We start from the raw sequence: 284,242 nt of genomic DNA on the forward strand, positions 1-284,242 counted from the left end.
AATTAGTTTCTTGGTTCCTCCTTGGTAGCAACAACCCATAGAGAAACATACAAAATAGGATCTTAGGCTCTACTCCTAAATCCATTATTCCAAACCCCAAAGGTTATTCAGAACTATATTTTTCAAGAATGTAAGACAAGAATTAGCCAAGAGTAGGTGTGATTGAGAGTAACAAAAAGAAAAGTATTTCACAGAAACAGACAAAGAAAGAGGAAAATAATTTTGAAAAATTTTTAAAAAGCAAAATGTCCTCATAGATTTATAAGAAGAGAAACTAATGCATAAATATTGAGATCACATGCTTATGCAAATTATTCCTTAGTGGAAAAGGTCCCTAGCAATCTTTGAAGATAATTTTCAACAGAAAATATCAAAGCACTTGGAGGATGATGTTCCAAATATTCCATAGATAATCTCATTGTTAATTTCTCTCAAAACACTCACTACGTAGAATAATTCATTTGTCTGTTTTTTTTTTTTAACACAGTTGTTTTTTATGTTTCCTCCTCTAGAATGTAAGAACATGGACCTTGCCCATTTTGTTCACACTGTATCCCCATTGTTTAGCAAAGTACCTGGCAAATGGTAAGCACTCAGTAAGTATATGTTGAATAAATGACAATACAATTACCTTGCATTCATCAGCTGAGAGATTATGATAGAGAGGGCATCCTGATATAGAGAAATGTCTCTCGTGTTTTCCTGTAAGGTGTCCTGTTAAAGGAGGAAAAAACTTAATCTCAAGATGAAAGATTTAAGCTTGTAAAGTCATATTTTTCTCTACCTTTTTTTACGGTATCATTTTATCACATACATGTCTGATTACAGATTAAATCCATCAAAGGTAAGTGCTGTTAGGGTCATAACTTGCACCCACAATAATTTTTTTTCTTCCACAGGTTGGATCTAGCAATCTTTGAACACACTTGCATATATTCAGTATAAATTATAGTTCCTTCTTTTCTGATAATTCTTTCTCAAATTCCAAAATGTCATTAAGCCCATAAACTTATTTAAAAGGCACAAAGTTGGGCTTCCCTGGTGGCGCAGTGGTTAAGAATCCGCCTGCCAATGCAGAGGACGCGGGTTCGAGCCCTGGTCCGGGAAGATCCCACATGCCGCAGAGCAACTGAGCCCGTGTGCCACAACTACTGAGTGTGTGCTCTACAACTCACGAGCCACAACTACTGAAGCCCGTGCGCCTAGAGCCTGTGCTCCGCAACAAGAGAAGCCACTGCAATGAGAAGCTCGCATACCACAAGGAAGAGTAGCCCCTGCTCACTGCAACTAGAGAAAGCCTGCGCACAGCAACGAAGACCCAATGCAGCCAAAAATAAATAAAATAAACAAATTTAAATAAGTAAATAAGAATAAAAAGCACAAAGTTACAAGCAAGAATATTTTCTTTTGGTGGAATTTAACTTTCCTATGCTAAACTGATCAAGTCATACGTATAGTAAGTACTTTCCTTTCTGTTATGCAATGTTATCCAATCTGAATTGAACTTTTTTTTTTTTGGCTGTGTTGGGTCTCCATTGCTGCGCGTGGGCTTTCTCTACTTGCGGTGAGCAGGAGCTACTCTTCATTGCGGTGCACGGGCTTCTCACTGCGGTGGCTTCTCTTGCTGTGGAAAATGGCCTCTAGGCACGTGGGCTTCAGTAGTTGTGGCATGTGGGCTCAGTAGCTGTGGCTCTCAGGCTCTAGAGCGCAGGCTCAGTAGTTGTGGCACACAGGCTTAGATGCTCTGCAGCATGTGGGATACTCCTGGACCAGGGCTCGAACCTGTGTCCCCTGCATTGGCAGGTGGATTCTTAACCACTGTGCCATCAGGGAAGTCCTTTTTTTAAAACAAATTTATTTATTTATTTTTGGCTGCGTTGGGTCTTCATTGCTGCGCACAGGCTTTCTATAGTTGTGGCAAGTGAGGGCTACTCTTTGTTGCGGTGCACAGGCTTCTCATTGCGGGTGGCTTCTCTTGTTGTGGAGCACAGGCTCTAGGTGCGCGGGCTTCAACAGTTGCAGCACACAGGCTCAGGTGTTGTGACTCGCGGGCTCTAGAGCGCAGGCTCAGTAGATGTGGCACATGGGCTTAGCTGCTCCGCAGCATGTGGGATCTTCCTGGACCAGGGCTTGAACCTGTGTCCCCTGCATTGGCAGGCGGATTCTTAAGCTCTTCGCCACCAGGGAAGCCCCTGAACTTCTTTCAAAAATCAAAAGAAACTTATGAAAAATGGAGAAGGAAGTGGCCTTTTCTATCATATAAGGAAACATACCTTGATAACTTTGGACCAGATTAAATATATTCATTCTTTTGGAGGGGTGGCTGGTTTTGTTTAAAGATTTAGCCTTCTTCTATAATCAAACTTTTATATTATTCATTCATTCATTTATAAAATACATAATCAAACTTTTAATCAGGAAGTTTGCACAAGGCCCTCTTAAGAAGGGAAGATGAAGATATTAGGAAAAACAATACAGAAAGCTCATTTTATCTAAAGGGGTATCTCTTCATTTTTCTATTTCTCCTGTGGTTTGTGAAAATACACAGAGAATTGATTATTTCATTTTTATATGTCCCTTCAATCAAAAGGTTTATCAAACACCTAAGATTGAGAGGGATGATGAGCCAAGGCTAATGAGATGAAAAGATAAGTTAGCTAAGCTAAATTGCAAATCTACAAAAACCTTTATCTTTCTTGGGGTAAAGGAGACATTTAAAAGGGATTTAAAAATTATACAAGATTTACAGAGTAAGCTTTAAAGGGTAAAAACAGGGAATTCCCTGGTTGCCCAGTGGTCGGGGCTCTGTGCTCTCACTGCCAAGGGCCTGGGTTTGATCCCTGGTCGGGGAACTAAGATCCCACAAGCCTTGCAGCGCAGCCAAAAAATAAATAAATAAAGGGTAAAAACAGTCCAAGTACTGGGGGAGAGGGGAATTAATATATGATATGCAGGCTGCCATTTCTCCAGGACTATATTATTTAAAATGTAATCTTAGAGATCCACACATTTATCTTAGACACACTGATCAAACACTATGTACAAAATGTAAAGTATCACTGCTATGGCAAGCTTTTTAGATACTATGCATCTGTAACTTCTGAATAAATTATTCAAGTTTGCTTTATTTTATAATATGTAAACTACAACCAATATGTCTATATTAAAAGTTTAAAAATGATAGCTGTTCTATTGACCTAGCAATTCCACTGCTATGAATTTATCCAACAGATTTTCTAGAGACACCAAAATACATACATACAAGGCTATCAATTACAGTACTGTTCAAAATAGCTTTAAGAAAAAAAAAGTTAAAAAATGAGAAACAATATAAATGTCAATCAATACAGAGCAATTTAAATAATTTCTGAAATTTCAATATAATGGAATTCTCTATATCCTTTAAACAGATGGACCTCTGAGTGCCAATAAATATCTAAGATGTCAAACCACTGTATACTTTCCTTTTTCTAAATAACAAAAAAAGAAATACATGTACATATACACGTGTGCTATGTATGTGTAGAAACTCAGCAGCATTCATAAAAAACTACCAATAGTAGTTTTATATCTAGGGCATGGTTCTGGGGATATGAGTGAAGGAGAACTTTTACTTAGCACTCAAGACCTCCTGTAGGGTTTTAATTTTTCAAAAGCACACCCTACTTTCATACCAAAATTACCAAAAAAAAAAAAAAATTAACGACACTGTTTTGCCTAAGATGAAGAGTGGAACAGGATCCAGAATAATATTGGAAGCTCCGGTTCATACTTTTCAATCTTCGCCAGTACATTAAAACCAAAAGTCAAGTAAACTTTCCTGTGATGCAACAGATTTATATTTACCCTCTGGTCTACCACATTAAGGGTGCTGAGTCCAGGACATAAATAACACAGAATTAGTCCCCCACTCTAACCTCATTCTGGTCTGTCTCCTCCTCCCCATTCTGGTCTATCTGCTCCAGGCATATTGGCCCCTAAAGTATTCCTCAAAGGGACTTCCCTGGATGTCCCAGTGCAGAGGGCACGGGTTGATCCCTAGGTCAGGGAACTAAGACCCTGCATGCTGCACGGCGCAGCACCCCCAACCCTCCCAAAAAAAGACTCCTCAAAGTGGTTAAGCATTCTCCTGACCCAGACCCTGTGCACTTGCTGTTCCCTCTACCATAATGCTTATCCCCCAGATACTCAAATGGTTCACTCTCTCACTTATCTCAGGTTTCTGCTCAAATACCAGCATATCAGAGTGGCTTTCCCAACTCACACACGCTTGTGTGTACGTGCGGTATCCTACTCTTCACAGCATACGTCTCCAGCTGATGTATTACACATCTGTTTTGCCTTCCCCGGTTAGACTACAAGCTACATGAGGGTAGGGAATTTGACATGTTCACAACTCCACCCCCAGAATTTAAAACAGTCAATAAGTATTGAACGACTGCTTACACACAGTACCTAAAATAAAAGTAACAATCTAAGGATGCGTGGAGAGCAACAAGCAGAGCTGAGGAAAACTCCTTCTCCTGCTGTGTGGCAACGAGATCCTCTTACCGTCTGAAAGCATATTAGCTATCTCTTGTACTAGTGTTTATGTACTGTCTATTCTTAGTTTTTCATTATTTATCTCAAGGAAATTAATTTAGGCCTGAAACAACTACCTTGAGTAACAACTGGTATAGTGTTCAGGGGAACTTTTGCTTTACTTATGCATTTTAATGGCTTGAAATTACCTAAGAAACTGCTGGTAAGATCAGGAAAAGATCCAAATAAATAAAATACTAGGGAAAATGTACTGGTGGTCTGCAAAGCAGCAACTTACTCTGTTCTACTTTTCTTCTGAACCTGGTGGCCACATTCAATGGCTAAATTTTTAAATTTTATTTATTTATTTTTGGCTGTGTTGGGTCTTTGCTGTGGTGTGCGGGCTTCTCACTGCGATGGCTTCTCTTGTTGCGGAGCATGGGCTCTATGCATGCAGGCTTTGGCAGTTGCGGCTTGCGGGCTCTAGAGCGCAGGCTCAGTAGTTGTGGCGCACGGGCTTAGGTGCTCCACGGCACGTGGGATCTTACCGGACCAGGGCTGCAACCCATGTCCCCTGCAATGGCGGGAGGATTCTTAACCACTGCGCCACCAGGGAAGTCCCAGAGATGCTTTTATTCAAGCAGGCAATTCAGAGTTATTCTGAGGAGTGATCACTGAAGACCCTAAGAAGCTAAGTCGCAATGGAACACTAAACATTTCTGGGTGATCCTAATTCCAGAGGGAGAGAGAACCACGTATCACAGGGTGTCATGAGGCTTGGGCACACTTACCTAGGGAGTTACAGCCTGGTGTAGGACACTTCATATTGAAATTGTAGCTTTCATGGAAGCGGCGGCGCTTGGGGCGATGAGAGAGATCACTGCCTGAGTCCTTCAAGGACATGTCCTTGGCAATGCTCTCATCGTGAGAAACGTTGGGGCTGGAGATGTCTATATCAGACTCAGAAGAAGGGGCATTTCCAGTTGGCGTTCGAGGTGGAGACTCATCGTGATCAGCTGTATTTTTAGTTTCTAAAGTAAAAGCAATTGGTAGAACTCATGAATGGGGTTTATTTTATTTAGAGGGTTATTATATTCAGAAGAGCTTATGGGCTTTCCAAGACCCTCTTTCTACGATTTAACCAGTAACTTTTAGCCACTTATCTGCCATAAAACTAAATAGAAAATGAAGTGAAACTAATAACATCATTCCTCTTTTGCAACTTTAAATCCTGACTAAAATTCCATTTGGAGTTTACCTAATGCATTTTACTTATCTGTGTTTCTCCCAAGCCCCAAATCATGGGTAATCAAAACTGGATGGGAATAAATCTTTAAAAAACATTACCACCCCACTCTTCTTCCAGGAGATACACAGGATGGAAGATAAATGAAAATGGTTCTTTCTGGATGACACTGAACAGACTTGGTGTGAGACTGTGAATGGACCCAACTCTAAATTAGGGGTTGCAAACCAAATGCCTACCGGGGCTGAGCAAGGCCAAATCGAGAGCTGACTGTCCCTCTCAAGGGGACAACTACTACTCAGTTCCAGCCAATTATTACTGTGGTGAATGGCCACCTAATGTTCCTAGAGCTTTCCATTTTTTAAAAGAAACTAGTAACTCAGGTTTTTACATGAAATCTTTGTTTTTACAAATACTGGCAACAAAACTTTTTTTAAAAAGTAAATACGGTTCCATCAAACCAGCTGACCAGACTTCCCTGGTGGTCTAGTGGTTAAGACTCTGCGCTTCCACTGCAGGGGCCGCCGGTTCCATCCCTGGTTGGGGAAGTTACACATGCCGTGGGGTGTTGGCAGGCTAAAAGCCTAAAGCCTTTCATCTAAGGCCTCTGATTTGGGCTGCTGAATCACAACCTCAATACCTTACCATTCCCCATTACTGATGGGTCACTCCTCTTCAGAAATTCAGAGATAAATGGACTGACAAGCATGGCTGTAAGAAAATGTGCTTTAAGCCTTCTTCATCTGTGGGTAAGAGGTACCCAGTCCCCTTTGCCTACTGCAGGTCCAATCAAATATATTCCAGCTACTCTGGACCTCAAGAGTACTAGAGTACCAAACTTGACCTCAGCAAGACACAAAAAAGGAATCAGACACACCAGCATTCACCTAGCTGAATTTTGTATTGGGCATCTATCTATCTGCAGTGGCTCCAAGCCTCCCTTAAGAGGAAACTGACTAGACCCTCTCTGTAATGGGTCCAAATCATACCATACCCACTCACCTCTATCTGAAAAGTCAACCACTTGCTCAGTTTCTGAGCCAGATGAACGAGTCTGCCGAAGAGGGTATTTTTTCGGAGTCACTGGGGTAGGCTGCTGCTGACTACGGGTCACTCTCCTGGTAGAATAAGCAGGCTCCTCGGTGCCAAAAGACTGCAAATTTCGAACAGGACTGGAATCTGATCCCGATTTTTAAAAACAATAAAACAATTAAAGAAAAAAGAAGGAAATCTGTTTTATTTCCCAGTGGTATGACTTATTAGCACGTAGGCCCTCCTCTTCATATTTCACAAAATCCAACAAATCCTCAAAATATCCATTTTATTGAACTAAATATAAGCAAAATAGATCAGGTATAGAGATGCAATACAGCAAGGAATTAATAGTTTAGGCTCTGGAATCAAGACTGAACGTGATTCAGTTCCACTTCATCATACTAACTGGCTGTGGCATCTTGGGCAAGTTAATCTCGCCAAGCCTGTTTCCTGATCTATAAAAAATGGGGCAAAACTAGTAGCATATTCCTCATACATTTTGTGTGAGAATAAGTGGAATAATTCATGTAAGGCACCTAACATGATCCCTAGGTAGCTAAATCTAGTGCTTTATAAATATTAGCTACGTCCTCTCTTTCTTCCTTTACTCTAACCCACCAGAAAACAGATGCTCTACTACTAAAGGTATATCAATATACGAATATTTCCTTTCCTTAAGGATCTCTTTTTTTTCTTCCTGATTACCCTATCTGATACCCTAAAGCAAAATAATATTAGATTCGTAAAGGGCAAGGCAAGACTACAACTTTTAAAATTCTTTTGGATAGAGAAGTCTATTCTGAAGCACCCAGTAGCCTTTTCTCATCTCTACTCTGATGACACTCAAAGAAGGAATAAAAGAAATTCAGAGCTAAAGTTAAAGCATATTTTAATCAACAAAAAATCCTAACATGTATATCTTACAGATTCTTCAAAGAAGAAAACTGAAATTCTTCAACTCTTGTGTAAAAGTTAGCACACAGCTAGGTCTTCAGTTTGCATACGTCCAGGGGGCTCCATTCACAATGTACTGATAGTCTACATTTTGCTTTAGAGAGGGTCATCTTACATGGACCACACTGTGAACGGTGCCCCGTGGAGTTGTGCGACTCAGTGGTCATAAAGTAGAACGAGAAAGAGACCCAGAGCTCATGTAATTCCTAGCTATTTTGAATATTTACAACTTTCAGGTGTCCAGGGCATGACCAATTATACTTTCTAAGAACACTTATGCCCATTCCTTTGCATATACTGTACTCTCTACCTATAATAACACTTTCCCATCTTTCAACTTGTAAATTCCTACTAGATCCCGTAAGATTTCCATATCTGGGATTCCACGGTACTCTATGCAAACCTCTCTCAGAGCCCGTTCCACAATGCATTACCATACCAGTTTACATCCCGAACTAAACTGTGAGCTCCTTGAGGGCAGGAAGTATGATTTTTCTATCATGGTATTCCAGTACATAGCATAGTACCTGAATTATAGTAGCCATTTATCAATATTCCCATTATGCCAAAAGATAAAACTTAAAAGTTGAGAAATCAAGAGACAACATCTATACTTCAGCTCAAGTATTAGATTCAAAAATAAAGTAAGGAACAGTTGCTGAGAATGTTCCCACTTTCTTGCTTGAAAGAAGAGATGTTTTTCTCTCATTTTGCAACATGCTTATACAAAGCACTAACCAAATCAACACTGTTTAAGCGCTCTAAGTACATTATATTTTCCCTCTTAACTTATGACCGCCTGTTGATCATCAGCTTTCTGTATTCATTACAACTTTCTTTCTTCCCCAGGGAATCCCAGAGCAGAGCCAAGAGGGTTTAGGGGTACCCTCCAAATCTAAGCCCAGATAGCTAATTGCACTAGAGAACCTTCCGACACCAAGATTCTCTGTTCTTTACTACCAAAGCAAAATTCTGGGTATTTACAGTTGATAGTTAGGTCAATTATTTATATTTATTACCTGTACCTGACCATATTACAGAATTAAACGTGGCTTTAAAAGTATTGGGCCTCCTATAATAACAAGTTCAAGAGACTATTTTAAGTCCCTAGGCCTAAACCATTCTAACGAAAGTGAAAAGATAGCATTCTCATTTTACTGACAGGGAAACTGTAATCTATAAAAAATTAAATGACTCAGGACATACATGTGTCACACACCTATTAAACCAGACATAGTTCCTTTGGGTCTACAAATTGGACAGTACCCCCAACAGAACCATTTTTAAAAACCTGACACTTCGCAGTCATTTACTCTGCACTTTACCAGATTCTGTCATCAACATCAAGACATGGGACCAGTTTCCACAGTAACTAGCACCATAATGTGATGTCCAGTCAGCTGTGAGGTGTGGCCAGGAAGAAGGAAGCCGCCTTTTACCTTGGGAACTCTGGCTTAGTCGGGCTGAGGAGCGGGTGACTCGGGCAGATCGCCGGGATGTGCCATCACTCTCTGAACTGTCTGTGTGCTCGAGATCTGTAGAAAAATCGGAATCTTCGGTTCCATCTGAACTACTGCCTGCATTCCTCTGTAACACCATAGATCCAAACATTAGCACAGAAACATTTACTCTGTGGGTTTGAATTAACACTGGGAAAAAAACGAACTGTGATACTGAAAACACCAAGTTCAAACCTAAGAAAGGATTCCACAGACAACTTTCCTTTATTTAGAGCATTTAAATGAAACAACCTACAAATAATGCACCCTTATTAAATAAACACAGAAAGAGAATTCTTACTGTATTATCGTTAATTCTGAAACAAGTCCATCTGGAGGTCAGTACCACAAACTGGAAAGTATTCTACTCAAAACAGATTGGTTGACATAACCATGTACTTACAGAAAGTCCAGGGTAATGAGAAAAATGTTAGTACTAGACCCCACTGAAATTCAGAGTAGCTTTTGTACAAAGTCTCCATGAACAGCTATTACATTTTTAAAAACTACACACTAATTCAAAATGTCATGGTCCACAACTCTGATCCCAAAAGAACTTAAGGAGAAAAAGAGTAACATTCTTCTTTCTTATCTACTTTTGAAGTTTCTCCACATGAATGGCAAAAGTGCTTTAAGAAAGGGGGGAAGGGAGCAGCTTGCACATGAAGACTCATAGGTATGCAAAAACAAAAGGTTTTTAAAAATCATCTTTTAGGGCTTCCCTGGTGGCGCAGTGGTTGAGAGTCTGCCTGCCGATGCAGGGGACACGGGTTCGTGCCCCGGTTCGGGAAGATCCCACATGCCGCGAAGCGGCTGGGCCCGTGAGCCATGGCCGCTGAGGCTGCGCGTCTGGAGCCTGTGCTCCGCAACGGGAGAGGCCACAACAGTGAGAGGCCCGCGTACCGGAAAAAAAAAAAAAAAATCTTTTAAATTAATAATTATTTGTCAATTGTTAGCCTCCTGAGGCATGATTAACCATAAAGATAACTTTTATCAACTGAGCATTAACACCATACCTTTTACTAAACCAGAAAGAGAAATGTATTTGCTAAAAAACAAAAGAACACCAAAGTTTCAAATTACAAGTCCCCAATTCTTTATTCAAAACCCTCAGGACCAGCTGTATTTAGAATTCATAACTTTTTAGAATTTTGGAAAGGGAATAATTTGCATATATGCTGCAAATAACACCCTTTCTGTAGCAAAATATGTAAACAATCACACTAAATGAGACACACGAAAACTCAGGACAGTTTAGGACAGGTTTTGTCACCGAATAAGTTACTAGAAAATTTACATTTTCAAGAGCTCTTTGTATTTGGGAATTGAAGAAAGGGGACTGTGGGCCTATTCCAAGGCACCAGTACTATTCCTGCATTTGGTAAGCCTTAACATAAATACCACCTGTCAATGTATGTCATTTTAGGAGACATTAAAAAGTGTAAATATTTGAAAGCCTCTGTGAAGAGAAACATTTCTTCAGAAGTGAACAATACCACCCAATTTTCCAAATATTTCAAGTCTAATCTGCCCAGATAATGAGTGGAGGCCCCAGAGAGGGTCACAGAAAATTGATAGGATAAAAGGGGGAATCTTAAAGGTCATCTAGTCCAATTACCCAGATATTTGAATCCCTGATCATCTCTGACCATCCCTTCCTGGCTTGACTGTAGAACTCTGTTCTTCTCTCTGGCTTTCACCAATCTACTTCTCATCTTATTCCAGAACAGACTTAATTGCTCTCCCACTTCCCTGACATTAAGCTTTGTACATTACTGCCAAGTAGAGAATTTACTAGATCCTTCTACAGTTATTTATATGTCTGTATTCCCCATCAGACTCTGATTTCCTTAAGCCAGGGTTCACGTCTAATTAATTTCTGAATCCCCAGCAACCAGCACGTAGCAAGTAGTCAATAAGCATTTGTTGAACTTAATTAGATTTGTTCTGTAGTCCTGGCTCTGCCATTGCCTAATTGAGTAGCTTGGGGCACTCCAATAAGCCTCTGTTTAGCTGAGAAAAGAAGGGATGGGAGTGTCCTTAGGTGATCTCATAAGTCCCATCTAATTCTACAAAGTTTCTGATTTTACGAACTGCATTTTCTAGGCGCTGTCCAACTAAGGAAACAATAATAATTACAGCTTAGGAGCAACAGGCCAGAGTGGGCGCTGGTTCTCCACCACCCAGTCCTCTGCTTTGTTGTGTCCCCCGCGGGGTAAGGAAGGATGCTCCAAAACCCCGCCTCTCCTCCTATGAGCATCTCCAGACGGAAGAGAGGGGGATTCGTGCCACCCAATCGCGGCCCCGCTAAACCGCGCCCCCACAGGACAGACTGCCAAGCCCAGCCAATCAAGAGAAAAGGGATCGTTCTCTACCGCCAGTAGGAGAGCGGTGGGGCCGGGCCCAGACACCGCCCCCACATGCGGGGAGGTGACCGTTGAGCCCAAATGGGCGGTGTCACCAGCCAATCAATATGCTACTAGACGTTTCAGCGACCAATTAACGAGAAGAACGCCTCCGAGCCAGGCAAGCAGAGGGCGGGAATAGTTGCAAGCATAGGCCGAGGCCAGGGTCGGGCCCACATTTTTCTGTTGGGTATGGGCAGAAGAGAGGATTGCTGAGCTAGATTCGGGGGAGCGGGAAGTTGGAATCCAACCACTGTGAGGCGTGGCCAACTGCGTCACGTTGCTCAAAAGACTGTCCTTAGAAACCCGCCATCCCTCCTGTCCCGTTCCTCTCACCTTCCTTCGCGGCATTGCCGGCGGCTGCGGCCCGACGGTTCCGATTCGGGCAGCGGCGGCAGCAGCAGTAGGAACGGTGGCTCCGGCGGGCTCCGTGGCGGCCTCTGTAGCAGTCCCAATCCTGCGTACGATCCCAAGTGCCTCCTGCTTCACAGCGTCTACAGCCTTCTGCGCAGGCGCCGCGGGCTGAGGCGCTTTTTCCTCTATTTCCGGCTGGGGTTCGCGTCACCTGACGTTACGGGTCAGAGAGGATGCTGGGAGGTTCGTTCCTCCGGTGAGGCTACTGAGCGCCATTTTGGACTTGGTCAGGAAGTGACACCGATGGTGGAAACCGGGGTGAGCCGTGCTTAGTTAGGGGAATGGCACCCTTTGTAGGCGTGGGTAGCCATTCCTGTTTGGGGCAGAAGCCCGACAGTTGAAGTTAACGGTTCTCATCTTTACCTTGGGCAACATTTCCCTTCCCGGTCGTTTTAATTTCCGAAGTCGGAGAAGGAAAGCCCCAGAATCCATCAGGTTGCTGAGGTTTAACCCCTTCGTCGCCGAATTGGCTAAAGGACGTTTCCGTTTATGACATAAACTCAAAGTTGGGAAGGGATATTTTGCAGAAGAAACTATATTTTAACAACCATCCTGTGTCTCAAAGTGGTGAGAATGGGGGCTTGTGAAAGGAACGAAAGGGTAGTGTCTATCATCGGGAAGTTTCTTGTCTGGTAGAGGAGACATTGTCCTTGCCCTTAGCGAACAGCAAGTAAGGTAATCCCGTTCACTCGCGAAAGGAGACAGAACCATTCTCCAGAAGCTGTAGCTCTAAAGAATTACCAATTTAGTTCTGTGGTGAGCACATTCTGTATGGATTTGAGAGCCTTGGGTGGCCCGCAGGGTGAGAGTGTGTGTGTTTTGTGTGCGCCATGTCAGAGCCGGAGAAGCATCGAACCCGTTAGCCCAAGTGACCTCTCGAAATGCGGATGCTTGAGCCAGGAGTTGGGGGAAGGGGGAGGAGGAAGGAATATTTTTAGTAAAGCTGGAGCTCAGAAAGGCGTTGATTTTTAAATAATAGTGAGAGCGCCTTGAAAGGAGAAGTTTTGGAAGATGTAAGGCTAGAAGAGTCATAAGAAAAGGCTGGGAAGTGGACAGCAGGCATTGAGGAATTAGGCTCGCTGGAAGAAAAGCCTTGAGAAGACCAAGCCTTGGCCCAGAGCTCATGGGTGGAATCCAGCCCCGCTCAGTCATTAAGTTAGCATCCTGGACCCCCGTTTCACCTGAGGCTAGCTAAGATGGAGATTTCCCCCTGGAGCTGAGCGAAGGAACAAAGACGCAGAAGGTAAACAACTGATTAATGCGCTGAACAGAGGACTCTGAAGAATTGAAGGCCCAGACCCTTGGTTAGTACTCTCCTTGGAGATATCCTGGGCTGGTGTTAACACAGGAAGCTTTTAGTATTTAGTGTTTAGCTTTTAGTGTTTACTATAAATACCTTTGAATAATTTACTTAGGTTGAATTGTACATAAGAGCTTGTTTGGAAAAGGCTCATGTTTCTTCTTCTTTTGTATCCCCTCAGGACTTAAGCATTTAATTTCACACTATTACTGTTATTTTGCACTTACTGGAGTGTTCCTGAGGCTACTCTTGGATGTTGTGGCTCCCCGACTATTGGTAAGGAGCGCTAATGTTAAGAGCATATCTCATTTCTTTTATACCATCCTTAATATTACCCAGAGCTGGGCTTCCCTGGTGGCACAGTGGTTAAGAACCCACCTGCCAATTCAGGGGACACAGGTTCGGGCCCTGTTCCGGGAAGATCCCACATGCCGCGGAGCAGCTAAGCCCGTGCGCCACAACTACTGAGCCTGTGCTCTAGAGCCCGCAAGCCACAAGTACTGAGCCCACACGCCATAACTACTGAAACCCATGCGCCTAGAGCCTGTGCTCCACAGCAAGGGAAGACACCGCAATGAGAAGCCTGCACACCGCAGTGAAGAGTAGCCACGGCTTCCTGCAACTAGAGGAAAGCCTGCGCGCAGCAACGAAGACCCAACGCATCCAAAAATAATAAATAAATAAATAGTACCCAGACCATGCTCTATGTACAGTAAATTCTTGCTAGTCAATCAGAATATGTTTACTGTTTCACAGTCTCTGAATGTATAGCACTCGAAGATGGTGAAGTATCCCTCCCTAGAAATTAGTGTTTTAGAATAAAATCCTGACTTAGCCATTCAAAATACAAACACCAGCATTACAGATGTTCAACATTAGTTAATCCCTTACACCGAATTTTCAAACACTGCAGGTAGCATTAAAAGAGTTTACAGTTTCCTTTAGACATGGTTCTTGTCCTGGGAAGGTGTACCCTCTGGCAGAAAGATGAAAAAACTAACACCAAGAAGGTAGAAATGTGATTGTAAGAAAGGTGTGTACTAAAGATGAAAGTCAAACAGCTAGGTGTGTGTGTGTGTATATATATATATATATATATTTTTTTTTTTTTTTTTGGCTGCATTGGGTCTTCGTTGCAGTGCGTGGGCTTCTCATTGCGGTGGCTTCTCGTTGCAGAGCACAGCCTCTAGGTGCATGGGCTTCAGTAGTTGCAGCACGTGGGCTCAGTAGTTCAGTAGTTGTGGCGCACGGGCTCAGCTGCTCCCTGGCATGTGGGATCTTCCTGGACCAGGGATCAAACCTGTGTCCCCTGCATTGGCAGGCGGATTCTTAACCACTGCGCCACCAGGGAAGTCCCTTTTTTTTTTTAGCTAGGTATATTTAGAATGGGGAAGGGGAAATCCTAAAAGCTTTTTGCTCTCTTCCTTTCTTTTTTTGAACCAAACATAATCTTTACTTTGAGTTTTATTTTCATCATGATACAGTTATTGCACAAAGCAGGAACTGATGTTCATTTCAAAGCCTTTTACCAGTTGCCCCCTGCCCATACTCGTACGCCAGACTTCACATGGGTAGCTCCACTGCTCTTCCTGCTTTTATGCTTTCACACAGGCTTTTCTTCCTGCCTTGATGCATCTCGCAACCTTCTTTACTATTTCTTCAGAAGGTCTTTCCTGATTTATTCTTCCTAAGGTATTAGGGCATAGTGATTTATGTTATTTTGCACTTACTGCTTTATGTGTACTTTTCCTTATACAGTTTGGTAGATGTTCTGTTTCCCTCTCTCCTTCCCTAAAAAGTAAGAGGAACACAACTCCTCTTTGTTTTACTCATCAGGTCTTCTAGCGTCCAGTACAGGGTTTGATGTCAGATCTGGATTTGAATTTTAGCTCTGTCGCTTTCTGTCTGCATTGCTCTTGGACAAGTTATAAAATTTACCTGTGCTTGAGTTTTCTCATCTGTGAAGTGGAGATGCGAATAGCCACTTCACAGGGTTGTTATAAGGATTAAAGGAAATGATTGTTATAGAGAGCTTAGCACAGTTCCTGACAGAGTAAGTGCTCTTACTCTGGCAGTAAATGGCTGTTGTTACTGCTATTTATTATTCCAGTTACCCTAGTTATGGCAGTAACATCTTAATGTTTGTGAATATAGCTTTATATGGTCTCGATGATTACCCAGGCATTATATGTCAGGCACTGAGTCAAAGCAAGATGGATAAAACATCGTGTTTCCACAGGCCGGTAAGCTTGTTGTTCCAAAACACTATAAGAGTATTAATGGAAAAATAGAAAGATGAGCAAGGTTCAGAAGTACTACAGAGGAGGAAGTGGACGGTTTTATCAGGAGAGTTTAGGAAAGGATGCATAGAGGAGGTGAAACGAGTAGAACTTCATAGGACGAATAAGTTTGCCAGCGGACAAGGAGAGTAAGGGCTTTCTATGCAGAGGGAACAGCATGTGCAAAAAGCACAGAGGTGTGGAGCAGTACGGAGTGTGGGTGACTAAGGGCATGACTGGATTTGGAGTGGTTGACATAAGAAGAGGCATGAATGGTTTTGGGAACCAGTTCATGCAGAGCCTTGAATGCCCTGCTGAGGAGCCTGGGCTGGAGGTGAGGGGGAATCTCTGAAGGACTTTAATCAGAGGAGTCCCACGATTAGACTTGAACTTTAGAGATCTCTTTCTGAAAGCTGTGAGGGGGACTGATCAGAGTGGCAGGGAGACCAGTCAGAATGCTTCCATAATAATACCCTTACCCAGAGCTGAGGAGGAACCAAACAGGGCAGGAGTAGCGAGGGTAATATTTTGTGTATGTTCTTATGAAGTTTCTTTCTCATACCTGTATCTTGTCTCCTCAGTTACATTTGAAGCTCCCTAAAAGATCCTTCAATTTCCTTTCAAATGCTCCCCTTGCCAGTAAAATGGTGGGTACCGTATTTCAAACACAAAGTGTAGTTGTCCATTGTTTGCTTCAAAGGCCTGGGAGTTCCTGGAGGTTGGGAGCCTTGCCTGGCTGGCCACATCGTCTCCAACTTCTCCCTTGCTGGCATCTAAAAGGGCTCAGTAAATGGTGTGGCCACTGCCAGGTGTTGGCTCAGTTAGGAAAGACTTGCACAGAACCAGCCACCCTCTCACCTCTAAGCCTCTTTTTGACCAGGAGGGGTTAGGGATAGCAGTTTCCTCTGTGTGCAGATAACTGTCCTGTAAGGTGGGAGAGCATGCCTTGACCTTTTAAAGACAATGCTAGTGTAGCCAGGCCAATCTCGCAACTTCTGAGTAAAAGTATTGGCCTAGTCTCTGTCCCTCTGCAAGAATCTCAGAATTTGCTGATGTGACCATAATTCATATTAAAATCTTTTCACTCACAGCTGCCTTAAAAATAGAGTCAGCAGAAATAAATAAATAAACAAGTAAGTAAATACTTCTTTTTAATTGAAAAAAATAGAGTCAGTGAGGTCATTAGTGGTCCCTCCTTTCTTACTCTTGCTGGAGATGGCCTGAAACTTCTCTTACCTTCTTGGTCACTTGTTAATTTGGTTCTTGGATCACCTTATCCACCACCCACCCCAGCCCCGCCCTGGGGGAAGGTATTGGACAGATCCCAGCAGGCTCAGTCACTGTTGCCCACCTCTGTAGCTGGGGTTATAAATAACGGCCAAAACTAAATAGTCAAATAACTGCATTTTGAAAATTGCTAAAAGTAAAAAAAAAAATCACTCTGATCCTGATTCAGTAGCAGTTCTTCTCCCACTCCTGCCCTTCATCTCCCCCTTTCTTCCACTTATCTACCTCCCTTTCCCCATCCAAGCTCCCTGGGGAAGCCAATCTGAGCACAAAGCCCTCATACAATGAAGACATCCTTTTCCTTATTTGACAGGGCCAGAGCCTCCAGGGCTGTAGTTATAGTTACGCAATGTTGTTATGGCAGCAGAGGCCTCAGGGCAACATATGTTCCTGGGTGGTAATTGGGTTTGCTTTAACAGACTGTCTCTCCCTGGGTTCTCCATGCCCAAATTCACTTATCAAGAAAACCAGGGAATTGCTGTTATGGATGGGCCTTCTTTTTTTATTTTTAATTCTAGCAAAACCAAATTCTTTATTCCCCAGGATAGAATGTACCCAGTGATCATGGGTTGGGACTTTTTAGACTGCAGACATTTTCATTTATTCATCCAACTTATTGAACATCTGATAAGTGCTAGGCATTGGGTAGGAGCTGAGTGCACACTGTGAATAAACACACATGGTCTTTTCCTCCTCCAGCTGACGATTTAGGACAAGTGTGTATAGGAAGGGGCTGGGGGAGTATGATGTTCACAGGCACCAACCCCCTCCACCTTTTCAAAAGTTACTAACACAGTATAATAACACTAAATGAATGTCTGAAAAAATAAAAGACATCCTTAATCTCACTGGTGCCATAGAGCTATTTTTATTTTTTGCATATTGCCTTCCAATTTTTCTCCACATGTGTACATTTTATTACATGTACACGTTTTGTATAAATGCACTCATTGTTTACATGAAATTTCATATTTTTTACACATTCTCAATATTTCCCATGTTTCTCTGTAGTCCTCATAATTGTAATTGTAATTGCCGTGTGCCATTGCAATGTGGCTTTGTGACATAATGTGCCCTCACTCCCCTATTTGGGATTATTGAGCGTCTTTTAAGTCAAATAATGCTGCAGTGAGAGTCTGCATGCATCTGTAGCTCTCCTGTTTTTATTTCTGCCTCTTATACGTTGCTTTATTTCTTTCCCCAAAGACTTGCCCAAATTTAAAGTGTCACCATCATTGTGGGAGGATACCAATTTTAAGATGTTCCCAGAACTGAGTGTTACCACTTAATAAAATCTTGCAAGTTTAGTAAAAAAATGAAAACTGCACCTCAAATGTGCTTTTCATTTTGTTTCTAGTTAGGATAGACTTCAGTCTTCCATGTGTTTCTTTACTAGTCCTGTTTCCTCTTCCATGAAATCCTATGTATTACTCATTTCTCTACTGAGGTCTTGATGATTTTCTTTTAAGTTTGTGTGAAGGATGCTTTGTCTGAGCCATATTCAGCTATGGAATCAGTGTTACTAAGAAAGCAGAAGATTTGCTTCATAATGATTTCTCTAGTTGTTTCTCCTCACTCTTTCTCTCTGGCTTCCCTATTACCTCTAGTGGTAAACTCTTTGTCAAGTATGCATGCTATTAAGAAGGAGAATGATATTATGAACAGAATGTGTAGATGACGTGGATGAAAGCAGTGGGGAGGCAGGTTATGTCTTACCTCAGCAAGAACTGAGGGGCCACTTTAAAAGCTGTAGTCACTCTTGCCCACTATAGAAACTTTGAAGATGGTCGTGTTGACACTATTTTCCTGATGACCTAGGAGAAACTGAGTACTAGGAAAAATATTCGCAAACCAGTCAACTTCAGGAGGATGAAAAATGACCCTGCCTTCTGCCGTTTGTAAACTGAGGGTCATTTCATTTGTTGGAAGATGCTTTCCCAGGAACTGGGGCCAGGAATGGTTCTCTCTGAGTCACTTACACATGCTCAGTCAATCTCCCTTGTGACTAATTGTACCCAAATGTGAATCAACTGCCAGGGTGAGGGATGCGAGCTACAACTAGGAAAATAATTTCTCTATTTAAGGTAAATCAGCACATAACATGGTCCAAACTCACAACCCTGCTCTTCTTAGTCTTGCTGTAACCAACTGCGATTACTGACCCAACCCAATCTCAGGAGTTAAGGATGATTTTCTTACTAGTCTGGAAATTACTTGAGGATGAGTGGGCATCTGGTCATTTTTTTTACCTGTCTAGCCTTGCCAGTAGATGTCACTACACCAGACCACATTCTCCAAAGATAGGCCTGGAAGGAAAGAGAGGGCTTCAGAACGGCCAAGTCCAACCATCATGACCCTATTCTCCCATGGCTTCCATTAATAACTCCAAACTATCAGGGATATGTATATACATGGTTCCAGACAGTACTAAGGCCTGAACTCAGAAGGCCAAGACCTCAGGTTCTGGGCAGAGTCAGAGTTCTTATCCAGAGGCCTTCCCCAGATTGGGTGGGGCACACAGCTGCTGTAGGAAGGGTGGCAGGGTGAGAAGACCATTTAAATGGGGGGGGGTACACATGATAGACTTATCAAGGAACAAGAGCCATAGGCTTGGGGCTGTTCCAAATGTCACTGTGGGGCTGATACCTCAGGCAAAGCACTCCACCCACCCTCCACCCCTGCCCCTCTGTCCATACTGACAGTGTCCATCCCTTGCCTGAGGGCTGCCAGGCTGGGGCCGGTTCATCAGCTTTGGGCCTCCCCAGGGCCAGCCAGACATAGCCACACCATGCCAGGAAACTGGGAAAGTTCCTAACAGTTCAGACTATCATTACTGTTCCCCTTCAAGACAAGTATAAGCAGCATTAATAATCTGGGAAAAAAAGCTCTTCTGTAAAGACTTTGGTTCCATGATCTTCTGTAGGATAAAGACTGAAATTTTACCTGGCTGCAATGACCGCATGATCTGCCCTTTGGTTAATTCTCCAGCCCGTCCCACACAACCTCATTCTCTGGGCTTTAACCTCATTGGCCTTCCTGCAGTTCTCAGGAGTCCCCTGGTTCCTTCCACCTCAGGATCTTTGCACATACTCTTTACTCTGTCTGGAAAGTTCTTTCCTCATTCTCTTCTTCACCTCTTTCCACTAATCCTTCAGCTCTAAGGTCAAATGTCATTTCCTCAGGAAACTATTTCCCGAAGCTTCCAGACTAGACCAAAGCCCTTATTTCTATACGGTTACAGCACCCAGCGTTTTTCTTCATAACGTTTGTCTCAGTTTATAATTATATATCTATTTATGTGACTGTTTGGATTCTTTGCTTCTGTCCTCCCAACACATACCCAGACTAGGTTTCATGAGAGCAGTGTCCATTTTACTTACCATTGCATTCTCAGCACCCAGCAGAGTACATAGTGCTTAAGAGGTACTCAGTAACTATTGGATGTATGAAAGAATGGCAATAATAATGATAAATGAAGGAAGTTAGACAACATAGCATTACTCTCATACACACATTCATATAGCATTTGTATATGAAATATCCTGTCTAATTCTGGTCACTCAACTCCTAAGAAGACATATCAGAGTCCAAAGAAAGTTATCTAAATTGGTCAAGGGGAAAATGGAGGTTACCATATGAGGCAAAATTTTAAAGATTGTGGAAAGATGGAAGCTGAGACTATGATCCATGCATATGAAAATATAAAGGGGATAGATGCAGATTTATTTACCAAATCCGAAAAGTCAGTGCGAAGGAAAATCTTTCAAAAACTAGACTGTGGACTCCCCAGAGAAGAGACTGTGTGTTATTTATCTCTATATTCCCAGCACCTAGCACGATGCCTGGCACATAGTAGGAGCTCAAGAAATGTATGTTGAACCATTTTGTTGTTGAAGCTTAAAAGAGGTAGACTTGGGTCTGGGGATAAAGTAGAATACAATTTTCACTTGGGAAATCCCAGAGGCAGAAAAGTATGAATAGGGTCAAGAAGGGTTCCTTTACATGTATGGACAATAGCTACACAATAGACTATTTCAGGGACATTAGGGCTATTCAAGGCCCATCCCTTGACCTTTTGAGATCATCCTTATGAAGGGCAATTACCATACACTCTCACAAAATGCATCTTCTCTCCACCAACAGGGACAAAACTCTAAACTATAAAAAGCATTGATCTCACCCTGCCTCTCACATTGTTATCTCCAGTGCCCTCCAGACTCTTGGGCACATGCCCTATTGGTTCCCTGGGCATATTCTACTCAGGTTTTCACCAAAGAAGGGAAAATCCCAGAAGGTGGTGCCCTTCAATCAGAAGTAAAAATGGCTGCATCTCTCAGGGCAACCAGAGCCTGGGGCTGGTATTCCTGAGCCCACAGCAGGGAGGCCAATAGCCCTGGTTCCAAGAATCCCTGCAACCAGCCTCCCTGGCATTTAGCCTTCAATCCCTGGCATTTACCCCACCCCCCACCCCGGCCCCTTAAGCAGGGACATTTCAAATAATTTTTCTTAGAGCCATGGAGGGTTCAAAAGAATTCTCGTACATTAAAAAAATAAATCCTCCAAAAACAACTATTGAGCTGCTCATCCTCACTTATTTCTTCCCTCTCCCGGCAGTGTGTGGCTTAAAGTAAAGGTTGAGGATTTGGTTGTATGTTCATTTCCCAGCCAGCTCTGCTGGTCTCATCCTACCTGGTACCAGAGCGGTAAGGGCTGTATCATCTCTCAAAGATGGGCCTGAAGGCACAGGCATCAGGAAAATACTTAGACTCTTGTCAATGGTGTGCTGATGCACCATGGAAACTAGTCCCAGGGGCTTCCCCTGTCTGACATTCCCCCCCACCCCCTTCCAGCAGCCTATAAATCACTAAGGATTAAATACTGTCTGGAGGACCCTTCTCTCCCACCCTTATTTCTGGGGCTCCCTGCCAGGCAGAAGGCTGCAAACTAAGCAGGGAGAAAGAAAGAGAATGGGCAGCAGGCAGGGGTGCCCATCATTTATCAACCAAATGCAGCGGTCAGTGGCTCTTTCCAGCAGCTCTCTGGCAGGCTGGGCAGGCAGTACAGCCAGTGTTTTGTGTCAAAATGGAGAGCACAGTCCGGCAAGAGTTCCCCTTATTTGGCTGTCCCACCCCGGACGTAGGGAGTCAAGGGGTGAGCCCCTTTCTTTTTTTTGGTTTTGGTGGGTTCAGAATTAAACCACACTTTTGGTCCTGGATAGAGTCTGACTTCCTTCCCACCCTTTTCTGCCAAGTCTTCCCTAGGGCCTCCTCTTGTAGCTCCTCTTTTGACCCCAAGAAGAGCTTTCTCACTTTACTTGGCACCTTACAGAAGTTTCTTAAGAGTCCAAGTTCCAGAGCTCTGGCAGTCTTTCTTAAAGGGCAGCACCACTGTTCTACCTCCTTTGATCGTCTCTGGTTTCTCCTAAATGGAAATCCCCCAGCTTCCCCATCTCTCTCCTTCCCCAAGGTAGGAAGCTTGGAGAAAGGAAGTGCATTTAGTCCATGCTTTTTTCAAGGAGGAGTTCCAAAAAATGTTCAACTCCCTCACCAAGAACATTTGGAACCTGCCAGACTCACCTCCATAATTTCTGAGCACTGCTTCTCTGCACTATAAACAAAGTCAGAGTCCTAGAGAGTTTAGGGCTAGGGGAGGGGACAGGGAGGCAGGGAACTGGGTTATAGGATCTGGTCTGTATTCCTAACTCTGACCTTCAACTTCTGGATAAGGGTGGACCTCTAGGTCTGCATCCCTCTGACCTAGTCCACTGAACCCCCCAGTAGTGGTTATACACAGTCTTTGAAAGCAGATGAACCTGTCTTCTCTAGCTAGATAACCTCCAATACATTTCCTAACCTTTCTGAGCCTCAGTTTTCTCACCTGTGAATTGGGGATAGTTACACCAACTGGATAGGATATAATAACTAAGACTGAGGGTTAAATGATATTATGTGTGCAAATTACTTAGCCTATAGGAAGCTCCCAGAAAGCAGAAGTATTCTTTTTTTTTTTTTTTTCAGAAGTATTCTTTTATGCTGTGTAGTTGGGGCATATGGTCTATAGTATCCTAATTATATGACCTTCTTTCCGGGGCCCTGATGTTAGTGTCTCCACAGGTGGCACAAGCTTCTTGGGCATTCTGAGGAATGCAGACCCACCACAGATTCAGAGATCCCAGGAAGAATTTTTGGGGGAGAATTCAAAATTGGGTGTATATGGCCAAAAAATTAACAGGGTTGAGATCTAGACCCTGACTTGACATTCTGGGCAAACACCCAGTAGGTCAGAGAATTGGATGGAGCTTCTGGGTGGGACTTCCAAGGAAGGTGCCAACTTGTATGATACTATCAGAGTGGCATGGAAGAAGTAAGACCAAGCTGCTTCCTACCCCAGCAGAATACACGCTACTTTGTAGATTACCAGGCTTTGCCCAAGTTGAATAGAAGCAGGGGGTCACAGAGGCCACTGGTGGAATGTACTGGAACATTCCAGGCCCTTCTGCTGCATAACAACGCAACTCCTCGAGGCTTTGAGCCATCAGGGTCTTCCAGGAAGAATTGGATACAAGGTCCTCACCCTCCACCATGCATAGCAAGAAATCACCTGCTCTGAAAGGAGCATTATTCTAAGTGCCTCCAACTTACTAAGTGGGAGGAGTGTTAATCCAGCCCTTTGGGACTTTTTCACTAGAGAGACTTGGCTGCCAAGGCCATTTTGTTGAGCCAGCACCTTCCTGTGGAATAGATGTGCTGGGTACAGGATATCCACAGGAAAAGCCAGGAATAGGCGCCTGATCGATCAGGGCCGAAGAGTTGGATGGGATGTAACCAGGCTTCATTTTTTTCAGTCAGAAACAGATTTACAATCAAGCTAATGAAACTTAAGAGTCAGATCCCCTCACTTACACAGAACCCTTCCAAGTCCTTCTCCCTAATTCTATAATTATTTTACTATTTAACTTAAAGAGGAACCCCCAAATTATATAAGTATTAGACCTCACAGAACCTGGAGCCTTCCCTACTTTTAGTCTGCAGGGCTTTTATTTATTTTTTTTATAGTGTTGCTTTATTTATTATTTATATATTTGGCTGCTCTGGGTCTTAGTTGTGGCACGTGGGATCTTTTAGTTGTGGCATGTGGGATCTAGTTCCCTGACCAGGGATCAAACCTGGGCCCCGAGCATTGGGCGCGTGGAGTCTTAACCACTGGACCACCAGGGAAGTTCCTGCAGGGCTTTTAGCCTCAGCCTTCAGGAGTGATCAGAAACATTAGTTGGAAAAACAACCAACATTGCCTCAACATCGCCGGACGCAGTGGCTTGCACTAGTAGCTGACAAGAAATAACAGAGCAAATGGGTCCCTTTGCTCAGAACTGGGGAGAAAGGACAAACATATATAAAATGACTGAAGAGGAATTATGAAGCTACCCATAAGGTAGCACAAAATAATGGGCTAAAAACCGAATACTTAAGTCCTGGGGGCATCACTAGTGCCTCACAGGGTCAGCTGAGTAATGCTAGAAGGCCCTGAGGTCTGATTGGAAGTTGAAGCTGGTGATGAAGATGGTGGAATTGCAGGGAGGGAGGGGGAATATCATATCCAAGGTTCAGAAGATAAAACTGAGGATGCATCTGTGGTGATATTTTACAGTTGTCTATTACAAAAGCCCTTTAGATAATATTCTTGGCTCTGAAAACAAATTCTGAGCCTATGCCCTAGGACTGAAGGAAATTAAACTAGAGACCAACTTTCACATCACTTGTCCCTTCTGTTATATTTATAATATATTTGAACTGGATTTCATGGTACTTGATTCCTGATTTGGCGCATGGTGTGAGGGGAAGGGAAAAGGATTAGGTGTGGAATTAGATGAAGAATGTTTAGGGTATTGTAGCTTATTTGCTCCAGGGGGTCATTGTATTTTTTTTTTTTTTCCAGTACATGGGCCTCTCACTGTTGTGGCCTCTCCCGTTGAGGAACACAGGCTCCGGATGCACAGGCTCAGCCGCCATGGCTCACGGGCCCAGCCGCTCCGCGGCATGTGGAATCTTCCCGGACCGGGGCACGAACCCGTGTCCCCTGCATCGGCAGGCGGACTCTCAACCACTGCACCACCAGGGAAGCCCGGGTCATTGTATTTTTGAGGCTGACCTGGAGAAGGTAAATGGGGACAATAGCAGAGGAGAGAGGTCTAAAGGGGGTGAAACGAATAGGCCTTTTGGTTTATATACAGTCTCCTGGGAATGTATGCAACCAGCATCTCCTCTCCAGAGACTTTACTCTCTGAGGGGCCTGGGGGTGTGTAGGGGATGCAAACTCTTCCCACCGAGGTACTGCTCTAGAAACCAGATGGTCCCTCAAGGTACCCATAATCACATGACACAGCAGAACTAGTTTATTTTAATTCATTTTTTGTGACGAACCATCTGCATGCTGGTCACAGTGCTAGGTGTAGTAATTAGCCTGAGGACAAAGACACGCCTGTTCTCCTCAGGAAACTTACATATTTTAGTGAGGAGGACACTTTTTAAAAATGAAGAATGCTAACCTGTGTATTTCATAGGTCAAAGAACCAAATCTTATGTCTTTCACAGTGAACTTTTATGGATATCATGGGGGTAGGTATATCTTTTTCATTAGATGTTCCCTTAAAAGATTAGCAGGGTCTGACATACATCATAAATCTCTCAACCATAAACATATCTAAATCCTTTTTTTTTAAACAGCTTGATTGAGGCATAAATTATATACCATAAAATTCACTTGTTATACATGTATAATTCTATGATTTTATTAAATTTATAGAGTTGTGCAACCATCACCACATTCCAGTTTTAGATCATTTCCATCACCCCAAAAAGTTCCATTGTGCCTGTTTGCAGGTCATCCCTGCTTCTGCTCCTAGCCCTAGGCAGCCACTGATCCTGCTTTCTGTCTATAAATCTGCCTTTTCCGGATAGTTCATATAAATGGGATCGTACGATATGTAGCCTTTTGCATCTGGCTTCTTTTACTTAGCATAATGTTTTTTAAGGTCCGTCCACATTGTAGCATGTATCAGTAGTTTATTCCTTTTTATTGCTGAATAGTATGTCATATAAATTCTTTTGGAAGTTATTTATTTATGTTTTGAGGCAACACTGACCAGGATGCAGGAGCCCTGGTCTCCTGTCCTGCCTCTGATTTGCCAAGTGGCCTCTGGCAATTCATTCCCTTGTCTCGGCACCCACTTCTCCATTTGTAAGATGAAGGGACTGGATCATATACAGTCTCTAATGTCTCTTCCAGTTCTTCCAAAAAGATCTACTTTGTATTTTTCACGGAGCGCCACTAGGTCCTGTATTCCAAAATTTTGATGTCTCTGATCCCACATTTACCCTTTACCTATTTTAAAACATCCAACAAATCCTTTATTGTTAAAGATGAGGAAGTTTCAGTTTTAAAAGGCTGCAGCTTAACAGGAAAATTTGATTCCCACCGAGAGGAAAAGAAGAGTTAAGGAGTGAACATCACCCAGTCTGAAAGAAGGAGAATGAACAAGTGAGATAACTAAGCAGAGGATAGAAAGTAGGGGGCTGCAACAAGGGACAAAGTGTGTCAGAGTACCGAAGGTCAAAATCCAGGCCACGGTTACCTCGGAAGTAATGGGGCAGGGATGCAGGGAGAGGGAGGCCACCAGAGTGGGAGAGAGGTTGAGGGCTAGGCCCCCCTCCCTACTCTGTTCCCATAACCTCATTCGTTCCCTCAATACTCCTTCCCATTCCCTCTCAGGCTGCTCTGCTCCTTTAGCTCTGACCCCATTTCCTCAGGATCTCATTCCCTGAGGAACTGGGCCTGACATTTCAGACAGAGGCTGAGGGAAGGAGGTAGGTCAGAAAGAGACACTGTGTGTCTGTGTCATTTTATTTTTCATTTTTATCATTTTGGAACCCAGGGGCCAAAGACGTAAGTACTCAGACATTTACCAGGAAGTTCAGAGATAGTCCCCCAGGTACCAAGGAATGTCAAGACTTCTCTAGTCCCTGCTGAACAAGTGCTACTGAGTATCAGATTCTGAAGGGTAAAAATGGTGATTTAGAATTTCCATTCTTGTTGGTTATTATGGCATAAATGCACAGGGTGAGGGTCAAGGTGCCCTGGAAGTAGGGCCGGACAGCGCCTTCGGAACTGCAAAGCTTCTCTTGGCTATGACAACCCCAGCCTTCTCTTAATTCAGTAGCCAGCAGGATAAGGCCTCCCTGTGGATCCTCTGATCTTCCAGAATTCTCCACAGCCTTTCATCCTTGGTAGTCCCTCAGACTTCTGCAGCTTTGAAGACCCCAGGCCTTATAGGGACTGTTTGGGGAGGGACTGTATCTCTGACTCACACTTGTAGGAAAAATAACTCCAATTCCTTGAGTCTTCATTTATTTGTGACACCTATGGACATCCCAAGATCAGGCTGGAATCAAGGGACTAAGCATTTGCTGTTGGAACCCTCTAAGGCAAGTAATTCTCCCATAGATGAAAAACAATTTATTGATATACTTGGTGTAGGTAATCCTCCACTTTTGATGTTTTTGAGTGCCTGCCTCTGACCTCCCTGAAAGCAGGACCCAGCTCATGTCTCAATCAGAACAGCATCTAGACCACTTCTGCTTACAGGCTTCAAGGCCTGCTGGGCTGTGAACTCCAGAATAGGAAGTATGTCTCCGAACATTATTGTCATTCCTTAGTGCCTAGCTCTATGTCTGGCACGTTGTGGTCATTGCAATAAATTTGCGACAAGTGAATTAATTAGTGACAATTATGTTGATAAAGATGATAGGGGGACAGTGACAAAGGTTTTCTTGCAAGCTAGAAGATGCTTTGTAAGGCAAGACATCTCCCCTTTGCAGCATGCAGCCTTCTCAAAGCCATGGCCTTTTTAATTGGAGGAAACAGACAGGGGTTAATCTTCAGATGAGGACTTTATCCTCCCATCATGCCCATGCCAGGAGAAGCTATCAGTGATAGAGAAGGGAATAAGAGACAGCTGGTTGGGCATGATACCTGGGTAAGGAGAGGACAGGGATCTCCTCTACATGCCTGCCTTTGCATTCCTCCAGCTAGGTCAACTTAGTGTCTTTTGCCAGCTTATCAAGAAGGACCACGACTCTCTGGATTCAGAAGATCCAATTCTTCAGCTGTGCCACCTCCACCAACTCTTCTTCCACTGTCCAGGCTCTCTACTCCTGGTACTTCGGCTTTAGAATAAAATTTAAACTCCATATCCTTGAGACTACCCACATTACCCTTCTCTCCAAGGAAAGAATGCCTCTATCCAATAATATGCCATTTTATCTTTTTTAAAAAATTAATTAATTAATTTATATTTGGCTGCATTGGGTCTTCATTGCTGTGCGTGGGCTTTTTCTATTTGCGGAGAGCAGGGGCTACTCTTTATTGCAGTGTGCGGGCTTTTCATTGCGGTGGCTTCTCTTGTGGAGCACAGGTTCTAGGCGCGTTGGCTTCAATAGTTGCGGCACACAGGCTCAGTAGTCGTGGCTCGTGGGCGCTAGAGCACAGGCTCAGTAGTTGTGGTGCACGGGCTTAGTTGCTCCGTGGCATGTGCGATCTTCCCGGACCGGGGCTTGAACCCATGTCCCCTGAGTTGGCAGGCGGACTCTGTTTTTTTTTTACTTACTTACTTACTTACTTACTTACTTACTTACTTACTTATTTATTTATTTTTGGCTGAGTTGGGTCTTTGTTGCTGCGTGCGGGCTTTCTCTAGTTGTGGCGAGTGGGGGCTACTCTTTGTTGCAGTGTGTGGGCTTCTCATTGTAGTGGCTTCTCTTGTTGCGGAGCACGGGCTCTAGGCGTGCGGGCTTCAGTAGTTGTGGCTCAGGGGCTCAGTAGTTGTGGCACACAGGCTTAGTTGCTCCGCGGCATGTGGGATCTTCCTGGACCAGGGCTCGAACCCATGTCCCCTGCATTGGCAGGCGGATTCTTAACCACTGCACCACCAGGGAAGCCCTGCAGGCGGATTCTTAATCACTGTGCCACCAGGGAAGTTCCACCATTTTATCTTTAGAACAGCTCTGTGAGGTTGATGAAGCACAGTTGATTCTGGCATAGAGAAAGGAAGCCATTTGTCCAAAGTATTTCAAGATTCCTCACTCCAGGGCTTTTACCTCTAACACACACTGTATGGCCCAACCAATAAAAATCACACATCATCTTCTAAGACTGCCTGAGAATTTACATGTTGGGTCCTAAAATGCAGAAAGTTGTCAGGTAAGAACAGATTTCAAGAGACTAGCTGGCTCACACTTTGGCTCTCAGGCAGGTTGGTGGTCTAGAAGTTGAGTGTTTGTTGGGAAAACACTTGAATCTGAAGTCAAAAGACCTAGGATGTTAGTCCTGGGTCTGCCTTTTACTAAGTGGAAAATCTTGGGTAAGTCATCTAGCCTCTGTGACTTAGCCTTCTGTAAAATAAGGACAATAATATCTGCATTTTCTACCTATTGTACATGTAATATTCTACCTATTTTTTTGAATTTTATTTAATTTATTTTTTTATACAGCAGGTTCTTATTAGTCATCAATTTTATACACATCAGTGTATACATGTCAATCCCAATTGCCCAATTCATCACAGCACCACCCCCACACCCCCGCGGCTTTCCCCCCTTGGTGTCCATACGTTTGTTCTCTACATCTGTGTCTCAATTTCTGCCCTGCAAACCAGTTCATCTGTACCATTTTTCTAGGTTCCACATATATGCGTCAATATATGATATTTGTTTTTCTCTTTCTGACTTACTTCACTTTGTATGACAGTCTCTAGATCCATCCATGTCTCAACAAATGACCCAGTTTCATTCCTTTTTATGGCTGAGTAATATTCCACTGTATATATGTACCACATCTTCTTTATCCATTCGTCTGTCGATGGGCATTTAGGTTGCTTCCATGACCTGGCTATTGTAAATAGTGCTGCAATGAACATTGGGGTGCATGTGTCTTTTTGAATTGTGGTTTTCTTTGGGTATATGCCCAGTAGTGGGATTGGTGGATCATATGGTAATTCTATTTTTAGTTTTTTAAGGAACCTCCATACTGTTCTCCATAGTGGCTGTATCAGTTTACATTCCCACCAACAGCGCAAGAGGGTTCCCTTTCTCCACACGCTCTCCAGCATTTGTTGTTTGTAGATTTTCTGATGAAGCCCATTCTAACTGGTGTGAGGTGATACCTCATTGTAGTTTTGATTTGCATTTCTCTAATAATTAGTGATGTTGAGCAGCTTTTCATGTGCTTCTTGGCCATCTGTATTCTTCTTTGGAGAAATGTCTATTTAGGTCTGCTGCCCATTTTTGGATTGGATTGTTTATTTTTTTAATATTGAGCTGCATGAGCTGTTTATATATTTTGGTGATTAATCCTGTGTCCGTTGATTCGTTTGCAAATATTTTCTCCCATTCTGAGGGTTGTCTTTTCGTCTTGTTTATGGTTTCCTTTGCTGTGCAAAAGCTTTGAAGTTTCATTAGGTCCCATTTGTTTATTTTTGTTTTTATATCCATTACTCTAGGAGGTGGATCAAAAAAGATCTTGCTGTGACTTATGTCATAGAGTGTTCTTCCTATGTTTTCCTCTAAGAGTTTTATAGTGTCTGGTCTTACATTTAGGTCTCTAATCCATTTTGAGTTTATTTTTGTGTATGGTGTTAGGGAGTGTTCTAATTTCATTCTTTAACATGTAGCTGTCCAGTTTTCCCAGCACCACTTATTGAAGAGACTGTCTTTTCTCCATTGTATATCCTTGCCTCCTTTGTCATAGATTAGTTGACCATGGGTGCGTGGGTTTACCTCTGGTCTTTCTATCCTGTTCCATTGATCTATGTTTCTGTTTTTGTGCCAGTACCATATTGTCTTGATTACTGTAGCTTTGTAGTATAGTCTGAAGTCAGGGAGTCTGATTCCTCCAGCTCCGTTTTTATCCCTCAAGACTGCTTTGGCTATTCAGGGTCTTTTGTGTCTCCATACAAATTTTAAGATTTTTTGTTCTAGTTCCGTAAAAAATGCCATTGTTAATTTGATAGGGATTGCATTGAATATGTAGATTGCTTTGGGTAGTATAGTCATTTTCACAATATTGATTCTTCCACTCCAAGAACATGGTATATCTCTCCATCTGTTGGTATCATCTTTAATTTCTTTCATCAGTGTCTTATAGTTTTCTGCATACAGGTCTTTTGTCTCCCTAGGTAGGTTTATTCCTAGGTATTTTATTCTTTTTGTTGCAGTGGTAAATGGGAGTGTTTCCTTAATTTCTCTTTCAGATTTTTCATCATTAGTGTATAGGAATGCAAGAGATTTCTCTGCATTAATTTTGTATCCTGCAACTTTACCAAATTCATTGATTAGCTCTAGTAGTTTTCTAGTGGCATCTTTAGGATTCTCTATGTATAGTATCATGTCATCTGCCAACAGTGACAGTTTTACTTCTTCTTTTCCAATTTGTATTCCTTTTATTTCTTTTTCTTCTCTGACTGCCGTGGCTAGGACTTCCAAAAGTATGTTGAATAATAGCGGTGAGAGTGGACATCCTTGTCTTGTTCCTGATCTTAGAGGAAATGCTTTCAGTTTTTCACCATTGAGAATGATGTTTGCTGTGGGTTTGTCTTATATGGCCTTTATGATATTGAGGTAGTTTCCCTCTATGCCCACTTTCTGGAGAGTTTTTATCATAAATGGGTGTTGAATTTTGTCAAAAGCTTTTTCTGCATCTGTTGAGATGATCATATGGTTTTTCTTCTTCAATTTGTTAATATGGGTTATCACATTGATTGATTTGCGTATATTGAAGAATCCTTGAATCCCTGGGATAAATCCCACTTGATCAAGGTGTATGATCCTTTTAATGTGTTGTTGGATTCTGTTTGCTAGTATTTTGTTGAGGATTTTTGCATTTATATTCATCAGTGATATTGGTCTGTAATTTTCTTTTTTTGTAGTATCTTTGTCTGGTAATATTCTACCTATTACATGCCTATTGTGAAAATTAAATGAGATGATGTACGTGAAAGCTGTGAAGTACTAGACAAGAGTTAATTTTAACATCTCAGCCAAATTGCATCTTTGGAGACTCTTTATGTAAAATATACATAGTAATCCTTCTATGTTCATAAGAAAGTTTTAAAAGAATAGAGATTAGTATTTCATCTCTGGAGTCAGGCTGCCTGAGTAACCTTGGGCAGTAAGTAATCTTGCTTCAGTCTGAAGACTCAGTGAAGAGGAGATAATACCCATCTCATAGGTGTCATGATGAGAATCAAATAAGATAATGTATGCAGGATGCTTAATATATACCTGGCATGGAGAAAGGAACTCACTGAATGTTATCAGCTACTATTACTGATTTTATTAATGAAGATGTGAGGCAGGGTGGTGCAATAAGATCTGATAGAGATCTGAGCTAGGAATCAAAAAGATTTACCTTTTGGGGCCTCAGTTTCTCTACTTGCACCATAATAAGAATCCATGGTTTTCTTTTTCCAGATTGTCATGGGGATTTAAAAAAAAAAAAAGTATATGAAGACTTTGAACTAATTGGAATTGAGGAATGTTATAAATTGCAAGATATTTTTTTAAAAACTGAGTTAAGTTTATACAGACTGAATTTTCATCAGTTCATCAACTTTTGTTCATTCCTACCTGCCTTTGGTAAAGTTGTCCTCTTCATGGAAAAGGAGTACAGCATCTCCCTGTCAGTAAAAAAGATTTCAAATGTCAGACCTCGAAGTAAATTTTTCAAATCTGCAAGGATATACTCTTTGCAAAGAAAACCTTTCTTTAGGACGTTCCATTGCCTCAATTTGTTCTCTGTACATAGGCTGATTTTAATATTCATCCAGTTCATGAATTTCCACTTTGGGTATTTTCTGCTTTCAATATTTAATCCCAAGAATGACCTCTCCTTGCCTTGCAGCACGCTCCCAGATTACCTCCCTTTCTCTGATTAGTTAGTATGGCTTCAGGGAATACCTTCATTTTAACGTTAAGCCGGGCAAAAACAGAAATAGAAAGATAAATCTGTAGCAAGATCAAAAATAGATATCATGGCTAAATATAAACCTGGAGGGAATTATCTAATTATTTGGATGGTCCCTTATCACAGACAATCCAGGGTTGATTGCCTTTCACTTTTTCCATATAAGAGAACAAAATGGTTAATGAATACCACGAGTAACAATTTTTTCTTTTGAAGAGTAATAATTTTAAATAGTAACTTAAACCCTCTTTTCTTCCCCAAATCTCGTCATGTATATTATAGTATATGATTTTCACAACTGCGTGCATTCTTTTTGGGGACCGTCCAGTCTCATTTTGACTTGTAGGTCAGAGAGCATTGAACTGGGAAGACCAGGACTTGCTTATGGAGTCACTGTGCAAATTTGGTCAACTTTCTCAGTCACTTTGTTCCTTCCACTCTGCTGAGCTGGAGTTGGAATGGACGACTCTGCTCCTTTTCACTCTCAATTTAATTTACAGGCTAGCAGCTGCTTTTTTTTAGGTTGGACCAACACCAAGTAAGTAAGGACTTGGAAATGTGAAGAAGTAAGGACTTGGAAATGTGAAGAAAGACAAATGTGGTGTCACTTGAGGCACAGTAGCCATTAAGTTCACGGATATAATGCAAATCGCATGCAAATGTTATGAAAACTTGGCATTAATTTGTAGAAACTTACTTTGGAGCTTGCCAGCAGCGTTGAGATCCTATGAGGATTCAAAACTAATGTTTTTAGGTTAAACCAAAAGTAAGGCTTTTTGAAGTTATTGGTTTCTCCATACTTGCCCGGACTCTACTGCTGAAAGTTTGACACTCCTCCCTGCCCCCCATAATGATTTCACTACGGCTTGATTCCATTTTACACCCGGTCCCGCCCCCGCTTAGCCTGACGTCACGTGATATCGTATTTGCATACTACCTGGGACTGGGTGTAACGCTCCCCTTTTCTGCGTCTTCTCATTGGCGGCGCCGGAAAACCAGCCCTCTTCCGGACGGACCAATCAGCGGACCCTCGGACGTGGGACAGCAGGCAGGGGTGGGGTGGAGGTGGGGTCTTAGGTTGGATCGCTAGGCATATCGACCAATCGTCCTCTGGTGTGGGAAGATCAAGCCGAGGATTGGTTGGGAGGAGGGGTCTGGGGATCCGTAGGCCAATGAGGGCTCTGGGCTGAGGGGGGCCGGTCTCCACCTCCTAGGGCAGATAAGCAGCAGCAGCGGGGGTTGGGGGGCTGTGTGGGGCTCGCTGTGGGGCCGAGGCAGGCCGGCAGTCAGGCGGGCGGGCGATGGCGGGGGCCGCAGTGGGCGGCAGAGGCGGAGGTGCCTGGGGGCCGGGGCGCGGAGGGGCAGGGGGGCTCCGGCTGGGCTGCTCTCCCCCAGCCCCCGCCGGCTCCCCCCGGGCTGGGCTGCAGCCGCTCAGGGCCACCGTCCCCTTCCAGCTGCAGCAGCCGCACCAGCGCCGGGACGGGGGTGGCCGCGCAGGTGAGTCGGGCCTGGAGTGGGTGCGGGGGGGTGAGGGGAGCCGTTGGGGGAGGGGGGGCGCGTGACTGGGGGGAGGGGTATGGGGAGAAGTGTGAGGGGGAAGTGGATGGGGCGAAGGAAGAGCAAGGGGGTCGCGCAAAGTCTGTGAGGACGGAAGGAGCAAAAGCAAGGAGTCGTGAACGCGGAGTGCACCGCCGGGACAGAGTGTGCAAGGAGTCGGGGCCGAGAGGTGAGGGAAGGAACCTGGCAGATGGAGGCTGGCTTTGGGGGCGTAACCGAAAAGTGGGCAGAGGTGTCGTGTGGGGGTGAGTGGAAGGTGCAGGGGTGGCAGCGAGGTGTGAGGAAGGAATGAGTTGCGCGTGATGGGGGCGCCCTGTTCAGGGTTTGAGCTGGAGCGAGGAGCCGGTGGGCGCTGGATGTCTGCACGGGAAGGGGGAGGGGCATGGAGGAGAGCCCCGTGGAGCTATGTGTTAGTTCTCCAACTTGAGTTTGGCACCAGCATCCCGTTCTGCAGCTCTAGAGTTCCTTTTCCCACCACTTCACGTGGGCTTCCCTTTCTGCCACCTCCTGGAGCTGATTTCTCCTGAGCCGTTGGAATAACTTAGTTTAACGGCTTTTACTACCGTACAAACGCTCCGCTCCTATTCCCTACATTCCTCTTGGTTGGCCCAGAAGTTGTATGTTCCCAGATCACTGACCTGCTTAATATGGCTTCCAACCATTGCGTGTGTGTGTGTGTGTGTCTGTGTGTGTGTGTGTGTGTGTGTGTGTGTAGAACCTGAGTAGTTTGCCCCCTGCCTTTCCCTCCTCCCCCCATCAAGGCTGTTTTGTCCTGGGCATGTCAGTCAACGTGGCAGTGGGGTGAGGGCTACATTCAAGTACATTGTGGCAAATACCCACACTTTCTGAACAGCACCAAAAAGATGTCTTAATAGCAGCTTAATAATGTGGTCGATATGGGGAAACTAGGGGAGAGCAAGCTTAATCTTGCTTTCACACTCAAAGTTGTAATGGATCCCCTGCAAATGCAGGCAGTTAGGAATGGGAAAAGGAACCTACTTGCATGAGGAGGTTGGCAAGAAGTTGAAAGTGAGACTTGCATTTGATTCACACCAAATGTGAAAAGATCACTGCACACTTCCAAAACCTCAGGGTCTACCAAACGTACAAAAGTCGTGGTCCCTGCCATCTGATGGTTAATGACATTCTCTAAAGCAGAGTTTCTTGAGCTTTTTGTGATTACTAAACTTAGTTTCAGCACACCCCCTCCTGAAAGTATAGCTGCTACGGTGCCTTCCTAGGTAGGAATGGGATTAAGAGGGTCTCTGAAGTAGAAAATCCAAGTCTGTCTGGACTTCATTGTAAATGTTAGCATTGCATCTTGGAACGCAGAAACTTGGTCAAATCTGGTAGCAAGATGGTAACCAACTAGTAAAAGTATACCTAGAATCTGTAGAGCAGGGTAATGCCCAGATAAACTCATGCTTTTCATGAACTGCTGTAAAGCAAACCAGAAGACTACAAACCTGTTGGTTTTGTTTGTGCTTCCTTGGAGTCCAGGGAAGTTAGTAGAACAGCAAGCACCTGAACCTTAGTTGCTTTTAGTAGAAATCAACAGAAAGCCTGCCTGTGTATTAGTTGGAAATCTATTAGCAGTCATATTTTAACAGCAGTTATTTTGTGTCTACTATAGAACTAATATTTAAAGGACAAACACTGGTGGACGCTGTGGAAAGAAGAGCGTAGCTTTGGTTGACTGGGTTCTTCACATGGCCTGTTCCTTTTTTAGGGCCAGGGAACCCAAGATACTGGTAAAAACATAGGAAGCTAGAGCTCTGCACAATTTGTTGGGTGATTTAAGGCAGATTGGGTGATCTCTTGCTTATGGATTGGGCTGATGGATTGTTTCTCCACTTATTAGTATCCCAGAGGCCCTAATAAGGCACTTACCTGGTCTGTAGTGGGATTATCTATAGTTCTCAGTGAGGCAGGAGAGAGGAAAGACAGGAGGAGGAAAGAGTGGCCTGAGCCTGTGGAGTTCTTTGTGGCCAGACATTAAGGAAATGTTCCTGGCCTTTGGTTTGGGAGCACATCAGGTCTTCTGAATGTTAACTTCTACCTTTATGTGTACTCAGATTGTTTCCATTCCTCGGCCTTGAGAAGTAGCAGAAGTGGTTTCCTTTGGGCCCGTAGGATATATGTGATAGAAGTAAAAGCCTTGCAGTCATAAACCCTTAAGGGAATGGCTTTGCGTGCCAGAGTTACCTGGGTGTCGAATCCAGGTTCTACCTTTTACTAGCTGGGTGGCTTGGAGGAAGTTAAGTAACTTCTGTGCCTCAATATCCTCATCTGTAAAGTGTGAATAATAATATCTACATCATAAGAATCAAATGAGTCAGTAACTATAAAGTGCTTAGAACAGTGCCTGGCAAGTAGAAGGTACTCTGAAGTGTTTGCTGCTGCTTATATTGTTGTTATTCTCTCCACCCAGCCAAGGTGAGAGCACTGTTGGCCAGAGCCCATTGCCTTTTCAGGCTTCAAAGAGCAAACCCATATTGGTCTGAAACCAGTACTGCAGGTTTCAGAATTTCAGAGCCTCCCCTTGCACTTTTATTCGCTCATCTTTTAAAATGAGCTTTCTAAACAGGGCTCTGAAACCCAGCTGTTTAAAAAAGCATGTGAGCTGAGAGGGAGTTTTAGGAACAATTAAGTGTCGTCACTTTCTGTTTCCCATCTCAGAGTGACGTAGTGCTCAGGGCTGTGCAGTTATCTCTCCACCACACACCCTGTTGTGTTCTTGACTAGGTATATTAGATGTTGTTTTAAAAAAAAAAAGAGTTATGGTGTAAAGAGCAGGATTTACCTTCTGTGGCCATTTATCTGTAAGGGATGTCTTCATAAAGTGAGGAATGGCTTCATTTTAACAAGCCTGGGCGAGGCGTGTGGAAGGTAGAAGAGAGTGGAGAGAAAAATGAAGGTCAACTCTAAGATGCTAAGAGCTACTAGTGGGTAACAGAAACCCAGGATAAATTTCTTACTGCAGTTTCCCCTTTAATTAAATTCTCGTTTATGTCTTTAGTCACTTGGAGGCTGCTGACTTTTATATTCTTCCAGGACCACTGATCATGGACAAAACGGGGCTAGGAGGTGAATTGTTCTGGGTTCCAGTCTTACCTATTCTGTTTAGTGTCTCCATATCCATGTCCAGAAGCTAATGTTCAATACAGCTTTGCAAATTCTTCTCTAGTGGACCAGCCCCACTGGCCAGCTGGGTGCTGGGGGAGTCCAGTGCCTCCTCTGCCCACCAGACTCTTCTTAAACCGAGGTTTGGCATTATGGCCTGCAGACCAAATCCAAGCCTCTGCCTGTTTTCGTAAATAAAGGTTTATTGGAACACATGGAGCCCTGCTCCTTCATTTAGGTATTGACTGTGGCTGCTTTTGCACACTGACAGAATTTGAGTAGTTGTGCACAATGACAGAGTTGAGTAGTTGTGATACAGACGGAATAGCCCACAAAACCTAAAATATTTACTACATGACACTTTTCAGAAAAAAATTGGCCTACTCGTTGTCTTCAACGATGTTCCTGACCAATATTCCTATTAAAAAGATGAGTTTCAAATGTGTGTTGTATACACCTCTGCAGAAAATCCTAAGGGGGTAAAGAAAACTAAGAAGCCTGTGTCCCCACTCATATTTTAGGGAAAAAGAAAGGGGGATCATCAGCTTCCAGTCAGTTCTCAATCTTTATAGAAGATCAGCACATGTGAATCCATGCTGCCCACCCCCACCCTTGTCAGGTGACATGTGTTCGGTAGATATAAACTAGTTTGGATTTCCATAAAAGCTTAACTGTTAGGCAAATTTGCATCTCCTCCCCTCTTACCCTCCTTCCAAATCTAACAACCCACAACTGCAGTGAACATATTTCAAAATCAGTTGGAAATTACTTTAGGCTTATCTCCTGTTTTGGATTTTTCTCCTTGCCTTTTATTTTTCTGAACAGATCATTGAGAGCTGGTGGTAGTCATGGCTGCCTTCAGATACTGACTTCCTCACAGGGACATAGGAAGGGTTTATTTCAAATGTCCATTAGGTTCTCCAGGATGGTTGTCTCAATGAATGTAAGGCAGCATTGTTATTAAATGCTATTGGTAATTATTAAACTCCTTTCCTTGCAGTGCTCTTGTAAACTTAGTCCTTAGGGCATGGGTGTTTAGAGAGGTATGGCACCACATAAAGGAGGTTGCTTATTAGAAGTTCTGAGACGAAGCCCTCATCAAACCATGGTCCTTGGTTTGAAACAGCCTGGAGATTGAATAGAGTGTAACTTTTCTATGCCACGGAGCCATCTTGCTATATTGAAGCTTGGGCTGCAGTTAAAATCCTTTAAGAGCTACAATTGTGCTTTGAAAACCTGTGATTGAGGCAGCTTCTGTTTGGGAGGCATCAAACATCAGGCACTTCCCAGCCTGACACTGCTAGCTTGCTTTTGACAGCTTTGCTAGCACTAGGCACATGGTCAGCAAAATGCACTGCTGAAATATCTGACTCTTAAATGTTATCACCAATGATGGCATCTTGAAACTGGGGGCTAAGGTGCCTAACTACTTTATCTTTTTGGTACCCAAAGGAGAGTGCGTCCATGTGTTCTTCAGTATTTTGGACGGTAAGGGATTATACATACGGAAGCTCTCCACTTAGGTCACATAGAGCGAGGATTTTTTAAACCATTTGAGGTCAAATGGAGAAGGGCTGAGAACAGCAGTGGGGTGTGGCGGTAAGAGGGCATTGTTCTCTCTGGTTCCAGATATAGATTGTCCTCTAGAAAATTTGAGGCAGGATTGATTGCAAAATTTTCATAGTTGTGGTGGCAATATGAGCGTTGCCAAAGTGGTTGGTGGGCTTTAATAGCCAGAGAACACTTTACCTTCATTTTCTGCTAGTTTATAATGAATGGTGTGATGGGCACCAAGGCCACACTATTCCTTGGCTCTTTTTTTTTTTTTAATCTATTTATTTTATTTGTTTTAGTTTTGGCTGTGTTGGGTCTTCGTTGCTGCGCGCAGGCTTTTCTCTAGTTGTGGCGAGCTACTCTTTGTTGCAGTGTGTGGGCTTTTCATTGCGGTGGCTTCTCGTTGTGGAGCATGGGCTCAGTAGTTGTGGCACATGGGCTCAGTAGTTGTGGCTCACAAGGTCTAGAGCACAGGCTCAGTTGTTGTGGCACACGGGCTTAGTTGCTCCATGGCATGTGGATCTTCCCGGGCCAGGGCTCGAACCCATGTCCCCTGCATTGGCAGGTGGATTCTTAACCACTGCGCCACCAGGGAATCTTAATGGAGCATCATCCTCTGGATTCTTACAGCTCTCACATAGAGCCTTGGTGCCAAAGGATTCAGACTTTAGGGTGTGACATATTCTGGGGGCAGGTCTGGTTTTTGAGTTCTTATTGACACTATCATATATATCAAATGCTATATGACAGTAGCTCAAATGCTCTACTAGACTTACCTGGGCTTACTCTTATACCACAGGCAGCTTGGAGCCCTTTGAAAGGGCTGGAAGGGAAAACCTTGTGTTTCCTTCCCGTTTCAGAGTGAAGGTGGGTGACCACCAGCAAGTTAGTTTAGTGAGACTGGACTGTCTCTTCGTGAGTTAGTAAGTTTTATCCCCCTCTGAGATGGATAGAAGAGGGAGCAGGGAAGAGTGGAAGCAAAGCAAAGTTGAGTGGGGAATCTGGTCAACTTTCCACCTCTGCCTGAGTTGAGTCTTCACAGAGGGCTCCATTATTTGTTTTGCTGGTTTATGAATTAACCAAACATTAGCCAAATCTAGTCACATTGTTGGGTCCAAAACAAATCCTGATCTCAGAGAGAAAAGTGTTTTTGGATTATATTTGAAGCTGTAAATTATCTGTTTCCAGTTGTGTGGAGCTTGTGAAGGGGCTCTTGTTCTTGGGAACAGCTGTCTGGTGGGAAGCTCTGCACAGCTGGCTGCTCTCACCCAGGATTCAAGCTCATGGTCCTCAGTGAACCTCCTGGTTTTGAAAACTCTTCCTGGCACTTTGTTCTCTCCTCCACGCTTTTCCTCAGGGCCGCTACAAAGCTGAATGCCCAGCTTGGAGTCATTTAAATGTTTATTCTTAGGCCCTGAGTACGCCTCAATCGAATTTTACTGTGTGGGAGCACCACAGCCAATCAAGGGTGGCTTCAACGAACTTAAAAGAATGCTATCAAAGTATTTCATAATAGAAAAACTTACAACTCCAGCCCCTGGGGAACCTGGAACTGAAGTCTGGACTGTGTGCAGACACTTAACCTGCCCTGCTCTTGAGCCCCAGACAGCTGACACCAGGGGTGGCGAATGCCTTGGGCTCAGCTCTGCCTGCACATTCTAAAAGGGGGGAGGTTGGGGGAGGCCTGGGAAGACTCCTCCGGGGGCTTTGGTCGACCTGAAGCGGCAGGCTTCAGGGGTGGGGGAGTTTTCTCTCAGAGCCTGCCTGGATGTGGCTTCTTAGAGTTGGGCAGTATTTGGCAGGCAGAGTGATAAGTTTGGGGTGCCTCTTCTCTGACCCTGTACTCCCTATCTTGCAGATGGTGGGTGGCTTTTCCGGGGGGAGCTTTGTTAATGAGTGTAGGTCTAGATTACCACCTGCTCTGCCGCTTGCATCCCTCATCATCCGATCCTAAATGAAAGCATGCAGGAGAGCATGGAGGTCTAACCTCCTCAAGAGGCAAGGGTAGGGTTAAACATACAACTCCAAAAGCAAATTACTAACATGTGCACCAATGAATGAAAGGTAAATTCAAGCTGGAGGAGGCATAGAGTGAAGGAATATTCAGTGTTAGTTAGGGTTAATTAGAGAATTACTGAGATGTCTCTAGTAGGCTTTTTTTTTTTAATTGGCCAGTATATTATTCTCCCTACCATTAAATTAAATTTTTACTCTCTCCCTTCCCTTTTGAAAGTGGCACTGGTGTGTCCTTGTTTGGTCAGCTGTGTACTTTAACTTTCTCAGATCTCTTTAGTCCCTTCTGCCCCATGCTGGAAATTGTGTGCCTGCCTTTTTAAAAGGTAGGCACCTCATGTTTCAAGTTCAAGTGCAATGGAACTCACCCTGCAGCTTGAACAGATTTGAGTGTTTTTGCAGAGGGAGGGCCAGGGCAGATGGGGATTGTTGTGCTCAATAAATGCTTGTTGGATGGAGTTGCTGGAAAGGCAGCAGGGGTGGGGAGAGTGAACCACACTTCCCCAGGCTCATTTGAAATGGTTTTTTCCACTACTGGCCCCCACACTCTGTGCCCCCTTTATAATACCCCTCTTTAGCTACTTACAAGGCCCCCCCACCCTGCCCGAAGTGTTAGTGTTCTCTCTTCAAATCACTGGTCTCCCATTCATCCTGGTCATTGGGCTCGAAGCCCAGCTGGTGGCGAAGACGTGGCATTTCCATGGATGTCTTCGCTAGGCCTGTAGGTTCTGTTTGCCGCACACTTAAAGCCAGAGGGTGAGCTTGGGCCGTTAGTTACCAGGTTGATCCATGGAAACAGCCAATGTTTAGGATTTTGTTGTGATTTTGTAAAAGAGCCAGAAGACCTGGCTTTAGGCTTATATGTGGATATGGGTGAGAGGCCAAGGAGACAGATGAATGTGGGATGTTCTTTCACTCCAGGTAGATTTGCACCAAATTCCTAGTAGTGCTATAATGTATAGCAAAGGAAAGCAGGAAAACAAAATCTGAATTAGCAGCTTTTCTAGGCCAGGGTGCAGAATTGCCTATTGGCTTTAGGGTGGTTTTAGAAGTATGATCAGGCAGGAAGCCCCCCTTCCCAAGCCAGACACCATCCTTTATATGAAGCACTGCTGATTCCTCTTCTCTTTTCCCCACCAAATGGGGGAAATGCTGGAAAGAGATGCTCACTGTCATTCCCCAAGCACTGATACCTACACTGTCATCCATGGAGCCTGTGTTCCCCTGCCAACCACGGGCCTGGTGGCTTAGTCAAAATGGTTTTATAAACCTGCTCAGCTGTGGGTAACTTTGAACAGAGTGAAAATGTGATTGCAAGGAAAGAAAGGCAGCTTCTCTTCCCTCCTCCCCCCTTCTCTTCCCAACCTGCCGCACTGCCTTCCCTTTAAGAGTTTTCTGTGCTCTATGTGTGTTTGATCGCCCACACGGCTTTGAGAGGACTGCGGCTGATAGCACATGCGCTCCCTGCCCTACACCTGCAAGCTGGCTGAGAGCCTGACGCCCAGCCCCCATTTGGGACTGTCTTTGTAACTCATGCCCATCAGATATGACACACAAATTGGAGTTGAGGGTGGAGTGCATAGCATTTGGCATGACAGAGGGGATGCAACCAGAGAGCTTTCACAATATCATGTCGTCTGGATTTCGAAGTTGGGGAGAGGAGGCCCACGGGAGGCCATCCATGTGGTATGTGCACATCTTAATGCTGAAGGCAGCCCCTGGGCTCTTTCTCATTAGAACCGTAATCCTGGGGAGTTTTGTGTTCACAGGAGAAGTCTAAAGCAGCTGCTTCTGTGGAAAGGAAGAGTCTGTGGATCCCAACCCTGGAAGGCCCCAAAATTCACCTGCATTTTTCAGGGAAGCTGAGAGTATGGATAGTGTTAGTTTTGACAACGCGCTCCGCATGTTTAGCTCTTTGTTGCTCGCAGTCGGTACCCTGGAACGTTTCTCATTCAGCCTTGCCACAGTCCTGCCGGTGCAGGTGGCATTTCCTTGTTTTTGCAGATAAGGAAACTGAGGCCCCGAGAGGAAGTGACTTGCCCAAGACCGTGTGACTAATAACGCCCTTTTGCTCCTGATCCAGGGCTCTTCCCACATACGTGTGCAGAGTCTGTGGGGAATTTCCCCTCAGGCTGGCATCCTCTGCGGCCTGCCCAGCACACACCGGCCTGTTTCCCTTCTGCTTTTGCACCTGTATCCCAGGAGCAAAGCTTCATTTGTTCAACTGACCAGAAGAGAATTGGAGAGGAAAATGGGCTGCAGAGAAGTCTGTTTGTTCCTTCAGCACCCCATAAGTAACTATCCACCTGGTTCAGCTGATTGGAGGGTGATGGTTATTACATTATATGTGTGATGTGGTGACAGCTTTTGAGTGTTTCCAACTGGTTGTAGATATGCAATTTCCACGTGGAATGAGAAGCTAACCAAGGACAGCTAGGGCCCAGGAGGCAGGGTTTTCCTGCCTCGGTGGGGTCATGGTCATGGTTACTGAGCTTGGGGCTATGTCAGGGAGATACTCTTAAGATGGAGCTTACAGGAAAGGGTGTTTTTCTTCTGTGTGGAACTATGTGGAATCCCCCAAAAGCACTCAGGAGTAAATGTGGGTGGTGCATTTCTGTGGTGGGGGGGGCTAGGTGCAGGTGGCATTGTGTCATAGGTGACACTTTAGTCCTCCATGTAGGGGACGGCTGGTCCAGACCTCCCCCACCCCTGCCATACTCTGCCTGGGCGTGTCTCCCTCTCCTAGCTTTAGGTTAACTGGGAGTGGAGTCGTTGTGATACGTGATAGTGCCTTTATGAGACAAGTGTGTGCCCACTAAGGGGACCAGAAGGGACTTGAACTCAGGAGAAAGTTCCAACTAGGGACGTGGTGTCATGGAGAAGTGCCTGACCTGCTTCATAGAGAGGGTTATGGGCAGCTTTTACCTCCTTGTTTCTCTTACAAAACCAGATTTCGTGTAGAATTCTTGAATATTCTAATAACCATATACTTATGTGGAACCTTCCTTTCCCAGTTATTTCCCAACTGCATAAGGTAAAGCCCCATTATAACAAATATTATAAAAATGATTCTACATAATAAAGCTATTTCCATGCTTCATCTAAATGCTTTTATTGTTGTTTTTTGTGGTTTTTCTCGTTCAGAGGAAAAGAGTGACCAACTACCTTATGTAACAAGTACTTTTCCTGGTCCCTGTCCGTGTACTCGTTCATCTCTAAATCAGAACACTCGAGGGCTTGCTGTTTGCGTTGGAGGCAGGGAGCGGGGAGCAGGGCTGTGGACCCATCACCAAGTAGCACGGCCCCCTTACTTTCTTTTCGCCTCGAACCTCCCACCCTCCTGTCCCTCCTGATTGTTTACAGACAGACCACCACACAAACCCCAACAAAGGACAGTATGTGTATGTATCTGGATGTGAGCGTCTGTGTGTGTGTCTTGAGTGTGAATGTGTGGGTGCTGGGTGTGAATGTAGGGGAGAGCATGTGTATGAGTGTGTATGTGAGGAAAAGTGCATGTGAAAGAAAGCAAATGATAAAGCAAACGGGTCAAATGTTTAAGAATAGGCAAATCTGGGTAGAGGGCATGTGGGTGTTCTGGGTACTGGTCTTATTCTTACATCTATATGTTTGAACTTATTTCCAAATAAAAAGTTTTAAAAAATGAATATATGCTAGACTAATTTGACTGTACCAGGAGTTCTTTAAAGTTTCTTCTATCATCCTTATAACATATCTTATTCTCCCCATTTAACAGAAAGAACAACCGAAGCCCAGAGAAGTTAAGTGACTCGTCTTGAGTTCATGTAGCACACTGAGGCGGAGGCAGGATTTGGGCCCAGGTATTGACTGTTATAGTAGGAGACTGCAGCTTGTCCCTGCTGCTCGAGCTGGACAAGGTTGGCATCAGATTCTGAGAACCGTTGGGCACCTGCGGCCGTGTGTCTGAGCCCAGTCCGTGCCCCACATTGACCCGGCAGCGGGGTTAGCAGGGTTGCAGCAGGCTGCTGATCCACACTGAGCATGTTCAGGATGTCCAGGTACCTTCTAGGGAAACCTGCTTCCTCATTCTGAGAAAAACTCTCACTCTGCTCTTCACTCAACTCTCTTCATTTTCTTAAAATACATGAAATTGGAAGGCTCTCATGTGCCAGAGCCATAGAGTAATACTACTTCGCATTTTTATGGTAGAGATCCAAGGGGAAAAGGAGTTGAGTTTTGTCTAGAAAGCAATGTCAGATTATGGGCCAGGCCAGACAGCTTTTTTGCCTGTGTACCAGTCGGTCTGTTGTGCCCACCGCCTTGTGAATGTACAGGAGCCTGCGGAGTTACAACTTCATACACAAAGGGAGGGCTTCACTCTTTGTCAATGAAAACTTTCCACTAACCGCAGGGCCCCAGAAGGGGTGGATCTGGTAATCACCGCTAAGCAGAGTTAGAGGTTCAGACACTACTGTTTATTCCCAGCCCCTATTCTCTCCCTCCAAACTGCATGCACTGCATCCATCTGTGCTCCTTGAAGGCACTAGAATTATTCCTGACATTTTTGCTTACTGACATTTCCCACCAGCTTCCAGAATTGGGGTAAGTGAATGAGTCTGACTCTACTTCTTAACATAGAAAAAACAGTTTTTGGAGAATCTTTACTATGTGTCCTTTATCTAAAATGCCTCCCTGCAGCCGCCCTAGAATGTGAGACTGTGGTTAAGTTAGCATCAAAGGATTTTTTCATGGATTCCAGCCAGTTCTGTGAAATAGACCCATGAGCGTTTACTATATTATTACACCAGTTTATACAGTTAGATTGTTTGTCCTTAGGCAGTTATCAAGCTATATAGGCTGTCTCCAGTATTCTCTTGGCTCTGTCCCACTCCAAAATCAGCGCCCGGTGGATGGCATCCGGAATCCGGACAGGTTGCAGGAGGATGAGAACTTACTGGGTTGTCTGCAGTGTAGAGGTCTGTGTTAGAGCTGCCATGCAAGTGGCCAGAGCTGTCTGTTTGGAGGGGACTGGGACCACTGCGCTTTCCCTTCCAGTTCTTAGAGGCATGGATGGGGTGTCTTGGTAATTAACACCCCAGACTGTTTCCCTGGATCATATTCTCCTCTTGCTTCAGGAGGATAAGCCTTTTCTTTACCTGACTTATGAAAGAAGGTGTCATTACTATTAAGCAGCTTTTGATTTAGGAGCAGATACAAAGCCCATTGTAAGAGGGGAAGATGGTGTAACTCACCATCCAGTGGTATGTGTTGCCATGTCCTCCTTTGTGCCTGGAAGCACATGGGGAGAGGTGACCTGACGAGCGTCCTTCTGTTATGAAGTTATCATTGGTCTCAGGCAGACATTGAGGGTAGGAAAAATCTTCCCAAGGTCATACCTTTCAAGGCTCTTTCTAGAGGGACCATCTAATTTGTGTTTCAGACAAGGTTTACCCTGGAGGCACTATATAACCTTTGAGCCTCCCTTAGGAGATCTGAGCAACCAGCAAGACCAGGGCTTTAGAGCAGGGGCTGCCCTGGAATGTTGCCCAGCACACACTGGGGTTTTTCCACCAGGCCCAGCCTGGGAATTTGCCTGGGATTTGGGGTCAGGGTGGATCAGTTCCAGAATGCCAGGGGCCAGGTAGGGAATCACTAGGTGGGATGTAGTGGTCTCTCAGGTATTTCCTTTCTGAAACTGGGGATGCAGTAGAACTTAAGAGATGGACCTAACCAGAGAAGATTTTGCAAGTGGGACAAAATGATCCACGCAGGTTTTCAAAGCTTTGAGGGTTGTGCAGAGTTAACCCTAATAAGATTTTCGACCCTGAAGGCAAGGCAAGTTCTGTGACTGTACCTTCATGGCCCTGAGGGACATAACTGTGTAACTGCTCCTTTAAGCCCCCCTCCCCACCCCCCAGCCCAGAGCAAAATGAACCAGAGCAGAGGTCCTGACAGACCTACTGAGGTGTAGCAAGTGAGCAAACCTGCCCTCTGAGCTCTGATGTCTACTCGGCAGTTACCACGTGACCAGCCCTTCTGCCTGTGGCTAGCCACAGGTAAATTGAGCACTATTTATACTCTCTTGCTTGGGTGAGGAAGTTTGAGAGATGGTCTGGGAGCGCACAACACAGCTGTCTGATCAGCCTAGGTAAGGCATATCTCCTTTTGACTTGGTGCCTTTTTTTCCCCCTTAACTAATTTTGCCCCGGATAACAGCATGGGCTCTGGGGCTTTCAATTTAGCTGAATCGGTCAGTAGCCATCTCTTATTTACCCTTTAATAGCTGGAGAATTCTAGAACTGGAGGAGGCTCAAACTCTCTAGGTACGACCTTCTGCCTTCTGGTGGGTGAATATTGAGACCTCTGGGGGCATGTAATGATGTCTCCCTGGAGCTGTTCAGGGGCAGACTCTACAATCTCCCTCATTCATTCTGATGAGCAGGAAGTTCTTCCTTTATCTAGCTGGAATCTCTCCTACTCTAATTAAGTCTCTTCTGCCCTTCCTTTTTACACTCATGCAGAAGAAGACATAAATTCTAATTCACTTCATCTTCCTCTTGGGATCTAGCTACCTTCGCTTTAGCTATTTTTACCCATCTTCCCTGGGATCTCACTGGTTTCTACGTTCCTGTAATGAATGAGCAAATGGACGCCCAGGGTAACTTGGTGGGGCATATCTGAGGTTATATCCAACTCCAACTGTGTTTCTGGATCATAGGAACTCTTTAATTCTGTGCCCAATCTGGGTCTTTCTCCTGGGAGGACATACCACTTTTTTTTTTTTCTTTTAATATTTTTGGCTGCATTGGGCCTTAGTTGCCGCGTGCAGCCTTTCTCTAGTTGTGCCGAGTGGGGGCTACTCTTCATTGCAGTGCGCGGGCATCTCATTGCAATGACTTATGTTGCTGCAGAGCCTGGGCTCTAGGCACGCAGGCTTCAGTAGTTGTGGCACATGGGCTCAGTAGTTGTGGCTCACGGGCTCTAGAGCACAGGCTCAGTAGTTGTGGCGCACGGGCTTAGTTGCTCCGCGGTTTGTGGGATCTTCCTGGATCAGGGCTCGAACCCGTGACCCCTGCATTGGCAGGCAGATTCTTAACCACTGTGCCACCATGGAAGCCCGACATGCCACTTCTTTTTTTCTTTTTTTTTTGCCACTCATTAATTTAAAGTCTCCTTCCCTTAGTATCTTTATTCTACCTTGTACTGATTTACATCCTTCAATTCCTTGCCTCCTAGTAAGCCTCATTGACTGTTTCATTTCTTCTTGCCCACCTTCTCTTTCCCCAAATTAGAAGACCAGAACAGTGAACCAATTGAATTTGACTAAAACCTGCCAAGATTGAACTGCTAAACAGTTTAGATCCTTGCTAAGGAGTGAAGTTAATTCTGTCTTCCCAAATTCCAAATTAAGCCGGTTCTTTTTTTTTTTCCCTCACAGCTTTATCTTGGAAAGTTTTAAACCTGCAGAAAAGTTGTAAGCCCAGTACACATCCATTTATCTTTCACCTTAGACTCATTGATAACTTTTGGCCACAATTGTCTAATCTCTCTTCCCTCCTTGTGTGTATTATGTATATGTGTGTCTAGACACACACATATGTGCATCCATAGGCACTTTTTCTGGTGAACTGTTTGAAAACAAGTTGTGAATATCTTGACACTTCGCCCGTTACTTCAAGGGCATCTTCTGAGAATAAGACCATTCTTCTACATAATGATAATATCATTATTACACATAAGGAAACTATAATTCCATATTATCTAATATCCAGTTCATTTTCAGATTTCCTCTTTGTGGCTTTTTTGTTTTTATTTTTGATCCAGGGTCCAGTCAAGGTTCTCGTTTGGTTATGTCTTTAAAAAAATCTGTTTAAAGTTCCCCTCCCATCCCTGTCTTTTTGTTTTCAGGTTTTTTGATTACTGACTTATTGAAAGTGTGGACAGCCTCCTAGCTGTCCCACATTCTGGAGTTTTGTGACTGTTCCCTTTCAATGGCACTTGACTTGTTCCTCCATCTCCTGTATTTCCTGCAAGTGGGAAGTTAAGTCTGGGGCCCAATTCGATTCAGGTAAAACATCTTGGGCATGAACATTTCGTGGGTGAAGCTGTGTACTTCATAATACATCGCTTCAGGAGGTACACAGTGTCAGAATGTCCATCACTAGTAATGCTAAGTTTGATCATTTGAGGTGGTGACAACCAGATTTCCCTTTGTAAAAGTACATTATTCTCTTATATGTGGTACATTATGTAAGTGTTCTGCTCCCCACAGTGTTTCTCCCAGTTGTTTTGGCATCCATTGCTGACTCCTCCTGACTGAGCTGTTACTTTGGGAGCTGCATAAAGCCAGTTCTAAACTAACACTGAAGGACATGAGTATTGATGTGAGTTCTAAAGAGGAGTAAAAAAATTTTCTTTGGGCTTTTAGAATCATTGGCGGGAAGGCAACAAAATGAGGCCATCAAATTCTGTCAAACTCTAGGTATTCACACATATGTTGCTGTCTGGCAGTTTGCGTGAGGTCAGGGAGAAGGCAGGCTGGATGAAGCTAAAAATAAGTCATGGTTTGTTCACAAAGCAGAAATTATTTTGACTATTTGAACATGATCTATAATTCTATTCTTATTTCCTTTTTTTCTTTCACTCGATTTCCACTGTCCTCACTAGAAAAGGGATCCCTCCTTTTTAATTGTCTTCCTCCACTTGCCCTACATGCCCAGTGGGTAAAACAGTGTCCCTGAGACCCAGGTCTGATTGTGCTGATTCCCAGTAGGGAAAATAATAGAACTCTTCCAGTCCGTGGGGAAGTTCCTGAACCAAGGCAGCCAGACAGTCATGACAGTTGAGTCTGACAATGAAACACAAGGGGGGAAATGCTCTTTGAAAGTCTTCTGTGGGGGAAGAAAGGCCTGTGTCTCAAGTTGCTCTGTGGCGTTGGAGAAATCAGTTCACCTGTCTACACGAGGGTGTTCCTGGGCTCCCACCCAGAGAGTCCCTGAGAGTGTGTGGGGCGCACACATTCAGAACAAAAATCAGAGTAGGGTTTCAATCACAGTTGTCCTGTCACAGGATTTACTGTAGATGAACCTCCCCAATCTCTGGTTCTTCCTTCACCTCTTTTATCTTTAAAGAACTAAGTGGACATCATGATTTCTCCTCTACTTGATAAGAATCAGATTGTCGTCTGAAGTGAAGATACTGAAGGGTTTATGCCTGTCCTCTGAGTTTATAGCCACCCAGAAATTCATCCCTCCCAAATAGCCAGGCGGTGAGGATTGCTGTTAGATGGAGAAGGCTAGGCCATGGCTATTTATGCTATTCTTAACAAAGGCCGAATAGATCCCAAAGGAAAGCATGCTCCAATCAGTAACTGCTAGTATTTTGTCCTGTTTTAAGAATGTTGAAATCCTTCAGAACTCCTCTTCATAGAATTCAGATAAAAAGTGAAAAGTTCACACCACTTCCTTTCTTTCTAACTGCAGCTTCTTGAGAATTGAACAAATGTCTAAGTAACTGCTGTCTACTCTTCATACGCGAGCACGCACACACACACACGTACGCTTTGGGATCAACCTTTCCCTCCTTGCTGATAAGAAGAGTTAGGGTATTCCTCATTTTTTCCCCATAGTGACACCTCCAAATGGGTTTCTCCTGACCCTTCTCTCCAGCTGCCCGTGGATGTGGTCTGCATCCTGGGGAGTCAGACACACAGCAAGAAAAGGTTTCACCTGAGCTACACACTTAAATATGGAGACAGTATTAAATACAGAGTTAATATTAAATATGGAGTTAGTATTAAATATGGAGTTAGTATTAAGGTCCTGGCTGAGAAGTTTTTCATGTGTATACAAATATCACTCTTTTTTTTTTCTCTTTAGGTAAGCCTTCTTGGTAAGGGAAATGTGCTGTTATTCCTTTTTTCTTCCTTCTTTTTAATCTCACTTCTTTAGTTTCTTCTCCCTGTTATGATTGAAATGAGCTATTGCTTGGGTTTGAAAGAAGTGTTTAAAGCCCCAGGTTTAATTTTCCCAGCTGGGATGGATGGGGTCTCCTTGGGCTTTCCAAGGAGGGCTTCTAACTCTTGTACAGTCATATTGAGGATTTCGGTTTGACCACAGCTTCCCTCCAAAACCCACATGTCCCTGAGTTAAGCAGTTAACCGGCGCAGGACCGCAAGCAGCTCAGAAGACTGCCTGCACTGTTTAATCCCAGCACACATACTGAAATGGAAAAGTAATCCCTGTGAAGCTGTGAGGAGGAACTTCCCCTACTTACTGCAAATCTGGTATTGGGGAATATTTAGAAATTCTGCATCCCCGTTTTACTTTGCTCCCCTCTAGGTTATCATTCCCGCCGCCTCCCCCACCCCCAACAAAAGTGCTGCATCACAGCTAGGAGACGGGAAAGGACAGGGCCTGCTCCCTCAGTGTCTAACCGTCTGCCCTGCCTCAGCCTCCTGGGTGGCCCTTTCCCTGCCTGCTTCTCCTGAAGTGAAGATCAGTGGCTGAAAAAAGCGTATTGTTAGAAAAACGTGTAATAAGATCTCATTTTATTAAAAATACATATGCACACATAGGTGCACAGGGAGAGATCAGGAAGGATGTGCAGAATGGTGATTTCTGAGTGGCGGCATGCATCGTTTTTATTTTTCAGTTTTTGCTAATCTGCATTTTTAAAATTTCCTTTAATTTCCTCCTGTCTATGTACAGCTTCTGTTATAATGAGAGTTATTTTAAAGAGGGAAGGCAAGAAGACTAGTGCTAATAATGCCTCAAAGCCCAGTGACATGAGAAAGTGACTGACAACTTGTTTGCTGAGCCCGCCAGTTGCTGAGTTTTTGCCACCTGTGAAATCTCATTGGCTGTCTCTCTTCTTCCTTCTGTAGTCCTTCTTGGGTATTTTGGGGTCACTCAGCCTCAAGCTAATGGAGGATGGGTGGAGAGTAGCCTTGTCTGGTTTCCCAGGTTTCTCTCTCCTGCATTGCCCCAAAGATAGTAAAGTAAGTGAAGTAGCCCCCCTAGATTCCCAGCCAGGACCCTCTGGTCAGCGGCTGGTCTCTCCTTGTAAGCCGCTAAGCCTCCACCCCACAGTCTATCTCTGGCCAAGTTGAGAAGGGCAGCCACAGATGCCTCACTTCCTGTGTCGTCTGCTGCCTTCCTCCTTTCCCTGACCCCTCCTAAGAGCTGTCGCCCTCCTCCTTCGGGTTCCCGCAGTGGGGGTTTGCTGGTGTGGTCAGGCCTGAGCTGATTTCCAGCCAGGAATATGAGGGAACAGCAGAGACCAAATGGTGGTCCTTCGGAAGAGTCAGTGGCTGGAGGAACCCCCAGAGGTTGAGCTGGCAGCCTGGCCCTTGGGGCTCGTATCGGCCTGCCCCACTTCAGCTTGGTCAGCAGCTTCTTGTCCTGCTCCTCCCGTGTCTGCAGTGCCTATCACAGGGCTGGTTTGTGGTGGGCACCCAGAACCTGCTACTGAAGGAATCAGTCAGTCTGCTGTGGTGTGCCAGGCCCCTCGTCAGCTGTTTGTGTGTTTCTGCCCTATTCACTGTCCCCCAAGGTGCAGCAGACACTTGACCACTGGTCCACTCCACTCAGAGCCCGCTCTCCCCAAAGCCATACAAATGTAGCAGTTGGGAGACAGGGCCAAGTGGCTCCGGAAGATAGCACCTAAGGCTTCTTATCTCTGGTGTGTGCTGTTTTGTTTTGTGTTTTCCATTTGCCGTTGCCCAAGAACCAAAGCATCCTCCACTGCTCAGCTGTATGGTGAAATGGCCTGGCCCTGTGCCAGGGAGCTTCGCCAGGTGGTTGGGCTGTGGAGGCTGCTGCATGCGATGGGCCGATAATACCCCACAGCGCTGTAAACAGGACACCCCACCCTCCCGCAGCCACCCAGCCAGGGCCCCGCAACTTGCTGCTTTGTCTTGGCCTGTCATGATAGGAGCGTCTCTTCTCAGACAGGGCAGCCAATTGTCCTGTTTCCCAAATCTGAGAGGGGTACTTTCCAGAAATGAAACCAGTTCATCTTCCGACCACAAGCAACCGTTGTGACTTCTCAACACTTCTCCTTTAACCATAATCACACAATTGCAGGGCAGAACCCCATCCCCAGATCTTTCCGGTGGGTGCACCCATAAGGGAGGGATAAGCCCAGGAGCCCCTATTTCAACTGCACTCACTTGTGAGATTTCTTAGAGGATGTTCCCGACTGAGGGAGGTCTCGGTGCTGACAGCGCTGCTGATGCCCACGCCTCCCAGCGGCTCTCTTTCGCCTGCATCATTCACTCTGGGTGCTGTCCTGGCTGGGTTAGACCAACACTAGGAAAGGAAAGGGCTCTGACACTGAAGCTGTGGGCCTTCCCAGGGGACAGTGGTGGCTGGAACTCACCCTGCATGTCTCCTCTTCCTTCCCCACCCACACCTTCAGTCCTAAAAGATTGTGGTGTGGGGAGGGGCTGACTGACAGTAATTGGTTTGACATGATCTATCTAATGAAGACTTTAAAGCCTTTTTGCATCTCATCTTTCGTTGTTTACAGCGTCCCTGAGAGGTAACTGAGGCTGGGACTGTGCTCCTGCCTGCCCGATGGGAGAGCAGGCCTGGTGAGGGGGGAGGGCATGAGGTGTGGGCTGCAGTCACGCCACAGTGAGGGCAGAGCTGCAGTCAGAACCAGATCCCTCACACCTGAGCCCTTCCCAGATATTCGGGGGCCACACTGCTCCAGCCTGTGGCCCCTTCGAGGATGGCACAGAACATGTCAATGTCTGGCTTTGGCTTCAGTTTGTGTTGCGTTTGGAGGGAACCTGACACCTTGGTTTCGCCCTTAATCAGTTCTGGTGCCCAAATTAGCAGGTCATCACCAAACCATTTGGGGTGGGGTTTTTAAAATAAGTGGTAGATTAGTTTTCCTGTCAAAATCTCATCTTTTTAAAGTGCCCCCCTCCCTTAGTTTCTGGGCGTGAAGGAAACATGGCACTTTCATCACCTCAAAGGGTCTAAGAACGTGGGGGTTTTGGAGGGGAGCTGGGGCTTTGCTGAGTGCTTTGAGACAGAAGGGAATTCTGTCACCTTGCGGCTGGTCAGGAGCTGGGCCAGCATCCTGTGCTAGGATGTAGTCACTGTAGAAATAAGTCTGAGGCCCAGCGGTCTCATTTAAGGAAAAGAAACTGAGGCGAGTCCTCCAGTTTGTCTTAGATGCAGCGACATCCTTGCAGGCCTAGCAGAGAGGAGGGGGCTGGGTCAGAGGCAGCTGGTTCTGGATTGGGGTACTTGATTTCTCCCCATTCGCCCTTCCTTCCCCTTTTTCTTTTTTTTGTATTCGTGTTTTTGTTTTGTTTTGTTTTTGTATACGGAGGAGCAAGTCAGAACCGACAAAGCGCTCAGAGTCTTTTTGAATAACTTAGGTCAGATTTGGATGTAGAGTTGATCAAAATGGGTGGTTGGATTCTTATACCAAATTCCAGGATCCTGGGTCCTCCCCAACCCCGGGGGTGCTGGGGAGTAAAATGTCATCTCTGATTACTGCCCTTGAAATTGGACTCCTCCTGTAACTCGCCAATGAGGTGGGCTGTGAAGGGTATCAAGGGGAAGATGTAAAATGGGCATATGGTTTACTAGAATCCTTCCCACTAGGCTTCAAAGGCTTCTCCAAAACACCAACCAACCAACACCCCAAACAAAAAATTGCTATGTGGTCTCCTTCCTTACTCCCTTCCCTGAAGGAGCTGCCAGGCATTTCTTCCTTCAGGTATGTAGGCAGGTGTCCTGCACCCTTGGAGGTGCTCCTGATGCAAAAGGGCCAAGAGCCCTGTGGACTGATGTAGGAAGAAGGAGGCTTGGATTTGGATGTAGGACTGCCTCCTGACTTTCTGGGTGACCAAGTCCAATCTGAGACTGGACTTCTCTGTGCCTTGGTCTCCTTATGAGTCTTTCTGGAGCCCCTTTAGGAGAACAAAAGACTGTACACACACAAGTACTTTGTGAGGAGGGGGCAAAACTTGAAAGTATTATACAAACTTAGGGTGCAAGGCACACAAACTCAGAAGAGCATACTTAGGGCCTCAGGATGGAAAAATTTCTAAAGGAGGTTTTTGCAGCAATTTCTGCTGAGGGGCTGAGAGAGGTGGCCCCAAGAAATCTTTCTCCCCAGTGCTTTTTTCTCAGCCCTGGAGTCCCAGCCCTCTTTCTTCCGACAGCAGTGAAGGAGCTGTTAGAATCATGGTGTTCTGGCCTCTCTGCCAGTCTCTGGCTCATCTGCTTCCCACCTGCCTCATTGCTCCTCTGTCATGTAATCTTGTAAACTTGCCTCCAAGGGCCCCCGCCTCAACAGTGGGCTCTTAGAGACAGTTTGGGAGAACCACAGGACAGCATTTTGGTGTCTGGCCAGGCTGCCAGCATGGGTCAGGATCTCCCAGAAGTATCCAGATTGCCACCTTTTGATCTTAAGCCCAGGATAGAAAAACAAGTGGCTGAAATGCCGGTGTAGGGGATGCAGTTGGGGCTTGAACCCAGCGTGCCTGTCACTAACTTTCTGGGTGACAGGTGCAGGGAGGGGAAGAAAGAGGTTGGGCCTCCCTGAGCCTCAGAGAGAGGAAAGGGGGCAAGCAGCTCAGGGGGATTTACTCACAGGGAGCAGGGTGAGCATGGATGTGCAAGGCACACAAACTTAGAATCCAGGTGTAATTAGAGCAGTCTCTCCCTGATAGTAACAGGTTTTTGATTTTATGAGAATACTTAGGCATCTGCCAATCTCCAACCCTATGCTGTAGATGCTGTGTGGGGTTCAAAGATAAATTAGACAGCCCTTGGCCACAGGTTGTTTATTAGCTGGGATTTACAAATACTTGTAATCCAATAGAGGCTGGGAAGTACTAGAAGAGTACAAAGTACTGGGGAAAATCAGAAAAATCCTGAGACATTCCTTCCAGGGGACTCAGGAAGCTCCGTGGAGGTGGAGATGTTTAGGCTGGCCCTGATGGACGGATCACATTTCAGCCCTGAGCACATGTGCAAAACCTCAGAGGAGGGCAGGCCCAAGACATGGGTGGGAAATGGTGCATAGTGTAGTTTGTCCAGGACATAGAGATCTTGAAGAGGAGTGACGTGTAAAGGAAAGGTAAGTGGGACCAGAACACGAGGCCTATGAGTACTGTCTTTGAAAGAAAGCCTTTGAAGAGTTTAAAGAGTGTTAAGGTCATTTAAAAGGGTGTGTTGTAGGTCAGTATATATTGATTTGGAAAGGTGTTTATGATATAAGGTAAAAACTCATTGCAAAATACAGTACAGTATATAAAAGTACAGTATAATCCCATTTTTCATTTTAAAGCATACACACGCACACACACACATACATGCACGTACATAGAAGGCAAGGCCCCCAAGGATATATATCTCATAGTATTATCCGTGATTATCTCTGGGTGTTGAGATTTGCAGTTTTTTCTGTTTGTTTGCATATTTCTTGAATTTTCCACAATTCACAGTACTTTTTTTTTGGCCGCAACACATGGCTTGCAGGATCTTAGTTCCCTGACCAGGGATCAAAACTGGGCCCACGATAGTGAAAGTGAGGAGTCCTAACCACTGGACTGCCAGGGAATTCCCCACACTACTTTTTTTTTTTTTTTTTTGCGGTACACGGGCATCTCACTGTTGTGTCCTCTCCCGTTGCGGAGCACAGCCTCCGGACGCGCAGGCTCAGCGGCCATGGCTCACGGACCCAGCCGCTCCGTGGCATGTGGGATCCTCCTGGACCGGGGCACGAACCTGCATACCCTGCATCGGCAGGCGGACTCTCAACCACTGCGCCACCAGGGAAACCCCCCCCCCACTACTTTTATAAGTCATTTTTAATTTGTTTTTTTTAATTTATTTATTTTTTAAAATTTATTTTTTTTTTAAATAAATTTATTTTTATTTATTTATTGGCTGTGTTGGGTCTTCATTGTGCGTGGGCTTTGTTGTGGCGAGCAGGGGCCACTCTTCGTTGCAGTGCACAGGCTTCTCATTGCCGTGGCTTCTCGTTGCAGAGCACAGGCTCTAGGCGCGTGGGCTTCAGAAGTTGTGGTGCACGGGCTTAGTTGCTCTGCGGCATGTGGGATCTTCCCGGACCAGGGATCGAACCCGTGTCCCCTGCGTTGGCAGGAGGATTCTTAACCACTGCACCACCAGGGAAGTCCCTTTAGTTTGTTTTAAATGAGCACATTACTATAGGATGGCTGAGGAAAATGACCTAGAAATATGTAAGGAATTAGATAAAACCTGAGACTAAAAGTTATCTATGCAATAACATTTATGATATTCAAATTGGGGTGGGGGAAACCTCTCAAACGTCCAATAATATGGGAGGGGCTAAGCAAACTACTGTATATCAACTTGGTGGAATATTATGTAGTCTTTAAAAATGACAGATATGTAGATTGTTGATACTTGGAAATGGGTAGAACAAAGCAGAATATCATGTAATACATTTCGTATTGATTATACTATGTCAAAATGTGTGTAAATATTTAAATGGATTTGGAGAAGGTAGATAGTATTATTAGTGTTTCTCTCCTTTTTTTTATTGTGGTAAAACACACATAACATAAAATTTACCATTTAACCATTATAAGTTTATGATTCTGTGACATTAAGTACACTTACAGTGTTGTATAACCATCACCACTGTCCATTTCCAGAATATTTTCATCACCCCAAGCAGAAACTCTGTGCCCATTAAATAATAATGCCCCATTCCCTTCTCCCCCTAAGCCCCTGGTAACCTCTGTTCTACTTTCTGTCCCTATGAATTTGCCTATTCTAGGTACCTCATATAAGTGGAATCATACAATATTTGTCCTTTTGTGTCAGTTTTATTTCATGTAGCATAATGTTTTGAAGTTTCTTCCATGGTATAACATGTTTCAGAACTTCATCCCTTTTTGAGACTCCATTGTATGTATAGAACACATTTTGTTGATCCATTCATCTGTCAGTGAACACTTGGGTTGTTTCTACCTCTTGGCTATTGTGAATAGTGCTGCTATGAACATGGGTATACAGATATCTCTTTGAGACCCTCTTTTCAATTCTTTTGTATATATACCTAGAAGCGGAATTGCTGGATGGTATGGTAATTCTATATTTGACTTTTTGAGGAACCTGCCAACCTGTTAGTGTCTTTTTAATGTAAAGCTCTTCAAGTTTATTTATATCTACAGTCCCCAGTTCTTTTGCTGTGCTTAATGCACACATGAATTATCAAGAGATTAGTACAGATGTGAAAGCATTTTGCTCTGCTTAAAGGAAAGAGCCTTACAGACCTTAAGATAGTAGTGTGTTTTGAATGTGGCTGCGGAAAACACGGTCAACCCAGATGACTGAAACTTACAGATGATTCCAGAATGCTTAGATTTTAGCAACAGTTTCAACTTTTACCTTCCCCCAGAAAGCTTTAATCAAGGTAAAAAGAAAAATAAGTGGATTTGTAACTGGTTTATTTTTGTTCTATTTAGCCAGAAGTCAGAGACAGAGGAGAGAACCAAAAGACTTGGATATTCTCCTGGATCCTGGATAGTTGAAAGTAGTTATGTCGTTCTCTTTGTCTCAGTCACCTAGGTTCCCTGGAGCTAATGGTCTTGAAGGAAATAGGAAGAGTCCTTCAGTTAACTGGGTTGAATTTGTACATAGGAGCCTTGCAATCAGTGCTGGAAGAAGGCAGGAGATAAAAGGAAATAAAAGGCAGGATAAAAGATGGAGGAAAACTTGGTTTTTGTCCACTTCCAGTTACTTCTTTAATGATGGGAAACAGTCCTCTCAGGAAACTCAGTGCGGAGACCTGGGAGTTCACAGTCTGTAGTCCATTAGGAACAGGAGAAAGAAGGCATGTGTAAAGTAACCCCTCGTCCAGCGTGAAATGGTGTAAATTGTTTCCAGTGACAAAGACCAGCTGGATAAGTCAGGAGAGCTTTCATCACGCTGTATGTGCTTTTATGGGCTGCTTCAAATTCTGTAGGAGGGAGGTAAATATAAGTGAAGATGCAGCAGTCCGGTGAGGCTTCCTAAAAGAGGGAAGGTTGGTTACTGTGTCTGCTGCCTCCATGCTGACGTCCAGGTGTGCGGGCTGTGCTCTCTTCCAGCCAGTGTCCCGTGTTCCGTGGCCCCAGAAAAGCCAGTGTGTAGGCCTCAGCCACCCCAGGTCCGGCGTACGTTCTCCCTGGACACCATCCTCAGCTCCTACCTTCTGGGCCAGTGGCCACGAGATGCTGATGGGGCCTTCACCTGCTGTACCAATGACAAGGCCACCCAGGTAATGAAGCTCTCTGCTAATGGGATAAGGGATAAAGGTGGGGTGGTGGGCTGGCCGAGGAGGCCTTGGGTCGACTTACCAATACTCAGTCATTGATGTGACTTGTCCTGGGTTTTGGCTGTACATACGCACCATGTAGCTTTTCATCATCTCATGTTAACCAACTTGGTTCTCTTCGTAAATTTACCTGAAAATGAGTTTGCATTCCACCTGACTGGTGGGAGAGAGAAGGCAATCTGGGTTTATCAGTTTGGCTTTGAGTATTCATGTGTGGGTATACAAGAGTTGATTTTGGAATTTATCCTAGGTTTTAATAAATGAGATTTACGTTGCTAAAACAGACCAACATTCAACTGAGTAGGCATTCCCCAGACAACTGGAAGAGGTGGCCCGAAAGTGTGTTGAGCCAGGATAGATCCCACTAGAGCAAGAGGAGTGGAAAGTTCTCAGATGATGGAGAGTTGATCCCTAATCAACAGCCCTGCCTGGGACTTCGGTGGACCCATTTGAGTCTGATGGAGCCCAGGTCCCCTCTTCAGGGTTTTTCTCTTCATTAAGAATCCTAAACTTAGAAGGGATCTCTGTAATCATCCAGTCCATTGGTCAGCTTTTGAGTAAGGTAGTGTTAGCCTGAGCAAGAAGTCATCTCATACGTGAAATTTTACAAAGATATCTCTTCATCTGACTTAGGACTTCAACATTTTCAGCAGTTAAGTTTTTAAGAGTCAGATCTTCTCCCTTTTGATGCAGTTTAAGCCCATTCCTGTTCAACTTCAGAACAAATGAGTTGTTCTCAGGGAAGAGGAAACAGGGTGGGGAGAACACAGGCTCAGAGGAGAGGCAGCCCATGTCCTGGGGGATGCTGGGCCAGTCACTCTTCCTTTGCATGTCGCTGGAGTGTGCCTGCCCCGCCTGATTGGAGGTGGGGTGCCGGCCAAATGGGAAAGGGTTTTGTGCGCTCGCTTCCCTTGTCCTCCTCTGCGGAGCACATCTCCCAGTCCCTTTTATTTATTTTTTAAATGAGATCCATTTTCAAATGTTATTAGTGAATGTTTGAATGCCCAGTACTGTTCTTGGCATGTCAGAGTGGAGAACAAGGAAATGAGAACAAGATTTGACCTTGGTGCGTCTGGATGCCAGTTCCATGAAGGCCAGTGAACAGGGAGCCAAAGGATGAGATGGGGCCAAATGTCTGGCACAGTTTACAGGAGGGGAATTCTCATAGGAATATGCCACCTTGGACCAACAAGAGTTGCTGCAGTTAAAATTAATGGCACTCTTTTTTTTTTAATTAATTAATTTACTTATTTATTTATTTATTTTTGGCTGCATTGGGTCTTCTTTGCTCCGTGTGTGCTTTCTCTAGTTGCGGCGAGCGGGGGCTACTCTTCATTGCAGTGCATGGGCTTCTCATTGCGGTGGCTTCTCTTGTTGTGGAGCACAGGCTGTAGGTGTGCGGGTTTCAGTAGTTGTGGCACGTGGGCTCAGTAGTTGTGGCTCACAGGCTCTAGAGCACAGGCTCAGTAGTTGTGGCACACAGGTTTAGCTGCTCCGCGGCATGTGGGATCTTCCCTGACCAGGGCTCGAATCCGTGTCCCCTGCATTGGCAGGTGGATTCTTAACCACTGCGCCACCAGGGAAGTCCAATGGCATTCTTTAGATCTAGGAACAGACTGTGAAGGGAGAGTACGCTCCAGGTAGCACACCGACTTCCCGGAAGCCCCAGACACTGTTGTTCCCTGTGTCCCCTGAAAAGGGCAAGTAGGATAGGTTATACTTCCCCTTCACGTGCCTGGAGCACACACCCCTTTCTCTTTTGAGAGGGTGTTTAGTCCAAATAATGCGTCTAGTCATGGAGGGCTTCCTGGAGGAGCAGGACTTGAGGTTGCTTTGGTTGTGTAAGTTCATGATTACATCCCCCTTCGTCAGATGGCAGGCTTCCATGCAGCCCACCTACCTATCCCCGTATCCCCGTCACTGTCATTTCCTGCTACCAGCCTTCTAGGAAGCCTCCATCCCACTCCTCAGATGGCGTTCTCTTTGTCAACTCAAGGCAGGGTTGGCCTCAGATGTTCCCTGGCCGGATTTAGAGGCATGGGCTCTAGGCTGTGTGTTTTGCTCAGGCTCCAGCTGCAGGCCAGATCTTTTATATAACAAGTCCGGGCTTCTTGCCACAGCAAGACAGAGGCCAGCGATGCGCCTCCGCGGGTCTGGCAAGGCCGAGCTGTGCAGCTTTCCTCTTTCCCTGGGCTGGGCTCCAGCCCTCGAGGAACCCTTAGCAACCTGTCAATATTGTGGCTGCAGTCAGGAGGTGGGAGAATTCTGATCAACGTGGGCATCCAAACCCCAGTATGTGCTCTGCCCATCTTTCATTCCTGGCCTTCTGGGAATTTTCTGCTTCTAGGTTTTGGGCTCCATTCAAATTCTTGCTTGAGCACCCTGGTCTGGCACAAGCTGCCTTCTTCAACATCTCCCAAAGAAATTGGTGCTCCTTCCCTACTGAGCACGGCTACATCACCCAGAAGGGACTGGAGATGAGGGAGAGGTTTTATGGGGGAGACACAAGGGGGTGCAGAGAAGAGTGCAGGGAAGGTAGGAGGCAGGATCTACCAAAGTCCTTGAAAGCTGTTAAGTCACTAAAAATAGATGATGCCAGCACATTTCCTTAATTCCTTTGAGCTCGAGGGGGGCTGTTCCCACCCCTACCCCCACCTTCTGCGCTTTCTCTTCTAGCCACACCAGTGAAGTACCTCCACTGCACCTGGCAGGCCCTGACTTCTGCTGTCTTATCTGTGCCCCCGACCCAGCCCCACACACACCCCAGCCGGCCGCCAGAGTGTGTTTGGAGACCTCATCAGCCTGGCACTCCCAGGGGCAGGACTTGCAGTAAGGACAGTAGCCATAGTCATGGTGTAGGCCGAGCAGCTCGGCTCCCCTCTCTGAACCCCCTAGAGCAGGCAAGAGCCCTGCACGTTTCATATCAGAACACCTGCCATTTAGATAGCCCAGCACACTGCGTCCTCAAGGCTTCTCCCAAGGCAGAAGATGGGTTAAAAGCTCTCGGTTCTCGAGTTGCAGCAGGCTGCCAACAGTCCCAGTATTCCCTCCCTGGGCTTAGCTGTGTTTTAAGCCCTTAGGCAGGCGCAAAGGATAGCATGGGTGGTTCCCAAGCAACTTGCAGTCTGACATGGAGAGCGGGCTTACCCAAATATTTGGGGCAAGTGAGGAAGAGAGGTGGATGGATCTTATTTGGGAAATTGGTTCTCCTAAGGAGGTGTGAATGTGGTCATCGGGGAAGGAGGGCTTTGGAGCTGCTACATGTTCTGAGCCAGGGTGGGTGATGGGAGCGGGATGACCAGGTCTCCCAGAGGTCAGCTTGGTGGGTGTAAGGAACAGCTTGGGTGCAGTGGGTGCTGGGTGCAGAGGGGCCAGTCAGCGAGGACTAGGAAGGCTCTTGTGTGGTGTCACCATCATCTGGAGGTTTCTTTGTGTCTCGGAGGACTTTGTCAGGATCGTCCAGGTAAATCTGAATCTGTTTTCCCCTCTCCTGACTGCCCTCCCCCAGGTCAGCTGGTCACTCAGAGCTGTGGGCCGGCCACTCCTGGCCCTGGGCCCGGGGCCGGGATGGGGGATGGCAGCCCATGCTGGTGGCTGCAGTTACCCCTCCCTTCTTGCGGGGGGTCTTCTCGCACTCTTCTGGAGGGAGGAAGTGGTCTCACCACAGCTGGAATGACTGTTGGAGCCAAGTTCCCCCGCTGGTGCTCTCATCCTGGAGAGCCTGGCCCCCGTTCTGCTCATCCCCAGCCCCACTTCCTCTGCAGGCTCTAGGTGAGGTAGGGATGCCCTTATGAGAGACCTTTTTTCTTTAGGCCTGAGTTACCCTTTGGGAAAAAAAATTAGCTTAAGTCCTTGACAAACTTCATGGAGTGTCCTGAAGGGCAGAGGCAGAGGTGGCATGCTTTGTTTGGGAAGACTTCCCTTTCTGTGACTTTCCATACCTGTGTGCTGTCCTCCTCTTTTTCCCAATCCAGTGCCTCAGCATTTGGTGGTGACACACGATTCAGTCTGCTTACGATGGGCCTTTCTTTGCGGGTGTGAGGGCCTGGGCACAGTGCCTATTTCCCAAACCGGTGAGCAGGACCAGTTGTTCAGTATATGGTTTGACATCAGCATAGAGTATTTGAAAATGGGTCCATGATGGAAAATCTGAGGGTTGCACAGTCACCGTAGGGCCACAGATGGTGGCCTTGGCCACCTGCTGCTAGAGTTCTCGGCGCTGGCCAGCAGACCACCCTCAGAGCCTTTCCTGCCTCTTTTTCTGGCCAGAGTCCCAAGAGGCTGATTCCCTGCTGAATTTCAGTTCAGCAAGTAGTTACTGAGCATATATGTTAGGCCAGGCACCACGCTGCTCTACACATCCACATAGGTACACCGGGTTATGTTCCCAGGGCCCAGCCAAGGTCACTGGAAACAGCAAGGACCAGGACTCTTCCTGTGTCAGAATCTGGGTAGAGGCTTAGTTGAGTGGGGGGCAGAGAAAGGGGTTCCACTTTGGAGGGTTTGGGCTCCATCTCACCCCTGCCTTCTTGTTATAAAGCTGTCCTCGCCCTCACCCAGTTACCGCATATGTTGCCCTGGGACTTCAGAATCCCAGGCAAGGCCTCCATGGCCTAAGCCACACCCAGTTTTGCATAATCCGAGCATCATCTGCATAGTCGGCTGACGTCAGTCTGGCCAGTAAGCAGCCCTGCTCCTCCCTTAGCTGCTCCCCCGGGCCAGGGTGTTCAAAGAAACCTGTTCCAGGGCGCGAGTCCCTTTGACAAACATGACTGGCCCGCCGAGCTCAAGCTTTATCCTGCTTCCAGAGGACTGTCTGGAACAACTACTTACGGTGCTGTCACACAGCCTGGATTGACCCCCATTGTGCCATGAAGGGTCACTCTTTGAAGGGTAACCTTCCTTAGCTGTGACTCTTCTGTGCTCCAAGGAGACCTTGGCCCAGATGTCTGTGGTGAGACCCAGGAGGGAAGGGCCTGTCCACCCAGGGGCACTGGAAATAAGGGGTGGGCATGGTCCCTTTCTTGACGCTCCTAGATCACCTTGGAGGGGCCAAAGCCCATACCTGTGCATGTGCCTGCCTGAAGAATACTCAAGGCCAGCATGTAAACAGCTTCAAACACAGGATAACCTACTGTATTAGGTTCCTGAGGCTGATGTAACAAATTACCTCAAACTTAGTGGCTTAAAACAATGGAAAGTTATTCTCTCATAATTCTGGAGGCCAGAAGTCTGAATTCATTCCGCTAGGCCAAGATCAAGGTGTTGGCAGGGCTATACTCTCTCTGGAGGCTCTCTGAGAGACCCATTCCTTGCATCTTCCAGCTTCTGGTGGTTGCCAGCATTCCTTGGCTTGTGGCCACGTCACTCCAGTCTCTGCCTCCATGGTCACATTGCCTTACCTTCTTCTGTGAGTGTCTAATCTCCCTCTGTCTCTCTCTCATAAGGACACTTTTAACGGCATTAGGGCCCACCAGGATAATCTTTGCATCTCAAGATCCTTCACTTAATCACATCTGCAAAAACTTTACCATGTAAGGTAACATTTACAGGTTCCAGAGACTAGGACCTGATTTCTTTGGGGGGCCATTTTCAACCTGTCACACCTACAGACCTCGTCTCCTACTACTCTGCCCCTCACCCACTCTGCCCCAGCCACACTGGCCTCCTTATCATTCCCAAACCCACCAGACTGGCTCCTGCTTGGGGGCCTTGGCACTTGCTATTTCCTGCATCTGGGTCACTCTCACCTCTGGTATCTGCATGTCTCACTCCTCATCTCCTTTATGTTTTCAGCAGATGTTCCCTTTTCACTGAGGACTTCCCTGACATTTAAAATCATGTTCCCCAGCCCAGCATTCCTATTCCCTTTCTTTGCTGTATTTCTCTCTTAGTACTTATCACTGTTTAAACTGTGCCTCCAGCTAGAATGTAAACTCAAAGGGGATGAGGATTTTTGTCATTTTGTGCCTTGTTATGTCCCCGGCAGCTGAAACAGCGCCTGACACACAGTTTGCATTCAGTAACTCTTTGTTGAGTACATGAGTGATGTGTACCCTGAACCCATCTGATCAGAGAAGATGCAGAGTGAGGCAGCAGGCCTCATGAGGTGGACAGCTAGGAAGGGCTCCCTGATGGGAACGCTGGGAAGAGCTGGTACGGCGGGCCGTCTTAGGTGGTTAGACCAGGCTTAGAGGTCAAGGGATAAGGAAAGAAAAAGGAGATGGAGCTACATTTGCCTGTGGGACAGAGAGCCCACGGATGGAGGGTAAGATGGTGATGTCTATGGCCAGGGGTGGGTGTTGAGGCAAAGCGATGGCCTTAGCAGCCCAGTTTACAGAGTAGGCAATAGGTGCTGGGAGATGCTGCCGAGCAGATTGAGGTGAGATGGACTGAGAGAGGAGATGATCCCAGCTGCCATGAGTTTTCACATGCATTCCAGCCTCCAGCGATAGCCTACACTTCTCCTTCCACCCCCTCACGTATCTCAGAAGAAAGAGGCAGTTGAAGAGTTTGCAAGAGATATTAGTAGAACCAGTGGCAACCTGAATGTGGCTGCTTTTACCTCCTTCTCACCACCCACCTGTGAGTTCAGTATCTTCCCGGAGGAAGAGAAACAGGCATCAACACCTTAGCCTTTGTCACCCTTCCTCTGTAGTCTCTGCCACCTTTCCAGGGACAACAAGCTTGTGTGGAACTCAGCTTTGATGAGCAGACCTAGTTATCTATAGGTTTGGCTTGGAGCCCTGGGAGGGGAGGAGTGTTCGTGCATCTGCTCCGTTCAGGGGGCTGTGGGCTTCTCCTCTCTTTTCAGTATCTGCAGCAGCCTTTTCTGAGGCTCTGTCTGCCAACACCCTGATAGGCATTTGGAAGTAGACCAGCTGCTTGGTTTCTACTGTCAGAGCCAGCTCCACCTTGAGGCTTTGGGGTATAGGCCTGAGGATATGCTCTCTGCCCTTTTTCTAAAGAAGGAATAGTGGGGCCGCATCTCTGGAGGGTCTCCCTTGCGGTGCTGGCCTCAGGGAAGGGAGTCCAGCAGATGTCTCACCCTGACTGTGTCGCACGGCCGGGTAAAGGCCCTGATTGGTGGGCAGCTGGGAGAAGGAAGAGGCAGGAAGGCTCGGCACCCCCGTGGACCCTCTCCTCTGCAGCTGTTGTGCAGGGCAGCCTACTCCCACAGCCCCGCTCAGACTGCCATCACCGAGCTCTTCTTAACAGCTGTTGGGTGGTGAGTTGTTGGGCTTTTTCCCTCTTATCCTCCCCCTTTTCTGTTTGTAACAACCTCTCGGGGGAGGTCAGCGGATCTGTTGGAGGAGACAGTTCCCAGGCCCTCATGGTTTTGGCAGCTTGTGCAAAGAAGTTAGAGAGGAACTGGTTCCACCAGAGCCTTCCCCCTTGGGCCCCTCCCTTGGAATGGAAGTAGGGATGCTGGTGGGGGGGGGAAGGACTGTGTCCTCCTCTGCCTCGTGCTTAGAGCCAACCACTTCCTCCCTCTGTTAGGGGCTCAGGAAGTGGGTCTACAACTCCCCCTGCCTCCATCATGGGTCCTCTGTCTTCTGTGCAGTGGGGGAGGGAGGATGGCGGACTGAGAGTCAAGTTCTCACAGGGGCAGAGCAGGGCCCAGGAGAAGGAGCTGTGATAAAGCCAAGAGGAGTCAGGAGTCAGGGCTGAGTTCAGAATTCTGGCTCCCTCCTTTGCGAAAATCTCCCCTCCCTATGTATTCAGGAGGACTTTGGGGACCCTAACCCTCTGTGGACTGGGAAAAATCACAGAACAAGCTTGAGGTACTGCACTGCACAGAAGTCTTCTGCTTCGGTTCAGGATAGGGCATGGGGCATCTCTGTTGAGCTTTTTCCTGTCTTACCAATTAATGATTCCTTAATGGAGTCCCATCTGGTAACTTGTCTTCATTAGACTCCCAGGAATCTGGGCCCGTGCTGGGCACATAGATGGGGAGGGAATCGAGGATGCCAGTGTTGCCCTGAGCCTCCAAAATGTGCTCTTTTGGAACTGGTTGGGAGAGGGAGGGACAATTCTGGTCCTCACTGCTGGGGAGAAGCACTTGGAGTAGTTGGGGCTATAATCCAAGTGTAAAAGTCGTAAGAGAGTAAAGAGCAGGTTGGCCTTATTGGCTCATCAGGGAAGGTTTCCTGGAGGATGTGGACTGGGAAAGAGGCAGTGCAGGTGGAGAAGCCTGAAAGAATAAAAGGGGCTGGCAGGGTCCAGGAGGTTGATGCGCAGATGAGAGAAGACTTCAAAGAGCCAGCACCTCTGTCTGGGAAATGGTGTGTCTGTCTCCCCAGAGCCAGCCTGAGAAGCTGCTCTGTCTCGCTGGGTTTCTCCCCCTGCAGACCCCCCTGTCCTGGCAAGAGCTTGAAGGTGAGCGGGCCAGCTCGTGTGCACACAAGCGCTCAGCGTCCTGGGGCCGCGCAGATCACCGAAAAGAGGTAACTGCCCGCTCTGACTCCCTGGCCCGGGAAGCTGCTGCCTCTCGCCTACCCCCGGCACCGTGGACACATCCGCTCCAAAGTGGACCCAATTTCCAGTCTCACCTGCCTCCACGTAGCCTTTTCCTAATGAGATGGCGCCTTCATAGCTGCCTCCCAGCCTCCTGGTGGCCTGGCTTCATGAGCCCAGACCCTCCTGCAGGCAGGGGCTTGGCCCTCCAGCAGCCTAGCTCAGGGTGGGGGTGGCCATTGTTCTCACTTCGCTTTGAGGTTGGATCCAGATAAGCGTTTCAGAGACTGGAGAAAGAGAGTGAGTTTCTGGGAGTTGGAAGCCCCCAACCTCATTTACTACTTAACTACTCATCCAGCCTTATTTTTAAAAGAAGAGATAAATAATGATGTGTCCTCAAACACTTCTTCCTGGCCCTCCCTCCCTCTCATGAGGGCCACAGGGGTTGAGGGTGAGAAGAGAAAGCCATAGACTGGATTCCAGGGCTCCCAACCCAGCTCCGCCTGGCATGCTGTGGGGAGCCCCCAGGAGGGCCAACTCACCAGGGGTCACCCTTTACGGGGCAGTAGCTTCTGCCCTCTTGTTTGTAAGAACAGAGAGAGGATATGAAGTATTTAAGGCTAGTGGGAAATACAAAGTATTTACAGTTTGTAATTATCAGAGTATTTACACTAAGGACCAGTAGGTCCAGAATTACAAATGTGACAGGGACAATATTTAAAATTGTTGATGATACTCCATAATTGTTACAGGATGTGAAGTTGGGACAGAAGCTGATATTCCTTCTGGAGAGGCTGCTCCTTGCTCAGTGCAGTCTACTTTAAAGTGGGGGGAAATCCTTCCATCCTTCTTGGTCCCAGGGCCTTTGAGATAGCTGTGAATGTATTTTGAGGAGTGAATTCAAAAACATCATTTTCCATTTCTATTAATAGAGTAGTATTCCATGCCTTTGGAATCTGCGAAAGACAAAAATGGTTTCAGTGTTGTATATTTTTAATTTTTCGGAACGTGAGCCATCTGTGGAATACATGGTAATTCAAAAAATCCAATAATCTGGTTACTATGGTGTCCAGCTTGCCTGATGAGCCTATCATCACAGTTTTGAACACCACTGAGGTATTTTGAGATGGAAGATTAACTTCCATCTTCCTTTTACGTATTTTCATGGGCTTCCGGCAAGAGCCACGCCTGGGAGGGAGGACCCAGTGCACTTTTACTTTGCTTCACCTGCCTGTCCTCTCCCCCTCTCCCTGCCGCCAGATTACCAAGTTGAAGCAACAGCTGCAGAGGACAAAGCTTAGCCGCAGTGGGAAAGAGAAGGAGCGGGGCTCCCCCCTCCAAGGGGACCATGCTGTGCGGGGAGCACTGAGGGTATGTCTCTTCCCCAGCCTTCACCCCTCTGTCATCCTCTGTGGTGGGCCCCGTGGGGTGGGCGGGCCCTGTGAGCCCTCCTGCACTGCAGGGCCTGTGGCCACGTGGGTGCCGGGTGAAGTTTTGGTGCAACTTTGGAAAGGGTTTCTTGCTGTGCTGCATGTCTCTGTCCTCCATCCCCACCCCCCGCACAATTGAGGCCATGATGCAGACTCTAAAAGCACACTCTGGACCCCTCAAAGCTCTGCCTTCTGGAGAAAACCCCACTGAATGGACCTATTGCAATTGGTAACTGTCCCTGAATTCTCCTCTACTCACTTGGTTCTGCTGTGTAGGCATGACTGTTACCCCCTGGTCAGAACTGATAACTGCACGGGGCTTGGTGGGGTTCAGTGATGGCTTCATTTACCTCCTCCTCAGGCGTCCCCTCCCAGCTTCCCCTCAGGGTCCGCTGTCCTGCGACTGAGCCCCTGCCTGCACCGGAGCCTGGAAGGGCTCAACCAAGAGCTGGAGGAGGTGTTTGTGAAAGAGCAGGGTGAGGAGGAGCTGCTGCGGGTGAGTGGGGGCCGCACCCGGATGCACAGATAGGCAGCGTCTTGCTGAGTCTGGACACAGGGAGTTGGGACTTGTGCTGTCTGGGGGCTCACAGGCTGTGCACATGTCAACAGAGAAACATGCCCAAACCACCCCATGGGAGGAACACAAATTGAGTTTATTAGACTCAGGTGGACTTGACCACAAGAACAGCAGAGCCGGGTGGGTGAAGTTGGGGAAGACGTTGGGGCATTGAATGGAAAGAGAAGGAGCCAGGGGTCAGCAGGGAGGAAGGCACCTGGCTGGGAGGAAGGGACTAGGCATCACTCTTCAGCCAAAGCACCAGCTCAGTGTTCCTGGCATACTCACCACTGTCACTGTCAGCGTCACCCAGCTGTGCCTCAGTTCAAGTGGCCCCAGTACTAGAGTTATGCTTCCCTTCCCTCCATCTCTACCTGGTGACATGCGTTCATCCTTCATGCCCAGTTGCCTTTGTGCAGCCTTCTCCCCCGCTCCACTCCCAGGCAGAATTATTTGCTCCCTTTTCTGCAGTCTCAGGCACATTTTTATACTGACACAGGACAATTGCTGAATGCCAGTTGGGCAATATTAATATAATTCTAATGGACACACTCCTCAGTTTATGATTTACTTGCTGGTTGATTTTTAATGTGCGTATATGTAGGATTTTACACGTGCACACAGACTGGTGATCTGTGGACACAAGTACCATTGAATGTTAAAAAAAATGAGGGGGGTGTATTTAATACATGGAAGTAATCTGCACATTTGTCCTGCAACGGCCTATAGCTGTTACAGTGTCCTGGTGGTTTGCCCCCTTTTGTGCCCCCATGTGTTATTCACCTTTGTGTTCCCAGAGCCTGACACACAGGAGGCCCCTGCCCTCGTGAGGCTTACAGCCTTATGGGGGCAACACCTTGATGAAACCATAAAATAAATATGTAGTCATAAAGTTCTATCTATGAGGGGAAAGAATGAAGCACTCTGGGAGAAGCAGGAGGAGGTGTCTCTTAGATTGGGGGCTGTTGGGAAAGTCAGTGACATGAGGAAATGGTGTCCTGCTGTCACTGTGTGTTGTGAGTCGAGGACAAGGACAATGGCAAGGGGATGACCCTAAGGGTTACCGCAGCCCTGCCAGCCTGCAGAGACAGGCCTGATCCCCACTCTTCCTCGGCAGATCCTTGAAATCCCTGACGGGCACCGTGCCCCAGCTCCCCCCCAGAGCGGCAGCTGTGATCATCCCCTCCTCCTCCTGGAGCCTGGAAACCTTGCCAGCTCTCCCTCCATGCCCCTGGCATCCCCCCAGCCTTCTGGCCAGACTAGCCGTGAGGAACACCAGGGTGCAGCCGAGGAGCTGACGTCCATCCCCAGTGACAAAGGTGAGCTGGGGAGGCCCAGGCTGCGGGGCCCACATGGGGTATGGGGTCATCTCCATGCCCTTTTCCAACTCTCATCAATTTCTGGCCACGCAGTTTTTACTTACTAACCAACTAGAATATCTTTGGGAGTCATCTATATTCCATACGTTATAGTGGTCCCTGATATAGATTCTAATTTATAATTTATATGAAGTTTCTGCACTTACAGTTTTATTTAATCCTCACTGTAATCCAAAGAAGCAATCCCTCCTACCCCCGTCTTTTGGCTGAGGTTCAGATGCCGTTGTGGAGAGCCCATGAGCCCGTTCAGGTGTCCACTGGACCCGTTACCAGCAATACATCTCAAGGCGGGTGTGAACGCTGTAAATAAAAGAATGTGGTCTTTTGCCCAGGGTCACACAGTTTGACCCAAATCGAAACCCAAGCTTTCTGACTCCAAATCTCCACTTTCTATTCTGCCGTGGCTGCGTCACTGAGAGGACAAGATAAGAGTCCCTCCTCCCCGTCATAATGATCCTGACATTCTAAAGCACTGTTGCCTGCATCACCTAACTTGATCCTCACAGCAACCCCATGAGGTAGGCTGGTCAAAGGCACGATCTAACAGTACCGAGGTAAACAGAGCATAGAAACTAAAGAATAAATGTGAGATACATACAGATAAAGTCAATATTTGTAACCTCGGCAAAGTACATTTGCTGTGTGGAAAGTGAGAGGAATCTTATCCCACAAGTTGGGTTGAGTAAAGATTGCTTGTCTGAGTCAGTACAAGAGCTCTTCCTGGAAGAAGGGATAGATATTCAAGACCATGGAAGGGAAGAAGCTGTGGTATGTTGGCAGGCAGGGCGGTGCAGTCTTGGAAGAAGGCAGAGATAGAGATGTTAGGATTCTTTCAAGTCTGAGACTTGGAGTTCCAGTCGCAGTCTACCTCTGGGGAATATGGAATTGGTATTAGACCCAACTTTTCCCTCAGTTCAACTGTGATTTTTTATCCTGTATAACAAGGTCTGTATTTTTTTTTCCCCCTTACAATTCTGGTTTTCTTTTCTTTTTTTTTTTTATTTTATTTTATTTATCATCATTATTTTATTGGGCCTCTTTTTATGATATTTAATTTTTTAAATTGGAGTATAATTGCTTTACAATGTTGTGTTAGTTTCTGCTGTACAGCAAAGTGAATCAGCCACACATATACAAGGTTTGTATTCTTGTAAGGCTGCCTCAAAGATGTTTTAAGGTAGAGTGTAGACAAACAACCTGGATTAACATAACCACTGCCACCCACCGTACCATATCTCCCAGTCCCACCCCTTTACACCAAGGTCTGAGCCTGGGAAAGCGGAGACCTTCCTTTAGCACCATGGGACTCAGCCTTACTGTGTTTGCAGCTTCCCCTCCAGGCCACCCAGCCTTCCTTGAAGAGGGCAGCCCATCTCCAGTCCTTGCCTTTGCCTCCTCCCCTCGGCCCAATCACAGCTACGTCTTCAAACGGGAACCCCCGGAAGGCTGTGAGAGAGTGCGGGTGTTTGAAGAGGCCACGTGAGTACCTCAGCCGGTCGTGAGTTCCTCAGCCAGTCGGTGGGGGTCAGGATGTGCGAGGGAGGGACAGGGATGCAGGCTGAGCCCTGTGGCATCCCACCTGATAGGCCTCTCTTTAGTCTGACTCCCTATTGTCCTGGAGACATTGTCAGCTGTAGATGATCAGTATTGCAGTCTTTCCATGACCAAACTTGTTGACATTACCTCCTCTGAGCACCTAAGTCTTTGCTTATCATGATCTCCATAGAAACCTGCTCTCTGCCCACATGCCAGCCACAAGCGCAGCAGGAGCTGGAAAGGAAAGAGATCTGAAACCTAAATCCTTTGCTGCTTCTATTTTTTTCCATCCCCGGGGAAGGTGTGAGAATTTGCTAGACCATAATCAGAGAGAGAACATACTAGTAATTCTCTTCAGGCAGAGCTTAGAAGCGCCTCATGCCCACCGGTGTGGCAGGGGGAGCCTAAAAAGCTTTCTGATTGCTTCTGAGTCAAATCTTCACCCTGCAGCTGCAGTGGTTCAAGTGTCATGAACTCCCAGACAGAAATTTCCAGTCCTTGCAAGTAAGGACTATGGAATATTCCCAAACCAGACTGGACAATTCAGAAGTCATTCTTAAGTTGATTTCTTTAGTACAGTTCCCTCCCGTTAGCAGAGAGAATCAAGAGCCAGAACTTTCCAAATGTCCCACGGTCCCCCTTAGCAGGAGCTAAGAAGAGAGTTCACCATATTCCCACTGCCACTGTAATATTCATCGGGGCCGATTCACATTGGAAGCTGTGGATTCGATGGCAGTGAGGAAGTTTAGTTATGGTGTGTGAGTGGAGATTTAGCTAGGACAGGGTGTGGGGCCTTGATGGCTCCATCTGTATCTCAGATAAGGGAGAGGACAACCCATGGTAGTAGCAGGAGGTACTTATATAACCCAGAGTGGGAATTATGGAGAAAACCAGGGGCACTGAGGGTTTGCTCCCATCATCACTGTTGCCTGGCATCTCCCCAAGAACCCTCGATCCTCTGGGGTCGTGTGTGGGGAAGAGGCCAGATCTCGTAGCTTAAGCAGACTCTGGGCTCTTGTACCCTTCCCCAGTCCACAGTATAGTTGAGTAATTACAACCTGGAATTGCTTGTGGCAATTAGGCTGTTGCTCGTCTTTATTCTTTTGTAGGCTCATAAGGACAGAAGAGGTTTAAAGTCATCTCATCCAGCTTCCTGCCCCTATGTTAACCCTTTGAGAGAGGTGGTGATCCATCAGTTACTTTCTTAGATATCCGGGGATAGAAATTCTCAGCTCATTGATGTCTCTTTGTTGTATGAACTTTCCTACTGGGAAGTTCTTATGTTTAGTGGTTCCTCTGCCACATTTTCCTCTTCCTGGCTGCCCATTGTGTAAGATTCCCAGGGAGGGAATCAAGCCATTCAGGGTCACGCTGGTTGCCCTCACGTCCTTCGAGTGTTACTTGGTCTCCCCTGGGTCACCCTCCTCGTGCATGCATGCACACGCTGAGAGCATTCCCTCTCCTGCCCATCCCCCACCTCTTCCTAAAGTGGGATTCTTTTAAGCCCTTCTCAGTCAGGGGGCACCTCGCTGCTGCGGAGTCCTCTGGGACCCCAGGCTTCCAAACACACCCTGCACACAGGCCTTCGCTTCCCTCTACCTCTCCTCCCATCGCTCACGCTGGGCCAACATCCGTCCTCCTCTGCGTGCCTCGCTCTTCTTCCTGGGTTTGGAATGATTAGAATTCTACAATTAAAATAGTAGTCAATTTGTCAAGCTGTACACTAAGTGCATTCTTCTGTATGTATACATTACACTTCAAGGAAAAGTTAGGCGATGGGAAGCATTGGTGCAGAGCTTGACTGTCTTCCCACACTTTTGTCTCCTTGCCCGGAATCCTCATAACCAGCAGCTTCTCAGGGCTCTTCACCCTTGAAGCGTGGCCGGACATTCTTCTTCCTTTTTTATCATAAGGATTCCTTACTCTAGAACTGTCTGACCTGACCTCTTTTAATCCTTTCATTTCCCCTACATGATCAGAAGGGTAGGGATTACTTTCCATGTTAGAGGTGAGGCAGGTTAGGCCAGGAGCACATGGTGAATTAGAACCTAGATCTCCTGAGAAGGTCTAGCTGCTGTCCTTTCCTCCCAGCAAGGGTTTTGAAAATCACACCTTTCAAATCTGCTCAAGAATTAGATTCTTGAGGTCAGTAGATTTCAATGGGGGATACTTTTCCCCCCAGGGGACATCTGGCAATGGTTGTCACAATTTGGAGTGGGGTGCTGCTGGCGTATGGTGGGTAGGGGCCAGGGATGCTGTTAAACATCCTGTGATGCACACGATAGCCCCACAGCCAAGCATCACCCAGGCCCAAATGCCAGTAGTGCTGAGGACGAGAAACCCTGCTCTAGGCTATAAAAAGTCCAAGTCACTCTGCTTGGATCTCTGCTTTCAGGCAAGTGGTCTGCCCCTAAAACACTGTTCAGTGAGGAAATCTCTCAACTTAAAAGATCTCTCGGTCTCCTCTTCTAGAATCACACTGTCAGGAAGTTCTCCTTTCCGTCTAGCTTTAATCCCTCCTGTTTTTAGCTAAAGTAGATTTCCTGTTGTTTAGCCATATTTCTAAAACATGGAGAGCTGAGGGGCCTACTGAGCGCTGGTTGTTGCTCAGCAGCCTGTCGTGTTTTTGGTCAAGTCACCAACATGTTTGAACAGAGCCCTAGCTCCCTCGCTCCCCTGACGCTGGGACACCTCTCGCCCCTTCTCACCGGCTGTTCGTGTGCATGCACACATGTATGTCTGTGTTTCTCTCTCCATCCTCCAGGTCCCCAGGTCCTGACCTGGCCTTCCTGACTTCCTGTCCTGACAAGAACAAAGTCCATTTCAACCCAACCGGCTCGGCTTTCTGCCCCGTCAGCTTGATGAAGCCCCTCTTCCCCAGCATGGGCTTCATCTTCCGTAACTGCCCCTCAAGCCCGGGGTCCCCTCTTCCCCCGGCCAGCCCCAGGCCACCGCCTCGGAAGGATCCAGAGGCCCCCAAGGCCTCCTCGCTGCCATTCGAGCCTTGGCAGCGCCCCCCACCGTCAGAAGAGCCTGTGCTTTTCCAGAGCTCCCTGGTGGTCTGAGGGCCCCACCCCCACTTCACCATGGAGACCAGTGCCTTGGTGGCAGGCCCCTCCCGAGCTCCCCTGAGACGGGGGATGAAGGAGCCCTTCCCTCCTGGCCTTTGAGCACTTTCATTCATTGTGTCAAAGCCCTGGGTCCTCTTCCCGATGGACCCCTGCCCCTTCGAATGTGAGGGGACCTGCCTCCTCCACTAGCAGCTGGGCAGCTCACGAGTCACACCCGTGTTCTTGTCACCTCTCTCACTTGGTGGAAAACTCACCCAGAAGGTCTTGGGTCCCCCACCCCTGGGTGTGAGTCCGAAGGACTGTGTATGGGGCCCTTGTCTTTATCATGGAGCAAGCTGGCCATGATCAAAGGAGAGCGGACACCACAGATTTCCTTACCTCTCCTCCCCAGACACAGACGAGGAGACCCGAATTGATTCCCGATCCTCTCAGTCCCATCCCCCTACCTCCCTCTCATTGGAGGAGCTGACCAAAGCAGCCCGAAAGGGCCGTAACACTTGACCAATCCAGCTGCTGGCAGAGGGGGAAGCAAGCGTTTTCCTAAGTGGCATTTTCATCTCGCTTTCACCCTAAGATTGTCTTAAGCAGCAGCCCAGCCTGCCCAGCCCCAGGTGGGTAGTAGGGGAGAGGGAGAGCTGGCATTCCTCCGGGTGGCAAGTGGTGACTCTCCACCCTCCACCTGCCCCAGGACTGGGTTGGATTAGAAAAATGCCTATTTTTCTTGTATCGATGTAGAAACTCTATTTTCTCCCAAAGACACTATTTTTGCAGCTGTTTGAAGTTTGTATATTTTCCATACTGCAGAGCTTACACAAAATCGAAGAAGAATGTTAATGTTCAAGTTTTATTATCCTGTGTTTAGAAGTTGTGTTTTTTTGTTTGTTTTTTGCAGATCTTGGTGTTAATAGACCAAATAAATAAGTATTCCCAGCAGCTTGAGGTTCTGTTAAATATTTTTTGGGGGAGGGAGCGGGATGGAGATTGAGGGTATCATATTAATCACTTCATCCTTGTCTTTAAGAGGAGCCTTTACTTAATACATAATGTTGGGGGGATGGATCCAGAGTCTGTGTCCTCAGGACAGCAGGCTTGCATTCTCTACTTGGACATAGAAACAGTAGGGCCAGGGAGAGTCTGTCCAGAATGAAGAGTGTGGTGGAGGTGGGGTGAAGGAGTCAGTGGGGAAGTCATCCTTTCTTGGGTGAGTCTGGAAAAACACCCTAAGGGAGAGTGGATTTTAGCAGGGACATAAGGGTGACCAAGGGGAGACAGTTTGACATTGTGGGTGCTCCTTGCATCAGCAAGGAAAACAAGATGAGGGAATGGCATTCAGATCGAATCTCTGGGCACAGTTTTAGGGAACCTTTAGCTCCTTGTGAGTATTCTTTGCACATCAGTGAGTACCCACAACACAGAGGGCGGAAGAAACTGTTCCTCAGCTTTATAGTTGCCCCCCCGTAAGCGCTCTTAGGCTTTCGGGGAAAATGAGAATAACCATCCGAACATTTGGATAGTGCTTTGCAATTTACAAAGCATTTTCACAAAAGACACATTATCCCCACTGTGTGGGTTAAAAGTCGACTACCCCAAGGGCAGTCATGATAACTACAATTATATCTATCTATCTCATAAAACCTCAAAACAAACTCTTAAGCCAGGCTATCCCAACTACCATGTATTGGCTAGGTAAGCATCGGATACACTGTAAAACGCTTTACATAAAATGTCATTGAAATATCACAAACCATCTGATGTGATAAATCCCACTGTACTAATGAGGGAAAGACAAAAAAAAAATTGATAAACCTTGCCCCCAAAACACAGGTACAAAGCGGGGAAGCTAGGACTGGGAACCAGATCTTTTGAATCCAATGCCTGTGCTTCTAACCACAGTACTCTCCCGCTTGTTACATTTCCATTAATTTCTGATGAGGAAACTCGACTCAGAGGTCAAGTGAATTGTTTGAAGTCCCAGCTGGTAAAGAGGCAGAGCTGGGACTGGAACCCCAGCTCCGTGCCCTGGAATCGTCGGCTAATAGTAAAGTAAACCACTGGGCAAGAGAACAAATGTTTGGGGGTCCCCCTCCCCAACTTATATAAAGGACACAGGGGGTTGCAGACAGACCCTATTTTCTACTTCTTACCCCTCCCCTGAAAGATGTTTGGCCTACCCCCAAAGTCTTAGTGAGTCAGGCCCGGAGGGATGGGTGTGGTGCTGCCCCGAGTTTCCTTCCTTTGCGTGAGGCTGTGCCAAAGGAGCAGGCTGCTAGAAGGGGAGAAGAAGTCTCTGCCCAAAGAGCAACCCAGAGTCCAGTGATTACGGTGGGGCTTGAGGCCGGTAGTGGCAAGCCTTGGGGTCAGTCCGGCCCTAGTTCTTGGTGTCAGCACGTGGAGGTCCAACACTGGGATGAGGGAGGGGCTCCAACAAGGAGCTCATCAATGCAGGAGGGTTTGCTCCCTTGTTGGTGAGTTGTAAGACCCTGAAGAAAATCCACTTCGGCAAGCTTCCATTTCCACCTTGAGGATGTGAGGAAATAAGATTAGAGTTGAGAAAGAGTAATGACTAATAAATACCTTAAACTTGCACAGCACACTTTACAGTTTATAAAACCGTTTCACAGCCTCAGCTCATTTGATCCTCAGAACAGTCAAGAGGCGACAAGGTGGCTATTATTAGTAATAATATAGACTAGGAAAACTGTAGCTCGGAATTTAGGTGACATGCGTAGGTTACCCTGCCTTTAAGTGACAGAGCTGAAACAAAAGCTCTGCCGCCCTTGGGAGCCTAGTGATGTGCCCTAGGAGGAGGACGGCTCCCCAAAAGCCAGACCCTGAGCAACGCTCTTCTTGTAGAGGGGTTAGAGTCAGGGACACTGGGCAGCAGCTAGGGGGCGCTAAGGCTGCATTGCGATTTCCGGGCGTTAGGACCCAGCAGAAGCCTGACAGCCGACCGGGAAAATGACTCTCGGATTTGCCGGGCCGGCGCACTCCTCCTTCCCGCCCACCTGTCTGCCTTTGCACAGCGCAGCCAATTGGTCACCTCCACATCCTTATGCGTCATCATTCCACGTCTCCCTATCTCCTAGGCCATCCCGTCGAGCTCCAGGTCTCAGTTGTCCTCGGAGTTGCCTGGTCGGAAAGTCTCGAGGGTAAGGCGTCACCCTCGGGACAGCGGGCTCCCCTGGCCACCAGGGACGAGATCAAGGCCCCAGGGTGGGTGCCCTTTCCTTGGAAGCGGGTTCAGGGTTCTGAAGAGTTTCCCCTCGGCGGTCCTGAGCTGGCAGTTCTGGCGGTGGCTGCTGAGGCCCTGCTCAACGGCGGTCACATGCAGCTCCTATGAGGCCCCTGTCGCCGGTCGGCGATGTCCGGCTGGACTTGTCGCCGCCGCCGCTGCCGGCTGTGAGCGGGTCTCCGGTCGGGTCGTCCGGGCGTCTCATGGCCGCTAGCAGCTCCCTGGTGCCCGACCGGCTGCGCCTGCCGCTCTGCTTCCTCGGCGTCTTTGTCTGCTATTTCTACTATGGGATCCTGCAGGAAAAGATGTGAGCGGATCCCCCGGGTCGGAACGCAGACCTCCGCCCCCCTAACCAGTCCGCCTTGTCTCCCCAGCCTGTGGTCAGGTTCGCGGTCCTCCCGCCCCTGGCCCCACTGTTCCCTTTTGCACCCCCACGCCGCCCCGCCCTCCCGGCATGCTGACCGCCTTTGCCGCTGAAACCTCCCTAGGTTTCCAAAACGCGAAAGTTGGTCTCTGGATTCTCGGGAGATGGTTATTTTTCTTCCCTTGGTTGCTCTTTTTTCCTGTTGGTTCTAAGGAGCTAGGTTTCACAGGCTTAGGTTTCCATGACCTGTGCCGGCCCCTTTTGGGAACTCCCAGATGCTTGCAGGTAGCGGATTCCTTTGCCCTCGGCCCTGCTGCTATAGCCCAAATCCCTTCTTCTGCCCGGGATACCTCATTTCACCAACTAATTTTTCACGTTTCCTCTTGCTCCATCCTGTACGGATATTTTTTTCCTTCGGCTACAGGATCAGCAGCCTGGAATGTCTAGTTTTTAGATCCCATAAGATCAGCTTCTGATGTCAATGAGCCCGGTGATCCTTACCAAACTCTCCCTACATCTAGAGAGGCTAGAAAATGTCGAAGTGTTCAGTGGCTCTGGATTAGTAGATGGCACTGAGGGAAGTATACTAATTCCTCCCCTCTTTCTCATGCATTTCATTCTTAGAACAAGAGGAAAGTATGGGGAGGGAGCCAAGCAGGAGACGTTCACTTTTGCCTTAACTTTGGTCTTCATCCAATGCGTGATCAATGCCGTGTTTGCCAAGATCTGTGAGTACTTAGATAGTAATCTGTTGTGTGTCCCCTCCCCTTTGTATCCTAGGCATTAGGTCTAAGTCTCAGCACCCTCAGCCCCTTTAGTGCTTGCAACAGCCTCTCTGTTCGATTGAGAAAACTAGTGGCTTTGGAAAAGGGTGAAACCCCATTTCCTTAGATTAAATCAACTTGTCAGTCAGAAATGTGCAGGGAATGGGTCTTCTGTGTTCCAGATCCCCATGAGAATACTTAAAGCTTTTTCCTTTGTCCTTTTGATTTTCCTTTATGTGTCAGCTTCAGGCATGTTTTGAGCATTCTCTCTTTGTTCCCTGGGGGCTAGCAGCAGGGATAACTAGTCCCTTGAACTGAATGGACACCCTACCCCCACCCCTGCCCTCCATGAGGTCTTGTGTCAGGGTTAGGTGGGATTGGAGAGTTGGAGAATCTTCAGAGATTTCCCAGTCTAAGAGGACAGAAATAGTTTATGCTTCTCATCTTATTTGACAGGCAAATTCCTTTCATGTGGCTTCGACTTTTGCTCAGTGGTCCATCCTAGGCCCACCAGCTTTCTCTTGTATGTTGCTTTTGTCTTCTCCCAGTGATCCAGTTTTTTGACACTGCCAGGGTGGATCGTACTCGGAGCTGGCTCTATGCTGCCTGTTCTGTCTCCTATCTGGGTGCCATGGTCTCCAGCAACTCGGCACTACAGTTTGTCAACTACCCAACTCAGGTGAAACCTTAGGGTGGAATGAGGGTTGGCTCAGAAGTTGCTTGAAAAGGATGAAAGATGCTTCCCTCTGGCCTGTGACTTAAATAAAAAGAGAGTGTGTTTGGGAAGTTAAGAGTGTGAAGAACCATAGATCTGAGGTTTAGTGGTGGTGGGCTGGCCGTGGTAGGGCTGCTTTCCGAGGCTGCAGTCTCTGGTGCAGGCCCCACACTTAACTCATCTTATCGTAGCACCTAGTACAGTACCTGGCACATCAAAGACGCTCAGAAATTATTTTTGCTGAATTTAATTTCAGGTCCTTGGTAAATCGTGCAAGCCCATCCCAGGTAAGCAGAAGAAGATGGTCGCCATCTTCCTTCCTCACTCTTCCTGCAGTGAGCTTGATCCTCCTCTGCTAGAGCTCTATGCCTCTGGGCTTTGTCATCTCACCATAGCTATCTCTCGGGTTCCCTCCATCCCTTCCCCCTGCCCATCCTTTATCACTTCCTGTGGTGTTGGGTGTTCATTAGCTGGTAATCCTCACTGAGAGCCAGAGGCTGACCTAACCTGCTTCACATAGTCAATCATTTTGGTGTCCCATGTGTTTACGTTGTCATTAGACACCCTAAATCCCATTTGGTCATCAGTTTCCTTTTCCTCAACCTGTCACTCTTCCCTACTGACCCTCCCCTGCCCTGTTCCTTCCTGGAACTTTCACCTTTGCTCTCTACCTCTTCCCTTCCTTATACTCTTTGCTCAACCTTGTTGCTCAGTCTTCTCTGTCTAGGTGCCAGCGTTGCACCCTCCTTTTGTCCTCTGTCGGCTTTCCTTCTCAGACATTCTTTTTTTCCCATGAGTCTTTGGCTCCTAGAAGGAGAGTGTTGGGCTCATCAATGCCTATGGGTGCCTGAATTTTCCATTCTGTTTCTTCCCTGTAGTCATGCTCCTTGGAGTGACCCTTTTGAAGAAGAAGTATCCAATGGCCAAGTACCTGTGTGTGTTGCTAATTGTGGCTGGAGTGGCCCTTTTCATGTACAAACCCAAGAAAGTAGTCGGGATAGAAGAACACACAGTTGGCTATGGAGAGCTGCTCCTGGTATGCAATCCTGTTGGGAAAGGAAGCCTTTTCCAGTAATCTTAACAAAGGAGTATCCCCACCTGTGCAGGCAGAAGGCCACTTATATGTTTTGAGGGAGGTTGTGACGTTTCTTGCCCCACATTTCTGGTCTTTGTCTCTGGCTGCAAAGCCCTTGGCTCTGCTAAGGCCATAGTGGGGAGCCTAAAATATTTCACTATGGGTCAGCTCTCCTTCTGGGGAAGGGATGACTCTGAGGCCTGTGTCTAAATGCTGGTGTGAGGTTCCAGAGACCAGAGAACAAAGAGGAAAGGAGTAGTGTGTCTCTCACTGTGGCTTTCCAAGGAACGTGGAAGCCAGGGTTAAAAATAATACCATAGGGCTTCCCTGGTGGCGCAGTGGTTGAGAATCCGCCTGCCAATGCAGGAGACACGGGTTCGAGCCCTGGTCTGGGAAGATCCCACATTACTGCGGAGCAACTAAGCCCGTGCTCCACAACTACTGAGCCTGCGCTCTAGAGTCCGTGAGCCACAACTACCGAAGCCCGTACGCCTAGAGCCCGTGCTCCACAACAAGAGAAGCCACCGCAATGAGAAGCCCGCACACCGCAACAAAGAGCAGTCCCTGCTCACCGCAACTAGAGAAAGCCCGTGTGCAGCAACAAAGACCCAATGCAGCCATAAATAAATAAATAAATAAATTAATTAATTAAAAAAATACTATAGTAGCTATTACTTTACTAGGTGTTAGGCACTGTTCCACGTGTTCTACATGTAAACTAGTTAATTTTTACAACAATAACCTCATAACTTAGATAGCATTATCTCCATTTTACAGGTGAAGAAACTGAGGCAAAGAAAAGTTAAATCACTTGCCCGTGGTCACATGGCTGTTAATTGGCAGAGTTAGTGACTTACATTGCCCCGGATTCTAATCCAGGCAGTGTGACCACAGAATCCAGTCTCTGGAGCCCTATACTCCAAGTCAGGAGGCTAACATGCTGGGACTAGATTTCCTCTCTCCAGCTTTAGTGGAAGAATGAGTGTGGCTCACCATGAGCCGTTCTAGGCCCCTGCACGCCAGACTTCACGGCATTGTATTGGGAAGCGGTAGGCTTCCTGCCGTGCTCCGATCACATTACATCCATGTGGCTCAGATCGCCTGTCGTTCTGAGTGCCTGAGGGGAGGAGGGAGCTCACGTGGTCTCTCCCATCCTCCACCTGTGGACAAATGGCAGCATTTTGGTCTGAGGACTCTGTCTTAAGGCAGCGGCTTTTCTGAGGGGTCTCAGAAAGGTGAGAGTTCTGTGTCCTGCGTCAGGGAGGGTCCCGGTGGCCTTCTCACTGCAGGCTGTACTCTTTCTTTCCCAGCTCTTGTCTCTCACCCTGGATGGACTGACCGGTGTTTCCCAGGACCACATGCGGGCTCACTACCAAACAGGCTCCAACCACATGATGCTGAACATCAACCTTTGGTCGACATTGCTGCTGGGAGCTGGTAAGGAGCAGTTCTGCTATTCTTTCTACGTATCAGCAGAGGGCAGACTGCCCTCATCCACATAATCTCTAGCTCTGGTGCCAGTTGCTAACTTTGCCCATCAGTTCTCAGATGCCTTTATGTGCAAGCCCCTGAGACGCCTTGGAGAAACCTTCCCCAGTTGGCTCTGCTTGCTACTTGTTACTGGCACAATCAGGGGTAGACCTGTGCCAGGTATCATGGGAGGACACACAGTAGTAAAATGCTGGGGTGCCCTGGGAACTCGCCCTCTTCTGAGGGAGATGAGACATTGGTATGTGGTGAATACTGAATATTGTTCAAACATGGATGTATTTGCTTTGAAATCAGTGCTTCCTAACTTGTTTCAAATCTGGGCGCACACAGGGAGTATTTTTCATACGACACACTAGGGTTAACGGGAGGCTACTGATGGCTGGGATCGACCAGCGCTTGGGGCTGCCTTGAGCTAGGGGTGTGTGGATCGGTATCTTCACAGCATCTGAGGTTTGCTGCTTTCAGTCACTTTGGCAGAAGTAACTCATTAACTTCCAAGTATTTCCCAGAAGAGTCTTTAGTTAGTTTCTCTTATCAGAAAAATAAGAGATGCCTGATGGGACAATACAAACTCACTCCATATGTTTTTCCATGCCCTCCTTCAGAGTGCTTTAGCAGGCCTCTGCAGGGGTGTGAATATGGGCACACAAGATGCACCGTTCATCTTTTGACGTTTCTTCCTAGGAATCCTGTTCACTGGGGAGCTCTGGGAGTTCTTGAGCTTTGCCGAAAGATACCCTACCATCATCTATAACATCCTGCTCTTTGGCCTGACTAGTGCCCTGGGCCAGGTGAGTGCCTTGATGGAGGATGGCTTGGCTTCCCCAAAAGAGACTGGCCTGGCTGTGAGAAGAGGGGTGGCAAGATTAGCCGTGATGTCCTGTTACAGACTTTAGACCTCTTGGCAGATAGATAGCCAAGAGCCAGCCTGACCTAGTCTTTCCCTGTCTTCCTCTAGAGCTTCATCTTCATGACAGTGGTGTATTTTGGTCCCCTGACCTGCTCCATCATCACCACAACTCGAAAGTTCTTCACCATTTTGGCCTCTGTGATCCTCTTCGCCAACCCCATCAGCCCCATGCAGTGGGTGGGCACTGTGCTTGTGTTCTTGGGTAAGTTCCGTCCAGAGCGGGCAGCTCTGGACCACACAAAGGGACAGTGACAGAGCGTTATTCTTTTTCCTTAATATTTACTTGTATATTTGTGAAATTTATTAGGTTAGAGAAAATTTTTTAAAAGAGAAAAGGAAGCCTTACCTCTACTCTAGCTTTCCTAAGGAACATTTCATTTGAGTGATTTCTTTCCAGTGATTCTGCTTTCCCCAGATACTGAGCAGGGTAAAATTATTATACTTATTCCCTACTCATTTATGCTGCTGTGGGTAAGCTGAGAGACCTAGCTTAGAAGTTTGATGCTTAAATTTCTTTCAGTCTTGCTGTATTATTATTATTTTTTGGCCGCACCACACGCAGCGTGGGGGATCTTAGTTCCCCAAGCCGGGATCGAACCCGTGCCCCCTGCGGTGGAAGCGTGGAGTCTTAACCTCTGGACCGCCAGGGAAGTCCCTGCTGTATTTCAAATATCCATGTAATTACCAGTATCTTGGTGATTTTTTTTCATTTGATACCAATCTCTTTTCTCTGAGGAGCTTTTATAAAACCAATGTTTGAAAACTAGTTTTATTTAAAGCTCCAATTTTGGAGAACCAAGGCTCACCCCCACCCCCCCACCCCCAAATCATTTGTAGGCTTCATTTCTCCCCATAACCTCCCCCTCCGTGTTCTCTCTATATATAGGTCTTGGTCTCGATGCCAAGTTTGGGAAAGGAGCCAAGAAGACATCCCACTAAGAAGAGAGAGACTACCTCCACTCCAAGAATATTTTAAGTTATTTTCTCGAACAGTGACATCTTTTGGGAAAATGGACACAATAGAGATAAAGGACTAGGTCTCAGTCTGGCTATTTTGTTATCTTTTTTTTAAGGAAGCAAAATCACATACTCTAAAAACAGCGTTTGGATTTTAACAAGACAGAGTGGCTGTTTCTGTTTTTGATGGCCAGGAGCACAGCCTCGCACAAGTAAAGAAAGAAAGAGAGAGGGAAGAGGCAGAGCTTGGTGCTCGTGGCCCAGGCTGCTCCCTCGTGGGTGTGGTTAACCTGGCTGGGTGGCCAGTTCCCCCAAGAGCTGCTGTGCTTGTGGCTTCTGTTCCCACAGGCCAAGGTCTAAATATCAGGACAGGTAACTGTCAGAGCCAGAGGATGTAAAAATCACTTTCTCTCTTAAAGCTCTGGTGGGCAGATATTTCTTAAAAAACTACAGATATATTCTCCCCTTGAGAAACTTCTCTCAAGGTTGAGATAAAATGAGCCCAGAGCCTCAGAGTCTGCTGTGCGTTCACATTTCCCCAGTGCCTCCCCTTCAGCCAAAGCTCAACCAAGCCCAGAGCGGAGACCCAGCGTGTATGTCATGAACAGCTTTGGAAGGTCTGATTCCCTTTCTCCACCTCCGCGTCTGTTCTTGGTCCTCTCGGTCCTCTCCTGGGAAGGCTGGATTAATCCTTCCTATTCCCCTGCCCCCTTCAGCTGCTAAAACATTGCAGTCCTCCGCCATCCTGGCTGTGCCCTGGTGTCCCTATGCCAGCTCCTGCCTGTTGAAAGGGATGCTGGTGGAAGGCACGGTGGCTGAGTCCTGGCATAGAGCCGCCGTTGTCGAATTTTCTGTGTGGCAGTGGGAGGGGAAGGCGGAGCATGGAGCAGAGCCACCTGCCCAGTGCTGCCTTCAGAGTTGGAAGTCGAAATCCTCCGTGGACCAAACTTTACACATGAAAGTGCATTTCCACCAGCTGCAACTTTCGCTCCATCTGTTCAGCAGCCCCAGCCCCTTGGCTCTCCAGATGGGAGCCCAGCCTCCTTCCTGCGTGGCTGCCTTCCCACCCCCCGCCCAGCCTTTCAAGACCTGCCTCACTTGCACTCGTCTCACTCTCTAGGGGCCCGAGTTCACTGCAGCTCTGCCCCCAAAGGCCCCCTCTCATCTTGAACTCCTCCTTGAGAGAAGAGGTTTTAAATACAACTGGCTGAACTTCCTTCTTTTCTCCACCCCTTTGTTTTCTCTGTTTCTCATCCTGAAAGTTGCACCAATTAGCTCCTTCCCTACTGGACTGATAGTTCCAAACTGTCTTCTGTGGATTGGTTAGGTGGTGAGACCGCGTTACCAGGGCCAGGGGCCTATAAGCAGTCCTCACCCGGGCCTGTTGTTTTAACCAGAGACATGTTCCCAGCTATCGGGCCAGTCCCCTCCACCTCTACCCGCTGCCATCCCCAACCAGGGGTCTCAGGCGTGCCTCATACCAGTCACCAAGAGCAAGAAGGATTTCCAACAGCTCAGCCTGGCTCTCACCTGACACTAGAGCAAGCCTGTCCTAGCTGAGCCCGGAGCCCAGGTCTGGTATATTCATTCAGTCCTGTGTCTATTCATCTAACCCTTCCTTCGGTGTGACATGTCCTGTGAACATGCTGTGAGTTCAAAGTTGAGTAGGAGCAGTACTTACCCTCTAGGGTGTTCACAGTCTAATAGGGAGACGGGTAGAAAAATCATGGCATCTCAGAAATGCAGAGCTAACAACGAAGGAAGGTGTCTGGGCAAGGTGAGGCTTGAGCTGGAGAGAGCATGTAAAGATGAAGTGGAAAGGCAGCTTTGGCTCTACCGCCAAGTGGGAAATGGGGTTTTAAACTGCCTGGCTTCTCCCTGTGCTCCTGCTTCAACTCAGTTCAAGTGAGAGCACAGGAGCAGGTGAGTGGCTCTACAGGGAGGCGTCATTTCAGCTCAATTGCAAGATATTTTAAAATGTTGTGTGAGCCGCCAGCTCGTTCGGGGTGGCGTACTCACCTACAGGATCACAGGAACTGAGTGCCAAGTCAGACTCGGCGTTGGTAACACTCTGCTAGGTTATAATGGTACCGATAAACGTGAAATACCAGGCAAGTTCAAACAGAAGGACTGTTGATCACTAACCCCGGGCAGCCTGATGTCTCAGGCTTCTAAGCATCATAGGACTTCCAGCTGCAGTTAATTCTCAGCTATGGGTATCAGGGAGGGCGCCAGGACACACGTTTCCCCAAGCACTGTGTTTTTCTTTTGGGGTGTACTGTACTTAATGGCTATTTTGGTCAAACTATCTGGCTTACTTCCTTAGGTGTTTGTGCTCAGGTTCCTGGTAGAGTGGTTTTTCCATTTCCTGTACACCTCTTAGCCTAGGGCAAGGGGAGCGATGCACAAATGTGATTTGGGGTAAAACCATAGGGAAGGCTATTCTGCAATTAATCATTATAAGGACGAAAAATTATATGTTGTTGTTCAAAGGACTTAAAGGGGCAGGAATTAAACATTCACTGTGTATAATCTCTAAAGTGAGTTCTTTAGGATTGGGTGATGTGTTTCCTCACAGCCCTGTAACACCCCCGTGAAGAGGACTGAGCAGGCACCTGCACCTTTTATAAATGGAAAAACAAGTTAGGGGAGGGGGCAACTTGCAGTAGGTCCCTGGGTGTGTCCCAGAGAGATTAATTAGAACTCAAGGTTCCCCGAGTTCTAGTTGCATCTTGGACCTATGCCCTTGGAGGCGGAGAAGCCAACCTCCTCAGGAGGCCCATTGCCTCTGCCGTCTGGTCCCACTTGTCGGTGGAACAGTTTGCACACTTTCTGAGTGGTGCCGGTCACTCTCCCCAGATGTCCTGGCAGAGAAAGTGTCCTGGGTCTCTGCGGGATCATTCAGCCCTTCCCACTGAAAACACACCAGCTGTCTTTAGGAACAGCAATCTCATATTTATTGAGCTCCTTCTTTCCCAAAGCTCTTTTAGTTCATGGCATTTTATCCTTACAACACTCCTGGGGAGAGCTTAGGCCAAAAACAAGTCTCCCCGTATTCGGAATAGAGAGCCCAAAGTCCACCAAAGTGCATCGGCTGAAGGTCACACGACTCCGTGGCAGGGCAGGGCCCAGAGCGAGCCTCCACTTAGCACATGTCAGAGGTCAGCAAGCTAAGCCTAAGGCACTGGTTTCCGGCTGTTTGGATTTCCTGATCCGGTAGAATTTTCAAATAATTTGGGGGGCTGATAGGAGTATGCTGGCTTTTTATATTTTCAAGTAAGGACTTAAAAAAATAATTAATATCATTATGGCTTACAAAAGGACACTTTAAGTCCAAAAATTTTAGGAAAGGCTATCCACCTCGGAATAAAGAATCCTTCCAAAGCAATGATAGTTGGAAATCATACCACTATATAGGTAGTAAGATAAATTGATTAATTGCAGAAAATGTTCAACATGAAATGTCATCCTATGGTAATACATTGTAGACGTATCACTATGATTGCTGGCTTGAAACACCTTGGTCAATTTGGGGCTTGTATTCCATGATTCAGTCTACTGAAGCTGAATGTCACATAAGCATATGCTGACAAAGATGGAAGCAGCAGGCGATGAGGTTTTACATCATTTAGAACATTCTGAGAGAGTCTAAACCAACATCTGCCTGACCTTCTGCCTTCCCTCTGCAGGGTCAAGAGGAGAGCAGGCTCTAAGGGCTGCGGGAGGGAGACAAGACGCGGCACCTCCGCTCCAAGGTCTGCTCCCAGGATGTTCAGGCCGAGGCTTTTCATCACCCAGCTCAGAGCACCCAGAATTTATCCTGGAAGAACTTCCGCCTACTGCTGAGAGCTAATTTCTGACAGTGCTCAGACTGGGAACCAGGGTGCTCTACCTGCCGTGGCAAGAAGGCTGGAAAGGAGAACAAAGAGGGTCTTGGAACGGGGAGCGATTTCATCCCGTGCCTTCCACTCGGTTGAGGCTCAAGCCCACAAGGGCTGGTGGGTTTTCTGTCCAAATATGCCCAACTCCTTGTTATTTCTGGGAGAGGTGGAAGAGGGAAGAGGTTCAAGGCATTCTCCAAGGTGGGGGGGACAGGATATTTCTTCCTGCCCACTTCTGTGTTTTGTCATGTTGTGTGGGTGGCCAGAGCTAGCAGAAGCATCATGTTTTAGCTTAGGGGCTGACTAGACACCGTTTCCTCCTACTCAGGACCCTGGAACTGCCACATTCAGACCACAGCCCTAGAGGGAACATCACTCTTACACGAAGGCTGAGAACTCCCTGAAATTTTAATGTACAAATGTGTGTGTAACACAGGTGCTCACACATATGTCAAGCTAGTAGGTTGGTTTTGCTGTAAAAAGGGTCCACAGCTCTCTTTAGATTCTCTTAGGGGTCCATTGTAATCATGGGCTCATTTAATGAAAACTGATTTCCCAAACAGAGTTATTGTATAACTGGGCAACACTATAAAATATGAGAAAGTATCATCTCCAGCTCTGTTTAGATGGAGGAGTGAGACTGAGTTTGCAGAGAAACCCAAGGAGGGTAACACATCCGATTTCATTTCTAGTTTTCTCCTGGCCCCTCCAACACACTTTATCTAAGGTTGTCAGGTTTAGCAAATAAAAATACAAGATGCCCAGCTAAATTTGAGTTTCAGATAAACAGCACATACTTGTTGAGTATAAGTATGTCCCATGCAATATTTGAGACATATTTATACCAAACAATTGTGTCTTGTTTATCTGAAATTCAGATTTAGCTGGTGTTCTGTATTTATCTGGCAACAGTCTGTGGCATTAGTCATTGTCACCCGTTCCCATAGGCCCCTCTTCATCTAGGAAAGGAGGGCGCTCTCAGATGCATCACCCCTTGCAATTCCGTGCCCGGGGCTTCCAGGTACTATTGTTCAGGGCCAAAACATTTTGTAATTTCCCTCTTGGCCAGGGGGAGATGCAATCCCAGACCTAGTCAGCAGGGGGCACCATTTTCTTAAAATAGATCCCCAGTGGCATTTCAAGGGCCTCAGAAAGGGGAATATTGAGTTGAAGTTTCTATTTGCTGCTTCCGTCTTCCCTCTGTAGCTTCCCATTTCTCCCCACCCCACCACCCTGCCAGAGTCATCCGTGTGAAACAAGACTCTGATCCTGTCACTTCACTCCTTAAATCACTTCCAAGATTCCGTGGTTACCTTCCTAATACACTCTAAAAAGCCCTTCCGGGTCCCACGGGAGTCTTTTCCCGGCTTCAACTCCTGCTGTTTCCACCGTACCTCATCCCACCCTCCTCACACTTCCGGAACCCCACCCCACCCCCATTCGCCACCAACTATTTGCCCCTTCCCACTCTACTATTCACTGTCACGCCTTTGCACCCACAGTTCCCTCTGCTTGAAATTCCCTTTTCCACCTGACGCTTCTAGTGGCTCCATTCATTCAACACATTTCACAAGTGTGCATTGAGATCAGCCCTGTACCAGGCACTCTGCTGTGGGCTGGAGATACTGGGAGGAGGGAACCGACTGGAGCCTTTCCCTTATGCATCTGACGATGGGGGCAGGGGAGAAACAGTATACAAGTCGTCAGATCAACAAAGTCCTTGGACTTAGTTCAAGGGATAACTGATCTGACTCCCTTGAGCAGAGCTGATGGTTCCCTCCTTTGGGTCTTCTGATGGCTTTTCATTCTAAGGGTCCCAAATTCTAACACGTGCACGATGGTGGTAGTGAACGCGGATGAACGAAACGAACCAGTTTAACTCAACAGGGAAGTGGGTGAGGTGGGGGGGTGGGTATGTGACCTATGACACTGAGAGCACATCCCAGCTAAAGGGGACAGTGGTGTTTTACCTCCTCCAGATTATTGCCAGATGTGTTATTTCAAAAACAGATGGAAATATTGATTTTTATGTGAACTCTGACAGTTTTTTAAATTCCTTGCCAGCTACACTAAACGTGTCTACAAGTCAGATTTGGCCCATGGCCACCGGTTTGCCACCTCTCATATTGCAACACTGTATCACTGCCTTGTGTCTGGTTAGTACTTACATATATTTTCTCCCCCAAGACTGTGTCCGTGTGTCTTTAGCCCCTAACAGTGACTGGCACAGGGTAGGTGCCAGTCGGACATCAATAAGTGTTTGTGGAAGGGTGGAAAGAAGGGAGGGAGAAGGAGGCAAACTGGGAGCCACAGTTTGTTGATGGAAGTTCTTATTCCCACTGCTTTGGGCCTGGGACGGATGGAACAAGAAAGCCTGAAACAATTCATTGCTGAGTGTACGTTCCCACGTTAGCAGGTGTGACAGCTGGAAAATGTGTCTAAGAACCATCGGCTCCTTTCTCAGTGAGCTCCCAAGCCATCCCACCTCATTCTCGGCGGATGAGGGGGTGGAGAAGAATGCAGGGCTCACGGTGGACGCCTGGCTTCCTTCCAGGACCCGTAGTCGCTGGCACAGAGATCAGAAAGAGCTTATAGAGGCTTTTGGCACCAACTGATACATCCTCAGGGGAAGGTGCCTGGCAGCTGCTGCCGCCCACTCACTGCCTACCCGCTAGAGTGCCCGCTGCATAGCAAGCAGTTGTGGGGGTCAAAGTAAAATGCTCCCTCTTCTCACTTGTCCAAAGTGAGACCATCAAAATGACCCTTCACCCTGCATTGGGGGGGGATCAAAACTCCCAAGTTGAAGAGAAGGGTGGGGATGGCTTAGACTCCGCATCGCAGCCCCCAGAGACAGAGCGGGGGCTTGGCCCCTGGAGCAGTCTGCTGATCCTGCTAACGGTATGCTGTCCTTTTTATCAAGAGAGGGTTCTGCCTTGTGCCCACACAAGGGAGCATTCTTGCTGACCCAATGAATAAGGACATATCTTCAGAAAATAGGTATCTGAGGCTCAGAACATATATTTTGTCAGATTTACAGGAGAAGTAACCAGATCAATCAGGAATCAGAACTTCCATCTTGGCCCTGAAATCTCTTGTGAGACCTGAAAAATGTGATTTTCCGAAGCGGAGAGGGTGGAGGGTGGAGGGGCAGCCTGAAGTACATTGGAGTCACACTTTAAGCGGGATTATGGAAATTTCTGTCCCATGATTCTCTCTCTGGTGAGAGGTATCTTGAAAGCCAAAGATGCATCGTCCAGCCTCCAGTGTGCCTCTTGCTCGCTACCGGCGCTTGGCCAGCCAGAAGTTTTGACTTTCCAGGAAGCGATCTCTCCCACAGGCAGTGCTGACTCAGCCCAGACTCCAAGCTCTCAGGCTGGTCCCTGGCCCAGAGTAGCCAGCAGGGGCAGAGACGCACAGGGGGCTGTGATCCTGGGCTGTGTGGGTGCTGCTGGGAAGAGGAGATCGGGGTGCAAGACAGTGGGGCATGGACCCTGAATTGTTTAGGCTTTTGCTAAGGAAAAGGGGAGGAGACTCAAATAGTGGCTCGAGTCCTCCGAGTTCCAGCATCCTTTGTCAAAAACTATCTTTCCTAAATTTCCAGAGGCAGGGATCGTGGCCAATTTAGTACCTTGAACCTGGGAGTGAGGACATTCCTTGCCTCATTTCGAGTCTGCCGTGGGGGTGTGTGACTGACCATCTCTCTGGGGCCTCCACCTGACTCTCCAACATCCCCTTTCCCCAAAGGACCCCACTTGGATTAAAGGGAAATGTGTGCCCCCTCCCTCCTCTCCACTTTACAAATTACCTATGGTTCCTCCCATCTCTGCTGCTCCCTGTTTCCCTCCTGCAGCCTTCCTCCTTCAGTCCTTCATGCCATTTTCCTCTCTCCATACTCCTCCCTTCTCTCTCTCTCTCAATCTCCCCCAGTTCTGACAGCGAATCCTTTCCCTGGCACAGGCCCTCGACTTGCTTGCCAGCTCTGCTGGGTTACTCTTCTCATTTCTGTAGCTTCTGTCCAATTATCTCTCTGGCCAAGCTCATCGGGAGCCCTCTCCTCTGGCCACGCGCCTCCTTCCTTCCTGCTGCTAGCAATGCTATCACCCACGATTCATTCCCATTTGGGAATGGGGGTAGAAAGCTGGTTTGAATAAACCGGGAGGTGTCTGGCAATCTATTCTGTGTTCTTCTCTGAAGGCCCCAGCAGAGTTAAGCAAACCTTAAGGAAGAGGACACCATTTCCTAGACCACTAAGGGCTGCAGGATCTAGTTCTAACGAATGGGGGATCACAAGCTTTTTAGAGTCAGCCAGTCCTGAAAAACAAGGGCCCAGTGACCGGGAGGACTGGAAGTCTTGCCACGGGAAACAAAGCTGTGACTCAAAGGCGTCACGTAGATGCTTTCTTGGTCATCCACGTTCCCGAGTTTAATGTCGTTGGCTTGGGAATTAACTTTGAGACTTTTCCAACACAGATAAAAATAGAGCTCATAAATGCCATCACTGGTACTTTCCGATAAGGTGGCCTTTTAAGGGAAGACTGGGCTCCCAGTGGATGCAGTGAGTCAAGGAGCCTCTCAAGCAGATCGTTCACGGTTCTCACAGGCTGCCGACCAGCCTGTGGCCAAACAGAGGATGCAGGAACAGGAAGCTCCTGGAGGCTTCTGTGCCTGAAACGACAGGATCCAAGTTCCTGAAAGGAATGTTTCTTTCACTAGTTAATTCATTTATTCATCACACAAGCATTTATCTGAATACCTAGTACATGCTAGGAACGCTTCCCTGTGCTGAAAACATAATAGAGAGAGAGAGAGAGAGAGAAAAAAAAAGGGAAATCCCTACCCCCAAAGAGCTTGCCATCTAGTGAGGGACAGAGAGGGAATCAGGCAACCACGATACAGGGGTTGCAGTGAGAGGAGAAATATGGGAAGACCTAGCTCAGGGCTAGGGGACATGCACAGCTTCCTGGAGGAACAGACGGATGAATTGAAGCTGGAGAATCAGCAGAGAATTAACCAGGGGAAGGTGAGGGTAGGGGCAGGGAAATCTGTGGAGAAGACTGTTCTGGGAAGAGATAACAGTATGTGCAAAAAGAGAGAACTTGGTTTACTCAGGGAATTGAAAGTAGTTCTCTGTGTGACAGGAAACCTTACTGCTAGGTGCGGTGGGAAGTATAAGAGACCACCTGGAGTCTAAGGCATAGGTCACTGGTAAAGAGCCTTTCACCTCTATTAAGGAGTATGGTTTTTATATTGAGGGCAGTGAAGGGTGGAATGCAAAGAAGTGACTCGATCAGACTGACTTTTTAGAAATCTCACTCGGGCTGCAGAGCAGTCATGAACTGGAAGGGTGAAGACCAGAGGTTGGGAGCCCAGGGAGGAGGCTGCTGCAATCCCAGAAAGGACTGGGGAGGTGTCAGTGAAGACAGAAGGAAGTAGGCAGAACTGGGAGATAACTAAAGCCTGGAATTGTCAGAACTTGGTGTTGAATTAGAAGTGGGATTGAGGAGTCAAGGACACTTTCCTGTTCCCAGGCTTGAGCTACTTGGTGAAGCAAGAGAGCACCGGAGGAGAATCAGATTTTACATCTGCTGAATCTTAGGTGCCTATGGACCATCCAACTGAAGAGATCAGGTTGATAGTTGGATATGTAAGTGGAGCTCAAGAGAAAGACCTGGCTCAAGATCGATTTGGAATATTCTTTAGCAGATGGATGGCAGTGGAGCGGTGAGAATAAAGGAGCCATCTCGAGGCAAGAGAGGACAGTGTGAAGAGGAGAGGAACTGCACACAATCCATGGAAAGCTGATATTCAAAGGATGGTCAAAGGAAGAGCCTGTCAAGGAGACCGAGAAGGAGTAGCCAGAGAGGTAGAAGGAAAAACCAGGAGTAATGGTCATCTGCTGTTGGCCCCCTGCATTCATCTCCTCCTTCTGCCAAGAGGACCCTGAATTTCCTTTGGGGAATTCGCTCCTCCCCTGTTCTCAGTCCTGCGGTTTGGTTCATAGGGGAGACACGCTGGCTGGCTATTCCTAGCCCTCCTGACCCACTCCCCACAGCCCTCGCACTTACTCTGTGTACTCCAGCCACACTAATTTTCCTTGAGTTTCTCAAAAACTCCATGTTCTCTCTGGCCTTAGGATCTTTATCTGCCTGGCCTGCTTTCCTTCCTCGTTCCCCTTCTCCACGCTCTTTGCCTACTAACCTTCCTTTCATGCTTCCAACCTTCTTTGACATTCCAGACAAGTCTAGGGTTTTCTGTGGTACATTCATTCATTCCTTCTGTCCATGTGTCAGCACCGTGCTGAATGCTGGGACATTATGGAGAGCAAAAGAAACAAACAGGCTGGAGCCAACAATTGATTAGGAGAGATTGATAATACACAAGTAAATACACAAGACAATTACAAATTATTGTTAGTGTTTTAAAGGAAGTAAACGGAGTACCAAGATACCAAGAAGGTCCTTATTCTAGATAAGGCAAGTGGTCAGAGAAGGTTCTCTGGGGCTGTAAAAATTAAACTGAGACCTGAAAGAAGAGGCAGAACCAGCCAATGTGAAGAGTTTAGGGGAAAATTGTTCAAGGTAGGGGGAATAGTAACCACAAATGCTCATGGAGGAAAGAGCTTGATGGGCTCTAGGAATTGATAGATGGCCAGAAGAAGATGAAATGAAGATGGGGAAGAAAAGAGCAACGGGGGACATAGTTGAATGTGAGACTCTTAAAAGCAGTGGTACAAAGTTTAGGTTTTATTCTTGGTACAATGGGAAGCTATTCAAAGTTTTTAAGCAGGGGTGAAGCATGATCTGACTTAAGTTTTAATTAGATTGCCCTGGTTGCTGAGTGAAGAATAGATTGAGGGACAGCAAAGAATTAGGAAGACCAGTTAGGACCCTCTTGCTGTGGTTCAGGCCAAGGAGGATGTTGGCTAGAACTTGAATGGGACTGGGGAGATGGAGAGAAGTGGATAGATTCAAGGGATACTTTGAAACTAGAATTTATGGGAATTCCTGATGGATTAGAGGTAAGGTATTAGGGGAGATGGTGCCCAATTTCTGGCCTGAATGAGTGGATGGAGAACCAGACTGCCTTGGCTTGGACTACCCCAGCTCCCTTTGCTGCTCCCCCTTCCTTGGAACCCCCGAGGCAAATCTTCAGAAGCCCAGAGCTTGAGAGGCAAACATTGTTCAAAAACCACTGGGCTGGAGAATCAGTATGGTCCCTTCCGGTTTTGAAATTTTTAAATTCTAAACTGAAAACTTTGTGAATAGGGACACTATTTCTATTTCTTTTGATTTCTCCTGTAGTTACCTCCGTAGAGCTCTGTACCTGGGGAGCATTCAGTAAGTGCTACCTGACTGTTCATTTGGGCACAGGCCTTCCATAATAGAATTTTAGATTAAATTCCCTTTTAAAAATAGGATTCTAACGTAGAATAAACTTTCAGTTGAAATCAATTCACCTTGATAAAGTAGAGCCATGGCAAGGATAATCTAAAATTGTAAAATCCGAAGTAATTTCTATTTGAGTGGAGGCAGAGAAAAAGAAAAGTTTTTCCTAAACAACTTATCTACATTTAGGTAAATGTTATTTTAGGGCAAATACCAACAGGTAGTGGATCAAGCCCATTCAGAATAGGGCCAAGAAACCACGGAACATAATTCATAACAGTGAATATAATCCATTTTTTGGCAATATATTCTCTCTTGAAAGCAAATATTGACCCTCTAAAACTTATTTTGAAACAATGACTTTAGGTAATTCTTAGAACCATTTTAAAGATGAACAAGATGGAGATGGAGCTGTGTGGCCAGTCCAGGACAAAAATCAAAGACAAGGTGGACGCAGACTTGCCATTTCCTCTCTTCTCTTTCCCACTGCTTCTCGTCTGCTTGATACTCCACTCTTCAGACATGATCTTTCCCAACCATCTGAAAAACTCAGAACTTCAATATCTATAAGCACATTGATCAAATCGTCAGATAAGCACACCATTCCAAGCCTTTTATAAAAGAGGGAAGTAAAGTAACAGAATGTCTTTTATATGCCAAGCACTTTTGAACAAACATGTCATTTGACGCTGCTTATTACCCTATGATGAATGCCCTGTTTCAAGGATGAGGTGGGAGGGTTGGTGGTCCAGCATCGGACCCCCTTCCTGTTTGGGATGAGTGCCCCGCTGCGGACAGCGTCAGCGAGAAGGAGTGCTGAACGTTACACCGTGGACACCGTGGCAAGCGAGACCTTTCTTCGTTTCCCTCCTCAGCGCCCCTCCCCCCTCCCCCATGGTGGTCAGGGCCCAGGATGTGGTCTAGGATTAGTCAACAGGGTGCTGCTGCCTGGGCTTTGGGTTTGCAGCCTGAGGCACACAGACGGAAGGAAGGTTAAACGTCCTTTTGCAATGGCAGCAGCCGGAGCCATGTGTCTGCTTGTGGCACTTTGTGGCAGTGCCCAGCAGTTGGACCTCCTGGCCAGAAGGTCCTACTAAAGAAGGTTGCTGTTCTTCCTCCACTAGCCCTTGGTTTCTGCCGAATTTCCAAGACTGATTCTTCAGCTCCTGACAATTCTGGGAGCCAGAGATATTTCTTCAGTAAATTTCAGTTGGGGCTGATATAGCCAGCGTTGGGGCAGTTCTTACAACCAGAAACCTGACTGATCTGTGAGGAAACAGACCCTGAGGCCAAGGAGCTTGTTCAGGGACCCTGGCTAGCAAGTGTCAGTGTTCTGGCCGAGAAGCCCGTGCTGCTTTCTTTGATTCCATGCTTCCTGAAGAATTCTAAAGAACGGCATAAAGGAAAGGAGCAAGGATGGCACACCAATTAGAGTGAGGCTTGAAGACCAGCAGGCATGTGAACACTTACCCCCAAATCCACATTCAGTAATACATCCGTAAATAAGTGGGGTCTATTCTATTCTGTGTAGAGGGACTGTGCTATGTTCATATATTATTTCAGTTAATCCTCACAACATTATGATATGGTGAGCATTATTTTCTCCATTGTTCATATGGAAAAACAGGCTCAGAGAAGCTCGTCCTAGTTTATATATAGAAAGCAATAGTGCTGGGTTTGAACTTGAGTCTCTGAGGCGGCTGGAGCTCATTCATTAAGCCACAGCTGCTTCACTATGAAATTTAATCAATCAATAAATGTTTCATCGCTGCCAATTTTCTACTAACCCCATCACAGCCCTAGCACAACCTCATCAGTGTGCTCTTGCTGGTATGCTTCCTTGAGTGTGGTCTTACATCTGTATCCCAGGGGGTGTCATCTGTCACTTTAGACAGGACCATGCCCCTACTAAGGATCTTCCTTCCTGAATTTCCACCTCCTATCCAGGCACTCATCTTCTATTCATTCCTGCATGCCTCTACCTCCCCTACACCTTCAAGGGAAACCATACCTTTGCTTACTGGACTGTAAAATGGAGCTGAAGATCCTCATTGGCAGAATAAATACCAGACGTCTAGGGGTCTTTGGGACAGATTCCTTGCCCAGACCTGGCTCGTGATGGCCAAAGAGCACTTTGTCATTTGTGTTTTGGATTAAGAAAACAAGTTCTGTGTGTTTCCTACCATCACAAAGAGCAGTGAATTGAATTGGTGCCATTGTAAGGTTGATTGTTGTTGCACAGATAAAAGCCTCATTAAGCCCCTCGTGAGGGGAGCGAAGAGGGGGTTCCTTGCTTGTTGTGGTTACAACAATGAAACAGTAAATGGAGGAAATAATGAAATAACTGCACTTCCTCCCCCCCCCAAACCTCATCAAGAGTCTGGGTGAGTTTTTAATTAGTGCTGCGTTTTCAATAAATCCGTATCTGTACGTGGTACTGATTCTTTCCTGGATAAGGAAAGATAATAATGAGAATCCTATTTTTCAGCCCCACACTAAAGGGATGCCTAGTGTATTTAATCATGCTGTAGATATCCTGGCAGCTTTCTCTGAGCCCAGCTTCTGCTCTAATTACATTTCTAGATTTTAGTAAATTGAAAGGGAAAATGTAGGAACAAAATAATTAAAACTGAAGAGGAAGTGCATATTAAAAAGGAGAAGCTGTTTAAAATTCTTCCACACAGTGCTTCCAAGGACATCTACAGTCATTTAATCAGATCCACACCAAATCAAAGTCCTTTGTACAGAGGCTGGTGGGATCACATCTCAGGTGGGCGGTATGGTCCCCACAGTAGAATGGGAGCCTCATCACACCAGGCTACAGATGGAGATAGGACTCTTATGTCCTTCTAGCTCTCTAGAGATTCAGGGCCAGCCTGGACAAGCTGCTGGCGCAGACTCACCAGCTCTGAGGAGTCACTTCCCAGGTCCCAGGCAGAATCTGACTAAACTGTAATGATTAGCCCCAGTTGTAAGGTAGCTAAAGCGTGTTGTCCGTGCTTCCAGTTTCCTCCTTCTGCACCCCTTCCCACCTCCACGCTCCTCCCTCCAAGCAGTACCCCTTTTCTTTCTTCCCTGCCATCCTGTGAGATCTGAAGTCAAAAGAACAGGAACTGAACAGTTTCAGTGACACCAGGAATCAGTTACTTGTAACTGGTTACTGGGTTGCCTGGGGGGCACTCTGATTCTTCCCAAGGACCAAAAACCTCGCTGGCTTCAGCTAACAGAATGAAATGTTTGCTGCTGCTGAGTGAAATCTAATTGGAAAGTTTCAGGCACCAGCCTAATAGGTGACGAAAGTGCTTCTTGTTTTCAGTGGGGCAGGCACCGTAACCACATCACTGTTGAATTTAGGATCTCCATTTCTTGATCATTTTGGCTGAAATATGGGTTGAGCAAGCTTGAGGAGTTTAGAGTGTTTTGTCTGTCATTCCTAGGACATTTTAAGCTGTGGAATTGTAGGGTGTGCTTGCGTATTTGAAAGTGGAAGGCAGCCTGGCACTGTCACAGCCTCCCCTGTGGCTTTGCTCATGGGCTCCCAGCTTTCCCTGCTGAACAGACTCACCAGCCACCCAGAGCCAGGATGCATGTGGCAGGAGACAGTCCCACAGAAGCAGAGCTTCCGGTAGCTATCCCCAAGGCAGGGCCCACACTTTGTCACCCCACGACCCATAGATTCATCTGGTTGCTCCTTTGGATACGATGCCTTCTTGTGCATTTGTGTGCGTGTCTACGTAATGGTGTAATCTCAGTATGGAAAAGAGACAACGCCTGTTCCAGATTATTTGGCTTGATTCAGTAAGAATAATATTTTTAAAGTTGAAGCTAAAGGAAAGAATTGTAACAATAACAAATATCCCATCACTGACATTATGACTCTAACATAATAACGTGGAGATGACTTTTTTCTCCCAGGGCCAAGATGCTCTGAGACTTGCTGTTTTTTTTTTTTTTCGCGGTACGCAGGCCTCTCACTGTTGTGGCCTCTCCCGCTGCGGAGCACAGGCTCCAGACGCGCAGGCTCCGCGGCCATGGCTCACAGGCCTAGCCGCTCCGCGGCATGTGGGATCTTCCCAGACTGGGGCACGAACCCGTGTCCCCTGCATCGGCAGGCAGACTCTCAACCACTGCGCCACCAGGGAAGCCCAAGACTTCCTGTTTTTTTTTGCCGGCACTGCACTGCATGCGGGATCTTAGTTCCCCGACCAGGGATTGAACCCATGCCCCTTGCAGTGGAAGCGTGGAGTCTTAACCACTGGACCACCAGGGAAACCCCTGAGACTTTTTTCTTTTACTCAACTCAGGAATCAACCATAGCCCTTGGGGAGCTAGGATGTGAGACCAGCTGGGGACCCAGGTGTCCAAGACAATAAATTGTCAATCAGCTTCCTTTCAGTTAAGCCACCTATATGCCTGCCTTCCCTCAAAAGAACGGTCCTTCTCCTTTCTGTTTCCAAATGCTCAGTTTTATGTTACTTAAAAGAGTCTCTAACAGCATCATAAAGTCTAAAAAATATTTTACTGACAGTTGGTTAGAAAAAAATGAGGTAAAGTCGTTAGTAATCCACACCCTGCTTGCAAATATAAGTTGCTGTTGTTAAATGCCTTTATTGTTACGGCCACCCCACTCCCACTCTTGGTGTGCCTCTATTTCGTCCTCGCACCTCCGCGAAGCCTGCCGCGCCCTACACGCGACCCCCTCCGAGTTCCCGCCACTTTCTTCTCAGGCCCCTCCTTCCCCTCAAATCCTCGGGGCCTGGTGAGAACCGGGACGCATGCGCACTAGGGAAGGTAGGCGGAGTCTTGAAGCAGAGGGAGGAGGGGCCTGAGAACCCAGAGAGGGGAGGGGAGGGGAGTAGAGGGGGCGGAGGCCGTGCGGGGTGGGGCCCGGCGGGTACGCGCTCGCTGCGTCGACGTGCTGACGCCATGACGCCCCGGCTGGTGTGTTTCGGTGTGTGTGTGTATGTGTGAGTGTGCGCGCTCCGAGTGTGTGTGTATTTGTGTATCGGCGGTTCCGCAGGTCCCGGATGTTGCGGACAGTATGAGGCGAGTGCAGGGGGACGGGGACCAGCAGCTGTCGCCGCCGCTCTCAGGTGAGTGGGGGGAGGAGAGTCGAGGAAGAGGGTTGTCCTGTCGGAGTGGGGGCGGGGCGTCTCCCTTAAGGGGTGACTGACCCCCCCACACCCCCGCCCCCCCCCCCGCCTCACATAACTCTTCTCTGCCCCATTTCCCACATGCCGGGTTACGTGGCCCGCGAATGCCAGAGCCTAATCAACCGTAAACGCGCCCCCGCCTTCGGCCCCCCCCATAATTTTCCCAGCCCCATCCCCCTTGCCAAATAGTGAGCTGTCGCCTGCGGCGAGATGGGTGACTGCGCATGCGCGAGTGTGAACGAGCCAGGGGTGCTTGTTCGCTGCCCTCGGGGCGCATGCGCATCGCTGTGTTGCAGGGACCTGCGGGATAAAGAGACCCTTGACCACGCGCCTGCCTTCTTCCCGGGCAGTGGGCTAGACTTGGTGCCAGATAGTGAGCCTGTTGCTTTTATCCAAAAGGGAGAATTTAAATTATTTAAGGGAGTTTATGGCAAAGCACAGTTCGCATCTCGTGTTGTCCTAGAGACTCGCAGGCTACAAACGCCTCCCAGAGCCAACATGCCCCACGCTGACCCTTCTTTTGAAACTGTCACTGCAGCTTCTAGTTCTAGCATTATTTTTCTTTCCTCGGATACTCCCATCGTCATGTTGTATCTTTAATGCAAACTTCCCCTAAATTTAGGAGTAGGTGCCCCAACCCATTCAATTATTCTGGCAGGGGATTTTGGTAGCCTTTCTAAGGAGGACTAGGGTCATAAAAAAGAAAGTAAGGGGAGTTTTCGTTTAGTAAAGTTATTTATTATTCTCACAGAACTAGATAAAGAGCGAAGGGTATAGGGCTTAGAGTAGTAATTGTAAATCAAGACGTCAGGGTTCTCTCATCTCCAGCCCTCCTACTTTGTGTGACCTATTTGCCTCTTTTTTGGTAAAAGATCTTCCTTAGTGCTTTCGTTTTAGCTGTACATTATTGATGCTCTGAACAGCACATGAAAACAAAAGCAATCTGAAACTACTGGTGGACAATAAATTACCCAGTGGACGTTTTAATTTTAAGTAACAAGAGTGGTGTTTCTTTCACATTTGCAAATAACAAAGAGCAAATTTTTAAAAATTAACTTTAAGGTACAGTAATATTTCAGTGATCTAGAACCAGGGTTTACAGTTGGCAGATTACATGTGGTCCCTTAATTTACTCCTTCCTGTGTTGCCACTGCTTTGGATACTTGCTGCTTCTTACCTCTGCCATCAGAACAGAGTGAGGAGTTAATAAACTGTTACAAGCAAAAGGTGTGCTGAATAGCTTTGAAATGAATAACTAAATTGTTGGGTGTGTGTGTGTGCACATTTTCTGTGTTTTTCAGTTGTCTTTGCCAACCTTGTCTCCTATCTGGATAACTTAGGAATGGGACATATTAGTGAGCCTTATTTTCTCTTCTCTTTCCTTTATGTTCTTTCTTTGGTATTCGCCTCTCAAGGCTTTTTTTTTTTTTTTTTGCTGCCATTCTTAACTCTAGGACCTTATGTTCTTGGGCCTTAAAGTATATATATATTTTTTTCACTTCCCCATTTAACTCTGGCCTTCTCATGGTTCAGCTGTCTTTTGTGCTGTTTTCTGTTGCCATGGCTACAGCTGGAGCCAAGAGAGGACACAGAGGAAGCACAGGAATTTGGGGGGGCATATATTTTCTTGTGTCCTGTGAAAGAGCTGGAGACTCATCTTTTTTTTCCTTGTGTGAAGACTGAGGAGTGTAAGTTATTGTAACAGCTTCACACTTAGGCTGGGGGTGGCTGGTGTCCATTTGGTACTTTGGGACTTCTCCTTTTAGAGCTCTTCATAGTGGTTAGTTTGGTGCTTGGAGATGTTTAATGTTGCCTATGTCCAGACTTCCATCAGGTAGTCTGGTAAAATCTTGTAGTAAAGCTATGGAGGTAATAAATGTCCATTTCTCTTCTCAGTAGGCTTCTGTCCTGTAGGATGCTTTGTTTTTATCTGATTGAATTTACTGAAGTCTCATGTAAAATTTTCATGGTATGAAGACATGAAATGCTTTTAGGTTAAGATAATATTAATTAAATAATTCGAACTGGTGCAGAGCATGTTTAAAAAAATAACTCTTTAAATGGGTAACACATGTACATACATATGAAATAAAACTCAAACGCTACACAGAGAGAGGGAAGAATCTTTCTTCTCCTGTCCTCCTTTCATCGTTCTAGTTACCTCCCTCAAAGGAAACTGTTGTTACCTGTATTTTGTTTACCTTTTGACAGGTAATGCTTTTATAAGCATATACAACTATGTATTCGTTGGTATTTTGTTTTTATTTGTTGTTTATACAAATAAGATACTATACCCACTGTTCTGCACTTTGCTTTTTTTTACTTAGTATATCTTGGCTGTCATTTCATATAGTACATAGAGTACCTCTACCGTTTTGAAAGATGGCAGATATTCCACTGTATAGATGTACCGTCATTCAGCCAGCTCTTATTGGATACTTAGGTTGTTTTCAGTGCTACAATTAACTCCTTGTATGTACTTTTTATGTACATGGGTGTCTGTTGGATAAATTCCTAGTGGAAGGATATATGCGTTTTTAATGTTGTTAGATATCGCTAAATTGCTTTCCATGGAGGTTGTATTTATATTCCTGCCAGCAGTGTAGGAGTCTGCCTCTTTTCTCACCAACACTGTATTATCAAATTTTAAAAATCTTTGTGCAGGGGACTTCGCTGGTGGCCCAGTGGCTGAGAATCCACGCTTCCACTGCAGGGGGTATGGGTTTGATCCCTGGTCAGGGAACTAAGATCCTACATGCCGCGCGGCGCTGCCAAAAAAAGAAAAAAAAAAAGTGTGCACTCTTTTGTCTAAGTTTTTAAAGTTCATTATGTAGCTTGTTAAGATTCATTACACCCAGGAGTTGTGGATAAATACTGTCACTGTTTTGCAGATGGGGGTGGTGGTGATAGACATTGTTGGACTGAAGAATAATGTCATGAGAATAAAGTTGTATGCCTGGGTAACACGGGAAATCCATTAACAACGCTAGGAAGACATGTAGAACCTATATTCTAATTTCTCCCTTTAACTCTTGCTGCTAGTTTCTCTATGTGAAATTCTGTAAGCCCATAAGTGATGTTTGATGATCTCTTTTTGATAGCAGTGACTCAAAATTGTTTATACGAGCGAACTGCCATTCTGTTGAGTTGAAAAGCTAACCCAGTTAGTTAAGGTGCTTTTCTGAGTGCCTGCACAGAATACTGCTACTGGTACTTTTATTTTTTTAAATTTTTATTTTATTTACTTTTTTTTTTAATGGGATAGTTGTTTTACAATGTTGTGTTAGTTTCTACTGTACAGCGAAGTGGAGTTCCCTGTGCTATACAGCAGGTTCTCATTAGTTATCTATTTTATACATATTAGCGTATATATGTCAATCCTGATCTCCCAGTTCGTCCCACCATCCCCCCACTTGGTGTCCAGACGTTTATTCTCTACATCTGTGTCTCTGTTTCTGCCTTGAAAACCGGTTCGCTACTGGTACTTTAAAAAAGTCTGCTAGGGGCTTCCCTGGTGGCGCAGTGGTTGAGAGTCCGCCTGCCGATGCGGGGGACGCGGGTTCGTGCCCCGGTCCGGGAGGATCCCACATGCCAGGGAGCGGGTGGGCCTGTGAGCCATGGCCGCTGAGCCTGCACGTCCGGAGCCTGTGCTTCGCAACGGGAGAGGCCGCAACAGTGAAAGGCCCGCATACCGCAAAAAAAAAAAAAAAAAAAAAGTCTGCTAATTGCAGAATTTGTGCTTCGTTATGAGCTGTGAGAAAATAGAAAAGAATTAAAAGATGTCTGTGCTGGAAGGAGCTTACAGTTTTATTGGAAAACCAAATCTGAATATATCAAATTATAAGAGAACAATTAGAAAACAGAACAGGAACAGAAATATACTGTGCTACATGCTGAGAGGACTTTGTAAAGAAGCGATTAAGATTTAGAGGCGAGGTCATTTGGAAGGCCTTCCGGGAGGAAGTACATTTTGAGCACCCCCCCCCCAACAACTGCTTAAGTGAAAAATTTTAAACATACAGAAAAATTGAAAGAACAGTACCGTTATCACCTTTATACCAGTTATCCCCTAGATTCAACAATTTTTCATGTTTTCTATATTTGCTTTATCTATGTATGTGTCTTTACATATAATATATAAATCTTTATATTGTAGATATCATGACACCTTAATACTTTAATGCTTTACTTTAGATGCATCTTTTTAAAATAAAGACATTGTTTTAGTTAATTGTTCTTACATTGTCACAGCTGAGGCAATTAACAATACTTTCCTAATACCATCTAATATCCAGTTCATGTTCAGATTTTCCCAATTGTCTCCAATGCAACACTTGTTAGCTACTGGTATTTTTTTCTCCAAACATGTCTCTTTAGTCTCTTTTTTTTTTGCGGTATGCGGGCCTCTCACTGTTGCGGCCTCTCCTGTTGCGGAGCACAGGCTCCGGACGCGCAGGCTCAGCGGCCATGGCTCACAGGCCCAGCCGCTCCACGGCATGTGGGATCTTCCCGGACCGGGGCATGAACACATGTCCCCTGCATCAGCAGGCGGACTCTCAACCATTGTGCCACCAGGGAAGCCCTAGTCTCTCTTTTTTTTTAAAAGTCTTTATTGAATTTGTCACAATATTGCTTCTGTTTTTTTAAAATAAATTTATTTATTAATTTGTTTTTATTTTTGGCTGTGTTGGGTCTTTGTTGCTGCTCGTGGGCTTTCTCTAGTTGAGGCAAGCAGGGGGCACTCTTTGTTGCGGTGTGTGGGCTTCTCACTGTTGTGGCTTCCCTTGTTGCAGGGCACGGGCTCTAGAGTGCAGGCTCAGTAGTTGTGGCACACGGGCTTAGTTGCTCTACGGCATGTGGGATCTTCCTGGACCAGGGCTCGAACCTGTGTCCCCTGCATTGGCAGGCGGATTCTTAACCACTGCGCCACTAGGGAAGCCCCCTTCTGGGTTTTTTTTTGTTTTGTTTTTTTGGTCACGAGACATGTGGGATCTTAGCTCCCCGACCAGGGATCGAACCCGCACCCCCTGCATTGTAAGGTGAAGTCTTAACCACTGGACCGCCAGGGAAGTCCCCTCTTTAGTCTCTTTCTCAATCTAGAACCCTTTATTTAGGAGCCATGCAGTATTGCCTTTTTGAAGAGGCCAGGCCATCTGTCTTATATAACATATCACTTCTGGAATTTTCTGAGTGTTTCCTCACAGTTTCATTTAATTTGTTCCTTTATCTCTGTATTTCCTACAAACTGGCAGTGAAGTCTTGGTTAGATTCAGGTTAAACATTTTTGGTAATAATACTTCATAGGTGATGCTGTGTACCTCGTGTCACATCACGGTAAGAGAAACATCATGTCATAATGTCTGACTGTTAATGGTGATGAATTTGTTTGTTCAAGATCATAAATACCAGCTCTCTCCACTGTAAAGACTCTTTCCCCCTTTGTAATTAGCAGGTAATCTGTAGAGTGGTGACACTTTGGCGTGATAGTGTTTTACTTCTCCAGCAACCTTTCACCTTCCTGATCCTTGCCTGAATCAGTTATTTCTTTGGTTATTACAAAATGGTAATTTTCGAATTCTGCCATTCCTTTGCCTTCCATCTTCTGTAAAGATTTCCATCATCAGTTAGGAATAAATCATAATTTCTTCCCAAAAGTTCAGGTAAATTCTTAATTTTCCCTTTAGCAATTTTCTGAGTAAGGAGTTGGTATACCTTTAATGATAGCAAATGAATTGTTTCTTTTTCTTGCTCTCTTGGTTTTAGTATCATTATAAACGCGTGGATTTTAATTTAGTCTATGTTTTACCAATAATTATAGCCGTTTTTTGATACTCAAAATGTCCCATATTTGACCTGTGGGAACCCTTAAGTTTGGTGTATGAATGCTTCTAGTAAAAGAAGTCCCTGGATCATTTTGTATTTTTCTTGTCTCAAATGTCCCCTCACTTCACCTCTGTACATTTATATATACATTAATTACGTTTTCTTCCCTTTTAATAGATTATGTTGTTCATCTCCCTGGGGAGTTTCTGGCACCAAATTCTAAAAACTAAAGGTGCCTTTCTTTTAACACAATGCACCTAGTGTTTGACTCACTTCTGTGCCACTGGCATTGCTGGATTCTGAATCTGAGACCTCACAGATTTCTTATCTTGAATAGTCTTTGTGAAAGACAGGTAGTATCTCTGAAGAGGGCATTGCTTTCCACCCCGACATCGTTAATATAAGGTTAGCTATAGAGGAGACTGGGGAGTTTCTTCTCTCATGAGCAACCTTGCTTTTTTTCTGAGATTGAAAGGTACACAGGATGAAATTTAGAAACTGATAATTTGTATGTAGTATCTTGGGGATATGGGGTTTTGATTGTTATAAATCTCTGTGTGTATATGTATATATGTACAAGTATGTGTTTGTCTTTCCTCCCTTTTCCTCAATTACACACATTTCTCCAACACAGTTGGATTGTTATGTAAGATTATGCTGTAATAGCATGTTTTTTTCATTATCACTAGATTTCATCATAAAAAAGAGACAAATTTTTCTTAATTAGAGAAAATTTTCAGGTAGGCCGTGAACTCTGATATCCAGCTGTCTTACCCAGGTTGTGGAACAGTGCTGGATCCTGTGGATTTTTGTCGTGTACTGTGGACTCAGAAATGTTGATGCATCCACAGTGTTTTCTGAAAATCCATCACACTAATGAAGGATAATATAAATGAAAGATACAGTGGAACTACGTTCTAAAGCTGTTTTAGGGGCTAAACTAATTCCTGCCTTGGCAGAAAATGGTTTATAAGATTCTTGCCGTTTAGTGGTATTTTGAGTAACTTACTGATTTCAAGTTACTCAGAGCCTGACAGTAACAGTGTTCTGATATTCATCTGAAATTCATTTTTCTTTTTACCATCTTGTCATATTTACTTTCAGATTTTATAAGGTTATTCTTAACCTAGTTTCATAACAGTACTGCCTCCATATTAAATTCTGGTTGTGTATTCAGGGAAGCACACCTGTTTCTTGTGTTTGTTTTCAGTCATGGTGAATCACTCTGAAAGGCTATGCTGTTACATTTGCTCCTAAGATCCAGTAGCTTCTTTCACTTTTGTTTTTGACAAGCTCCCATTATAGGAAAAAGGATTCTGAAGTTTAGCCTCTTTAGGGAACACTTGGGCCTTCATGCTTACAACTGTGGTCATGTTTTAATAGAATTGGCAGGAGTTGTTTAGTTGCTCTGTGTGGCAGAGTTGGTCATGCTGCTTTGGGAGAGCTGGATGCAGACCGCAGAATGGGAATTTTACATTCAGACAGGAACTGTTGCTTGACCGTGAAGACCTTTATTCTTTTTTTTTTTTTTAACACTTAAAAATTTTTTTATTTTATTTATTTATTTATTTTTGGCTGCATTGGGTCTTCGTTGCTGCGTGTGGGCTTTCTCTAGTTGCGGCAAGTGGGGGCTACTCTTTGTTGTAGCGCACAGGCTTCTCATTGCAGTGTCTTCTCTTGCTGCAGAGCACGGGCTATCGGTGTGCAGGCTTCAGTAGTTGTGGCTCGTGGGCTCTAGAGTGCAGGCTCAGTAGTTGTGGCGCACGGGCTTAGCTGCTCCGCGGCATGTGCGATCTTCCAAGACCAGGGCTCGAACCTGTGTTCCCCGCGTTGGCAGGCGGATTCTTAACCACTGCGCCACCAGAGAAGTCCCAACAACTCTTTTTAAAAAGTTTTTTTATTTTTTGGCCACGCCGTGCGGCATGCCGAATCTTAGTTCCCTGACCAGGGATCAAACCCACACCCCCTGCAGTGGAAGCGCAGAGAGTTAACCACTGGACCACCAGGGAAGTCCCAGAGACCTTTATTCTTTTTTTTTTTTTTTTTTTTTTTGCGGTACTTGGTCCTCTCACTGTTGTGGCCTCTCCCGTTGCACAGCACAGGCTCCGGATGTGCATGGCTCATGGGCCCAGCCGCTCTGCGGCATGTGGGATCTTCCCGGACCAGGGCACAAACCCGTGTCCCCTGCATTGGCAGGCAGACTCTCAACCACTGTGCCACCAGGGAAGCCCCAGAGACCTTTATTCTTGACTGTTGCTTTCTAAGAAGCTGTTGGCATAAATCTTCGGGCTGTGGCACCAGCTACATCAAAGGAGGGCTTGCAGTAGTTCTCTGAAGACCTCTAATTCCTACTATCAATCTGACTATTTGTAAGAAAAAAAAGATGTATATGTAATCATTCATCTCCTTAATTTGAGATTTACATAATCCTTTTCTTGGTATTTAGAAACAGGTACTACTTTCTGTTACTATGATTTTGACTACTTTTAGATACTTCATATGAGCGGAATCATGCAGTATTTGTCCTTTTGTATCTGGCTTATTTCACTTAGCATGATGTCTATGAGGTTCATCCATACTTTAGCATGTGTCAGAATTTCCTTCCTTTCCAGGGCTGAATAATACTTCTTTGTATGTATGTAATTACATTTTGTTTATCCATTCATCCACCAATGGACACTTGGGTTGCTTCCACCTTTTGCTGTTGTGAATAATGCTGCTCTGAACATAGGCGGGCAAATATCTCTTTGAGACCCTGATTTCAATTCTTTTGGGTATATACCCAGAAGTGGAATTGCTGAATTATATGTTAGTTCTATTTTTACTTTTTTTAAGGACGCTCCATACAGTTTAATGTCGTGGCTGCACCATCTTACATCCTTACCAGTAGTGCACAAGGGTTCCAGTTTCTCTGCATCCTTGGCAACACTTGTTATTTTCTGCTTTTTAAAAAAATAATAGCCATCCATAATGGGTATATTTTAATTTGTTTTTTAACTTTATCTTTTTTTTTTTTTTTTTTTTTGCGGTACGCGGGCCTCTCACTGCTGTGGCCTCTCCCGTTGCAGAGCACAGGCTCCGGACGCTCAGGCTCAGCGGCCATGGCTCACGGGCCTAGCCGCTCCGCGGCATGTGGGATCTTCCCAGACCGGGGCACGAACCTGTGTCCCCTGCATTGGCAGGCGGACTCTCAACCACTGTGCCACCAGGGAAGCCCTAACTTTATCTTTTATTGAAACTAAATTTAAACTTTAAAGTAGGATTTTTTTTTTCCTTTATAGTGTGTGTTTCTTGTGAGGTAATAATTACATCCTGTATTTTCTTCTACAAGTTTTAAAGTTATGCTTTTCACATTCAGGTTTCTAATCCACCTGGAATTTATTTTGATGCTTGGTGTTAAGTAGGGATCTAATTATTTTCATAAGGATAACCCAAAGTAGGGATTTAATTTTCTTTCCATAGGATAACCTGATATGCCACCATCATTTATTGAATAGTCATATTTGCCCCCTACAACTTTAAATACCACCTACATGTTTCCAAATATATGAGGATTTGTGTCTGTGTCCTCTATATTCTGTACCATTGGTCTGTTTACATATCTTGTGCTGGTACTACACTGCCTTAATTATCATAGCTTTATAATAGTGGTTCATATCTGGTAGGGCAGGTCTCATTACCTTGTTCTTTTTCTGTTCATCAACCTCTCTGAAAAACCCTGTCAGATTGGTGTATTGCAGTGAAGCCATTTGCTGTCTAAATTGTATTGACATGATATATAATGGCCTTCTCCAAAAGAGAGAAAAAAATCAAGCCTCCCTTATCTGCAGCTGGTCATTAAGTTTGTCTCTTATTCTGAATGAGCCGATAATTTCCATTCAATTTTTAGTTTTGTTGGAGTGATAATTTTTTTTTTTATATGGGAATATGGTCTTCAGATGGAGGAGAATCTTGTTATAATTTGTTGTCTCATACAAGGACACCAGATGAAACACTTCTGGTAACGGCATTGAGGTTCTGTGGTGTTAAGGCTTTCTTGATCATAAGGAAAAGAAGCCTATTTAAAATAGCTCATATAAAAGATTTATCAGAAGGAAATAGCTGTCGTCGAATCCAAGGAAAAGGTGAACAGCAAGGCTTCAGAAAGGGCTGGCACCAAGACAGTTCCAAGTACAATACTTCAGCAGTTAGAGTTAATGGAGTCTAGTGTTCCACCATAAACAGACTTCAGTATCCATGAAGCTTAATTCAGATTCCTGAGCAATATCTGATTTGGTCAGTCTAAGGCTTGATTTCCCCTGGGCCAGATATCTGCCCCAGGTTCAACTCTGGTTGAGGATACAAAAAACAATTTGGGGTTGGAATCAGAGGCAAATTCTCTTAAGCAGTGGTTCTCAAAACTTTTTGGTCTCAGAACTCTTTACACTTTTTTTTTAAATATATATTTGTTTTATTTATTTATTATATTTTATATTTGGCTGCGTCAGGTCTTATTTGCAGCACACGGGATCTTCACTGTGGCATCTTCTGTTGCAGCACGCAGGCTTCTCTCTAGTTGTGGCGAGCAGGCTTTCCCTAGTTGAGGTGCGCGGGCTTAGTTGCCCCGCAGCATGTGGAATCTTAGTTCCCCGACCAGGGATCGAACCTGTGTCCCCTGCATTGGAAGGCGGATTCCTTACCACTAGACCACCAGGTAAGTCCCTCTTTACACTCTTAAGAATTATTGAGATTTTCTTTATGTGGTTTATATCTAGTGATAGTTACTAAATTAGAAATTAAAACAAAAAACATTAAAAAAAATTAATTACTTAAAAAGCTATCATATTAACACAAATAATATATTTTTATGAAAAATAACTTAAAAAAATTAGAAGAGTGACATTTTTAGATTTTTGCAAATCTCTTATATATCCAGCTTAATAGAAAACAGCTAGAATCTCATATCTGCTTCTGTATTCAATCTGATGTGATAAATTGTTTTGATTGAAATACATGAAGAAAATATGGCCTTAAAGGACTTGTAGTTGGAAAAGGGAGGAGTATTTTCAGACAATTGTGCATATTATTCTCTGATACTACACCAAAACTTGATAATTGGTAGTTTCTTCACAAGTTAGGCTGCAGTGTGGAATCTGAAATCATATCGATGTTACTGTTACATTAAAATTCATTTACATGAATTTTATAATATCATGATACATGATTTTATAATATCATGCATTGGTTGTTTAGGAAATGTTGGTTCATTGAGTTAAGCAGATCTTCCAAATGACACGTTTCATAATATAATACCAAAAAACCCACATTAGCTAATATCACTGTCCTTCTTATCAGAAAAATTTGTAAGTATTGGGCGTCTGTTAAACAGCTACAGTATTTCCAAAATTTTAATTTTTGATTGAAAGCTTGGACTTTATCATTGGCAACAAATACTATCAATTGTTTTCCTTGAAGGGACAGAATCACTTCATTTTCAAGAAAATGCCTGCTAAATATTCATGTCTGAATAACGAAAGTTTGCCCTTTGTTCCAAGTAAAAGTAGTGTTCCATGAAGAAGGCAGTTAGTTTAGCTCACTAATCAGAGTCACAATTGCTTTTCCTGGAGACGACCAATGTACTAGCCCGTAGAAGTGCTTTTTGCATACTTCCCATTTCATCACGCAGAATATTTAAAAGACCTGTACAAGGGCTCAGATTTAATAAAATTAATAATTTTTATTGCTTCATCAAGAACATTTTTAAGTGAAATTGACTTTTTAAAAAGATCACTAGTCCATGATGGTAAAGGACACACATAACTCTAGTACAGTTTGATGCCGTTACCTTGATTTAAGCTAAGGCATCCACAGTTATACCCATTATTGATTTTGTATCACCAGTGCAAATGCCAACACAATGAAAAAGGCAGTAGTTTCTTAGTATTATGAAAATAGTTTCAACTTAACAGACTCAATGAAAGGGACTTTTCAGGGATCTCCGAACTACACTTCGGGAACCCCAGTGGGTAGGGAAACAAAAGTCTATTATTTGAGGTACAACAAGTGTTTCATGGTAGAGTTTTACTGGATTGCTGGTAGTGTTACTTAACATCATTTAACATGATGTAGAAATGAATGGGATACTTAAAAGATCATAAAAAGTTTCAGATTTCTTGTTGAACAGAAATATTTTCCTAGTAATTATCATTTTCAAACAGCAGAATTTAAGGTATTCAGGTTTTTAGCCAGATAGTCTTTCAAATATGTCATAATCTTAGGGTAACCCATTTTAATATGGCATATGGAATTTATGTCATCATAGTAGCACGTGCAGCTTAACATTTTTTTCAAGCAGTTGAGTACATTAAAAAATCTGAGCTCCAAAAATTACATTTGGGAAGATCTTGCCTTTTCAGAAAAAGCATGGAAGGGAAGGTTAAGGCTAGGAATCTGCTATTTCAGCTTTAAGTGTTTTTGGTCATTAAAGAGTCTTGTGAAAGAGAACACCCCCTCCCCCCAAATTTAAATATGTTTTATGACAGAGAAGGGGGACTAGTGGTGTTAACTGACTTCATTTCAACAAATATCTATTGAGTAATTATAAGCAAAAGAGTTTGTAAAAGGTCGGGGAGGGTATGTTCCGAAATGAGTGGGGAATTAAACCAGTATTATGTGTTTTGGTGTTTAGAAGAGGAAGAGGGACTTCCCTGGCGCTCCAGTGGTTAAGACTCCTCACTTCCACTGCAGAGGGCACGGGTTCGATCCCTGGTCGGGGAACTAAGATCTCACAAGCCCCATGGCGTGGCCAAAAACAATAAAAGAAGAGGAAGAGACCATTCAATTGGGAAAGTTAGGGTGGGAGGACTATCTTTGTGAAGGTTACATTTGAGCTGGGTTTTGAAGGGTAGGTATTTTAAAGGCTGGAATTTTGATAGGCAGGAATAAGAAGGGAATTCAGGCAGAAGGAATGTCATGAGTAAAAATGTGGAGGTGGGGAAATGCAGTGTTAGTGTAGGGTGCGTACTGGAAATAATGAACAGTGTAGTGTAGCTGAAGCAAAAGACACATGGGAAAATGGGAGCAAGACAGGAAAGTAAATTGGCCCAGAACGTGGGAGGTCTTCTACCAAGGCCAGGCAGTTAGGGTTTAATGTGGTGAGTGATGGAGAGACTTTGAAAGTTTTTGATTGAAACAATAACATGATCAGAGTGTGCTTTCAGAAAATGTATTTGACCTCAATCATTTATTAATTCATTCATCTAAAAGTTTTTAAATTGCTCTGTGCCACTTAAGCATGAGGAATGCTGGTATATAGTGGTGAACCAAACAGAAAATCCCTATTCTCATGGAATTTACATTCTAGGAAAGGAACTTCAACAAATAAACAAAATATAATTACAAATTACTGTAAATGTTACGAAGGAAAGGAATAAATTACTATGGGGGATAATGGGGAAATTAAATTTAATCGAGGAATCTGGGCAGGCCTTGCTGAGGAGTTAAATCTTTAATAGAGTACCTACCTTGTGCCAGATGATGTTCTAGCTGCTGGGGATATAGTTAAGGAACAAAACAGACAAAAATCCCTGCTCTCATGAAGTGCATATTCAGGCAGTAAACAAGATAAATAAAATATATGTTATGTTAGAATGTGGTAAGTCCCAAGGAGAAAAATAAAGCCAGAGAAAGAGATGCTGAGCGTTGAGGTGGAGGTGGGTATTGCAATCTTCGATAGAATGGCCAGGGAATGTCTCACTAAATCACTACAATAGTAATATTTGAGTAAATATCTGTATAAGTAGAAGGTGAAGGAGTAAACCAGAAACTCCAGGCAGAGGGAGTAGCAAGGGCAAAAGCCAGGAGGAATGTATGTGCCTGGCATGTTCAAGGCACCAGCAAGGAGGTCAGGATGGGTAGAGTTAGGTGAACAAGGGAGAAAGGAGTAGAAATAAGCTTGGAGTGGTTCGTAGGAGTCCAGGACCTGTAGAGCAGAGGGTGAGCCCTTAGCTGCGTGCCAGAATCACCCAGGGAGCTTTTAAAGCTCCTGAAGCCTGGGCTGCACCTCATACAACCTAAATAAGTATCTTTGCAGGTGGAACTCAGTGGCAGAGGTAATGGAGAGAAGTAGATTATTTGAGAAGTATGTCAAAGAAAATCTGTTTAATTTTAGAGTGAATGTGGGGGTTTAGGGAGAAGAAAGTGTCAAGGATGACTCCCAGATTTCGGGCTCAAGTAATTGGATGGGTAGAGGTGCCACTTACTGAGATGGGAGTGGGAAATAGGAATGGGAAGAGTAGGTGTGGGATTTGGAGGGAAGATCAGAAGTCAGGAGTTCAGTTTTAGACATGTTAAAATTTGAGATGTGAATGAGGCTGAGTATAAATACATTAAGTAGGCAGAAATGTGAGTGGAGCTTGAAGTAAAGTCAGAACTTGAGGTAATAAATTTGTATATAACCTGCTTGTTGATGGTCTTAAAGTATCTAAATGACATCATATAGGATATATTTGATGGGGAAGGAACTGAAGGTCTGGAAAGTTTAGCCTATCCCAGTAATTTGAATAAGAATTGGTGCTAGTGTGAACTAGGATGGGGGCATTGGGACTAGAAAAGAAAGAGTAGGTTGGAGGTTTGGGGACCTGTGGAGCCTGTATGTAGTGGGGATGGACAGTAGACAAGGAATGAAAGATAGCTTTAAGATGTCAGTCAAGCCTGGGTAATGGTTGGTCTGTTAACAGATATAAAATAGTCAGGAGGAACTGGTTTGGGAAAAAAGGTAGTGTTTGGCTTTGCATATATTGACATTTAAGAGAGGCTGCTTAGCAGGCAGGCAGTTTAATCTATTGCACTGGGTTTTGGAAGAGCAGGTGAGCTTTGAAACATAAATCTAAGTTTTATTTACATAAGATTGGTTCACCATGGGAGTGGAAACATTTTTGAAAACACAACATCCAAAGTCTTTATCATGACCTGCTGGGCCCTCTGTGATATCATCCCTTCCAGTTTCTTCTGCAGTTTTCCTTTGTGCACCATGTTCAAGCTGCACTGGCTTTCTTTCTGTTCTTCCAATATGCCCAGCTAGGTCCTCCTTCAGGGCTTTTGTACTTGTTTTCTCGTCTTGAGTGTTCCCTTCCTCTTGGTAGATGGAATAGAAGTTCAGAGAGAAAAATTCGGAAGTTAGCATCTGGGAAGTAGAAAAAATTCCAAGAGATCCTTGCTAAGGTATGAGAACGTCAGTGAGCATCTGAAGTGGAATGGCTATGGGAGCCATTGGAGTTGAAATCCCGTCAACAAAAAGACACAGAGTACCATCTTGGTCTTCATGTACTCCAGTATTCACATCTGTTGATTAGAGATGCTAACTCAGTGGACTTCCCCTCTGCCTTGCTGGTCTGATGATGGGGTGTTGGTGGTGGTCGTCGTCACTGACCTTTGGAATATAACTTGACTTGATGATGACTTGACTCATTGCCGTCCTGTCACCACTTATGGAGATGTCTGTCCTCTGAATAGGTGAAAACTTCCTTCAATGTAATTATTTCAGAAACTTCTGGCATGAAGAAACAACATGAAAACAGCAGGGAAGTTGATTACATGTTGACTTTGAAACATGGTTAAGGATTACTCTTCATGAGCTAGTGTGTCACTTCTTAAGTGGTAAATAGTTGTATGTTATTTCAAATCTACACTATATTTTTTTCAGAGTGAAAAGGTTTGCTTTTTTCTGATTATTAAATCATGGAGAAATAGAAGAAAATAGAAACAACTTTAAAATTTTCATGTCATTACTAATACTCTTTTAAAGTAACTACATAGAAATATGTTGTATGGATGCATCATATTTTATTTGGTCCGTTCCCTCCTAATGAACTTCCTTTTTCTCCAGTTTTTGCTTATAAATTATGCTGTGATGAATCTTTATACACTGATCAGATTGATTCCTTAGGATGGATTCCTAAAGTGGACAGAATTGCTGTGTTGAAGATTATGCAATGTTCCATATTTTCCTAATTATTCTTTTAATATCTTTATAGTTGAAAAGATATTTAAACAGCATTAAAGGACATTTTTTAAAATTAATTAACTATATATTTTTTGGCTGCGTTGGGTCTTCGTTGCTGCACGCGGGCTTTCTCTAGTTGCAGCGAGTGGGGGCTACTCTTCGTTGCGGTGCGCGGGCTTCTCATTGCAGTGGCTTCTCTTGTTGTGGAGCACGGGCTCTAGGTTCACGGGCTTCAGTAGTTGTGGCTCATGGGCTCTGGAGTGCAGGCTCAGTAGTTGTGGCACATAGGCTTAGTTCTCCAAGGCATGTGGGATCTTCCTGGACCAGGGCTCAAACCTGTGTCCCCTGAATTGGCAGGTAGATTCTTAACCACTGCGCCACCAGGGAAGTCCCCAAAGGACATTTTAATAAAGGAAAAAAATCGATTTTATCCTTTTACCAGCTGTTTTCCTCTTCTCATCTAAGTTGTTCTGGTTTGATTTTTAAATACCTATTCCATGTTCTCACTACACCTACAAAAAAGAGAATTTGGGGGTAGGGAAAAACACATACAAAGAACAATTACAATTCTGGGCATCTTATATTATCAGATAAGGGATCCTAAGTAACATTTGTTAACTGCTAAGAAGTGACAATAAATATGATGGGAATTCAGAGTGAACTGAGGTGATTAGGAAATGCTTCAAGGCAAGGTGGAACCTGACCTGGATCCAGAAGAGTAGTATTCAGATACGAGGTAGGAGAATGTTCCTGGCCTTCAGAATGGTATGAACAAATTTGAGGAAGGTGTGTATCAACTGACAAATAGGCTAGAGTATGCAGCTAGACTAATTGGAAAGGAGGGTTCATGTTGTGGTGCAGTGGAGAGGCTTCTATTGGAGTTAAGTTATATTCCAGAGGACTGATTTTATTTTTGGTACATCTGAAGTTGTACAGTAGGGAACTTTAAGATAAAGCAGATATGTGGCCCAATTTAAGCAAACTGAATAGTCAATTTTTTGCAAGAAATATAGGTTATTTATTTATATAAGTGAATTATTTAAATAATGAACTTCCCGTAGATCTTAAAAGTTCTTATCACATACACACACACACACACATTTTTTTTTGGTAACTGTGTAATGATGGATATTAGCTAAACATATTGTGGTAATCATTTCACAATATATATGTATATCAAGTCATTATGTCATACACCTAAAACTAACACAGTGTTATATGTCAGTTATATCTCAAAAAAAAAATGAACTTCCCAATACTTAAATATTCATTTTATTATATAGTTTGACAGCATGTTGCAACTTTTGTGGATCTCAGTTTCTTCTGTAAAATCGAAGGGTTTAGACAGGGTGGTTGCTAAAGTCTTCTGGCACTTGAGATTATTACATAAACTTTCAAGAATACCTTGATTTTATGAAATAAATTGGCCTGCAGTTAGGCTGATACCCACTTCCAGCTCCTTAGGCACAATAATGCACCCCCATGTCTGTGGGAGCAAAAATCCTCAGTTGGATGATCTCTCATGGCTTACCAGGTCTAGACTGATTCACTTTTGTAAACTCATTTGTTCTCACCTTTTACTTCTTTATAACATTTAGAGACTTTCATTTGAAAGAATTTTGTGGCCTAAGATTGAGCCTCAAATGGATGCTGTGAGGTTGATCATATCCAGGTGCAATTTTGGATATAAATCTGTAGGAAAAATTACATTCTAAAGTAGAATGTTAAGGATTTCTTTTTTTACTGTCTGTTTTGAATTATTTACACCACTTTTCACCTCCTTTAGTGTGGATAATTGAGAACTGACTAGTACTTTTTAAACCTCAGACTTTCTCTTTAAAGTACATAATCGTGTTAAAGCTAATTTGTGGTATACTTCAGGTATCTCCCTCCTAGCATCACATTCTTTTCACTGAAGCATATTTGACCAGTGTTGCCTTTTAGAGGGAACCAAGGTCATAAGCTGACTGACTAGCTCTTCGGACAAGCCTTCTCAGGATGCTGTTAACTTTTTTGGGCCTTTAGGATTTAGGATCCATTCCTCAGCTTTTCAAGTAAACTTGTTTCTTCGGTGCACCGGAGTTGACTGGTCTCAGAGAAAAGTGGCTAGCCAAACTCACATTGGGCTGACAGATAAACCAGAATGACGTTTTATTAAGGTACATGGTGAGGGTTTTATTAAGGTACATTGAGGGGCAGTCTTTTCCATGACCTAGAAAATGTGTCTGCTCAGTCCCTTCCCCTCCTAGTGTCAGAGTATTATTAAAAAAAGTAGGCGCTGTGGTTGAGAATCTGCCTGCCAATGCAGGGGACACAGGTTCGAGCCCTGGCCTCGGAAGATCCCACATGCTGCGGAGCAGCTAAGCCTGTGCACCGCAACTACTGAGCCTGCGCTCTAGAGCCCGCGAGCCACAACTACTGAAGCCCACGCGCCCTCGACCCCGTGCTCCACAACAAGAGAAGCCACCGCAATGAGAAGCCTGCACACTGCAACAAAGAGTGGCCCCTGCTCACCACAACTCAGAAGGCCCGTGTGCAGCAATGAAGACCCAAAGCAGCCAGAAAGAAAGAAAGAAAGAACAATAGCTGATGTTTCCCGAGCACTTATCATGTGTTAGGCTCTGCTCTAAGCGTTTTACTTGTATTTAACTCATTTAATCTTCACAGTAACTTTATGATGGAGGTATTCTTACCTGTGTTTTACAGGTGAGGAGTCTGAGGTACAGGGAGTTTTTTTGAGTATTAAGAACTTGCCTGAAAGCATATATTTTGTCCTGTATTCTGATTTTGGTGGTCGTTACATGTGAATTCTGTCAAAAATTTTGTACACAAAAAGGTAAATTATACTGTATATACAAATGCTAAATACATAAATAAATGCATCCAGAGTTCTGTGGATACTTTTGTATCCTTTTAATGGGATCTGTTTAGAACTTTTTATAATGCCAGAGTCTCATATTAACAAATTTTTCTACACTTTCCCACCAGTTCTTTGACCAACCTGACAAATAAGAAAATGGGTGGATTTAAATTTATCCATCCTCCCCCTACTTTGGTTATCTACTACTTGAAGACAGAGAGGCAAGAAAGGATCTGAAGAGTCTACAGATTATACTGACCCAGTCTTTTTTTCCACCAATAAATTGTGAATGATTTTTCACCATAGATATCTACAGTATTTTTTAAAATAATTGTAAACAATTTCTTTTTGAATGTTTTCATCTCCTTCAAGTATGGTAGGGATTGAAATGAAGGTTATAATTTCATTCTAGAATAAAGAATGAGGATAACAGTATCTTAATGCCAAGAATAACAAAAATATTTTGAATTAGCTAAATTAACAACAGTTGGGAAAGTCAAAGTTTATAGACATGAGATATTTATAGGAGTGATTGGGTTAATTATAAATTATGTGGCAGTCTTAAAGACACTGAACGTGTAATTTCAATTTTTGATAATTTGTTATGCAGCAGTGGAAAACTAAGACACCTCCCTCCCTCCGCTGGACTGTGCCTTGACTGCTGTGCCTTGTATGGAGCGCGTGCTCATTAAAAACTCATACAGTGGGGGACAGAAGTAAACTACGGCTTACTTTTGGAAGTAATTTGTATTACATGATCTGACTGGATGAGCTTTTCTGGCAAGTATGGGCAGTAACCAATAAATATGCACTTTGGTTATCAGACTGTCAACCAGCCAATTATGACCAGTTACTTATGTCATAGTAGTTTGCCATTTAACACAGCAACCCTACTAATAGTGGCTTTAGTTTGTTCCTGACAGTGTGTGCAAACTCAGTGTTAAATTGAGTGTCTTTGGATTTGATTTTTGGTTTAGTTTCAGGTAGTCATTTTTCTGTCTTAATCCATTGCCACTTAATACCAATCTCAAGTCCAAGAAACAGATTCTTGTGTGTCTTGGAAACTGTAGATTGTATTGAAGGGCGTAGTTGTTTCATCTCAGTCTGAGGCCTGCCTCCTTTATTATGTGATTGTAATATTTGTTTTTTCTGTAGTTTATAATTTTTATTTGAAAACTGTTAACCTAAAATTTTTATCTTCTAATCTGTGGAGTTCATTCTGGTAGATGGGACGTTGAACTCCATTAGGTAGAATTTGCTAGCACCTAGAAGACTAATTTTTTTCAGCTGCAACCAATCCTAAAGGGCCTACAGGTAAGGGTATTTTTTTGGTTGTTGTTAGGGGTGGAATTTGGGGACCTCCCATGTGATTTTCTGATAAGGTCATGGGCAGGACCCTTGCCAGGTAACCCTTATATTTGACTTCGTGTCCCATTTACTTCAACTGCCCCTCCCTTTCCTAGTTGATGCCTTGTTGGATTATCTGCTCTGAGCCCAGTGTCTGGAGTTGGGCCCCATTGATAATTTGTGCTGTAGCCAGAGCAAGGGTTGAGAAGACTTCCCTCATTTTGAAAGATGCTTCTGGCCCTTAGCATAGGACTTGCTGTGTTTGGTGAGTTTTACGTGTTAAGTGTATGTAAGGTCGGCTTTGATTTGAGTGCTTCGTGTTGATTCTTAAAACTGAGGCTTTTTTTTAGTGATCTCCTGATAATAGAAGAAACTGGGGGCAGTTTTCTTAAGAGATTTAGTGTTGTGTGTGGTTGGTTTACTTAGATGAGGAAAGGAAAGATTGTGTGTTGGGAATAATCTCATAGTGGTGTTCCTAAATTATGTTTAACCACTTTTCTTATAAAATTAGAGGGAGCTTCTGCTGAAAACATACTGCATTAGATATACCTCATTTCCCTGGTTCTAAAATTTTTTAAAAATTTATTTTTCCACATTTCAGTGTAAGACCAAAGTTGTTGCTCCCTCCCCACCATGTGATGGCATACTACAACTGAAGATGTAAGAAATACTTAAAATAATGAATTATAGAAAAGTAAAATGAGAACTTTTATATATGTTTACTTTGTTCTTAGAAACTCATGTGCTCCTCCTGGAGTTGCCTGATGTTTATGTGGTCCTTTGCAAATACTTCCTAGTAAACTAAGATGATATTTTCAACGTGGATGACATTCATTAATTTAATCAACAGTTACTTATTGAGTATCTACTCCATGCTAGACATTATACCAGTTATTTAATTAAAAAACACTTTAAAAATACCCAGGAGTTACTTCTGTGTGCTCTGTTAACACTTATCAACTCTGAGATCATGTACTATTCCATTTAACTTGGGAATAAACAGCTGAATTAATAGGGATCCTCTGGCAGTGAAGAAGATAAGGAACTAAATTGATTTTTCAGTGTACCGATATCCATCTCTGGGTGAAAGTGGCCAGATTATATGCGGAGGAATTTAGCCATACATGCTATTAAATCCACATCCTGATCTAAGATAGAACTTGATCTCCTTGGAATTAATAGAATCTGCAGTACAAGTTGCTCACTCTCACCTACTCTTTGTGCTTCCTTGTACTCAAAGGTGTGGGAGAATTGAGCATTCAGTCATGTGGATGGGGAGTATATATTGGTACAACATTTTGTTGAGCACTTTGGCATTATCTATCAAAATAAACAGTGCTTAGACTTGGGCTTGCTGCATTTATGTTCAGATACACCTATTTGCTACATTGTTTGCAGTAGCAAAAACCCAGAAACCACACATCAGGGTACAGTGGAATTCCTTGCAGCCTTTAGAAAGATCAAGGTATGTGTGTGCCTCCAAGGAGTATGAGCGTGTGTGTGTGTGTGTGTGTGTGTGTGTGTGTGTGTCTGTGCTGGTACATGCCTTTTTTTGGTTTTGTGTGTTTTTTTGCCTGTTTCTGAGGCTACAAAAGAAAACAGTGGTTGTCTTTAGGCTTAGGAAAGAGGGACTTGGGTGTCTGGAAGGTAACTTTTACTTTTCAATTATAGCTTCCTATAACTTTTGAATTATTTATACTGAGTACACATTGCTTTTATTTTTTAAAAAGCATATGTGTAGAGAGGCAGATGTCATTTTAACAGTTTTTCCAAAGGGTCATAGAACTTTAGTTCTAGAAGGGAGCTTAGAGAGCCTTGGACAGTTGCCCTCAATTTAAATATAAGAAAACTTAGATTTAGCAAAGTATCTACAAAGCCTACACTAGAATTCAGGTCCCAAGGACAGCAAGAGCTTATGAATATATTGACTTGTTCTGTTCTAACAGTTTATTTAACTGATGTCCGTTTCTCATTGTGAAGAATTGATTTTGAAAGACCCAATAAAACGTTGACCTTTGTGAGACAGATCTTCATGTAACTACCTCTGGCAATAAAGGTAAAGTGGTAGTGTTAACTCTTACCTACATTTTGTAACTTTTGCTTAAAAGTGAGTTTATTTATGAGTTCTATAAGTTTTTAATATTTGAAATGAATTTGTGTCTAGAGTCCAAAGCTTCCCTTTTTTATTTGAATACTAGCTGACTATCTAGATTTTTTTTTTTTTTTTTTTTTTTTTTTGCGGTACGCGGGCCTCTCACTGTTGTGGCCTCTCCCGTTGCGGAGCACAGGCTCCGGACACGCAGGCTCAGCGGCCATGGCTCACAGGCCCAGCCGCTCCGCGGCATGTGGGATCTTCCCGGACCGGAGCACGAACCCGTGTCCCCTGCATCGGCAGGCGGACTCTCAACCGCTGCGCCACCAGGGAAGCCCTATCTAGATTTTTAAAACTGATTTTACTGAGCTTTTGTTCCATCTAGTTTCCAGGGATGAATAGATGGAGAAATAATTTTTGTGTCTTCTAAATGGCTTCCTATTTAAAGACCAAGTATACTGAAAAGGATGGTAGGGAAATTGTTTAAAGGAGGAAAATTTATATATTGAGGAGGAACCCTCAGTTCTTGAAAATATGAGTTCTTCTTTTAACTATAAGTTGAGTCTTTTCCTGGCTCTTCAAGGCCAGAAACATTTTCTTTTAATTCAAACCAAGCAAAGAAATTGGTAGTAGTGAGGCTGGTGATTTAACATGGAACTGGACATCCAAACTGTATTCAATGAATATTTTTTATGGTTGATTGACTTTAGGGCTTAAGCAATGGAAACACATTTATTAATGCTCAGAGTAGTTGTTGGACTTAGGATAAAAATCTATTTTTTGCTGTGACTCTACTAGTTGTATAGGTGGGAGAAACTTAGTCTTCCAAAATTTAAATAATCCATAAGCTCTCCCAAAAAGGGACCTCTATTTGATAATAATTTGATTCAGCTAATAAGATGACTCGTTGCTTTGAAGGAAAGGGTTTTCAGGAAATAGAGTAAAAGAGCCTTCTTACATCTTGAGGATCAGAGTCAAATATGTGCAGCTTTAATCAGTTAAGGTTTGGTTGAATTGAAAGGAAGAAGAGGTTACAGAGGGCCAAGAACAAATAGAGTTGCAAGTTTATCTTTGTAACCTCACATCCTTGGGGAGGAATCCAGTTTCTATAGCCACTTTAATTCTGTTGCGAATGTAGACTGAGCAGTAGAATTGGGTATCCTGACAGTTGACTTAATTTGAACAGTAGCATTAGGTAAGACTGGAAAACAATCTGTAAAACATTTTACTGGATGTCCATTAAATCCTTTTGTATCTCTAGAATATTTTGCTAATTCCTTTATTCACCAGATGTTTATGAAGCACCTTCTGTGTGCCAGGCACAATACAGGATTATCTGGGTACAAGTCCCTTGCCCTCAAAGCGTATTCAGGCTCATAGCAGAGAACTCCCTTCACTTTACTCAGATCACTTCAGTCTTTTACTCCTGAAGAATTAAGTAGCATTAGCAAGTTTTCTTGGTTTTTTACTATCACCCAAAAGGCATTTGTTGCAATTTTTGTTATTATTTATATCTCCATCTCCAAAAATGCTTTTACGTCTACCTTTTATTTTTCTACTTGTAAGCCAGTTTCCCATCTCAGAAAACAGATCTCAGCTCCCAGTCCCATTATGATCAGTTGTTTCCCTTAACTGATAGAAAATAAACTGTGTACTACAGAATAAGGCTTAGTGGTCAGCAAAACTAGTGATTTCTTTAAGGCAAGACAGAGTCTACAGGCTTGATATTACAATTTTTAAAAAGAGAAGCCTAAGTGGATACAATAAGAAAAGTTTCAAACATCAAGGATGGCTTTGTTAAAAATTTTTACACCCAAAAGAAGAAAGAAAGTTTAATCAAGTGTCTGTTGGACCCAAACAAGAAAAAGACTGGGGGCTGCTTCTGACCTTGAACTGGGCATTATCTCAGCAGAGCCCCCACTGTCTAGGTTCTGGTTTTCAGACTTGCAGGACCAGAATGTCAGTATTATAAGTGCACTCAGAAGATGATCAGGCTCTATAAACTGTAGACAGTGTAGAGGGTTAATTCACACAAAACAAATCCATGGAAGAGTAGGGATGGGGCTGCTACTTTTGGCTGTGGTCACAGAAGGCCTTTCTTAATTTCTAATTAAAACAAAACAAAACAAAACATTTATTTATTTATTTTGGCTGTGCCGGGTCTTAGTTGCGGCACGAGTGATCTTCACTGCGGCATGAGGACTTCTTAGTTGCGGCATGCATGAGGGATCTAGTTCCCCGACCAGGGATCGAACCTGGGCCCTCTGCATTGGGAGCATGGAGCCTTATCCGCTAGACCACCAGGGAAGCCCCCAGAAGGCCTTTTTTAAAAGAGATGAGTGTTGAGCTAAACATAAATAACAAGAAGCAAGTAATGTGAATAACTAGGAGAAGGGTCTTCCAGGCTGAGGGAAGATAGCACTACGACCCTGAGGTGGAAACAGGCTTGGCTTATTTATAGAAAGGCGGCCAGTCAGTGTGTTTGGAGTGAGGGATAGGTGATAAATTTGGCATAATGGACCAGTTTTTATAGGACCCTATAGGGTCAGGTAAAGAGACTGAATTTTGTTCTAAGTGTGGTTAAATGGAAGAGGGACATGATCTGATTTACCTTTTTAAAGTTCACTGTGGCTACTGTGTGGCCAATAGATTGTGCTACAGAGGAAGCTGGAAGGTCAGTTAGACACCAGTTACCACTGGTTCAGATGAGAGAAAACTGCACAGAAACGGGTAAAACTTGAGATGGATAAATGTGGACTGTGTTAGGAAGCCGGACAGCTGACAGGGCTTGCTGACAGTCGGGATATGAGAAGATAGGGCTTTTGGCTTGAGCAGCTGGTAGAAGATGGTGCCATTCAGTATTTTAGTCATGTTAGACTTTCCAGATGAGTATAATTAAGGAATGATAGAAATTGTGCTTTTTGATTCTGTAAGCTTGTGGCAAAGGAGCGAGAGACCTCCTGGGGAAAAGACACTGGTTTTTTGTAAACTCAGATTAGAAAATACTCTGGCATCTTAGAAAAGTAGACATTTTATTTTTAAAAATTAATGATGATTAGGTGCTAAGATATGGAAAGTCCTTAAAAACATGTGAGGACATATGATTTGTTCCCAGGGTCTAGTCTTGAAAGTAGGCGTGAGCCTATCAACAGTTTGCCCAGGTGTCATTAATAATTGTGCTCAGAATTTGTTAGAACGAAAGAGCATAGTTTTCAACAGAGTTGCCACTTGAAAACGAAATCAGAATCGAAAGTTAGGGTATATATATATATATATATATATATATATATATATATATATACACACACACACATATATATATGTATCTTCTATCGGGTATTTTTCCAGTTCCTCCGTGTTGAATAATACCTCATCTAAGAATCACCTAGCCACAGGAATTAAAGTATTGGATTAGAAGTTGAAAGACTTCAGTCTTAACTCAGCCCCCTTAATAGCCATGTAACCATGGTAGATTGTAACCTCTGAGCTTCTGTTTCCTTATTTGTAAAATACTTGCCCTACACGCCTCACAGAGCTGTTAATAAATCCCAAATAAGATCATGAATGTCAAAGTACTTGGAAGATGGTGAAGCGTTGAATACTGCTTGTGAGGGAATGGTTATATAGCTTAAAGCATTTACCACAAAAGGACCTTAGAAGTCCCTTTAAAGAAGGTAAGGAAGCGCTCGCTTTGGCAGCACGTGTGCTAAAATTTGAATGATACAGAGAAAATTAGCGTGGCCAAAAAATAAAAAGACAAGGAAGATGGGGGTGGGAGTGCTCCAGTTGTATCTCTACTGTGAATCTTGAGATTATGGTTTCCATTAGGCTGTAGTACTCAACTGTACTCTCAGTGGCCTTATAATTCTGAACCAAAGTGACTTGTGAAGCAGAGGACCCTAGATAAATTTAAATGTTATGAGGATGGTAAAATGTAAGTTTGGTTTTGCTCTCTTATTTGGTAGTTAGAACTTTATTCCTATCCGTAATGAAAACAAAAGGCAGCAAAATATGGTTCGTATTTTTTACTTTTAAGTTATTTTCCCTTTATTTGCTCTTGGGCTATGGAGAGGCATTTTGTTTGATTTACTTGGAGTATCTTTTCCTTAAGAAGGGAAAAGTATAAACACGCCAGAGGCTTGCTAGCAGTTGAAAGCAACTGTTGGGCAGCCAGAGAAAAGAAGGAAAAAAAACAGGTTGGGAAATGGAAAAAGTGAAGCAAGAGGGAGGAAAAACAGATTTGAAAGGGGGGAAAAAGCGTTTAAATCATTTCCAAAAGTCTCAAGTTTTCCTTTTAAAAATCTGTCTTTGAGTTTAGGTACTATACTTTGAGGTGGTTGAAGGAGAGGTTGGTCTTAGAGGAGAGTGAGTAAAATTAGGGAAAGTGGGAGGACAGGTGTTCAGGTTAGAGGTAGATGATGGAGAGGAAGGAGAAGGTGCTCTGTGGAAATATGGTTCCTTGTGAGGATTGACAGTCTCTGAGGATATACTGGGTTAGGATGAGTGTTATCCTTATTTAAAATGTACTTTCTTACTGAAGTATATAATGTCAGTCTCTTTACTCCCTCTGCTTAAGTAACCCCAGTGCTGTGTTCCCATCAACTGGGGAAAATATTTCACCAAGAGCTAAATTTTGTATTATTGAGAAGATCTGGACTGAATTCATTGGCTTTTTTGGTTTGATTCAGACTACTCTGATGTCAACTTTTTAAAGCTTTTCTAATCTACTTTTCCCTCTAAATTCATTGTTTTTGGGGACTTCCCTGGTGGTCCAGTGGTTGAGAGTCTGCTTTCCAGTGCAGGGGACCAGGGGTTCGATCCCTGGTCGGGGAACTAAGGTCCCACATGCCCAGGGGCAACTAAGCCGTGCGTACGCTCTGGAGCCTGTGCGCCGCAACTAGAGAGAAGCCCGTGTGCCACAACAAAAGATCCCGCACCACAACGAAGATCCCGCATGCTGCAACTAAGACCCAACGCAGCCAAATAAATAAATAAATATTTTTAAAAAAAGAAAAAGAAAGCCGAACAAAAAGTTGAGAGACTGTGAGACCTTCAGCTGAAGTCCTCTTCATTCACTTTCTCAGTTCTTTTTCCCACCTCACTCCCCAGAGACAATCTATGACCATAAATTTAGTGTGCATCCTGTGCAGAGCGTGTGTGAATGTATAAATAAATTCTGTTGCAGTCATTTTTTCATTTATTCTTGTTTATCAAGATCTATCCATCTGGATGCATGTAGATCTAGGTCCCTCATTTCAGCTGTTTAATTTTTTAATTTCTCTGTATGAATATTTCCCAGTTTTCCCAAACCCCTTTGGTGGATATTTAAATTGTTTCCATTTTTTTTTTTTTTTTTTTTGCCATTACAGACAGAACTTCAGTGAACGACCACCTCATGTGGTGTTTTCCTCCTCCTCCTTCTTCCTTGTTATTGCTTGGGTGGTTTGATTTTTGTCCTAAATATCTTATTTGAATTCTCCCATTTGGTTTACCACTTTGGTATTCACAATCATCATTTGAAGGAGAGGAAGGGATGAGGAAAACCTTCTCTCACTTGAAATGTCAGTTTTCTTTTACTAAGGCCAGAGGCTCTGAAATGTTCTTTTCCTGTGGATTCTTTATGGACTCTGATAAATTTGGCAACCTTTGCATTTAACATTTTATATTTTTATTGTCTCATATCCAATAGCTGATTTTCATAAACATCAGTAACTACTCACGTTTTCCCTTTCTCCGTTATATGTTTTCTTTCATTACTTTTTAACTCCTAGAATACTTCCCACTCATTAAATATAGGACTAGTATTTAGTTGGTTGATCGCCAACCTAGTTCATTCAATTCTTGTCTTACAAATTCATCATGAACCAAATGTAGCTGATACTTATGAAAGAGTTTCTTGGAGCATTCTTAGACAAATTAGACATTTTAAAAATGTAAGCCTTTGGGCTTCCCTGGTGGCGCAGTGGTTGAGAGTCCGCCTGCCGATGCAGGGGATACAGGTTCATGCCCCGGTCCGGGAAGATCCCACATGCCATGGAGCGGCTGGGCCCGTGAGCCATGGCCGCTGAACCTGCGCGTCTGGAGCCTGTGCTCCGCAACGGGAGGCCACAACAGTGAGAGGCCCGCGTACTGCAAAAAAAAAAAAAAAAAAGTAAGCCTTTACCTTAGATTAGAATTATTACAGATAAATTTTGTTCAGGGACCATATGTTTCAATGACCAATGGTTTTCTTTTCTTTATTTTGGCTGTGTTGGGTCTTCGTTGCTGGACGCGGGCTTTCTCTAGTTGTGATAAGCAGGGGCTACTCTTCATTGTGGTGCGTGGGCTTCTCACTGTGGTGGCTTCTCTTGTTGTGGAGCACGGGTTTTAGGCATGAGGGCTTCAGTAGTTGTGGCTCATGGGCTCTAGAGCGCAGCCTCAGTAGTTTGCGCACGGGCTTAGTTGCAGCACCACATGTGGGATCTTCTGGACCAGGGCTCGAACCCGTGTCCCCTGCTTTGACAGGTGGATTCTTAACCACTGCGCCACCAGGGAAGTCCCAGTTTTCATTTATATATTTTTTCTGGAGTCTTTAATCCACTATACTTTAGTCATTATTGTGAGGTTGGGTGTATTTTTTAAATTTATTTACTTATTTATTGGCTGCGTTGGGTCTTCGTTGCTGTGCGCGGGCTTTCTCTAGTTGCGGCGAGCGGGGGCTACTCTTCGTTGCGGTGCACGGACTTCTCATCGCGGTGGCTTTTCTTGTTGTGGAGGACAGGCTTCAGTAGTTGTGGCACTCAGGCTCAGTAGTTGTGGCTCATGGGCTCTACAGCACGGGCTCAGTAGTTGTGGCACACGGGCTTAGTTGCTCCACAGCATATGGGATCTTCCCGGGCCAGGTATCGAACCCATGTTCCCTGCACAGGCAGGCGGATTCTTAACCACTGAGCCACCAGGGAAGTCCCAGGGTGTATTTTTAATTTTTATGTTCTAGGGTTTTTGTTTTTTTTTTCCCACTTTAAAGGTGGATCCTGTTCAGAGCTTTGAGCACTTGGAATGTTAAAGTGTTACAAATGAAAACCGTTACTCTTCTCTAATAATACACTCCGCCAGCTGAAGTGTTTGAGTAGGACTTCGTTTCTTGAATATATCAACTATCTTTAAGAATTTATGTGCTGAGTATTTTTAAAAGTAATTGATAAGACCTTAAAATGGAAATCTTAGTAACAAATATAACTGTAGAATATCAGGTGCCTGTGTATTTTCTTTCAGATTTGTTTATGTCCTAGGATATGGTTCATGTCACAAGTTATTGTGGTTGGAAAGTAACCTTCGGATCTAGGCTTATTCTGCCTTTATTTTAGGTGAAGTATTCCACCAAAAGTATAAGCTCTATCTGTATACTCAGAAGTATGTGTCATCACTCAGTAGGCAGTGAATTAATTGTTCAGTGACTTTTCTTCCTTATGTTGTAATCACTAAGTTTGAATGGAGTTCTTTACCTGCTCTTTATCCTGTCAATCCCATGTTTTATACTGCAGAGAAATGCTCCTATTTTAAATCTTTCTTTAGAATAAAAGTATGTTCTTATCTGGAATACTAACACCATGGGGTTTTGTTTTCCCTTCCACTCTGGAAACTCTGCTATAAAAAGTTTTAGTTCCTAAGTCAAAAATAATTTTTTCTTTTAACTGTAGTCGCCGTCTTGGGATATTTCATCTGGATACATAACAGAAGACTTTACTGTTTCTGTGGGCATCAAAATATAATATAAAGAACCTTCTTCATGAAATTATATTTTGTTTGCATAATTCTTTATTTAACACACCTTTTTTCCTGACTTTAAAGAAAATATGCTCATTAAAAAAAAAACTTTAATGAAAAGTATAAATAAAGGAAGCAATCACTCAGTCTTCGTTGCTACATCTTGTTGAGTAATTCCCTTAGTGGTTATGGCAACGCACACCCGCACCAGCAGTACAGGAGAGCTCTTGTCTTTTGTCTCTCTGGGCTCTCCCAGCATTGCCGTCATTAAAACATACACTGCACATTTGTTTTAGGGGAAAATACAGTTTAGTTTGTATCAGCTTTTTATAAGTCTTACCTGTGACTCAGTACTAATAAGAGCATAAATCTGAAACTTGTTAGTAAAACAAACTTTGTTAATAAATTTGACTTACAGAGAAGGGAAGCCTTCTTTTTTTCAAATGTATAAAGTTATTGTCTAATCTTTCAAGGCTAGAAATCCAAAAGAAGAGGAGATTAATTCAGTCATTTATTAAATAAGTATTTGTTTCTGATCTTCCACTTGCCAGACACTGTCTGGGTACAGCAACAAAACAGACAAGAGTCTGCCTTCTTACATCTCAGGTAAAGTGTGGTAAATGACTTTGTGTGCTATAGAAAAAAATGAAGCAATGCAGGAGAAATAGGATTATGGCTGGGGGGGGAGGGGATGACATGCTTAAGGGTGTCAGGGAAGGCCTCACAGAGATGGTGGTTATTAGGGAAAGCCCCAACAATGGGGAGGGAGTGTGCCAAGAGAATATCTAGGGGAAGAGTTATCCACGTAGAAGAAAGGGCAAATGCAAAGCCCTAAGGCAGGAATGAGTCTATTCTGTCTGAGGAACAGCGGCAGAGAAGGCCAGTGTGGCTGGAACACAGTGAACTCCGGAGAAAATAATTGGAGATGAGGCCAGAGAGGTAATGAGGTCCAGATTGTGCAGGGCCTTTTCAGTTATTGTAAGGACTTTGGCTTTTACTCAGAGTTGAGATGGAAATCATTGGAGGTTCCATCAGAGGACATGATTAAACTAAAAAGGTAATACCAAAAAATACTTGTGTCCTGGCTTTGCTTTTTCAAAAGCTTTTGTTTGTATCTTATAATAATTTGGATATTAACTAATGGCTCCTGGTGAGTAGTCATACATAGATTTAAACATTTGTGTCAGTACCGAAAATTTCGCAGGAACGCAGATCTTAGGTATTGCATTTAAATTCAGAGAAAGAATGTATAATAGGAAAGCCTGTCTATAGATATTCATTCCTGGGTGGCCCTGCTTTTATTACTGAGTTCTCATCCTGAACTGTCTTTGAAAAAAAAACATCAAGGGTATATTCTGTGCAATACACTATATTCACCCTTAGACATTGGAGGAGATATATACACACACGCACATATACTCTATTGGGTAATTTTATTGCATATTTTAATGCATTTTAAATTATGATTTTATTTTAATGCATTTTTATTTTGAAATATAACCCATAGAAAAATACATAAAACATAACTGTATAGTTTAAAGTTTAATTATGAAAAGCAAGTACTGGCTTCCCTGGTGGCGCAGTGGTTGAGGGTCCACCTGCTGATGCAGGGGACACGGGTTCATGCCCCGGTCCGGGAAGATCCCACATGCCGCAGAGCGGCTGGGCCCGTGAGCCATGGCCACTGAACCTGCGTGTCCGGAGCCTGTGCTCCGCAATGGGGGAGGCCACAGCAGTGAGAGGCCCGCGTACCGCAAAAGAAAAAAAAAAAAAAAAAAAAGCAAGTACTTATATAACCACCAATTAGACCTAGAAATATACCATTGCCAGCACCCAGAAGAAGCTTGCTGTGTTGTGTGTTACTTCTAGATCATAACCCATACCCAGGTGTCACTAATCTGACATTTGTGATAGCAGTTTCCTTTCCTTTGTGATTTTACCACCTAGGATTCATTGCAAACCAATATAACTTAGTTTTGTCTGTTTTTGAACTTTATATACATTAAATGGAATAATACTCTATGTGTTCTTTTATGTCTTCTTTCAGAATCTAACTATATGTTTGTAAAGTTCATCCATGTTGTTACGTAGAACCGTAATTTCATTGCCATGTAGAACCCTGTCATGAATATACCCCAATTTGTGTATCCATTCTACTGTTGATGTTTTGGCTGTTAGGAACACTGCTGCTGTGCATGTTCTTATTTATGTCCGCTGATGGACATGTGCAGGACTTTCTCTGGGCCGTATTTGGGGGTAGAATTGTTTAGGTTTTAACAAACTAAACAATGGATCTTTAATTTTTTTTAACATTTTTAAAAATTTTATTTATTTATTTTTGGCTGCATTGGGTCTTCATTCTTGCGCTCAGGCTTTCTCTAGTTGCGGCAAGTGGGCTTCTCATTGTGGTGGCTTCTCTTGTTGCACAGCACAGGCCCTAGGGCGTGCGGGCTTCAGTAGCTGTGGCATGCGGGCTCAGTAGTTGTGGCACACGGGCTTAGTTGCTCCGCAGCATGTGGGATCTTCCTGGACCAGGGATTGAACCTCTGTCCCCTGCATTGGCAGGCAGATACTTAATCACTGTACCACCAGGGAAGTTCCAATCTTTAGTTTTATTAGATAAGAAAAAACTGTTTTTCAACGTGGTTGTACTAATATGTCTTCCTACCAACAGTGTGAAAGTGTTCCTGTTCCTCCCAGTCCTTATCAGTATTGTCAGACTCTAAATTTTGCCAATCCACTAGGCCTAAAAGTGTTCATTCTAGCAAATTAACTGAGAAGCCAAAACCTTAAACACAGTTGGTGTGCAGTAAATAATCTGTTAAATGAATTCGGCCTGACTCTTGCTACTCTAAATCTTCTGATCGTGACTTGTCCTGTTTTAGAGTCAATAGTTTAGTACAGTTTTTGGTGAGGGCTCATTCCATTACTGACAGTAACTAGACTTGGTTAACCAAAGTAAGAGGAGCTTATTTGTACCAGGGTACCAGTTAAAGATAGCATTTACATTTTCAGGAAAAGATTCTGTTTTTGTTTTTGAAATGAAAGCAGCAAAGAGGAGATAGTAAATTTTTTTTATCGGTTTATTAACAGTACATTGTTAATTCTTTTATTTCCTTGGCTGCACCTTGTGGCATGTGGGATCTTAGTTCCCCAACCAGCGATCGAACCCGTGCCCCCAGCACTGGGAGCGTGGTGTCTTAACCACTAGCCACCAGGGAGGTCCCAAGATGCTGTTTTGTAAGAATCACCCACAGTGTATGCAGTACTTCATTTTCATACAAAAAGGAAGATAGCACCAGAATTTCCTGCCCAGGTTATACTCCTAGAACCCTTGCAACCACTCTTATCCCTGTTTCTGTTTTGAGTGACTTTGTAGGCTATGCTAGATTATTTAGGGGGGGTGGTGATGTTTAGCTAAGATGCCTCACCAGTCTTCGACAGCCACCTCAGTGTGGCAGCTGTTCATTAAAACCATAGGATACATGGCTTTGTTTCAACGTATCTTGCTTCAGTGTAATTGACCCAGAGCCCTTTTTTTTTCTTTAACATCTTTATTGGAGTATAATTACTTTACAATGTTGTGTTAATTTCTGTGTAACAAAGTGAATCAGCTGTATGTATACATATATCCCCATATCCCCTCCCTCTTGAGCCTCCCTCCCACCCTCCCTATCCCACCCTTCTAGGTGGTCACAAAGCACCGAGCTGATCTCCCTGTGCTATGCAGCTGCTTCCCACTAGCTATCTATTTTACAGTTGGTAGTGTATATACGTCAGTGCTACTCTCTCACTTCATCCCAGCTTACCCTTCCCCCTCCCCGTGTCCTTAAGTCCATTCTCTACGTCCGTGTCTTGATTCCTGTCCTGCCCCTAGGTTCTTCAGAACCATTTTTTTTTTTAAGATTCCGTATATATGTGTTAGCATATGGTATTTGTTTTTCTCATTCTGACTTCACTCTGTATGACAGACTCTAGGTCCATCCACCTCAGTACAAATAACTTAATTTCATTTCTTTTTATGGCTGAGTAATATTCCATTGTATATATGTGCCGCATCTTCTTTATCCATTCATCCGGTGATGGACACTTAGGTTGCTTCCGTGTCCTGGCTATTGTAAATAGTGCTGCAGTGAACATTGTGGTACATGACTCTTTTTGAGTTATGGTTTTCTCAGGGTATATGCCAAGGAGTGGGATTGCTGGGTCATATGGCAGTTCTATTTTTAGTTTTTTAAGGAACCTCCGTACTGTTCTCCATAGTGGCTGTATCAATTTACATTCCCACCAACAGTGCAGGAGGGTTCCCTTTTCTCCACACCCTCTCCAGCATTTATTGTTTGTAGATTTTTTGACGATGGCCATTCTGACTGGTGTGAGGTGATACCTCATTGTAGTTCTCATTTGCATTTCTCTAACGATTAGTGATGTTGAGCATCCTTTCATGTGTTTGTTGGCAATCTGTATATCTTCTTTGGAGAAATGTCTATTTAGGTCTTCTGCTCATTTTTGGATTGGGTTGTTTTTTTGTTATTGAGCTGCATGAGCTGCTTGTATATTTTGGAGATTAATCCTTTGTCAGTTGCTTCGTTTGCAAATATTTTCTCCCATTCTGAGGGTTGTCTTTTCGTCTTGTTTATGGTTTCCTTTGTTGTGCAAAAGCTTTTAAGTTTCATTAGGTCCTTTTTGTTTATTTTTGTTTTTATTTCCATTTCTCTAGGAGGTGGGTCAAAAAGGATCTTGCTGTGATTTATGTCATAGAGTGTTCTGCCTATGTTTTCCTCTAAGAGTTTTATAGTGTCTGGCCTTACATTTAGGTCTTTAATCCATTTTGAGTTTATTTTTGTGTATGGTGTTAGGAAGTGTTCTAATTTGATTCTTTTACATGTAGCTGTCCAGTTTTCCCAGCACCACTTATTGGAGAGGATGTCTTTTCTCCATTGTACATTCTTGCCTCCTTTATCAAAGACAAGGTGACCATATGTGTGTGGGTTTATCTCTGGGCTTTCTGTCCTGTTCCACTGATCTATATTTCTGTTTTTGTGCTGGTACCATATTGCCTTGATTACTGTAGCTTTGTAGTATAGCCTGAAGTCCAGGAGCCTGATTCCTCCAGCTCTGTTTTTCTTTCTCAGGATTGCTTTGGCTATTCGGGGTCTTTTGTGTTTCCATACAAATTGTGAAATTTTTTGTTCTAGTTCTGTGAAAAATGCCATTGGTAGTTTGATAGGGATTGAATTGAATCTGTAGGTTGCTTTAGGTAGTAGTATAGTCATTTTCACAATGTTGATTCTTCCAATCCAAGAACATGGAATATCTCTCCCATCTGTTTGTGTCATCTTTAATTTCTTTGTTTAGCGTCTTACAGTTTTCTGCATACAGGTCTTTTGTCTCCCTAGGTAGGTTTATTCCTAGGTAATTTATTCTTTTTGTTGCAGTGGTAAATGGGAGTGTTTCCTTAATTTCTCTTTCAGATTTTTGGTCGTTAGTGTATAGGAATGCAAGAGATTTCTGTGCATTAATTTTGTATCCTGCTACTTTACCAAATTCATTGATTAGCTCTAGTAGTTTTCTGGTAGCATCTTTAGGATTCTCTGTGTATAGTATCATGTCATCTGCAAACAGTGACAGTTCTAATTTTTCTTTTCTGATTTGGATTTCTTTTATTTCTTTTTCTTCTCTGATTGCCGTGGCTAAAACTTCCAAAACTATGTTGAATAATAGTGGTGAGAGTGGGCAACCTTGTCTTGTTCCTGATCCTAGAGGAAACGGTTTCAGTTTTTCACCATTGAGAATGATGTTGGCTGTGGGTTTGTCATATACAGCTTTTATTATGTTGAGGTAGGTTCCCTCTTTGCCTACTTTCTGGAGAGTTTTTATCATAAATTGGTGTTGAATTTTGTTGAAAGCTTTTTCTGCATCTGTTGAGATGATCATATGGTTTTTATCCTTCGATTTGTTAATATGGTGTATCACATTGATTGATTTGCATATAGTGAAGAATCCTTGCATTCCTGGGATAAACCCCACTTGATCATGGTGTATGATCCTTTTAATGTGTTGTTGGATTCTGTTTGCTAGGCTTTTGTTGAGGATTTTTGCATCTGTGTTCATCAGTGATATTGGCCTGTAGTTTTCTTTTTTGTGTGACATCTTTGTCTGGTTTTGGTATCAGGGTGATGTGATGGTGGCCTTGTAGAATGAGTTTGGGAGTGTTCTTCCCTCTGCTATATTTTGGAAGAGCTTGAGAAGGATAGGTGTTAGCTCTTCTCTAAACATTTGATAGAATTTGCCTGTGAAGCCATCTGGTCAACCCAGAGCACTTTTTATAAAGGGTTTTTTTACATAGAAACTTGATAGTAATTCTTTTAGCATTTTGTGAAGTAGCTGGCAAAAATGGTCACTCCCCTCTTGTAAATGTTGACACAGGGCAAGCCGCTTATTTCATTTTTGCTGTACTCATAGGCCAGTTCATTAGAGGAATTAGCTTGAATTTTTCTGACTTTAATTTCTAAGTATAATCTTTTTGAGAGATGACTAGAAAATAGAGCTCTCAGAACTAGTGATGAGATATAAGAATGGTAATTTTGACTAGTAAATCCTAGCTAATGTATCACCTGCTTTTGTAAGATTTTCCCTTTTCAGAATAGCCTAAGTAAGTGAAGACTTGCATGAGATTCAGAATCTTGTTAAGTCTGATTCATCATCTCTATTTCCAGCAAAGATTTCCTGTTAGACAAGACAAATTAGAGTCTTCCTACTGACTTGGTGAGTTTTTACATCGTTTAATTTTAAATATAGTTTAAGATCATGAGGACAGAAGTGGAATGAAATGCATAGAAATATTTATCATGACTTTAAAAAATGCACATCTTGTAGTGCAATCTACTGTTTCATTTCAGTGCAGACAGTATGTATAGTTGGAAGTCATATAAGGTGAGCATGTAAGTTTTTTTAAAAAATAATGAGCATTACAATCAGTGTTAAAGAAACATTTTTCATAAATGGTTTCAAAAGAGGTTTTATTCTGAATATTCTTTCCTGGAGTAAACAATAGTTATTTATTCAGATCTTCTTTGGTGACTAGTACATACAGGATAAGGCTTTACACTAATGATGGAGAGGAGAAAAGATGTTTGGATTTAAATTTTTTTATAATACATGATATGGAGACTTTAGAGTAAGATTATTTTTCTCCTGAGAAAAGATCTTCAGGGAAATTTGAATTCCAGCTTATAAAAGGAGATACCTTAAAGCAATTCATGGGCTCCCTTTTACTCTACATATAAAAGGAGTTTGATTCTGAGCAGGTTGCCTTTGTGTGTGAACCTTAGAGCTCATCTCTCTGTGGGTAACTTAGACAACCGTTCCTACCATTCTGGCTACCATCTTAAAAGTTTTGCTTTGTGGCATGAGATTCTTGCCTCAAATGCTTATGTATGTTTTTACACAGTTTTATTGGGTAAAATAGGTGTTATTGCATTTTAATCTTTTAAATTCTGACAAAAATCATTGGGAGCCGGGAAATTGTGTTAAGACGGACATTCTGTCTAACTTTCCCCTGTTTTGTCTGCCTGTGTGGTTTTACTTTTTCCTTGCGTCATGAATTTTGGAATGAACACTTTGAACTGAGAACTTCCTGCTCATCTTTTGTCCCATTGAATTTAGTTAGAACCTTAACATTAACATAGAAATTGGCTTATTTTTTAATAACTTTGGAAGAAGGGAGAATTTATTTTTTGCAGGTGGTTTCTAGGTAAGGAACATGGGTCCATGTAAACAATCATCAGATTTCTTTACTTAAGACCATACTTAAAGGAGAAGAGTAAAGCGTACATATACCTCAATCTCTCTTTCATAGGTAGGGAGAGGTCTGAGTGTCACTCATAAAGGTAAGAGTCTCCAGAGAACACTGAATTCTGTACTGCTAGATAGTATGTAGTAGTAAATGCTGAAGAGGATCGGTTGCCCTTGTAGTAGACCAAATCCTCTGGAGCAGGTGGGTCTTTTCAGCTTCTAAGTTAATGAAGTTATTCCAAATTATATACCTTAAGACCAGTTTAGAATTTATTCTTTGGTATGCATTCCTTGAGCCCTTTCTGTAGCCAGACTGTGTTAGCAAGAAATATTTTTAAATGGCTTGACTGAAACATCGATGGCCAAAGAGAACTGCTTGTTGAATTTGGCTTCTATAAAGGCCAGAGGATCCTGTGGGGTTATGCAAACTCTGCCTATTTGTTTCATGAAATGACTCTTCTGTTTCTGAATTCCTTGCAAATTAGACATGCTTAAATTGTATTAAGGCCAAGGCATTCATCCGTTTACTATTTGATTTTATAAGGTTCTTCATAATTGTAGTTGAGGGGAGAGAGAAGGTGAAAAACTGTCTCTCAAATCTCAAAACAGCTTTGGGAATATAATTATGTAATAAAGAGAGTCTTCTTAGCCATAAGGTTTGTTCCCTCTTCTTCCTCTTCCTTCTTCTTTTTTAAAATTCTGTTCCAGCTCTTGTTTTAGAATAAATTTTCTCAACCTAGAGGAGAAGTCTTTGATAACATGTGGGATGTGTTAAAATCTTCATCTTTCCTAAGTTTGCTCTTTGTGGCCCCAGAGATTTTTGCCCAAGCCATTCAGTGGAATCAACACATTATTATAATTTGTGAAAAGAGAGGACTTGCTGATTGCCTCTGCCTATCTAATTTCATTTCTAAAGGTGTTTTCCTTTGGAACTGAGATCCACTTTGAAGTGAAATAGCCCCTTTATAGTCAGGTTTGTTTGCTGATCTGGATTCATGTCATTCTATTTCAGACCTCTCCCAGATGATGGATTTTGAAGGTGATGTGTGGAGAAGCTTAATCCTATGAACCCTATCTGCCTTTTTTTTTTTTAAAGCAGTTGGAGGAGGGTTTTTTTTGTTTCCCTAGCAGGGGGTTAGTAATTAACAACAGCAGCACATCACCTGATGGAAAGAACCCAGACCTTGTGAAACCTGTGCCTGTTGCAGCCATCATGGTTATGCTGCAGGACCCTGCATCCAAGTGGAGACAGGAATTTTTTCCTTCTATGTTGTTATGTAGATGTAGTCATTTGTGCCTAAATTAAAAAGCAAAACAAAAACTCAATAAGTCTTTTTAAGGTCTAAGGAGATGCAATCCTACAAGTCTGTTGAATGGCACCTACCTCTTTCCAGGACAGACCTCTGCATTTGGAGCAGAGCATGCTGTCCCTGGACGTATTTTTGGGGTAGGGAATCATGCTAATATGTCCATATCAACAACTCTTACATAATGGATAGTTTTTAGGGGGAGGGAATGATTCCCTAGCCCTTAACTTAAATTGGCAATACATTTTTCTGCTCTTCGATTTTTTTTTTTTTCCTAACGGGAAAAGTTGCATCCATATTGAGAATTATGGCATATTTTAACCTTTGAGCTGGTTGCTGAGGTCTCCTTGGGGACAAGGACACTTTGTAGTTATTTATAACCTATAGAGAAGGGCAGTAAGGCTGTGAGCAGCCAGCACGTGATGAGGTTTGGGAGTCAGTGGGAGCAGTCTGTTGTTTACTCCTCTGCTTTCCACGACTTGAAATTCTTTCATGTATCTTCTTGTTCCTCTTCATTTTGACTTTGGATGAACTTTACTAGCTGGGGTATTTCTATAAAACTCTTATCTTGTAACACTTAGATTGAGGAGAAGAAGGAAAAATAGCCTTTTTATGTACAAAAGCATGTGTCTAATCCTCACAGTCATTTCAGAGTCTATGCTTGCCTAAGAGATCTGTAAACTGGGAAAACCTTAAAGGTACTGACATGCATATGTAATACTATACTTGTTTCTGAGTTTTCCTTATATACAATAGTTTCTTCTAAGTTTCCCTTATACACAACAGTTGCAAGAACAGTTGAACTCTTAGTTAAATATTTGGCTATGGTAGAAAATAAGTTCTGCATCTTAGCCTGGTATAGAAAAAACTTAATGTGTCTATACATGTCTTAAAGGTATGTCTCCCTGTCTCTCTTTATATCTGTACACATGTGTACACGTGTATATATTTAATGTTAATTATTGTTTCTCTACATGTCAGTTTTAAGGGAATCAAACCCCATGTCAGATATGAAAATTATAGATCAAATCTAAATAAATGCTAAGAATCTGCCTCATTTTCATCAGTATATTGGAATTTTACTGTATAGAATTTAACTTGAAATAACTGAGAGGTCCTCAGTTTCTGACAGTTGCTGTAATGGTTCTTTCAGGATCGACTTATCCTGGAAGATGTGCTTATATTACTATTGTCTTATGGGTTCAAGAACTTCCCATTTAGCCCTGCGCACTTCTCTTTCTCCCAACTTTTCTTGGATTTTTTTTTTTAATCAAAGAAGCATGTAGTTTTGGAATGTATTAAATTAGTTCTTCAAAATAGGAGGTCAACTGATAGTTTTCTTTTTAAAATATTTTCTTCTTTTAAGAGTATGCTTGGATTCCTATAGCTGTTACTCATTCAGCAACTCCCAAACTTTAATCTTTTAACTAGAGCTCATTAAGGAAAAATATGATCCCAAAAGACAGTAGTCTAGTTAGTCAACAGCAATTTCATTGAACAAATATTTATTGAGTGCCTATTATGATACCATTTTAGGCACAGGGGGATGCTGTTCTCTCATTGTGCTTAACTTCTAGTGGGAGAGACCGTAGACAAGTGAAAATATAAAAACAAGGTAATTTCAGATAGTGGTATTAAAAAAGAAATTTGAATAGGGTAATGTAATGAAAGAGGCTAGAAGTGGGGACTGCTTCAGATCTGGTGGTCAGGGATGACCTCTCTGAGGATATTACATTTGATAGGACAGCTAAATGACAAGAAGGAGCCAGCTGTGAAAAGATCTGAGGGAAGAAAGAGCTTTCCAGGCTGAGGAAAGAGCCTGATGTGTTTACCAAGTAGAATTAAAGGCCTGAGTGACTAAAGCATGGTGATTGAGAAGGGTAAGTGTTAGATGAGGTCAGGGAGGTACACTGAAGCTTTGGCAGTCATGACAAAAGGTAGATTTTATTTGGATAGGAGTGGAAGTCACTGAAGAATTCCTGTCTTGTTTCTCATAAGGGTCTGACTTATAAGCCATCTCATAACCAAGAAGAATTAATTGTGAAGTCTGCTAATTCCTTTTAAAATATTTTTATTCATTATTTGAAAAGGTAATATATTCACATGGTTTAAAATTCAATAAGTACAAATGGGAACAGTGGAAATTCTCCTTCCCACCCAAGTACCCAGTTTCCTTCCTTGGAAGTAACCAGTGTCCCTAGAGTCTTGTGTAGCTTTACAGACAGAGATATCTTACACACACACATACATACATACATACATACATACATACATATTTCTGCCTCTTTAGGTAGAAAGAGCTTCCCCATTCCTTTTTTAAATAGCTTTATTATTACATTGTATCATAATTTATTTAATCAATCCCTTATTGATGGACTTTCAGGTTATTTCCATGTTTTTGTGATTACACATAGTGCCACATTGAAAAACCTTTTATATTTATCATATTAAATATATTAGTAGGATAAATTTCTAGACATGGAATTGTTGGATCAAAGGGTATATACATTTCTTATTCATTTCCCTTCATGAAGTTTATAACAGTTTATACTCTAATCAGAAATGTTCTCCTTATCCTGGGCAAGTGTTATCAAACATTTTAATTTTTGCCAATTCACTGAGTGAATTAATGTGTGGTTTAATTTGCATTTATGTTTTCACATATTTAAGAACCATTGATACTTACATGTCTGTAAACCATTGGCTGTTCTTTGCGCATTTTTCTGTTAGGCTATTGACTTTTTTCTTCTTGATCTTAAGATTCACTCAACTCTAACTCCCTCTGTTAAAGAATTTTTTAAAAATACAATGTTACATGTCAGTTATATCTCAATTTTAAAAAAGCAGTCATCTTTAACTTGTAAATTTTAGGAAACATGAACCTGACATGAGACATGAGACATGATAAACCCTAGTCTTTCCTTTGCTGATTGAAGTCTCTCTTGATTGTCCTTGGTTTCATTTTAAGAAGTATCTCTAAATTAAAATAAACAGAAAAGAAAAAGAAAAAAGTGCATTTAGTGTTTTGTTAGAGTAGATTGATCTGCAAAAAGTTTACCCATAACAAATATTCAGAAGTCATTCAAACCTTGCAAGAGAGGAAGTCAGTATGACCTGTAATAATCTGTCCTTGGGGTAATGAGAAAGAAGTTATTACCTCCTGGGCTGTATATGATTGAGGACACTTGTAACAGAAGAAATACAAACATTCCTTTGAGGTCCCAAAAGTTTCTCAAAAATGAATATACCCAACTCTTTCTATAGTTTTTGGGGTTTTTTTTTTTTGTTTTTTGTGTTTTTTTTTGTCAAGTCTTTTTGGCATCTTCTGTTTTGGAAAATGCAAACGTCTCTCAAGTTTAAAATAGTTACAACATTGGGATTTTTCCTTACTTGGAAACTGTACCAGGCTTTAAACCAAGAGAAAAAATAGTTACAGGCTTTAAAAAGTCCCTAACAAACCATTCTTTGGCAAGAAACCATGTTCCCAGCCATCTAGTTTGTGCATGTTTGTGTATTATATTAAACAACATGAAATTGTCAGGATTTAATAGAGTGAACAGGAAAATAAATGGTGGTATATAACAGATATGTTCAGCCTCTGAGTTGTCAGCATACTGGGAAGTTTGCTAAGCCTGGGAAAATAAATTTCTCATTAGAGAACTTGGGCAGTCTTGTTTTAACTTGTTTGAAGCCAGGAACAGTATATTTTGGTGCTAGTTGTCCCCTACAAAGGTTCTCAAACCGTGACCCTCAAATAGACCTCCTGTTTTCTAAAATTGTTTTTCTGCTGGGCATCTGCGGCAGTTGGCGTGAAGTGCTGAAGAGTTCATGTGCCGGGAGGCTACTTTGCTTATGAACACTTTGCCCATGGCGCCTGCTGTGAGTGAAATTAATTAGATTTGCGCTGTCCTAGTCGATTTCCCTCCCAGCAGATTGTGTGGTTAGACCTCCTCAGAGTCTAAAGCCCATTCTCCAGTTCTACTGACTGCTGGGTTGGACACTTTTAAAAATTGGAAGAAAGGTTGGTGATATTTTAAAAGAAACCAAAGACTTCTCTACAGAATAAGTGAGAAGCAAAAAAAGATAGGTAAAAATGGCCAAGACCAAGGTTGTGTTTTTTTCCTGGTTGTGATCATGGACCATGGTTCAGTAGCAACAGTTAAGCCATTAAAATAAACTGGTTTTTAAACTTGTCTTTTTCTTAGGCTTAGAGAATTCTTAACTTGTTAATTGTTAGATAAATTTGAAGTGTTTTTTTAAACTTCGAAACCAAACTCAAATTAGTATTTTATGGTCTATCAATATAGAGCTGGGCCTGCACCTCACACCTACGGAGCCAAGTTTTATGCTCTTAACTAACATGTAAAATTCCCATCTTCATTCCAGCCCGCTCAAAAGACAGTTTTAATTGGGAATTTTGAAAATTCATTCTGGCTCCTACTGGCAGTAATGGTAACTGGGATTTGTAAAACCGCCTAAGGTGCATTTACTCACTACTAGATAAATAAAACAGTTTTGTGAGAATATGTTTTCCATCAAATGCAAGTCTACCTTGATCACAGGTCTCTTTTCTTGATATTATCATGAACCCTGAATTGCACAAACCAGGGAGGCCCAAATTCCATTGCAGTGCTTAGTTTAAGTGAAATAGCACATCATGTATATAAGACTTAACTTCACGTGTGATTACATGGGATGTTTTAACTATAAACACGTGTAGGATAGTGTTAAAACCAATGGGGACTCTGGTAATACTGATGGTATTCCTCTGTGAGGGTGCAACTGTATCTTATTACTCCTCCTCCATGTTTATTAAGTGGCCAGTGAATGTGAGTTGAGTGATTTTTTTTTGATATTCATTTATACCTCTTTCTACGAAGGATTTGAGGCAGTTTCCAGAAGTACTTAATATATCAAACAGTAAAATAAATCAGTTCAGGGAATTATAGCAAAGTGAATAATAATGTTAAGAAAATAATAAAGCTATTCGGACTTCCCTGGTGGTGCAGTAGTTAAGAATCTGCCTGCCAATGCAGGGGACACGGGTTCGATCCCTGGTCCGGGAAGATCCCACATGCCTCAGAGCAACTTTGCCCATGTGCCATAACTGCTGAGCCTGTGCTCTAAAGCCCACAAGCCACAGCTACTGAAGCCCGCATGCCGCAACTACTGAAGCCCGCCCAACTAGAGCCTGTGCTCTGCAACAAGAGAAACCACCGCAGTGAGAAGCCTGCGTGCAGCAACGAAGAGTAGCCCCCACTCGCCACAACTAGAGAAAGCCTGCACGCAGCAACAGAGACCCAATGCAGCCAAAAAATAATAAAATAATAATAATAATAAAGCTATAGTAGAGGGATCATATGAGCCTGTATAGAGTATAGCATGTAGAATGAGGATATGAGCCTGTAGTTTCAAGAGATGGGTCAGATTTGTCTCAGGGCTTCCTAGTAGCCAAGCAAAGAGAGCAGCATTATCAGATATAGATTCATATTGTCTGTCCATAGCTGAAAACAGACCAGGTGTTCAGGAAAGAAATTTCTCCCTTGTATATTGTAAACCAGACAATGTATTATATGGTGGAGTAAGTACATCCTTACACTATTCCCACAATTAATAAAATATATTTTATTGTATTTAAGTTTTTTTTTTTTTGATGTGGATCATTTTTAAAGTCTTTATTGAATTTGTTACAGTATTGTTTCTGTTTTATGTTTTGATTTTTTTGGCCGAGAGGCATGTGGTTGGTATCTTAGCTCCCTGACCAGGGATCAAACCCACACCCTCTGCATTGGAAGGTGAAATCTTAACCACTGGACCACCAGGGAAGTCCCAATAAAATATATTTTAAAGATAAAGCAGAACAGTACAAAGGGTAGTATATACTAAAATAGCTCTCATCCCAAACTAAAAGACATTTGTCATATTTGCCTCAGGTCGTCCTAATTTTTAAAAAAACATGAAAGATCAACTTGAAATGTCTTACATTCTTTTCCCAGCTTCATTCTTCATCCTTGCTCTCCCATCATGAATCTGATACATAGCTTGTCAATGATTTTTTTCACTTCTACTCTATGCATATATCTGTAAATAATATATAAATCTTAAATTTGCATAAATAGTGTACTGCACATGACATTCCAAAACTTGCTTTTTTTCATTAGTGTCGTGTTAGATCTCACTCATCTCCATGGTGCTGTAGATGTAGTTCATTACTTTTAAATCCTGAAGTAGTTTTTCATTGTATGGAAATAACCCAATTTAGTTATCTGTTTCCCTCCTAATGGATTTTTAGTTTGTTTGTCTACAGACAAACTGCCACATTGAACGACCTTGTCCATGTCTTCTTGTGCCCGTGTGCAGTTTTTCTAGGACAGTGGTTCTCAAAGTATTCCAGGGCATATCAGGGTCACCTGGGAACTTGTTAGAAATGGAAATTCTTGGGCCCAACCTCTGAATCAAAAACTCTGGGGGGCAGGGCCCAGCAATCTGTTTAGCAAGTGATCCTGATGCACCTAAAGTTTGAGAACCACTACTTTAGCACATATATAGTTAAAAGTAGAATTACTAAGTCTTAACGTATAAGTAGGTTAAACATTACTAGATATGGCAAATTCCTACCCCAAATATACTTAATAATTTACAGTCTCACCAGCAGTGTATGAGAGTTCCTATAGCTCCATACTGTGGAACAGAGGAACAGAGAAAGCAAGAAGAATCTGGAAAATCAGATACCAGTGAAGTGTAAGTGGAGAGAGATCTCTAATGATACAGAGAAAGGAAAACATCTAAGAAAGGGATAAATGTTGCCCTTACAGAGAGCGGCTAGCAATAGGTTGATAAATAGAAGACTATTCATTTTTTAAAAATTTATTTTTGGCTGTTTTGGGTCTTCGTTGCTGCACATGGGCTCTCTGTAGTCGTGGTGAGCGGGGGCTACTCTTCGTTGCTGCACGTGGGCTTCTCACTGCGGTGGCTTCTCTTGTTGCAGAGCACGGGCTCTAGGTGCGTGGTCTTCAGTAGTTGTGGCGTGCGGGCTTCAGTAGTTGTGGCTTGCGGGCTCTAGAGCGCAGGCTCAGTAGTTGTGGCGCACGGGCTTAGTTGCTCTGAGGCATGTGGGATCTTCCCGGACCAGGGCTTGAACCCGTGTCCCCTGCATTGGCAGGCGGATTCTTAACCACTGCGCCACCAGGGAAGCCCAGAAGACTATTTATTCTTAATAATAAGTCTGCACTGAAGTGTAGGAGAAGATGAGACAGTATTTGGAAAGGTAACAAAGTAATTTTCCTTTAGGAGTGAAGTATTTGTACCCTCAAGGGAAGGAGCCCACATACAGTGGTAAAGCTGTATGTGGTGGTCACCATGCTGTCTCCTCTTTAGGTAGCCTTTTCATGGATGTACTTTAAGTACCCTTTGAGTAAACTCATTTGGTAAGATAATATTAAATAGTATTGATTTGATCTAGAAGATCAAAATAGGGTGATATCATTGTGATGAGACTGCTTTAGGTTAGGTGATCTTCTCTGAGGTTAACATTGAATGCTAAGAAGCCATTTGAATGATAAGGGTAGAGCATTCCAGGCAGGAGACAAAGTTTTCAGTCTCTGGAAGGTCAAATGGAAATAGTAGGATAGTATACCATTAATCTAATAAAATTCTCTTGCTTCTTGCATCATCCAGGGTGAAGAGGAACAGAAGTCTTTGTCCCCTGACTTTGGAAATCTTGTTTAACCTTCAAACTGGCGATGTCAAGGGTTCCAAGTCCTCCACCTCCGGCAGAAATGTCGAGTGGCCCAGTAGCTGAGAGCTGGTGTTACACACAGGTAGGTGCTTCTTGGGAGGATTTTGGGGGACGAAAGGAATCAGATTTCTTTTCTACGTTGGCTTTCCTGCTTTCTCTGGGTCATACCTGCCAAATAGTTAGATAAAGTACTTGTCAGCTTTCCATGCCTTGGTTTTCCATGGGGAATCTGAATGCCCTAGGCATTCACGGGAGCTTGAAAGAGGGGAATCTTTGAAACTGGATCTGCTGCCTACATCCACCTTGATGGAAGTGTATTCCTCTTTTGGGCAATTTAGGGGGAAACCAGGTTTGAGATTGCAACCCCAGGCAGTGGTATCAACATCTAAATCATCAAACAACTGCTCTGAGCAGAGGTTCATTTTAGGTGTGGTTTAATCACCTGCTTTCCCAACCTTGTCCATGTTTTTCTCACTTTCCGTCTAGTGTTTCTCAGAAGCTGAGAAAAGTTATGAAAGCAGTTGGTCACTGTGAGATTTCTTAAAATGTAGATGAGAGACAGAAAAGGCTGAGCCTCCATGCTGGCCAAACAGTGCTGTCTTCCTATGGGATTATGCAGAGGGAGGGAGGGGGAAAATTATCTGATCTCCAGCCTGTTTTTCAGGTTGCCCACTTCCTATTTAATTGCTTCCTGGTTTTCTATCAACAGATCAAAGTAGTGAAATTCTCCTACATGTGGACCATCAATAACTTTAGCTTTTGCCGGGAGGAAATGGGTGAAGTCATTAAAAGTTCAACCTTTTCATCAGGAGCCAATGATAAACTGAAATGGTGAGGAAGACTACATTTAGCTATAAAAATTTTTCTATAAGTTGCCTGTTTTGCTTGGCTTCACAGGATACTGACTAGAGTGGAAGATCCTTGATGGCAGGGACTTTGTTTTGTTCTTAATGTATTCCCTGGTGTCTGATACGTAACAGATGCTCACTGTATATTTGTTGAATTAATTCAATGAGTATATCAGGGGATCAGCAAACTCAAATGGCTGTAGGGTAATGTAAATGAGTAAAGAGAGCCAGTGTTGTAAATAATGTCCATACGTGGTATGAGTGTTGACTACTTGGCAAACTAGTGAATGTCCTTCTAAAAGAAGTGGTGGCTACTCAGCTCCAGCTGACTAGAGGCATGTGTGAATAAGGGCTGACCAGCCCTATTTTCTTGATTTTTCAAGAAAAGCAAGAGATCTAGATTTTAATGTAATATCTCTTGACTTTTAGATTGCCTGTTTTTAAACAATAAAGGAGATTTATTTACTTATGTACCTGGAATGCCCATGGTGTAGGATGTCTTTGAAGGTAGTTTGATCCAGCAGCCAGCCCAATGGTTAGATTAAGGACCCCATCGCTCTCTGCTCTGCCCTGCTCTCCACACTGTTTGACATTTCAAGCTTAGCTTCCCTTGTGGTTGAAGGGTGACTGGCAGTAGCAATGAGCATCACCGGCTACCATCCCACAAGTTCTTTGAAATTCCTCTGAACTGTGTGGCCAAGAATGCACTGATTGGTTTAGATCTAGGTTCCCTCAGTTGATCCCTGTGGCAAGGGGAATAGGATCTGGAAGTGGGGGTCAGTCCTATCCAAACCATGTATTTTCTTGAGGAGGGGCAGGCAGTTATGGATACAACCATATGCTCTCTACAAAGACCAGAACACATATCTGTGAACCACCATTTTTGACCTCTGATATCCCACTGAAAAGTTTTAACAACTCTCCTTTCGTTTAGTACTTTCTGGCCATGTACATAAGCAGTGTACCACTAGGCGCTGAGAGAAGACTTATTCTTAGGCATTGTATTTAAATCCGCATCTTTAGCACAATTGTGTAGTGATGTATGTGGCATATGCACTTCCTGGAGAAGCACTGAATTGGGCCACCTGTTTGAGAGAGGTGCTATAACACTGGCAAGGCCTAAGGATACATATGGCCTGTGTATTATATGTGGTAGAAGCCGTGTTTGAACCACATGCAGTTCAGCTAATGACATATACAACTTAACTGAGTTGAACCTATTCTGTCTGAATTTTGTTTTGATCCATTGGTAACATATTGGCATCTCTAACTCTGTTTAGAAGTCTGGCTTAGAACTCTACCCTGTGTAATGGGAGTTTACTTTTGTCTGTGCTTCCTCCATATTGCCTCCTTTATTTTAATCTTAGAATATTATTGCCAGATTGATAAAATATCTATAAAAGATTATTTACTACTAACATATTTCTCTAGAATTCTTCTTCTCTCCCAAGGTGATATTGAAAGGCTCACTGACTTTTTTTCCCTGGAATTTTTTCACTGCAATCCCAGCAAAATAAGGGGCTGCTTTTCCTGAGTTTGAGGATTAGAATAGATTGAGTCTAGGCTGAATTTTAAAATATTTTAGGGGGAAAAAGACCGATTTGGGAGATTATGAGGAAAGAGGAAGAGATGCAGGGGATGTGTTGTCAGATCCTAGGATGCCCCTTTATTGTTTACTTTTTAAAAGGTGCCTCAGGTTGCTCTAGAAAAGTGATTTCCAAGGAGTCATTCGCTGAATCAGAATCTCCTCTATGGGGCCTGGGGTTTTTTTTGTTTGTCTGTTTTGTTTTTTTAACATCTCCCTCTCGATTTGGATGTTCTAGTTCCCTCCTGTCCTTTCATGAGCCTACAAACATGGATGCTTTCGACATTTTTTTTTTCTGTTTTGGGTAGGTGTTTGCGGGTAAACCCAAAAGGGCTAGATGAAGAGAGCAAAGATTACCTGTCACTTTACCTGTTACTGGTCAGCTGTCCAAAGAGTGAAGTTCGAGCAAAATTCAAATTCTCCATCCTGAATGCCAAGGGAGAAGAAACCAAAGCTATGGGTAAATGTTATCTTTGTTCGACTCTTTATTTTCACATCTGGCAACTTTATATATTGACAAATTGTGGATTTGATACGGTTTTTTGAGTAATCCTAAATATAACTTTTTTTTTTCACTCCAGAGAGTCAACGGGCATATAGGTTTGTGCAAGGCAAAGACTGGGGATTCAAAAAATTCATCCGTAGAGATTTTCTCTTGGATGAGGCCAATGGGCTTCTCCCTGATGACAAGCTTACCCTCTTCTGTGAGGTGAGTCCTTTTGCCCCGCTGTGAGAGTAGCAATTCCCAGACCTGATGGGTATCAGTAGACGTAATTGTATTGTATCAAGGATGGTGAGTGAGAAAAATCCCCAAGTGGAGTGGTGCTGCACAAATGCGATTTATGTGACTGACTGAAAAGCTGTGCCGTGATTTCAAGGTTGTTGGGCATCTCAGCTTTCCACCTGTTACTTTCTTAAAAGCAAAGGTTGTGCACTATCTTGGTATGTGTGATTTTTTAGCTGCTTGTGTCAGAATTCTGGCTTTCTCCTTGTGGACTTTTTCAGAAAGCATTTGGAAGGACTGTTAACTTTAAGCTGAGGAGAATGACCAGCAACTAGATATGTAAATGTATTTGTTCCTTGAGCTTTCTGGCTCCTCCTTGAGTATGAAGTCCACGTGTGTTTGATAGAGCACTTTCCTTTTCTGCTTTTCGAACTAAATGACTCTTACCGGTTGTTGAGTGTCTCCAGTTTGTCTTGCTGGTAATTGTGAAATAGGAAGGTGAGGACCATTTTTTCTAGAGTGAAGGTTAAAAAGGTTAAAGCTCTCTATAGTTAGCTAAGAGAGTTATCTGTAGTCAGTTAGGAGAGTCCTTCTCTCCCCAACGACCTACAGAGCCTTTTTCAGGTTTATAGGAGAAGCCTTGAAGCAAAATTCCCAAACTGAGGGTGAGTTGAAAAATGGTTTCTTTAATGAGTATATACAAATTGGTCATTTCATGCTGTTATCAATACATGTATAAATACTCATAAGCTCACAGTGTAAGAAATGAATAAAACCTCCAGTCAGCCGGGATGTTGGCATTCCCTGTACATCGTATGGTCAAGGAGCTGCTTCCTGAGCAACACCACTTTATGAAAATGACCACTGGGCTTTCATGGGGAAGGTGCAGGCAAGTTCCCCAACTAGCAGTGTGCTCTGTCAAATAATAGGCATATCACCGCCTGCACAGTAGGAAAGGTGTCCCTTAGGAACCTTGCCCCCTTTGTAGACGAGGCCTGGCCAGCAGTAGCCAGCTTCTTTTCCAAGTCACAGCTCATTGAATATTTCCACGGAATAGTTGCTGGTGATTAGGAAATTTGGGAGCTATAGTTTATTAAAATATCACACTGAATACATAAAATATAGTTTGCATAATAGCTACCTTTTCTCCTTTTTAATTGCTAAGTAAAAGAAGGAAATACTAGAGTGATGGCGTCTGTAAAAACACATAAAATTTTGCAGTTGTTTTTTGTCTGATGGACTTGGAATTTGAATTCTACATAAATCCAAGTAGTTATAGATCATACTCAGTTGCCCAGGTGGAGAAATGAGAACAATTAGGTGGTTTTATGTGATGTTGGATGTTACATAAACAAACCATCAATTTAATATTCACCCACCTTAGAGATCCTATATTTCAGAAAAAAATTAAAAGAGTGGAAAACTCTAATTTCTGTTGGAAATGAAAGCCAATTTTTGAACTGCTCTCTGAAGGAAGAGAAATCGCCTCTAAATAACGCATCTGGTGCTTTAGGCAACACCAAAACCTTTACTGTAGCATTTTCAAGTCCACAGTGGGTCCAGCCTTTTCTTACATGCTTCCCCTCTATACCATCACCAGATCCATTCCATCTGCTCCAGCCCTTGTATTGACATTCTTGATTTGGAAACCAGTTGGCCTGCCCTCACTTGGCAATCTCTCATCCTGTAGTTAAGTCCGAGGTGCACTCTCTCTTTGCTTCCCCATATGAAATTCTCTTAGGAGAAATCCTGTGGTTAAGTTTAGAAATGCCTTACTGACTTAGAAGGGAAGTGAGATGACACTTTGGAAACGAGGAGATGTTGAACAGGGAAACGTCTGTTGGGTTCTGCTGATGCCATCGGTTTCTTACCATCGGACCAGGTGTGCCATCTGTTCCTCTCACACTTCTCTGTTGGCCACAGGTGCTGAGTGTTGCTTCTCGTTCTTGGGCTTGTGCCTAGTGAGACTCGTTTCTGTTCCAAGGCTCTCTGTGGACTTAGTAGCATTCAGCATTGCAAGACAGTTGCGTGGGGGGTGTGTTTTGAATGTGTGGGTTTTAAAAATGTCTGCAGCTCATCTAAGTTCTTAGTGCATTTCAGAGCTGGATCATCCTTTGGTGCAAATTCTGTCCTTCTGACCTGTGCTACCTCTATCAATAGAATATTTATAAACAAATTTATTTTGTTCCTATTTATATTTTATTTATTATTGGTTTAGTTAGTATTTTCTTACAATTTAGAGGCCTTTATGAAGTTGATGTCCACATACAAATTTAGGTTATGAGTACTCCACTGTTCCATTCCTTACTCAGTCTTTGGCCCAGGCACTTCTGTCCTGTCCTGATGTAAGTAATAAGTACAGTTGTTTTGTGGATATTTTTGGTCTGTTCCCAGAGGCCACAAGAGGGAATCCGAAGGTGAAAGACTGAGAATCACACATTTGTGTGTTTGGGCTGTATTTCAGTGGTAAAACCGTTAATGAAACTCTGAAAAATGCCGACTGAGTAGTCTCGTTTGTAATGTGCTGCACTGGGTTCACTTTTGATTCTCAGTGATCTTTCTGTCTGACTATTAGGAAGTATGGCAGTTCTTCCAAGTTGATGTTGCTTAGTTAACGCATTCCCTTAATTGTCTCTTACCACAATCCTTTGAGCTAGGTTCATTCTTTTCTCTTCATTTCATGTTACTGGGGAGAGAAGCAGTGCCTAAGGAGGTCAGGTAAGTTTACTAGCATTGTGCAGCAAATTAGTGTCAGGGCTGTGTCAGCTCTCCATTTTCCATTTCTAGTCTGCTGTGCTACACTAAGTGAAGCTGGATGCCATTTACCCAAGGAAACATGGGCTCTACCAAGTTTTTTTTTGGTAATGGAAGAGAGAATCATGAAAGCTTTACACTTTTAATTTTCTCTGTAACAATTTGGACCACAGGAAATCTACTTGAAATGTTTCAGCTTCTATTGATCTTCTTTCCACTTATTTGTATTGAAAACAAGTAGCTGTTAGCAATAAATATACATGTATTCCACCGTCAGTGTATATATGCCTCTGACAGGTAGAAGATTCCAGTGCCTTTGTAATGTTGCAATTAAAGTTGAAATATTAAATACCATATGAAATATGAAGTACCAAATATGAAATATCTCAATACTAGTTAACTCTTCGTTTTTTGTTTTTTTTTTTTTGTGGTACGCGGGCCTCTCACTGTTGTGGCATCTCCCGTTGCGGAGCACAGGCTCCGGACGCGCAGGCTCAGCGGCCATGGCTCACGGGCCCAGCCGCTCCGCGGCATGTGGGATCTTCCTGGACTGGGGCACGAACCCGTGTCCCCTGCATCGGCAGGCGGACTCTCAACCACTGCGCCACCAGGGAAGCCCCTAGTTAACTCTTAAAACATCTCTTTCCTTATCAAACACAGAATATCCGTTCAAAGCCTGGGAATATGTATTTTTGCCAAATTTTAAATATGTGGGTCTACTAATTTTTCTTTTTATCATTTTTTAAATGGATTATTTGGATATATTAGTTGAACTTATGAAAATGCTAATAATATTTGATCTTGACCTACAAAACTGGTGATTAAATATGTATTATCATTATAGGTTATGAAACATGATAATGTAGTAAACCTACCACCCAACCCAGCAACATCACCAATAACTGAGAACTGACCTATATATGCTTCTCCCCTGTCCCTTAGACCTGTTGTCTCCCTACTCAGATGATGATAATAAATAGCGCTTTTGAATTGTTTATCATTCCCTTGTTCATTATTTGCATGCCTGAACAATATATTGTTTAGGTTCGCTTGTTTTTGAGCTTTATGAAAATAGTGTCAGGATGTATGCAGTCATCTAGGACTTGCTGCTTTCATATTATGTTTCTAAAATTTATTTATATTGTGAATGTAACTATAATTCTTGATTTTTAGTGCTGTACAGTAGTTTGTTGTATATTCACACGACAGTTGATTGGTTTGTTTATTCATTCTCTTGCTGATGGACATTTATTTATTTATTTTTAATATTTAGTTGGCTGCTTTGGGTCTTAGTTGCGGTGCGTGGGCTTCTCTAGTTGTGGCACGTGGGCTTCTCTAGTTGTGGCGCACGGGCTCAGTAGTTGCAACACATAGGCTCTCTAGTTGTAGCGCGTGGGCTCCAGAGCATGCAGGATCAGTAGTTGCGGCGCGCGGGCTTAGTTGCCCTGTGGCATGCGGGATCTTAGCTGCCTGACCAGGGATCGAACCCACATCCCTTGCATTGGAAGGCGGATTCTTAACCACTGGACCACCAGGGAAGTCCCCTGATGGACATTTAGTTTGTTGCTAGTCTTTTGATTAGAAATAGTGCTGCTGCTATAAACAATCTATATGCTGTCTGTTTATTTTTTCTTGATTGTTTTAATTATACAGAAATTAAAAATATATTTCTAGTGGTTTTACCTTGACATTCTATGCTTAGACAAAGTAAACAAGAAATGGCACAATCTTTTATGAAATTTTATGTCTTTTATGAAAGTTTCTTTTTTAAGAAAAGGAATTGACTTTAAAAGTGAGGCCCTTTTACAACTTGAAATTTAGAGGGTTATAGAGCCTTCCTGAGACATTTTCATGCAGTCATTTCTAAGACATAAATGTCACAGTCACGTCATCTTCACAGCTGCAATTTTGAATGAGTCTCCGTAGTCAACTTTATAGGCATTAAAAAAAAATCTTTAGTTTTTCTCAAAATGGTATCATTTTAGCATCACCATTTGCAGAGGAAAACAATCCCTTTCTAAGTTAAAAGTTTGGGCTCTGAAGACTCATTTGTGTATGCCATTTAAAATTTATTTTTAATTAAGCGTATTTAATGTTGGTAAGAGGTGCCAGACATTCAGAGCTCTGGAGACTCCAGGCATCCATATATCTGCAGAACAAGTCTGGCTCAGACAGTAAAGGTACATTCTCCTTCCTGCTGTGTTCCTGTCTGTGTCTGAAGAGAGGAATTGCCCCAGTGAGAGGAGTCACACAGTCTTTGGGCCGCACTCATTACCAAGTGCACGTGCAACCAGCACAGAGTCCGCTGGTCACCACAGTTTGAAAATCAGCTTGGCTCTTGCCAGTTCATTTTACCCAGTCTAGTAGATTGCCGTCAAGTGTTAATGACTTTGGGCTCCTGTCAGCCTGGTTTAATTCAAGCTTAGGAACCCAGTGCCAAAAGCGTTCTCCATTCCCTTCATTGGCCATCCCAAGCGATTCCCGCCTTTCCCTATGAGGAAGTTGGATTTAATTGGTCTTTTCCTTGGTGTTTTGTTTGTTTGTTTTTAAATCAGCAGTATTTTGAAGCTAAAACTGGAAGTAGGCTACTTCTACTTTCGGTGTTAATATTATATCAAAGAAGTAAGGGTGTTAATGTGAGAAAGTTGCTGAACCAAATTAGAGATCTTACATGGGACGATCTCTGTGGGGTGGTTTGTGTTGGGTCCTGGGCTATGAAAATAATGTTATACTCTGGCTCTGACAAATGTGCTACTGATGCTAAGCACATTCATAGTTCATTAGCTTGGTTGCTTCATTGCTCAAGACCGTAACAGCTATAGCTTTAAACAAATGAATAAACTTCGTGACCTGATAGCAAATATCTCACTCCTGCACAGAAGGGACTACGGGTCACTTGGATGGGGCATTAACTTTGCCTCTGGGTTTATGACTGCATTTAAGGAAGGGATGACTTGCCTCTTGAAGGTTAAAAGAAATTTGGGTCATTTAGGATGCTCCTCAGCTGTCTTTCTCATCTAACTCATAGGAATAGCAAGAGTGGGGAGCTGATTCTCAAGGTTTGTGAATTCTGCTTTCATTTGAACATTTCTAACCTAATGTGATATAGGAGAGGAAGCATAGCCAGGGTTGTCAGGCAGAAGACTGATCTGTTCGGCCTCATCTTCAGTTTGGTAATTTACATTTATTTTATGATGTTATATGGTTTATAAATCCTTGTATTTTGTATCCTGGCAAACTTATGTGAGCTTCACTGATCCATCTAGAAGTTACCGGGGTTTTTCTCTAGACTGAACAGTTAATTCAGCCGGTTAAACCATGCTGCTGCTGAAGCCAAGCGGCAAGTTGGATTCCTCTATAAACCCGTTGTCGTCATTCTGTTCCAAAGCTGTAAGTGCATGCCCAGCTGGAGCCAGTCATCTTGTATGTCATTGTCACCAATGACTGAGTAAGGGTATAAATGGTGTGGGATACCCACCCAGTTATCACTACGCAAGATCTTGCAGGCCCAGTCCTGTTCATTAAACTAACATTTGTGAGGAAATGCCAGTTATTTACCAGGCCCTATGGAAGCTGCATTTTATTTTTATGTTCCAGACCTAACTGAAAAAAGTGAAGTGCTTTTAGGCTTATTAGAGTCTTTTCTCTGGAGAGTTTAGTTTAAATGGTAGTTTCTATAGAGTTCCTTGTATTTAACCTTTTGCTTAAGGCAGAATAAGGTAAATACTTGAGGTTTAACATTTGTTTTTGTCAGTTTTTTCCCTCTGGGGGTTTTGCCCAGGTCTTCAGGGCAGGGAAGGAGGAGCTTATTAGAAGTTTGGAAGAGAAGGAGATTTGTGGGGCTCTCTCCTTATTGTCCTGAGATGGTGTAGAATAAGTATGATCATGGTAGTTTGGAAATTACTTGATCCAGAGGTTAAAGACTTCATTTGTGAAGGTGGTTTCAAGAGAATATGCCTAACGTCAGTTTCTAAATGTACTATAACAACAAGGTAAAAGTCATCTCTCCTCCTGCTGGGAAGAAAATTCCTGGTAACAAAAGCTTTGGACTGTGTTTTCTTATCTTTCACAGGTGAGTGTGGTGCAAGATTCTGTCAACATTTCTGGCCAGAACACCATGAATATGGTGAAGGTTCCTGAGTGCCGGTTGGCGGATGAGTTAGGAGGACTGTGGGAGAATTCCCGGTTCACAGACTGTTGTTTGTGTGTTGCTGGCCAGGAATTCCAGGCTCACAAAGCTATCTTAGCAGGTTGGTATTTATTCATGGGGAGCTTTAGTTGTGGTTAAACAAGGAAGAACAGCAGGCTGCATAATCACCTTTTGAATAACTTCAACTTTTTGAACTAGTCCAAAAAAACTGCAGCTAAATATGTTTTTGTATTGTGGTGACATTAGTTGTCAAAACCAAAAAGGCTGCTCTCCATAAAAATGCTACTTCTTTTTTTCTCTCTGTAGTGGACTTAGGCCATCATTTTCAAGGAATGGGTGATGATGTGTATTGGATGCCTTTGCACCTGGAGGTTAGATGTCAAAACACTGGTTAAGAGCAGGTATCAGCCCCTAGACAGGGACTTAGGATGTCATGGAGAGGATTCTGGACTCAGGGCTAAACCACCACATAGCCAAACCCCCAGCCCTGGAGGTCTTAGCCCTCTCTTCCATACAAACTTACTAGAAGAATGAGAATGTTGCCAGTGACGTGGAAGATCAGGTCTTGTTCTAGTAATAGGCCCTTGGTCTTTAAGACCAGAAGGACTGACACACAGCAGGAACTGTTAAGGCAGACTGATGGCCTTACCTCACAGGGAAGCATAGCTTTCAGCCACAAAATTATATTCAGGCCAAGAGATGTAAGAGGAAATCACATGAACCGTCAGGTAACAGATTTCTTACCAAGACCATCAGCCCTGTCATTTTAAAGTACACACCTGGCAAAACCTCTGTCTGGCTCAGTCTAACCATCTTCCTGATCCCTCTCTCAACTAGGTGTTACTGAGACTTGCTAAAGGAAGTCATTAACTCTTGTGTTCGTGCCTCTGTGCTCAGCTAGGCCCTCGGCGCTGCCGAGACCTCTTTCTAAAGATGCATAGTCAGCTCCTTTTCTTTTTCTCAACAATAGACACTTCACACCTTTACCACTCTCCTTTAATCTCCAGCTCCTAAAAGATGACCTTGCTACTTCTTCCAAGAGAAAATCAAGGCCCTTCTCCCTTGGCTCTTGCCTCTCACTTGCATTTTCTCTGCATTCTCAGTGGAGGAGGTGTTCTTCGTGTCCAAAGCAGACTACTTTCTACTGTTGTTCTGTTTCATGCTGCCTTCTCAGAAGCCTTACTCTGCCGATTAGACCCTTGTTCTCCGGTATCGTTGCCATCTGTTTCTCCTGTTGCCTGTGCACGCTCGGCCTGTAAACACGCTCAAGCTTCTCCCTCTAGTTAATTCTCTCTTTATTTTCCAGAGCTAAGTTTCTTGAGTTAACATATTCATTCTCTCTATTCTTTCCTCCCACTTATCCTCAGTTTGCCTCCATGCCACAAAAGCGGTTTTCCAAAGTTACATGACCTGCTAGCTCCTAAATTTGAGGGGCTCTAGTTTATATATTATTTGACTCCTTTCTTCTGGTTTCTCTGGCTGGCTTTCTGGCTGCTTCTAATGTGTGGCCTCCCTCTTCTTCACCCATCCCTTTAAACACTGTTATTCCCTAAGGGTCTGCCTTAGTTCTCTTTTCACTCTACTTTAGTCTCCCTAGATTATTTTATTTATTCTAATAACATCAGCTTCTCTCTATCCACTGATCCCTCTAGGCATATTGCTGCTTTGGACCCTTCCCTCTTTATTAAAAGCACCAGCCCTTTAGTCTTCAGCTTCTGTAATGTATTTATATAGTACCTTATAGTCTATAGCCTTTCAGAGATAAGAACAATGAGAACTGATATTCTTTTGGAATAGATTAAAATATTAAGGTTCAGAGGGTTACGTGATTTGCCCAAGATTATATGGTTAGAAAATGGCCAATCTAAAATTAGTCCTTTCTGACATAAATTAGGTCAAAGTTCCAGGTGCCTGTTAGCTGAAACTCCTTCTATATATTCCATCTGTCCCTCCTCTCTTAGGTAGAGATTGGTAGTCTCAACTTTCACCAAAACCCCTGATTTATTGGACCTGATAAAATTTGAGTTCTTAGCCATTTTATTACTTTCATGTTGAAATTAAGTTTACTTCTTTTTCACGGTGTTCATTAGACTAGAATGGGCATGGCTTAGAACACTGTTTCTGAACCTTTTTTTCATTATTCCCACCCGTAAGGAAAAAATTAAGACACTAAGTACTAAGGAATAAGATTTTGTCTAGTTGGGTTAAGATCTGAAGGGCCACAAATGGTTGTGATACCTAAGATTGCTTTCACCTCTTTGGGGCATTATCATCTGTGTTGATAATGCATGGCTTGGAGGAACAGACAGCCTGCCATAAATAAGCCTGCACTTCACCTAGCTAACGGATGCCATTGAGCCCTGTTCTTGACCTCCTTGCTGTGTGGTCCCTGGAAGCGGAGGAAGTAGGTATCATTGTTCCAGGCAAAAATGCAGGTATTAGGACACCCTGCTTAGACCATGAAGGACCTTCCATTTGAACCCCAAGATCTACTCAGAGGATATCATTGTCATCTAACATAGGTAATTTGAGTAATCTCCTTGAAATATGAATGGTTGGAATGAAGCCAATAAATTATTTTGAAAGAAGTGATTTCTTATTTTCCCTATGTATTATATAATAATTATTCACTTATTGTATAATATAAAAAGAAAGTAATTTTATAATTCTGGCATAATTTGATGTAAAAGACCATTTCTGTAGTAGTGGGACAGGAAAGAAAATGATCTCTTCTTCTGGAGTTCCCTGGCGGTCCAGTGGTTAGGACTCGGCGCTTTCACTGCCATTGGCCCAGGTTCAATCCCTGGTCAGGGAACTAAGATCCCACAAGCCACGTGGTGTGGCCAAAAAAGAAAAAAAGAAAATGATCTCTTCTTCATAACAGAAGAACCAAGAGATTTTGGTGTGATAACCATATCTGTCTCTGTTTTCCTTTCACTTTGTAGCTCGTTCTCCAGTTTTTAGTGCCATGTTTGAACATGAGATGGAGGAAAGCAAAAAGGTATGTAACAGGATAGAGATACGTCTTTTTAGCTAGGTGGCTAGAATCAGATCATTTCCCAATTTGGCAGCAGATTTATTTTCCTGGTTTTTTTTTTGTCTTATTATGTTATTCAAATGGAGTAGAGTTCCCCGAACAGACAATTTCTGAGAGCAGAGAGAGGTAGTCTGGAAGCATTCTGGGTAAAGCAGAAACACTATTCCAGGCAGGTCATCCAAATAGTCTTGGGTGAGGGTATTAGGCATGTGTTTCTACTGAGGAAAAGAAAGGTGAAAAATCAAAGGTATAGTTGTCTTGCTATTGTATTTGAGAAAACAAAGGTGGTACGTATGATGGGAGAAAAGGCTATTACAGTCAAATAGGGCAAAGAGAACTTTTCCATTCGTGTTAGATTTAAAATGGTATGAGCTCCTCTCTTCATCAGAGCTTAAAATCATGAAAATTGTTTAGGGATTTTGTTCTGTTGGAATGTTTCTCATTTTTAGTTTCTTTGGCATAGAATCGGGTTGAAATCAATGATGTGGAGCCTGAAGTTTTTAAGGAAATGATGTGCTTCATTTACACGGGGAAGGCTCCGAACCTCGACAAAATGGCCGATGATTTGCTGGCAGCTGCTGACAAGGTGAGATGAGAACAGGAAAATAACAACAAGACTAGGAGTTTTGGTGACCTCTTGAGTTTCATGACTGGGCTTTTATGTTGCTTTGTGGGCAGGATGAACATATATCTTAGTTTCATTTTTTTTTTAATACTTATTTATTTATTTGGTTACACCAGTCTTAGTTGCAGTAGGCGGGCTCCTTAGTTGCAGTGTGTGGGCTTCTTAGTTGCGGCAGGCAGGCTCATTAGTTGCAGCATGCGAGCTCTTAGTTGCGGCATGCGAACTCATAGTTGCAGCATGCATGTGGGATCTAGTTCCCTGACCGGGGATTGAACCCAGGCCCCCTGCATTGGGAGCGCAAAGTCTTATCCACTGGGCCACGAGGGAAGTCCCACATATATCTTAGTTTGGCCAGAACAGTCTTGGTTTACACTTGTGTTCCAACATAGTTACTGATAGCACCCTTTTTATTTTCAAAAGTATCCTGCTTTGAAGGGCAAATTATATGGTCATCCTAATTATGGAAAAGAAGGATGAGTTGATGTTTACCTCTCTTCTCTTGCCGATCTCAAATTTAATCACAGTGATTTTAAAGATTCAGATAATATTAACATTTGGATTTATAATTTGGCTTTGTAATTTACAAAAATATTCTTCAGTTCATTAACTTTTATTTAAACTTTGTCAGTAAGAGAATAACTTTTACCTAGTATCCTGCTTATTAGCATTTTCAGCCTTTACCTTAGAAGTTATTGAAAGATACCACATTCAGAATTGTAAGATGACGAATAGATCTTTGGGAAAAAAGAGATACTACTACAATAAATGTATGCTTTGATTGTAAGACACATTTTAATTTGAGAAATGTTAAAGTGTGAAAATAAAAATGTAGATCTTAGCCTTAAGGAAATATGGTTATTACCTAAAACAACAGGCTGGTGATTCCCAAGATAGGGTCGAGGGGAAAAGGTTAATGAAACACCAAGTCAAATTGGGTTTTTTTGTGTTGCTCTTTTATAGCAGGACCTTTCTCAGAACCTTTAGTATGTCAGTGTGTACTGTTAGTTTTCTAAAAGAGAATATAATAGACAAATTTCTCCAATTTAGTTAACCCTGGAGTTACTTTTCTCAAGGATCACCTCTGGGGATTAGTGTTCCCCAAAACACACACTTTGGGAAACTGACTTTCATTGTGTAGATAGACCAGAGAGAGCAGTGACCTGTTCCTCCAAGGCCCTGTGGTCTGAGGAAACGTGACTGAGGGGTGGGGGTGGGGGTATGTGTAAAAGGATTGCCATTTATCCTGTGGAAGCTTCTCTTACATTGGGGGGCAGTTGAGGCAAGGGCGTTAAAGGGCTTAAACCCGGCCAGCAGTAGACCCCATGAGAAAGATGGTTCTCTGCTGGAGGTGCCCCCTTTTCCTGCCATGATGCCGCAGCACCCACCCGAGGGGCACAGCTGGCTCTGGCCTGAGAGCACTAGAGCCTTCTCAGGATTCACTCACGGGAGTAATCTCCATCCTTCTCCCTTAGCACCCCGGAGGAGAGTGTTTGTGTTTACAGTGGGGGTTTTAGCTTTATTGATCATCTTTTTGGAGTGTTTGTAGAGGATGAGGCATGTAAACCCAATCAGTGCTGCCAGTGAAAAGGATTGAATAATAGCTGCATCTTTCTTATCACCTTTCAAGACTTTATTAAGTACAATTAAGCAATGTGAACATCCTATACCCTTCCAGTCTAGCTCAGTTCTGACCAGAGGAAACTTGCCTCCAGTGGAAACGGAAAGAAAATATTCGCTGTGAGTTCTGGGGAAGTAGGATGCACAGCCCAAATGGCTGCTTTTTATAAACATGAGTTTATAATGATTCTGCCTCATCTGCCCTCTGATTTTTTTTTTTCTTCTTTTTTTTTGGCCTCACCACGCGGCTTGTGGGGTTTTAGTTCCCCAAGCAGGGATCGAACCCAGGCCCTCGGCAGTGAGAGCACAGAGTCCTGACCACTGGACTGCCAGGGAATTCCCCTTCCTCTGATTTTCAATGAAGCAGTCACTTGTGCTTACACATACCAGGCATTTATCCCCCTCATTGTCTAGCTCCCATAAGGATGAGTAGCATCACAAGGTCCAATTTTTAGACAGAAATACCAAAACTCAAGAGTTGTACATTCTCAGAGCCAGGGTTAGACATCTGTGTCCCTGGGTTTTCATTCCTGCTCCTCAGCCAGAGAGCCTACTGGGAACCTACTGTAAGTAGAGAGAGCAGGGGGTCAGCCTGAACTGACATTCCGAGGTTGGTGCTTTTCAGTACAATGTGTTAGTTAAAGCAGTTGAATCACAGCGGTGCTCTAAATTTATGAATGAGAAGTAACCGAAGGGTGCGTTTTTCAAATGCCATTCAGACTTTCCCATTAGACAGTCCTTGCTCTAAGCTTATTTGAAAACATTTTTACCTTTACACCTCCTTGTGAGCTTCAGGAAAACAGAATAAGAAAATTTTCATGGAAGGATCTAAACATCTAGAATTTACCCAAGAGGCTAAAACAGCTTCTACTAAGTTCTTCCAGTCTCCTGGGGACATGTGTAATTAGACCAAAAACAAAACAAAACACATAGCCCAGGCCTAGGAGACAAATTTCAATCTCCCGGGTAAGTACTGCCATTAGGCAGGTTTTTCAGAAGCATAATTAAGAAAAAAACCTTTGTCCCCAAGGGACGAAAATGGCTACTTTTGTCTAATTATGCAGTAGGGATCAGAGCTATTCACAGTAAAAGTCCTTTTAAAAGAATTTTATTGAGAAAGGGTAAGACGGGTATTCTGTGCAGCACCGTGTGAAGAGTGAGCATTTACTTAACCCTTTCCAGTCTTTTAAAACAAAAGCGGCAGCCTCATTTCTTTCTTGTGTAGTGTCATTCCTGTTTTCCATGGAAACTGTTTTCTAGTTACTCAAATGTAAGAAATTAAAGCTGCACCCAAAACCAATAAAACTCTCTTTTTGCTGCAGGAGATCACAGTGCCAGCAGATATGCCTCCTCACCCAGAATTCATAACAATAAAATTGTCTTGGTTTGATCGTCATGATTCAGCCTGAAGGAGTATTGTGTCATTCAGCTCTCAGGCCCTCAAGATGGGACCTATATGGAGACTGTGCATACCCTCAGAGCAAACCATTCTCCTATGAACTGATCAATGACATTTTATTTTGTGCCTTCCTTTATCCCTTCTTCCCCCTTTTCCCTGAAATTCCTTAGTAAGTTCATAATATATTTGAGAGCAAGTAGTACAGTTTCCTCAAAACAAATCAGGTAGATCAGATGTGCCCAATATTAACCTAGGCCTTCATTTCCAAAACATTTACTTATACCCTTTACTTGGAAAATAGGAAGTTTTTAGGCTGAAACTGGATCCAGGGTCTCTGTTGCTTTGTTCTTCTACCCTAAGAATCTTAACCTCAACCCCAATAAGATAGGACTCCATTTATCCTTTTCTGTTGAAAAGGAGGCCTTTAGCTGACACTCATTCAGGAATAACTAGTGGTAGAGATGCTGCTGAATGTCACCACAGGGCTCCTTTTCACAGCCTGATGGGACAGCTGGAATATCCTGCTGGGCTGGTGACAATGCTTAAGTAGGAAGGACTGTGCTGCACCCTAGTCTGGCTCTAAATAAAAGGATTGCAGAAATTTAAATGTAATGTCCCTGTTGACTTGAAGCAGAGAAATACCTCATTGTAAGGGTCGGTGGTGATGGTTTAAGAGACACTTTAATGGTAGTCGGGGTAGGGGAAAACTTGAAGATCTGGATCTACTCCATAATTGCCATTTTTCTAATAGACTTTAGAACTTGAATGGCAGCTATGCAAGTTATCTTGGCTGTTCATTTCGGCCTTCGGAGTATGGCTTTGTTTTATAATTGCAGCAGCAGCATTTTCATGGTCTGTGCAGTTTTGTTAAGGTATCCAGTTACGTGATGGTACAGCTGAAGAAAGCAACTTCAGTAGCAGCCAGTCCAGAGCATTCCTGCTCTGACGACAGCCACGCTTGTGTTTTACAGTATGCCTTGGAGCGTTTAAAGGTCATGTGTGAGGATGCCCTCTGCAGTAACCTCTCCGTGGAGAACGCCGCAGAAATTCTCATCCTGGCTGACCTCCACAGCGCAGATCAGTTGAAAACTCAGGCAGTGGATTTCATCAACTAGTGAGTTGTCATCTTCAAAGTTCTTTCAGGGTAGTTGGGTTAGTTAACGAATGAGAAAGGAAGACTTTGAATTGGTGAGTGAAACAGGTGAGTAGCTTCATTAAGCTTTTTAGTAGTAAGTAGAGAGTGTCCATCTTTTCCTTCAGCTTGACAGTGTGAAAAATGGTTTTGCTTTCATCAGTCTACTCTGATTGGTGAGTGAAGTGTATTACTACCTTGCAGGATCAGAACTGATGAAAATGACAACCTGCTGGTCTGAAAAAGCTGTGTCCCCTAAAGCGATAGTATCTTTACTTCACACTCACCGGCTTAAAAAAAAAGACATGCAGATCTCTGGGAGAGCAGAAGTGGATTTTTATGAGTTAGTAAGAGTGTCCAGTGGTCGACTGCAGAATGGGGGAAAAGAGAAGGCATGATCAGGAGACGAGGTCGTAAAATAACTGTTTTGAGAAAGAAGCGTAAATTCCAGTAGATCTGTTCCTTCATCCTAAATGACCATATTACTTTCTGAAATAATTCTCAGTGGGACATGTTATACTCCTTTGCCTGATGGGGAGCAAAAGTTGGAAAAAACCCCAGGAAGAGAAGCAGGCCTACTAATAAAGCCCTCAAAACAGCAGTTCTGGGGGGTGAGAGGTCTAAGAGGTCGCAGGGTAGGTGAGTAAACGTTACTTAACGCAGAAAATGCCCTGAAAACAGGAAATGATGTCCTCTAAGTCTGTAAGATTGTTCCGAAGCAAAGTGTTCCTTGTCCTGAGTGCTCACTCCGTGCTGGACACTTGGTTGGTGCTTTTTAGATGTTAACCGTTCAGTGAAGTGTGAGTATTAGCCCCTCTTTTTCGATTATCAAATAGGCCCCAGGCTATGACCTGCTTTGTGGTTATGGGACTAGTAAACGGCAAAGCCAGATGGAAGCTCAGAGCTGTCTGACCCAGAGAAGTCTTGCTCTTTCTCTTTATCAGCATCACCAATGAATATGAAGAGCATTGATGATGTAGAGAAGAGCCTGAGGAACATTTCTTCTTTTGTAATTGAGAACATAGTGTCTCAGAGTCCTAGTTTTCAGAGTTACAACAGTCGTAACCTGGTCACCTGTCTGCACATTTTCTAACAAGCAAATTCTCATGCATGTTAAGGGTTCTGTCTGAGTACGTCTTGCATTGACACCCATAACAGCAAACCCTGGGAAATTCGGCTGTCTAGGTGGCTGTTTAATTCATCCTTCATTCACCCCTCTGGTAACCCATCTCTCACATTTCTCCTAGTCATGCTTCGGATGTCTTGGAGACCTCCGGGTGGAAGTCAATGGTGGTGTCACATCCCCACTTGGTGGCTGAGGCGTACCGCTCTCTGGCTTCAGCACAGTGCCCGTTTCTGGGACCCCCACGCAAGCGCCTGAAGCAGTCCTAAGATCCTGCCTGTTGTAAGACTCCGTTTATTTTCCAGAAGCAGCAGCCACTGTTGCTGCCACAAACCACCAGGTAGACAGCGCAATCTGTGGAGCTTTTACTCCGTTGTGGGGGGAAAAGACTGCATCGTGGCCCCAGACTTTTAAAACAGCACTAAGTAAACTTGGGGGAAATGGGGGTGGGGGGAGGGAAGGGCCCGGGACTCGGGGCTGTTCAACCTAATGAAAATCCTGTTGCTGCGTCCCTGTGTTCTCTTTGGCCTGGCCGAGTTTGATACTGTGGGGATTCAGTTTAGGCGCTAGCCCTGAGGACACCCCAGCGGTGGTACTTTGGAGAAACCTGTCTGCATCTGACTGAGCAGAACAGATCGTCAGGTGCCTGGAGCAAAAAGAAAATTAAAAAAGGACATTTAGTTTTAAGAGAAGGGAAAAGGAAAGAAGAAAGGATTTTTGCAGAATTTCTCAAAAATCAGTTTTTGGATTCCAGTAGTATTTATGTTGAGAGAAGTTTTAGTACATCCAGCTGTGCTAAAACTTGGGTATTCGTGAGAACTCACCACGCACCATGCAAGTATCAGAAGAGCTCTCCTGTTGTTAGCACTTACTGTTTGCAAGAACACAGTACTTCCCGTCACCCTTTTATGAAAAACAACAAGCAGAGGTGAAAGGGGAAGGAGGCGATTCGATCTAGAAGATGACTATTCTGATGTGGTAGCTTTTGGAAAAGATCTTTATTGGTGTTGAAAGCTGGAAAAAGTAATTCATCCAGAATTCATACTGTCTTGACAAAAACTATGGTTCTCTGTGTTTAGATATTGTGGAAAATGTTTTCTGGCATTTTTCTCTGATTTTATTTCTTCTCCCCTGTTCCTTCTTCTAAAAAACAAACACACACAAAACAAAAACAGAGCAAAAAGACGAGAAAAGGAAATTTTATTATTAATGCTGTGTGGAAAAACTCCCAGCCCAGATTGCTCAGCTGTTCGTACCTGACTTGCCACCTGCATAGGAGCCAGTCCTGTTCCTTCCAATTCGCCCCTCTTCCTACAGGGGAGAACTTCCAAATGTTAATTTTTTTTCTTTTTGAAAATATAAATAATGACTATTTTGTACTGTGTGGTATCTCTGGTCTTTTGTTTCACTCACCTGGCTTGTCTTCGGGGTCTGAGTTCCTTAAGGGATTTTGAAGGCCTAGTTTGATTCTTTAGCTTGCAGAGATTATGCTCCAAATGTCTAAGCAGTAGGAATTTATTGCGTCTCCCTAATCTCAAGTTTCCTTTGTGAGCTACCAGCATCCGCCAGTCCCTTGTCCTTCTTATCTCACAGTCCACATCCTACTGAGGGGTCAGGCTTCTTCTGCCAAGGCGAGTAACGGAAGTGGGCTTTCCTGCACCCTACATGTTTCAAGACCGAATTCCCAATCTCCCTTCTCCTTAAGTAAATACAAAAATATCAAGGGGACATGAATGTGGAGGCTTAATAAAGGGAAATTCTTATCTCTGACTGGTTCTGTCACTGACTGGATGTGTTTGCAGAAAAGTTAATGTCCAAATTCCCAGTGAGCTCACAGGAATGCTCTGGGGCTCCTCCTCTGCCTTTCCTGCAGCAGTGCTGGACAGGGCAGTGGGATACACTGGAGAACCATTGGCCATTGCGCCAAGGTGTGTATTGTTTGACCTATTATCAGTATAATCAAAGGCAGGATTTGCTTATTAGAAACCACTCCTTTGCGCTTCTCGGTTTCCTCCTAAGTGTCACCTATGTGAGCAGGTGCCCAGTTCTCCATGTCCTGGCTGCTGTCCTGTGCCTCCTGAGTCCTCACTTTCCAGATCAGCACGTGGATCTGGGGACCCGGGCGCACCCAGGGTCTCCTGTACGCACACTGTCTCTCAGGTAACTGCACTGGCTCAGCACTCCTCCCGTTTCAGCAAACCTTCCTGTACAGTATCTCATTTGAACTTCCCAACAACTCGATGGGTTGGGTAGGATAAATGAGAGATAGATAGCATCTTCCCATTTTATAGGTGAGAGAAATTGAAACCCTGAGGGACATGCCTAAGGTTACACAACTTGAGTGAGAGTTCTTCTAATGTGATACCCTGAAAAGATTATGTAAGCAACTGGAGGAAGTTCCATTTCTGAAATGTTTAGGTACGCAATCTGAGGTAAAGCTTCCTTTCTGTGGGGACGGCAAGAGCAGAAGCTCTGGAAAGGTGCCTCAGCTGGCCTGTGTGTCAGAGGATCCAGGAGGACAAACCGAGCTTCAGATTTGCCCTTCCTCATTCACAGAAAGCTGTGGATTGGGGGCTGGTAGGTTCAGGGAACATGTCCTCAGGAGGGTAGCAGTTGTGGCACCAAGCTTCTGGCAAGATGAAAGTCTCTTCTGGGATTTCCCAAAATTTACGGGGTTTCCACTGTGGGCTTTACTGTTGGGTACAAAGCAGTTAGGATTTCGGGTACAGGTGAAGCTGTTTGATGCCTCTCCTGTCATTATTCTTTCTGGACGTGCTTGTTTCTGTTTAAATGATAGAGTTGAAGCCATCTGGTTATGACAACATCAGAGCCCCAGCATACTGTTCATAAACCTCCCACTGCCACCACCCCCTCCCTGAGCTCCCCCACATCTGAAATTTAATTCAAGTTAGCTCCACAGTCTGGGGCATGTGCTGTCACTGCAGAGATGTCCGTGCCAGTGGAACAGTTGGAGATTTCAATTCCACAAGGATATGGCTTATTTATCAAAACAATATTTCAGGCAAGTAGTTTCACAGAACCTTTGGAGTTGCAGTTTCAGGTCCAAATACTGTATCTGGCATCATTCCCCAACTTCCCTCCTTCCTTATTGTCAGCCCCCCTCTATCTGGCCATTCACGGAAAATTTTTCTTGTTCCTTATGTAGAGATTAAAGCTGTGTTATTAGGCATTTCAAACACCTTTATGAGGTTTAACAATTCAGGTAAGAGATGCCTCTCTTTTCCTTATCGCTGGTAAGTCTGCTGGGCTTTTAGGCCTTTAAGAGGTTCCTCTTTTTTTTTTTTTAAATTCTAGACAGAGACATCAAGATTCTTTCTTAGGCCAAAAGATCTCTAGCTTGACCACCACTCTGCGCATTCATTTATAATTCTGGCTTAAACCTATTGTAGGTTCTCCATATTGTGTGAGCCTGTGCAGATGAAAGGAAACAGCCTGTATGTTTATGAGCAAAACAACAGACTGGGGGGTGGGGGAGTTGAGCTGTACTTTGAAACTGACTGTTGCTTTGTTCTGGCTCTTCAACTCCTATAAAAGAACAGCAACTAAATCCCCCCAACATGACTATATTGGATCCTTTGGTTTATCTTTGTCAAAGACAAATTCTTGGCTGGAGCCCAACCTTATTTCCCACAGCTAATTATCTTTTTAATCAGCCCGGGCCTGTGTGTTTCCTTTATCTCATGACTGTTCCCTGAACCCTGCCCTATATCATTTAGATTCATTTCTAATGGCTCGCTGACTAATCCAGCATTCAGGTGAGTATGGTCGGACTGCTCTTTATGTATGTGTATGCACAAGGTAGATGTGTTTCCCCCCTTTTAATTTCAGAGGTGACCTTGCCACGTTGGGGACTTTGACCCAATAGGTGGACACCTCCTGGAGACAGTAAGCAAGGAAGCAAATGTAGGATGATCAGTATTTGGGATAATGAGCTGGGAGAACCAGAAGCTTTGACCTCCAGATGAGAGCGGAAACTTGAATGTTGTCGACTGATGGGATCTTTATGTGGCTAAGCTATTATAATGCAAGATATCATTCCCCCTCTGTAAATCCTGCAATGCTGGAGTAGAAAGTGGCATCTGGAACACTCTTTGGTTCTGATTCCTGCAGCTCTAGGAAAAGAGAATTTTAGACTTGAGGGAATTCAGTACAAGCAACAGAAATGACTAAGGAGTTGAAGGGGATCAACCTCAGGGGGAAAACATTATGAAGATAAAATATGCATTACTCCAGTATGGGAATGTTGCACCAGGACCTGTAGCTTACAGATCTCACGGGAGTTCTGTACGCTTGCCGGCTTGTGTTGTGCAGCTCCCGTTCATCCCAAGGTGATAGAACCATAACAAGAGCCTAGTCTGCTCTGAGCCAAGAAGCAGCAGAAGGCAAAGGAATAGCTTTGGGCCTTAGGCCCCCAGACCAGAAAGAAAGTGGAAATCTAAGAATTTGCCTAAGTGGGCACCCCTGCTCATAATGCTCAGTTGAAATGGGGTGAGCTTTAGCCCCCTCAAGACCCTGAAAGGTGAGCTTTTGACAAACTTCAGGGAAAAAAAGGGGCCCCCACATAATTCATCTTCTTTTCATGTCTGAGAAAACACATCCAGAGAAGTGAGATGACTGCTCAAGGTCACAGAGATGAAAACTCAGGCCACTGACTGAGCAAACAGTGCCTGAGCACCTAGAAAGTGGCAAACACTGTGCTAGGCTAGGTTTGAGGTGAGGGGTAGGATTTTCCCTCCACTAATCCAGTCTAATGGGGGAGACGGGAGTGGCCCACAGAAACAAAGCCGGGAGGTCATAGCACTGAGGACTGAAAAGCTATTGAATTTAGCAGGAAGGAGGTCAGCGGTTACCTTAGAGCAGTTTCTGTCAAATGGTGGAGGCAGAAGCCAAGACTGATGGGAAGGTAAGCAAACATGGCTTGAGTATAAGCCACTCTTTCCAGAAGTTTGGCAGGGAGAGAGGAAGGGAATCTCTCCCACCCACTCTTAAGAACTTAACGTCTCAATTTAGTCAACACATGTATGTTTGTTTAGAAGTGATGGTATACAGGTTGTTCCATAAAATTACAGACACTTCAGTGACTGATGTTTGTAATAAAAGTCATGTCTGTAGAATAATTATAGCTTCAAATTTTGAGAAAACAATCACCGTCAACCCTTACACAGTTTTGAGAATGATTTCCTCAAGACAGACACATGTTTCTATACTTCTTTAACCTATCCATCTTCCAAGTAAAAGCTGGCTTCACATTTATTATAGACCCTTAAAATGTTTTTCTGGGCAGTGGTTTTGTTCAGTGGCGTGCTACTTAAAGGTATAACATTTAGTTCCCCAAAATGTCAGCCCTGATTGGTAGCATTTGCTAGTTTCCATGGTGTAAATACCCCCACTATGGCCATTTCAAACCCTGAGGTGACATTACCGGGTGCAGAGTTGGAAGGGGTGTGCAGCTCCCCATTGTCGAGTACTGCCACCATACAGATGGGGTAAACGAGTAGAACCTCAAGCCATAGGCAATGGTAAAGTGTAAGATAATTAGGAAGAGATGAATTTTGAGTATTCATTACTTTTGCTGTTAGTTGTACATTGATACAATTTAATTTTTAATTGGCCATTTAACAACCATCTCTCAAAATTTCTGAAAATTTTAACGAATGGCTCTATAGAGCCAGTGTGAACTGGTTCCAGCACACCACTGGTGTGCTTTCAAATTTGCCCTCCAACATCTGTGCTTTGTTATTTCCTGTTATCCTACAGCACTTTAAAATGCACTTACTAGTTTAATGGTAAAATGAAGTACTGCCTTTTTGGAAATTTATAGATAGATTGACATTGATACATGAACCAATAGTCATATTACACATTTTAATCTCTCTGGGTAAATAAACGTTTTTATGCTATCTCTTACAGGTATTGGAAGTGTTTATTTTTATTGAAACACTAATGAAAAGTAGGCACATCCCCTGATACATCCAATGTAATCTTCAGTCATTCCAGGGAAGTGGTCTCCACAGTGTATCATTCATGTCTCCATTACCTCTATTCATGTCTCCATTACCTCTGAACAACAGTTAAAGAGGGAAAAAAAGAGGGCATTTGAGCATGGTCAGCATACCAATGGGTGATCCCCAAGGTCTTCTACACCCACTGAAGTTTAAGAACCTTGCATTGGTTTTGCCTTTTTTTTTTAAAATAAATTTATTAATTTGTTTTTATTTTTGGCTGTATTGGGTCTTTGTTGCTGCTCATGGGCTTTCTCTAGTTGAGGCAAGCGGGGGCTACTCTTCGTTGCGGTGCGTGGGCTTCTCATTGTCTTGGCTTCTCTTGTTGCGGAGCACAGGCTCTAGAGCACAGGCTCTAGAGCGCAGGCTCAGTTGCTCCGCGGCATGTGGGATCTTCCCGGGCCAGGGCTCGAACCCATGTCCCCTGCATTGACAGGCAGATTCTTAACCACTGCGCCACCAGGGAAGCCCTGGTTTGGCCTTGTAAGAATGAATTTTTAGAGCCCTTTCTGTTTTCTTTGCTAAAAATTTATTTATACCATATATGATGTGCCAGGGACTGTGCTCGTTTCTAGGGATAAACAGTGAGTAAAACTAACTGCTCCCTGCCCTCATTGGACCTGACAAGTCTAATGGGGAAGAGAGTGTCCTTAATAATCTCACAAAGACATGACGTCAAGCCATGGTGAGTGTAAGGCACCATGAGAGCCTGGAGTGGGGAGTTAATCTCATCTGGGGCATCCAGAAAGGCTTCCCTAAGAAAGCAGCTTTTGAAGTGAGAGCTGCAGGATGAAGAGCTGTCAACTTGGTAAAGTTGGAGAGTCACATTCCACACAGAAGAAATCGTCTGCATGAAGTGCAGACTCAGGAGGGAGCATGTGGTGCCTGTGTTCTAGGAGCCCAGAGAAGGCTGGGTGGCTGGAGTGTGGAGAAGTGTGAGAGCAAGTTAGAAGCCAGACCTGGCAGGACCTTCATAGGTCACATTTAGAATCTGGGTACTTATACTAAGAACAGTGGGGAAATCATGGAAGCTTTATTAAGCAGGAGGGGGTGACAAGCGCTTTATTCTAATAGATCTTTGGCTTGAGTGTAGAAAAGTGGATGTTGAGAGTGGGGATGGAGGAAGGCAAGAGATAGCAGAACTTGAACTACGGAGGTGGCAGAGCTGGAGAAGAGATACATTTGAGAGAGGTTTAGGGGGCAAATTTGTTAGAACTTGCTGATTGGATAGAGTAAGGACAAAGAGGTGGGTAGGATGGATTCACCAACATAGAGACCAGTGGGAAGATAAACGGGGAAATTAGATCATTAAATTCATTTTACTTGTTGCTTATGAGATGCCTTGAGAATTCCAAATGGAGGTATCACATGGACTATTGAATTTTTGAGCCTTGGATTCAGAGGAGAGATCAAGACTGGAGAGATGGTTCTGGGATATACTGGTTTCGAGGTGTGATTGTGAAGCCCTTGGTGTGTTGGATCATCAAGGAGTATAGAGTGAAGAGAGAAGGGGGCCCGGGAACCTTAAGGAACCTAAAGGTTCCTAAACCTTAAGGAATGCTTATATTTTAGGGCCAGTAAAAAAAAGATAAGCCACAAAGAAGGAAAAGAGTTGGCTAGAGATAGACAGGAAGGAAACATATGTCAGAGAATAAATACAAAACTGTTAAAAGTGTCAAATGCAGTAGAATAAGAGAAACGATAAAATCGCCCATTGGAGGTAGCAACATGGAAGTCATTAGTGAGCTTAGCTGGGGCCATTTCAGTGAAGGGACCCAATCGGGGGTGAGGTGAGGAGTGGGTGGGTCATGAGGAATGAAAAGTTCGGGCAAAACTGGAAGAAGGTAATGAGCAGAGGGAGGAGTTCCATTTGTTTCCTATAGTATGGAAGAGACATGAGCACATTTAAAGCTGGCGAGAGGGATCCAGTAGAGAGGAAGCAGTTAAAAGCTTTCAGGTCCAGTAGAGAAAGGACCATCTGTGCTGGGAGGTTCTGAGTGATCTGGGAGGAGAAGCGGGTGGGTGGGCATAGGTAGGAAGAGGAGGGACACCCTCTCTGGGTATGAGGCGAGTCCTATAGAACGTGGGTTTGTCTCATAGTAGGAAGCTGAGCAAGCTTGCATCTGGTGACGTGTACGTTTTTGAGTGTTAAGTAGGAAATGAGATCAGTGGCTGAGAACGCTGGGATAGCGTCGGGGCTGGGAGGTGTGATGAGCCTAGCGGCTGGGGAAAGGTTGGTGAGGGTGCAGGCGGCGCTGGAGGTCTAGCCAAGGTTGGTGTTCAGAGAGCACAGCATCTGGAGTCAAGGAGCCCGGCTCTGATCTCCTGCCACCACTCACGATCCTGGCCAAAGCACCTGCACGTGTAAGCCTTAGTTTTTCTTCTGTAAAATGGGTATTTCATAGAGTTCCCGTGGAAATTAATGAGTAGTACATATCAAGTCCTTAACATGGTGACTACCGTTCATGAGCTCCAGAAAGGTTAACTGCCGCTGATGCTATTGTTATTGCCGTGTACTTCTTGTTGGTCCTACCCTAAGCCATATGTAGCCTTTAGAGTCCATGGCCTTTTAGGATTTCTTGGAATGGAAGGTAAATCTGCGACGAGACCCTGAAATGGGCACCTTTGGGAGTGTGGGGATCTTCTGAGCCAGAATTACCTGTGGGGAGAGGGAGAGCCATCCCCTGGCCAGCCCTGTGTCCTGCGAGCGCTGAGGTTCTCACCTGCTGTAACGCGTGGGGGAGTCTCAGGAAGAGTCAGTCTGCCCCAGACCTTTCAGTCACCTGGAACAGCTCTTCATTTATGATCATCACCGTCATCTTTGTTATAATTTCCAAAAGCTAGGAGTGCTTGACATTAGGCATTCCAGAGAGGAAGGTAAGAAGCAGGGCAGAAGCACTTCGGCTTGGAGGTGTGAAAATAGGGACTGGGGAGAGGATGTAAGTAACTTGAGGACCCTGGAGCCCAGTTTCTTGGGCAGCTGCTGCCTCCTGAGGGGCCAGGGGGAGAGGGATGATGCACACCTGCTAATTCAAGGCCGTCTTTTCTACATGGTTTTCCTTCTTTGGCTTCTTTTCTTTTTCCTTTCCTTTTCTGCTCCCTGTTCCTCCCTCCTCCTGGAGCACGGAAGCTTCCATGATTTCCTAGACATTTCTCTCCCCTGTCTCCAGTACTGCTCACCAGAGTGACGTCTTGAGCCTGATCCTGCAGCATTAAAAAAAATAATAATAAAAACCTGCCTACAACGAGCCCTCCAGTGCTGATCTCCGCTGAGATGTGACAGATGGCAGCGCCTGACTGAGCAGCGGCAGGCCCCTCCTATCCCAGGCCTGGGAGCAGCCGAGGCTGGTAAAGGGGGCATTTATATACCTTCCCACACTCTTGTATCCTCCACCTTCCCGCAGCTTCCCCAAACAGCATCCTCCTCATTTATAAAGTGCAGATGCCGCCTGTCGGGGGTTTAGCTGCCCCTTGACCTGTGTCTTCCCTTCTCCTCTCTGTCCCTGGGAAAGACTCCCACGATGGAGAGCGTTCAGAGTCCCTCTGCGAGTCGCAGATTTACTGCCAGGCCCTGTGCCTACCCCATGCCCTTGGCCCTTCTCAAAGTGTAGAAGAAATGGGTCACATAAGGCCCAGTCCTCAGGGAGTCACCCTCGGGGCTACAGTCCAAGATGGGCCTGTTTCACACACCCAGTTCCCAGGAGTACCATCAAAGGACCACAGGCCATCCAGGCTGATGAGAAATTGATCCGTTGGGTGGAGGTGATAAAGGCAGGTGAGGTGAGGGTGGGGCAAATAAGGCAGGAGGGGCCCCTGCAGGCTGCTTCAGCCGCCTCGGGCGTACACTCGGCTGACTGCTGTGGCTCTTTAACTCTGCTTCTAAATAAAGACCCTTTGGCCACCTGCATTCCCTGAGCCTGGTGTCGTGTTTACCAGTCGAGGTCCCCAGGGGGAGTACCCAGGGGCTTCTGGAGTGCAGAAGTGGGGGATTCCTGGCCCAAGGATCAGTAGAAATACAACCAAGAGCTCCGCTTCTCAACCGGAATCAAAAGAAAAGTAGATTCCTTTGTATGAGTCATCTTTTGTAGACTTCTGACCTTCCCTATGGGTATTTTTTCCTGCGCATTCCTGCCCATGGCCACACTTCTCCCTCCCTCACACCCAGGCTTGGCCAGGAACAGAGAGGGCTATAGGCTGGGACTGTACTCAGAGCAGCTGTGCCAAACACGGTTCAATTGCTTTACCCATTCCAGCTCACAACAGGCCTCTGACAGGTAAAGATCACCCCCCCCCCCGCCATTTTACAGATGGGGAAATTGAGACACAAAGATGTTCAATAACTTGCTGAAAGTCTACAATTAGGAAGTGGCAGAGCAAGGACTTGAATCCATGCAACTTGGCTCCAGAATCTGTGCTCTCAACTGCTGCTCTCCACAGCCTCCCCCAGGAAGAAAGAGAAACCAGCCCTCTGCCCCTGCCCGTGAGCCCCAGCCAGACGGCAATAGCCCTACACGGACCCGGAGCCACCGCTGCCAGAGCTGTTCCTGCAGGAACCATGTGAGCAGGTGGGGGAAGGACTGCCATCCAGGCCCAGAGGGCTGAGGGGACCAGAACGAGGTCACATGGCAACCAGTACTCAAACCCAACTCTCTCCAAACGCACCCTAGCTGGGGAATGGCCTTGCTCTGAACCCAAGGAGAGGGAGCCCAGTCTCCCTGGGGCTGTGCAGGCCATCCTACCCCAGGTAGGGCCACCCCTCAAGTCATGAAGGGGATCGGATCAAGGAAGCCTGGGGTCGGGAAAAAGCAGGTACCGGGTTAGGAGCCAGAAGAGCCTGGCTTTTCCTGTGACGCTCAGTGCCCCTCACTGTGCCCCCGGAGCTAAGCCATGTCTCAGAAGACTGTTCTAGAGAAGACAACACACAATATCGGGACAGCTGGGAGGAGGGCTGTGCCCTCCTCCTCTGCTGTCCTCACCCTTCCTGCCCACCCTCTCCTCCAGCCAGGAGGACCTGGGCTGCTGGAGTGAGGACAGGGCGGCAGATTGTCCCCGTTGTCACTTCCTCTCCCGAGGTGACAGAGTGAAGGCTGTGATCATGCCTCAGCACACCGTCCAGTGAGGCCCATCAGGGATGACTCCCCAGGGAGAGTTTGGTGTGCAGGACACCTTTGAGCAGATATGCCTCAAAGTAAGGCCCTCCTGTCTCTGGGGAGCCTCCAGGCCAGCTGGACAGGACACACAGCCCCTGCCCTCACAAGTCTTCGATCTGATGGGGAATGACAGCTCCTATGTCCAGTCTCTAGTTAGTCTGGGGGCACATCCACATTTCCTGCTGTGACAGTCCCCAAGTTGGCAGTTACATAGCACTCCAGACGCAACCTGAGTCAGAGGTGGGAGCAGTCTCTTTCAAGAGGGCCGTGGATGCTGGGGGATAACAGAGGAAGCAAGGTGGAGTGGGGAGTTGAGGCTGGATGCAGGAAGAGAGGCAGGGGGTGGGAAGGCGGGAGCCAACAGGCCTGGGTACCGCGGAACACGTTCAACTGCAGTGCTCCCGGCTTCAGCTTCGGAAAGAGAAATTTGGGGGTGTGGAGTGGTGGGGCCTCACGGCTCCTACCTTCTCCCCTTGAGTTTTTTCTTCTTCTTGGGGTTTCTTGCTTCAATTCTAGCCACTGACATCATGCTGACCGCAGTAGAACATGTCCTTTAAGGCTATGGCTCAAGTGCGAACTGAACCTCTTCCCCCAATGATCTGGCCCCATGGAGACCAGCTGGAGCTTTCAGAGGCTTTATTAAACAATATTTGTTAAATGAATAAGTACTAAGGGAGAACTGAAGGGTATTAACGTATTATGTCCACAAGGCTTAAAAACAGCCCAGCTCGTGGAGTCTAGGCTTCTGAGTCTGCCCTGCCAAGGCTTGGCAGGCTCTGGCCTGGCCTGGGCTACTGCTTTCTGCCTTCACAGGGAGAAGCCAGTTGAGGGCCAGCACCACGTTGGGGGAAGGGAACTCCTTACTAGACCCCAAGAAACCACATGGTTCCTCTGCAGCCCACCTAAGTCACCCCCTTTCATCTCCCTCCCCAGATGGATAACACCTTGAGTTCACAGGGGCATTGCTTTTCCTTGGTGGAGACAGAGGTACCCCTGTTTCTTAAGCCAGGCCAATTAGCAGGAATCAGAACTGTACCTGCTCCTACCCAGACTGTCCCGGGCAGGGCCAGCGTCTTGAGGGACTCAGACCTGAGCTTATACAGTCTGTGCTGGCCTCAGTGTAGGCACAAAACCAACACTGACAGCTTCTGGTTCAAGTGGCTGGTACTCTGCTCCCAAGGGCCTCACTCCCCGCTTGGCAGTCAACCAACCAAGCCAGAAGCACGGGCCACACAGGCTGCTCTGTACGGTTTGTGCCCACCCTGGTGGGAGAAACGCTCTACAACCCCAGGTTCCCAGAGTGATGGAAGGGCAGCCCCTACTCTGCCTTGTCAACGATCCCCCTCCCGTTACAGGCCCCCTTCTGCACTGGACTTCCAAAGCTGTGTTGCTGCAGGTAATTAAAGGGTTTTAATTAAATTAGGATCCCATCTGGCTGGGATCAGTCAGGCCCTGAACAACGATTTTGTGTCACCAACATCAGAACGTGGATGGGGACTCAGATGTGTGGGGGCTGAATTTGGGGACTGGAGGCCTTTCAGACAGGGCTAGAGGATGCTTCTCAGCTTCTTGGGAGCCCCCTGCAGGTGCAGCAGCAACCTCTTCCAACTCGCAAATGGCGGCTGTGCGCCTCAGTGCTGGAGAGGGGGCGGAGAACCAGAGATTTTCCAAGTTCCTTCTTGCCCGTGAGTCGATAAAATCTCTGAAGTGCGGCAAGATATGTGAGCATTTTCTCATTTCTACAGATGAGGAAACTGAGGTCCACAGAAGTGAAGTGCTCAACCACATCCACTAAATCAAGTGGAGCTAGACTAAACTGCTAGAAATGGAGACTCAATAAGATAGAAATTTGATAGAAGTAAGATAGAAATTTGATTTTTCTCTCACATAAAAGTCTGAAGGTAGGAGCCTAGGACTGGTATGATATTTCTATTCCACAAAATTTTCAGGGACCAGGACTTCTTCCAGCTCATTGCCACTTCTAGGGTATGGCTCTTATCCCTCGTGGTTTAAGATGGCAGGTAGAGCTCCAGCAATCACATACATATTCCAGGCAGCAGGACAGAGGATAGAACAAAGAAGACGGGGCAAAGGGTGTATATCAACTTCTTAAGATCTCTGGAAGTTGCCAAATAACTGGCTTACTGGCTAGATCTTAGTCACGTGGCCACATCTAGGCACAGGGGAGGCAAAGAAATGAAGTATTTTTTTCAGGCAGCCAAGTGCCCAACTAAAAATGGAGAATTCCATTACTGCGGAGATAGGGGAAATGGATATTAGTGGTCTCTGTCACACTTATTATGGGAACCCAGGTCGCCTACCTCCAGCCTGGGGCCTTTTTACCTCTCCACACCAGGAGCAAGGCTGAAGTTAACACAAACCCCCATCTCCAGAAGCAAAGAAGAAGAGTAACATTTGTCGAGCAACTCATTTAGTTTTCCCACCAATGCTCCAAGGTAGGTAGTAGATCCCTAGTTTTTCACATAAGGAAGCTCTGGAAGATTATGTCATTTGTCCAGGGCACCCGACTAATAAATTACAGACTCAGAATTGGGATCCAGATATATCTTTCTGCAACTCTCATGTTGTCAGTTCATTGGTTCAGGAGGTGCTAGCTTGTCCCTTGGGACCATCTAGCCAGGCGGCCCTGAGATGATGAACTGGGAGGCTTTGAACTAGGCACCTTAGCTTGGGTGGTTTTCAGGTCAGCCTTTGAGCTTGGCAGGCCAACAGGAAACAGGGGCTCCTGTGGAACCAGAAGCCAGCGCCCAGCTGCCGAGTGCCGTGTCTCCTCTGGCATTTGTGCCTTGGTGATGGCAGCAGCTGCCACTCCAGGACTTTGGTATAATTGGCAGGTGCTGTCCCCAACCAATCTTGCCTCCGCCTAGCGGGGCTGGTGGTGCCTCTCCCCGCCCGTCACCCCAGCCCCTGGTTCTCCTGGCAGTACCAGAGGACTCAGAACCTTCGGAAGTAACATTTCTCTCTCCTACTCCCAGCCATGACATTGGATCACTTCCCAGCACAGAGCAACTGGTTCCTTGTGTCTCCCACGACCCCCTACACATACCCACTCAATAATCCAGCACCCTGGTCACTCCACGACCTTCAGCTGCCTCCACCCCCATACACGCCCTTCCCCCAGCTTCCCTACCCACCTACCACCTCGTGCATCTCTGAGCAGTGGGCCTCGCCACACAAGTCTGCCACATGCAAGGTCACCAGCATTCCTGCCAAGGATGGGAAAGTGGGTGACTCAGTTCCTGCTTGCTCATCCCTGGGAAGTGGGTAAGGAGGGAGGGAGGAGGGACCCATGCACCCATTTGCTTTCGCCTTAAGCTTCATCAAGAGGAAGACTCAGCATTGCTGCCAGCTCACCTCCCATGTATTCCCTCGTCTTAGCTTCACAGACCGCTGGGAATATTCACTCCATTAGAGGTGGGGATGCTGAGGCCCAGGTGGGAATCCTTGCCCAGACGTGCGCAGGGCTAGGGCAGAGACCGCCTCCGGGTGTTCCGGTGCTTAGAAAAGAATAAGCTTTCCCCACTGCATCCAAATTGCAGTTCTTGCCCTCAGAGAGACTCCAGCCTGATGAGGGAGGCACAGATCCTAGCTTCAGAGGCTCTTCGATCTGACGTGGCAGGTACAGACCCTGGCCCCAGGGGCTCCCCAGTCTGGTGGGGAGATACAGGTCATGTCCCCAAAGAGCCCCCGGTCTGGTAGGCTTGTCCCAGAGGCTCCACTCGAACAGAGGAGCCAAGGCCCCTGCCCTGCGGTGGCTCCCCAGCCAAGTTGAGCAGATGGGGGAACAGGGCCACGGGGCCAGCAGGCCAGCCACTGAAGGGCAGTGGGAGGGGGCAAGGGTTGGGGGTGAGGATAGGAACCTAGAGCTTCTTCCTGGGACAGGAGACAGGTTTGTTCCTGAGGAATCTGCTCTCCTGTGTTTTGTTTTTGTTTCTGTTTTTGCGGTACGCGGGCCTCTCACTGCTGTGGCCTCTCCCGTTGCGGAGCACAGGCTCCGGACGCGCAGGCTCAGCGGCCATGGCTCACGGGCCCAGCCGCTCCGCGGCACGTGGGATCTTCCCGGACCGGGGCACGAACCCGTGTCCCCTCCATCGGCAGGCGGACTCTCAACCACTGCGCCACCAGGGAAGCCCTCTCCTGTGTTTTGAATGGCAAGAGTGGGAGGTCCAAGCAATTGATGGGGACTGGGGGTCTATCTGCCCAGGAGATGCCCTAGACATTGCTCACCAAGGGGGAAGAGGTTGGCGCCTTCATAGCCAGATGCTTAGATGCTTCCCTCTGTGGGGACCAGGGGGGGACAGGAAGTATCTGGTGATGGCAAGACTAGTAGGGCACAAAGTCTATTCCAACAGAATTACGATTCGGGAGGAAATCTGTTAGCAAGGTCCTAAATGAGGCGAGCCGCCCGGGTTACTGGGGAAGGCGGAAAAGGAGGGAGAGGCTGCAGAGTGCATGCGGGCAAAATGAAGTTACTGAAATGAACCCCCCCGCCCCGTGCAGGCAGAACTGTGTGCCAGGCAGGCCAGCCCTCCAGCTGTCGGCAGCATCTGGCTCTCTGCAGGAGGAGAGGAGCCGGGGGCTGGGCCAGAGGGCCCCCCGCCCTGCAGACAGTTCAGCCAGGGGGACAGAGCAGGGGCCCAGCGCAGCCACAGGACTGTGGGAGGTGCTCGTGGTCCGTCTCCAGTGTGTGTCCACAGGTGGGACAACGCACCAGAGCCCAGCAAGCCCAAGCCCCCCATGGCGGGCAGGGCCCGAGCCCTGTCCCTAGGGTGGGGAGGGAGAGGGTGGCGTGAAGGGGCTGGGGAGTCTCAAACCTCCGCTCGGGAGAGACGCCCCGCAAGCAAGGTTCGGTGGCTGGGCGGGGAAGAGGCTGGGATAGGAGTGTGGGCTCAAGTCACTCACCCTTTCTGGGTCACTTCCTATGAGGGGGATGACAGCAAGGTGGCTTCTGAGACCCCACCCAGCTCTGCTCTGCGGTGTGAGGGCGATAGTCCGTGCTGAGTGCTGCTGGGCAGGGGAGACAGGCTGCGGGTGGCCAGAGCACCCTACCCTCACGCTAGGACTCTCCTCACTCTGGCTACCTGGCCAAAAGGGACCCAGGGGGCCTGCACGCCGCCCTCCCAAGAGAGCAGATCTCGAATGGCCTCCAGAGAGGGCACTGTGATCTTGGTAGCGGGGGCCCAGCCTTCCCCACATGGAGCTCGAATGGAGTTAGCCCAGCTAACTCCCAGATGAGGTGGCCCAGGCAGCCATCCATTCTGAGGCCCTCCTATGGGCTGGGGCAGGGGGATGGCTGCTTTCAAGCCCCTTCTGTCCCTACCCCACCCTGGCCTGTTTCTCCCCGAGCGTGTCATCAGACTGAACACCCAATACCCCTGATCCTCTGAAGGGACCCTTCCCAGGAGACTTCTGCAGGAGGAGCCGCTGGAAATCACGAGGAGAAGCATCAGAGGTGTCTCCTCGTCCCAGGAAGCCAGGGCCAGAAGGGAACTCAGAGGACATCTGAGAGGCCCTCAAAGTGTGGTCCCTGGGCTGGGACCATCAGTGTCTACCTGGGCACTCATTACTCGTTAGAAAGGCAAATTCTTAGGCCCCACTCCAGACCTACTGAATTAGAAACTCTGGGGTAGAACCCAGAAATCTGGGTTTTAACAACCCTCTTGGTGATTCAGAAGCCCACTCACATTTGAGAACCTCTGGGTTCTCAAATGGCAAGCTCCTCATTTTATAGAAAAAAAATGAAAAGAGAACCAGAGAGGACAATGGACTTGCCCAAGGCCACAGAGCAAAATACTGACAAGAGTGTTGGGACCCCAGTGGGCCCATCAGACGGATATCCAGGAAGGTGACAGGGAACACCTTATGTGGCCCATCCCACCTACTACCTCTTCCTCCCCAGCTACTTCGCAGATGCCACCCTCACCCCCTACCAGCCCCGGCACAACACCGGCCCAGCTTTCGTGGCTGGAAAGGGGGTGGAGAGGGAAGCCCTGGAGCTTCAGCTCCAGTAGCTGTTGGAGCCCTGCAGCTCTGGACTCCAGAAAATGTCCTGTTGCCATCTGAGAAACTCTGGCCGGACCACGGGGTGCCTGTGGCCTTCCCCACCCCCGCTCCCATACCCCTCCCCAATAACTCAGAGTCCAGTGCCCAGGAAAGCTTTATTCCTTGATCTGAGAACGCGAGTCTGCACACAGAAGTCAGCAAACTGATTTCACAAAACCTCCCCCCTCCCCACCCCCACAGACAGACACTACGGGACAGGCCCAGCACACCCGCCGCGGTGTGGCCTTACCCTGCCCCGGGCTGCAGGTGGTCCCATGGGCCACAGGGGAGGCAGCGTCTCTGTCCTGGCGAGACCTGGGCTGATGGGCAAGGCTGGCTATGGAAGGCTCACTCGCTGGATAAGGTCGTTCCCCGAGGAGCCAGCAAGGAGTGGGATGCAGGATGAGCACGTGGCTCACGGGTGGGCTTCCACGTGTGGTCTTGGTGCTGCGAGAATTACGATCGCCCCCGTCTCAGCTTAAGGACGAGGGTCCCCTTCAGCACAAGGGTGGGGGTGGGGAGCAATGGCAAGAGAAGGAATTTTGGGAAGGAAGGGGTGGCCTGGCTGGGGGCAGATGGTCTCTTTGTCAAGACATCGAAGACGCCACAGGTCACCACTTCAGCCTCAGTCCAGGATGAGGGCTCGGGTCGGCCCACTGGGTGGGGCTGGAGAGTTCCGGTGCTGGCTCCCAGGAAGCCCCAGCTCCGCCATCCTTCAGTGCCCGCTTGCTGTCCTCACCGATGAAATAGCCCTCTCCTTGCTGTGTTCTTTCGCAGGATGGCAGGGAGGGAGCCAAGGTCTTGGGCTCCCCTCAATGACTTTATTGGTCTGCTTGCTCCAGGGGCCTCCTGGACCCAACATCTCTCTATTGCTCAGTGGGGAAGCCCTGGGAGGCCGCCCAGAGAGCCCACTCCTCGGCCAGCGCTCCTGTGTCCTGGTTGCTCCACAGCCTCAGGTTGGGGCCAGCACCTGCGACCCCTTCCCCGCCACCTGAGGCTTGGCCCTGGCGCCACTCGGCCTCTCCTCCTCTCCACCCCCGCGCTCCCCGCCTGAGGCCCCTTCCTCTCCCTGCCCAGTATCCAGACAGATGGCTTCCTGTGTGGGCAGGCCTGTCCTTCCAGCCCTGGCCTGGCCTCTGTGGCCTGCCCAGGGTCACCCGGAGGGGTAGTAGGGAGTATCGCTGTGGTAGTTGTAATCCGGGCACACCTTCTGGACCAGCCTGTAGTCTGTGCTGTAGAAGGCGATGTAGACGCAGACGACTTTGAAGGGCTGGGAGCAGCTCCAGGTGGCTGAGCTCTGAGCGTGGTCTCGGGAGCAGGTCTTGGCTGGGTCGTGGGTGCAGAGCGAGATCCGGCGGCCCCGTTCCACCTTCTCCCACTCCATCCGGCAGTTGAAGATTTTGGAGGCCTTGGCTTCAATGAAGATCTGCTGCTCCTGGTGGAACTCTACAGCTTTACTGGGGGGCACGAGGCTGATGGAGATGTTGCCCTGGCCCGTGGCATTGTGTCGGAAGTGGACGCTGAAGGTCCCATTGCCGTGGTCCACGATCTTCCCCGTGACGAGCAGGTTCAGGGCTACCGTCTTGATGTTGGAGTAGAAGTCACCCCAGCCAAAGATTTTCTTCACTCTGGCCGACGGTGGGGGGCTGTGGTTCGGGCGACTGGGGGGCTGCCCGAGGACCCCCCATGCCTCCCCAGGCGGAGCCAGCAGCCCTAGGAGAGTAGAGTTGGCCATGGGGCGGGACTTAGGTGACATGTGGCCCCGCTTTCGAGGCACCCGGGGCCGGGGCTGGCTCTCAGGGTCGTCACGCTCAGGGTCCTCTGAGCCAGGGGGACCATCATCCTGGCCACAGATGACCTGTGGAGGGAGTTGGGAGGAGAATGAGCACCTGGGTCCCCAGAAGACCCAGGAATTCTGGTTCACTGCCTCCCACCACCGGCATCATCTCTCTGCCCTCCCTTCCACTCTGACTTGGGGCTGAGGGGGCCCTGCACATTGCCCACCTACTCTGGGGATTGGGTATGCACTCTGGCCTGTGTCGTGGTTCCCTCCCATGTTCTGACACTCAGGTCACCCCTAGCTCCTCTCCCCACTGTCCTGCCTCTGGTCACTGTTCAAAGTCTTGGAAGGATGGTGGAGAATTCTCTCCAGTAGACCACGGCATCAGAGGTACGTGGCCCCAGCTCCTAGGGAGCCCCGAGTCTAATGCGGGAGGCCCAGCTCCCGATGTTGGGAGAGCCCTCATCTGATGGAAGAAGCTGTGATGACAGACCACCCATTTCTTATAGGAGAGGTAGAGTCCCCCACTCTGTGAAATTCCCAGGCTGATGGGGGAGGTACAGTCTCTGCCCTCAAAAAGCCCCAAGTCAGATAGGAGAGCTCCATCTCTATGCTGAGAGAGCCCCTAGTTTGACAGGGGAGGTACAGCCCTTGCCTTTGGGGACTTTCTAGTCTGTTGGATGAGACACCACCCCTATCCTGGGATAGTTTCTACCTTCAGAGGCAAAGAGAACCAACAGATGATGGAAAAGAAAACAGAACCCAGCGAAATTCTCTCTCAAGTACAAATGCAGTTTAGGTTTTGGCAGGAGGGTTTGAGGGAGATCTGGGGTGAGGTCCGTACCCAGGAGGGCCAAACTCTCCTCCGGGGACCACTGGTGATAACTTGCCAGGACATTACTTATACTAGGAGGTAGGAGTTCTTATTATTCCCACTTCACAGATGGGGACACCAGACTCACAGGTCACACCACTACAAGGCTGAGTCACACAGAGTCAGACCTCCCAAGCCACTGCACTCCCGGGCTCACAACCAGATGGGTCCTTCTACTGGGATCTTATCCAAGCCCCATCCGCACCCGGGATCTCCTGTAAACTCTGCGGAGGCCTGGCTGACCTCTGCTGCATCTACTCTGTCGACAGAGTAGGGGAGGAGGGAGGCTTCCTGAAGGAGCTGTGGGGAAGGCCAGCAGGACAGCCTGACAAGCTCAAACACAGGACAGCTCCGGAGGGCATCAGGGAGTGAAGCAGGTGTCCTGAGGACAGCTGCCTGGTGTGGGTTTGCTCAGCTTTTGAAGAGAGTACTCACCTTACCTATCTCGTTATGAGCACCGGGGCACCAGCTCACAGCTGGGCAGCATCTGGATTTGCTGGTGACCCTGGGATGAGGGTGTGGGATGCCTGAGGTCTGGAGGGCTCCAAAGGGGTTTGTGGTCTCTTTTCTGGCCCTGGCCATGCCTGGGGTTGTGTGCGGTGGCCCTGCCTGCCAGGACCCAAGGGTGGGGCAGAGGGACAGTAGGAGGGGAAGCTCTGGGGGCTGGGCTCAAGGCGGCAGACCTGTGTGTGCTCGGCCGCCGGGGGTCACAGCTGAATGGCTGGAGGATGGGGAGAAGGGCCCCGGGTGGGGATGTGATAAGGGAGGGCTTCTTCCACACAGTGGCAAAGGTAATTATTGTTTTGAGGAGAAGGGCAGACCGAGGTGTGGGGCTGAGGCTTCTCCAAGACGGGATTGGTGGGTGGCGGCGGTTGGCCACCCGACCCAATTGGTGGGTCAGAGGGGAGCTGAGCCCTGGGCTGGGGTCTGGGGTTGATTCCGTGCGTCCTGGGCCGCCGGGAAGGAGCGAGCGAGCGCTCGGGGAGCGGGCTCTGGGCGCTCCGCTCAGCTGCCGCGAGAGCCCGGGGCGGGAGCCGCCTGCCCAGGTCCTGTGGGGCTCCGGCTGCGCGCAGCCGGGAGAGAAGAGGAAAACAACAGGCGGGGAGGGAGGGAGCGGGAGGGAAGGCGGCAGCGAGGGACGCGGGGGCCGCCCCGCGCCTGTACTGGCTCTTACGCTGATGGACCCAGAGCGCGAGGCCCGCTGGGGCCCTCCGGGGCCCCTAGGTCAGGGAAGAGCCCACAGCTCTGATGACTCTGGCAGGTCATCAGCTCCACAGCCATCCCCCACCACCCTTCCGCACGGCCCGGGGCCCGGGAAGGGGTCGAGTAACCCTTGGCGACGGCTGCGGGCATTTTCCCTCGTGCCCGTCGCACCTCCCGCCACCAGAGGCCGAGTGGGTGGGCCAGCCCAGCACCCTCTCCCCGCCCCTATTAACCCTTACTGTCCAGTCTCTGGCCTCGGCCCCGCCCTCTCCCCCAGCCTCCAGGCTTCCGCTCCATCCCCGGGATGCTGAGGGGAAGGGAGAAAGTTTTCGGGCTTGGAAGCTTCCCGCGCTCTCCCCCAATCCTCCCGGCCCCCGCCCCTCCGCGCCGCTCCCCGCGGACCACTCACCAGATAGAGGCTGCCCTGCACTAGGAACACGAAGCAGCAGCGAGTCAGTTGCATCTTCCTCCTTTGCTCTCGTGCCCCTTTCTCTCGTCTTTCCCCCTCAGGGTACCAGGCCCTTCCTCACCCCTGCTCTCTCAGGCGCGCCGTCCCATGCTCCAGTCCCAGGCCACTCGCGGCCCTTCGCTCTGCCAGCCGCCCAGGACCGACCCCGCCCCCTTCGGTCCAGCTGTGCAGCCGCCGCCCCCCTCCCCTGGTCCAGCTGCGCGCGGCACGGCCCCCTCTCGAGGTCCCAGATGGGTGCCCCGAGCGCCTCGAAGGGCCCCAGCTGCGCGGTGGCTCCGCCGCTCCAGATATGCCCCCTCGGTTCCAGCGGCGCCGCTCTCGCCCAGATGTGTTGGGGACCCGCGCGCGCGCTCGTCCCTGTGCTAATTCCCCAGACCAGACGGCCCCTCCCGCCCCGTCGCGGCGCGCCCCCTGGCGGACGCCCCTGGCCGCGCCGAGACCCGCCGCCACTACCCGCGCAGCGCCCCGCCAGACTGGAGCGCTTCTGGCGCCCAGGCGGCTCCCGCTTCCTCGTCCCTCCCACCGGCTGCGGCGGCGGCGGCGGCAGGTACTGTGAGCCCAGCCGGTACCTCCAGAGTTAACTCCTCCCTTGCCGGCCAGCAACCCAGGGACCTAGGACGCGAGGGGCAGGATGTGGGGGCGGAGTAACTGGGCGAGGAAGGGAGAGGGTGGTGGCCTCGGGAATAGGGACACTACTTTTTCCACCCCTCTGGCAGGGCGCCTGTCCCCGGTCGCGAGCACTGGGGATCCGCTGCCCTGCCCTGAATCCCAAGAGACCTGGAATTTGGAAAGGTCATTTTTCCCGAACTCATTACGAGAGCCAGAAAAGAACGTCTTCCTTACTGTAGCCTATTCCCACAGCCCAGAGTCCACTTCTCTCCGCAAGAGTTGCGTTTGTGCTGAGGGAAGTTCTTCTAGGTGTCTAGCCTGTACTCCTTTTGTTCAGGAGTCAGTTCCTTTCCTCTTCTACGTTACTCAGAGGGGCAGGGATAACCCTCCCCGCCTCCCCCGAATACCTCTCAGTCCAGTCGCTGTAACAGGAAACTTTTGGCTGGAGCGCTGGGCTGAAAAGGCCACTAGGGTCCAGACTGGATTCTGGGGCTGGGGTCAGGGGTAAGCCTCCTGAGAAGCTGGGGAGCCAGGTGGGCAAGGCCTCCCTGGAGGCTGTACCTCCATTCTTCACTACTGCCCTCCCTGTGATCCAGGGAGCCCCAGGCTGGGATGTGGGGCTCCTATGCCAGCAGGGTCTCTATCTCCGGTCTCTGCAAACTTCCCAGGCAAGGAGGAAGAAAATGACCCTCATCCAAGATTCCCAAAGGTGGGGCCCATCCCCCATCCCCCCACATCTCTGGGTTTTCTTCCTGGAATTGCAGGGCCCCTTTAGTCCTTAGAAAAATCAAAGGTCGGATTCTAGCACCCAGCACCCCTCAGAGGCTGTGAGGGTGAGGAGGTACCCCAGCATTTGGAGCAGCCCCAGCCTGGGCTGGGCCCATGGGGCAGGATGGGTGGGCACTCCGCTCTGGCCCTCGAGGCCCAGCTTGGTCTCTGGCTGCAGCCCCCAGCACACACCCAGCCTCCTCCCCCACCATCTGCCAGGCGGGTGCACGGGGAATGCAGATGGATGTTAATATCAGCCTGGGCCAAGCGCGATGAGGGAGACAGATTCTGCAGAGCGCAGACAGCATCACAGAGCCCCCTGCATTCCCCAGGCACCCTGGGCAGTAAGGGACGCAGCAGCCCTTCCCTGGTGGTGGCGGTGGGGGTGTGTGCATGTCTAGTCAAAGACCCCCCTCCCCCACCCAAAGCCTGGGGAGGGAGGAACAGATAAATCCTTGTCTGGCCTCTGAGCCTCTGGTCCGGCTGGGAGGAAGAAGCTGTCGGCCTGAGCGTGAGCAGCTGGTTCCGGCCCTCAGCTAGGCAGGTGTGTAGCTGGGCCCACTCCTTGTCCATCTCCAGGAGGTCCTATCCCCAGGAGAGCAGTGTGACCCAGCAGAAAGAGCACAGGTCTTCAGGCCAGACAGCCCTGGATTCTACTCCAAGCCTGGCTGTGTGACCTTGGGCAAGTTGCTTTGGTTCTCTGATGCCAGTTTCTTGATCTGTTGTTGCAAGAACTAAATGAGACCGAATGTGCAAACAAAGCACAGGCGCAATGGCTGGCAGGCAGTCATGGCGTTCGATAAAGGGAAGCTCTTGCTTTTCTACTACCCACACATTTGCTCTGGCTGCGCCTCCTTCCAGGCTGGCCCTCACTGCCCTATTGGCTCTTCCTGGCTGTCACTTCCTTCAAGTTTCCCCTCTGCATTCATCCATCATCCTTTGGCCAAGCCTGTCTTCAGTGCCAGGCACCAGGCCAGGGGTTGGGACACAGAGACGAATTGGACACCATCCCTGCCCTCAAGGATCTCACTGCGTAGCGTGGAACCGAGACATGAAAATCAATGATTATAACTCAGTGTGGTGAGTAGAATAACAGATCCCTCTACCAGGCAGTATGGATACACTAAGGACCATGCGGGGTGGCGTGGGGTGGGGGGGTGGCGGGGGCGGTGGGGGGATCGGAGAGGGATGGCTTCCTGGAGGAGGTGATGCCGAAGGACTGACTGAATGGTCAAAGGTCTGGAGGCTAGAACAAGAAGCAGTTTGTTGTTACTGGAGCTCAGTGGGGAGGGGAGGAAGTTGGAGCAGCAAGCTGGGACCAGCTGATGGAAGGTCCTTCCTGCAGGTCAAGGGGGTTAGGACTTTGAAAATCGTTTGAAGGGTTTTAAGGGGGCTGGTGATTGTAGTCAGATTTGCAGTTTAGAAAGCTTTTGGAAAATTCACTGGAAAGAGGAAAGACTTGAAGGAAGGAACCAGTTAGGGGATAAATGCAATGGTCTGGGGTGAGAGAGAGGGGTAGACTGAAAACATCTTTAGGAGGGAGGCAAATCAGGATTGAGTTGTTGCTGAAATGAGGAAGGAAGGGAGACAGAGAGTCAAGTATGATACCCAAGTTTCTGGCTTGGGCAATAGGCAGGATGCTCGCTGAGGTGGGCACTACATGTGAGAGGATGTGTTGGGGGGTAGAAGGTGGCTTCTGGGGAAGTGGGGAGGTCAGTATCAGTTATGTCAAATCTGGGTGCTGTTGGCCAAACAAGGGCAGAAGAAAGTCTAGCCGGGGGTCCCGGAGGTGTGGATGTGAAAGAGGAACAAGGGGCTTGGATGGAGGACCCCTGGGCACCCTGGCATTTAAGGGGTGGGCAGAGGAAGAGCAGCCCCCAAAGGATCCCAGACAGGAGCCGGCAGCCAGGGGCAAGGAGGGCGTGTGGGCTGATCCTGGAAGCAGCAGAAGTACTGGGGCTTTCACACTCGAGAGTGCCAAGCAGAGGTTATTGTACACAGGCAGATGCTAGGGTCCCACCCCAGGGTTAGCAGATGGGAGCTCAGAACCAGCCATTTTTGCCCCCTTCCCAGGTAATGCCGATGGAGGTGGTCTCTGGACTTCACTTTGATAAACTGGTGTATGGGGAGTGTCAGGATAGAGGGAACAAGCAGCAGCTCAGAGAAGCAGAGCAGCCTGGCAAGGCAGAGACAAAAAAGTGACCACAGAGTTTGGCCGAGATTCCTCTGGCAACTGTACACAACCTTGGTCCTTCCACCTGCTCCCAGGGTGGGGAGACAGATGGCAGATTCAGTGAACTCTGTGCGCAGCTGTGCTGGAGGTAACCCCAGGTGTGTCTGCCATTCAGGCTCACCTCTCCTCTTACCCCCAACGCCCTCCCCACCACACCTTGCACACAGCAGATGCCCAACGAAAGGGGAAGAACTCAACCTGCTAGTCCCGCCCCGCGGCCCCCCCTCCTTGGCACCCACTTGCACCCTGGATGTGGGTTGGCTGGGCACTTGCTTAGCACCTCTGATGCTTTCGCCTGCCTCAGTCTCACCTTTGGAAGAGTCCTGTCTATATGCCTCCCCTCCTCCCTACCACCCCAGTGCTGCAGGAAAGAAAACAACAGAGGGGTGCCCGGTCAGCGCTTATTGAATAAATAGGAAATGGGGCTCCTGATGGTTTGAAAGGCAGAGAATGGATGCCCTTGAGCCACTTGGAGCAGAGAGGTGCAGGGGAGAAGGGGGAGTAGTTCATTATTGCTAACAATCTCTCATGTTTACCTGGAAAATTGCAATTTTTAAGTGTTATGATAGAATGCTACATAGAGGGAACCAGGGGAGCCCAGAGGGAAACCCTAATTCTAATGAGGGGGCCAAGGACGAATCCCAGAGAAATTGGTCTTGTGATATGTGGATCAGCTCAGGTGGGAGGGGAAGGAAAGAACCTTCCAGGCAGAGGAAGCAGCTCATGCAAAGGCCAGAGATGAAAGAAAGGCTGGGAATGGGGTTCTGATGAGGGCAAGATGAAAGACTCGTTTGTTCCACAAATAGTTATCGGGTGTCTACTTGTATGTCGGGTCCTGGGCTGGGTGTGAGGGTACAGCTGTGATTGAGAGATGGCAGTCCTTATTCGCGTGGAGAATTTGGGCTCTGGGAGAGACAGAGATTAAATAGCTAAGCATACAAAAACACAAGCTCTGAGATGCTGGAAGGTGGTATGAAGGACGAAGATCACCAAGTTCTGAGTAAGAGAGAAACCAAGTAGGGGGCCCACTTTACCTGGAAGCGGTCAGGGAAAGCTCTGTGAGATGTGACGTTTCCACTGGGACCAGAAGGGCGAGGAGGCGTCGCCGGCCATTGAGCTGGGGAGGGGGCTTCCAGGCAGAGGGAACAGCGCATGCTAAGTAAGACTCAGAGACTAGGGAGAGTTTGGTGCTTTGGAGGAGCCATAGGCAGTAAGGATTGCGAAGGAGCGGGGAGTGAGACAGAGCCAGAGAGATGCGCCGGGGCTGGATGGCTCAGGGCTCTATGGGTCTAGCGAAAGGTTTGGGGCTTCATCCTGTGATTAAGGTGTTCGTTTTGTATTACAGGTTTTTAATTTACAAGTTTTAAACAAGGGGCAGACTTGCACTTTAGAACGATCACTAGAAAGATCATTCTGATGGCAGAGGATTTAAGAGAGTGGGTGACACTGGAAGCTGGGAGGTGATGATGTCCTGGGTTAGGGCAGAACCCCTTGGGATGGGAAGGAGGGGATGGCCTTGAAAGACATTTAAGGAGTGGAATGGAGAGGGGTTAGGCTCTAGGACTGGGGTTGAGGGGTCAAAGATGCCCCCAGCTTTCTGGCCCGGGGGACACAGGACGGAGGGCAGGTTTGTGGGAGGAGGCAGAGCCCCACCCTGGACAGGTGACGTCAGGTGCTTCAGGTGCAGCGAAGAGCTGGGTGCAGAGTGGGGTTCCCACTGAAGGGACCAGACGGGGAGGCGTGTGAGCCTCGAGAGTTATCAGAGGTGAGAGTGGGAGGAACTCGCAAAGGACAGAGCAGAGTGAGGGTGCAGAATGGGGCTGCCAGGGCCAGTCATGTAGGGAAGAGTGATGGAAGAGAGGGGGGATGGGGCAGGGGAGGGACAGGGGAGCCAGGAAGCAGGTGGGAACCCCCTGGCCTCAGAAGCCTGAGGGAAGCTGCTCACATCCCACACTGTACCTGCCTCCTGCCTCCGGCTTTGAGGGGTCATTTTGTCTATGCCCCTGCCTCTCACAGGTCTCTCCAGACAGGAGGGCCCTCCTTCTGGCTCAAAAGGCTCCCACGTGTGCTCTTGTTGAGAGGAAAGGATAAGGACGTGCGGTCCAGCCCTCCTGGATTAAGGTCTGGCTCTGAGATCGGCTGGGAGAACCTCTTGTCTTCCTTGAGCCTCAGCTGCCCTGTCTGTAAAGGGGAATCACACAGCCCCTCTCCTGGGGTGAGGACTTGGTGAGGGTGAGAACGTCTGGCTCTCTATTGGGCACATGTACACCTTGGTCCTTTATCTGCACCGAGCTGGTGGAAAGTGCTTTGTAAACAGTGAAGCACTTGAACAAAAGGAGTCTGGCCATGCCCCTTCCAGCCACTTGTCAGTATCTTCGGAGGTGGGAAGCAAGGGGGAGAGACAGGGCCTGAATTGCACCGCTAGACTGCAGGGCACCTGGCAGGGGCCCCGCACCTGGCACCAGGTCATCTGTTCTCCACCTGTCGGCTGGACACAGGTCGCCGTGGTCAAAGCCAACTCCCGGGGGGATGATAGGGAGACCGCGCTGGCGTGTCGTGTCGGACGTGAGTGGGGTCAGCGCGCCGCCTGGTGGGCACTTGGGACGCTGCCTGCGGGCGCTTTGCGCCGCGAGGAAGGCGAGGATTCACCTGTCCGCCGCGCTGCCCCCTCTCGCTCGCCAGTGCCCGGTGCCCAGGCGTTTGATGACAACGCCTTAAGACAATGAAGGGCCTGTGCTGCTCAGAGACGTCGTTGCACGATCGAGCTCTGGAGCCAGATCCCCTGGGTCCCAATCCTGCATTTGCCACTGTGTCTTGGGCAAATGACTACACCTCACTGTGCCCGGTTTCTTCATAGGGATAATAACAGTATAAATTTGTTGGGAACGGCGTCTGGCATATAGTTAGTGCTCAATAAACGCCGCCTCTTCTTATATACGCATTCAGTTATTCAGTCAACCACAGGCTTTCACGTCGCTGTCAGACCAGGAGGCAGCTCTGGAGTGAAAATAGCCTCGACTGAGACGGGGAGGGGGGTCGTGCCCCCTCGGGCACGCGAAGGGAGCCTCGAGTTCTTTATTTGTGAAAGGGTCAGTACAACATCTGTAGTGAGAAATTCCCGCTTCCTTTTCACGGAAGGGGTTCAGGGTGGGCGTAGAGGCCACGCTCACCTGCACCCTGGCCCTCGGGTTCGCCTCCATTCCGGCCCGAATTCAGGGGCGCGCGCCCCTCTGGACCCCCAACGGACACTGGGTCCAGAGCGCCCCGTGGCAGCCTCCTCCGGAGGTCGAGGCGTCCACCCCGCAGGGTCCCTTCCCCTCCCCCGCATAGGGCTGGCGGGGCGCATCACCCCCTCGCCCTCCGACGGTCGCCCGGGCGTCCAGACGGCCTGCCTGCGCCTTCCATTTCCAGGCCGATGGTGACTCCTGGCGGCGGAAGAAAGGACAACCGGGAACCTCCACTCAAGAAACTCCTATCTAAGCTCTTGGGCACCGCTGGGTGGGGGCGGGGCGTGGGGGTGGGGGAGATGAGGAGACAGTGTCAGGGGGATCCAGGAGGTTGAAGGGCTTCCCAGAGCAGCACTGACCTGAGCTTCTGTTGCGGAGATGCCATCAAGACCTTCCGATTCCAAATCTGATCAAAGATGGGGCAGGGGGAGCCGAAGGGCACTGAGGAGGGGGGCAGGGTTGGGGTGGTAGCCAGATGACACCCCAGAGAGTTCGGGAGGAAGACTTCCCTAGTATTCTCCCTCCACCCCATTTGGGGTCACCACTGTTCCCCTTTGGTGCCATAGCCCTTCCCACATTTCAATATAGGGCAGAACATGGGGGGAATGAGCCTGGGAGTGGCCACAGGCTGAAAGGGACCTCAGTCAGGCCACTCCTGGAAGGGTCAGCGCAGCCATGAAGAGGCAGCAGGAAGGACGCCACTGGGGGTGCTTTTCTGACCCCTGTTCTGCCCTGGACCGCCACGGCTGCCCACGCCTGCCTCACGCAGACTCAGCACTGGCTTGCTCTGCAGCCTTTCAGGCTTGGGGGTCGGGGACTGACCTCAGCCCAAAGGCATAACCTACTCACTCCTGAACGCCAGGCCCAAAGTCAGCCAACTCCGGACATGGGCTTCCACAGACTCTGCCAACTCCAAGTATACAAAATCATAGTCTTCACATCCTGAGCCACAGTCCTGTGGCGTCCTGTGTTCCTCCCTCCTTGAAGGGCGCCACCATCCACCTCATTAGAATCTTGGTGCCAGCCTTGCCCCCTGCCTCTCTTCCCAACGTCCAGTTGCATCTCCTCCAACCCACTGGAGGCTTCAGGACTCCATCATTGCTCACTGGGACCACAGCAGCCCGGAATGGTCTCTCCCAGTCATTCCTTACCTACCCCACGCCAAAGGGAGATTAATTTCCAAGATGCAAATTAGATGATCTCCTTTTCCTATTTCAAATCCTTGGAAGGCTTCCCGCAGCCCCAAACTAGACAACACACATTGAGAACATTCATGAAATGGTACCAAAATCCTCTCATTTAATCACACAACCTACTGAGGTAGCTTCTATTATTACCGCATTTTACAGATGAGAAAACTGAGGCTTCAGGCAATAAGCTGGCTTCCCCGAAGATCCGTAGCTAATACTCTTCAGAGCTGAGATTTGGACCCAGGCGGCCTGGCTTGCTGAACCCATGCTTTTACTCACCACACCAGTGTGTCCTAAAGTGAAGTATTTGTTGTGTTGGCTGGGAGATTCCTTTAAAAAAAAAATAGTACGGATGAACAATTTTAATTTTCATAGAAATATGTTTCCTTTTAAGGCTTTTGTTCTATTTTCTTTTATTTATAGCAAGGGATACTGGTTTCCCATTTATGGAGGTGATACAAAGTGACCCTTTAAAATTAATTTATTTTAAGGAAAAAGAGTAGCTAACTGAAAGCAAAGTACTAAGTATGTGACAGCCTGGGCGGAATGTGGAGCTGGGAAATGAGCATCGGTGCACCCGCTGCGACACTGTGCTTCTCGGGAGAAACGGCAGGCAGGCTCTGCAGTACACTTGCATGGGCTCTGGCCCCACTTGTTATGGACCAGGGTTCTTGGCGTCATTAATCAATAGAAATTGACCAGAGGCCACACAAGAAATTCAGGCAAGGCTTTACTGGGGCCCCTGCTGCAGCAGGGGGGAGTGAGAACAAGCAACAGATTCCCCTGCTCACTCGCTCCGAAGGGAGGGCAAGCTGGTTCCAGGGGTCATGCCTGAGGCGGCGCTTAGGGAGTTTGCTCACCCCTTCGGTATGCCCAGGGGGCATGCCCAGTACCCTGCTTCTGCTCTCCGTTCTTCAGAAGTGGCAATTGGGATTTTTGGTCTTTTTGTATCTTTTTGTCCATAATTTGCCCCAACTGTACATGCACGCAGTTATTTTTAGTCCCTTGTAGTCTCTTTGTATTTTGTCCAGGTGCAAGCATTGCAGCAAAGGGTCCCAGATTCCAGGTCCCAGCCTGTCTCACGCTTCACTCTCCAGACTGCCCCTTGCTTTCTCTTCTCTACCGACACTCCTTTCCTGGGACCTCTGAACCACTTGCAGCTCCCCAGACACACCAGGCTTTGCCTTGCCTCGGTGCCTTTGTACACACAGTTCTTGCCACCTGGCGGCCCCTTCCTCCGTGGCTGTCTGGTGAACACCTGCTCTCCATTGGACCATTCACCAACCTCAGGCATCACTCCCTTCTTGAAGCTTTTCTGAATGGAATTGACACCTCTCCCACCATTGTTCCCCCAGAGTCACCTGTCCTCACTTGGTTCTCCCTTCTCTCCCCAGGCTGTGAATTCCTAGAAGACAGGGACAGTCTTCTTTGGTCCAATGCCTGACACTCAGGAGGAGCTCAATAAATGTGTATGCAATTTGAATGAATGAATTCCATGGGAAGTCAGGTGGGGATAAGGCAGATTCCAGCTGGGAGGAATGGGGCGGCGGATTACAGCCTTTAAGGAGAAGGTGGGTATGGGCTCTTGAGCTGGATGTCGATGGCAGCATGGAGAACTGGGGAATTCAGTCTTCCAGACGCAGATGTAAGGATCTGTATGGGAACTTATTTATTAAAGGGGAATGTCAATTTAGGGGGAAAGTCGATTTATTTAATAAATGATGCTGCCATATCGGTGGCCCATCGGGAAGAAAATAAAGCCAAATCCTTCCCTCTGACCTGACAACACCTACAAAATAGATCCCTGATGGATTAAAGTTTTAGAGTGAAAAATAAAAGCTAAAAATATTACGAGAAAAATTAGAAGAATAATTCTTTAACCTTGTGGGAACAGGAAACCCAGAAGCCATAAAAAAGAGAGAGAAAGGGGCTTCCCTGGTGGTCCATTAGTTAAGAATCCTCCTTCCACTGCAGGGGATGCGGGTTCGATCCCTGGTCGGGGAACTAAGATCCCACATGCCACGGGGCAACTAAGCCTGTGTGCCACAACTATTGAGCCCGTGTGCTCTAGATCCCACGTGCCACAACTAGAGAAGCCCGCGTGCCACAACGAAGAGCCCGTGTGCCACAATGAAGATCCTGCATGCCGCAACTAAGACCCAATGCAGCCTAATTAATTAATTAATTTAAAAAGAAAAGACTTTCTCTTTAAAAAAAAAAGAGAGAGAGAAAGTTTTTTTCTTCTTGGTTACAGAAGAAAGTATTTCAGAGGGACATAAGTTTCCACAAACAAAATAGAAAGGTCAACAACAGACTGAAAAAAAATACCTTTGCAACATGTGTAATAGACAAACGGTTAATATCCTTACTATGAAAAAAATTTTATAAACCAATAAGAAAAAGGCAAAAACTAAAAGAGTGGGCAGAAGTATAAACAAGCAGTTGACAGAAAATGTATATGGAAAGTCAGTCAGCCTCAGAAGGTGTCAGGGAAATACAATTTAAAACAACAATGAGATATGTATTGTTAAAACTTATTTTATTGATGTATAGTTGATTTACAATGTTAATTTCTGCTGTACAGCAAAGTGATTCAGCTATACATATATATATTCTTTTTCATATTCTTTTCCATTATGGTTTATCACAGGATATTGACTATAGTTCCTTGTGCTATACAATAGGACCTTGTTGTTTATCCATTCTATATATAATAGTTTGCATTTGCTAATCCCAAACTCCCAATCCATCCCTCCTCCAACCCCTTGGCAACCACGAGTCTGTTCTCTATGTCTGATTTTGTTTCTGTTTTGTAGATAAGTTCATTTGTGTCATATTTTAGATTCCACATAGAAGTGATATCATATGGTATTTGTCTTTCTCTTTCTGGCTTAATTCACTTAGTATGATAATCTCTAGGTCCATCCATGTTGCTTCAAATGGCATTATTTCATTCTCTTTTATGGCTGAGTAGTATTCCATTGTATATATGTACCACATTTTCTTTACGCATTCGTCTGTTGATGGGCATTTAGGTTGTTTCCATGTCTTGGCTATTGTGAGTAGTGCTCCTATGAACATAGGGGTGCTTGTGTCTTTTTGAATTATAGCTTTGTCTGGATATATGCCCAGGAGCGGGATTGCAGGATCATATGGCAACTCTATTTATAGTTTTTTGAGGAACCTCCATGCTGTTTTCTATCGTGGCTGCACCAATTTACATTCCCACCAACAAAGTAGGAGGTTCCCTTTTCTCCACACCCTCTCCAGCATTTGTTATTTGTAGATTTTTTAATGATGACCATTCTGATCGGTGTGAGGTGGTACCTCACTGTAGTTTTGATTTGCATTTCTCTAATAATCAGTGACGTTGAGTATCTTTTCATGTGACTGTTGTCCATCTGTATGTCTTCTTTGGAGAAATATCTATTTATGTCTCTGCGCATTTTTCGATTGGGTTGTTTATGTTTTGTTGTTGTTGTTGAGTTGTATGAGCTGTTTGTATATTTTGGAAATTAAGCCCTTGTCAGTTGCATGAGATATGTATTTTGTAAACTGGTAGACTTTATTTTTCAGAACAGTTTTAGACTTACAGAAAAAATTGAGCAGCTCGTCAGAGAGTTCCCATAGGCACCCCTCCCCCCACCCCATACACGGTTTCCCCTAATATTAACAATTTATATTAGCATGGTGCATCTGTTACAATTACAGAAACGATACTGGTATATTATTATTAACTAAAGTCCATACTTTATTCAGATTTTCCTAGTTTTTACATTCTTCTGTCTCAGGATCCCATCCAGGATACCTCATTACATTTAATCTCTTTAAGCTCCTCTTGGCTGTGACCTTTCCTCAGACCGTGCTTATTTTTGATGACTTGACAGTTTGAGGGGTATTGGTCATGATTTTGTAGAATGCCCCTCTGCTGGAATTTGATCTTTTTCTCATAGACGGGGGCTATGCATTTTGGGGAGGTTGACCACAGAGGTAAAGCGCCATTCTTATCACATCATATCAAGGGTACATATGTAATAGGGAAGAACAAACCTGACTCCATATTGGATCTGTTTCTTTTACTTTAACCTTTGTATTATATTGTTTTTGCTACAAGTTAATCAGTGAAAGCATGTCGCCTAGAGCTTAAAGCATACATAATGGCTCATCTCTGGGAAACCTGCCTCCATGCCTGAGCCTTAGCTCACAGGAAACATCCTGCCCAGGTCTGCAGGAAAGAAGAAATTAACACATCCCCTCCAGAGTCTGGCCGGAACCAGGAAATATTTGCAGCAACTTATCGCCTTTTTAACTTCACCTCCTCACCTCCCCCTCTTTGTTCTATAAAAGAAGCTGCATCCAAACCCAGCCAAGAGGGCTCTTTGGGACACTAGTCCACCATCTTCTCCGTCTGCTGGCTTTCCAAATAAAGTTGCTATTCCTTGCCCTGAACAACTCATCGTCTTATTCGCCTGTTGTGTGGCGAGCAGGACGAGCCAATTTGGACTCGGTAACAGACACTGTCAACATGACTTATGACAGTTGTCGACCTTGATTGCCAGGCTTTTCCCCTGTAAAATTATGCTTTTAGAAGGAAGTCGTTATGTGCAGCCCCCAGTTAAGGAGTGGGGGATTATACGTTCCTCTTTTAGGATGAAGTATCTACATCATTCACTTGGAATTCTTCTGCACCGGAGATGTCTCTCTTCTATCCCCATTTATTCATTTATTCAATCATGTATTTAAATCAGTATGGACTCATGGATATTTATTTTATACTTTGGGTTATAATCCAATACTACTTTATTAATTTTGTTGCTTAAATTGCTGTGATGTATTTTTTACCCTTTGCATTGGAAAAATTAAAAGATTGATTTAACCACCAGGGCTGTGGCAGCTGAGGGCTGCTGGCTGCCCAGAGTGTGTGTGACCTGCCGACCCTTTGGAACTGGAGTTGCATTTTCTGACTGAAGCACTGGAAGGAAAAAGAACATGAGCAGAGCAATGTATGTAGTCTAAGCCCATTTTTATATAAAAAAGAAGGCGTATCTAAAAGTAGAAATCTCTCTCTCTGTCTCCCTCTGTCTCATGGCAGCCATACTGGCCCACCCTCAATCCATTCTCCCAAGGGGTCCTTGTGCAACCCCTTCCTATGCTCAGTGGCTTTTTGGTGCCCTTAGAATAACATTCGAACAGTGGCCTACAGTGCCCTCTATTGGGCCTCAACTCAAATGTCCCTCCTCTTGCAATTCCACCCAAAGCGGCCGGGTCCCTGACTCAGAACCCATCAATCCCAGCCCATCACCCCACCATTTTCCCCCCAGAGAACTCATCACTGCCTGAAATATTCTTATTTACTCTCTATTGCCTCTTCTCCCGCTTCTAGAATGTAAGCCCCTTGAGGGCAGTGGGCATCGTGGCTGTTGTCTTATTTTCCTCAGTAGCCCAGGTTTAGCACAGGGCCCGATGCACAGCAGGTTTCAAGTCTTCCTACCTATTGAGTGAACAGCCTTAGAGCAATAAGGAAAGACGACACTCCTTCAACACACGTTAGTGATCTCAGGGGTGTGGGGCTGGAAAGGGAGAGAGGAGATTATCGACTTTTTCTTTAGATACCTCTGGTTTGTTTAGCTGTTACAAAGAACATGTAGTACTGTGGTTTGTAATTAAAAAGAAAATCCAATAAAGTTAATTTTAAAAAAGAAAAGAAAAGAAATAAATTGAAGTTTTCATTTCCTGGGGAAAAAAATAAGAAAAAAGCCGAAGGCTTTACGTGGGAAATCGTTGGTTGTTGGGGAGCACAGGTAATCTCCTGAGTCTGGGGGACGGGGGTGCTGAAGAAGATTGGAGGGTATGGTGTCTGAGGAGGGGGCTGGTGTCGAGACAGGGAGGTTCTAGAATTGTTATAGGAGGGGTCTGGGTAGAAGGGGTGGGGGCAGAGGCGGGGCTGGGAGACCTGTCTGGGGTTGCCCGGATGTAGGTCGATTCCGGGTGGTTGGTGGGGAGCATGGCGGTGGGGGTGACTGGGAAGTCCCAGGCCATCCCATGGCACCAGCACTGGGACTTAGCCAGCCCCATAATCCAGTCCCTGGCGCCAGCCCATTTTGGGGTCAATCGTCTCCCCTCTCTTGGCTTCAGTTTTCCCAGCGACAAAATAGGGATTGACGCAGGAGTCTCCAAGGTTCTCCCAGCTCGGATGACCACTTCAATGGGCGCTGACTTCTGGGGCCCTTTAGGGAACTTGTGTTTGGGCCAGAGTCCTGCGGGCATCCGCTTTCCCCCAACCATTGCAGAGCTCTGGACAGGCGGCCTCCGCCTCTGGCCAACAGAGGGCGCTGCGGCACCGCAGTACTTGGTTGGGCTCAGTGCGTCCCTGAGCCTTTTGCTGAAGCTGAGGTCCTCCTGGGTGTGCCCCGCAGTCCGCTGCCTCCCCAACCGTCAGATTCTTCCCTCCACAGCCCTGGTCACGACCGTGTCCACAGGTCTCGGGTGTCCGGTTCTCTGAGCCTGGGCCGAAGTGGGCAGGCTGGATTTGGAGCCTGAAGGGGTTCAAGAAATCATTCCTTCCATGCCCCTGCGTCTAATCTGCTCCCCTGCTCTCTCCCTGCAGCCCTCCCCAAGCCCAGAGCTGGCTGCGCTCCAGCCTAGATTTTCCCTCCTGGGATTCTGGCCATCTGGGCCATGCTCTCTGGAGCTACTGGGCACACGGATAGGACACGAGGCCCTCAGCAGAACATCCAAGGACTCCAGCTGCCTGTTGGCCAAACCCCCAGCAGGCCCAGGAAAAGGGGCTCCCACTGATTCCGGGAACCGGGCTGTGTGATCTGGAGGAATTCAGCTGCCACGCACACTGGGGAACTCCATGTTTCCCTTCCTCCCTGGACCTCTGCTGCCCCCAGGGCTCTCCCCAGCAGGACTGGGGGGGCCCCATGAGGCTGTTGCACCAGAGTATTTGGTGCGCGGTGGTGTGAGTGAGGCTTGGCCTGCTGCATGGAAACACATTCCAGGTCAAGCTTTCCAGCACGAGTGTCCGGCACTCACGGTATGACATGTGGGGTAGAGAGTGTCTCTCCATCCAGGTGCTCTGGGCTGGGAGGCTGAATGGATATGTGGGGTGGGGCTGAATGACCAGCATCCTGGGCCAGGGTGGACAAAGGCTTCACCCCGGGCCCTCACCCTGTCTCCCCCTCCCCAGGTGGAATCCTGTTCTCAGGGTGGTACCTACGAACCTCAGTCAGCTGTGGGGATTGGGCCAATGGGCAGCTCCTATTCAGGGTGCCCCACACTGTCCTCAGTTGCTGAGTCCAGATGGAAGACAGGCCTACGTGCTGTAGGGACACAACAAGGGACGTGGGCATGTGCAAATAAACTGTATCAGGAAGTCGTGGGCTGGACATCTGATCTGTCTGCCCAGAACTGTCACATCCTGACCGGTGGTTAAGACTCTGCTAAACCCAGATTCAAATCTAGATTCTGATACTTGCTCACTGTGTGACCTTGGCAAGGAAGCTCCTAAATGTTATGTAAAGTGGGATAACAATATCTCCAGCGACACAGGATTTCTGTAAGGATTAAATGATAAGGTATGTGGTAATAACGATAATAGTAAACACTGAGTAGTGCCAGCAAACTCTTCTAAGCATATTACATGAGTTAATTCATTTAATCCTCACAAATGAGGTCTATCCCATTATTATCCCCATTTTGTAGATAGAGGTATAACCCTTGCTGTGAAGGAACTTCTAGTCCAGTGGGGAGACAGAGAAGTGAGCAAAAATCCTTGGAGCAAAAATAATCTTTACTGTTCAATGAAATGAGAATTTAAGGCCATAAATGTTCAAGCTCTAATTGGCTTCTCATAATCCCCAACAGTGAGCCCATTTTACAGACAAGGAAACTGAGGCCCCGAGAGGCTGCAACAATCACCCAAAGGTGCACAGCAGAAGGGATGGAAGCAGCATTGTCTGATTCTTGTGCCTATTCTCTTCCCCTGAAAATGAACACAAAATATAATTTAAGTCCAAATGCTCACCATGTAATTGCAATTTTCAGAAAAGTCTGTCCCCTCCATACAAATGAAAGGTTGCAGCCTCCAAGCCCCTAAGCATCCCCCGTACAGGTATTTAGGACCAACCATGTCTCTCCACCCCACTGCTGTGCCTTTGGATGTTCAGAGTGAGGAAAGAGATTACTTCTGCCTGGTAAGATTAGAGAAGGATTCACCTAGGAGGTGACATTTGAGGTGGGACTTGAAGGATGTATAGGAGTGTGCTGGGTGGACAGAGAAAGAGGCCCATCCAGGAAGAGGGCACAGCACAGCACAAAAAAAAGGTGTGAGTGTTTATGGTGGAGGAAGGCAGGGAGGTGTTCTTGGTGGGGAGCAGGGAGAAAAAGGTCAGAGGCAGGGCCACCCAAGGAAGCTGTGTTTGGGGACCAATAAGGGGAGGAGGCCTGGGGTGAGAGCAACAGAAATGATGCAGAAAATGCAGGATGGAGCCATATTTCAGGGAAGACAAAACTCTCAAGGACTGCTACTCTGACTGTGCTACTCTTACCACCAGGGACCCACTGGTGGTAAAACCACTGAAAACAGCCACCTGACCCGTGCTGTCTCCTCCCAGCCAATCACATGGGAGCGCCCTTGCTAGTCCTGCCCACTTGGGGGTCTGGGAGGGATCTATTGCTCAGGGCACTTCACTGGCAGCTTCTGTGTGCAGTCCCCCAACTCCTACGTGAAGCTGAGTTGTGTTTGCTTGTGCACTGGGGCTGTGGGGGCATGTGTGTAGACAAATGTGTGTGAGTTTTGAGTGTGTGTGAGGACAGAAGCACGGGCATCTGTGCAGTTGCATGTGTGAGCGTATACTCAGCGCATATTCCACAGGGCAAGGGGGAGGGTGCACAGGGATAAGAAACAGGACGCTGCACTTTTTTTTTTTTTTTTTTGCGGTACGCGGGCTTCTCACTGTTGTGGCCTCTCCCGCTGCGGAGCACAGGCTCCGACGCGCAGGCTCAGCGGCCATGGCTCACGGGGCCCAGCCGCTCCGCGGCATGTGGGATCTTCCCGGACCGGGGCACGAACCCGTGTCCCCTGCATAGGCAGGCGGACTCTCAACCACTGCGCCACGAGGGAAGCCCAGGACTCTGCATTTTTGCATGTAGGTGGAGGCTGGTATACCCTTGTGCCTGTGTGCAAGAACAGGTGTGTGTAGGGAGGGGTCTGTGTGTGTGTGTCTGTCCTTTAGGAGGCACCTGGGTCAAGGGGAGACAGAGAGAAGCAAGCTCCTAGAAAAGGCTCAGCGTCCTGTGAGATCCGAATTCCAGGGTTGCTTAGAAATGGCCAACCAGGAGGCACATGCAAATCAGATGTACGTGATATGCAAATAAGAAGGCTTCTTCCTGGTATGGGCTGGGGCCCCAGGAATCTTCCCAGAACGCTGGGGGCAGAGGCAGTGGAAAGTGGGGCTCTGAGGGTGCTGGGAGCGGAGCTCCTTGTCACCTTCGTCTCTCCCAGCTCCTGGATTAAGGCTCAGAACCCCACGAGACCCCATGGCCATGGGATGCTTCCAGGTGTCACCCTGCCTAATTTCCAGATGTGGGTGCAACAGGGAGGGAGAAGGGAGAGAGGAGCTGGGGGAGCTGGGTGGGAGCTCCCAGGCCCACCGAGGAGAATGGATGTCACAGTGACAGCTGGCCCGGCCTGCATTCGCTGGTCAGGCACAGTTGTTCAGGCGCCAAGGCGAGGGATCAAGGGCAGACAGAAGGCCTGGCAGTGGGCAGGCAGGGCCCCTGGGGTTTTCCCTGGTGCTCAGAGCACAGACCGATGGAGCTGGGGAAGCCTCACACAGCCCTCTGCTGACACCTCCCTGTGTGCAGGGGACTCGAGGTCCAGGGAGGGCGGGCAGATTACCCAGCATGACCTCGTGGGGCAGACACTGGGCCCAGTCTCCCCACTTCCCCAGGGGGTCTGCATCCTGACTCACGCGCACGTGTTGCACGAGCAGTGCACACAGCTGCACCTCACACCCTTGCAGACCCTCCATGCAGCCTGTGCACACAGCACGCTCACCAGCACTGAGGACCACGCCCCCAGCACACCCATCTCCCAGGCCTGAACACAGGTACCAGGACATCTGCCCAAGGATGTGCACACAGTCCCCCACCCAGCCCTCTTCCCTTACGCCCATGCACATGTCTGCAGACAGGCCGGGGGCAGGGGGATGCATGGGGGTTTCCTCACCCCCACCAGCTCCCCAGCACACTGCACTCATTGCTGGGCATGCTGCCAGCCCTGCTTCCCTGATCCAGTTTCAGATTCACACGCAGTTGGGGGTCCAGCTGCCTCCAGAGGAGGGGGGGTTGGTGTTTGCCTAACTCCTAGGTCATTTCTCTAGGTGATAGGCCTCTCCCCTGAGGGAGCGGCTGACTCCTTTCCTCCACTGGGCTCCTGGAGGCAGAGGCTGTGTCTTCCCCATCAGACAGACTGCCCGCCCCGCTCAGAGCCTGCAACGGGCTCCGCACAATCCTAATGGCATGGGATGAGTGGACAAACGGCCTCGCCCCATGACTAAGCCAAAGGTCAAAGGTCAAACCTCAGGAGTGCCAGGAGGGTATATCCAGCCTGACCAGGACGAAGTCCGGCCATCCTGGCGACAAGGGCAGGAGGTAGCCCCCGATGCCTCGGTCACAGGTCCCTCCTGCTGCCCAGCCAGATGGAGCCCTAGAAAGCAGTGACCCAGGGCCTGTGCAGGGGCTCCTGCCCTTCCTTCCAGGAAGTCTTCCTCAGTGTCAGCCCCAAATCCCTCATGCTCTACAGCATTTCCTCTCATTTGGCTTCCTGGGGTTCTCACATGAGGTCTCCTGACCTTACAGTTTTCTAAGATGATTGTCCCTGTTGGAATAAAAAAAGACTGAGGGCCAGAGGGACGGCAATGACCACCCCAGGCCCATCACCTTGTGGGTAAACAGGCTGATAGAATGGAAGAGCTTTGCCCTAGGCCCACAGGAATTGAGGGCAGAGGCTGGGGGCTCTGTCTCCCAGCTCTTGTTCCTAGACCCTCCTTGTTCTAGCAAAATCTCTCCAGGGTCTTCTTCCAACCCTGGTCCTGCCCCCTCAAGCCCCTCCCGAGGATGAGTATGGACCTTCGGCTTCTGCCCAGCGCCCACCGGGCCCCTTTTAGCAGTCTCCCCTGACATGGGCAACTGAGTGAGCTTACAGCTGGGGGAGAGCAGGCAGGTAAGGTTGGAGCTGGGGGAGGGTGGTGAGCCCCAGCGGAGACCCTCTGTGGGGAACTGATCCTCCCCTGGCCCGGTCACACCCCAAGAGATACTTCTGAGATAGAGCGGGTGGTCCTGCCACCCTGGGAGCCGTGGGCTGGCTTTAGGAAATGGTGGGCGGCTGGCGAGTGTTTCAGAATGACATGACCCGCTCCCTCTGTTCCTGCCCCCTCAGGAGGGGTGGGGAGTGGGCAGGCGCCTGGCTGCCAGACCACAGCCCCAGGACCGGCAGGAAACAGACCCTCTCTTAGGGAGCCTCCAGCCTCATGGAGAAAACATTGTCCCGGCCTCAGGCATCTGGAGTGTGAAGGGGAGACACAGCCCCTGCCCTCAGGGAGCTCAGGTCTAAAGCAGACAGCCCGTCCCACTTTCCTTTAATAATTCAGAAACCACCACTCTCAGTGCGGTTTGTGTCATGCCTGTTTTTCCCCACCAGCTAAGATCTCCTCGAGGCCCTCATCTGGCTTGCTCGTGGCTGTCTCTCGCCCCCAGCTGATGTGTTGAGATGTGTCAGACTGAACAGGGCAGGAAGAGTCACAGTGCAGCTCAGGGAAACCCCGTGGTTCTCTGCTCTGCAGGTCCCATCAGTCACCAGGAACTACTGGTTTTCCTCCATAAAACATAGGCTTGGCCCTTGCCTGGGCTCCCTGCCTCCCCTCAGGCCAGCCTTTCCAATTTCTTCTCCTCACCGCAGCCAGAACCCACATCTGAACTGTCACTTCTGGGCCCAAACCTCCCATGGCTCTCCATTGCCCTAGGAGACCATGCCCAGCTCTTTCTCTGGCATTCAGAGCCTTTCATACCTGGTCTCACAGGGCTTCCCTACCTCATCCCAGCCTTGAACGTTCTCTCCGATAGCCCCAAGCCTCTCTTCTCCCTCTGCTTGCCCCGGGGATGAAGGATGCCTGCTCTGTGCTCCTGTAACCTCATGTCTCTCTGAGCGTTTGCTAGCACTGCGAGGTCTTGGTCACGGGGCCTGGCGGCCACTCACCGTTAATTCTCCGTCTGCTCAGCAGGACACAGACTTAGAGAGATGGACAAGTGGGTGCTCCCTAGCACCCTGGCCCTCCCCACGCTGCCTCTTATCCATCTGTCCAGACCCCCAGCCAGCCCGCTCTGAATGCCTTCTTATCACCCGTCACAGCCTGGGATGATCTCGTTTGCTGATTGCTGACATGTTCCATGTCTGCCCCTGCCACTAGCATGGGAGTTCGAGACGGCTCGGGTCTCTCTGCCTGGAGCACGTTGGCCCTGCTGTCGCCCGAGCAGTGGCTGGCAGTCCTGTCTGAGCGCTTACCGTAGGCCCCCATGGGTCTAGGCCCATTTCTTTGCACAAAATGTCTCTTTCTTCCTCTGAGCCCCAGGGAGGCAGCTCCGACATTCACTGCCATCTGACACACAGGTCAGCAGAGACCTCGGAATCTTGCCTGGGGACACGCTGTTAGTGGGTGGGGGTCTGTGTCGGGAGCCCAGGCTTCACCCGCTGCATGTGCCTCGTCCAGAACAAGGTGACGCCCTCAGGACACCAAGGCTCTGGGGCCTCCTCCAGACCCTGCCTCCGCCACTTCTGCTCCTGCCTTTCTTGGACGCATTTCCTGTTTCTCTGCTTGGAGATCAAGGGGGAGCAGATGGCCAGCAGTGACCAAGTCAGAGAGTGGGAGCAAGGTCAGACAGCAGAAAGAACTTCCAGACCCTGGCTCCTTGGGGACAAGACCCGTGTCTTGTTTCTAGGAAAATGAATGAACCTGCCCCCAGGGAGCAGGGAAAGATTCCCCTTGTCCAGCCAGGAGAGTCTGCTGGGTTGGCTGAGGGGCGGGGACATCCGGCTGGAGGCAGGGGAATGGCAGAGATGAGTGTATTGGGGACTCCTTGGAGCCCTGCTGGGAGAGAAAGGGTTAAGCCCCCCCCCTCCCCCCGGCCAGCCTGCTTGCTCAGGCCTCTGACCGGGGTGTATGCTTTGGCTCTCAGGGAGCCAGCTCTGTTTGTCTGAGGTGTCCCCTTTTTGTCCTCCTTCCCAGGGCTATTGGCAGGCCTACTCTCCCACAGGCTGGCCAGCTGTGCAGCTGTCCGGAGCTGTGTCTGGGGCGATGGGGCGTGAGAACATCTGGGGCTGGGTGTGTCGAGCAGTGAGGCAGTGGGGCAGGGCCCCTGGGCCTGCTGTGGTCACACAGAGGGTCTCCCACCGCTTTGGGGGCACACCGCTGTGTCCCCCGGGGCAGGAGGGCCCACACAGGGGATTTTCCTTCTCAGGGTGTGAAGGCAGAGGGAGGGTGCTGGCTCTGGGCTAGGCGCACGGGAGGGGCACGTGCTGATGGCCTTTGCTATTAGAGAGGATGCGATCTGGGGACAGGAAGGCTGCTTTCAGGCTGAATCCGGGGGCACTCTCCTGTTTCCTCCTTTCTCTGCTGGGGTGTGATATACTGGCCACCTTCACCACCCCCAGGCCTCCTTGGACTCACCAGACTAGGTCGGGGCCCAGATCTACGCTCATACAATACCCTCTTCTCTCCTCCGACCTCATATTCCAGATGGAATTGATGATTTGGTTGATGTCTGTGTCCCTGACTCGTCTCTCAGATCCCTGAAATCCCCTCTCTGCTGATTCAGTATTGCGTTCACAGCGCCAAACTGTGAGCGTCTGGCTCGTAGTGGGGGCTCAGTTTAGAGAGGGGGACGGGCCTCCCTGGCTGTGTCCACGGCAGGATAGCATGTCTTTCCCGGGCTCACAGAAGTTCACGTTCATGGCTCCCCATCGCCGCCCCAGCCTGCCGTGCTCAGCCCTCCTGCATCTGCCTTCTAGCCTGATCCTTCCATCTAAAGTCTTGTGGTCGGTCAACAGCCACACGGTTCCCCAAATTCACCTCGGTCAGGTTGTCCCTCAGCCAGAGCAGCCCTTTCCCTACCCACTTCTAACCTTGGTTGCCTTCAAAATCCCACCAGACTCAGCTCAGAGCATCCCTCCCTTCAGAAGCTTTCCTGGACTCTCCTAAAGGTCTAAAGTGACTTCTTTATGGGGTTGGCCTCACCCTTGAGGATGGGGGTCCCAGCCTCCCCACCTGCCCCTACCCCCTCTACCCCCCACATGCCTCGTGCCCACTTGCAGCTCTTTGCTGACTGGAAGGCAAAAAAAGAAGAGTCCATACTGGCCCCTGCCCAGGCTCTCACTGCCACAGTCCAGAGATGGCAGAGCTTTGAGGAAGGAGGGTGGCCACGTTATAAAGACCCTCAGTGGGTGGCATGGGCAGAGGCAAGGCTAAGGGGACACCCTGTGAGTCAAACCCTTGCGTATATCCCTTCCCCATGAGCATGGTCAGAGCCTGTGACTTGCTTCTAGCCAATAGAACATGACAAACATGGAGGGGTTTTGCAGCTGTAGTTAGGTTCCAAATCTTTTGATTATGAGTTCTCAAAAGGGAGCTGATTCTGGGTGGGCCTGGCTTAATCAGATAAAAGCTCTTAAAAGGGAGAATGAAGCCCTTACTGAGGTCAGAGAGATTCTCTTGTTGATCTTACTTGAAGAAGTAACCTGCCCTGTAGCGAGAGGGCCTGGGAGAGGGCCACCTGTCAAAGAACTGTGGGCAGCCTCTAGGAGCTGAGAGCAGTCTCCGGCTGGCAGCCAGCAAGAAAACTGGAACCTCAGTCCTGTAGCCTTAGGAGCTGAACCCTGCCAACAACCTTGCGAGCTCGGAAGACACCAAACTCAGGAAGGAATGCAGCCTGACCGACCCCTTGACTGCAGCCTGTGAGACCCAAGCGGAGCATCCGGCTAAGCTGGACCCAGACTCTGACCCATGGAAACTGTGAGCTAATAAATGTGCATTGTTTTCGGTTGCTGAGTTGTGGCACTTCGTTACTCAGCGACTAGCCCAGGTGGGCTTGAGAACAACGAGGCTCGGGGAGAATGCTGGGGGGAGGGTCATGGGCTATGAGAGAACCTGGAGGAGAGGGGGCTGAATTCAGGCCTTCACATTCCACCTGCCGCTGGTTTTACCCGGCCCAGTCCCCACCCATCTCCACCTCCAGACCTGGCCTGGCTGAATCGGGTGCTTGGTCCAATGAGTCTATGTGGAATCCAACTGGTCTCAGTGGGGGCCTTGGCGGGAGGTGGGGGCGTGGTGTACATAGTTTGGGGGTCCTAGTGTCTCTGGGTCTCCTTGAACTCAGACCAAAGTTGGCATAAGGATAACTGTATCCCAAATACCCTCCCAACCCTAACAGCAACTGTAAGGCCCCAAATAACCACAGAGGCAGGTGAAACACGGATCCTCCCCCCAACACCCCTACTGAGCCCTGGCGCCCGCCTGTGGCCCAGACGCCCCGGAGCAGACAGCTGCTACTCCCTCGGCTCTGCTACTGTTGTTGGGACCAGGCAGAATTTGGGGGGAAGAGTTCCCAGCCTCCATGGTGGGTCGGCAGCTGGGGCTCCAGATGTGGGGGAGCCCCAAGCCTAGGGATAGTGTTACACCCAAGTGGCTAGTCTGCTTTCCCAGGAGGGATGTCTGGGATTTGAGAATCTGGGAGGGGGCTACTTCTTACTCCCCCCTGCCCCCAGCTCTGCTCCTAGGCCCCCTCCTGGGTATGGGTAACTTGGAATCAGCTAAACACAGGGTTTAGCAAGTGGGCCTGGGTCCCCAACCAATAGGCGTGCAAACCACCACCCCCTTTGGGTCCTTCCTGCCCCTGAAGGGAACCTGAACCAGATGTCCCCAGACCTTTCCGGAAGCCTCCAGCCAGAGCAGCTGTGAGAGGAGGCTGAGCCCCTCTCCAAGCCCTTCCTTTTGTCCACAGTGAATGCACCAGGATTTGGTTTCTCCACTCACACCCCCTCCCTGCCCCCTGGCCCAGGGGTCCCATCCACCCTGTCTCAGTCTGGGCCTCTCCAGGATGCAAAGAAGCCATCTCAAGTTCCGTTGTTAGGGCGCCTGCCCTTTGATCTGTCCCCTCCTCCTGCCCCAGGGACCCTGAGGTGCCCCGGAGAAAGCTCCATCCAGGGACAGCACCCAGAGATAAGACCTGGGATGGGAGGGAGCCCAGGGCACAACAGACTTTAAAGGGATGCTGACAGCTGCCCCCTCCCAAGCGTACCTCTGCCTGCCTACCTGGGCTCCTTCCCTCCACGTTTGCCTGTGCTCTCCCCAGGCCTCGATTCTCCAGGCACTCTTGGGTGAAAGATGTCCGTGGCCTTTCAGAATGGAATCCCAGACCACCTGCTGCCAAAGAATCAGCTGGGACTCAGAGGCCCAGCCCAACTGAATCCAATCTCCATCTCCCATGGGGGGCAGGGGGCTGGGCTTCTGAATGTTCAGCAAGTTGCCAGGTTGACACTACAGGCCACAACAGTTCTGACCCCCAGAATCTTCAGGGGAACAAGAAGGTATCTCCCATGAGACACCGACTCTGCTCCCCTGCTCTTGGCACCACGTGGGGCACCGGGCGGGAGCTCTGGGTTCCTGGGAGGCCTCCAAGGCTAAGCCTCTCACATAACAGGGGCTCCACTCAGCCTTCTGGAGGGAAGAGGCCCTTCTGGGCCCAGGAAAACCCAGTTGTTCCCACCTTTTCTGCTACTCCTGGGAGCTGCGAGCCTCCAGCAGGGTCCCTTGGCCTAGGCCCCTGCAAGCCCCTCTCTCCCCTCTTTATTTTTCTTGCCGGGCTCTCAGAGCAGGCCAAGTTGCAAGCAGTTCAGAGTTTGAGCTCCTGGGCCACACAGAGCCAGATTCAGCCGTGGCTTTACCATGCACCAGCTTGTGCCCCAGGGTGATTCACTGGGCCTCCCGGGGTCTCCTTTCCTCAGCTCCACCCTGGGTCCCACGCCTCTTCCATCTGCTCTTCTATAGCCATGTGACTATCTCTCCCTTGCTCCCCTTTCTCTCTTCTGTTTCCTACTGGCATGGTCCCCCAAACCCTGCCCTGCAGTCCCCCTCCATGCCCGGCACATTTCATTCTGCCTAACATGTCCTCGCCCTCCTGCACCCTGGCAGGGTCGTCTTAGACTCAGCAAGGAGGCATGTGTGGATAGGGAGATCATCAGAAGTCTTGATAAACGGCAAGATTTTTTTTTTTTTGGTGTGCCGCGCAGCATGTGGGATGGGATCGAACCCGTGCCCCCTACAGTGGAAGCACGGAGCCTTAACCACTGGACCGCCAGGGAAGTCCCAGATAAATGGCAAGATTTAAAGATGGAGTAACAGGGATTGTGTTTGCCCACCTTCTCCAAACAACCCAAAACACCAGACAGGATATGTGAAACAATGTTGTCAAGGCGCTGGACATCAGGCGGTGAAGGCAGTAATCCCTGAGAGATAGGAAACCGTGAGCTGGGCCCTGAGTTTCCCCAGCTCCTGCCTGGGGAGGGTTTTCAGGCTGTGCACGGGGAGAGACTGGGGGAGAGACTGAGGCAGAGCCTGAGAGGCTCCTGCAGAGGAGGAGTGGAGGTGAGTCCAGGGAGACCAAGGAGTCTAGAGTTAACAGGAAATGGTACCTGAGAGGAGAGACCTCCTCAGAGGTCACCCCCAGATCTGCAGAGGAGACCCCTCAGGTGTTCCGCAGAGAACCGATCAGCGCATGTGGGTAAGAAAACCACCCCTGGCCAGGAAAGACAATCCAAAAGGATTAGAGAGCAGTGTCCGTCAAGGAATAGTGCCTGTTCCCACCAGCCAGACTGGAAAAAGCCATAATTCATGCAGCATTGGGTAGACTACCAAGGAAGGTGTTACTTCAGTGATGGGGAATGATTAGACTGAGTACCGCTCTGGAACAAAGTTGGAGAGCTAATGCTACCCAATTTCAAGACTTAATTATAAAGCTGTAGTAATCAAGACAATATAGTATTGGCACAGAGATAGACAAATAGATCAATGGAACAGAATAGAGTCCAGAAATAACCCACACATATATGGGCAACTGATTCTTAATAAAGGTACAGAGGCAATTCAGTGGAGAAAGTGTCGTCCTTGCAATAAATGGTGCTGGAATGATTAGACAGCTCTATGCCAAAAAACCCCCAAGCCAAAACCCAAAAGTCTTCGACTCATATGACGCATCACATACAAAATAAACTCAAAATTTGTCATAGACCTGAACGTAAAACTTAAAATTATAAAACTTCTAGAAGAAAACAAAAGATTTTAATTATATTGATAAAATATTAATTATTACTATTAATAAAATATAATTCATTTTATAACCTTGAGTTAGGCAAACATTTCTGAGATATGACACCAAAACCAGGATTCATAAAAGAACAAGTTGATAAATTGGACTTCACCAAAATAAAATTCTTCTTTTCAGGAGATACTGTTAAGAGAATGAAAAGACCAGCCACAGACTGGGAAAAATTATTGGCAAAACACATTTCTAAAAAAGGACTTGTATCCAAAATATATAAAGAATGCTTAAAACTTGACAGTAAGAAAACAAGCCAACCAATTAAGAAATGGCAAGTGATATGGATAGACACCTTCCCAAAGAAAATACATAGATGGCAAATAAGTATATGAAAACTCACTCAACATCATTTGTCATTAGGAAATTGCAAACTAAAACACAAATGGTATATCTATTAGAATGGCTAAAATTTTTAAAACTGACAGTACCAACTGCTGGCAAGGATATGGAACAATAGGAAATCTCATTCATCGCTGGTGGGATTGCAAAGTGGTACAGCCACTTTGGAAGACAGTATGGCAGTTTTATACAAAGCTAAGTATATGATCCAGCAATCACCCTTCCACGTATTTACCCAGTTGATTTGAAAACTTTATGTCCATACAAAGACCTACATGAAAATGTTTTTAGCAACTTTATTTATAATTTCCAAAAACTGGAAGCTATCAAGATGTTTCGGTGAGTTAATGGATAAACAAACTGTGTACATCTATTCAGGGGAATATTATTCAGTGATGAAAGAAAAGTCATGGATGAATTTTAAATGCATATTTTTAAGTCAAAAAAGCCCATCTGAAAAGGCTACATATTGTATGATTCCAATTATATGATTCTGGAAAAGGCAAAACTATAGTGACAGTAAAAAGATCAATGTTTGCAAGGAGTTTGTGAGGAGGAAGGAAGGGTTGAATAGGTGAAGCACAGGGGATTTTGTTTTACGATAGTGATACTGTAATTCTGGACACAGGACACTATGCATTTGTCAAAACCCATATTACCTTACAGTACAAAGAGTGAACTGTAATGCATACAAATTTACAAAATCATCTAGGAAGTTGAGAGCTCTCAGGAAATTGTTACTGAACCAAACTTGGGTCCACTCCCCCACGTGCAGCAAAATCAATTTACTGACACCAGGTTGTGGTGAAGGAAAATGCAGTGTTTATTGCAGGGTGCCAAGCAGAGTCCAGGAAGTTAGTGCTCAGAAGACCTGAACTCCCCAATGGCTTCCAGGGAAAGGTTTTAATTTTGTTATTTTTATTTTTAAAATATTTATTTATTTATTTGTTTGTTTAGGTTGTACCGGATCTTAGTTGTGGCGTGCGGGATCTTTAGTTGTGGCATGCAGACTTCTTAGTTGCGGCATACAGACTTCTCAGTTGCAGCATGCATGCCGGATCTAGTTCTCTGACCAGGGATCAAACCCAGGCCCCCTGCACTGGGAGCGTGGGGTCTTACCCACTGGACCACCAGGGAAGTCCCTCAGGGAAAGGTTTTTAAAGACAGGCTGAGGGAGGGGGTTGTGGGGTGTGTGATCAACTCTTGGGCATTTTTCTGATTGGTTGGCGGTGAGGTAATCAGGAGTCAACATCATCAACCTTCTAGTTCCTTCTAGTTCCAACCAGTCGGGGTCTATGGCTTGTGGACAGCATACAGTTAACTTTTTCCACCTGGTTTCAGTACCTGCAAAACTGCTAAAGGATATGGCTCAGAATATTGTCTATAGCCCTTCAGGAGGAACTAAGAGTCCTTGATTTTGTTTAATGGCAAAACTATTATTATTTTGTCTTGCTTGACTGTTTTCCTTTCTTTCTGCATTTTCTCACATTTCTGATTAAACTTATTCTTTGGAACTTGGGGAAGGCCTAGGAGGCTAAACAAGAGGCAGGCAGAGGACATGGGACAGGGTCTGTCCTGGGAAGGCCCCATAGGGTCCTGCTCAGTTACAAAAGAATGCAGAGTGTGACAAAATAATCTATTACAAATGTATGAAACAACCCACTAAAGGAGATGGGGAGAAAAAGTTCTGGGAAATATGGGAATGAGTTTCATGTGTAAGACTAAAGTCAGAAGAAACTGTACATTAGCACTGGTTCTAGTTGATAAAGTTATTTTCTGGAGGGGTACAGGTTCACAATTCTGATACTGGTATGTATGTATACTGGAATTGAGCAACTAAATAAATGGATAGTGATTGTAGGAGCCAGGTTTCTTACTGTGTAGTGGTATAGGTAAGCAAGGAGAGGAGGCTAGAATGACAGAACAATTTGTGGATTAGAGTTGGAGGCATTAGTATAAACTCATGTTTAGCTTAAATAGATACAGATGGTTATATATAGAAATATTTACAGATATATCTATATACATGGGTTAGTATACATATATTTCTTTGCTATGTCAACTGAGAGGGCCCAGAAGAAACCACACCAATTAGAAATGAGCACACTTAGACACAGACCTACTAGAGAACGGACTTGAGGATATGGGGAGGGGGAAGGGTAAGCTGGGACAAAGTGAGAGAGTGGCATGGACATATATACACTACCAAACGTAAAATAGATAGCTAGTGGGAAGCAGCCGCATAGCACAGGGAGATCAGCTTGGTGCTTTGTGACCGCCTGGGGGTGGGGATAGGGAGGGTGGGAGGGAGGGAGACGCAAGAGGGAAGAGATATGGGAACGTATGTATATGTATAAGTGATTCACTTGTTATAAAGCAGAAACTAACACACCATTGTAAAGCAATTATACTCCAATAAAGATGTTACCAAAAAAAGAAAAGAAATGAGCACACTTCATGTCCAGATCTTGGTTTCTAATACCATTCTCCAATAAAAGGAACTGGGGATTCTTAGAAAAAATGATTGCTTTTAGGACTTGGGCAGGAAATACACACGATGAGCCTGAAGAATCTTGTAGTGCCAGAGGTAAGAAAATGCTCAAACAAAACAAAACAAATAAACAACCTCCCCACACACACAGTCATGAAGATATGTCAAAGGAACACAGGACCTAACTGAAAGAGCTCCCAATGGCCAAAGCTGGAATAATTTGCACAACAAAATCAGTGAAGTAGTATTGGATTATAACTCAATGTATAAAATATCAATAAATATCCATGAGTCCATACTGATATAAATAAATTATTGAGTAAGTAAATAAATGGGGGAGAATAGACAAATCTCTCATGCAGAAGAAGTCTAAATAACATATACCCTACTCTTGAGGTAGAGCATAGTTTCCCATCCCTTAAGTGTGAGCTCCTTCCAGAAAGTGCAGTATGAAAACGGGGGGGGAAATGTATAATTTTACAGTAGAAACACATGACAAACATTACCTCAGCTAGGTTACCTCAAGGTTAACATCCCAGTGATAAGTAACGCTAGTATTATGTACCCTTGATATAATGTGATAAAAATGGCACTCCCCCCACAAACCCATAACCCCAGTCTAATCATGAAAAAAACATGAGACAAATCCCAGTGGAGGGACATTCTACAGAATACTTGACCAGTACTCCTCAAACTCTCAAGGTTATTAATACAAGGCAAGTCTGAGAAGTTGTTACAGCCTAAGAAGCCTAAGGAGACTAACGTAGAGTCATGGATGGGATATTGAAACAGAAAAAGGACATTAAATAAAAAGTAAGGAAATCTGAATAAAGTATGGGCCTTAATATTAATGTAGCAGTATTGGTTTATTAATTGTAACAAATGTTACAAATATTAATGTACCAGGGAAAACTGGGTGTGGGATATGTGGGAACTCTCTGCACTATTTTTCTGTAAATGTAACACTATTCTAAAATTAAAAGCTTATTTTTTTTTAATTATTTGTTTTATTTATGGCTGCATTAGATTTCGTTGCAGTGTGCGGGCTTCTCATTGCGGTGGCTTCTGTTGTTGTAGAGCACAGGCTGTAGGCACGCGGGCTTCAGTAGTAGTGGCTCATGGGCTCTAGAGGGCAGACTTGGTAGTTGTGGCGCGCGGGCTTAGCTGCTCCGCGGCATGTGGGATCTTTCCAGACCAGGGATCGAACCCGTGTCCCCTGCATTGGCAGGCGGATTCTTAACCACTGCAAACGTTTATTGTTTTTAAAGACAAGAAAATATTTTTAAAGCCTATATCTCATAAAGGACTTGAATCTAGAAATACATAAAGAACTCTCAAAACAGTAAGAAAACAAATAGCTAGTGGGAAGCAGCCGCATAGCACCAATAAAAAAGTGGGCAAAAGATTTGAAGAGGGCTTCCCGGGTGGCGCAGTGGTTGAGAGTCTGCCTGCCGATACAGAGGACACGAGTTCGTGCCCCGGTCTGGGAGGATCCCACGTGCCGCGGAGTGGCTGGGCCCCTAAGCCATGGCCGCTGAGCCTGTGCGTCCGGAGCCTGTGCTCCGCAACGGGAGAGGCCACAACAGTGAGAGACCCGCGTACAGCAAAAAAAAAAAAAAGATTTGAAGAGATTTTTTTTTAAGGAAGATATATGGATGGCAAATAAGCACGTGAAAAGATGCTTAACAATATCAGTCATTAGGGAAATGCAAATTAAAACTACCATGAGATGCCACAACTTACCTACTAATGGCTAAAATTTTAGAATTAGAAACTGATTATGCTAAGTGTCAGCAAGGATATGGAGGAACTGGGACTCTCATACACGGTTAAGGGAAGGTAAAATGGTACAATCACTTTGGAAAACTGACAGTTTCCTAAAAGTTAAGTATACACCTACCATATGATCCAGCCATTCCACTCTGACGTGTCTATCAAGAGAAAAGAGAATATAAAAAGATATACAGGGCTTCCCTGGTGGCACATTGGTTAAGAATCTGCCTGCCAGTGCAGGGGACACAGGTTCGAGCCCTGGTCCGGGAAGATCTCACGTGCTGTGGAACAACTAAGCCCGTGCTTCACAACAAGAGAAGCCACCGCAATGGGAAGCTTGTGCACAGCAATGAAGAGTAGCCCCTGCTCACCGCAACTAGAGAAAGCCGCACACAGCAATGAAGACCCAACGCAGCCTAAATAAATAAATAAAAGAATAAACTATTAAAGAAAATTAATTAAATAAAAGAATAAACTATTTAAAAATTAATTAATTAATTAAAAAAAAGATATACAAAGACTTACACATGAAAGTTCACAGCAGTTTTACTTGTAATAGCCAAAATCTGGAGACAACACAAATGTTTCATTCAACAATTGAGTGGATAAACAAACTGTAGTACAATGCAATATTATACTGCAATAAAAAGGAATAAACTACTGATACTGCCAACAACATGTATGAACCTCAAAATAATTATTTCGAGTGAAAGGAGCCAGACCAAAAAACAAGCAAGCAAAAAACCTGGCACATGCTAGATGATCCCATTTATATAAAACTCTAGAAAACAGAAACCAACCTATGGTAACAGAAAGCAGATCAGTAACTGCATTGGGGGTAAGGGGAAGGAGGGATTAAAGAGAGCAAAAGGAGGACTTCCCTGGTGGTGCAGTGGTTAGGAGTCCGCCTGCCAGTGCGAGCGATAAGGGTTCAAGCCCTGGTCCCGGAAGATCCCACATGTTGCGGGGCAGCTGGGCCCGTGAGCCACAGCTACTGAGCCTGTGCTCTAGAGTCCGTGAGCCACAGCTACTGAGTCCGTGGGCCACAACTGCTGAAGCCCGTGTGCCTAGAGCCCGTGCTCCGCAACAAGAGAAACCACCGCAATGAGAAGCCTGCGCACTGTAACGAAGAGTAGCCCCTGCTCGCTGCAACTAGAGAAAGCCCGCACACAGCAACGAAGACCCAACGCAGCCAAAAATAAATAAATAAATATATTTAGAAAAAGATATATATTAAAAAAAAAAAAAGAGCATAAGGAAACTTTTAGGGGTGATGGATATATTCTCTATCCTGATTATGGTGAGAGCTTCACAGTTGTATACATATGTCAAAACTATCAAGTTGCATACTTTAAAATATGTGCAGTTTATTATATGTCAATTATACCTCAACAAAGAAAAAAATTTAAAGAAAACCAAAAAAAAATTCTTCAGTTGAAATTTATAATGAAAATTATTTAAACACTTATAATTTAACTGAGCAATATATGCATATGGTTAAAAAAATAAACAGAAGAGATTAAAGAGAAAAACAATTCTCCCTGTCCCAATCTGAGGTCCTCCTCTCCGTTTTTTGTTTTTTTTTTTTGCGATACGCGGGCCTCTCACTGTTGTGGCCTCTCCCGTTGCGGAGCAACAGGCTCCGGACACGCAGGCTCAGCGGCCATGGCTCACGGGTGCAGCCGCTCCGCCGCATGTGGGATCTTCCCGGACCGGGGCACGAACTCGTGTCCCCTGCATCGGCAGGCGGACTGTCAACCACTGCGCCACCAGGGAAGCCCCTGCTCTCCATTTTAACCATTTTTATTTTTAGATATTCTGGTGATTGTCATCTTATCTCTAATTTTTATACTGTTATTTTAAAATATTTTATTTCTCTTCCTTGACTTATCAATGTTAGACATTATTAATTGATTGCCTTTTAGGATTGATGAGGATTTGGCTCTTAACCTCCCATTTCCTCTTCTCCTCCCAAATGTGGTTTCACTCCACTGTTCTCAGACCCTCCACTCCTCATCCCTGCAACATCAACATCACACATCAAGGCCTCTATCACTTGTTCAGACCACCAGAGATGAAATCTCTTGATTTCCCACTTTGGAAGTGAAGACACTTCCTCATGATTGGTCCCCACATCTCTTCTCTTCCTTACATCTCCCAGCCACTGTGAGCTACACTTTTGACATCAAGTTATTAACATTTACCTTCTAGGCTATAACCACAGACAAACCTTCTGTGATTTGTCTAAAAGTTAATCCTTGTTTAAAAAAACAAAAACAAACAAACAAAGCAACAGCATTTGACTATGTAAATATTGTTCACTGCAGAGCCGAGTGGTGTGCTGATACAACATGACTGTGACAACCAACCCTCATCATTTTATGGGTGGGAGAACTGAAATCAGAGAGGTTCAGTGTCTTGTTGAAGGTCACATAGCTTGTGCGTGGTAGTGTTGGAACAAAACTTTTAGTCTCATGGAACCCGGCTTTTAAACCCTCAGTTACTCTTGAGAGAGGGAGACCTGAACCAAGGTAACTACCATTAGGTTTGCAGCTAAAAATTGGGGTGAGATGGAGTCAATGATAACCAAGATTCCAATCTGTGTGGGCAGAAGTGTCATCAATTGAGAACAGAGCACTAATAGACAATCTGAATAGACCTATATCTATTAAAGAAATTGAATCAATAATTAATAACCTTTCAAAATAGAAAGCACCAGGCCTGGATGTGTTCACTGGTGAATTTTACCAAACAATTAAGAAAGAAATTGTACCAATTTTCTAAAATCTCTTCGAGAAGATAAAAGCCGAGGGAATACTTTCTAATTCATTCTGTGAGACTAGCATTACCCAAATACGAAAACCAGACAAAGATATGACACGAAAATAAAACTATACACCAATATCTCTCATAAATATAGACGTAAAAATTCTCAACAGAATATAAGCACATCGAATCCAACAATGTATAAGAAGAATTATACAACATGACCAAGTGGGATTTATCTCAGATATGCAAAGCTGGTTCAATATTTGAAAATCAATTAATGTAATTCACCACATCAACAGGCTAAAGAGGAAAAAATCACATGATCATATCACTAGGTATAGAAAAAGCTTTTGACAAAATTCAACATCCATTCATGATAAAAACTATTAGTAAACTAGGAATAGAGGAAAACTTCCTCATCTTAATAAAGAACATCTACAAAAAATCTATAGCTAACATCATACTTAATGATGAGAAACTCAGAGCTTTCCTGCTAAGATCAGGAACAAGGCAAGGATGTCCCTCTCACCATTGCTTTTCAATATTGTACTGGAATTCCTAGCTAATGCAGTAAAACAAGAGAAGAAAATAAAAGTTTGTTTTGTTTGTTTGTTTGTTACTGTTTTACATCAGTTTTAACGGGAATAAAAGAGGGAGTAAAAACAACATTATTTATTAGTGGTTTACATACCTGTCAGGAGGGCAAAAGTGATTGTAACCTGCATAAATAACACACTCAAGAACATTCCACGCTCCTTTGTGGTTAGAGCAGTGCAGGTTATAAAACAAAAATGTGACTATTTCCATTAAAGTTGGCATCAAAAATTAGTTTTGAGAAAGAAGACGAAACTTCTGGATGCCAGGAAGCAGAGTTTTTCAGAATCAAAAACAAAGAGAGCCCTAATTAAGGGCAAGGCCCCATCCCTCAGGGGTCACAGAATTGGTCCTTTTGCTTTTAACTAATTCATCATTTTCACATGTCAAAGGATTTTTCTTTGCCCAAAATTAAAATTAAAGAGACATCATAACACAAAAAAAGGCGTTAAGAAGGAAGAACTCAAACTGTCTTTGTTCATAGATGACATGATCATCTATACAGAAAATCTGAAATAATCGACAAAAAACACCTGGAACTAATAAATGATCATAGCAAGTTTGTAGGATACAAGGTTAATATACAAAAGGCAACCACTTTCCTACTGATAACAGCAATAAATAAGTGGAATTTGAAATTAAAAACACATTATCATTTACATTAGCATCCCCTCAAATGAAATGTTTATATATAAATCTAACAAAATACATACAAGATCTATATGAGGAAAACTACAAAACCCTGATGAAAGATATCAAAGAAGAACTAAGTAAATAGGTATTCCATGTTCATGGATAGGAAGACTCAATTTTGTCAAGATCTCAATTCTTCCCAACGTTATCTATAGATTCATTGCAATCCTAATCAAAGTTCCAGTTAGTTATTTTCTGGTTATCAACAAACTGATTCTGAAATTTATATGGAGAAGCAAAAGACCCAGAATAGCCAACTTAATATTGAAGAGAAAAACAATGTTGAAGGTGGAAGACTCGATTTCAAGACTTACCATAAAGCTACAGTAATTAAAACACTGTGGTATTGGGGAAAGATAGACAAATAGATCAAGGAACAGAATAGAGAGCCCAGAAACAGAGCCATATAAATACAGTCAACTGATCTTTGACAAAGGAGCAAAGGCAATACAATGGAGAAAAGATAGTCTTTTCCACAAATGGTGCTGGAACAACTGGACATCCACATGCAAAAAAAATGAATCTAGACAGACTTTATACTCTACAAAAAAAGTAACTCAAAATGGATCACAGACTTAAATGTAAAACACAAAACTAAAACTCCTAGAAGATAAATAGGAGAAAACCTAATTGACCTGGGGTATGGTGATGACTTTTTAGATACAATACCAAAGGCACAATCTTTTTTTTTTTTTTTTGTCTGCATCGGGTCTTACTTGCAGTATGCAGGATCTTTCGTTGCAGTGCACGGTCTTCTCTCTAGTTGTGGTGCGTAGGTTTTTTTTTTTCCCCTCTCTCTCTAGTTGTGGTGGGCGGGCTCCAGGGCATGTGGCTCTGTAGTTTGTGGCACACAGGCTCTCTACTTGAGGCGTGTGGGCTCAGTAGTTGTGGCGCATGGGCTTAGTTGCCCCGTGGCATGTAGGATCTTAGTTCCCCCAACCAGGGATCGAACCTGTGTCCCCTGCATTGGAAGGCAGATTCTTTACCACTGGACCACCGGGGAAGTCCCATCAAAGGCACAATCTTTGAAAGAAATCATGATAAGCTGGACTTCTTTAGAATTAAAAACTTCTGCTCTGTGAAAGACAATGTCAAGAGAATCAGAAGACAAGCCACTGACTGGGAGAAAATATTTGCAAAAGACATATCTGGTAAAGGACTGTTATCCAACGTATACAAAGAATTCTTAAAATTCAACAATAAGAAAACAAACAACCTGATTAAAAATTAGACAAAAGGGCTTCCCTGGTGGTGCAGTGGTTAAGAATCTGCCTGCCAGTGCAGGGGACACGGGTTTGAGCCCTGGTCCAGGAAGATCCCACATGCTGTGGAGCAACTAAGCCTGTGTACCACAACTATTGAGCCTGTGCTCTAGAGCCTGCGAGCCACAACTACTGAGCCTGTGTGCCACAACTACTGAAGCCCGCACACATAGAGCCTGTGCTTCTCAACAAGAGAAGCCACCGCAATGAGAACCCCGCGCGCTGCAACAAAGAGTAGCCTCCGCTCACTGCAAGTAGAGAAAGCCAGCACGCAGCAACGAAGACCCAATGCAGCCAAAAATAAATAAATAAAATAAATTTATATATAAAAAAAGGACAAAAGACCTGAACAGACATCTCACCAAAGAAGATATACAGATGACAAGTAAGCATAGGAATAGATGTTCAGCATCATATGTCACTAGGGAATCGCAAATTAAAACAAAAAATGATATACCACTACACACCTATTAGAATGGCCAAAATCCAAAACACTGATACACCAAATGCTGGCGAGGATGTGGAGCAACAGGGACTTTCATTCATTGTTGGTGAATGAAAGTACAATCCATACAATCCAGCCAAAAATAAATAAATAAATAAAATTTAAAAAGTGAACTCTAACGTAAATATGGACTTTGGTGACGATGAAATGTCAGTGTAGGTTCATCAATTATAACCAATTTACCACTGTGGTCTGGTATGTAGACAGTGGAGGAAGATGTGTGTTGGGGTGACGGTGGGTACATGGGAACTGTCGGGACTCTCTTGGTACTTTGCACTCACCTTTGCTGCAAACCTAAAACTGCTTTTTTTTTTTTTTTTTTTGCGGTACGCGGGCCTCTCACTGCAGTGGCCCCTCCCACCGCGGAACACAGGCTCCAGACGCAGGCTCAGCGGCCATGGCTCACAGGCCCAGCCACTCCGCGGCATGTGGGATCTTCCCGGACCGGGGCACGAACCCGCGTCCCCTGCATTGGCAGGCGGACTGTCAACCACTGCTCCACCAGGGAAGCCCTAAAACTGCTTTTTGAATTATATACGTATATATATTAAAAAACAATACAGAGCTCTGAGGGAGGAACTTTTGTTATTGCTGCTTTGGTTTTGGAGGGGTGATGTAGATAAAGAACGAATTCTTGTTGCATTTTGAGCACGTTGAGCGGGAGGTATGCGTAGAACATGCAAAAGGCAGTGTTTACAGGCAAGCAGAAAGCTGAGGAAATCAGGAGACAGATGGTGCTGAGGTAACAGACTTGGGAGCCATTTAGAGTGGGGACGTGAGCCAGGAAGACAGCAGGGCTAGAGAGAATAAAAGGCCCAGAAGGGGACCCAGTGCTTTGGTCCTGGGGCAGTCATTGGGCAGAGGAGCAGGTGGAGAGGTAGCTGTGTCCTGGCAGCTCAGGGGGCACAGTGTTTCGGGGGCAACCAGGCCCTTGGAGCACAGGGGCAGGGAGGCTGGGAGGGTGAAGCCTGGGAGCACCCACGGGGTCCCACAAGGAGGGAGGCCAGCTTGGGGTGGGACGGGGGTGGGGAGGTGGAGGTCAGCAGGGTTGGTTGAGGGTGGGAGGGAGGAGGGGGTGAACCTCTTTCTCCCAGCATCTGGAGTTAGACGGGGAAGGCGAGAGCACAGAGACTTGAGAGGGTGGCAGGTCTCAGAGAAGGTGTTCTAGGATGTGGGAAGTGGGAGCGTGTTTATAGACTGAGGGGACAGACTCTGAGAGAACCCAGAGCACAGGTGGAGGAGTTAGGGGCTTCTTCGGGCTCGTTTCCATATATCGTAGAAAAAGTCTTACTCCAACTCTTAAAAACATTTTGGGGGTTAAATACCCATAATTCCACCTTTCAACTTGCTCAACGATTCAGTTTTAGTCTGATGTAAAGAAGTTTTTCCCGGCATTGAGAGAAGGGGGCTCCAAGGAGGTCCCGTCCCAAAACCTCTCTTCTCAGAGACAGTAGCCTAGGGGGCCGGGTGGGGGAAGACTGGGCGCTGAAGACTCCAACAGCCGCAGGGGATTTAACATCGAATTCATCCCAAGTGAAAAACAACATTGCCGGGACCGCCCCTTCTCCAGGCACCTCTGAACCCGCGCCTGGAGGGGGCGGGGAGGACCTTGTGCGTGGGGCCCCGCGCGTGGGGGAGGCCGGGCTCTAATTGAATCCAGGGGCCTCGAGACCCAGGCCAATGGCTTTTCCCGGCCTAATTAGAAGGATTTTTTTGTTTTTTTTTTTAACCCAGTTAACAAATCCATATGGTCTGCGATTCATTTCTCAGGATCTTTACCCTCCTGAAGTCGTAAATGTCGAGGGCGTTTTAGCACCCGAGGATTGGGAAGGGGGAGGGCCCACAGGCCTAGGTTTCCTGGCTGGAGCCTCCGGAGCCGGGTCCAGGAGGGGGCCCTCCAGCACCGGGGTCCTACCCTCCCCCAGCCGCTCAGCCACCCTGCTCCATGGGCCAGTCCTGGCAGGCGCCTCCGCCCCCACCCACGCCGGCCGCTGGGTCTCCCCAGGCCTTTCCTCCGGCCAAAAATTCCCGGCCCAGCCCTTCTTGCGAGCCCAGTTTCGGCTCACACAAGTCGCCTTCCCTCTGCCCACCCCACCCCTGCCCCGCAACGAGGCCCACTGCTCTTCCTCTCTCTGCCGACTCCAAGTGCGACCTGTTTCCGCCATCAGATTGGGAACTGACTAGAGACCAGAATCATTCCTTTCCCATCACTCTGGGGGCTTCTTAACAGTTGTTGCCAGGAATTTTTGTCTGCTCCAAATTGCAGAAGACACCGAGGTTAGACCTAAGGCGGGCAGAAGGGAGAGTGTGGCCCTTTGCTATTTATATAAGGATGGCCCTGGGTGCCAGAAAGACTGGAACCTGGGAGCCAGATCCCGGAGTCGCCTTCCACAGGCATCACTGGCTGGCTCACGGCCACCACAACCACCTCCCCGCCTGCCCCCCAGCCAAGGGCCTCAGGTCCTTCTCATCAGAGCCAAGGCAGGGAGGGAGGGAGACTAGGGGTTTGTTGAAAAAAACAGGAACGAGGGCTTCCCTGGTGGCGCAGTGGTTGAGAGTCCGCCTGCCGATGCAGGGGACACGGGTTCGTGCCCCGGTCTGGGAAGATCCCACATGCCGCGGAGCGGCTGGGCCTGTGAGCCATTCCGCGGCTGGGCCTGTGAGCCATGGCCACTAAGCCTGCGCGTTCGGAGCCTGTGCTCCGCAATGGGAGAGGCCACAACAGTGAGAGGCCCGTGTACCGCAAAAAAAAAAAAAAAAAAAAAAAACAGGAACGAGGAGGCCCTTCTAGGCCAGTGGCCAGTGACCTTGCTCAGGGCCTCCAAAGCTAGGAGATGACTTTCGGAGACCTAGTGAGGCAGGAGATAGGTGGGCTCCAGGTAGGCATTTGCAATCAGCCTCCTGTTTACTCTCCGAAATGGAAGTAACAACAGGAACAGGGTAAACACCCAGGCTTTGTCTCCTGTGGACACCTTAAGATAACAGTCATGGCAGGAACAAAGAGGGGCTAAACCTTGTTTGAGTAAAGGATCAAGAGATCACCTACCACCCCCCCCCCACCTTGGGGCAAGGGAGACACTACAAATGCGCAAAAAAAAGTCTCCTTGGGGGTCAAAAATCAGGGCACGCCAGGCCGTAATGAGTCTTGCTTTTCCCAGATGCCTTTGCTGCGAGATCCACCTTGGCTGACAGGTGTGTGTGCACCTGGGGTGGTGGGGTGGGTCCTGAGTCAAATTAGCAGGTGGGGGGGGGGGGGACAAAACAAGACAATTGGCCAGAGGGAAGACAAAAACCCGGAAAACTGCCCCCTTATAAAGGATTTAAACTTCCCAAAGGCGCGACTCTCTCTTCGCCCGTGTGTATTTCCCCATGTACTCTGCTTTTCCAATAAATGTTTTACTTTTCTCTTTACCTTCCACCTCTACCTTCCACCTCCTAGTCAGAATTCATTCTTTTTTTTTTTTTTTTTTTTGCGGTACGCGGGCTTCTCACTGTTGTGGCCTTTCCCGTTGCGGCACAGGCTCCGGCCGCGCAGGCTCAGCGGCCATGGCTCACAGGCCCAGCCGCTCTGCGGCATGTGGGATCTTCCCGGACCGGGGCGCGAACCCGTGTCCCCTGCATCGGCAGGCGGACTCTCAACCACTGCGCCACCACGGAAGCCCTGAATTCCTTCTTGTCAACGCAGGCAAGGACTGGAGATTTAGGCCCTAGCCCCTGGCCTCTGAGGTCTAGCTGTTAGGGCTCCTGGTCAGGGAACTAAGATCTTGCTTCCGGCTACCGCTCACTGCTGCGCGCATCCGAAATCACTAGGAGTGCGCGGGTGGGGAGGAAGGAGCCTGCTTTCTGCTCCTGAATCCTCCAGAACTTGCTGGCTTCAGGAGTTTGTTTGTAGAGAATATCTTGCCCTTGAGAACCTGCCCCGCAAAGGGGACTCTGAGAATAGTCCAGAATAATGGAGGCCCAAGGTCTCAGATGGGTTCCCATCTCTGCTGTGCATTCATGGTGTGACTCTATGAGTCACTATATGTCTTTGAGCCTCGGTTTCCTCATCTTTACAATGGGGTGATTGTACTAATAGTTGTTCATGAGGCACAGTGCTGGGTGAGGGGGTAAGAGTCAGTCCCTTGTTCTCAAGGAGCTTACAGCTCAGGTGAAACGAAGAAGGGACTTTAGTAAAACTCTGAAAGAGGTTGGAGTGGGGAATGGAGGGGGAGAGCAGCCCAGAAGGCAGACAGGTGTCTCATGCATTCGTCTCCAGTCCTGTGTCAGCTGCAGCCAAGCTCAGCGATTGTCCCCGACTTTGCTCGCCCCAACCCTACAGCCTACACCTAGCCCCTGCATGGAGGCCCAGGCTCTGTCTGTCTTGCAGATTGGCGTCTGTGGGTGGCTTCTCCCGCCTCCACATCGACAGCCGAGAATGGGGGAAGGTGTGAGATGCTGGCCTGGTTGGAGCCAGAGGGACAACCCGTGAATGGCTTTTGCACAACCGTGTCAAGCTGGATTAAGACACAGGGCTGACTCCCGTTAACATGCTGCTTTCTCCATTTTCCCGCTCTCTTTATCATATCCGAGTACAGCTGGGTTCCAAGTTCCCTTGGAATGGCAATGCTCTGTCCTCGCTGGATGGTGTGATGGCCCCGTGTGGAAGTGGGTCCAAGTAGGTTGGAGGGAGATGGGCTGGACTTGCTCCACAGAGGAGGAACACAGTCAGCACTCCATAGGCTTTTGGGTACCTACTGTGCACAGGCGCTGGGGGGGGGGGGGGAAGCCCCCCATGGAGATGGGGAGGGTTGCAGAGATGAGTCAGCTTATAGGTTAATGAAAGATAGAGCAAGGACCCAAAATGGAGTAGAGTCCATTCTCTGCAGTGCCAAGGAGATATCCTGCCTGCAATGGGAGAGGGAGATCTGGGAGGAATTCCAGGAGGAGCTGGGAAAGGGATGTGGCCACAGGCAGAGCTGGGAGAGGGCCCCCCAGGACGCAGACGCAGCAGTAAAAGCCCCAACTGGGAAGCGTAGGCTGGACTCAGGGGACACAAGTCATCCAGTCTGGCTGAAGGGTGGGAGATAAGCTGGAAGGGCAGGGAGGGTTCCTGTGGGGGCCTCTAATGCTGGGGCGGGGGCGGGGGATGACAATGATTCAAATATCTGTGAGCCAGGGTTGTGCCAGGTCTAATCTCACATATATATGCTTTAAGTTTTACAGCAAACCTCCAAGGGAGCTGCTACTTATTCCCACTCTACAGCTGAGAAACAAAGGCTCAGTGAGAATGTGTGACTGCCTTGCCCAAGATCCCAGTGCTCGTAAGTGGCCAAGCTGGGATTTGAACCCAGGACTGTGTGACTCTAAAGGTCACATTTGTGTCCCTTGGGTACTGGAGTCCAAACAACCAGCAGCAAAGGTGGGAAGAGTGTTCTGGCCTTGGGGCTTCATTTCAGGGACCCAGGGAGGGTCCCTGTGGGGTTACCCAGCAGGACCCAACAGAGCCCAGGGTAGGGAGGGGCAGGAGTGCCCAAAAGGGTGGACTTGTGCAAATCCCAGACTGAAACTCAAGCTCTGAGGACTCTCAGTGGCCGGTCAGAGAGGTGGGCAGTTGGGGATGGGCAGAGCGGCCCAGGCAGAGGTCCCCCAGGGTGGGCCTTGGATTGCAGGGTGGTCAGGCTGGTCTTCTGCCCCCTCCACCAAGCCTGGCCCATGTGGCTCTGTGCCAGGCTCCCTGTGGTGCCAGCCTCCTGAAGCCTGGATGGGGGGCCGGGGGGAGAGGGGAGGGGGTGCTATTTGCGCATCAATGTGAAGATACCGGGCTCTAAACGGGGATCCCCTTTCTTCCCCTCATGGGCTGCAGCTGTGCCTGCCACTCTTTGCAGGAGGGGGCAGGGGATTCTGGAAGGGGGATGAGCCTCTGGAAGTACCTAAATGGGGTCAGAGCTCATCTTCAGCCCCCATTCCCCATCTGAATTCCAGTCCCCACTCCAGCCTCCCTGCCTCCCCAGACCAGCCCCTTGCCCCCGCCCTTCGTCCTCACATTACCCCCAGCACAACCACCTCCACCCTCATCCCGTTGGCAGCAGAGGCAGCCTGGTGCATTGCGGGGGCGGGGGCGGGGGGCGCCGAGGTGGGGGCAGGACAGGAGACAAGGGCGCTGGGGGCAGATGTGGCTCCCAGGTGGGCTATGCCACTTCCTATCAGGTGGCCTTGGGCAAATCTCTGGGTTTCAGTTGTCTCATCTGTAAAGTGGGTCCAATAATACCTCTCTGGGAGGACTCATGAGCCCATCACGTGAAATTACAGCTGTGAAAGTGCTTTGTCAACTTTAAAATGCTGGACGAATGTCATCTGTTATCACTAAGCATGGTCCCCAGAGGCCCTGGATAACAGGCAGCTGTGTTGCTCAGTTCAGCCACCTCAGTGGCTCTGGTCAGTCCCTAGGCCCGAGGGTCCCCTAGGGGCTCCAGGGCCTCTCCTCCACCGTGAGGCCAGACGTGGGGCCCCGAGTCCAGAGGATCGGGTTCTGGCTCCCACCGACAAACCCCAGCCCACCCCACCTCCACCGTTATCCTGGCCGTAGGCTGGACTGTGGCTGCCCTTTGTCCTCAGTGGAAGCTCTTCATTGACAGAGGGCTGCCTGGTGTTCAGGGCATCAACTCCATTTGGTCAGCCCGAGATAGCCTCGACGCCAAGCAGACTGCCCCCCTGCCAAGGGAGGCATGAGCACGCTCCCAGATAGGGGGCCAAGCCCCTGCCCCTGGCGCCTGTGCTCCCTCCCCTTCCCCTGGCTGGCCAGGCCCCACAATCTGGCCTAGACTGCAGCCTTCCCTCACCGCCTCGCCCCTCACCTGAGTCACCACTCTGGGTTTGCCCTGGTCCAGGGTTTCTGGCAGCCTCCCTGGAGAAGCGTGAAGCAGGCCCCAGCCTGACAGGCATGTGGCACTCTCTGGGCACGTGCCCAGCCCATGTGTTACCCCAGGAAGAGGTGGGGCTTGGTGCCCGGAGCTGCCGAGGTAGCTTCTGCATGAACCTAATGTAACTCTGTCAGCTTCCTCAGCCCTGGAAGGGATGGAGTGAGGCTCTCACTCGCAGGGCCTCGTGGCTGCTTATTAAAGCCTCAAAGAGGAGGCATTTCAACAGAGGATCTAGGTTGTGGTTCTCCTGGCAGAATCCAATCCCATGTAGAATTGTTAGACGATTTCCCTCTTCGTTTTAACTGAACTTTGAACTCCTTGAGAACCAGGCACTAATTCTTGCTAATTAATCCTGCATCAGTGGCGATGAGCTGGAGGTGAGGGGTCTGAAGAATGGGTGGGGGTAGAGGGCAAGATGATCGGGGCAACAAGAGGGGTGGGACCCTGAGGACCAAAGCTGACCCCTCTTCAGCTGGCCTGGACCCTCAAGGCCACAGAGAAGGGCTGAGCTGGTAGAACTAGGCTGCAGAGTCCAAGATGGGAGGGACGGTTCAAGGCAGCCTGGCTTTACACCTTAAAGCTCCCTGACCATGGAGATCACGTCCTCCCTCTCCCTCCCCCCAAGGAAGCCCCTCCTTGTCCCAGGGCAAGCCCTATCTCCCCCTCACAGCCAAGCTTCTAGGAGAGTTATACAGGGGCGTCTCTACTATCTCACCTGCCAGCCTCTCCTCCGACCACTGCCGTCCGTCTCCTGCACTCTCAAGATCCAATCCATTGGCTCTCCCCAGCCTCTCCCTCCCAGGCCTCCCTGAAGCACGTGCATTGGGAATCACCTGCTGCTACTCCTAGAAACATGCTCCTTTCTTAGGCTCCCTTGATGTTGCAAGATCCAGGCCTTTCAACACACTGACTGGCCCCTCGAGATCATCTCTGCCTCCGCATTCTCCTTGGTCACCTAAGCAGGACTACCCCCAAGGGCTCTCTCTCCCAGGGACCTCACCTAGTGGATGGCAAATGTTTTTTAAGTATTCCACTGTAGCCCTCGAATTTCCCTGCTCCTGATTTAAAAAAAAAAAAAAAAAAGCCACCTGCCTTTCTCTTCTGAATGTCCCACAAGCTTCTCAAGCTCAACATGGGAATTTTCTTCTCCCAGTTTTATTGAGATATAATTGACATACAGCACCATATAAGTTTAAGGTGTACAGAGTAATGATTTGATTTACATATGTCATGAAATGATTACCACAATAAGTTTAGTGAACATCTATCATCTCATATAGTTACAAAATTAAAGAAATAGAAAAAATGTTTTCCTTGTGATAAGAGCTCAGGATTTACTGTCTTAACAACTTTCATATATAACGCACAGCAGTGTTAATTATATTTATCATGTTGTATGTCTCTTTTTTTGTGTGGTACGCGGGCCCTCACTGTTGCGGCCTCTCCCGTTGCGGAGCACAGGCTCCGGCCGCGCAGGCTCAGCGGCCATGGCTCACGGGCCCAGCCGCTCCGTGGCATGTGTGATCTTCCCGGACCGGGACACGAACCCGTGTCCCCTGCATCGGCAGGCGGACTCTCAACCACTGCGCCACCAGGGAAGCCAGACTTTTTTATTTTATAACTGAAAGTTTGCACCTCTTAATCTCCCTCGCCTATTTCTCTCCTCCTCTCACTCCCCTCCCCTCTGGCAACCACCTGTTTGTTCTCTGTATCTATGACTCTTGTTTCTGTTTCAACATGGACGTCTTGATCTTCCACGAGAGCCTGGTCCTCCTCCAGGGATCTATCTCTGTGAACAGCACCATCATCCCCTCGGTTGCTAAAGCTGGAGACTGGGAGTCATGTACTCTCTCTGCCTTACTATTTCCCATCTGATCCTGTGCCAAGGCAGTTTCATTCTCTCTTTTTAATATTTCCTGAATTGCTCCCCTCTTTTCTTCCCCACTGCTAGCTCCCTTGCCCGAAGCACCAACCTCGCAGTTGGTCTTCCCTGCCTCTCCTTCCAGAACAGACAACCTCCGTAGCTCCCTGATCAGTCCAAATTCCTCAGCCTGGCATTCAAGTCCTCGCATAGGATGTCCCTGCTGTTTCATGGCCATTCTGACCAGAAAGACGCACTTGGTCTGCGGGGGGTGGAGTTGCGCTCAGGTTGCCTGGTGAAGAGGGAAGAACCCAAGTGTTGATCTAGGCTGGAGCCTTACATTTGTTGTTTTTGGGGTCCCCTTTTGGTGACTGTGCCTCAGTTTCCCCCACTCTCCCAGTGCCTCAGGCGGGGCGACGCCCCCGCTCCTGTGGATGGAGCGTGTGACGTCCACCTTACCCAATCAGTGATCGCCATTCCCCGGATGGGCCAATCAGAACCAGGGACGCCTGGAGACTCGCCGGATGCTCACGGCATGAATCTGAAGGTGCGCAGCCGTCTTATCACCGCAAGGAAAGAGTCTTGTGCGAGGGAAGGAGGCACGAGATGGAGAGGGAGAAACTGGGTGGTAGGATGTTGTTTGAATCTCTGTATCAAGCTGTGCCTAGAGCCAGCCCTACCCCTGCACCTTTCACTTCAGACGGACAGTAAATTCCCGTAAACAACCCTGAGTTGGGTTTTCTCCCTTTTACAACATGAGAAATCCAAACTGGTACGCAGAGTGAAGAGAGGGGAGCTCCCAGGTGACTGGCTTCGGAGCCCTCGGCATCATCTTCCAGGAGGTCATCGTGTGATCTCCTGTGGGTTCAGGGTCGACAAATGGAGGCCTGGCTGCCCCGTGCCCCTGGCCCGCACATCTGATGTGGACCGCTGGCATCCCAAGGTGCGTAGGCGTAGAATGAGAACCATCTGGAGTGCTGATTGAAGCCTTAGGCCCTGGGGTGGGGCCGGGCCCCTGTAATGTGGACACTGAGCCCCAGGCCCAGGCCAGAGAGTGTTGAGGGCTTCTCAGGAGGGCGACAGGCTCCTGGATGACACAGAAGGACCCCTAGATTCTATGAGTCACTAGAAGATAGGAAGGGGATGGGCGCATTCCCAGACTTTTCCAAAGGGAGCAGTCCCCACCCAGGGAGGAGACCCAATCCCACCTCTCCCAGGAGCCCTTTGGGAATGTTGTTGGAAACAGCTGGAGCAGGAGTTGCCGGGAAGGGAGCACAGGAATGGGGAAGTGCCCAGATGCTGTGGGAAGAGGGCAGGATTGAGTGCTCTGGGAGGAATGGGGACTGAGAGTTGGAAGGTTCCTTAACGTCCTTCCATGACAGAGCCTTAGAAAGATGATCCCGGCCTCGCCTCTGAGACGATTGGAGGATTGGAATAGGTAGAATTGGGGTGTGGAAATTATTGTGGAAAGCCCTAACTTTCAGTGGGGCCTGGGAGGAATCACCCTGCGCGTGGAGATGAACAGCCCTACCCGGGGTCTGCCTGGAGAAGAAGAAGGCCCTTCTCAATGAGGATGTTGCATCAAAGATCCCCAAGGATGTGTGCTGAGAACTGGGGGTCTTTGATAGAGTTGGAGGGTGATCTGGAGCCTGGGGTGGGGCCCAGGGGAGCCTGGTGTAGTTGGGAGGGGTCAGCATGAGGGCAGGGGCGTTGGAGGGAGTCAGGGGGCTGGAGGCTGAAGGAGCCCTCCTGGCCTCAGCTCTTCTGAACCCAGATGCCTGGGGACTCAGTCCTGTTCTCTGGCCTTCTGCCCACCAGCTGCCACAAAGTTGAGAGGAATCTGCTTTGCATTATCAGAGGAGCTGCCTCCCCCAGGCATATGGTCAGCAGACCCCACAGCCCAGAGCATCATGGGAGATGTCTTATGACCCCAGCTCTGGCTCAGCCCCTTCTTCCGCTGGAGCACAGGCTCAGTGGCCCCCATCAGGCCCCTCCCCACTGGGAGGAGAGGCCTTTCCTATTGTTCCAAGTCTCATCTCAGCTCCATTGCACAGGATGAAAGAGGGGAGGGAGGCATTAGGGGAAGAGAAGGGGCCCTGATGAGCAGACAAAGATGGTATCATTCTGTAACCTAGAGAATGAAAGAGACAAAGAGTGGAGAGGAGAGAGCCTTGGGGATGGGGAGGGGAGAACAATAGGCCTCGGGCCCAAGCAGACTGATGATACAGGAAGAAGCCAGGGAACACCTATCTGTCCTCTGAGCCCACTGGGGGCTCGGAATGAGGTCTGACTCTAGAGCTAGCTGCCCCATGTGGTAGCCATTAGCCAAATGTAGCTACTGAGCACTTGCAATGGGTCTAATCCGAACTGAGTTGTGCTGTAAGAATAAAATACACACTGGATTGTAAAAACTTAGCAGAAAAAAAGTAACATATAATATCAATAATTTAAAAATATTGATTATATGTTGAAAAGATATGGTGGATATATTGGGCTAAATAAAATGTATTATTATGCTCATCTCACCTGTTTCTTTTACTTTTGTAATGTGGCTACTAAAAAATTGAAAATCACATATGTCACTTGCATTATATTTCTATCGGACAGTGCTACTTTAGACCACATTCATTCATTTATTCAACAGATTTTTATTGGGTGCTAGCTGTACACCAGGCAAGGTGTGCAGGATTAGATGGTGAGCAAAACCAGACCCTGTCTCTGGTTTCCTGGAGTTTACAGTAATCAAATAATCACTCAGACGGGTGCCTAATTGCAAAGAGAGATAAGTGGTCTGAAGAAAAGGAGTGGAACTTGATGTGCTCTGAACCTGGACTCAAGAAACTTGATTTGTATCCAGAGTGTGGTGAGAGCTTTTCCCCAAGGAAGCACTGAACTGGGAGGTAACTTGAGAAAGAAGGGGAAAGAGTATTACAGAAAGGACAACCTATGCAAAGGCCCTGTGGCTAGAGGGCCCTGTGGCTTGAAGCTTGGAGAATTGTGAGGGGGCTGGTTTGGGGAAGAGCAGAGACTGAGGAAGAGGACAGCTGGAGCAAGGCGGTGAGTCTGGAGGGATTGGCAGGGGCCTCACGCAGCCTCCGGGGCCACATTAAAGATGGGGAGCTGATGAAGCATTTTTGCCCTTGCAGGGGAATTAGAGAAGGAAGAATGGAGGTTAGGCTGAAGGAGGGCAGAGGGGGTTTCTCCACAATGTGGTGGGGGAGGTACGAATCTCTGGTACGATGTCTTTCAGGCTCTCTGCTCCGCTACCCCCAGAAGCCCGAGGCCAGTGTCAGTCACCTCCACATCTCCTACCCAGTCCTGCATGCTATGAGGAGCTTTCTCAATGCCCTCTTCTCGCCATCCCTGTGGCCCATCCTTTACCTCTGACTTCCACCCCCTGGCCCACCTATCCTGCCCACCCTCACCCTCCACACTGCAGCCAGAGCTGGTGCTTTCTAAGATGGAGATCTGTCTACGGCACCCCCCGCTTAATCCCCGTCAGTGGCTCCCCACTGTTCTAAATGTAGTCCAGATGCTTTAACGTGTCTCTTTGTAAGCCCTTCCCCATCTGGCCCCACTGACCTTCCGCTCACTCTCTGGGCTGCAGGTACGGGAGCTTCCCCCGGCCCCATGGGCTCTATTGTCTCTCTTCGGGGCCTTTGCTGCACTGATTCTTCTGCCAGGAACTCTCTCCTCCCCTGGCTTGTTGACTCCACTTCGATAGGGCTCAGCTTCAGTGTCTCTTTACTGGCAAACCTTCCCTAACCCCTGGTAGGGGTGAGTCTGGGTTGGGGCCCCCACTCACCCCTAGCATGGCACTGCACACCATACAGGGGCTGTCTGCTGCCACCTCCTCAAGTACATAAGATCGTGGAAGACAGGAGTTTGTGTCTCCTTATTCCCACGGGCAGCATCCAGCTCTCCCCCACCGAATTAGAGGCATTTCCCCCATGAGAATGGGGGCTCTTCTAGGATAGGAATTGTGCCTCCCCCATCAGATTAGAGGTATCTTCAAGTCTGGGGCTGTGTCTCCCCCATTAGATGGGAGGCTTCCTCAAGACAGTCTGTCTCCTCCATCACACTGGGGGTTACCCAAGACCCAGGATCATTTCCTATACTGACTCTAAATCACTGCCCCCTCCCCGCCACCAGCCTGCGGGTGGGAGATGGAAGACAGCTTCCCTCCACCTCATGCCTAACTCTTGGCTGGGGCCCGGCTGGCCCCTCCCAGTATCCCAAGATCAGGAAGGCTTGTTTGCTGTTCTTTCTGGGAAAGCAAGCCTCCCGTGGCATTCCCTAGCAACCACAAGTCAGGCCCGTCAGAAGACCTGGCCAAGCCACCAGCAGAGGCTGAGCAGCTCGGACCAGCTGCCAGGCCAGCCTGGGAGAGGGACACAGACCCGGGGCCTGGAACCCTGCAGCTCCCAGACCAGGCAGGGCTCAAAGCCAGGCTGGTAGGAGCTGGGGTTGGGACCTGCCTGGGAGAGCCACAAGGGAGGGGCCTGCCCAACTCCAGGCCGGACCAGCCAGGCTCCCGCCAGGCCATCTGGAGCCAGACCTTGTGTGTGTGTTTGTGTGCTGGGGGGTGGTGTGCCTCCCAGGCCGTGTGGGTGGCTGCGAGCCGTGGGGTTGTGACCTGGCCCTCCCAGCAAGCCTCTGGCTCCCCTGTGGTCAGTTTCACTTCTGACATCTGGTCAAGTTCACAGCTGGCCAGCTTCCTGCATGGCCATTTTTACTTTCCCTCACTTTCCAAAGTCTGGCGGCAAGGGCCCCCACTCCCGCTCTATCCCACTTAAATTAACTCCATGGTGACACATGTGAATTTGCTGGATTTCTGTTAAAACTTCCCCATTGTGTGGGGGGAAAACAGGACAGGAACTCACTGAGTTGGAAATTATACCCGGGTCCCTGCCCCGCACACATAACCCCCCACCAACTCAAACCACGTGTATTTCCAGAAAATCTCTGCACGATTTTCCTTTCTTTGCTATTTAATGTTCATCATTTATGTTTTATGTGTAGGTTTCAGGAGGGCCCAAGAAATGATTACACAGGATGCAAGGGGCAGGTGACAGGGAGGGTGACAAGGAGCCTGGAGTTCACAGCCCCCAGCTGGGGGGGGGAGGGGGCAAAAGGGTTCCATCTCAGCCCAAAGGGAGGCAGGAGGGGCCCCAGAACCAAACACATGCTGAAACATACTTGCAACCTCCGACCCCCTCCCCCACTGCTGGGGAGGAAAAGAAATACCTCAGACTCTGTCCCACTCCCCACATTCACAGGTGAGGGGCCAGCAGGTGAGTTTCCTCCTCCCATCACAGATTCAGGTCAAAGAAATGCCATCTACGTACAACGTTCCCAGTCACACAGGGCTGAGAGACCCCTGGGCTGGGGAGGGGGTGGCTGTCCGTGCACATCCTGGTCAGGGCTCGTTCATGCTAAATAGACGGGGGGGGGGGCACACTCATTCCAACATCAAGCAAAACAGAACAGGCCAGGAGGGGCTCCATGGCCCCTTTCCGGTACCAAGCTAGGGAAAAAACAGTCCTTTGTAGGGTTCTCTAAACTTGGGAGAGACCCTCTATGGGCCACAGTCTAACTCAATTCCTTCTTGCTGCATTCCCACGCTGGTCCACTTCTCTTCATTGCAGCCTCCAGGGCCCAGCCAAACCCGTGCTTGCAGGGAAGGGGTGGAACGGGGGAGCATTCCTCCACGTGCAGGCCCTTGGAAGGCAGGCGCCAGCCCAAGCCTCAGCCGTCCTTGGCCTGCCAAACCCGGGGGCGAGGGAAGACAGCGAGTAGAGTTCAATTCCCTTCAATGCTTCTCTGGCAGCTGCCCCAGGAGGATCCGGCCACAGCCCAAGAGGAAGAACTCTTGGAGAGAAGCAAGATTTCTCATCCTGTGTGGGTGTGTGCCTATAAATCTCTGTGTTGCAGGTGGGGTTCCTTAGTCCCCCAGGGCTGACTCCAGGGGAAGATGCTGCCTATACTGGCTCTGGGTCGATGCTGGGATGGTGGGTACCTACAGATTAGCCACACCACGGATGCCACACTGATATGCCTGAGGGGACAGGCAGAGGGAAGCAGCACCCCTTGCCACAAACCCCAAACCTGACTGGGGTCAGGATGGATCAATGCGCCAGGCCTTGGGTGAAGCATCCCCTCTCCACAGGGGCTGGACAGGCCTGGAGATGGTGAAGGGCAGACTAGGTTTGGCTTCGAGACATTTCCCAGAGGGTCGCCTAGCCCCCCACTCCCTGCAAACCTGAGGCCTGCACCCCTCGTTTCGGGAGACAGCCCATCTTTGGCCTCCCCATTTCTGGGTGGCTTTGGGCAAATCACTGCCTCTCTCTGGGCCTCACTCTGCTGTTCGTAAAATGAGGGGAATGGACTAGATTTCAACCCCCTCTTCCAGCTCTATCAAACCTCTGATACTCTTCATATTAGGCCAGAGGGGATGGGGGAGGGGGGATGAGGGAGGTTTAGGCCACGAAGGTGCTCCCTCGTTCCCCAAGTTCACAGTGTAGAGCCCATGGCTCTGGTTCCTCAGTCTCTCCCTCTGAGTCTCTGGGACCCTGTCACGCCCTCAACACCATCCCTGGTGTCAGCCCCCCATGTATGACAACCTGCTAAGGTGGGAGGGGCTGGCCCCCCTAGAAGTGGGGGGAGAAGGGGGCAGGAGGCCTGAGATGGCGACAGGGCAGGGCAGGGCAGGGTGGGAGAGGCGGCAGGGGCACTTCCGGCGCTGGAGAGGGAGTGTGGTCGGAAGCGATGGGGCCACACAGGAGAGTGACAGGGCTGTGGTTTGGGGGCCTGGGCTCCGAGGCCCTGCCCAGAGGCGCGCAGCTCTGACGCTGGCCTGTGGGGTTGGCTGGAACATCAGTCTTCGGAATGTGGGGGCAGGGCAGGTGCTCCCGGGCCGGCTCACACCGGGGACGTGGCCGTGGACTCGCTGCACAGGCTCTCCACAAGGTCGGCTCGCTGGATGCGGCGCAGGGCAGCCAGGAGGGTGTCAAGTGTGGCGCTGTCCTGTGTGGCCCAGCTGGCCAGCAGGGCGCGGACCGGGCAGGCCTCCTGGGTGAAGGAGTCTATGTGCTCAGGCTGGTAACCCAGCTCACCGGCCAGATGCCGCCAGGTGTCCCCCGCAGAGCCACTGAGCAGCTTCTCCACCTCCTCCCGCTTGGCCAGCGGCAGGCTGCTGTAGAGGCCTCCGTCACTCTTGAGGGCTGCCAAGAACCCAGGGGGAGTCAGGCGCTACCCGCTGGACACCCTTTCCCCCACCGTGGGAGTGGGGGCCTGGAGTAAGACCCAAGAAGGGCTGAGGCATTTCTCCTCCCGATCTGGGGAGGACCCGAGGGTCTAGAAGCAGAGGGATGCCCAAGATGCAGTCCTGGATGTGGGCAGGGCTGTGGAGGCACCTGGGGGATGCTGACTCACCCATAGCTCCAGAACCATCCCTACAACCTAACCTCCCTGCCCACTAACCCCCTCCCACCCCCAGCAATTAATCAAGGCTGAGGAGACAGGACTTCTGGTCTCGGGCTCAACTGCAGCAAGTGTGTTGGAGCTGGGCTATGGGCCACCGATTAGGGGACATAATTAACTACTTGTTCCCCAGAAGTCCTGGGCAGGAGGCTAATTGCAGCCACTCTGGGGAGTGATTAGCCCTGGGGGACAATTAGCTGGATGAGTCTAGATGCTCCGATTTGTCAAAGCTTCCGTTTCCCAAGTCATCCCCACCGGAAAGGGCCTCTCCTACCCATGCCCTCAGCCCGCCTCTCCCATCCTTCCACACAGCGGCCCGCAGCCAGCCCCTCTGCAGTCCCTCCTATAGCCTAAGCTTAACCACCCCTGTTCTCCCTGCCTCGCCCCCCGGCCCGCCGCCCGGCCCCACTGCTTACCCTGGCCTGCAGCTGTCTGTGTGTGGGACTGCTGGTCATGCAGGCTCTGGCTGTCCACAGAGATACCGCTGTCGCTGTGCAGTTTTTCTCCCTCGGGTGGGGGCGTCTGGTTCACGGGCTGGCTGTTGGCTCCTTGCTTGTTCTGTTTGCAGCTGTTCCACCTGGAACCAGAGGACAGCCCCAGTCACGGGGCTGAGGGGCGCACGGGCCACGCCGCTAAGGTATCTGTGCTCTGGCGTGTGGGTGCCGGGAGCCCAGAGGGTGCCCGTCTGTAACCCCGCACGGCACGGGAGGCTCTTCTTCCTCTACCCATCTGCCCCTGGCCCACGCCGAAAACGTCGTGAGGGCAGAGAGGCACCCAGGGCTTGGTGTGTGCGGCCGGTGTTCAATAAATGTCCATGGGATGAATGGTGCACAAATGCATGCCTTCCCCGGAGCTCCACTTTTCCCAGTCTACCCTTCTAAAGTACTCCCACGTGTGTGCAGGGGTATGTACACGGATTCCCTCTGCTGTTACAAGCAATAAGAAAAAAAGAAAAACAAGGCAAATGTCCATCGATAGGAGACTGGTTAAATAAATTATGATCCGCCCGTATTATTGAACGAGCAATTATAAATAATCAGATTATCTATATGCTCTGAGGAAAGCTCTCCCGAGGGAGATTAAGCGAAAGAGTAAGTTGTAGAATATGTATAATGTTATCACATTGATGCTTTAAAGAAAAAAAAACCTGCGCGTGTATGTATAGGTTTTCCACACATGTGTTTATAAATGCATAGAAAATGGCTGGAAGGGATCCATTCCAAACAGATTCCCAGGAGGAGAGGGGTAGGATTTGGGGAGATAAAGGAGGCTTTGCTACTTTTTGCTTTACAAGACATTGGTCTTCTTCGCATTTTCCCAAACAAGCATGTTATTACTTTGATGATTTTTTTTTTAAAAGAATGGAAAATGCACTTAAACTTTTAAAACGCTTCCTAGGACTTATCCACATCCTGGATTTCTGGCTATGGGTGCCATCAGATCCCATGTGTGACGTGGGAAGGAAGAGATACATGCACACATACACACAGGTAACGGGGTTCAGGGAATGAGGACACAAGCTGTTGGTAAAGGAAGCTCTGTGTGCAGGGAGGCAGGTGGGGCAGCAGAATGGGGGTGGGGAGGTGCTGGCACCAGGACAGGACAGGGACGATCCCCTTCCCTACCTCCTGTTGACCTGCCACACCCTGGAGTGGGGAAGCTGATGGTAAGTGAGGATGAGCTGGGTTTGGGGTTGAGTTAAAAGCGCGTGTGCGGGGCTTCCCTGGTGGCGCAGTGGTTGAGAGTCCGCCTGCCGATGCAGGGGACATGGGTTTGTGCCCCGGTCCGGGAAGATCCCACGTGCCGTGGAGCGGCTGGGCCCATGAGCCATGGCCGCTGAGCCTGCGCGTCCGGAGCCTGTGCTCCGCAACAGGAGAGGCCCCAACAGTGAGGGGCCCGCGTACCGAAAAAAAAAAAAAAAAAAAAAATGGGTGTGTGCATTTTCAGGTCATGGTCGCAGCAAAGCCCTCCTTGAGGGTAAAGATCCCGCTCCCTGGCTCCCGTTCCCCCTCTCACCTCTTGAAGGCGATGTAGGCCACGAGGCCCACAACCACAGCAGCCAGGATGGAGCAGTAGACAGGGATGAGGTTGTCGGTGGTACCTCGGGTCACCACGGGCTGGGAGCTGCCCATCACTGTGGTCACCACATCTGACACCGTGCTGGTTACGAGGTCTTGATCTGGAGGTACCTCAGGCTCCTGGGTGCTGGGGTCTGTGCTGTCTGAGCCCTCTGGGGGCGTGGCCCGTGTAATCCAACGGCCAGGGATCTCTGGGAGAAAGGGCTACAGGAGTGAGGGCCCACTCCCCCCGCCCCTCTCCTATGTTCTGACCCTCAGAGCTTCTCCCCCAGCCCCCTCCTTGCCCCAGATGCTTGTATGTCCAGCGGCTACACACAGGAGAGAGGGCTGGGATCGGGTGTATGATGTCACGATGGTGGAGAAGAGCGAGGGCCTAAGAATCAGGAGCGCTGGGTCCCCTTCGGCTCTGCCACTGACTTGCTGTGTGACTCTGGACCAGTCCCTTCAACTCTCAGGACTTCAACTTCCCCATGAATGGGGATATGAAAAGAGACGGTCTTTAAGTTCCCTTCCATCTTGGGTATAACTGTGATCCTAGAATTCTACTCTGCCTACCCTGGGTACCCAAAAACCCAGCATGGAGGTAAACACACAAAGAAGAGAGTGGGCCCTAGGACGCCTCCAGCTGGAATCAGGCTAGGGAAATGTAATTTCTCTGGCCACAGGTTGCCCCAGTGGCGCCAGTCACCCCTGTCCTAAAGAAGGATGAGGGTAATCAGGTCTGGCAGAGAGGTACCTTCCCCGGCACCGCCCCCTGAGAATTGGCATCCAGCCTCCTTTCTAGTCTCTGGTGTCCTGGCTCTGGGCTCGGGCAGGGTGGGGAGGTGCCCAGCTGGCTTGCTTCCCTCTGGCTGGTCCGTGGATAGCGGCTAGCCTCTATTTCCTGCCCTGCGTGGCCCCCACACCATCTGATCTTGCCACCCAGAGATGACAGTGTCAGATAGCCCAAACCCAACTTGGGAAGGTCGAGGACTGCTGGTGGAGAGAGGGCCCACAGAGCAGGCACTGCCACTGCCTCAGGGGAGGGGGACTGCCCTGCCACCCGCCTAGGTTCTCTCATGCCAGCTGGGCACTGCCAGCCTCCCTGGCAGGGGACCCAGCAGCCCCTGGCACAAGTGGGTGGGATTTTCCATTCTGCCACCCAGCCGGGGGCAGTACCTGGGGTTGTGGACCCTGGACGACCTGGGGGTACCTGTCTGGGCAAAGTTGCCTACCCCTTCCTTCCTCGCTTCCCACACCTGGAGCAGGGAGGGAAAACAGACAGGACAAGCTGATGGGGTGAAGGGCAGGCACTTTGCTCCCCAGCTCTGCCTCATCTAGCCCCCAGTTTGCCCACCCAAGTTGGAGTCGAAACTGCCCACCGGTTTCCTAGGCCTCCTTGGCTCAAGGCAAAGATGCTTCAAAGGCCCCCATTTTCAGCACATTCTGAGGAGTAAGGTCCCCACATGTGAATCTGGAATCCATCTGGTTGGCATTTGGGAGGGGGCTGCCATCTGCTGCCCTATCCCACCCCTCCCCCATCTCAGTCCTGGAAAGGAAGGCGTGGAAGAGGTGGGGCAGGGAGGGGAGGAAACACAGCCCTCCTTCTGGCAGCCCCAGACAAGGCGCTGGCCCGGGGAGGGTCTTCTCTTGCCCGGCTAGGAGACTGGGCCAGCTGGAGGGGCAGCCTGAGCCCCGAGGCTAAGGGTACAGCTCTGCTCAACTGACCCGAACCCAGAGGCTGAAGGCATGGCTGGGTGGAGGGTCACTGAAATCAGGCATCACAGAGATTTGAGAGCAGTGGGGAAGAGCTGAGAGACGGCCCAGGCTGAAGACAGCGCCTTCCAGGGCGCTTTCTCCTCGTCTCTCCGATCCCCGCCCTGTTTGGGGGTGGGGATGAGATCCAGATGCGGCTGTGTCCACTAGCACTCCAGCCCACTAAGCCCTGGCAGGTCCTGACAGCCGTTTCCAGAATGGGAGCTGTCAGACTTGGGGGTGGAAAGAGGGGCCAGGTTACTCCTCCTAAATCCAATTTTTTTTGCTTGGGGAGGGGGGCAGGTTCTGCCCCCACGGTGGATGAGTCACCATGTTGACACCGGAAGCGTTTATGCAAGGAAGTACCCTGCAGTGGAGGGGAGGGGGGCAACCAAGCCACCACAAATCAAATTCCATCTCCTGAAATGTTCCCTCTGCCCTGGAGCTGACATTTACCCGTTCAGAGGCTAGAGGGTGAGGGGAAGAGGGGCAGGGATAAACGCACCCCTTCAGGGTGGCTGGGAAAGTAGAGTGGTATCTGGAAGGAATGTGTGAATGCCAAAAGGCAGAGCCCACCCCTCCCCCAGCCAGCACCTTTCTTTGCTCTAACCGCACCCCTAAGTCCCCCCCACTAGCTGGTGCCGACTTGCCCACAGAAGCGTGCCACCCACCTGCCTGCTGCAGGCGCTGAAACTCCCTCCCTCCTCTGCCCTGCGCCTGACGCTACCTGCCTGTCTCCTGGCGCAGGGCAATGGCCACCAGAACCACCACGTTCTGCACCCCACTTCTCCACCCTGACCCCACATCCCAATGCAGCAAGCTTCACACACACACCTGGCCTCAGCCCAGCTTAACGGCCCTTTGCACCCCGAGCTCCCTGCGCCAGAGATCACAGGATGTGGAAGGCAGGCATGGGTGTGTCAGACTGGAGGCTCCCCACGGCGGGGGATCTATCTCTCCCATCCAACTGGGGGCTGATTGAAGGCAGAGGCTGTGCTGCCCCCACCAGAATGGGGGGATCTCTTGGGAACTAAGTGCTGGGACTGCGTCTCCCTCATCAGACTGGGGCAAAGGCTGTCTCTGTCCCATCCAACTTAGGGCTCCTGAAGGAGGCACTGCGTTGCCTGCTCGGAGTTAGAGCACCCTGAGGGTCAGGCCCCAAGGGGAAACCGCTGAACGGGGGATAGAAAGTAAAGGTATTGTCAATCTCTCCCCCAATATGGATGTCACCAACCAGGGACCAAAATGGTTCTGCCCTGACTGCCACAGTGCTTCCTCCTCCCCTCCCAGGAACTGCCCCTTCTGGCTAAGGAAGGCACACCCAGCCCCCATCCACCCAGGAAGCTGAGGGCCCTCCATGTGCACCTGCCTCATCCTCGGGCTCACAAGCCCCAGGCTTGCTGTTCCTCCTCTTTCTCTGTCCCAAAGCCCCTGTCCGCACGACCTCCTTAGTGTTCTCTGGGTCTAACTTCGTCCTTGACTAAACTGTACCAGTGACAGCTGACCCCTCCCTCACAAGTTGAAGTGAGCCAGCCCCCGGCCCAAACCCACAGCAACAGTGGAAACCGCGTGCAGCGAGGAAACTGAGGTCCAGAGACTGAAGTGACCTCCTTGACGTCGCTCAGATAGTAAGTGACAGGGCAGACTCCATCCCAGGTCCCAGAGCCATAAACCACTATGGGTCTCAGAGACAAAAGGTCCCAACTCCTGAGGGTCCTAAGACCCCCTTCTCCAGTGCAGAGAGTCTGCCTCAAGGATCAGACGTGTCCTATCTGTGCTCTGGACACGGAGGCCACCTTCGTGCCGCTCATCTGCCACCCGTCCAATTCCCAGCCAGCAGCCACAGATTAACAAAGCCCTGGGAAATGAGTGTGGCCTGGGAGAATGAGGATGGCTTAACAAACAGCCCCAAAGGGTAAACAGTGGATAGGGTCCATTGGTGGGAAGGATCGGGAGGGTGTCCACTGGCCCCGCAGGCCACGGCAGACCCTTGCGGACCCCGGGGCGCCCCCCACCCCCACCCCGCAGCCCCAACGCTCACCCTCGCACTCGGCGTCGGCCCAGCGCGTGCACTCGCGCAGCTGGCGCTCCGTGTCCTCACACACCGTGCAGGGCAGGCACGGGTCCACGTGGTTGGCCTCGTCGGAGTATGTGCCGTCGGGGCACTCCTCGCACACGGTGTTCTGCTTGTCCTGGCATGAGAACACGAGCCCCGAGCCCGCCTCGCACACGCGGCACGCCTCGCAGTGGCCCGTCGTCTCGTCCTGGTAGTAGCCGTAGGCGCAGCGGCACACGGCGTCGTCGGCCTCCACGCAGGGCGCCGACATGCTCTGCAGCCCCACGCACTCGGTGCACGGTTTACACGGCTCCGTGGCGCTCACCACGTCCGAGAAGGTCACGCCTGAGGACATACGGACATGCGGGGGGAGCCGTGCCCCGAGTCTAGCCATTTGCCCTGGGGGCACTTGGGACGCAGGGGCTGGAGGCCTTCCCGCCCCATGCCGGGACACCCTCGTTCTACCTCGCCCCCTCACTGACTCCCCCGCTTTTCCCTCCGGGCCCGGATCCCCGGTGTGTGAAAGCTGGTGGCACCCGACTGGGAAGGAGGAAGGGGGCCAGGAGCCCGGTGCTCCAGGCCCCGGAAGCGTTGGCCCTGAGGTTTCAGGGGGTAACCCAGCTGGTGCCGGTAAATTTCTTGGCAGATTCTCTTAGAGAGTTCCCAGCATGATTAAGGAATAATCTGAGAGTGGTTCCCATCCAGCCCTCCCCACAGGCCAGAGTTAAGCTGTGAACCCAGCCCGGGCAGAGCCGGCCTTCACCAGGCAGGCTCCCACCTCAGCTGCCCTCCCATTCCTCTCTGCACAGGTGGGGGCTCAGGTGTGGCCTGAATGGGAGTGACTAGGGCTAGACAACAGAATTTCCCACCCATGGCGCTACCCCAGCTGCTGAAGGGCTTGGCTCTAGAGGGCAGGGATGGGACTCCTGGCAAGAAAGGTACTGCAGGAGGGATTGAAGCTAGAAGGAAGGGAGGACTTGCATATATAGTCCTCTGCTCTTTCAAAGGACATGAAAGGAAGATTTCCAAGCTGACTCTTGATTCACGCTCTCTTAATTAATGGATGTGAGCTCCAGAATAAGGGGAGGGATGCCAGGGTCCTCTCCACCTTGTGCAAAGAGTGGGGAAGGCACAGAGCCAGATCTTCTTCACCCCTTCCAGCCTAGGGTGGAGAACTCCATGCCAAACTGAATCCAAGAGGATGTATCCTTGCTCCCACGGCAGGAAGAGCACAGATTTAGAACCTGAGAACTGGGGAGGGAGGATTGCTCAGAATGTGGAAACAGAGGTAGAGAGATTGGGATCCCAATGGATGGAAATCGAGGCTTGCTGTGGGGGTCCTATCTTAACTTTCTTTAATGCCATCAAGAGACAAGATGGAGCACAGGGTCATTATCTTGGAGGTTGGGGTTGGAACTGCAGAAGCAAAGAAGGAAAAAGCAGAGAAGTAAAAGGGGCAGCAGTTGGCGGGGAAGAGAAGAAAAGACAGAGGTGGGCCTGGAGGAAGACTTCAGTTTCAAGTCAGCTCTGGCAGAGGGACTCCTGTGTTTCTCTTCCTAGGCATCAGGCAGATCTGGATTCAAAACCTGCTTCCATCACTTTATTAGCTGTGTGACTCTGGGTGTTTTACTTAACCTCTCTGAGCTTTTTCCTTTCTCTGTAAAACAGGGAATAATGTCTCCACTCACAGGGTTATGATGAGGAATAAGTGAAATTCCTCAGTAGCACTTGACACACAGCAGGGATCCTGTAAAGGTTGGGCCCCCTGGGGTGGGCAGTGATCAATTCAATGAACTTCAGTAGCAGGGATATTAGTCAGACATCAGAAAGGACTTCCAAACCGAAACAGCCAAGGCAGGAGGTCCAATTTATACCAGAGGCTCCTATCTGGGTGGCATGTGGCAGCAAGGGTGGGTCTAGTCACATGGGAGGGGAAGGGGAGGGCCCTGCCCATGGGAAAATACAGAAGATTAGCAGCAAACTCCTGGGAGAGGGTTTTGGGGGGGTGGGAAAAATGTGGTCTTTTTTGGGCAGAGACTGAAGGCAGGAGCTTAATGGGTTTCCTTGTGGAAACGTTTTGAGGATAGAGGGAAAGTCCACTGGGGTCTCCATCCCATAAAGCGGACTTGTAAAGGCAGCCTGTTAACCTAGCTGGGGTGCGGGGAGGGGGGTGAGGGGGAAGGGGGGAAAGGGAGGGGAGCAGAAAGTGGAAGTGGGAGGGAGCATTCCGAGCTGGTCTCTGCTCCTGCCTCCCCTCCCCTTCCCTGGAGATGCCCTCTCTCAGCCTCTTCTATCCCACCGCTTGTTTTGACAGAAGGGACTGGGGTCCCATCCTGGGAGACTTCGGGTCCAAAGAGAAGAGGCCCTGGGCGGAGTCTAGGAAATAAGAGAGGCAAACGTGGGAGGTTCCAGGGTAGCTGATGGTTGGCCAACCCTGCCCTGGGATGGAAAGAAACCCTGTTAGGCCAGGACAGAGGCGGCCAGATGGCAAGGTAGCAAAGGCATTATGGGATGTCCAGCCTCCCTACCTGGCATCCCTCTGCTGGGGGATGGAGTTACAGGATCCACTAGTACAGAAGTAGGACAACAGAGTGTTTGGGACACCAAGGAGTTGGGGCTGCCTGCAGGACAGATAGGCTGTGTGCAGTGAGATGCCTCGAGGTAGCGGTGGTGGCGGCGAGGCATTCAAAGGTAAGACAGGCTGGCGGAGGCGTTCAGAGTTCCCAGTTCCTGTAGCCTTGTCCCCAACATGATCAAAGAACAATCTGGGTAGGATTCCCACTGGCCCTCCAGGTGGGCATTGAGCGCCAGGTAGAAGGCAAGATCTAACTGTCAACAGGAAAGGTTTCCAGGCAGAGTCAGGAAAAGGGCCCATGGCCTGAAAGCAACAGAAGGGGCAGAGTGAATCCAGCAGAGACGAGACTCCTGAGTCAAGCGCAAAGAATTTCAGACCCCAAACCTGCCATCTTTCTGCCTCCCTCATCCAGCACCTCTGGAAGATGGGGTTCTCTGCCCTCCCCAAGGAAATCCTAGGTAGGAATGGCCACAGCGCCCCTCCCCCCTCTCACACCCGACATCACCCCCCAGTAAGGACATCCCTGTGGTGCTCCAACCCCCGTCCCTGCTGCCTGGGGAAAGCTCTGCTTCCTCCGTCAGAGCTGGAGAACAGTTGGCCCCGGTGGGAGGGTTAGCCACACCCTCCCAGGATCCCCCAAGGTCAGTGTCCAGGGCAGCCAGGATTTGACCCTCCTCCCCTCCCCACAAATGCACCAAGGGTAAGTGGCAGCCATCGATTTTGCAGTGCACATGATGTTTTTAGCTGGTTTTAGCATCAGCTACTCCTCCCTCCTGGCCACACTCTTCTACCAGGCCTCTCTACTTGGGGGCTGGGAAGGGGCACAGCCTGGGGATCCCCCATCTGGTCCCCCTCCTCCCTCCGCATACTTCCCTCATCCATTCTGAGCTTCCCCTCTCTGCCTCCTATGCTGGGTCACACCCACTTCTGGCACCCAGACGGTTGTGGGCAGGAGTCCCTGCCAGGGCGCAGAGCACTTGGAAGGCCTCTACTGGGCATGCCCTCCAGCCCCCTTGCCCCCCCTTCCATTCCGCTCCCCTTCCCCCCACCGGACACCCTATACTCACTGTCCAGGCAGGGCTCACACACGGTCTGGTTGGCTCCGCAAGGCTGGGCCACGCCCTCGCCCAGGTTGCAGGCTTTGCAGCACTCACCCCTGCGGGTGTACAGGCCCGTGGGGCACACCTCCTTGGCATCTCCAAGGGACACCTGGGTGGAGGAAGATCAGAAGGTCAGACTGGCAAGGGAAAGGGGACAGGGTAGACTCCGAGGGAGCAAACACCCCCTCCTGCAGCCTTCTATTGGAACCACCTGGGCTGGGATGAGCTCACCAGGGAGGCATTTGGCGCTTGAAAGCTGATGGGGAAGAAAGGCAGAGGGGGAACAGCACGCCCCTGCAGGCTGCTAGGGGTGTGAGATCAGAGCTTCAGATGCTGACCTTCTGCAAAGTTCATCTTGGGGTTACAGTAACTCCTGGAATCCCAAGGATACACCATGTGGGGAAGGCAACCTGAGGCCCAGCAGAGGGACTTTGGGCAGCAGTCAGGAACAAGCAGGCAGGTTGCAGTGTACACAGGGCTCCCAGCCAAGGGGGCAACTAGAAGCTGAAATCTAGCCCAAATGCCACTTGCTAAGCTGCACATCTCCAGGGATGCGTCTACCCAGAGGGGAGTCTTTTTCTATCAAAGTCTAGCAGGGCTCCACTCCTCACCCTTAATTCTACCATTCCACATATTAAGTATCAAATGGGAGGTGTCCAAGAACAGAAGCAGAGGGGTGGGACCTTGGGTTCAAATCCTGGTTCTGCTCTGGGAGTTCTGACCTTCTCGGCTTTCCTGCTCTGAGCCTTCATCTCTCTAGACCGATAGAGATGGAGACAGCTCAGGGCCAAAGCAAATGACCAGCCGGTCATCGAGAGTCTGGCGCCAAGACAGGAGAAAAGTACGCCTGTTACCAATATGAGAGAGTGCGTGCTCTCACCACCCAGCAACCCTGCTCCCCCAGGGTTTGATTTCCGGCCACCAGCCCTCCCCTCTCCCTGCGCCCCATGCAGCCAGTGGGGACAACACTGCAAACAGGGGAAAGGAGAGTCAGATTCCCGCCGCCGAGGCATCTTTGCTCATGGATGGAATGATTTAGCACCAGATTCCCGAGAGGGAGGGGTTGCTGGCAGATTGCTTTATATTTCTGTTCCTTAAAAAAAATCTTAATGTCTAATAAAACTCCAAAGCCTGTCTCCCTGGCTCCAGACCGTGTAGCTCCCATTTGATGCTCAGAGGAAGTATGGTCTCTTGGATCATGCAACTAGAGAGGAGCTGTAAAGGTCATTTTGGGCGTTTCTCTGCTTCCATGTTGGCCAGATCATGGCCCAAAACACTCCTTTCCCTTCAGTCCTTTCTAATATCCTGAGGTCTCAGTAGGGTTTGGTGGAGGCAGGGGGATGGGCAGGTTGGATCAGTCTAGGAGGCAGCCTATGGTCCTCAAGAAACCGGTGGGGAGGGTGCAGGCAGCAAAGGAGGGGAACCTTGGGTGTTGCCACCATCTCCTCCCAGGTGGCAGGAACACAGTGCTGGGAACATCTGTAGACCAGAAGCCTACGGGCGGGGGGTAGTCCCAGATACAGGCTTTCCCCCAGGAGGTGAGCAAGGTTCCAGAAAGGTCTGTTCAGATTTCTTTTCATCCTTCAGGGCTCTGCTTAAATGTCACTTCATCAGGGAAGTGGTCCTGTGGCCCAGCCCCTCCCTGATCTGACAAATCACGCAGAGTTGCCCTGTCACATGTCCCCCCTGTTCACTCTTCTTGTCTGGTCTGACACTCTACAGAGTCCCCCACTGGACTCTCAGGTCACTGAAGGCAGGGACTGTGGTCACCTCAGTGCCTGAGATGGTACCTGGCACATATTAGGGACCCGACATGTATATTTATGGAATTTAAGAACTTAATACAATATGGCCTCAATTAACTAGAACTCCAGGGCCTGACTTTCTGGATACCTGAGTTTCTGGAAAGTTACGGCTTTGCTCTTCTTCTCACCTAATGTTTTTCACTTTAGCCACGGGGGCAGCACCTTCCTCTGTCTCTGGAACGTACCTTCACGGTTTCCCCATGACTCAGGGACTCAGTATTTACATCAGTGAGTATTCTGGGATGCAACGCAGCGGAGCCCTGTGTTCTTTATCCCAAATTACCACACTTTTGTCAAGAGAGTTCTCCTGTCAGCTTTTCTTATAGTTTTTTCTGCCTCCTCCCTTCCTGTTAAAGTATCAGTTTTCAGTTCTTGCTGCTGCCAGTGTGACCTGAGCGGCCCTCCCCAGTCTTTTTTTTTTTTTTTTTTTTTGCGGTACGCGGGCCTCTCACTGTTGTGGCCTCTCCCGTTGTGGAGCACAGGCTCCGGACGCGCAGGCTCAGCGGCCATGGCTCACAGGCCCAGCCGCTCCGCGGCATGTGGGATCTTCCCGGACCAGGGCACGAACCCGTGTCCCCTGCACCGGCAGGCGGACTCTCAACCACTGCGCCACCAGGGAAGCCCCCCAGTCTTATTTATTAGGTCTAATTGAATTTTAGAAAGTGTGTAACTAGCCCTGGGAGGAAGGTGAATAAAGTCAGTGTAAGGAGTATGGGAACCAGGAGGGGGCCATTCTCAGAGTAAAAAGTCTACCTTCCTCCTCAGCTGCCTTCATTGCTCTGAATCCTGGTTCATAGCTTAGAGCTGGGTGACCTGGGACAGGTTTTGAATTTCTCTGTGCCTCAGTTTCTTCATCATTAGGTAACCATGACAGTACCTGCCTCAGAGAGTTGCGGGAGGCATTAAATAAATGAGTAAGGTGTTTATTCACTTTGGGACCCCTCTTTTCTCTTTTCCAAGGTCTTCTGTGGCTTTTGGCTGTGTTCCAGTTAGTTGAGGTCAGCAGAGACCCGGGCTCCAGATAACTGAGGCAATCTGACTGTGGCAGTTGTGGGCAGAGTGGGAGCCCCGCACAAGCCCCTCTTCTCAAAGCCTGCTCTCCCTGCTGCAGCCCGTGGTCCTCTCTCTTCTCCAAAGTCTTGCACTTGGGAGTCCAGGCCACATAATTAGTAACCATGTGTTTCCTGTGCTTGTTCTGTTTTCTATTTCAAAACATTCCAGATCTGCCACTTAGTAGTATGCGACTTTGGGTAAATTCTCAATCTCTCTAAGCCTCAGTTTTCCCACCTAAAACGTTGGGCTGGTGATACCTACTGTCCAGGTTTCTGTGAAAATTAAAAGAAATAATTTGTGCAAACCTGTCTGATGCATAGTTGGATTTCAATAAATGTTGGTTATCCAAGAAGTATTTTTTTTTTTTAAAGAAGATGTTGGGGGTAGGAGTTTATTAATTAATTTATTTATTTTTGCTGTGTTGGGTCTTCGTTTCTGTGCGAGGGCTTTCTCTAGTCGTGGCAAGCGGGCCCAGCTGCTCCACGGCATGTGGGATCCTCCCAGACCAGGGCTCGAACCCGCATCCCCTGCATTAGCAGGCAGATTCTCAACCACTTCGCCACCAGGGAAGCCCCAAAGAAGTGTCTTGTCTTAGGGAGAGTGAGCTGCTGAGCCGGGGGGTAGGTGGTGGGAGAGGAGAGTTGAGCCATCCCCAAACAGGGGAAACCATCTCAGAGTAGGCAGGATAGAAATGAAGAGAGACCCACCAAGAAGCGTCTGAAGAGGGTATGGGGACCAAAGGAGGATGGAGAACTGCTAACTAATTCAACTACTTATTGAGCACTAAACTAAGAGTTTCCAATGAGACATGGTCCCTGACTCCTGAGAGGAGCCACAGTCCCATGAGGGAGAGGAAATATCACCCCGAACAACTGCTCCAGAAGCTGAGGAGGAAAGGCTTGAGGGATTGCCTTCATCCCCTGTCTGACAGCTGTGGAAACTGAGGCCCACAGAGGTCATTCTGCTAAGTGGCCTGATGCACCAATCTGGCCACAGCCTCTATGGGTCCAAGGCCAGGCAATCTTGGGAAGCAGGGAGGGATGACTAGGATTCAGGCTAATTGCTCCAAAATGATCAATTTATCAAAATGATAGGCACATTTGCCTGAAAGTTATACTTATTACACTTATTCCATTTTTTAGAATGTTTGCAATTTTTTTGGGGGGGTGCCATATCCAGGCTTTCTAGAAACTGAGGTGGAAATGTCCTTCGGTTAATTGACTTTTTTAAAAATAAATTTATTTATGCATTTAATTTACTTTTGGCTGCATTGGGTCTTCATTGCTGCATGCAGGCTTTTCTCTAGTTGCGGCGAGTGGGGGCTACTCTTCGTTGTGGTGCGCGGGCTTATTGCTGTGGCTTCTCTTGTTGCAGAGCATGGGCTCTAGTCACACGGGCTTCAGTAGTTGTGGCAGGCGGGCTCAGTAGTTGTGGCTCGTGGGCTCTAGAGCACAGGCAGTAGTTGTGGCGCACGGGCTTAGCTGCTCCGCGGCATGTGGGATCTTCACGGACCAGGACTCGAACCCGTATCTCCTGCATTGGCAGGCGGATTCTTAACCACTGCACCACCAGGGAAGCCCTGAATTGACTTTTAATAATTAAATTTTAAAAACTGGACAAAACAGAAAATACACCAAAATAGTTGAAAGAATTTGAAACTATAGGAAGGCTTCAGTGTGATGAGTCCTATCCATTCACAAGAGCTTCAGCAAAAGGTTCCTTAGATGAATGGAGCCATTGGCCACCATCATGGGGTTGGCGAGTTTTCAAATATGCAAAGGGTCTTTTTTTATTTTTTTTCCTTTTTAGCGGTACGCGGGCCTCTCACTGTTGTGGCCTCTCCCGCTGCGGAGCACAGGCTCCGGACGCGCAGCCTCAGCGGCCATGGCTCACGGGCCCAGCCGCTCCGTGGCATGTGGGATCTTCCTGGACCGGGGCACGAACCTGTGTCCCCTGCATCGGCAGGCGGACTCCCAACCACTGCGCCACCAGGGAAGCCCGCAAAGGGTCTTTTGAGACCAATGCAAGCCCTGGGGAGGCACTGGCACATGTCCCCCACTCCTTTAGATAGGGTGGATTTGGGGTCGGAGACAAGAGCTAATTACTGAGGAGGAGGATGCATGAAGACTTTGAAAGGGGGCAGGGTTCTGAGTGGGGGGTGAAGGGGCTCAGTTATAAATTTGTGGTGCCAGGAGCATAGGACACGATCTAACCTCCAGGTCTAGTGGTGGTTCAAGGCCACGTGTCCTTCCGTGATCTGGAAGGTTGGGCGGGGGTATGCCTGGCATAAGGAGGAAAGAGTAAACTCCAAGCCAAGCATCTTGGGTTCCAACAAGGGCGCCACCACATAGTAACTGGGGGAGCTTGGTTTCGTGTCTGAATATTAGGGAGATTCAGCTCCCTCAACTGTCAAATGGGAATAACTCGATTTACTCTGCTGGGGCCTTATACGGATTAAATAACACAAGAGGAATTACCCAGGGCAGCGCGTGGCACACGGTAGGCACTCAACCAGTTTTATTATTCCCGCTTCCCCACCCCGCACCCCCAGGGAAGAATCTAGGCGCGGGAACGGGATCAGACTGGTACAGCAAGGCGGGGACCCCTTCCTCCCCGGAGTCGCCTCCCCCACCCGGCCGCTCCCGTCCTCGCATTTGCTGCCCTCGCTGCATCCCTATTAGGCGCATTAGCCAGCCCGGCGGCTCCGGTTACAGACGTCTGAATGACAAAGTGCCTCCATTACCGGCGTGGCCCGCCAGCCGACCCGCCGGGACGCGCTCTGGTTTCAGCACTCTCGCCGCGGTCCAGGAAGAAACTCGGACCGCTGTGGTGCGCAGCGCCAGCGCATAGACAGCAGCCCCGCGGCAAGGCGGAGGCGAGAGCCGCAGGGGCTGCAGGCGACAGGTTCTGCGCTGGGTCCACCTTCCCGAGCCCCCAGGCCCTCCACCCCCAGATCCCCTCCTTCCTCGCCTTTTCTTTATTCGGGGGACACTCTCCAGCCCAGATCCGGAGCCCATGCCCTCGCTCCTCCAGGATCCTCACAACTGGCCGCCCCAGTCCCCCCTCCATGCCGCCCCCCCGCCCCAGACGAGTTGCATCTCTAACCCGCGGCGTTAGTCAGCAAACGTGCCCGCAGTCACTCCCAAATCTCCGGACGAAGCCGGAGGTACTGCTATCCCACGGAAACCAGGCTGAGCTTCGGGGATGGGGCTAGTGCCCGGAAGGGGTCTCTGCCCATCCCAGCCCCCATATTCCGCCGGCCTGACTCTGGGGCTGGTGTCACGCCCGCCTGCCGCCGAGACACGCAGCCCTTATCCCGAGCTGGAACACCGGGCTGCCCCTTAAGAGGTACGGGGAGTACTGAGCTGGGAATCAGGTGAGGGGCAGTCTAGCTAGGATTCTGTCTCAACTCGCTTGTGGGATCTTGACCAATTGGTTTAATCTCCCAGAGCCTCAGTCTCCTTGTCTGTAATGGGGATTTGGGGGCGCAATGTTCAGATGAGAGATGAAGATGGCAGGGAGAGTGAGGACACCTCCTCCATTGCCAAACCTTCCAGGGCACTCCCTTCATGGCCACACAACGGGCCACATCTCCTGAATGTCTTGTCAGAACTACCGGACGGACTTCGATGCTTACGAGGACCCACAGTCCTTTGCCGAGACAGAAGGTGAGGCGCCTGAGCGCCTCCGTCTTGTTCGGTGCCCGGGGTCCTTCGTCGAAAGCTGGGCGGGGCGCGGGCGGAATCCCGACCCGCCTGGGCGCGGAAACGGAGCCAATCATCAGCGCGGCGCTCGGGCCGCTTAACTGGGGGTCTGGGTGGCGGGCGCGGCGCGCAGCCCCAGTCGCGCGGGGAGCTGCGATGGTTCAGCCCTCGCGCCGCAGCGCCCCCTGCGGGCCGCCTTCGCCCGCGCGACCCCCGGCTGCGCGCTGCCGGGACCGTCCCCACTTTGCGCGTCCCGCCTCTCTGCACCCCGAGAAGTGGCGGCGGCGAGAAACCGTCGGACGACGCTTGCTCCGTCCCATCCGGTCCGTGGCTTTGCTTCAAGCCGCGAGAATAAGTGCGTAGGAGAAGCCCACTAGCCGCGGGGGAACCCGGGAAGCGGGTTCGCCCCGGCGAAGTGGGCACTCCCTTCCCAGCCTCGGACCCCAAGCCGCAATTCCCCGACCCCGCTAGGCCGCGAGAAAGAGCGCGCGACACGCGCGGGAAGCAGCTGTGCTTCTGCTCTCTCTTCTCGTCCTACTGTCTCTTGGCGGACAGGTCGGGGTCCGCTCTCCCTTCTCCGTCCCTTCATTTTGCTTCCATCTCTCTACCTTCCTCGCCGTCGTCCCTTTTCTGCCGTCCCTAACCCACTTCTCTCTCTTCAACAGAGCCCCCCTCCACGAACCTCCCCCTCCCACGCCCCTCCCCCCCATTGTCTGGCCGGTCCTCATTGTCCGATGCCCGGTCCCCTTTGCCTCCAGTCCCTCCATCCTCCTCTTACATTGTTCCATCCCCTCGTCCCCGGTTCCCCACCCCAACCACACTCTCTCCTCACTTCTCTAGTTCCCGTCCCATACCTCCTGCTTCTTTAGCCTGGGTTCCGTCCCACGACCCTCCAGAAATCAAGATGCTCAGGGGGAAAGTCGCCTCGAGCTCCCAGCATTCAAGCGCCCTCTTCCGAAGAACCCAGGCATCCGAGAGCCCCACGACTCCCTCCTGAGAGGCCCCTCCCAGCTCCTCCACACACACACACACCCATGGTACATGAGGACCCGCATAGGTGCGCCCCTCTTGTCCGCATCTCTACTCTGAATCTCAGGGTCGCCTCTTCGTTCTGAGAACCTTAGGCGCTCCTCCGTGGATACTGGCATCGGCGCTCCTCTCCCGCCATCCACCCCCAGCATCTGGGATCCCAACGCTCTTTTCTCTTTTCCCTCGGGAAAACCTGAACTCCTTGGGGTTCCGGTCCCGGGAAGGGGAGCGGGCTCCCCTCCGGCTAGCACTCACCCCCAGGAGCAGCAGCAGCAGCAGGCGCGGCCCGTCCATGGCGCAGCCGGCAGCACCTGCCCCCATCGCCCGCCTCCCGCGGCAGCGCTCGGCTTCCAGTTCAGCCCTCTCAGCGGACAGACACGGCTGCGCTGCGCTGCGCTCCAGCGGCCGGCCCCCAGACCTGGTGGAGGCTCGGCTCCCTCTGGATGCTAGCGGGAGGTGCTGGGAGAAGCCAGTGCGTCGGCCCCGCCTCCTCCCCGCCCAGCCCGCCCACCCCCCGGAACCGCGCCCGCCCTCCCCGCAGTCTCCGGGAGGGGAGAGGAGGGAAAGGAGCACGTACGGGGAAACGCTCCCGCGCGTCCCGGCCCTCAAAGCCTATCCCCCACCCCGCCCCGCTACCCGGCGCCCGGGCCGCGCTATTTCGCGTCCGTCCCGCATGCTGTGGGCTCGAGTCGTCCCCACTGCGGCTCCCTCGGGCTGCGGCCCCTCTCACGGTTCACTCTCTTGCCCATCTTCCCCTGCCTCCGGCTTCAGTTTCTTCCCCGGTGCCCTGCTCCCTACCCAGCCTTTATCAGCAATAATGCCCACTGCCCGCCCGCCTTTCATCTCCTGGTCTATACCCCACCCCTCCCTCCGCCCCAGTCGGGGGGGTTCTCTCTCTGCAGAGGCCTAGGGGAAGGGGAGGGGAGGGGTAGTAGGTGGCCTGACCCCGACCGCACACAGCGGGGACGTTCAAGGTGAAGACATCATTTGAATTCTCAAAAGGTGGGTTTGAGGGGGTCGCAGGTGTGCACAGACACAAAAAGGAATACACACACTCCCAAGCTCACATATATATGTGCTTATGCATTCACCTATGCCCACACCATCCTCACGCAGTCCTGTAGACCCGTGCATTCTACACCTGCCTGTGCACCTCCATATATGCACACTCGTCGCCCATGTGCTCATAACACTCAGACCTATGTGCTCACCTACACACTCACACACACATGTGTATGTGTGCAGTCACCTCCTCGCAAGCCCTCACAGGTATAGTCTCACACAGTTTGCCTTCACTAGATTGTGTTTCCATTAGCTGATGAGCTCCCTGCAGGCAGGGACTATGGTTTCTTATCTGAATGCGTGGTACACAGTAAGTGTTCAGTAAAGGTGTGTAGAAGGGAATAAATGTAAAATTGGTTGGATGGACTCACATTCATGTACCTGTCCATGTACTATGTAGGCATCCCCAGGACCACACTCACCAATGCCCTAGAAACCTTGGCAGGTCCAAATCATAGGCCGTGGCAACCCAGAAAGCGCGCCACCAGTCTTTCGGTGGGAAGCTTTTCCACCTCCACCTTGATGCTCCCCGCCTGCCTGTCCCCACCCTTTCCTGGTTCCCAGACAGGAAAGCCTCGGAGCACAGAGCTTTGGGGTGGGGGGTGCGGGGCAAGTCTACAAAGCCCATCCCCTCACCCTGATCTTGGCCAGGTGTGGACCTCAGTTTCGAACTGAAGATAAACTGAGGGTATAACTGAAGATACCCTCCCACCTTACGGGAAGAAGAGGGAGATTAAGACACTTGTGAAGAGCTTACTGCTGGTAGGTGATTTCCCAGATCAGCTGAGCTAATTCATCCATTCATGGGGGAAAAACTCTGTCTGCCCTGTGAATTTCTTTCCTGTGTAACCAACAAAGTCCAGTGGATATCCCAGAAAGGACAGGTAGACATCACTGTGGCCTTGACCATGAGCGTGAATTAGCCATCTCCATGACTGGGCATAAGAGGCCAGGCAGCTAGCGCCTCTTCAGAAATCCCTGAGGATTCCCTCCTCCCAGACAGGGATTGCCTCTAAGCTGTCTCCTCCTGCTGCTTTTAGAGCCCTGCCTTTCCTCTCAGCTGAATTCATGGAAGGCAGGAAGGGGCAACATTAGTACTAAAAGCAGTGTTGAGCTGCTTACTACCAAGGGTATCGACAGTATGGCATTAATTTAAATACTCCTTGTTATTAACTTATGATCCCGGTTACTATTATTGCTAAGGTTATGCAGCTCAACATAATTTAATATGACTTCGATGCTTACGGGACAGGAGTCACCACCATGGCTGGGCCTGGGTTATTAATAATTTCCGTGGTCTTGATCATTTAAGCCTTACTCCAACAATTACAAACAGCAATTGTTACTATTATTATTACAGTATTTCTATGATTAAGCCCCAGCACAAGACCACGATGTAATGCTGAGTGCTGGTGGGGAGGCAGCTGTGAATTGTACAGAGAAAAGAGCACTGAACTGAGAGTCAGACAGGCCTGGCCACAAATTCCTACACCTCCCACCCCACTCCACCCCCGCGTCAATTACTCCTGCATGGTCTGAGGTTACGTCATCTTTCTCAGCCTCAGTTTCCTCATCTATAAAATGGGAATTAAAAAAAACTTCTATCTTGAACGGCAAATAAAGTTCATCAAAGAAGAGACTCAATCCCCTTCATTCAACATGTATTTATTGAGCACCTACTATAGGCCACACCCTGTTCTAGGCACTGGGGATACAGCAGTGAACAATAGCAGCTGCCTTCATGGAGCTGATGTTCTAGCGTGTTAGTGATTTGATATGAAGGATTATTTTATAATGTGCCATTAGATAGATGGCATGGCTGTGATCAGAGTGCTCCTTTGCTGGGACCACCATCGTCACCATCACAGCCACCTATACCAGAACCAGCACCACCGTGACCACCATCACCACAACACCAGCAACACTACAAGAAGCACCACAGCTACCACTGCCGTCACTATTGCTCCCTCGATCATCCCCATCACTATCACGATTACCACACCATCATCACCGCCATCACCGTCACCACCGCAGCTGCCAGGGCCATGGCCTCCACCACTTACCTTTTGACATCTGCCCCACAAGCAGCAGGGATTCCTGTTCCTAATGAGTGCTGAATACTCGGGTCCATCCCTCTTCCTTGGAACATTACTGGAGGCTCTGTGACGCCACTGCCTGCCTGACCCTAACTCCCTAATTGTCATGATTCCTGGCCACAGACATGAGTATCCTTCAAAAATTTCTCTCTGACCCAGCTCCCTTTCCCTTAGTCCTCAGCACTTGCAGCCACAACTGTGGGAGGGGGCATGGGGAGACGGCTTTGAGGAGCTGGCCAGCAGGTAGGACCAGCCAGGCAGCACCAAGGGGGCAGCACTTTTCATTGGAGGGCTCCCCAGAACCATCTCCCGTAACAGAACTGCCTTATAAAGGGCCCCTCCCCCCACCACACACACACCAAGTCCTCCTGGACCTAAGAGGGACCCTAAGATGAAAAGGTGGACAACCTCAGTGCAGATCTACATGAAGCTGGGAGTGGTAGTGGTGGGTCAGACTGCATCTTCAGGAATTGAAGTGGGAGGGGTTTGCTCCTCTCCTCTTCATCTCACCATCCCTCCATCTCCCTGCCCCTCCAGGAAGGCAAGCTCTTAACACACACTCCCAGTCCTTCCTTTCCACTGGGACCCCTCACCTCGGGCACCTGCAGGATATTGCTCACAGCTCCCTGTGTCTCTGGCCAGCAGCCCCTGGGGAACCAGCCTGCAGCCCCAACTTACTTCCAAGCAGAAATGTGGGTGCAGACAATGAGAACTCACATTTATTGAGATGTTCTGTGAGCCAGGAGATCGACACAATTATCTCCTTTAATCCCCACTGCAATCTCATGAAGGAGGTGCTGGGTTCACCATATACAGATGAAGAGACTAAAGCTTGAAGAGGTTAAGCCACTGGCTCAAGGACCCCCAGAAGGAGGCAGTGGTGCCATAAGTGGCCATTGTACTGCACGAGGCCCTCCAAAGCCACACGTCTCAATGTTAATCTCCCATGTCCCAGCCACTCCTCCCCTCCAACGCAGCCCCTCCGGCCTTCACTCCAGTGAGTTTGGGAGATAGAACCTGCATCTCAGAGGGGCTGCACTCGGCCCTTCCATACAACTGCTCAGATACCCACTCCTGACACACATTCACAGAATCTGGGCTTTGGCCGGGGTAGGATGGGCTGAGGCAAGCCAGGGGATGATCTCCGTCTTTTGATTGAAGACGTGATTTCCAAGCTCTTCTAGTGAGCATGCACTTTTCCTGCTTTGGGAAAATCACCTCCCCTATCCCTCAGTTCCAGTGTCCAACCAGAGAAGCAGTGAAGGGAGATGGACAAGAAGAGAACAATTCCTGAGGGCGAGGGGGGAAAGGAGGTGCCAGGCCTCCCCCAGCTGCATCCCATCTGCCCCAGGCAGGCGGCCAGGCAAGGTAAGTGAAACCCGCCCGCCCCCATTAAGAGCTAGCTCAGTGGCTTTGAAGCGTGATGCGGTGATTACCTCTAAGCTGACTCCTTCTGGGCTGCAAGGGAGACCTGGCCAGTAAGGGAGCAGGGTCGGGGCTGGGGACTGGTTTGGGGTGAGCCCAGTTGGATTCTGGAACTGCATCAGTAGTGAGAGGAGTGAGAGGAATTAATCAATTTTGGAGACCAGTTAGATTAACTGGAGCATCAAAGTGGGCCAGTTCCACAGTGCCCTCCCCCACTGTCTGCTCCAGCCTCAGAGGCTGGTACTCCCTTCCTGCCTCCACCCTGTCCTTCAGGGGGCCCCATCTGATGTACATTACTCAGCCCCTCTCACCTCTGAGCCCTTCTGTGCCCCATGAGAGTTGCCTTCTCTCTTCCTTCAAGATAACTGTAGAGTTGGTCAAAGTCTTCCATTTTCCCATCTGCAGTCTTTCCTTCAAAGGCCACCCTCCCTCCCACATATCCTGGTCTGTACCCATACCTCTTGTCAAAAGATTCATCAAACATAGGCAGTAGGGACTTTTTTTTTTTTTTTTTTTAAGCTGTGTTGGGTCTTCGTTGCTGCGCACGGGCTTTCTCTAGTTGCGGTGTGCAGGGGCTACTCTTAGTTGCGGTGCACGGGCTTCTCATTGCGGTGGCTTCTCTTGTTGCGGAGCACGAGCTCTAGGCGCACAGGCTTCAGTAGTTGTGGCTCGCGGGCTCTAGAGCACAGGCTCAGTAGTTGTGGCACACGGGATTAGTTGCTCTGCGACATGTGGGATCTTCCCAGACCAGGGATCGAACCCCTGTCCCCTGCATTGGCAGGCGGATTCTTAACCACTGCGCCACCAGGAAAGTCCAGGCAGTAGGGACTTAATTTCCCCAGACTTTGTGTCTTGGAGGAGAGGTGCCCAGAGAAGGCAATGCTATACCCAAGTGCCTGAATGGAGAGGGTCCCAGGCTTTGTGGTAAGGGCCTGGGGGAGAGTTTGGGTACCCCGTGCCTCAGGGCAGCCACCTTCCCTGCTGACTTGGGGGTCTCCTCTCTCTCCAGCCTCTTCCTTCGCCTCCGTGGCACATTTCCCCTCAAGTACCCAGCCTTTAGGCAATTCCTCTGGACCCTCCACTTTGATCCTTCACAGCCCTGAAGGATTGCAGAGTTGCCCTGTAGTTCTGAAGGATTCAATCATCCCTCTCACTTTTTTTCTTTGCGGTACGCGGGCCTCTCACTGTCGTGGCCTCTCCCGCTGCGGAGCACAGGCTCCGGACGCGCAGGCTCAGCGGCCATGGCTCACGGGCCCAGCCGCTCCGCGGCATGTGGGATCTTCCCGGGTGGGGCACGAACCCGTGTCCCCTGCATCGGCAGGCGGACTCTCAACCACTGCGCCACCAGGGAAGCCCCCTCTCACTTTTTATCCTGCATCCAAGGACAGTCAAGACATTTTAAAGAAAACCTGCGTAGGGCTACACCCTGCTGGCAGAGCATGAAGGTGAGAGGATGAGGCATCAGAAGGCCCAGGCCTGCCATTTATTTGCTGTGTGGCCTTGGACCAGTTCCTTCCCCTGCTCTGAGCCTCAGTTTCCTTCATCTGTAAAATCGGCATAAGATTCCAGTCTCAGAGTTACTGTGAGGAATCAGAGGTCTTGAGTGTGTGTGTGTCATGGGAGCTGGGCAGATGTCAATGATTCTCATTCTATTCGCTGCCGCTGCTGATGGTGGCATCTGGCCTGCAGGCTGGAGACCGGATGAGGGGTGAGATGACATTTCAGCACTGGAGAGCCAGGCTCGGGGGGCCTTCCTGCTGCTGATAAGAGCCAGAGCTGTGACAGGCCTTGGGCTCCGGCACAATTCCCACGGGAATTGCTGGGGGAGGAGACATCCCAGGCCCCAGCTTATCTTCACTCTGGCGCGTCTGGGAAGTGGGGTCAAGTGCGATTGTCTGGGTTGGTTTCCAGCAGAGGAGGGTAAAGGGCATAGATGCACAGTCTGTTAAGTCTCGCAGTCAAGAGAAGACCCCCGAGAGGGAAGGGAGAGGAGCTGCAGAGGAGGACCGGTTCCCCCGGTCCGCTGGGCTGGGGGACCCCTGAGACAGAGCTGAACAGTTAAGAGCAGAAGGCCTGGGCCGCTAGCTCTTCTCGCACTGACTCTCTCAGTCCCACCCACTCCACCTGCTGACTGAGGAGACCCCAGTCTGAGGGGGAGATAGAGCCCTCGCCCTGGAAGTCCCTCCACTCTGAGGAGAGGACACGGTCTCTAGGCTGCAGCCTCCTGTCCCCCAGGAGCACGTCTAGGATGTGGAGAGGGGCCGCCATCCTCTCCTATCATCTCAGGGGCCGGGGACAGGGAAGATGGCCCAGGGCCGTGAGGACCTCCTGGTCTAAGGGGTTCCCCAATCAAACAGGAGTGTTTCGTACCTGAGGCAGGAGCACAAGCCAGTTTCCAGTTGCTTGCTCTAGGCTGGGACTCAGTTAGAAGTGGAAGCAACCCCCCCAGAGGCCATCTGCCATCGGGGAAAGTGAGACCCAGAGACGCCCAGGAAATGCTCCAAGTGGGTCCGCGGCAAAGGAGGGACTTAATGAGCGCAGTTGAAGCAGTTGCAGTACGGTGTGGTGGAGAAGGCCCTGGGCCGGTAGGTGGGAGACAGCGCTCTCGCCTCAGCATTGCCCCAGCCCCCGTGGAACCTGCGACCACTCACTGTGCCTCTCCAGGCCTGTTCCCACCTGTGACATGAAGAAAGCTGTCCCTCCCAGGCTGCCCCTGCTCCCGCACCCTGTGGAGTCTGAGGCCAGGTTCTTCTGTGGCCCAGCCCACAGGGAGCCCTGGGGAGGCGAGGCAGGGGCGGGCGGGGCACCTCCTGGAAGAGCCAGCAGAGCAAAGTGCTGAGTTGGCACTCAGAGTCCCGGCCACGTCCACTCCTATTCCATTATTCATCCCTGTAAGAGGCTCTCCCTCCTCCTTCCCAGCCCAGGCCCACTCTCAGGAAAGGCCCCCCCCATTCAAAATCCCCCTCTCAGCATACCCCCCTCAGCTGGAAACCCTTAAGCAAAAAGGTCGTCAAGATGATTAAATGCGAACAGATTTTCAGCTCTTTTTCCACTTTAATTAAAAATGGGCTCTCCATTCAGAGGCAGCTGAAAACGAAGTAGCAGCTCCCCGAAGGCCCCTGGGCCGAAAAGTGGGGGGAAACTCTCAGAGATGTTTGAGGGTTGGCCTGCGGTGGCCTGGGGTCAGGGGCCTGGCCTGGAACGGCCACGTGCCCAGAGGCCCTGGTCACAGAGGGCACCAGGAGCCCAGAGGCCTTGGGCACTGGAGACAGAGCAAAAACAGAGGCAGGTGGGTGGGCCAGCAGGTCTGCACCCTGGGGCGGGGGTGGGGTGGGGGGCAGAGGGAGTTCCATTTCCACAAACCCTAACTACTGGGGAGCCCCCAGTCTGGGGCGGGAACAGGTTGCTATCCTCAAGAAGGGCTGGGGTCTGCACAAAGAATTTAAGATGGAAAATGACAGATGGATAAGTACCTCCCAGAACAACCTAGAAGCAAACCCAGGAGTCGCCCAGTGTACCTATGGCTGGAGATGAAGACTAAAAGAACTAGGGCTGCACGTGAGGCCTCAGCAGCTTCCCGAAGGAGGACTTCGGATGTCAGTGAAACGACGAAACGGCTGGGCAGGCAGTGGTGGGAAGGCGATGGGCAGGGGGGTGAGACAGCGACATAGCGTGTCTTATTATGAAGATGGAGAGCAGGGAGAAGCCATCAGGAGAATGAGGACTCTCGTCTCTCTCTCTCTTCCTTCTCCTGTCAGGGATCAGAAGCTAGGATAGAAGGGGGGGAACGGCAGAGGAAGGGATTTGGTTGAGACACCTGAGAACATCCGCAGGGGGAGGAGGGAAGGGCGGGGGAGCTGGCACAGGCTGCAGGAACAGGAGCCCACGGCCCTTGGTCACTGATCTGATCCCATTTCCGGTCTGGCCGCAGTCCTTGGCAAGCCCTGAGCAGAGCTTCCCTCCGAGAGCATAAGGGAGGATGGTTGCATTTGAAATTCCTCTCCATGTTCCGGATGGCCTCTGTGCTCCAGGGGTGGAGAACACTGCAGGAGGGAGAAAGGCCTCTCACCACTTCCTGTACCTGTGCTGGGTGGTCCCACCTGCCCCCCACTGGAGGTGGGAGGGTGTTGAGTTGGTCTTTATCCTGGGAAGAAAAGTGATCCCTTCCTGGTAAACCACCCTGGTGTTGGGGGGGGCAGCCTAGAGCCCACTGCCCGGCTCCCAGGCAAGGAAGCAGCACCTACGGGGAAGGGGTCATAGGGCCCTTTAGAGTCCATCCCCAGGTCTTTCCAGTCCCATATTTACCACTAGCTCCCAGGGTGAATTCCACCAAAGTTAGGAGAGCAGGAGGAGGGGGAACCACCAACTCAGCAAGGCTCCCAGGGGAGGTCACGTGTGGTCACTGGGCCTTGATGTCACCAGAGCAGGGAGGGGAGGACATTCTGAGCAAAGGGGCCGTCTGAGTGAGGGTGCAGGAGCACGGAAGGAGGTGGTACGTGTGGAAATGCTGAGCCGTCAGTTTGGGGCAGCATAAGGGATGGGGGAGCAAGTGGATTGAGATGGAGCTGGGGGCATTCTGAAGGCCCCTTTTCTTTGTGGTGATGGATCGCTCTCTCTCCTTGAAATGCCCGTCCTGCCCTGGGGGCAGCCTTCAGGATCCAAGTCAAAACTTCCTGCTTCTCTGAGAATCTCTCCCCATCCACCCGCTCTCTCCTCCCAAACCTGGTGTCTGGCTGTCTCTGGCTGTCTCTGGTTCCCATCACCCTTGTCTGCAGGCCTCTCTCTCCCCCGCAGCTTTGGTAGAATAGGCATCTATGCCCAAACCTCAGGTGTGCAGCCTTCCCGCTCTCCCGTGGTTCCGTGGGCTACCGAGTAGCATGCAGCCCAGACCAGCAGCCTGGCACCTGCTGCTCCAGGAAGGAAATGTGGCCAGGAGAGGGGAGGGGTGCTGGCCTGATGCTGGGTGAATGGGAGAGCTGACCCCAGACCATCCCCCAGTCTGAGTTCCCCACTTCTCAGAAATAGAAATTCACCCAAGCATCCCCTAGGCCTTTGGCCTTACCTCCTTCGTTCTACTTTTAGAAAAGCCAGGGATTCCGTGGCAGGGACTAGTCTATTTTGACAGAGTCCAAATAGAGCAGAGTGGGGAGGGGTAGCCGAAGGGGCGGGAAGCGTGTCTCTGTTGGCCGGCACTGCCTTGCCCGGAACTCGCTTTTCCTCCCCAGTGTTAATTATCAAAATTAACCGAACACTATAAATAACCCAACTCGGAGACTTGAAGAGCCTCACTTCTAATTAATTCATTTCCAATCAAGACACTTCTGCGCCCCCCTACCCTAGAATCTGAGGGATGGGAACCTCATTGTGCAGCTTTTCAAATATTGAATCCCTTGCTCCTGAGATGTGAAAGCTCAAAGAGAAAAGAGAGAGGAAGGAAAAACACTCGCCTTTCTTGGAAGGGGGCAGCCTATAAATAACCCCATATTGGTGCATTTGATGGGCGACATTCGTGTCTAGATTGGCTTTGGTTGGGCTGAGGAGACATGGAGGGTGGGGGTGGGGCACGGAGACTTCCATCTGCCGCCTTCTTTACTGGGCAATAAATTTAAAGCAAGACTGTGAGCACCGTCCAAAGCCTCCGTGTTGGCTAGAGCTGGGGAGACCGATCGACAGAGGAGGAGAAGGAGGCAGGGAGAAGGGGGACAGAGAGAGAGAGTGAGGAAAAGAGAGAGAAAATGCAAGCCCTAGAATGAGTGCAGGGAAGGGGAGAAAGAGGAGGGAGAAGGGGAAGAAAGGTGGGAAAAAAGGTCAAAAGGGAAAACGGTGACAGGGAGGAGGGGGTGGGAGGGTCATTTCCAAGCCCACCTTGTACCATGACCTTTGCCGGAGACCTGGGGAGCTGCTTCAGGGCTGTCCTGCCTTGTGTCCAGCTGCCTCACTCCAGCATCCCCCTATGTCTCCTTTCCCAGGCCGTGGGCATCCCTGGAGAAGTCATGTGGCCTACGTGCCCCACCCAAGTGCCCTGTAGCCCCCTGCAGGCAGGCACTGGCTCTGGCTCCCGGCCTCGGAAGAAGGGACCCAGGCCAAGAGCAAGCCAGCCTCCCGCGGGGTCTGCTCATTGCCTTCCTGGACCAAGTGCCCTGCTGGGCGGTGGCCTGGCGGAGGGCAGTATGGGGCAGAGATGGAGTAAGACGAGAAACAAGGAGGGAGAGACAGAAAAGGAGAAAAGGAGACAGAAGCCGAGGCAGAGAGAGAGGGAGAAAGAAGGATCAAGTTCGAGAAGAGATGAAAGGAAGGAGAGAAAGGCCGAGACTGAGAGGCAGACATAGAGACAGAGGAGGAGAGGGGAGGGAGATGGCTTGGGCTCAGGGGGCCTTGGTCCCTTGGGGTCCAGGTCACAGGGCCTGCTGGAACGGAGGCCTGGGAGGCCAGTGCTGCGTGGACTCCCTGAGTGCTGTGACCTTGCGCAAGTGAATGCCTCCTCTTTACACATCTGCAAAATAGTGGTCATGTCCGCCTTTCCTCCTCCTGAGGTGGTCACGAAGATTAAATGAAGTTAAATGCTTACCAAACTCTTAGCCAGGGCTCTGGCCCGAAATGAGCGTTCAGTTCAAGATGACTGTTGTTGTTATTACCAGCAATACTAGTAGTAGAAGTACTAGTCCTAGTAGCAGGGCTGGGTTTTCTTCCTCATCTCACCTCCAGCTGTGAGCGCCTCCAGGTGGACATACCATCCCCTCCCGCAGCAGGTGGGCTTTGGCACCAGCCTCCCCGCCCACCAGACTGGGGCTCCCGAGGGCAGGGCTCTGTCTCCCTTCCCAGAGTGGGGGCTTCCTGGACTGTGTCTCTTCGGGTGGGCTGGGAATCCCCCAGGGGGGGAGGAGGTGCAGCCCAAGTTCCCTTCTGCCCCCTGAGTGCCCACAGTGGCCCTTCATGGCCAGACGGCCTGGGACTTGGGGCTGGTTGTTGACCAACTGACTGAGTGGCCTGTGAAACCTAGGGCCGAGGGGGCTGACTCCAGCTGGCCTCTGCCCTCTCCCCTGACCCCGGCTGCCTCCCGTTGGAAATGGTCCACCTGGTGTTCCTCCTGCTGTGGCTTCCATCCCGTCAACTCTAGCTGAGATTAAGGAATGGACCAGGTGGGGAGAGTGGCCCTTCCCAGCTACATCCTGTCCCTGGGCCCCTCCTACGGCAGGCTGGGGAGGGGGCTGCTGGGAGCCAGAACCCGGGCAATCTGATCTCCATTAGCTCTTTCTCTGGTTCTCATTATTGCAGCCCAGGCGGCTTCGGAAACATGTAATTTCCCCGGCAGCTTTGCTCTCCTTCCTCGGCCTTTTGAGGTCCCTCTCCCACCCCAGTCCTCCTTGGAGGCCCCTCCTCCAGTGGACCAGCAATGGGGTATAGATTCACTTGAACTTTATGGGGGTGCCTATGATGTGAGCCTCTCAGTCCAACTCTGGAGCTCTGGGGGCAGAACGCTGCCTTTCTTCCTAAATAAAAAATAACTCCCTTCTCCCCTCTTCCTTCCCCTTGGGTCCCTGACTTTCCCCACCCCCACTTGCAGCATACGCCCCGGAGTGTGAGAGAAAGGGTTTCTGACTGCTCCACTGCGTCTCCACAGAAGGTCTCTGTTGGGCTCGACACTGAGGGAGGCAGGCAACAATGAATGAGCTGCATGAATAGTCAAGCAAACAAAATGAATGAAGACATGGCAGCAGGAGAGGGGAACGAACTCAGCCAAGGAAAAAACCCCAAGCCAATGATGCTTATTGCCCCTGTTTATTTCTCCAGCATCATCACCCCACCCTGTCTCCTTTTAGAACTGCCTCATTCCCTTCTACTCATTCACAACTCGGCATAGGAATTGCCTCTTCCAGGAAGCCCTCCATTTTGTTCCAGCCTACGTGACCCACGTGGACCTCAGGCACCCTGCTTCCCCGCAACCACCAGCACACTGCAACATGGTCGGTGATTGTCTTCGCACTCTGCCTGGATGCTGAGCCTCTTGGGGAGGAAAGTGAGTGTGTCTGTTATCCGTCTGGTGTCCTCCTCGCTTAGCACAGGCCTGTGAAGCAAGTACCCAATGACTGTGGGTGAATGAACGCATGGATAAGGAATGAATGGAGGAAGGAGCAGATAAACCAATAGCAGCCTAAACAGCAACTGGGAGAGGACTGGGGAAGTCAAAGAAGGCGTGCCACTCCACGAACTTAACGTAGCCGTTAAAAATTCCCATTAGGAAGCAAGGGGCAGTGTTAGGAGAGAAATAAGTAGAAAAAAGTGGAATCGCAACTCTATCTAAAGTCAACATGCCATGTGCTCAAGGACCAGAAGGGAGCAATTGTATGTGTTTTTTCCTTTTTAAAAAACCTCCCTGGGACTTCCCTGGTGGTGCAGTGGTTAAGAATCCGCCTGCCAATGCAGGGGACACGGGTTCGAGCCCTGGTCTGGGAGGATCCCACATGCCGCAGAGCAACTAAGCCTGTGCACCACAACTACAGAGCCTGCGCGCTGGAGCCCGCAAGCCACAACTACTGTAGCCTGCGTGCCTAGAGCCCGTGCTCCGCAGCAAGAGAAGCCACTGCAGTGAGAAGCCCGCGCACCGCAACGAAGAGCAGCCCCTGCTCGCCACAACTAGGGAAAGCCTGCGTGCAGCAACAAAGACCCAACACAGCCATAAATAAATAAATAAATAAATTTATATATTGAAGAAACCTCCTTTAATGTCGGATTATTATGTTTACAATTCACAAGTGACTTTTTAAGGATATTCCGATGCCGTTGCGGGCAGGGAGGAATCCCCAGCTGAACAAGAGAGATTGTGGTGGGGGGTTCCCCGTTGTCCCCTTCTTGGGTCTCTGGCTCCTCACTGTTCCCACCGCCTCCTCCAGGACTGGACTGTGGCCTGGCTGAGCCCAGATTTGCTGGAGGAAGGAGAGAGTACCCTACTTGCAGGAGAGGGCAGCTGCAGAGCCTAAACAGCATTGATTAAGTGTCTGAATGGACAGGCCTGGGCAGTGTCCAGATGGAGTGTGGCAGACATTGTCCCTGCCCGCTGGGGCTTCCAGGGTGATCCAGACACACAGATGGGTACAGACATGGATGGGCAGCCAGGGATGAAAATAAAACAGAATGTAAAATCAGACTCTGTGTGTGTACACAAATATATAAGGTGACCCTCTTTCTTCTCTCTACCTGGTGAACTCCTATTCACCCTTCAAGGCCCAATTCATCTATCCAATCATTCAGGTATTCACTTGTGATGGACATCTGTTGCTGAGCACAATTTGCCCTTTTTAGCTTATGGGAAACCTCTTCTCGCCACTCTTTTGTGGGGAGAAGCTTACTTTCACTTTACCTTCAGCCCTCTTCCCGCTCTGGGAATGGTCATGTGACCAAAGCCTGGTGACTTAGTGTATATAATATCCCTAACATGTGATTGGTTCAAGGATGGGTATATCACTAAACCTATCCAATAAAAGTCAGCCCCGGGGTTTCTTTGGGACTGCAAGGGAAGAAGTGCTTTCTTTTTTTTTTTTCTTTTTTTTTTTTTGCGGTACACGGGCCTCTCACTGTTTTGGCCTCTCCCGTTGCGGAGCACAGGCTCCGGACGCGCAGGCTCAGTGGCCATGGCTCACGGGCCCAGCCACTCCACGGCATGTGGGATCTTCCCAGACCGGGGCACGAACCCGTGTCCCCTGAATCGGCAGGTGGACTCTCGACCACTGCGCCACCAGGGAAGCCCAAGAAGTGCTTTCTTTGTGCTGGGATGTCAAGCTAGAATACAGTTAGCCTTCTTACCAACCCTTGGGGAGAGCCTGAAAGAAGGAAGCAGAGCCTGAAAGAAGGAAGCAGAGCTCAATGGTGACAATGAGAACCTGCACCTAGCTTTGCTTGGATATTGACCCTAACACCCTACCTACTCCAGGGAATGTCAGTTATGTTGACCCATATTCTCTCTCTTTCTCGCTCTCTCACTCTCTTTTTCTACTTAAGCCAGTTTGAGATGACTTTCTGTCACTGACCGCCCCAAAGCTCCTGACTAACGCATCATTTCATTTATTAAACATTCACTGTGCTCCTGCCCTGCGCCAGACTGAGCTGAGTGGTGGGCTCTGAGGATGACCAGGGCACAGCCCCTGCCTTCCAGAAGCTTAGAGTCGCCTGAGCTTTGTCCAAATGCTGTCCCTCTCTGCTACCTGGCCGGCTTCCACCATGGGCCCCCTTCTCCCCTCTGCTCCCCAGCGGTAGGTTCACATTATTCATTCAACAAATATTCATTGGCCACCTGCTGCACACCAGGCTCTGTGGCTCCTCCTGTTGTCCTATTGTAGACCATGTCTACATCCGTCCCCGCCTCTGCCTGTTAGACTGTGAGCACTTTGATAATAGGTACCACGTCGGTGAATCCCCCGTGCCTGGCACCTGCACTTGCTCCTGTTGAGTGAATGAACAAGTGTGTGCCTCTCTGTGTGTTTCTGTGTGTTGGGGGGAGGCGGTGGACGGCCAAAGATAAGGACAAGATGATGTAGAGCAGAAGGGCCTGGAGGGTTCTAGACCCAGTTAGGGCTGTGCCAGAAAAGCCAGCCCCTGCTCTGATCCATCCAATAAGACTTCCTGCAGAAGCATTCCACACAGGCATCCCTGTCTCAGTACGAATCCTAGAAACTCTGCCCTTCCCTCAGCCCCGCCCACAGTGTCCCACCTGGCCACTACCTGGAGCCCTGTGAGTTGTCATTGCAGCCTCTCCCTCTTGGGCCCATCCTTCATGCCGCACTCCCTCACCAGCACGGGCCCGTGGGGAGGCAGGAATCCCTGGACTGACTCTGACTGACTCACTCCTTCTCCAGACCCCTTGCGTCCTTGGTCCTCTTGTGTCCCTCGCCTCCTTTTTCTCTTCCTATCTCCCCTTCATCCTCCTTTCTTTGTCCTTTTCCCCATCTACTTCTCCAGCTCTCCCATCTTCCCACTGGGTCAGTCCTCCCGGTCCTTGTCTGCAGCTGGGTAAATTTCTGTAAACAATTAAGTTTGTAATAAATTCAATTGTATCATATCCTTATTAGAAGTTTATAGCATTTGGAAAGAGGGGCTCGGGCGGCTAAGAGGCTGATATGCTCTCTGACGGCTGAGTGCCTGGAAGTGGAGTGCTCCCATTTGCAAATTAACTTCACATATTTCATTATCTCCGCCCATTTCCCCCTGTCGAATCATCCTGAGCCTTTCTCTTTCCTCCCTCTCTGCCTGAGAGAGTTTCTCCTCCTTTACCTTCCTCCAGTCCCAGGAGATATTCTCTTATGGCAGGAAGGATGCAGGCTATACAGCAAGAAGGACTTCCACTTGGTAGTGCATTAAAAGAATCCTTAGAGAGAAGGAGAGGAAGGAAGGAAGATGAAAGAGTCTCCTTCCATGGCGAGCTGTGGTTACGGGTGGGAGAAAGGGAGGCTGGCCCCCTTAGCTCCAAACCTGGGGATCTGGGACCTGCAGAGCAGCTGACATGCTTCTCTAACCCAAGACTCTGGATGCAAAGTGGGAGAAAACAGCTGCACACATCTGGAAGATGCTTGCCCAGCTCCATTAGCCCATGCACTGGCCAGACTGTGTTTGATGCTTGATCTTGCCCTCAGTGCAGGGAGGAAGCCAGTGAAATGTCAGGGACCACTCATGGAGCTACCCCCTGCCACCAGGCTGGATCCCCTCCCCAGATCCCCTGATAGCCCAAGCGAACTTCCAAGGCATAAATGAAATGAAATGCCAAACACTGACCGCACCCCCCCAACCTCACAACAGTGGAGTCAAAGCCAGTTCCCCATGGATGGGAGTGGGGTGCTGGAACTGCTACCCACTTGCACCCCTCCCCAAGCCTTTCTTTCTGTCTCAGGCCCTAGGAGAGAGGCTGAGTGCCAGACCACAGTCACACCTCATTTTGGTTCTTTTTGTCAGAGGGCAGGTAATTGATGGAGACATTTTTAGGGCGGAGGGAGTGAATCCTGAAGAATTATTTGGAAGAGGAAGTGTTTGTGGATAGCGAGGGAACCAGCAAACTGCTATTAAGTGGGACTGGAGTGTATAGCAGGGAATGCAAAGCTAAGGTGCATTTATTGAGTACCTACTACATGCATACATACAGAGGTGAATGAAATGGTCCATGGGGGAAGCAGATGACAAGTAGGGTGACAAGGACAGTTAAGGCACCACAAAGTAGATGGAGGCACTACTTCCACCAGGAGAAGAAGCAGAGGGCTTCATGGAGGCAGTGACACTTGAACTGGGCTGAGAAGGGTGAATAGGAGCAAGGAAGTCAGAAATGAAAGAGAAGAGACTCCTAGGCCGTTGAGGGGGAACTAACATAACCCCTGGGCGGCGGCAAAGCGTGTGAGATTCTGTGGGGTGCAGTGGGCGGAGACAGTGTTGGAAAAAGCTGTCTAATAATTTCACATTTATACAGCACTTGACAATTTGCTAGGTTCTTCTCAAAGTCACAATCTCATCTAACCTTCCCCACAACCCATGGGAGGCAGGTTTTATTGAATAGATGCCCGGTGCAGGAATGAGGAGCCTGAAGCTCAGAGAAATCGTGTGACTGACCCGAAGTCCCACGGCTGCTGCCATGGCTTCATTTGAGCTGAGTAAGCCCTGTGTAGAGTCTCTGGCCCTCATGGGACCTTTCGACTGGGAGAGACGGGGTGGGGTGGGTGTCCAGACGGATGCACCCGGGGCCTCGGCCTAGACCCGGGAACAGAGAAGCAGAGAGGAGAACAAAGGGGACAGTTCGGGCAGGCTTCCTGGCAGAGGGAGACATAGAGTTTCATTGGGATGGAGGGAGGTGGAGTTTGGGAGAAAAGGAGGATTTCAACTGGCACAAGGGAGGTACCAGAACTTGTGTATTGGATCAAATTGAGCCAAAGTGGGATGAGTTGGGATGACAGTGAGGGAAGGGGAGGAAGGTAGTCCTGAGGGACCCCAGACACAGGAGGCAATGGTGGCTCCACATGGTGAAGTGGCTGGGAGTGGGCCTTGGAGAGGGAAAGAGCTGGGTTCAAATCCTGACTTCACAACTTTCTAGTACCCACCACCTCAGAGGAGTGAGAATTAAGTAGGCTAACACTTAGCATAGTATCTGGTACATGTGTGTACCATGTATGTACCATGTATGGTACACGTATATATGTACCATGTATGTTCCTTATAGGAAGTCCCATGAAGATAATGGTAGAATCAGAACTTAAAAAAAAAAATTAACAGTTCTTGAATAATTACTATGTGCTAGGAACTGTGTAAGAAGCTTCTACACAGGTTAGAGTTTTCCAGAGTTGTTGGGTCATAAGAGTCACTGGGGTGGTTTAAATCCTCTGGGGGCACTAAGTGTTTTTTTTTTATAAAGTTTTTTTTTTTAATTTTTATTTATTTTAGTTTTGGCTGCGTTGGGTCTTCATTGCTGAGCGTGGGCTTTTCTCTGGTTGCGGCAAGCGAGGGATACTCTTCGTTGTGGTGCACAGGCTTCTCATTGCGGTGGCTTCTCTTGCTGTGGAGCACAAGCTCTAGGCACGCGGCTTCAGTAGTTGTGGCTCACGGGCTCAGTAGTTGTGGTGCACGGGCTTAGCTGCTCGGCGGCATGTGTGATCCTCCCAGACCAGGGATCAAACCCATGTCCCCTGCATTGGCAGGCGGATTCTTAACCACTGTACCACCAGGAAAGCCCACTAAGTGTTTTTAATAAGGGTCCCAGGTGGTTGTTAAGTCGGACAGGTTTGGGAAACACAGGTGAGCAAAGCAAAAGAAGGCTGGTTCTAGCATTGAGGGTGTGGCAAAAATGGGATAGAGGGACCCAAGGCTCATGGATGAGGAGGGCAGCTGCTGGCGGGGTCCAAGCCAGAAGGATAAGGGACTGTGGGCTATATTAATTATCTATTACCGGACAACAAATGTACCCTAAAACTTAGAGGCCTAAAACAATTTCATCCATTTATTTTCTCATATAGTCTTTGTGGGTTAGGAATTTGGGAGCAGCTTAGCTGGGTAGTTCTGGCTAGCGGTCTCTTGAGAGGTCATAGTCAGATGTCACTGCCGTCATCTGAAGGTTTGACTGGAGCTGGAGGGTCCACTTCCAAGGTGGCTCACTCGCCTGATGCTGGCTGTTGACTGGGGGCCTCAGCTCCTCGGCACATGGGCCTCTCCACAGGGCTGCCTGAGTGTTCTCACAACGTGGCAGCTGGTTTCTCCCCAAGCAAATGATCTAGGAAAGAATAAGGAGGAAGCTACTTGTCTTTTATGACCTGACCTCAGAAGTCACACTCTATCATTTCTGCGATATTCTACTGCTCATGCCCCTTGGCCCTATTTAGTGGGGGGGGGGGGCACTCAGAACATGAAAACCAGGAGGTGAGTTTCGTGGGGACCGCGCTGGAAGCAGGCTACCACAGGAAATCTGATCACTTCCATTTTGCGGATGGAGAAAACTGAGGCTCACCAGAGCTACCTCCCAGTCACCCAAAGCAGAGGCTTGAACCCTGTTTCTTGTACTCTGTGAACCCAGCAACTTTCCACCACCCCCAGGCACCTTGGAGAAGAAACCGCTGGTGGAGAAGCCTAGATCTGCACACCCCCAGATGGGCAGAGGGGAGGGGTGACAATCAGGGCTCCCAGGCCTGCGAAATAAATATAATCACATGTTTGCCTCAGCAGAAAGAAAGCTTCCAGGCAGTGGGGGAGGGAGGGGGTTCTGCCCTGATGAGCTGTGTTTTCCATTTAAAACCACACTTGAGATGGCTGGGAAAATATGCTTGATCCTGGTGCACTTTTCAGAAATTCAACCTGTTGGGTTCCCTGCCCCTTTCCCAGTGCCTCCAAGAGTGGACTTATCCCACCACCACCCACAGCCTTAGTGGCTCACTCTCAGGGTGGTCTTAGACCCCTGTCTCACCCTCTCTAAGCCTCCAGGAGCTGGGACAGCTGCCAAGTCTCTCCTGGTATTACAGCAACATCAGTCTTCGTGTCGATGTCAGTAGACTTCGGGGAAGAGATGTCTTAGGCCAGGGAGACCTCTGCTTTCCAAAGGACCTGAGGGCCGGGGCTGGGCCTCCCGCATTAGACTGGGGCTCCCAATAAGTGGTAGCTCCTGGAGTGGGGGGCTGACACTAGAGCCAGATGGGGAGGTGACTGGGGGGTCTTCCCATCCCCTCTGCTGCTTTCTTCCATAGCCCTCTCCCCAGTTTTCCTTCTCCCAGTTAGCTAGCAGGGCCGGGCTTGGGGAAGAACAGGGTCAGCAAAGAAATACAATGAGGAAGACCAGAGAGTGGCCAAGGTGATAAGTCTAAGAATGGCACTACAGTCTCTACCCAGCTCCCCTTTGTGGGCACACCCCATCCTCTTGTCTGTGCATTGACCCCTCCCCCAGATCTCAGCTAGATGGATTTCACAGAGTAAAAAGCTGCAGAGTTGGGAAAGACCCTCAGGCTCATAGCAAATGGAGAAACTGGGGCTCAGAGAAGGCACAACTGGGGAGCTGCAGCCTCCTAGACACTGGGCAGAGCCAGAAGTGGCCACCATCAGGATCCAAGGTCACCTCATTCCTTCAGAAAGCCCAATCCTCTTGAAGGGAAAGATGAAGAGAGGAAGAAGCACAGGAAGCATCAGAAATCTCAGGGGATCCTCTTGGCTGGTGGGGGATGGGGTGGGGCGCGGGTCTCTTGTGGAAGCTTGAAGTTGGAACCCCTGGGGGATGGGGCAGGCAGGAGCAGCAGGAGGAACCCGGTCTTCCACTTTAGGCAGGTGGAAACAAGCCTCCAGGCCTCAGTTTTTCCATCCAGAAAATGGGGATTTGTTTCTCCAGCCTGGCCCCACTGCTAATTGTAGATAAGAGCCTTTCCCTGCTGGCGCTGGCCTCTAAGCACTGAGGACATGAACTTGACCTCCTCTCTCCTGACCCCTGACCCCCGGTTCCCACTGTAGTGGGGTCAGGGGACAGGAAATAAATCCTGAGGAAGGATTAGGGTCACTCAGGTCACTTGAGAGCTTGGATTGCTGCAGAATGGTTGGATACGAGGTTAGAAGGACTTCCTAACCTAGCGGGCGGGGGGGTGGGGGGTGGAGGTGGGGGTGGGCAGTGGCCCTGCAGGGTGTGACCATACCCCAGCTGGGAGGGGGATCCTCTCTCTCAAGGCAGCCTCCTCCCTGGGGGCAGGGAAGGGGTGTTGTGGCGTGGAGGGGGCTAGACTCCTGGGCGCTTCTGGGATGCCCCTCCCTTCCAGCTTCACGAACCCAGAAGCCTCCTGTCCCATTACAAAGCCACAGAGAACCTAAGAAGGAGGGATCACCCTCTGGTGACCGCCCTTCCTGGACAGTTCTGGCCCTAGGCTTCCTGCTTGGCGGAGGCAGTGGGATGAGATGAGGGGAGAGATGGGGGGTGAGATGGGGGGAGGAGGGGGGGGGGGGGGGAGGGGGGGGGAGGGGGGGGGGGGGCAGGGGGCGGGGGGGGGGGGGGGGGGGGAAGCATGGAGAAGATGAACGTTTCCACAAAAAGGAAGACGAAGAAAAATATTCCACTAGGAAAAGCTGGTGCCTTTTGAGTCCTTTATTCAACCCTCAGATGCTGGGAGAGACCCAGACACTCCGGAAAATAGCAGCCAGTGCAGGGAAGGCTTAGGAGACAGGACTCTGTGATGGAGGGCAGATTTTTAAACAAAAAAGGAAGTATTAAGGGTTTGAAAACAATAAAACAAATTGACGTGATAGCGAGTGCTTGGGGGCTGCAACAGACGGAGTGGTCTTGGGGGGCCTCTCGGAGGAGGTGACATTTGAGCTGATATCCAAAGGCCAGGAAGGAGCCAGCCATGTGCAGAACTGGAGGGAAAGCATTCTGGGCAGAAGGAACAGTCAGTGCAAAGGCCCTGAAATGGGAATGAGCTTGGTAGATTTTGAGCTGGAGCAAGAAGGCCAGAGTGAGTGGGGTGACACTGGCCAGAGGTGGGGTCAGAGAGGTGGCCAGGGGCTAGACCATGCAGGACCTTGTAAGGTAAGGCAAGAGGGCTGAATTTTCTGCTAAATGGGAGTGACAAGGTCTGATTTATGTGTTTAAAAGATTGGCTTCTGGGTGGAGAATGGATGATAGGTGCCAACGTGGAGGCTGGGAGGGAAGGTGAGACCCGGGCTGTTGCAGTGTCGGGCTGACAGCCGCTGACGGCAGTGGAGACAGAGGCAAGAGCCCGAGGCTGGGTTTGGGTTAGAATTCGAGCCAGCAGGCCCTGACTACTGGATGTGCCTTAGGGTCAATGGGAGGAGTGGAGATGACGCTCGGGAGCTTCGCCAGGGCAGCTGAGAGGCTAGTGGTGCCTCGCTGTGGACGGCGTTCTCCGTTCATCTTCTGCGACGAGCCCAGGCCTGCCTCTGCGGAGGCTGCAGCACAGTTGTTCATTCACGGATTCCCGCAGGAGGCATTTCTGGAGCTCAAACCAGGGCCCTTCCAGCCCCCAACCCTGCCCCGTCCAGACTCTAGCCCACTTCTGACAGTAGGGGTGGACAGCTGCCCTTCCCTCCAGCCTGCTGGGTGTGGGCTTATATACTGCTACCCAGATGTGGGGTAGACATTAGAGGCCTTGGAGAGCTTGAAAGTCTCTGTGTAGTGAGATGTTCTGTAGGAGGATAGGGGGAACCGAGCGAGTGTTCCTGTCTGGGGATGGAGTCCCTACCAATCCCTGTACCTGGGAGGACAGGCCCCGATAGACACTTGTTGTCATTGTGGAGGGTAATGAATGACGGACACTACTCAGAGGTGTTGGGAGCCTGGACCAAGACACTGCCAGAGGAAGGTCCCCAAGAGTGCCTGTGCCTGGGGGGTCATAGTTTTCTTCTGAAGGTCCTGAGCTGTGGAGGCTCAGACTGGTTAAGTGACTTACCAAAGTTCACAGCAGTTTCTCAGGCAACGTCTCGGGTCTCTTTTGCCTTGCTCTGGGCAACTTAAGAGGAAGCTTCGGAGTACTATGCTACACAACTCTGCTTTGAGTCACCAAACCTCAGCTCACAATTCTCCGTTCCCTTCCAGCCCAAACCTCACTTGCTTCGAAGCCCTTGCCCAGCCTTTCCTCCTGGCCCTAACGTTCTTCCCGTTTTCCAACCGCATCCTATCTCCCCTCTTCTGGAAAACCACTCCTCAGCACTCACACCTGCCTGGATATCCCCATGTGCTGCTGCCTAAGTCCCAGCCCCGTGCCCCCGCTGCCCTCAGCTGCCCCTCTGTGGCTGGGGTGGGGTCAGAAGCATCGGTCGGCAGCTCCGTGCCGGCGTCCCCGCCCCCACCTTGGGGCCCCAGCCTGTGAGCAGTGATGGATGCTGAGCAGCGGTCCCTTGGAACGGATCCTGGATCTAAAAGCCTCACGCAGCCATCCTGGGCGGGAGGCAGGGGAGGGACACGGGGGTCCCCCAGAGCCCGGCTCCTTGCCATGAATCAGGCGGCCAGCAGAGCCAATTAGCGCAGACAAGAGCGCAGCGATGAATCATGAACCCATTAGTCAGGCTGGCTTGCCCCTCCCCCTCCAAATGGGGGCGGGGGGTGTCCTTCCTCCCTCCGGACGGCCCCCTCCTCCCCAGAGTCCCTCCCTCTCAGAACTGCTGAGAAGACCCTCGTACCCCAGAAGCATGTCATTTGCAAGGCACAGGGCACTGGATGCTCCCAGATGGGGCAGCCCCCACCCCCTACCACCAGCCAGGCTGGCTCAGCATGAGAAAAGACCTGGTGCATGACCCCTTAGCCTGGCCCTTTCCCCCTTTTCTCCATCTTCCAGGCACAGAGGGCTAGACCTGAGCTGTCAGGTTACAGGAAAGATGTGCCCTGGACCCGGCTTCAGACCCAAGTCAGCCCCCAAGATCCAAACCTGCCCCTCCTCTCACAGCAGGCAACCACGCCCTGTCGGCCCAGCCAGTGCCTCGCCACCTCTCCTGAGGCCATGGGGGTCTCTGTGATGACGTCAGTCACAGCAGGCTGAAGCCTCATAGCTGGACTGAGTCACTGAGTCAATGGTTGGCATCAAGTCCACGTTGGGCAGCGGCAGAGGAGAAAAGGACTGTCTGTCTGGACACTCTTGGGTCGGATCAGAGAGAACTAGTGGTTGCAGTGGGTGAGTCAAAGAAGGTGGGGGGAAAAACTACCAGAGCTTTGGCTGCCTCGTGACAAGCATTAGCCAGCGGCTTGATCTCATTGATCCTGCTGTTACTCTCTCTGTTTTACAGATGAGGTCACTAAGGTGTGAAGAGGTTAAGGGACTTGTCCAAGGTCCCAGAGCAAGACTGTGGGAACTGGATTTGAACCCCAGTCTGGTTGACTTCGGTGCTTGAGCAGATGCCCTCTGACCCACATCTGAGACTCTGATTCTGTCCTGAACTTAGCCTCCTTTATCCCACTGCCTAGCTGATATCACCAACCAGCTGTCTGGTAGGGGCCTCGAACTCAACATGCCGAAATCTGAGCTCATTATCCCTTACTACCCAGCCCACACCTCCCTCCTGCAAAAGGTACCTGCTGCCCAAGCCAGCACCACGGGGCTATTCCTCGCTCCTCCCTTTCTTCCTCCATGTCTGACCAGGCATGAGAGTATGGAATCTGGTCCCTTCTGTCTATGAAATGGGCCTGTCCCTAGTGGGCCCCTGTGCCCCAGCTGTGAGGTAGTGGGGTGGCTCAGCCCCTGGGCCCCTCTCACCTGCACAATTCCAGGACCTTCCCAGTGGGCCTGCAGCCTCCCTGCACTCAATTCCTTCCTCCCTGTTGCTGCCAGAATGCATGTCTCCAAATACAATCTAATCCTTCACTTCCTACTTTAAAGATGTTGGCTCCCCATCACTTTCAAGATAAAGCATTAAGGAGTGGGCCCAGCATACCTTTCTAAACCCACCTCTGACCACTTCCCTCTCACGTCTAGGGAGCTGCTGGCCACATGTCATTGTTCACCTCGCCTAGGATTTGCCAAGGTTTTCACTCCCCTTAGCTTCTGCTCTCACTGTACCTCTGCCCAGAATGCCCCTTTCCCCATCTCCACCTGGCAAACTGGTCCTCCTTCCAAGATCAGTCAAATGTCATCTTCTCCCCGCGGCTTCCCCTGCCCTGCCCAGCAGGATGAATTGCTCCCTCCTCTGTGCTCCCACAGCACTTTGCTCAAACTGCTAGCCCAGCACTTCCACACCAGCAAAGCAGTTAGCAGGTATCTGCCCATCCTTGCCTGAGAGGAGGGGCCGTGACTTGCTCAACTCTGCTCCCCTGATGGGGTCTAGGGCATTAGAGATA

General features: G+C 47.7%; 6 protein-coding genes across 13 annotated transcripts in view; 3 read left to right on the top strand and 3 right to left on the bottom strand.

Moving 5' to 3' along the window:
* The window catches only part of KAT7 (lysine acetyltransferase 7), a 29,446-nt gene extending 17,284 nt beyond the window's left edge, over window positions 1-12,162 (bottom strand). The window contains exons 1-5 of one of the 3 annotated variants that reach the window (XM_029212776.1): window positions 11,997-12,162; window positions 9,196-9,343; window positions 6,770-6,946; window positions 5,313-5,552; window positions 632-714 (exon numbers count right to left, since the gene is read on the bottom strand). In XM_029212776.1, the coding sequence (XP_029068609.1) occupies window positions 632-714; window positions 5,313-5,552; window positions 6,770-6,946; window positions 9,196-9,343; window positions 11,997-12,011 (663 nt within the window). In that variant the 5' untranslated portion in view covers window positions 12,012-12,162. The remainder of the gene's footprint in view (window positions 1-631; window positions 715-5,312; window positions 5,553-6,769; window positions 6,947-9,195; window positions 9,344-11,996) is intronic. The other 2 variants (XM_029212778.1, XM_029212777.1) reach the window with 2 other exon arrangements.
* Window positions 12,163-34,183: 22,021 nt separating this feature from the next.
* On the top strand, window positions 34,184-76,887 carry FAM117A (family with sequence similarity 117 member A). Of its 3 annotated transcripts, none has more exons than XM_029211874.1 (8): window positions 34,184-34,451; window positions 59,293-59,462; window positions 67,871-67,966; window positions 69,237-69,347; window positions 69,768-69,902; window positions 71,080-71,281; window positions 72,670-72,820; window positions 75,642-76,887. In XM_029211874.1, exons 1-8 carry the CDS (start codon window positions 34,256-34,258, stop codon window positions 75,940-75,942), a joined length of 1,362 nt encoding a protein of 453 aa, XP_029067707.1. In that variant the 5' UTR covers window positions 34,184-34,255; the 3' UTR covers window positions 75,943-76,887. The 3 variants fall into 3 exon arrangements, with proteins under 3 accessions (XP_029067707.1, XP_029067708.1, XP_029067709.1); XM_029211876.1 differs by lacking the exon at window positions 34,184-34,451 and adding an exon at window positions 34,573-34,680 and having other exon boundaries at window positions 75,642-76,875; XM_029211875.1 differs by lacking the exon at window positions 67,871-67,966 and having other exon boundaries at window positions 34,256-34,451; window positions 75,642-76,875.
* Window positions 76,888-79,047: 2,160 nt separating this feature from the next.
* SLC35B1 (solute carrier family 35 member B1) lies at window positions 79,048-88,054 on the top strand. 3 transcript variants are annotated; one of them, XM_029210692.1, is made up of 9 exons: window positions 79,048-79,097; window positions 80,169-80,272; window positions 80,882-80,987; window positions 81,280-81,310; window positions 81,902-82,059; window positions 83,409-83,535; window positions 84,274-84,380; window positions 84,548-84,701; window positions 85,386-88,054. In XM_029210692.1, exons 2-9 carry the CDS (start codon window positions 80,241-80,243, stop codon window positions 85,436-85,438), a joined length of 768 nt encoding a protein of 255 aa, XP_029066525.1. In that variant the 5' UTR covers window positions 79,048-79,097; window positions 80,169-80,240; the 3' UTR covers window positions 85,439-88,054. The 3 variants fall into 3 exon arrangements, with proteins under 3 accessions (XP_029066525.1, XP_029066523.1, XP_029066524.1); XM_029210690.1 differs by lacking the exon at window positions 79,048-79,097 and adding an exon at window positions 79,271-79,487 and having other exon boundaries at window positions 80,857-80,987; window positions 85,386-85,619; XM_029210691.1 differs by lacking the exon at window positions 79,048-79,097 and adding an exon at window positions 79,293-79,487.
* A 13,597-nt stretch (window positions 88,055-101,651) lies between these two features.
* SPOP (speckle type BTB/POZ protein) lies at window positions 101,652-168,220 on the top strand. 2 transcript variants are annotated; one of them, XM_029211744.1, is made up of 11 exons: window positions 101,652-101,815; window positions 138,445-138,493; window positions 148,507-148,649; window positions 149,277-149,398; window positions 151,309-151,460; window positions 151,582-151,709; window positions 158,551-158,728; window positions 161,574-161,629; window positions 162,129-162,251; window positions 166,278-166,420; window positions 167,686-168,220. In XM_029211744.1, exons 3-11 carry the CDS (start codon window positions 148,572-148,574, stop codon window positions 167,828-167,830), a joined length of 1,125 nt encoding a protein of 374 aa, XP_029067577.1. In that variant the 5' UTR covers window positions 101,652-101,815; window positions 138,445-138,493; window positions 148,507-148,571; the 3' UTR covers window positions 167,831-168,220. The 2 variants fall into 2 exon arrangements, with proteins under 2 accessions (XP_029067577.1, XP_029067576.1); XM_029211743.1 differs by lacking the exon at window positions 138,445-138,493.
* Window positions 168,221-184,902: 16,682 nt separating this feature from the next.
* Window positions 184,903-189,289, bottom strand: NXPH3 (neurexophilin 3). Its single transcript, XM_029212422.1, has 2 exons — window positions 189,064-189,289; window positions 184,903-186,655 (listed from the first exon to the last, which is right to left on the bottom strand). Exons 1-2 carry the CDS (start codon window positions 189,115-189,117, stop codon window positions 185,951-185,953), a joined length of 759 nt encoding a protein of 252 aa, XP_029068255.1. The 5' UTR covers window positions 189,118-189,289; the 3' UTR covers window positions 184,903-185,950.
* Window positions 189,290-239,752: 50,463 nt separating this feature from the next.
* NGFR (nerve growth factor receptor) lies at window positions 239,753-259,825 on the bottom strand. Its single transcript, XM_029212330.1, has 6 exons — window positions 259,646-259,825; window positions 251,767-251,908; window positions 248,110-248,469; window positions 244,273-244,525; window positions 242,673-242,833; window positions 239,753-241,997 (listed from the first exon to the last, which is right to left on the bottom strand). The coding sequence occupies exons 1-6, from the start codon at window positions 259,709-259,711 to the stop codon at window positions 241,696-241,698; spliced, it is 1,284 nt and encodes a 427-aa protein (XP_029068163.1). The 5' UTR covers window positions 259,712-259,825; the 3' UTR covers window positions 239,753-241,695.
* Between the last annotated feature and the right edge of the window lie 24,417 nt (window positions 259,826-284,242).

Source organism: Monodon monoceros, unplaced genomic scaffold (genome assembly GCF_005190385.1).
Source record: "Monodon monoceros isolate NGI ecotype Baffin Bay Population unplaced genomic scaffold, NGI_Narwhal_1 Super_Scaffold_9, whole genome shotgun sequence".
Taxonomy (NCBI): domain Eukaryota; kingdom Metazoa; phylum Chordata; class Mammalia; order Artiodactyla; family Monodontidae; genus Monodon; species Monodon monoceros.

Excerpts from the sequence above, each read along its gene's own strand:
- NXPH3 (XM_029212422.1), bottom strand. The coding sequence starts at position 189,117 with ATGCAACTGACTCGCTGCTGCTTCGTGTTCCTAGTGCAGGGCAGCCTC. Across the intron at positions 186,656-189,063 it reads TGCAGGGCAGCCTCTATCTG|GTCATCTGTGGCCAGGATGA; the intron begins GTGAGTGGTCCG and ends CTCCCTCCACAG.
- SPOP (XM_029211744.1), top strand. The coding sequence starts at position 148,572 with ATGTCAAGGGTTCCAAGTCCTCCACCTCCGGCAGAAATGTCGAGTGGC. Across the intron at positions 151,461-151,581 it reads AGAAGAAACCAAAGCTATGG|AGAGTCAACGGGCATATAGG; the intron begins GTAAATGTTATC and ends TTTTCACTCCAG. Across the intron at positions 166,421-167,685 it reads GCAGTGGATTTCATCAACTA|TCATGCTTCGGATGTCTTGG; the intron begins GTGAGTTGTCAT and ends CATTTCTCCTAG.
- FAM117A (XM_029211874.1), top strand. The coding sequence starts at position 34,256 with ATGGCGGGGGCCGCAGTGGGCGGCAGAGGCGGAGGTGCCTGGGGGCCG. Across the intron at positions 34,452-59,292 it reads GGACGGGGGTGGCCGCGCAG|CCAGTGTCCCGTGTTCCGTG; the intron begins GTGAGTCGGGCC and ends GCTCTCTTCCAG. Across the intron at positions 59,463-67,870 it reads CCAATGACAAGGCCACCCAG|ACCCCCCTGTCCTGGCAAGA; the intron begins GTAATGAAGCTC and ends CTCCCCCTGCAG.
- SLC35B1 (XM_029210690.1), top strand. The coding sequence starts at position 79,285 with ATGAGGCCCCTGTCGCCGGTCGGCGATGTCCGGCTGGACTTGTCGCCG. Across the intron at positions 79,488-80,168 it reads GGGATCCTGCAGGAAAAGAT|AACAAGAGGAAAGTATGGGG; the intron begins GTGAGCGGATCC and ends TTTCATTCTTAG. Across the intron at positions 84,381-84,547 it reads TGACTAGTGCCCTGGGCCAG|AGCTTCATCTTCATGACAGT; the intron begins GTGAGTGCCTTG and ends GTCTTCCTCTAG.
- NGFR (XM_029212330.1), bottom strand. The coding sequence starts at position 259,711 with ATGGGGGCAGGTGCTGCCGGCTGCGCCATGGACGGGCCGCGCCTGCTG. Across the intron at positions 251,909-259,645 it reads TGCTGCTGCTGCTCCTGGGG|GTGTCCCTTGGAGATGCCAA; the intron begins GTGAGTGCTAGC and ends TCCTCCACCCAG. Across the intron at positions 242,834-244,272 it reads GCCTACATCGCCTTCAAGAG|GTGGAACAGCTGCAAACAGA; the intron begins GTGAGAGGGGGA and ends CTCTGGTTCCAG.